We start from the raw sequence: 288358 nt of genomic DNA on the forward strand, positions 1-288358 counted from the left end.
ATGAGATAGTGGAATGATTTAGATTAGATCCAACCACTTCCACTAATATTGTTGCCCGTGAACTGGGTCTCCCTTAATGGAAAGTGTGGTTCACATACAGCGGGCCTATACCCATAGGATCTCCCACTTAATCTACTGCGACACGTGCGGTTTCAGCATGATGGCTGCCCTGCGCATTGCAGGAGAAGTGTTAGAAAATGGCTGGACACAAACTATCTCAACAAATGCATTGGACGAGGTGGGCCTTTACCCTGGCCAGCCAGAAGTCCAGACCTAACTCCCATGGATTTTTATGTGTGGAGGCACATGAAGAGACTCGTGTAGACTGTAGATATTTTTAGACACATCCGCAAAGCAGTTGCTATCTTATTTTTTTAGAGATTTCAATCATCTACAACGACTTATTTAGTTAACTTATGTACAATTATGGTCATAAAGCATCTTATTCTACATGTGAAAATTAAATAATAATAATAACTCCGCCGTAACCGGTCCCAAGCCCGGTTTTGAAAGGAGGAGGGATGGATAGCTTCAGTCTGAATGGCTGTACGCCACTGCAGTATCTCAGGGGTAGGTGAGGAAAGTGGAGGAACTTTGCAGTCTTGCAAATTACTCACTGAGGAAGCTGTGCCTACACCTAGCAGTTAGATATAAAATGCAAATCCGGCGGCGGGGGCAGGTACAACATCTTACCGCCCCTTGTTGCACTAGAGATTCATCGAGCGTTTTCCGCAATTCGCGCACGTGACTGTACAGCGAGTCGCAGACCAGTATCGCTTTATTACTCGCAGCGACACAATCCCGGCCACCGTCAGGAAGCGCGTTAAGGTCATCAGGGAAACTGGTGACTAAGAGTCGATGGGGGCAGAGACGGCGGCATCAACAACACTACACCGCACTGCGGGCAACAGTTTCAGTACTCGCCGAAGCACTCTTCTCCACCGTCCAGCTGAGGTTTCCGCTGAGGTTCGGGACGAATTCCAAAGAACGTGTATAGAATTCTCGGATATGGATCCTTTGCATAGACCAGGTATTCCCAGGCTCTATGCATCTCCAGAAACTTCGGGAATTCTATCTCAAATCAATGATGAGATTGCATCTCGACTGTATGCTGATATGTCGCTGCTGGAACTACAATCACTTATGTATTGTGGTGCAGTTGCGGCTATCAGATTGCACGGTCAGAAAATTCGCTTTCGTATATTTGGTTTGAGTGACCAAAGAGATCCACCATGGAAAATTCGTCTGGAACGTCGGCGGGACTCACTAAGGCAGGACATTGCTAGACTAATTCTGATCAGCACTGGCAATGCCAGCAGACGAGTGAGAAATAAAGTGCAGAGGGTTTACCGGAACTATGCCATCCCCAGTGAGACACCTGTAGTTGAATTTCTGGACACACTAAAGCAGAAACTTTTTGTCATATGGAGTCGATTACGACGGTATGGCGAAAGTCATTCCAGACGTGTCCAGAATGCAACATACGCGAGGAACCACAGGACTTTTTCAGATCTCTGAACGAATCCCAACAGAGCGTCCAGACAGTACAGTTTTCGGTGATGGAAGCGAAGGAGTATTGGGGTTAAATTTGGGGGTTATCCGTCCAGCATGCTGAGCGTGCTGAGTGGATCACCGCCGAAGGCACCCGCCATGCCAATACGCCTGGCATGAATTTTGCGGATGTTACCGAAGAGGAAGCTCGGCGAGCCATAAACAGCTCAAAGAACTGGAGGGCCCCAGGTCTGGATCGGGTGCAGAATTTCTGGTATAAGAAATTTACCAGCGTACACAGTCGGTTGGCACGCAGTATAAATGAGGTCATGAGTCAGCCGGAGGAATTTCCACCCTTCCTCCACAATGAAGGACCCCGCAAACACAAGACCAATTGCTTGCTTACCAACTCTCTAGAAACTCATAACGTCCATTATTAGTGGAAGGGTCAATACGCACCTCGAGACCAACAACATTTTGTCTGAGGAGCAGAAGGGCTGCCGAGTTGGGTGAAGGGGTTGCAAAGAGCAACTCATTATCAACTCGGTAGTTGTAGTACGAGCAACTAGAGGCCAAAGAAACCTCTTTAGTTGCTATATCGATTATGCCAAGACTTTTGATAGCGTTCCGCATACCTGGCTAATCGATGTCCTACATCTGTATCGCATTGATCCGAAACTAATAAAGTTTTTGGAGACAGTCATGGAAGGGTGGCATAACACCTCATCAGTGCGTACATCTGAAGGTGCTAATACCTCAGAGCCCAACGAACTGACATACTTGATGTACTTAGATGATCAAGCTGTATGCTGGTACTGACAACCATCTTAGAAGTCTGTTGCGAATAATAGACATGTTCAGCCGTGATATTCGGATGCAATTTGGATTAGACAAGTGTCGAATCCAAGCCATCCGCAAAGGTCATCACGAACCGGATGCCGGACATAGTATTGGTGATCTCCACATCGAAGCTATGACCGAGACAGACTTCTACAAGTACCTAAGAATTCTACAAGGAACCCATGCTCGGGTTGGTGATCTGAAGGATGCTCTGCTGTCCGAATTCCTGTGACGTGTAAAGCTGGTGCTGAAATCGCATCTCTCGGGGAAGAATAATATAACCGCGTTGAATGTATTCGCTATCCCTTCACTAGCTTATGCATTCGGAATATTTCTGTGAACGAAGACCGATCTGGAAAACGTCCAGCGGCGGGTACGAACAACTATGTCCAAATTCGGAATGCATCATCCTGCATCTACCGTGGAGCGGATGAACCCACCTCGTGACATTTTTACAGCAAAGAGCAGGTGAGTTCCTTGCATGTGGCCGTCTGTAAGGCAGACTGTGGGATGACTCCACTTAACTTGAAGGACCGATCTTTCTATCCTCTGAGTGGGGTGAAGTCGGACCAAGAGCGGATCAATGAATGGAAGTCGAAGGCAATGCACGGTAAACACGTGAATTGTCAGCCATTTGTCGATTTGCATTTATCGAACAGATGTCCGTGTGCTGGGGAGCTCTTTGCTGAGACGGAGCGATACATGTGCGCCATTCAGGACGGCGTTGTGGCCACCTGAGCTTATCATGAAAGAACGGGTGGAGAACGACCAGTGCAGAATGTGTGGTTTAGCGTTAGAGCCAGTGCAATACAAAACCAGGCATAATGCTGTATGTAAGGTTATCCATCAAAACCTTGCATACAAGCATGGGCTGATCACGGGAACATGTCCGCTTTACTGATCTGAGCCGCAAGCAATACTTGATAGTTCTGCTTTCAGCATGTTTTGGGACCGTCAAGTTCTGAGTGATCGCCATACTCCGCATAACAAGCCTGACGTACTGTTAGTTGACAAGACGGGTTGCTCCACGTATATTATTGATGTTGCTATCCCCCATAATAGCAACATCGAACGGAAATACGTGGAGTAAAAGGTGAACTATCAGCTACTGGCTCGGGAAATCAAAGAAATTTGGCGTCTCAACCGAGCGGTTGTAGTTCCCATAATATTGTCAGCTACAGGTATTGTACCTAAATCCCTGACGACTTCCTTTGATATCCTGGGACTTTCGCACAGTCTGCTTCAAACCATGCAGAAGTACACCATTCTGCATTCGTGCTCGATGTTGCGGGGAGTACTCGACGGATTCTCCCACTGACCTACCACCGGCCACTACCACCAGCGCCCCTTTAGTTTTTAAGTAGATAGGATCGTCCGAGCCTAAATGCTTGGCACTTAGTGCTAGTATTAGGTAAAATCCGGCATATGTCGAGGTTGTGATAACTCGGAAAATAATAAGAGTCACATACTTCAAAATATCTAATTCAATAGCAGGAAAATCGGCCACTTCGAGTATTGCGAAAACGGTTCAGTTTGGGGTAAGGTGTTTCATAGTGAAATCAGTCAGAAATGATATATACTACACGCCTTTAACGGATGTAGATCAACTTATCCTGTATATTTCTCATATAAGAGTCATGGGTTTGGTTTTACAAAACCTGCAGTATTGAATCATCAAAGGGGGCTAGGATCTTCTTCGATTAGAAATCCCGGAGGTCGAGAAGAACATAAATGTACAAAGACAATTTGATACTGGGGAGACTGACCAGAGCCAACATCTTGAATTCGATTGTCTTGTTGTTATAGCTACTAAGTACAACCAATCAAATTACCTCCTTCTTAAACATTTCTCAGTAACCAGAATAAAGTAAAGTATCACAGATATTCTCTGTTCTTATAGATTTGCCATTTATTTCAAGACAAGATGGTGAATCAATCTCGTGTAATGACTCACAATTCAATACAGTAGCCCTTTCAATCAATTTTTGCAACTACATCAAAGAACCAAATTCGATACTTGCTCTATTAGCCACTAAAGGAGGGCCACTTACCTAAATCCTGATAATACTTGGAGCGCCATGAACTTGGGCGGCTGTAGTTCGCTGCACTGGAATTTCTTTCGCATGGTCGAATACTTTGGTGTAAAAGCTCCTGTTGATAATTTTTAAACCTGAAAAGTACAAAAGTTGTTATCGATTATTACTCTAAAATACACATATCATAGCACAATATAACCAACAGAGCAATTAGGATTTCGGAATCGTAGTACTACACTAATAATATGGGAAATCTGTAAACGGACGAACATGGCGCTGCGCGCAGTAACAAACTTCGAAGAAATAGATATGTCGTGGTTGGAAAATGCTAGATAGTATTAAAGGAACTCGTCCTTTGGAAGGAACAAATATTGGCCTTGGTAAGGGAAATGGCAGGATAAAAGCCTATACGAACCCTTTTAGTTCTCTAAGTTTTATAATATTTAGATCGACGTCGACATGCACAGAGCTGCACAGCCATAACGGAATTCAAAAATAAGATAACAAGTCAGCACTCCTTTGCCACGCAAAGTAATCAGTGCAAAGACGATCGTGGGCTAACGATGCTCAATGCACTGAAAAACTAGATCTTTAGAAAACGTCAAAACAACACAGTTTGAAGATCAAAACGATTCAACGTCATGCTCCGGAGGCAAGAATTGCCGGTCTAAGCTCCGAACTCCCACAAGCAGTGTCGCAGAAATCTCTCAACCTTATCAAAATTAGCAGAGACTTATCACCTAAAGGATACTCTCCACAGTTCCGTTTCTAAAAACCACCATGTTCGATCTCGATATGTGAAACTGTAAAAAGATCATCCCTTTCTATAATAACTTCAAAACTATCTGCCTAATAAAAAACTGAATGCAACGGAGGACGAACTATTTTCTAACTGAAACGCTCCATCGAAACTACATCGCCATACACAGAAGCAACACCACTTTTCAAACGTCTTCTCTTTTCAACCGGGTTTGTTGATACTATCTGCAATCAAACTTTTCCAAAGCTAATACGATCACAAATTCAATTAAACAAAACGAGAATATAGCAACGAAGGGGTTTCAGCGCCCACTGATAGTCTCTACTTCCACAGTAATCAGGGACTGCCTGATGAACCTCGCTTTTCCACGGACAGGAATGTGCCGCAGACAAAATAATGTCCAATTCTACGATCTCAGTAAGATACGGCCAAGAAACACAGAAGAACATACTTGCTTAAAAAGCTGTGGACTACTGGCAAAATTTTCTACCGGAACACTGGAGCAGCTACTTCAAAAGCTAGCGAGGAGGACTCTAAGTTAGAATCTCATATGGAAGAGATCGCAAATATCGAATTGGCAACCATCGGGTATAAAATCAGCTTCTCCGCTTACAAATTTCTAGACCTAGAGCCATAGTATCAGTCATGCTTCAAAAACAACAAGAAAGGGTTGTTGACATGAATCACACTCTGAAAACGCCCCTCCCCCTTTTTTTCATAACACGCCCCATCTCATTCGTATTAAAGACGCTAAGGCGCGTCCTGGACATCTACTTTAGAACGATCATAACGCATAGCTCCTCCTTTTCAAGCAAATTTTTACTTTCGCAAATAAGTACCTATTTCGGAGCTGCTTACTCCCTTCTTCAGTGCTTAGTTACTAAAATGTTAGCTGTTCGCAACAACCGGTATCCGGTCTAGGTCTAGGAAACACCAGACACCTCGGGTTTGCGCCGAGGTCTACCAATCCGATATCCCTAAAAGCTGTCTGGCGTCCTGACCTGCGCCATCGCTTCATCTCAGGCAGAGTCCGCCTCGTCTTCTTTTTCTACCATAGATATTGCCCTTATAGACTTTTCGGACTAAATCATCCTCATCTATACGGATTAAATGACCCGCCCACCGCAACCTACTGAACCGGATTTGAGCTTCAACCAGTGCGTAGCACATAATAAAATGACGTCCCACAGTGACGAGCACCTCTCCGGTGTTTTGGTTGATAATAAGAAATGAAATTCTATGGATATTCGGCGGGAGCGGAGTGAAGGTGGTAGCGTATACCTTCGACTTGTTGATATTGCTCTTAGGGATTAGGGAGTCAGCGTTTGGCAAACTATTCCTGTGGGCTGCAAGACGCAGAATCAGTATAAATCCAACCAAAAAGGAGATGATACTCTTCACTACCTGCACAAAGGCACCCAAATTCCACCTTCCGTAACTAAATGGGCAAAGATTGTCATTTCCTCCAATGTAAAGTATCTGAGTATGATCCTAAGCTGAATTACAGACTGAGCACAGAACTGAGGATTGACATGACCTGTATAATCCTCTCGCCTACAAGAAGTCATGAGAGGTCTCCGGTCGGGGTGGTTTGGATAAGAATTACTAAATAATATAACTAAATAAATTTCTGATTAACAATTTTAATGAATTACAGATTGTATATGGCCTGCATATTTCGAAATTTTATTGCTACCGACACATTAACAACGCTTCAGATATGGGTTGACCTCACGGCTACGACCTTTGACTATGGAAAACGGACAATGATTGGTTTTTATAATCACCTTCTCCAACTTGAGCGGGAATTCCGATATAAGCTGGACATTCAAGGCCTACGCGAAGTAAAATGGTAGGAGTCTGGAGAGTACTCCTCTCCCTTTTGCGCCAACGTACTTTTATACTCCGGAAAGCCGTGTGGTTACAGACACAAACCTGGTGTCGGGTTTGTCAGCCACTGATGACAAATTGTTCGAGCATAGAGGTGTCCGGATAGCTGAGTGGTTAGAGCGCAAGGCTGTCATACGGAAGGTCGCGGTTCAAATCTCACTGGTGGCAGTGGAATTTGTATCGTAATTTGACGTCGGATACCAGTCGACTCAGCTGTGAATGAGTACCTGAGTTAAATCAGGGTAATAATCGGACGAGCGCAATGCTGACCACATTGCCTCCGAGTGTACCGTTACGGTCTTGAATGAAGTGCTCTAACACACTTCAAGGCCCTGATCCAACATGGATTGTTGCGCCAACGATTATTATTATTATAGATGTTTCCATAAGGGCAGTTGGGTTTCAACCGACCGATACCGTGCAACAAATCAGATCGATTACTTCGCGATCAGCAGTAGATTTAAGAGTTGTCTCCTGGATATGCGTAACAAGAGAGGCGCTGACATTGACGAAAGGGATCCCCATCTGACGGTCGCTTACGTTCGCTTTTGTTTTCCGTCCTCCAGGCTCAAGAATAACCGCTTATATCATCCAGCTGTCACCCGATAGTGGGAGGACTATCTTGCTAATCGAACGGCAAATACACGGAGTAACCGGCCTGAGAATATCGATCAGTATTGGGACGTCATCAAAAAAGCTCTTTTCTCCAACGCTATCCAGGTCCTAGGCCACGTCCCGAAGAGGCGTCATAAGATATAGCTAACTGCGGAATCGTATAAACAGATCGATAGACGAAAGAGATTGAAGGCTCTATTGATCGCTACCAGCGATGGCGGGCCTGACTCGTTCAAGCTCCGACGCCATGCGAAATCCCGGGTAGTTCAACGGAGTGCGCGCCTGGAAAAATGGAATTTATTATTCCGCTAGTCAGGGAAACTGGCGCAGAACCCAATTACGCTCCCTGTCATCGCAAAGAGCCCGATATGGAACAAGGAAAATCTTCATCGAGAAAGAGCAAGCTGGTTTCCGCTCCGTTCCAGCTAAGTAAGTTATCGCAAAATAGCGGCGCAGACTGCTCCTCCAAACAGAAACAAAACTCTCGTAACCATCAACGCGCTCTAACGAAGTAAAGTCGTCCTTGACAGTCTCCAAGCGGAACTTTCACGCACAGCTTTGTACAATTCCAATTCCATTCATTCAGAAGACATTTGCTATCGTAATCATCAGAGCCATATTTGAAGGTGTTTTGCATCGAGGCAAATTTCAGAACAATTCTAAGTCCGAAGCGAAGTCCGCCAGAATTGCATTTTGTCACCGTTTAGTTTAGTTTAGTGGGATGAGCCCCAGCCGCAAGCACTCAGGCCTTTTGTCAGACCCATTGAACTATCCCAGGAGATACCTAGACTGCCATTAATCCTATTATCCTCAGGTATCTTGTGGATAATGAAACTTTCTAAGGCATCTAATCATTTACGGAATTCGTTAACCTCCTTAATTACTCTAAGGTTATCCTTCTTCTCTGCCATATGTCTAGCTATTCACGATTTGAAGGCATGTGCTGATTTATTTTCTCTTTTGCCAGATTTGCTTCCCTTATGTCTTCGTTGAACCTCGCCGTTGTTAGATTTCCGGTTATCCATATACACGATTTTTCGCAATCGGTGTAGGTTATTTGATAGATTCCGTTTTTCACGCTGTCGTGCTTGTTGTCACTTTGACACTTCCTAATCATGTCTTCAGTTGATGTGGTCGGTTAGTAGATATCGCGTGTTCTTAGGAGATTTTTAATCTGATAGCTGATTTGATAATGGATGATAGGTACCTGCCATTTTTTGATGGTCCTGCTTGTAAGAAAAGTGTCGTCAGGTTGTTTCTTTAAGGAGCAGTATGAGTTGTCAGCTTCCTCATAACCAACAATATTCGAGTGCCCTGGCACCCAAGTCAGGAATGTTTCGTTCAGTCAGCCAAGTTTCAGCAACGCCTGGTGGTAACTCCACACTAACCGGTATCATATGTCGTTGTCGTTTAGTACTGATAACACCGCCTCACTGGCTATTCAACCAAATCTAACTTACGAAATTTCTGCTTGGAGTAATAGTGCATACCACCATAAGAGAAAATTGTAAGTGAAAAAAATAGTTAAGCAAATAAATAACTGGTTGAATTAATAAATTCTCGCTTTACCCAACCACACTCACTAGGCAGTGAACAATTTAAAAAACCTACAGAAGACGCTTCTTGAAATTAGTAAGAAAACCAGAACACCTGATTAATACTAATGCTAATGCACAATTTTTACCGACATGGGGTGAGTAACCGTAAACTAAGGACTTGCATAGTATAAAATTCTATTAGAGCTAAAGTAAGCGAAGATGGCTTTAAGGTTTCGTACCAAAGCAGAGACACCTAGTCAGGCAATGCTTCACCTCTGCCTTAAAAGCAGTATATTAAACGAACGCCCATATTTTAGACCAAAGCTTATATATGGTTGCAATTTACCCCTTGGTGGGGTACAGCGCGGCAACCACACCTGAAATGCGTTTCAACTCCCCCTGGGACAATCCACTCGCCGGCATTCTTGAGAGTGTGGATTCCATTGCATGGCGTAGCCATCAATGCAATTGTCACCGCTCTGTCTATCTACAGCCACTTCCACCTTCCGATCAGAGTGCGTACGAATGATAGATCTGTGCGCCAACCAAGTTCCTTGTTTGTGATAGTATCAGGTCAGCGTTATCCGATGATACCACGCAGACAGCGATTGATGAAGGCTTGGGCTTCTGAGTAACAGTGGGGTTTACTTTCCATGTGCTACTCCGATATAGCAACGCAGAAATAGCACTAGCACAGACAGTAAAAACGGATCTAGCGCTGTTAATACGTTGGGCAACATCCAGTTCAGTGCTACCCTCGTCATAAAAAATGCTTCCTAGATATATAAATTCGACCCTCCTCCTATTAACGGGGTAGGGAGAGTGCGATAACCCATCAGACTGAGAACATTGGTTTTCTTGGTGTTTATCTTGAATCCAACTCTACTTTTCTCTCTCTCAAAATCCAGAATCATCTCGCCGAGGTTCATAACCTGTTGTAAGTGCAAATAGGTGTCATCAGCGTAGTCGAGGTGTTTGAAGAAAGATACCGTAGTCCACCCTCCGGACAAGGCAGCGTGAAGAACATCACCGATAATATGAAGAAACAATATCGGTAATAAGATGTCACCCTTGTGGATCTACTGTGCACCTCAAAATCCTACGAGAGTTTACCTCAGTGCAGCACGTGATATTTTACCACAACATATGTCGCTATGATAATGGCTATTAGTTTCACCGGAATACCCCTTCAATTGTCACGCTCAGAAGGGGTGTTCGTTTGCCTTGCACTCTCAAGATTTCCGTACGAGTTGGAGTGCTCCAAGCACTGACGACCAAGCCCAGCGGCTTTACTCCATTTGAGTGCATTGGTGGCCAGATAATTTCTCTTTTGTTTGGAGGAATAGTTCTTATCCGCATGTTCTCTCACTACAAACAGTCGATATTAAACTTGCGGGGTTGCAGCTGTCCAACGTTGCGAGCATTAGCGGATACAACGCGCGAACGAAAGTAAAGCACCATCAGATGATGATCCCTTTCGAGGCCAATGTCAGCGTTGTTACGTTCGTAAAGTGGTCGTGCCCGTATCGTCTCGGTCAGTCAAAACCCAACTGACCTTATGGCAGGCTCTATGCTCGAACAATGTTTCACCAATGACCATCAGAATGTCACCTTTAGGAAGCCTCTCCTGAACTGATTCCCCATAGAAGGTATCTCTCTCCACTATATCGGAAATCTTCATTGATGCATAGCACTATACAATTGTGATAACTCTTAACCTAGACCGAGGTCTTGCAGTCACAATCTTCTCGAAACCCGCCTGGCAGGCCCTGAGAGCGCGGCTTGTGGGAGACGCGTCTGTTACCGTTTGGCTTTCTAGAGTACAAAAGCACATTGCCATTTAGTGTGGTAAGAGGAAGAGGAATACTCTCCAGAGTCCCACCATTATAATTCGCTTAGGCCCAGAATTTCCAGATTATATTGCTGGAGTTCCCACTCGTGTTGGAGAAAACGAGATTCTGATGTACTTCGTTACCGTTGTCGAAGAGCGTGAGCAAATTCCAGAAACCGATCATAGTCCGTTTTTGATAGTCAATGGTCGCAGCCGTGAGTCCCTATCCGAGGCATTGTTGACGTGTTTTTTACCAATTTTAGCCGCCTCTTACGACAAGCATGGAAGACATTGAGTGAATTCTTAAACCGCAACTCACAGGGCAATTTAGGTAACTATGAATTAAGGGGTTGCATAGTCTAAAATTCTATCAGAGCTTTTTCAGCTCTAATAGAATCTGTACTCTTAAATGTAATGCAGAGAAAAATGGAACGTTAAATAAAGGTTTGTCCAGTCTATTCTAAACATTGACTTGCATATCTTCAAGCGGTCTGAAAAAGCTTCAAAAGTCGTTGACTATGGGCGATATGTGCCCTTTGGACGCCCATGAACTGTAAGGACATTATTCCTTCGAAATTATTATCCTGCAAATATGTACGTTGACCGCTGCTCTAGTTTTCCTTTCCTTGAAACTAAAGTCCTATTACAATACATATGTATGAGCCTTATAATCTTAACTGCCCTTGTTTAAATTTCTTGATAAAATTGTGTGAAATTGTACTAACAAAATCACGCATGCGACTGCCTGGCAAGCTGTTTACACATTTAGTCTTCAATCCAAAATAATTACATCCTTCAAATTAATTGTCAAAACAATTAAAACGAGCAAATGGTGCGTGCAGCATAGGAATAACGTTTTAACGTTTTCTAGAAACTCCAGCATGAAAACGCTGACGACAGAGGCATTATTATGTCTTCTGGTGTTCGAAATATCGATTAATACGTCTACCTTTCATTTTAACCGGAATGGAATGCGTGCGCTCATGGCACGCACCCAAGTCCTTACCTCTTGTAATATCCTTGCGGAATGTCCTTTAAAAGAAGCACACTTCCATTTCATGAGTGTGAATTTCCATGACCCTTCCACTTACAGCAACAGCAAGAAGATTGTGTCTGGGTTTATGGTATGAGGCTTTATGACGTCCTTTCTTCTTACTCGAATAATTGCCACTTTCCACCGGTCATGGTCCCTTGTAATCCAATGCGAAGGTCATCAAATTGTTTAACGATAAGAGGTCACGGCAGAACAGGGACAGGCATTTAATTATTTTATTATTTAACAGACCTTCGCTAATGCATTGGATCTCTAAGAAGAAATGTCGGTTACATTTGGAAACTGCTTGAACCTCGTAACGGAATCTTTCCATTGCATGTTATGGAGAGTGATAAGATTGAAAAATGAAGTACAACAAGATTTCCTTTAATCTTCTGTTAAGTAAATGCAAAAAGGAGTTGAAAACAAATTCCATTTGAGATAAATAGATTTAATTTCTTGAATACATGAGGAGGCCACATATGTTATGTGGACATACCAGAATAATCGAGATTACATCCTTCAAGTTTCCTTTCCGGAAAGTAATATTGGGTTCATAAAAAGCCCCAACAATAACGATGACATTCACATTTTCTCAATATTGAATACCGTAAGCAACGATCCAGTACAATGAGTAAAAACTTACCCTACAAGGACCAAGTACATTAAAACAAATATAAATAGAATACAATAAGGACGTTCTCACCAATTGTTCAAGGCAATGTGTAACGCTCGATAAAAGCCCGTTCTCATCACGTTCGCTCCTAGATGACACACGAAATTCCGAACAAAGTGTTCATTACTATTATGAGAAGAATTAAGAATTCATGTGGGGTGGCGGGAATTGAGAAAATTGAACTTACATATAGACTAGCGTTCTGAGGCAAGGACGCTAGAATATTTCATTATGATAATGTGATATGATATGATTTGACATTTTGACATTGTAACGATCCCGCATTCGGGACAGTCTGGGAACTCAACTAATCCGAAGCGATGCAAGTACTTCCTGTATCCACCGTGTCCCGTAAGGAACTGTGTTAGGTGGTAATTCAACTTTCTATGCTTTCGCTTGGCCCATTTCTCAATACACAGGAGCAGTGTATGGATCCAGCGGACTTTTTCGGAATTATCCCACCGTTATCGGCATCTCCTGTGTAGCTCCTTCGTTGTGGCTTTTCGAAAGCCTTGAAGATAGTGTGCCTTATTCGTTAGAAGATCTAAGAAAATCATCCCCGCTATAACCCACACTGCCTCACTGGATGTCGTCCTATATGCACTACACACGCTCAACGCGATTAGCCAGTATACCGAACCTACCCTTCCCTGATTCACTGTGTTATCCAGTGCTCCGACCCAGACAGGAGCCACGTATAGCAGGGTGGATTTCACCACCCCTGCGATAAGCACTAGATTTGGGCTCTCCATTGCTAGAGTTTAGCTAACCTTTGCTACCTTTTCGCGGGCATAATCCATGTGCCTCTTGAAGCTCAACTTCGCATCGATCATTATCCTCAGGTATCTCATGATCGATTTTGAAACGGCCTCGTGATTACCAACCTGGATTTTGACTGTATTGTTTTTCCTGCGTTTGGTAATAAGGACCGCCTCTGTCTTATCTTCCACCAGCTCCAATTTCGCCGTTTCGAGCCACGCTTTGATGACATGAATGGCTTCATTTCCATATAGTTCCACGTAAACCAGGTCATCTGCAAAACGAATCAACGTTGCTTCCTTTGGCACGCGAAGGCTGAACACTCTGTCATACATTATATCAGGGGAGCAACAGGGGCCTCAATACGGAGCCTTTAGGAACAATTGCTGTCACAATATATTCCTTTGACCCGTCGTCCGTCTCGTACCAAATAAGTATCTTCAAGAGGTAACTCCCTATTATCGGATCTGAGTAACCAGGGACACCCAATTTAGTAACGGTGCCCTTAATCTAACCAGAATTGGCCGAATTAAAGGCATTCCTGACATCCAGCGTCGCCAACGCGCAGCACTTACAACCGTCACTATTGCATCGACAGTGGACCGTGCTCTTCGAAACCCATACTGCTGCTTCGATAGACCACCCGCAAGCTCGACGATCTTAAGCAGCCTGTTGTATATCACCCTCTCCAACATCTTCCCCATAGCGTCTAAAAGTCAGATAGGGCGACATGAAGAAGGTACGGCAGGTGGTTTTTGGGGTTTCGATAACAAAACCAAGCACTGCCTTTCCCACTGGACGACAAATACTCGTTCCCCCATGCACGGTTCAAATGTGCATATGTAGCATGCGGGCCGGATTCCAGCAGCTAACTTCAGGACTTTGTTCGGAACCCCGTCCAATCCCGGAGCTTTATTATCCCCATTTCGTCAAAAAACCTCTCGTAGTTCCTCCTCGGTCACCCCGGGAATTGTAAAGACGTCCTGTTGAAACATTGGCTGAGATCCACTTTTTCCTATTGCGGAAAGGGATTGTGATCATTTTGGACAATAGTCGCGGGCACGTCATTTCCGATGATTTTTGTCCACGAATCTTGTTCATTACAACCTTGTACTCATTGCCCCACGGGTTCTCACAACGCACAACTGCTTGTAGCAATTCCTTATAGCCTGCTTAAGGCTGCTTCAAAGATTGCGATATTCTTTCTCCGACTTCTGATGTTCTGGCTTCCCACTTGTTCTTCGGCAAAGCCTCGCGACTCATAGACACGATGCTCTCAACAACGCGATTTCTTGATTTCACCAGTATGTAATGTTCGTCACTCGACTTCCCATGCCTAAGACCCACGTATTGAAATCTCCCCCAATGATTATGGGCATCTCCTCATATTACGCTAATCTTGCACTAGGAAGAGCGTAACAGCTGTAGATATTGACACCGTTGACTTTTGCCCTTACAAAGCCGGCTCCTGGGAACGCCATTGTTTCTTGAATGGCTTTTTGCCCGCATGTCGATACCGCCGCCTTTTCAGATGAGTCTTTCACACACATAACACTACGATAATTTCGGTAAGGTTCCCAAATTACCACCACTTCCACATTCGACTTTCAAATGGTTTGCGAGAACAAGTTTTGAGCCACCTCGCAATGGTTGAAGTTGATTTCCACCAACCGCGTTTAATCCTACGATTCAGCTTCCTCCTATATGGTGGGCAAATGCGACCATCTGCAACGTGCCGGTGGTCCACTCCCTTTTTCCCTTTGCACAACATGCATCACGGATCTCCATTGCAATCTTTGATAAGGTGGCGCTCATCTCCCCACTTCCTGCACCTTCTCGATCTATCGTGCTCACTAGTACATAATATTGCATAATGACCGGAATCGAGATATCTGAAGGACCTCTTGAGAGATACTTTCTTCCTAAGTCGGCACATGACCCAACTTATTCTTACCTTGCCCGCGGTAATCAGTTTAATCCGTGATTCAACCAACAAGCTAATAATAGCGGTCTGTGTACTTGTATCCTCTTTATCACACTCTCTTTTCTTCCGCTAGGATTGAATTGTTCCCTTAGCGCAGCACAGATATCCTCTCAGCCTGTGACGTCATCTAGGTCTTTGCACTTGATTACTACTACTGGTGGATACTCCGCCTCTACTTAACTAACTTATAGAGTTCATTTATGCGTTCCCGCAGTGAAACAAACGCTGTTGCAGTTTGCTACCTTCCTTCCTTCGGGAATTTAGGTAGACTCAGGATCCTTTTCGACACTCCAGTCCCTCTCACCTTATGTACACAATTTTACGCATCTTGTACCTGGTGCGGTGGGATCACATCAAAATTTCAAATATTAATTTGAAAATATCGCGGAAAAGCTAAATGGTAAAATAAACAAATCGGGAAATCGGAAGCTGGACGCTTCAGGTACGAAAGGTTTTGTGTATTTCTTAGTACGTAGCACGTAATATATCCATATATTATGTGAGAGTATCCACTTCCGGGTGATATTGACATTCATAGTCTTCAATTTTCAAAGGACCAACAACTTTGACGTATTATAACTTGGTTAGTAATAGTGCGATTTCCACCAAACTTGGTACGATCATGCTCTGCATTATAGCCTACATCGCTGTAATTTCGTGGTGCTCGGATAAACTTAAGGGGGGTTTCCAGCCAATTACAAAAAATTATAATAATATACTATTATTAACTTTATTTGAACAGATATCGGTATGAAAGGTATTTCGGAGCCCAGGCACCAGATAGTGGCATCCTCCTGATTTTTTTTCCGATTTTTCGGTTAGATAGTTTCTGAGAATGGCCCCCTTAAAGAAGTGATCACTTCCAACCCACCGCACTTCCCACTTTTCAAATAAATGTCAAAACTAAGACCGGATTCGAAAAGTACTAATCGAGACCTTTAATTTGATATCCCACATGACTATATTTGATGAGAAAAAAATTTACACCCCCTTTTGCATGTATGGGGACCCTCTTAAATTCAACGTAAAAGAATGTAACTCACTGTATTCGTGAGCGTTCACAGTTCCCACCTTTGTACCAAATTTGGTGTCAATTGTTATAACCGCCTCCGAGAAAAATGCGCGTGACAGACAGTAAACCGATTTTAATAAGGTTTTGTATTTACACAATACCTTAAAAATGATGCGTAGAGCCGCAACAGAAGAAACATAAAAACGAAAAAAAATGAAACAACAATTATAACGAACCCTGCCGTAGTCGGCCTCAAGACAGGTTGCGAACGGAGGATGGGTGGATAGCTTCACTCTGAATGGCTGTAGTGCATCGTTGCGCCCCAGGAACCGCCATAGTTTGTGGCGACCACCTCAGCAGGTTCACGTGGACAAGTGAACCTCTTTATTATCCGATCCTGCTACGAGATAACAACGGCGTGGGCAGGTACAACATCTTACTACCCCTACTTAGATACGTCAAGAGTTTGTCGCTATACGTCTACTTGACCGGCCAAAACACTCTTCTTCACCGTCTCCGCGGAGGTTCAGGACGAATTCCAAAGAGCGCGTATAGAATTTTCGAAAATCAATCATTTGCATAGACCAGTTAATCCCGGGCTTGATGGATCTCCAGCAACCCCGGGAATTCTATCTCAAATCACTGTTAAGATTACGTTTCGACTGTGTGATGATATGCTTGTGAGTTGCTCCTGCAACTGCGGGGATTTGTGCATTATAGTTCAGTTTCAGTTGCTAGGTTGAACGGTGAGAAGGGTTACCTTCGTGTTATTAGTTTGAGTGCCCGTAGAAATCCATTATGTAAAATTCGTCTCTAACGTCGGCGTGACTCATCAAGGGAAGACAACGCTAGGCTGTCTCAAATCATCACTGCAAAAGCCAGCAGACAGGTGAAAGAAAAAGTGCAGAAGGTTTATCAAAACTATGTCATCCTAGTGAGACGCCCGCAGTTGCAATTCTAGAGATAGTTAAACGGAAACTTTCTGCATTGCAAATGCAAATAAACTCATAACGTCTATTATTAATGATGTGCGTCTATGATCTGCTCTCATTGTGTGCTTTGAATAAATAAATCCAAGGGCTGGAAACTGAGTACTCCATTTAGAACTACGCCGGATATTATCCTCATGGCAACAGTAGTACCCAGGCACACAGTTCTTTGCAGTATAGCTAGTTTACAAGAAAACCTTTTATTGCTAGAAAAATATTACTTTCTAAGTGCTCTATACACCCTCCTTTAGCATTGCTAGATAGATGTCACCCATGCCAGCTGCTCTGAACTATTCAAAAGACATTTTCATGGATAACAACTGTTCTCGCAGTATTCCAATTTCTTGTACAACACTTACGTGTTGAAGGGTTTGCAGGAACGCCAACTTTCCCCTTTCACTTCTAACACCAGTTCTCTCTGATGGTGTACTTCCACAAGGGTCTGCACTGATTCCAGTCTGGAATTCGTGATAGCAGCATCCGACTTTCTAAGAGAGTTCAACTTGGCCGACTCTTGCACCAGAAAAATATAAAGGTAGTCCCGCAGCTTTGTCAGCCTCGCTACCAGCACGGTACCCGGTACCCGAGAAGGTCGAGCAATCCATCAGACAATTACAGAGTTATGCTGCAGGTAAGGTAGATTGGACGTGCGCAGTAGGGAAGTATATTCCACCCAGGGAAAGTTCTTTTAAAAAGGCTAAATTTGCAATGTCCAACTTCAAGAGAGACGCACAGAGCAATATTCATGAAAATTTCTAACAGGGGATTTAAAAAATTTTAAGGAGGGTTGAATGGTAATAAAGTTGGAGAAGGAACGTAGAATTCCACACAATTTGGTGGTGTCAACCAAAATGGCATTACTGACATTTATTGTCAGCTTGTTCGCCGACCATAAACTCACCATGTTGGATTACAAGAGGGCACAGTCCAGCGAGATATAACAGAAAGCAAATTATTTTAAGGTTTCCCGCGTAAAGTAAATATGAACATGTAAGGTCAAACGGTAGTATACGTCCCTAAGCGTAAAGGCATAAAACCTGGGAAACGCCTGCTGAATTAACACCAACAGTTCTACTACCTACCTACTACCTCTAGAACCATGTAGTGATCGCTGGGAGGTCTTTCTTAATGAAAAACTGGAGACGGAAACGAACGAAGGTGAGTCTCCTGCGCCTAAAAACGGGACAAATTGTACCAACTGGTCCTCCAGGTTGGGGGTTTGATATGGCTGACAATCCTACACGAAAAACCGAAATTACGAACCAACAAACGGAGCCTCGGACAGGATGGATTTTACAACGACGAACCCGGCAACGAAAGCAGAATAACGATTTTAACGTGGAATGTGCGCTCCCTTTTAACGTGGAATGTGCGCTCCCTGTACAGACCGAATGCTGCTCAGCAGCTAGCCGGTACCCAGTCCCAATATAAGGCTGATATAACAGCATTGCAAGAGATGCATTGGACAGGAACCGGTTTCCTGGGGAAGAGTCACTGCACCATATATTATAGCAGCCATCCAATATACCATGTACTCGAAGTAGGGTTCCTAGTCAGCCCAAAAATTAAACCTGCTGTTAGCGGCTTTGAAAACATAAGCGAAAGACTATGCACTCTGCGTTTGCGGGGTAAATTTAGAAACATAGGCCTCATTAACGTTTACTCTCCTACAGAGGAGACTGCAGAGTCAGAGAAGGATAGATTCTACGAGGCAGTTGAACGGACCCTCGAAGCCTATCCCAAGTGTGATATCAAAATCATACTTGAAGATTTTAAAAGTCAAATAGCGATGGAGCCCGTATTCAAGCGATACGTCGGCTTCCATAGCTTAAATAAAAACATAAATGATAATGGACTGCAGATTATTCAGTTAGGAGTATCACACGAAATGGTTGTTGGAAGTACCTGGTTTGCGCGGAAAGTGGTCCACAAACATACATGGGCCATTTTGATGAACTGCTAAACAACCAGATCATCGGGGAGTTGGAGGTCCGGCCAACTGAAGACGATGGACAAATATTGCTACCTAATCCGTATTGGTGACGATGATCCAGACGGAAAGTGTATAAGGGCAATATCTCTGGTAGAAAAAAAGACGTGCAGACCCTGCCTCAGACTGAGCGTTGGCGCAAACTAGGGTACCAAACCGCTTTTAGGGATATCGATTGGTGGACCTCAGCGAAAAACCGGGATGTCTGGATTTCCTTCCTAAAGCAGGCCTAGACCAGATCCTCTGCTCGTCTTTCTGCTCGTCTTGTTGCAAGACGAACGTCTTGCTGCTGTAAACTTATCACTTGGACAACAATGACTGTAACTATCATGAAACTGAAGTACAGTTTCACTAAAAAATGAAGAGAAAAAAACAACAAAGAGACTGTAAGTCCCATATATTTCACGAAAGAGTGAACATGTCTGTGCACTATAAACATTTTCCACGAGAAATTTTATGAGCATTCACATTCGCGATTAAAACCGCAATAATAGCGCGTAGGGGCAAAGGAGAGGGGACTGCAGCCAAAATCTTGTAGTCAGAATTTTTTCTTACACCTCTACCAGGAAAAGTAGGAAAAAGGGAAGCTAATAATGAGAACTGGTTTAATACCCGTATGTGGAAACAGACCTATGCAAATCAGGCACAGTGAAACTAAGAAGGCTCCCAGTGTTTGACAGCGAAAAGTATTGTGAAGGAAGACGAAGCTTCTTGGGAATGAGAACACGGCATTGTTGCACCACCAAATGTGGCAATATATAGAAAAATTAGATGCAAGAAAGCGGAACTTTCGGCAGAAACAGAGAAAGTAGTAACCCCACACTATATGCAGCAGATTCTTCAGTTAGCACCGGCTTTCGCAGTAGACTACACTTATGTCTACAAACATAAAAGTTTGTCAAAAGAACCTGCAGCATTCCGAAGCCCCTTCCTATCTACTGGCAGCAAGTGTGGCAACGTTGTAGGACTGTTTATTTACTACTAACCGGCAAGGAGACTTTTAGAGCGGACAACTGGAAAGTATCTGACCAGAGATCTTCCTCCGATCACAGTTGGATACTTTTCAGTGTAACTCTCGCATAAACCCTTTCAGAAAACCCAGGAGCATAAACTGAAGTAAGTTTAGCCACATTACCAAATTATCAACAGCAAACTCTCCGGCATTCGAAACCACCTTTACAGTATCGTGCCCTCGTAAATATTGCAAGGCCACCGTTGTGTAATGAATATCAATCACGCCTCGGAAAGCTAACCACCGAGATCCTCAACATCTGCTACAAACACAAATACTGGCAGCCATACAAGGACAGCCTAAAGAGATGCAAGTCGGCCATCAAAACTACCAAGATGCGGTCGTGATTGGAGTGTTGTCAGAACATTGAAAGCACCAATGAATCTGCAAAACTCTCCCCTTCTTTTCTAGAAAAGTCGAAAGGCTAATAAACGAAATCTTCTGGTGGGGCTGTGAGTTAGAACCTTGCTTGGAGGGTGTGCAGCTCCAATCATGTGAGATTATCAAATCGGTAACTACCGAGGACACAACTGGCTGAACTGTAAACACTTTCCCCGCATATAAATCTTCATACCCAAACGACATAAGACCAGTCACGTAAAAAAAACAAGTCGGGAAACCGGAAGCTGGACGCTTCAGGTACGAAAGGTTTTGTGTATTTCTTAGTACGTGGCATGTAATATATGCATATATTACGTGAGAATATCCACTTTCGGATGATATTGACATTCACAGTCTTGAATTTGCAAAGAAGCGACAACTTTGACGTATTATAACTTTGTTAGTAATAGTGAGATTTCCACCAAACTTGGTAAGATCATGCTCTGTGTTATACTCTATATTGCTGCGAAATTTTGTGGTCCTAGCATGAACTTAAGGGGGGTTTTGAAGCGAATTACTGAAAATTATAGTAATATACTATTATTAACTTTATTTGTGCAGATATCAGTGTGGAAGGTATTTCGGAGCCCAGGCACCATATAGTGGCAGCCTCTTGATTTTTTTCAGATTTTTCGGTTGAGTGATTTCTGAGAATGGCCCCCGTAAAGGAATGGTCACTTTCAACTCCCCGCACTCCCCACTTTTCCAACAAATGTCAAAACTAAGACCAGCTTCGAAAAGTACTAACCGAGACCTTTAATTTGATACCCCACATGACTATATTTGATGAAAAAAAAATTTACACCCTCCTTTTGCATGTATGGGGACCCCCCCTTAAATTCGTTGTAAAAGGATGTAATTCACTGTATGCGTGAGCGTTCACAATTCCCACCTTTCCACCAAATTTGGTGTCAATCGCTGCAACCGTCTCCGAGAAAAATGCGTGTGACGGACAGACAGACAGACAGACAGACAGACAGACGGACAGACAGACAGACAGACAGACAGACAGAGAAAAAAAAGGCGGACAGGACATCCGGGAAACCAACACCAACAGGTCAGAAGGAGGAAACCGTACAGCGAATCTAGGAAACTCGACCAGCGTTGCGAAGCCTAAGACCAGCGGAAACGATGGATGGACTAAAGTTACCAACAAAAAAGCGGAACGAAAGGCAAAAGTGCGAACTCGTCCAGATGTAATTGTTATCTCCAGTAAGGGCAATCTGTCCTACGCGGAGATACTCAAAAAGGTCAAAGCGGATCCCGACCTAAAAGATCTGAGCGGAAATGTAAACCGAATCCGAAGAACCCAGAAAGGGGATCTCATGTTCGAGCTGAAAAGATCCAGCGTGAGCAAAACTGATGACTTTCGCACTCAAGTGAAAAACTCACTTGGGGAGAATGCCGCAGTGCGTGCCCAAAAACATGAGATCTACCTTCAATGTAAGGATCTCGATGAAGTAACATCGAAAGAAGAAATTTGTATTGCTCTGAAGGAGCAATTCAAGTTGAAAGAACTCACCGAGGAGTCTATTGTGGGCTTACGCAAAGCCTATGGTGGTACTCAAACAGCCACAATACGAGTACCAGCGGAGGCAGCACAGATGTTATTGGCTGCCGGAAGGGTTCGGATTGGATGGGTTGTCTGCCGTTTAAGGGAACAAATTTCACTGAAGAGGTGCTTTAAATGCCTCATGTTTGGACACTTCGCGAAGGCTTGCACCAGCAGCATTGATCGATCCGATCGATGCAGAAGGTGTGGGGAGAAAGGCCATATTGCCAGAGAGTGCAATAGGGACCCCAAGTGCCTATTGTGCGAAGTAAAAGAGGGACAGGATAACCGGCATATTACCGGGAGTGGTAAATGTCCAGAATTTAGGAAGGCGCTCACTGCAATGAGAAAATGAGGTTTATTCAAATAAACCTGAATCATTGCAGGGTCGCTCAGGATTTACTTGAGCAGGCCACGTTCGAATCTGAGATGGAAATCGCCATCATAAGCGAACCGTATAGACACCGTCACGGTGGCATATGGGTCAAAGATTCGACTGGTGGAGCGGCGATATGGGCTTGCGGTCGACAGGCCACACAATGTACTGCAAGTCAGGCAGGCAGTGGCTTCGTGTGGGCGAAAATAAGTGGTGTATATGTATACAGCTGCTACGCCCCGCCAAGTTTGACACTGTCTGAATTCGAGCAAATGCTTGATAATCTTGTTCTCGACGCGAAGGGACGAAGTCCAAAGGTGATTGCTGGTGATTTCAATGCTTGGGCCCTAGAGTGGGGTAGTAGGGAATCAAATGCTAGGGGGCGCAGTTTATTAGAAGCTTTTGCGCAGATGGACATAGTTTTGGCTAACGAAGGTGCTGTAAACACCTTCCAGAAAGGGGGATCAGGCTCGGTTGTAGACCTGACCTTTGTCAGCCCTTCGCTGGCGCGTGGTATGTCCTGGTGCGTCAGCGAATGCTACACCCACAGCGATCACCAGCCAGTTTTCTTTGAGACATGTGTCGAACCTCAGGGCAAAGAGCTATCATGCCCGAAACCGAAAAAGATTTCAGGCTGGTCTGCAAAATCTTTGGATGAGCAGAGCTTCTTAGAGGTGTGGTTGGATCAACCTGATATAGCAGGCGCCTCTACGGAAAGAGCTGTCCTTCTGGCTCAATGCATCGCCAAAGCATGTGACGCGTCCATGCCTAGGAGGTGCGCATTCCCCCGTAGAAGACCAAACTACTGGTGGAATGATGAACTGACCGGCCTTCGATCAGCCTGCCACCGAGCGAGAAGAGCGGCTCAGAGGGCGGTAGGTAGAGTCGATCAAGGGCAGAAAGAGTGCGCCTACAAGGCAGCCCGTAAAACCCTCAAGCTCGCCATCCAGCGAAGCAAGAGGAAATGCTTTAGGGAGCTCTGCTCAGAAGCGGACGTAAATCCGTGGGGGAGAGCTTATGGAATCGTGATGGGACGATTTAGAGGCCGTTCGTCTCCGCAGATCACGTGCCCCGCCCTCTTGTTGAAAATCATCCAGGGGTTATTCCCCCAGCAAGAGGAGAACACCGACACATTCCAACCACCTCTGAATGTGACGGCAATCCCGCCAGTCACCAGAGACGAGCTCCTGGAGATCTGCGGCAGAATAGGAGACAATAAAGCACCGGGTCTGGACGGAGTACCGAATAAGGCCCTTAAGCTTGCCGTGAAATCCAGGCCGGACATGTTTGCTAAGTTGTTCGAAGCGTGCATGTCCGAGGGAATATTTTCAGCGGTATGGAAGCGGCAGAAGTTGGTGCTTCTGCCTAAGCCTGCTAAACCACCAGGTGAACCATCCTCATACCGACCCATATGTCTTTTGGACACGGTGGGGAAAATGCTAGAGCGGGTAATCTATAATAGATTACTCCCAGTAGTTGAGAGCCAAGGCGGCCTTTCAGATCGGCAGTATGGATTCCATAAAGCCAGATCAACCATTGACGCCATCAAATTGGTTACTGGCTTGGCCGAAGATGCAATCCACGGAAAGGGTAGTACCAGCAAATATTGCGTGGTAGTAACCCTGGACGTGAAAAATGCATTCAATTCGGCCAATTGGAATCTAATCCGGAAATCCCTAGCGAAGGTTGGTATTGCCGCCTACCTCGCCGCAATTGTCGATAGTTATTTAACTGAAAGGAGGCTCTGGTACGACACTGATGACGGACCGCAGGAGTACGTCGTTTCCGCGGGTGTCCCGCAGGGCTCCGTATTGGGCCCACTACTGTGGAACATCATGTATAACGATGTACTTAATCCCCCCCTTCCGGAGGAAGCCACAGTGGTGGGTTACGCTGACGACATTGCACTGGTTGTTGTCGCAAAGCATCTCGAAGATGCTGAGTTATACTCAAGCGAGGCAATCAGTGCTGTCAAATGCTGATTAGAGAGCTCTGGTCTGACGCTTGCGGAGGAAAAAACAGAAGCGGTCCTCATCACGAAGCGCCGGAAGAGAAATTACGCCTGTGTTAGAGTCGGGAATCATATCATCACTTCCAAGCCGGCCATCAAATACTTGGGGGTGGTGATAGACAGGAAGCTCAGCTATAAGCAACACGTACAGTATGTTTGTGATAAATCATCCACTGCCAGTATGGCCCTGGCCAGGATGATGCCGAACGTGGGAGGGCCACGGCATACCTCTAGGTTGCTTATAGCCAGGGTGGTGACCTCAATTATGCTCTATGCGACCCCAGTTTGGAGCGAGGCGTTGCGGATGTCAGTTAACACTAGTAAACTGAATGCAGTCTACAGGAGGACAGCTCTGAGGGTATGCTCTGCCTTCAGGACTGTCTCAGATGATGCAGCATTCGTCATCTCTGGAATGATGCCCATTGACATCTTGGCAGATGAGATGGCGAATATATACCATGCGAAGCCAATCTCTCCCTTATTGCAGACGAAGAAGGCTGAGAGGGAGAGATCCATAAATAGATGGCAAGAGCGGTGGGAATGCTCGGGAAAGGGCCGGTGGACTCACAGGCTCATTCCTGTCATCAAGGAGTGGTTGGAGAGACGACACGGTGAGGTTAATTATAATCTCACCCAGTTTCTCACGGGACATGGAGGATATCTCCAATACCTTCACAGGTTTAAATTGGAGACCTCACCCGACTGTCCAAATTGCGATGGAGTACCAGAGGACCCAGAGCATGTATTCTTCCACTGTCCGAGATTTGTGGAAGAAAGGAGGAACCTAGAGGAGACTCTAGGAGAGGTGCTGGTACCAGAAAATCTGGTGCCGAAAATGCTAGCACATCAAGGGAATTGGGATGCGGTCAACTCCATGATCGCATCAATTCAAGATAAATTGCGAAAGGCAGAGGAAAGGAGAAAAACGCGGTCACGTGCCCCGCGTATAGAAGAAATGGGATTAAGCTAGAGTGAGCTGACTCCGCCCCGTGATGTAATACCTTATGGTGGTTCCGCGGGGCAGGGAGGGAGTCGGGGGTGGTTTTAGTGGGTAAAAATCCCACACGCTGGTGTGTCCAGACCAGTGTCTTTTGAAGATTTCCACCTCCTCAAAAAAAAAAAAAAGACAGACAGACAGACAGACAGTAAACCGATTTTAATAAGGTTTTGTGTTTACACAAAACCTTAACAACAAGTAAGGACTGTGCCGAGTCTTGCCGACAATTACCGCAACTACTTTTCTTTCAAATAAGTAGCACACTCTTGGAGACGCGCTCATGGTTTTCATACTGAAAGCGGGCGAGAGCGGTCATGAGTTTGCAAAGTAATTTTAACCAATTAGCATCACGTCTTTTGTACTGAAGGCCCTAGAACGCGATCTCTCAGGACGCGAACCACAACCGCAAATCCATAGAAACAGCTCTTCATAAGGTAGTTAGCACTGTTGGGCGGTCGTTACAGTACAAACAATGTAGAATTCAAAGAACCATGCGTGCCAGCCTTCCGGGGCTCAACCACCCCGCCTGGCTAATGCTCTTAATGTACTCTTACATTTCCTCGCCTTACGTGAAATGCTGTCAGACTACGTGAGTGCGGATGTTAAACAGCGTAGGCGAGTCGTTCCATCTCCCAGGATTCACCAGTGGTATGTCAAGCGAAAGTAGTGATGATACTGGCAGCCTGTTGATGGCTGGAGCATGATCCGGGCCCCAAGCGTAATACAGCCATTTTAACGGACATCCAAGGCTTTTTACTCACCGGCGACATCCTCCAGGCTGGCGGAATAGTGCACCTTCACCTTCCTTTGGGATCCCAATCATAAGGGCATAGAGGAGAATGAGCGGGCTGACGGACTACTCAGAGGGAGGCTCTGCATTTGGCAGTCTCTCAGTGGGCATAGGAGCTCTAGAAGCGGAATTTACTCGCACTAATTAACAGCCGCGGATTTCAGATGGCGAAGGCTCGCACCCGCGCCAAGTTAATGACAATTTGACCCGCACAAACAAAACTCGATTGCAAAAGCCCTTGTGCCAGACGCGTACAGCTGCATACAAGATTTCAGCCTATAGGGACCCATTCTACCAGACTCGGCATACCCTTGTCGCATTGCCGAAGTTGCAGAGAGGAAGGAAAACCCTCAGTACTAATTTGCGATTGCCCAACTCTCGCTAGAGCCAGGCTACGGATACTAGGTAAACCATTCTTTGAGGACCTCAAGAAGATCTCTAGTTGCAGGGTGAGAGAGCTGCTTCGTACAAGCGATTGGTTGGCTCTGAAGACCTGAGCTGGCTGGACTCTGGCCTCCTTTTTCTTAGTGCTGGTATTAGGAGTTCGTGGCATCAAAGCGACATACCACAGCAGTGGCAGTACTTTTCGGAGCGGCCATTGATATCTACTATCCCTAAGGGACTTGAGAATGGTGCTCTTCACTTAAATGCGATCGTTTAAAAATGATATTTCATAAATTCTTTTTTTGCAGTACTTTCAAAACTTATTGTCAAGGTCTCAATAAAGTAATTTATCAGAAAATTAGCTTAAATTCCATTTTTAATACCTTAATATTCAACGTAACTCGGTTATTATTTACCCCAGCGACATTTATCATACCTTGTTTCTAATGTCATTTCAAGCACTGTGATTTTTCAAATTTTTCGGTTGGATAGGTTCTGAGAACGAGATCTGTTACAATTTTTGTGGGTCATATTTTGATTCCTCACTCTCCTATGTTTCACCGAATGTCAAATATGGAAGTTTCGAAAAGTACTAATTGAGCCCTTTCATTTGATACCCCACATGGCTACATTTTACGAAAAAAAATTTTACACCCTCCATTCACATGTATGGGGAGTCCCCCTTAAACTTAACACAAAATGGCGCCACTTGCAGTATGTAAAGGGAACAACAGATCACATACTCTTACCAATTTTCGTGACAATCGTTCAAGCCGTTTCCGAATAAATCGTGTGTGACAGACAGATAGACGGACGGGATAGCCGGCATATTTCCGGAAGTGGTAAATGCCCGAAGTTTAGGAAAGCGTTGTGAAAAAATGAAGTTAATACAAATAAACCTCAATCATTGCAGGGTCGCACAAGATTTGCTCTGCACTTACGAATCCGCGATGGAGATTGCTATCATTAGTGAACCGTACAGAAATCTTTACGGCGGTGTATGGGTCACAGGTTCGACTGGTGGAGCGGCGATATGGGCGTGCGGTCGTCAAGCCATACAATATAGCATGGGTCAGGCGGCTAGTAGCTTTGTGTGGGCAAAAATAAGCGGTATATTCGTATATAGTTGTTACGCCCCACCGATCCTCACACTGCCTGAGTTTGAGGACCTGTTAGGCGATCTTGTTCCAACGCAAGGGGACGAGGTCCAAAGGTGATAGCCGGTGACTTTAATGCGTGGGCTTTCCAGTATGGTAACAAAGAAACTAACACAAGGGGCGGTGCTTATTTGAAGCATTCGCCCAGTTGGATGTAGTTCTAGCCAACGAAGGTGATGTAAACACTTATCGGAAGGGGAGCAATTGTAGATCTAACTTTTGTCAGCCCTACGTTAGCACTGACATGTCCTGGCAAGTTAGCGAGGACGTCACGTACAGCGACCACCAGGCAATCACTTTTGAACTAAGGACAGAGCCACAAGGCAGGAGACCCGCACCCCGGAAGCCGAAATCCAAAAGAACACCAGGATGGTCTGCCGAAGCGATGGATGAGCAAACATTCATGGAGGTGTGGCTAGACTTGCCTAGCAACGCAGGAACCTCCACGGATAGAGCTCTCCATGTCACACAGAGCATCTCTAAAGCATGTGACGCGTCGATGCCTAGGAGCCTTCGATCGATTTGCCACAGATCCAGACAGCGGCTCAGAGTGCAATAGGTAGGATCGAACAAGGGCAAAAGGAGCATGCCTATAGGGAAGCCTGCAAGAACCTCAAGCTCGCTATCCAGCGGAGTAAGAGGGAATGTTCGCTGTTCGGAAGCGGACATAAATTCGTGGAGTAGCGCCTATAAAATCGTGACAGGACGATTCAAAGGCCGATCCTCTTCGCAGATCACGTGCCCTATACTCTTGTTGAAAATTAGCCAGGGGTTATTTCTCCAACAAGAGGGGGGTGCTGACACTTTCCAGCGGCCCCTGAATGAGACGCCGATTCCACCGAAATCACTGGAAATCTGCAGTCGAATAGGCGACAGTGAAGCCCCGGGTCTTGACGGCATACTGAATAAGACCCTCAAACTTGCCGTCAAATTTAGACCGGATATGTTCGCGGAGCTGTTCGAAACGTGCATGTCGGAGGGTATCTTTCCTGCACCATGGAAGCGGCAGAAGCTGGTGCTGCTGCCTAAGGCTGGCAAACCTCCAGGGGAACCGTCCTCCTATAGACCCATATGTCTTCTAGACACTATGATGAAAATGTGGTCGCGGGTTATTTATAATATATTACTCCCAGTCGTCGAGAGCCAAGGGGGTCTTTCAGATAGGCAGTATGGGTTCCGTAAAGCCAGATCAACCATTGATGCCATCAGAATGGTTGCTGGCTTGGCCGAAAATGCAATTCACGGAAGGGGTTGTACCAGCAAATATTGCGTGGCGGTCACCCTGGATGTGAGGAATGCATTTAACTCGGCCAATTGGAACCTTATACGAAAGTCTCTGGCGACAATTGGTGTTCTCAAGTGAAGCTAAGGAAGCGGTCCTCATCACTAAGCGCCACAAAAGAATTTACACTTGCATTAGAATCGGGAATCGTATCATCACTTCCAAGCCGGCCATCAAATACTTGGAGGTGATGATAGACGGAGGACAGAATTTTAAGCAGCACATAGAGCATAATTGTAAAAGAGCATCCGCCACGAGTATGGCAATGGCAAAGATGCCGAACGTAGGAGGCCCGCGGCATACTTGCAGGCTGCTCATAGCCAGGGTGGTGAGCTCTATCATGGTGTATGCAGTCCCAGTTTGGGGAAAAGCACTGCAGCTTTTGAGCAATACACATAAACTGAGTACGGTTTAGAGAAGAACAGCCTTAAGGGTGTGTTCTGCCTTCAGGACCGTCTCAGACGATGCAGCGTTCGTCATCTCGGGAATGATGCCGATTGACATCCTGGCAACCGAAATGATGAACATTTATAACACCAGGTCCATCTCTCCCTTATCTCAGGTGAAAAAAGCCGAAAGGGAGAGATCTCTAAGCACATGGCAACAGCGATGGGACCGGTCAGAAAAGGGTCGTTGGACTTACAGGTTGATCCCTTCCATCGGAGAGTGGCTGAAGAGGAAGCAAGGGGAGATCAATTATAATCTCACCCAGTTTCTCACCGGCCATGGAGGAAACCGTCAATACCTGTATAGGTTTAAATCCAATCTGTGACGGGGTCCCAGAGGACCCAGCGAACGTACTCTTCCAATGTCCTTGGTTCGTGGAAGAAAGGAAAAACCTAGAGGAAACTTCTTCTACAGGGAAGGGAGGGGAGTCGAATGTGATTTTAGTGGGTAAAAATCCCACACTCTGGCGTGCCCAAGCCAGAGTCTTTTGAAGATTTCCACCTACTAAAAAAAAAAGACAGACAGACAGACATTGAACCGATTTTAATAAAGTTTCGTTTTGCAAACAAAACCTTAAGACGTTCACTGCGGCGAACGACTCGGTGACATCCAGGTCATATTTACTTTACCCAAGGCCCCTGCCTTGCAAGCCCTCTAAAAGGTTTAGTTCTGTCCTCTCTAAGCTCCGAGAAGGATCAATTGACCACGGGGTTGACCAGGTTTTCCTTCACATTTCTAAATAATAACTTGGTTCAGTAACTGTACGTTATGGAATCAGATACTAAATATCAAGTGTTGCGGGTTTGGCCGCATAATACTGTTCTCCGGGGCGGCGGACGATAGCGTGACGTTCATTAATTATTTTACTCCATTCGAACATAATTAATAAATGTAAAACAATGTCATTTCAACTCTAAAGAAGGCTTATTCGCAAAAAAATTGGTTAGGCTGATGAAAAAGTTAATTTGCTTCGAACCCGCAGTGAACGTGTTAAAAAGTGAATTCCTTTCATTTCATTATAACCAACATAGTTTATTTCTGCTTATTATGATTTTTACATAAAACGCGCGATTAGTTAGTTGAAAACTGTTTAAAACACACATTTTTCCGATGAAAATCCAACATGATTGATCACAAACACAAAAAGCACGGCCTGCACGAATTCACCTATAGAGGACAAGGGTACATTTAAAAATTTGAATTTCAAACACGTATGCTGAATGTCAATTTTGGCTGAATTAGAATTCAGCCTGACATTCTTTGTAAGCAGTGCAATTTGGGGTTTCCCCAAATTAAAAAAGGGATTACATTCTAGAGTTACCGGGTTTTCTTACTAAATTAAAAAGGAAAACTACCTGTATGAACGGTTACTTATAAATTTCTTTGTGTCAATTGTAGTATTTTACGTTACTTTAAAAGTCAATCGGAAAATAGCATTCTAATAAAAGTATGGAATACGATCGCCTTCAGATCCTCCTGAATGTCCGCAATTCTTCCTACGAAGAGCTGTTCACTAGCGGCTAAAACGCCTTAACAGTTGCTGACCTTCTTTTCCTAATTTAAAGATTTTCCTCAGTAATATACGCAATCAAATTTTCTGCTTAACGTCTCCCAAAGAATGTCGTCCAATTAACGTAATGCAAGTCTATACTATGCTTAGTAGTTGAGACTAAACTTACCGTTCAAATATTTGTCGAAGACACTGTTCCCAATATCAAGTCTGCTCCGAGACAAGCTGAGCTGCTTAGAGCGTTATAAGAAAAAGCGAGACAAGTTGAGCTCAGTCGAAGCAGGCCGAAGTCTCGTTGTTCCTCAAGAAGTTCAGCTTGGCGGCGATCGCGTCATTACAGCGAGGCCCATCTAGAAGATACGGGTTTTTGCTGCTTTCGCGGTTGTTTTGTCTCGTCCCGTCCGTGCGTGTGTTTCCGTGTAAGGACGAGAAGAATTTGACCACGTCAGGAATCCATAATCCGTCTCGGTGGATGAGCAGCGGCCGTCGAGGAAGAGTCTTTTGTGATAAGACGAGCGACCGTCCGGGCGAGTGGTGAACAAAGTGGCTGCTGGGCCGTCGCGTTTACATTCAGTACGGGTGTGATTACGATAAAGAGCAATTTAGAGGCGACGAAAATGTCGTGTGTGTCAATGGAAATATTTCCCATGTGAAGTGGTCTTGCATATGTGATCGCGATGCATGCATTGTGAGTTCCCGCCCTGCCCCGTGTGCCCTGTGTCCTGCGTCCTGCATTCCAACCAGATAGTTCCGAGCCTGATAGCCGCAGAATCAAAGATACTTCGATGTGGTGTCTCGGAGTCGTGCAGTGGAAAGGCACCGCAAGTGATCTTAGGAAAAGTGCTGTGACATTTATAGAACGCGGAGCGACCCGCAGACGGCGGCCTATGCAAAATGGATGTTGAAATACCAGTCCTATCGGGAAATCTGAACGTTCCCAGCCAGACGGGCTTCTCGTTGAACCGCATGAAAAAGGTAGGGCAGGCGATTCTCATTTCAGCCTTACAACCACCGCCGCCGCTAATTACCATTCCGTCTTCCAAGCGTTGACCCATCGTCCTGGTTTGCTCCAAGTCGCTCCACCCGCGCTCCGGCCCGGCCGCGATCCACGCCTATGCCGTGCCATGCGACTGGGGATCGACACCTTGCCTTTTTATGCAGCACCCGTTCCAAGACTTCTTGTTTTTGTCAAGCTTTTTGCATGCTTGTTTGCTTTCTGCGTAGCATTGCCAACCGTGAAAAAGTTTTTGGTCACCTTTCTGGTCGCACGACACCCAGTTAGCTCAGGAAATCTGTTTTGCGCAGCAGGAACGCTAGAATATCTGATACTTGGTCGTGGTCAGTAGCAAAGGTGACCCCTGACATTTTGATATTGGGAACGAAAATTGGCTGATAAGTGATAGGCGCAATCATAAACATAGATTTCAACACATTTGAAAAAAATTATGATAATTCAATTTGTGGAGAGTGTTCACAAAATGATAAGTTAGAAACCGGGATCGCGTTTCTGCCAGCAAGGTTGGAAGCGCTGATAGCAGCAGCACCTCAGGACATACAGAACAGAATAAATACAGTGGAATCCCGATAATATGTACGTACATCGATCATTCGTAGTTCAGCTGATTCGCACAGATTTGCCGATCCCCAGAGTTACTTTTCTTTATTTTGTGTTCCCGAAAATTCGTACCAATTCATCAGTCCCTCGACCATACGAATTATCGGGATTCTACTGTACACATACCCAGCAAATATTAATCAATTTTGTCGAAAATTGAAAAATATTGCTTAGAATAATAAAGGTCAAAAGTAGATGCATCAGGCCAGCGCAAAAAAAAAACTATTTAATAAATTTAAAAAAGAAAACGTGGAAATACAGTAGAATCCTGATAATTCTCATGGTCAAGGGACTGAGGAATTGGTAAATTTTTTTTTCCTTTGGGGTAGGGTAGGTGAATGCATTTACGCACACAGTGTTGGAATCCCGGTTCAGTACGTCGTCGGACTACCTACCAACTAAACACCTCCCCATCGTCAGAAAGCTAGCTTGGAACCGTTTCTCACATTACTTCAGGCTAGTCCCCGAACTCTCCCGCTTTGCGGAGCCTTCTACTCAGGGAATTCCTTTCACCAACAGGAGGGGACAGGAGGAAGGGAACAGTCAGTTCAGGAACCCCCTGCCATCTGACTCCTCCACCGGTCGAGTTCTATCTTCTTAGCAACGAGAAGGGCCCGGACGTAATGGGCAACACGGCTCCACCTGTCAGCAGGCCTCAGCAACTCTTCGACAATGTTGTCTGGAGAGAGATCCCCTGTGTTTAAATAGAGCTGCTGGCGAACCCCATCCCACCTTCCACAAGAAAAAAAAGTGTGGTGGGCGTCGTCCACAACTCCATTGCAAAACACACAATACGGAGATCGCGCCTTTCCAATCTTGTGCACGTAAGACTGACAACTTCCATGCCCACTTAAAAATTGGGTAAGGAAATAGTCAGTCTCACCATGCTTCCGATTCAGCCACGTACATAAGTTGCCGATGAGCCGCGCAGTCCATCCGCCTCTAGTTTATTTTGCCACGAGAGCTGCCACTCGGCTAGAGTGTTGCCGTTCTTCGCGAGCAACCACCTCCCTTGGCTCATCTCCATTGCGCTTGTATATGGCGCGTCACTTAGCAAGAAAGGCAACGGGGATCACTCCCGCGGTCACAATCACGGCCGGTTCAGAGACAGTGCGGTACGCAGACGCCACCCGCAAAGGTCCCCGTCTCTATACTTGCGCGAGGCGTTTACAATATACCTCCTTGTTAAGAGCAGGACAGACTTCGTTGAACTCATCAGGAGACGTCGCCTGCTAGACGTAGGACCCCCAATGTTTGCCATTAGCCTACTTAACGCCGAAACTCCAGTTGTTCGCCGCTGCTTTAATTTGCCCAAAACAGCTCATCCGCCTTTCCCTTTATGGATCAGCGCAAGCCTCGCAACCTTCCAACGAGCAGGGAAAATGCCGTCTTTCAGGCAAGCGTTGAATGCGTCGCGCAGTAGGTCTGGTCGATGTTGGAATACCAGTTTGTATACCTCTGCTGGAATACCATCGGGTCGTGGCGCCTTTTTGTTTTTCATAGAGAGGACTGCCTGTTCTAACTCTTTTATAGAGAAAAGTGGACAGTCCTCTGCGCTCTCCGCGCCGGCGTCATCATCCCATACGGGGTGCGCAGAGAAGAGTGCCCTTACAATGCGGTCCATCTGCTCGGCCTTAAGCGAACAGGGTTTCCGCGGAGCCCCGATTTTGCGGGTTACCAGTTTGTAACCGAGTCTCCATGGATCCCCAATCACCTCGTGGACCAGATCTTACCAGCAACGAACTTTGCTCTTATTTATTGCGCTGCGGAGTCTCCTTTTGGTTGATTTGTACTCCGTCATTATGGTACATGCCTCATCCCGGTCGCCTAGACGTTGTGTTAAACGGTGGAGCCTGTGACACTCCTTCCGGAGCTCTGCGATTTCCACTGTCCACCAATACATGGAAGGTTTGCCGCGCCTCGATATCTTCCTGGGCAGGCGACGAATTTGTAATGAGGTTATAATTTGTGTACGTGTTTAATATTTTATTGAATATTCTTTTTTTTCTGCGAAATTACGTCTTCGACCAGTTGAGCAGAACGCTGGAGCGGCAATGGATAAGTTACAGATTATGGAAAGCGGACAATTCCATTGCTGGGTACGTCATGCAGTAAACCCACTCTCCCGCGATAGGGAAGGTATGGGTCACGTCAGGAGCATTTGGGGCAGAACAGTCTCGGGAAGTACTGGGGAGAGTTGAAGTGCATTTCAGCAAACCGTGAACGATAGCGCGAAAGCATGGTTGACGCGCTATACCCCATTATGGGGCGAATTGCGACCCTGTAAATATACCTTATCATTGTTATATACCTTATATTGTTATATCAATCCTTCACTTCATTTGATGTCACGGACCGCGAAATTCGAATCTTATGTACGTGAATGCGTATGGTTTAGTGTTTGTTACTTATTACTTTTGAAATAATCAATCAGTTTTTAACAGAAGACCATAACCATCAAAAGACACGCATACAAATTTAACAGCTGCGGATTATTCGTTTGTGCGATAGAGCATTTTGAGTGAAGCAACGTTTGTTAGTTTGAAAAAAAATGGATAAAAAGGAATTTCGTGTATTAATAAAACATTGTTGTTAGTAAAACATATTGTTGAACCCAAGGCTTGACTTAATAAACATTTTTCGGGCTTTGCACCAGGAAAATAAACCGTAGAGAAGTGGTTTGCTAAGTTTAAACGAAGCGAAATGAGCACCGAGGGCGATACACGCAGCTGATGCCCCAAAGAGATTGTTACCGACGAAAACATCAAAAAAGTCCACAAAATAATTAATCTCTAAAAATATCAAAGAATGTGTTGGACATATCATGTATGAATGTTCGTAATTAGTGTCACGCGAGCTCATAATCGACCAAAAGCAACAACGACTTGAAGGTTCTGAACAGTGTTTGAAACTCTTCCTCCATAAAAAAAAACCCCGAATTTATGCGTCGACGAGTGACTATGGACGAAATATGGCTCTATTATATCACACCAGAATCAAAACGATCGTCATCTGAGCGGACGGAACGTGGAGAACCGCCTCCAAAGCGTGTAAAGTCGCAACAGTCGGCTGGAAAGGCTATGGTATCAGCATGCGTATGGTATAATATTCATCGACTATCTTGGAAAAATGGGCCCATTTGAAGAAAAAGAAAATGCTGTGTGACTGCACCGTGACACAAATCAATGAAAACCGTGAGGAATTGCATGAATTGGGTTTCGAATTGCTTCCACATCTACCGTATCCGCCAGATTTGGCCCCCAGCGACTTTTTCCTGTTTTCAGACATCAAGAGAATGGTTGCTGGAAAGATATTCGCCTGTAATCGCCGAAACTGAGACCTATTTTGAAGCTAAAGACAAATCGCACTATAAAAATTGTATAACCGCTATTAACATAGCTTGCCGGTCACAAGCCCAGGTAAAGGAGGGTTTGAGATAACGTACTTTGTACTATCCTCAGTAAAACAAAAATAAAATGCTCAGATCAAGGAAAGAAAGAGAGGTATAGTTGGAGTTATTCCACTATGTTAAATCCTACCTGATCTCTCTTGGTAACAAATCCTGCGGCAAGCTGACCAAGAAAATACACCCAATGTCGTTAGAAACGACATGATCGGATCTAATAACAAGCCTCGCTACTAGGGCGTCCACCTCAGTCGACGTAGCAAGACGGGATCCGGTCCTGTCGAGAAATGGGTAAGGGTTCTTGATACATGGAGGGCGTCAGAACGTAAGTAAATCAGTCCGGGCAAAAGAAACACGTGTCTGCACGCTAAATGTTGCCACTCTAACCGGAAAGGTCGAGGAACTCCCAAGAGTCCTCCGGAAAAGGCGCATTGATATCTACGCTCTGCAAGAAACCCGATGGTCTGCTGCCAAAAGCTGCGACATAGAACACGAACGCGGTAAAAAGGGCTATAAATTTCTCTATTTCGGTATTTATTTGGTAGCCCACACACTGAATATGGTGCTGGCATTGCCATCTCAGAGGGTTTCCGTGATGTCATTAAAGAAGACGAATGATTTGGTAATCGGCTGATAAAGCTCATCATTATGTCAGCTGATCGCGTACGCGGTGAAGAAGTGAATACTTCACCGCGTACGCACCATAGACAGATTGACCTGATACCGAGAAAGATGCCTTCTGGCAACTTCTCGATGAAAAGACTTGTCACGTGCCTGCTGACGACTATATCATCATTGCCGGCGACCTCAATGGTCATGTGGGTGAAAAGGCAGACGGTAACCAGTGCCATGAGGAAAGGGGGTTTGGAGCGTGCAATGAGGGTGGCGAGCGTATAATCGATTTTGCGGACACCCATGACCTTGTACTTATGAATACATGGTTCATCAAACAATTGTCTCATCTTCCTACATTTGATAGTGGAAATAGTAAAGCGCAATAATACGGTTGTCAAGAATGCGTTCAAAAATCTTCATGGTAAGGGAAAGAAACCGGATCGGACGGTAATTTGAACATTCTGCTGGACTACTTTTCTTTTTCCATATTGGGAATGTGGTATCTTCTTGCCAGTTAGATGGTGTGGTACCTTAATAACCCGATTAAAGAATTCACTGAGCCACAGTGTTGCGTTCCAGCTCATCGCTTTCGATGTCGTCAGGTCCTGTGGCTTCCCCCGATTCCATTCGTCTGACTGCTTTCTCGACTTCAGTTGCGCTAACAGGTGGAACTGCTCCAAATGTTGGTAAAGACTGTGGAGGTGGAGAATGAACAAATTCTTCAGTTGAAATCTACTCGAAATACTTTCGCCATCTAGTCGTCGCGGCTCGTCAGTCAGTAAGCAAAGTACCGTTTTTGTAAGTGATGCTGAGGTGCGATGGTCTCATAGGTCTTCAGGTAAAATGTCGTTGTCTTATGAGAAGATAGTGGATTTGCAAATACGGTTGCCGGACTTGTCAAGAACTGCGGAACTACTGATGCAATACACGATGCTTGGTTACCCGTATCAACGAACGTCTCAAATCTAAAATTTACCGCAATGTCGTCCGTTCTGTCCCTATCTTTGGTTCTGAGTGCTGGCCGACTATAAAAGACAATGAACGGCATCTGGCGGTAATGGAGGCTAAGATGTTCCGTTGGATTAGTGGAGTGACACGTTTTGATCACATCCGAAATGAGGATATCCGCGATCGATATGGGGTTGCTTTGATCGTCGAAAAACTGCGAGAGAGGCGTCTTCGATGGTATGGACAATTCGCTTGCCAAGATTGGTGTGAACATCGAAGTCGATGGTAAACGACCAAAAGGCCGGCTGAAACAACGGTGGGTTGATACGCTGGATGGGGATTTAAAAGCCTCGAGATTGCATCCAGATCAGGCATTTGATAGAATCAAATGACGAACCAATCACGACGGCTCCGCTTGTGAATGGAGCAAAGGCTGAAGAGAAAGAAAAAGATGTATAACCGCTATAATGGTTAAATCACCCTCAAACCAAATTTCATCAAAAAAAAAAAATGTTCTATGTTAGCCTACGAACTTTTCAGCCTACCTGGCCCCGACAGATGCAAATTCTATTGTCGTCAACGCTACTCAAGGTTGTCAACAAGATCGTGTATTTATCATTAATATGGGACATGGAGAGCTAGTAAACACTGGAGTAGAGGTCCAGGGTTATGCTGATTATATTGTTTTAATCTGTAGAGGTAAATATGAGGATACCCTATGTGACAGAATTCAAATCGGAGTGTGAATCACTAGTAACTGGTGCAAGAAGGCAGAGCTAAGCATAAATCGTGCTAAGACCAATATAGTACCATCCACTTGAGAGCCATTAGATTACATGACATGGGAGTAAAACGAGAAACAGAGGTCAAATATTTGGGAGTCACACAAAACCAAAAATTACTCTGGGAGACACATTTTGAAAATATATGTCCGAAAGCCTGGAGATACAGCCAGAGAATGGTGCTTTGGATATACACTGCAATAGTAAAGTCAACGATTACCTCTCTGGCTTGGGTAAACTCCAAACTGATATGGAAATGCCTTAACAGACTGAACACGCTTGGCTAGCTCAATAAGTTTTGGATACTCGGGATTTCATGCCACATTGGGTCAGAAGGAGCAGCAACGCCGCTATTCGGGCTAGAACCATTGATGTGGAGTCGGAAATGGGTTCATAGCAAGAAGAGCCTCCAGAGCATAGTGGAAATGCTCACTGGTGACTGCAGGCTAAACTATCACCTGGGGAAGCTATTGATATTTACGGGCACTGTCTGTAGATTCTGTGAGGGGAGCGCTGAAACTTCCACACATGTTCTTAGACAATGTCCGGCACTTGTGCAAAGTAGGTTCAGACACACCACATTGAGGTATAGATAGGGTTTGGCAAAGCTGTTCCTGGTGATTCACCAAGCGTTCCCCAGATTTTATGCTTCATTGAAATTTGAGAGGTTTTTAATGGTGTACAATCCTTGAATATGTTAGTTCTATATTACATAAAAAAAACTATTACAATGTCTCTAGGGATATGAGGAATTTCTGAGTCCGGCATCTACTTGATGTGCGGACCGGATCAATTAGAAGGAAATTTCCTTTCTCTGTTTCTGTTCCACCGGTAAACAACAACCAGTAGCCATGTCTAATGGGTTGCCTCTGCCCTGGACAAAACTGGAAGTCGCCTGTATTAAAATATGCAAAAGTTCAGTTCTCCAAGTTTGAAAATCGTGTCATTTAAGTGAAGGATGAGAATCTGGTTAAATTCACTGAAGAGATAAAAGTTAATATGCCTAAACAATAAGAAACTGCCTGAAGCTCCTATGCTGAACAAAAACATTTTAATTCACCGCATGTAGGGGTTTCCTAGTGTCAACCTTTCTATCAAATTTCATGACAATAGGTGTAGGCGTTTCTGAGAAAAGTGCGTGTGATAGACAGTGAATCGATTTTAATAAGGTTTTGTTTTCAACAAAAATATAAAAATGCTCTATCAAGTTGACACCTTCTCGGCCCCAGTATTCATCTACACGTTAAACGTTTCATGTTTTCATTTTCATATTCCCAAAATAAAACTTCTATTGAAAACGTAACACCTTCATTACAACCCCCCAATTAATTACTGCCATTTTCTTTCAACTTTCGAACTCCCACTTGTTACCATCAATTATTTTTAATGTAATTACTATTTAGTGGTATTATGTCAATATTTACTCTTTCCTGCCAATCGTTGATGGTTTACTGGATAATATACTAAATCCCCATTCGATTTTATTGATGATTAGTTTATGGTGTGGCTAGAAGTAGATATTAAATGCTTCCCACTCAAATTCCATTAGTTTTATCATTGTAGCTGATATTACTTTCATGAATGACCGTAGATTCGTTCCCAAAAAAAATGACTTTTCGATAACAATAACAAATTGTTCACATCAAAATTTTATATCCTATACACGATAATAATACGAACTTTGATAAGGGTCAACAAAAGGCGAAACGTGATGAAAAAAGAAACCATAGCTTGTGGATAATTAAACTCCAATCTGAACATTTTTACCACCAATAATAAAAAATCCATGCATACAATTCATAACTTGGGTAATTAGACGAGTATCGGGTTTTTCCTTCTACTAACCTAGAGCTCAGCTTTCCAAGTTTTTCCAGAAATTGTACCGTTAATTTAATGTAATATTATGTAACTAGGTACGTAATTGGTACTTCTGAAACTGTTTTATGAATGAATCTTTAAAATGAAATCCACAGTGAGGGAAATATTTAACTTTGGTGATAGGGAGGAAGCCAGTGATAATCACAATTATGTCTCAGAGTGCATTCATTCATTTGCTACTAAAAGCAGCCATCCACGTTCAGTTCGGCCTGTCAGTTACCCCTGAACAATCTGCAATTGACTGACGGCCGGAGTGTGAATGGGATGCGGCTGGTCTGTAAGTTTGGACTCTTCAGGCCGCCGGTGATCGAATGACAAATGATTCGGCCGACCGGCCAGGGCATGTTTGTCTAGGCTGTGAGCGAGAATTTTATGGGCATTTTCATCGCTGGTAAACATTTTTTTTAAATGCTCACACACAAAAATATTTCAAATTTGGGTCTGACCGCCTCCCACGTCCATAATTGAAGGGCCGCTAGGCTTACCGGTAAGTGGATGGTGCTTTCAGTTCAAGTTGCGGCGTGTACACTGCGGGCTCTTCCGACGTAACTGGCAGACCGAACTGAACGTGGATGGAAGTCTTAGTATTGCGGTTTGCAGAAAACATTCTTCTATCGTGGTTTGTATTGCTGCAGAATTTATTACTCTTAAAAAGAGATATACCGGAGTTTTCGAGTTAATTTTCAAAATATAGTAATATACAATTGCAAACTACACTTGAGGAGACATCGAAATTAAATTTTTTTGAGACTCAGACAGAAACGTCTTGATTTCTGAGAGTTAACCTCGCCTCGCTTTAAGGCCGTACTACCTACCCTACCTATCACTGCTTTCTTTCCCAAGCATCGCCCAAACTAAGCCTTGGGCACTAATCAAAACTATGAATTTAATATGGTAAAGACACCAATTTTTAGACCCCCCGCTTCCTTTGGGAATGTCCTACAGGAACTCATGCTATAGCATATTCTTTTAATTGATTTATTTCCCAGAAAGATGCAACTGAACTGAATTTCAAAAATTGAACTTTACCGAATTTTAGTTTCAGTAATTTACTGAGATTTCATAAAGACAATGCGAATGTGAAATAATGATTATACTCACGTCTCCACCAATAATGGGACAAGTCGAATTAAGTACTGGCCATAATATTCTATTCCAAGAGTTTTTTTCCACAACGACGGGGTCCACTAAACACTTCCTCGGTTTTCCAATGGCTTTTCTCTGCAGTGTCTTCCGAGATATTCTACTGAACTACGTACCTTCATATGTTCATCGTGTCCCTTATATTCATTTCAAGGAATGTCATTACAAATTTCTGGCAATGAGTTTCTGATGCTTCCAGGACTTCCTGAAAAGTCTACACTTACCTCCACTATTCTACGACTCATGTTTCATGTCAGCGAACTCGATGATCATGCAACGAGGGCGTAACTCTTAGTTTGATATTGGTTCAGACAACAGTACAGCCGTCACACACAAGGCCTGACGGTCATACAAGTAACAGTGGTATTCGTATTTCCAGATTTTTGAATGAAATAGCAAACTATCGTTTAGCGACCGTCGAGCACCATTGGAGAGTCGTAAATTCCGTGTAGCTCTTAGTGCGAAATTATGTCAGGCCACAGTACACTCGTCTTAAACAAAACTTGACGAAAACTTGAACCCTCGAGTAGTAGTGGTATCCGCCCTACAGACTTTGGACAAAATAGTCATGTCATTTTAACGTTCTGTGATATCAAGCCATAAGGAACAAGGTCTTCGAAAGCAGATGGAAAATATGCGATGCCACGTTAGGCTAAGAACCTTAGTTTTACTGATCGGTCATAATTCGGTGACAGAACAAGCAGATGTCCTCAGCATAATCAAGATGTTTGATGAATGATAACAATGATCCTTCACATCTTGGTAGGTAGCCTAATGAATTTTGATTTCGATATGGACTTTGAATACCTCTTATATTTTACCTCGGTGCAACACGTGACTTTTTGCGCTTTGGTATACTTCATTCGTATAAAGCGTTCTATATTTACATCATGTTGGTACTGTCGAAAGCTGTCTCAAATCAATAATAACAATTCATCGACATCAATATTTCGTCCTAACTAAATGACGATTGGAATGACAGTTCAGTCTATTTAAGGTTGGACATCTAGGAATTTGGTTTAAGCATTTTCTTGCAGAAATCTGACTTTATTTGTTTAAATATGTATCCATCTGATTACGCCCTTTTAATTTACAATTATATTTTGCCTTCTCGCGAAACGATTGTCGCTTTTCATTATGTCGTATAGTCTGTATCGTGATTTGACGTCGGATACCAGTCGGCTCAGCTATGAATGAGTACCTGAGTCAAATCAGGGTAATAATCTCGGGCGAGGACAATGCTGACCACATTGGCTCCTACAGTGTACTGTAGTATACCCTTACGATCTTGAATGAAGTGCTCTAACACACTTCAAGGCCCTGATCCAATATGGATTGTTGCGCCAACGATTATTATTTAGTTCGTTTGTCGAATTGGATTCAGTAGTTATGTTATCAATATCCTCCACTAACACTCGCACTCCTGCAAGCTAATGTTTAGCTTTTAAGAAGAATGTCAATTCCAACTGAAATTCCAGTATCAGCTGCCCTCTCATTGCCAAAAAATTACACCCAAACCATTGAAAGTGCTAAATATGCCAATGCCTCGCCTTTGCGCCATCACAAAAGGCAATACGCGAGGTAGCTCCTCTTAATTTAAATTTAGCTGAACTCTAATAATACTACACCAAATGAAAACTGGCCATCAACTCGGGAAATGCCAAACAATTGTTCTTAGAGGAAAATTGGAGACGACACCGAAAATGTTTTACGATATCAAAAACCTGCCGTTAAGAATCTATACTTTTCGTATTCCCTAGTGAACTTCCTTACCTAACAAACGGGAAACCGGAAGCTGGGCGCTTCAGGTATGAAAGGTTTTGTGTATTTCCTTTATAAAGAGATTTGAGTGTGCATTTGTCTCATTAGCATGTAGCACGTAAAATATGCATATATTATGTGAAAATTTTCACTTTCAAGTAATCAAGTGATTTTTTTCAGTTTTTTCAGTTGGGTAGTTTCTGAGAATGGGTTCGTTAAAAAAATGACCACTTTCAACCCCCCGTACTCCCCACCTTTCCAACAAATGTCAAAACTAAGACCAGCTGCGAAAAGTACTAACCGAGGCCTTTAATTTGATACCCCACATGACTATATTTGATAAAAAAAAAATGTCACCCCCCTTTTGCATGTATGGGGACCGCCCCTTAAATTTGACGTAAACAGATGTAACTCACTATATGCGTGAGCGTTCACAGTTCCCACCTTTCTACCAAATTTGGTGCCAATTGCTATAACCGCCTCCGAGAAAAATGTGTGTGACGGACAGACAGACAGACAGTAAACCGATTTTAATAAGGTTTGGTGTTTACACAAAACCTTAAAAACTGTTCCTCTCTCAACTCTATAAAAAGTCTAAAACTTCACTCATCGATTTGTCTTGGGCGAATACGCGGTGAAATTCCTTGAAAGATGCATTTGAAGATTGAGATCACCGACGAAAATTTTTCTAATGGAAACAATCCCCACAAATCTTCACTTCCTATAGAAGTGATCATCTTCTCTTCGACATGGAAGTCGTAGTAACCTTCTACACAAGTGGCCACTACCTCACCCAGTATGTTCCTTCGCTGGCATATTCAGCACTGGAGTTTTCGCCATTTCTTAAATTGTAGCCTATCTACTGTCATTTCTGCCTTCTAATCAACACGTCTCCGGTAACAAAGGGCTCCGGGACATGGATGAAATAGATGTTACTCAAGGCTGAAAGCTGCACTGGCGGAACTTTTCAAGTGCTCCGATTATACACCATCACAGATAGAATATTAACGCAAAACTATCTCAGCTTTATGATAGTGCATTTCTAAATTTTAGATAAAAAACTGAAGCGGATTTAACACTGCCAATGCTTCGAGGAATATCGAATTCGGTGTCTCCACCTGCAGAAATAACGGTATAAACAAATTGATCGACGTCTTCAATGGTCTACCCAGAAATACAGATAGGAAGAATACGATGACCCATCCGACTACGAACAACTCTTTTGCATCGTCCTCCAAATTCACAACTATTTTACCAATGTCCATGAATTTGTCAAAGGCGTTTTTAATAAAAGCGTCATAATTCGTGGAGGGCGTCCATCGGAAAAAGCTGTAAGGAGAACGTTACCGATAATGAGAAAAAAATACTGTCGGGGATAGAAACAGTGACAAACTTCGCCTTAGATTTCGAACGCCTCTGAAATGTTATCGGTACTAATTTTCCAGAGATATCTTTCATATTGACGCTGTCGAAAGCCTTCTTGAAGTTGATGAAGAACAAGTTACTTGGGGATCTCAACTTCGCACACTATTCCACAATAATCTGAAATTTTTTTATGTGGTCAGTCCCAAGCGGAAGTCTGTCTACTGTCCATTGAAAAAAAGAAACCATCTAGACCGAATGTCACTATTGGTGAATACAATTTTGAAAATGATGACAATTATGTATACACAGGAAATATGTTAAGTTATTGAAGAACGGAAATGAAATGGATAAAATGAAGACAGAAATAAAGTTGGCAAATAAAACTTGGTCCTCGGTTCTCCCCTTCTAAAGTCAAAATGTATACACACGAAGATGAAGATTCGCATCTACAAACCCAAAAGGGTGTTCACAGTGAAATCCTACCATGAAAATATCCCTAGCAAAAAGACTGTATGCAGGAAGAGCAAATCCGGGAGCAAAGCGGCCCGAAATCTCATTGTATACTTTTCGGGTAGGGTCGGTAAATGTCTTGTGATCCATGTGATTAATGTATGGGTCGCCTAGATGGTTTTCTTGTATATTTCCCCATCCTATACGAGCAGGAGACGGATGCATCCGAAAGATTGATCTTGCATGCTCCTCACTTGCTAGCAGTGCAAACATGAAACTCCTCCTTCCTATAGAGGAATTTTGAAGCATCATTCACTCAGTGATTTCATTAAGATCCATTACCATTAATCCGAAATGAATCCTCAAGGGAGGTTGTAAGCACTGAGGAAGGGAGCAACTGGCTGCAGAAATATCGATATCTGTAAATGAAAACAGTAAAGTTGTCCCTAATCAAATAACACAGGACAAACAAAAAGTCCAACGCTACAAACCACACGACAAAAGGAATGTTAAATTTCATTACAGTTTTTTTGGTCACCTTATAAGTTATGAAAAAAAATTTAAAAACACTAACCAGGTTGCAACAATAACACGACGCACAATCATGTTCGAAAGTCGGGTCATTTCGTTGAGAATAGAATCCTTCTATTTGTGTACGGAAGGTCGCGGTTCAAATCTCACTGGTGACAGAGGGATATGTTATCGTGACTGGATGTCGGATATCAGTCAAATCAGGGTAGTAATGTCGGATTGTTGCGCCAACGATTATTATTATAATATTTATGGAAGTAGATGGTTCTCTAGAATGGTTTTCCAAGCATTACGCACTTCAGGACAGATCCCACAAATACATTCTTTTTACGAAGCGCTCTTCGCCAGCGGTGGTTTTTTAGACTCTAATCTTATTAAAATTTTGTTTTACATAAAACTTTATTAAAATCGGGTTAATGTCTGTCTATCTGTTACACGCAATTTTTTCGGAAACGGTTACACCTATTCACACCAAATTTGGTTGGAAGGTGGAAACTGAACGCTCATGCATACAGTGAATTACATCGTTCTACGTGGAATTCAAGAGAGGGTCCCATACATGTAAAAGGGGGATATAAATTTTTTTTCCACCAAATATAATCATGCGCGGTATCAAATGATAGGACTCGATTAGTACTTTTCAAAACTCCGTTTTGATATTTAATTCATAAGGGAGGAAGGGCTGGAAAAAGGTAATTTCCTAAACCTATCCAACCGAAGAATCTGAAAATAATCAGGAGGCTCCTTCCATACTGATAACTGTCCAAACAAAGTTAATCTTCTTTTTTTCTTTTTTTTCTTTAGCCTTTGCCCCGTTGACAAGCGGGGTCGGCTCGTCGTGATCGGTTTTGCCATTTGGTTCTATCAAATGCCTTCTGTAGTCGCGAGCCTTTTAATTCCCCATCCAGCGTATCAGGCCACGGTTGTTTTGGCATGCCTTTCGATCGCTTACCATCGACTTTGACGCTCAGACCAATCCTGGCGAATGACACATCAATCGCGGATATCCTTATTTCGGATATGATCAAAACGTGTCACGCCATTAGTCGAACGCAACATCCTCGTCTCCATTATCGCAAGACGTCGTTCACTGTCTTTTATAGTCGACCAACTCTCAAAACCATAGAGAGCGACAGAACGAACGGCATTGCGGTAAATTTTAGATTTGAGACGTTCGTTGATACGTCGATCACAAAGAACACCAACTGTAGAACGCCACTTCATCCAGGTTGTTAATGCGTGAAGCAGCTTCATAACGCAGTTCTCCATTCGCTGATAGCGTTGATCCGAGATAATTTTTTAATTATTGACTGCATAATCCCCCTTTAAGTGCATCCTAGAATCGTTAAATTTTGCAGTAATCTACGCTATGATACGGAGCATGATTCTTCCAAGTTTGGTGCACTATTACTAGCAAAGTTATAATACTTCAAATACGTAAGTGGATATTCTGATATAATATATGCATATACATTACGCTTTAGGTACTAATGGGACAAATGTTTTTATAAAAGAAATACGCAAAACCTTTCCTACCTGAAGCGCCCAGCTTCTGGTTTCCTGATTTGTTTTTTTTACTGATGTGTTAATGTTATGTAAAACCACAGATCTAAACTGAAAGCTCATTCCAGTGGTGACCTAGAAGTATCGTATTTCTGTACGAATCGGCTTAAAACGATGATTGTTAGCCATTATTATCCATCTTGGATAAATAACATGTTAGATTGAATTTGGCGAAATCAAAAACAAATCAAAAGTAAACTGTAAGCAATCCTTTATTTTAACGAATGTTCCTTCCCATTTGCTGAATCACACCTTCCATCCGATTCTTCATTTATAATGGCTAATCTGGTTCCTAAATTGGACACCGACGGCGATTCCGGCGTTACATCATATGGTTCTCTAATATGGGTCGCTATGCTAGAAGTTCCCCGTTGGGTGTCGTTTGTCGGCGGTTAGGCGCAGTCTTAGAGGGTGGCCAAAGTCTAGCGCTGTTTACGCTCGTGCCACCTAACGATTGGTCGTCACCCAACCCACTGCCCCTCGCGACCCTCATCTCTATTAAATTCAGGGTCGCGTTCGCTCTCCGACATTTTGATTCAAAAGTTAGGCAAGCAAATATACTTAAAAAAACCTCCTAACTCGATCAGAGAATAAAAACAAGTCGGGAAACCGGAAGCTTGACGCTTCAAGTATAAAAGGTTTTGTGGTTCCCTATGTGACGAGCGATGAGTACATGACAGTTCAATGTGCACATAATCAAAAATTTCATCGCCCTCTATTTTTTAGAAAGTAATTTAAATAAATCATTTGATGGAAAGCACTGTGATAATAGTCAACTTCTCACGGTTCACACTCGGAGTTTAACATTATTAGTAATGGAGTTTTAATATTTCATTCGAACGTCAATTGCTCTCGTTAATTATGACGTCAGCATCTTATTTGCATGGCTTAGGATCCAGTTAATTCGCGCAAAATTGATAAGTTTGAACTACTATAACTTTGACACTAATAGCCGGATTTTGACAACTTGACATGCAAATGCACGATACTGTCCTCTATGCCGGCTCAAAATTTAGTACTCCCAGAATAAACGGGGGGGTTCTTTATTCAATTTCTAAAAGTTGATAATATATCATTAGTAAGTTTATTTGAACAGATATCGAAATAGCATATATTTCATCTGGCCGCACCACCCTGGATTTTTGGGTTGGGTAGTTTTCGAAAATCAATCCTTTCTCACCTTAAGTGTGTACATTTTGACTCCTTACTCGCGCACTTTACAATTCAAAGAAAGTACTAACCGAGACCTTTCTATTGATATCCTACACAACTATACCCGGTGAAAAATGTTTTTAAAGCCCCCCCTTTGCATATATGAGGAGTCCCCTTTAAACTCTGCCTAAATTTATGTCACTCTATACGCGTGGGATTCCATATTTTCCATCTGTCCACCAAATGTCGTTCGATTCAGTTCAGCCATTTTGGAGAAAAGTGCGAGTAACAGACAGACAGTGAATCGATTTTGCTTACCCAAAACTTAAATAAAATAGACACTCAAAAGTCAAAAGAGTAGACAAAAACTTATAATCAATTCAAAACAATTCAGAAGTTGGAGTTTTGTGTATTTCTTATATAAAGATATTTGAGTGTGCATTTGTCCCATTAGTACCTTGCACGTAATATATGCATATATAATATTATGTGAGAATATCCACTTTCGGGTGATATTGACATTCATATTCTTGAATTTGCAAAGAAGCGACAACTTTGACCTATTATAACTTTGTTAGTAATAGTGCGATTTCCACCAAACTCGGTAGGATCATGCTCTATGTTATAGCCTACATTACATTACATTACAATTTTGTGGGGCTAAGATGAACTTAAGCGGGGTTCTGCAGCCAATTACTAAAAAATTATAGTAATATGCTCTTATTAACTTTATTTGAACAGATATCAGTATGGAAGGTATTTCGAAGCCCAGGCACCATATAGTGGTAGCCTCCAGATTTTTGGGTTGGGTAGTATCCGAGAATGGGTCCGTTAAAGAAATGATCACTTACGACCCTCCGCACTCCTACATTTACAACAAATGGCAAAATTAATACCGGCTTCGAAGAGTACTAATCGAGACCTTTCATTTGATACCCCACATGACTATATTTGGTGAAAAAAAATGTACGCCTCCTTTTGCATGTGTGGGGACCTCCCCTTAAATTCGACTTAAAAGGATATAACTCACTGTATACGTTAGCGATCACAGTTCCCACGTTTCCACCAAATTTGGTGTGAATCGCTTTAGCCGTTTCCGCGAAAAATGCGTGTGACCGACAGACAGACAGACAGTAAACTGATTTTAATAAGGTTTTGTTTTGCACAAAACCTTAAAAACGAGGACTCCAACCCTAAATTTTCAATTCCTTTATCAAGTTCCTGCAAAACGCTCAGATGGTCAAAAACCTGAAAAATTGTTTCACTTATGTGCAGAATAACTTCTGCCCACAGTGCTTATTTGCGAAAAAACAATAATCGGGTTGCTCCCATCGCAGAGTATTAGATGACAATAGCTAACAAAAAGGATTGCGAGAATTCAATTTTCCTCCTTTGAAGTCGGAGAACAAAGTGAGGATGAATTATTGAGGACGGAACGGAACAGCATATAGCCGACTACCTCCGTATTCCAACAAAGATCCATTTTACCCGTCACTTTATCCCAACAAAGAAGAAAGAGTATTGCATTTTTCAATTACTGAAACGAAGAGATAGCCGTTTAAAAGAAAGGCAGGGAAGGACACTCCTCAGAAGCTCGCACGGCAATAACTTTCATCATATAGCTGCAAAAGCCCGTTGATCCAGAGACTTCTGGAAGGCAATCACCTACGAGACATTAAGTATCAAAAACAAATACAACAAATGACTAGCTCTTGTGGTATATTACCAAGGATAGGACAGGAAACTCTACAAGGTGTGAAGGAATATTGAGGCTCAGGAACACTGGCTTCTGAGGAAAAGGCGTGAAACCTAATATAATACTAGGAAGTTGTAAACCGCAACAGGCTATTTTGCACGGATTCAAGGAACCTGAAACTTAGAAAATTTTAGAACTGAATCTAGGAAATGTTGGGACCCACGTTGAGCGCCATTTATAATGATCATCTCAAACCAGTCATTACAAATTGACTCCACAATTTTTTTTTTATTTCATCCCAAGGACGCTTGATTGAACTAACTTGTGGACTTCAAACTGGCCATGGCATTATCGGTACATTCATCTCCTCCAAATAGCGGCGTACAATAGCAGCGGTGTGCGGTTACGCGTTATCATCAATGAAATCAAAGTTTTTACCGATGATTCCTGGAAATAGCACGCACACATCTGCAAGAAGTTATTCCACATGATTTGCAGCCGCTACTTGGCGAAATTCGTTTTCGCTCCTAATGTCATGCCTTCCCAGAAGATACGGAATCAGGTGCCAAAGAATAGTTGCTCTGAGATGCAGAACGGGGTAAATTGCTCTGAAAATCTTCGGTATACTCGGGCTTCTTGTGAGGATTCGACTATAGCCCAATGCTTCATCGTCCTCGAACAAACTGACCGCAAGCTTAGGGTCCCTGGGGGGCCCCTGGCAATTTTGTGCCCTTTGGAGACCCGTGGGCTGTTAAGCCCCCTCTAGCTAGATGTCTTCTTACTGTCCTATCGGCTGATGTTGATCCCCCACATTTTTTGTAAGTATTATGCCAGTTCAGCCGCAATCAAATGCCGGTTTCTCAATGAAGTGGTTGCAGCATAACCATTATCCCGTTGAGCTGTAGCGCCTCTTCGTCCATGGCCTTCGTTTGATATTTTTGTATGGTTTTTTGAAGCTTAAATGCCTATCTTTATAAACCTTTTGAAAGCCTATCCAGTACACTTTAAAAATACATGCGATGTATTTTCAGGACATATCCAATAAAACAAACTGCAAAACTTAAGATGAACTGATTTAATTAGAATCATAGGACTTAAATTATGCTGAGAAACCAAGAGACCAAGAAACCAAGAAACCTGAGAGACCAAGCGCAACTCTTTCTGTCTCTCCAAGTGCAGTTAGACTTCCTTTTAAAATTTCTATGTCCGGCAATGTATTTCATAAAACGTTAACAAAGTTCGTCTGTCATATCTTTTAAATCATTCTAGTTTCATTGTAAACCCCTAACATCCTCACGCAAAATTTTCAAAAGTTCCTTATGTCCAAAAGGAGTAAACTTGTCTAATTTAGTGCTGGCAACGCCACTCCAATCTATATCTACATATATCGGTTACATCTATGTCGTTATAACTACCTTAGTGCCTACAGCAGTTGATCGTGGATGTTTACGAAAACCCAAAAGAAAGAGGAAATGCCATTGCATAAATATATTCCTACTGCCACACGCTGTTGCCGCGCACTCTCTACTACCCCCGTATCCGTACGTTGGAGGAAACGAGACGGTCCGCTACGTGTATCTTTAGTTTAGTTCCATAACTCTAGAACCGTGGGCCTGTTTTCTTATAAAGATTTGCCGATCACGTTTGCAGGTGGTTACTCAGCCAGCCACATGTACTATTGTACGTTCGTATGAACTGAATTCAAACATCACACATGGAGCGAAAACCTGAAAAATTATATGAGATCTAATAGATAATGAACACAAAAGTTGTACGGAGCCAAATGATTTAAATAAAGAAAAAAGTCCGATAAGCGTCAATTGAGACAACTCCTGATCGCGGCTTGTTTTGCGAAATTTTAGGAAATTCAGAGAACAGTTTTATCGGGAGCTTTGGAACAAGACCCAAGATCGTAAATGGTGACGAAAACAATTCAAGAAATACGAATGTATCTCAACAAAAATCAACTTGAATTATTTTAGATAATTATAGATGAAGAGATCAAGGCATCTTGTAGAATTCTTCTTATTGGAGCAATTTTCATACAAATTCAAATTCATTAGAATGATGAAACTAATGCTCGCAGGCTTGGCGCCAACATTTTTAATTTTTAAAGATGAAATACAAAACAAACCGGCCAGCGTAATTGCTGGAATTGACCTCGGAGGGAATTGCTTATTCAACCCGAAGCACTTAAATGTCGCTCAACGAATTTGCTCACAATAATTGTCCCATTTGAATCCCGTTTTAAACATGAGTTAATCGAAGCTAATCTACTCCAGTTATCTGAATCTGTAAATCTCGAATTCTAGGGAAGACTGACTGGAACAATCATATTCACAAAATCTCGTCGCATAAACCGGTCCAAACATACCTTTTTGGATTGACTGACTACATTAATGGGTACCTTTCTTGTTCATTACTATTGGGTGACTCATAAGAAGTGGAAAGGTTGTTGCACGATGCACCGAATCAGGTACATAGGTAATCTGGATGTACGTATGACACGGCATCTGATCATCCACTGAATAATTAACCAGCAATTATGACTCATTGCTTTCTAATACCTGTGAGAGCCGGTAGCAGATGCATCATAGTCAGGCATTCATAGATTTGGCTGGAAATGACAGTGGTCATGAATGGTTGTTACAATTGGCTAGAGCTATAAACGAAGAAGTAGCTTCAAAATATAGCATCGAAAGTGAAACTGTTCTATGTTCTTCATTGGCACTACACACATGTTGCGTCAAAGAGATTTCAATTCTTAAAACTAATGAATAACATATGCCCACGCGATTGCCGCGATCATTATAAATTTAGTTGCTTCAAAAAGGCACAGTTTTTACTCTATTGACACCTTTACTAAGCTAACTTCTTTCAGTCTCTTGAATTTCCTGTTCGACAAAGTTCTCTTAGTCATTATGTTGGGATGATTCTTCAGTCTAAGCGTTTATTGGCGAAGCACTCAATTTCTTCCACTATTTTTTTAGTCCCCAAATCTTTGTGGAGATCAACATTACGGAAATACCTGGAAGCACCGGAAATACATCTCAGAATTTTGAACTGAGTCCGTTATAGCAGATGAATATTAGATAGTTTGGCAGAATCCCTTGCTTGACTCCCAAATGTCCATACCGGCTTAGGCACCGATTTGTTGAAGCAGTGAAAGTAATGATCATGATCTTCGTGTCTATGTTATGTTCTGCTTCTAGGTGTATCTTTTATGGAAGTATTTAACGTCATTTGTTTGAGAAATAGCGATGTTGTTAGTTTTCACTTGAAGATCTCTTTTTTGGTAAAATGGAACCTATTTGCACCCAGTTAAATTTATTTACCTTCATCTTCCTCATTTCAAATCAGTTTTCTTCTTCCCTTAGATACCATTCCATTTGTAAGCGAGTTTTGGGTCTGTGTGTGAACTTAAGATTGCGGTATCATGAGCAAATGTAGTTGCAGTGCTTAGTTTAAATATCTACCGTACAGATAAAATGGTGGCTTAGTGGTTAAACGGTGAACTGTCATGGAAAATCACGGTTAAAACCTCAATCTCATTGATAGCAGAGAGTTTTGTTATCGTGATTGTTGTCGGATATCAGTCGAATCATCTATAAATGAGTACCTGAATCAGATCACGGTAATAATCTCGGGCGAGCACAATACTAACCACATTGCCTCCTACAATGTACTGTAGTGTAGCTCACCGGTATTGAATAAAGCACTCTAATACGCTTCAAGGTCGTGATACAATTAGATTGTTGCGATATTATTATTATTGACCACACTGCCTTGAGGAACTCCTGCCCTGATCTTATATTGTTCAGTGATCGACGATCGGCAGATGACTTATTTTATCTAATACTAGCATTAAATTCCAAGCATTTAGGCTCGGACAATCCTACCTAATTAAAAATAAATATAAAGGAGCTTTGGCGGTGGTGGCTGGGGGTTCGCAACATCGAACATGTATGCCAAATGATGTATATCTGCATGCATCAAACGAAGCCGTGGGGGATTTGGGTACAATACCTGTAGCTACCAATATTACTGCAACTACAACCACCTGCTCGAAATGCCAAATTTCTTTGATTTCCCAACCAGTGCCTCATAGTTCACCTTCTTCTCCACGTATTTCTATTTAATCTTGCTATTATACAAGCATTATGTCTGTTCGTGTATTGCTCGGGTACCGTTACAGTGTAGCCAGAAATGGAATTGCAAAGCGTCTCTAACGCCGAATCACAAATCCTGCACTGGTCGTTCTCCATGCGTCTTTCATTATGGGCTTTTTATAAGCTCGGGTCGCGGCCACGCTGTCCTGAATGACATATATAAATCCCTCTCACTCAACAAAGAGTTCCCCAGCACACAGCCTTCTGTTGGACAGATGCAAATCGACAAATGGAATTTGGACATAGGGGCCCGTATCTGCTGTTGAATGTTTTACAAATGAGTTTTCGTCCACGGCAATACTCCGAATGCATAAGCCGGTTGAAAGATAGAGAACGAATTCGGACAGCAGAGCATCCTTCAGATCACCAACTCGAGCATGGGTTCGTTGCAGAATTCCTAGGTACTTCTGGAAGTCTATGTCGACAATAGGTTGGATGTGTAGGTCATCAATGTTATGTCCGGCATGCGGCTCGTGATGACCTTTGTTAATGGAATTCGACACTTCCATCCATCCGAATATCACGGCTGAACATGTCCACTTTTCGCAGCAGACTTCTAAGATGGTCGTCAGTACCAACATACAACTTGATGTCGTCTAAGTACATCAAGTGTGTAAATTCGCAATTAGAACGTAGGCTATATTTAATTGCAAAACCTTGCCGTTTAGCATCACTTAGTAGTCATGAAAGGGAGTTCATTGCCATGCAGAACCAAAGAAAAATCAATGAATCCCCCTGGAAAATGCCTCTCCACATACGGGTAGGCTCTAAGGTATTGGTACCCTCAAGTGAGCGCACTGATAAAGTGGTATGCCACCCTTGCATGAATGTCGCCAAAGACTTTATTATTTTGAGATCAATGCCAGGTGTGCGGGGCGCTACCGAAAGCCTTGGCATAATGGATATAGCAACTAAAGAGGCTTCTTTGATCTCTAGTTGCTTGTCGTACAACTACCGAGTCGATAATGAGTTGCTCTTTGTAACCATTTGACCCCTTCCGCTCCTCGGACAGAATGTTGTGGTCTGCATTGACCATTGCATTAATAATGGACGTTATGAGTTTGTAGAGGGGTGGTAGTCGAGTAATCGGTCTTGTGCCTGCATAGTTTTCAACCTTGTCCTTCTTAGGAATAAGATGGGTAATCCCCGCAGTGAGGAAGGGTGGAAATTCTTCCGGCCGACTAGTGATTTAATTAATGCTGTGTGCCAACCGACCATGTATACTGGTGAAATTTTTGTACCAGAAATTCTGCACCCGATCCACACCTGGACGCGTCCAGTTCTTCGAGCTGTTTATGGCTTGTAGAACCTTCGGTAACATCCGCAAAATTCGTGCCTGTCATAGTGGCATGGCAGGTGTCTTCAGCGGTAATCCACTCAGCATATTCAGAGGCTGGTCCCAAAGTCCACCCTAATAATCTTTCGCTTCCCTTACGGAAAACTGCAATGTCTGGACGATTTTTTTTATTGAGGGTGCTGGGAGTCCTGAGCCCGCACCCACATGGTGGTGGACCGGACCACTTGGGAAGCAACTTACTTCCTCTTTTATAGTCCACAGAGTCCTGTTTTTTAGATTAAACACCCAAGTTTTCCAAAAAAAAAAAGAAAAACTTGACTGACGTTCAAGGCAGAGGTAACTCATCAGAAGTGGGTGCGGACTCAGGACTACCAGCATCCTCAACAAAAAATTCACTCCGGTCTGGTTTAGGTGTGAATTTATGACGGATTTCACTTCAATATTATTCGTACCCATTACGTGCTTGCGATTATATATAAATGGAGCGATTACCATCTGTCGTTACTTTCAATCACGCTGCTCCCAGTGCAGAGGTGAGGCAGCGTCTGCCCTGGACGAAATCGTCAGTTAACTTTTACTTTTTTCTGGACGTCATGTTGGGATTTGTCGATTAATCTGAAAAAAAAATCCGTTGCTTCCTCGCGGACGATGCATTCTGAACACGCTTGGAGTGACCTTCACCATACCGTCACAATCGACTGAATTTGATGGAAAGGTTCTGGTTTAGTTTGTCCACAATTTCAACAACGGGTGTCTCACATTGTTGCGGTATACCCTCTGCGCTTTATTCCTCATCCGTCTGCTGGTATTGCCAGTGCTGATTTGAGTCAACCTAACAATGTCCTGCCGTAATGAGTCTTACTCACATTCCAGTTCCCCACGATTAGCGGTTTTGACGCAGTGCTGTCCATTAGGAGAGCCCAACCCAGTCACCAAGTCAGACGACTCCCGCGGTTATCCGTATCGGACCTCAAATTTCTTCTCATTCGATGAATTAGCATACTATACTCAACTACCAGGTGTGGTGGTAGCATCCGCCGCGAGTAATCTGCAAGACAGCAGGAGCTTCCTACATATTCTTCACCTGCCCCCTGAGATGCTACTGTGGCGTACAGCCATTTGGACTGATGCTGTCTATCTATATCTAGGTCCAGAAATCGGAAACTGCACGCTTTAAGTATGAAAGGTTTTTCTATTTGTATGCAATCAAAAATTAATTAAATTAAATGATCACTTATGTACTTTCAAAACCCTTCGCCACGACGATCTAAAGAATACTATCTTGGAAATAGTCCACATGCATTATTATCTGTCCTCATAATGAGTGAGAGTTAACCATTATTTAACAAGCACACAGAAGTTTACAATTAAAATAATTACAAAACAAATTAATGGAAAAAGCAGCTTATTCATTAATTGTTCTAATTTAGACAATTTTCTCAACAAAGTCTAGGAAAAAGGCGGAAAATATAACCTTGGACGAATATAAATTTGTTGATAAAGATTGATAAGATTTCTTCAAAATATTGAAATGAACATGTATGAGTACAATCAACTACAAAACGAGATGAAAGAAAACAGATTTTCGTCTGGTCCCCTATATAATACAAAGAATACTTAGCTTTAGTGATCGAACGACAACGGATTATCTATTCAGCAAATCGCCAGATAATTCAATCGATTGGTAATCGGTAATGAGATATCATATAGGTGATAATAGGTAAAATCATTGGTAATTATCACATTGTTTACCAAATGAACCTCACTTCATCGAGCCTTTAGAGAGATTATTCAGTATTTTACAACTAACGGGAATCCTCTTGTCTCGTATATGGTCCTTTACTATGAAGTATGTTTCGAAGTATTTCATATGAAAAAGTCATGACACATACTATAACTATCTAAACAGTAATGTAAGTTATGCTGTGATATTGTGCTCATTATATGAATCTATTCTACAATTAGAATTGAAGGGCAAGCGCATCGCTATTTGTCACTTCAAAAATGTAGAAAAATGTCAGAACTAAATAAACTTATTGCAAAATGTGTCCTTCCCTGAATATGTATGATGAGCATTCTGACTGACCATAATTCACTAACTGGACCTATGTTCAGAATACAGTTACAGGAGGAAGCGGGATCCACGGACCATTTTCTATGTAATTGCCCCATTTATTGACACATCAGACATCAGATCCAACTGCAGCGGGTAACATCACATCCACTAGCCGAAATCCAGGATATTCTATTAGACGGGGGAATCGAGTACAATGGACTACTAGGGTCTGAGTGCTCCAAGGCATTGCCTCTCCCCCACACCATACACACACTCACATCTCTTGTGCGCGGAAGGAGTTCCATAAACAAAGGTGAGCCCTACTCAAACAGTACCACCTTCAATCAAGTGGATTACGTGCCAATCAGTATCAGAGCATATCAAAAACCAATATAAACACAGATTAATATCTCGCTGGCAGAGTGCTCTGGGTTCAAATAACAGTTGAGAGTAAACACTGATTAAATTCACGTGTTAGCAGACTTCACCATAGCACCTATAAGAGGAAATTCATGCCGCAACAACCACAGCCAATAGGAGTCCTAAAGATGAAGCATCGACGAATGATTTTCATCACCACTTGAAGAAATTTATGTGTTATACCATGACTGTTTAGTTGTGGATAAAATTCGACTGAATAGGCTGCGGTGGATGATCCAACCCGGAATTTCTATATAGAGAAAGAAAAAGATGGCAATTAAGTATAGTTTCAGTGGTTTTGCGGAAATCCCACTTTATGAGACCAACAAACTCTTATATGCCTTATGTAGAAGAAGGGATAGAAAACCAACTGTTTAAATTACAGGGACATAGTCTAAGATGTTTCATAATATATACAAGCCGGCTAACAGAAAATATATATATCATCATTATCATCATCCACAGAGCAACAATCGATATCCGATCTAGGCTTGCCTTAATAAGGAACTCCAGACATCACGGTTCTGAGCCGAGGTCCACCAATTCGACGTCTCTAAAAGCTGTCTGGCGTCCTGGCCAACGCGATCATTCCATCTCAGGCAGGGTCTGCCTCGTCTTTTTTTCTATCATAGATATTGCCCTTATAGACTTTTCGGGCTAGGCCCAGCGCAATCTATTGAACTGAATTTTATCCACACCCTGACGGTCGTGGTATCGCTCATAGATTTCGTCATTATGTAGGCTACGGAATCGTCCATCCTCATGTAAAGGGCCACAAATTCTTCAGAGGATCATTCTCTCGAACACGGCCAAGAGATTGCAGTTTTTCTTGCTAAGAACCCATGTTTCCGAGGAATACATGAGGACTGGCATGGTCATAGTCTTGTACAGTAAAAGCTTTGACTCTATGGTGAGACGTTTCGAGCGGAACAGTCTTTGTAAGCTGAAATAGGCTCTGTTGGCTGACAACAACTATGCGCGGATTTCATCATCATAGCTGTAATCGGTTACGATTTTCGACCCTAGATAGGAGAAATTATTAACGGTCTCAAAGTTGTAGTTGTAGTCTTTATTCTTCTCGTTTGACCAGTACAATTTGATTTGATGTTGGTTGGTTGGTTTTTAGTGCTGACGTTGCCACCATATATTTTGTCTTGCCTTCATTGATTATGCAGCCCAATATCTCGCGCCGCCTGCTTGATTTGGATGAAGGCAGTTTGTACGTCTCGGGTTGTTCTTCCCATGATGTCGATATCATCAGCATAGACCAGTAGTTGGGAGGATCATCCTCCTCGCATTCACTTCAGCATCACGGGTCAGTTTTTTCAGGACCAGGTTAAAGGAGGTTATTTAACCAATTCGGGTGTAATTCCATCGGCTCCTGGCGACTTATGTCCATTCTGTTCAGATTTTAGGCTTCATCCTGATCCAGATGTAAGGCTCCATCCAGCTGACTAGTTGGTAAAACTTCCGCGCCTGGTGATATTGTTCCCTGTACTTTTCGAGTTCATAAACCTGTTGGTTCTCCCAGACTTCCTTTTTCCGTCTGTGAAGACGCTTCTCCGCTCGACGGAGTCGGAACTCTCCGCGCATGCTCGCGCCCTTTGAGAATACAACATATCCGGCATTCTTCCGTTCCGTTGCTAGCTTACCGAATCAGCCGATCCAACTTTTTTTGCGATTATCATAGAGGATTCTAGGTGGTACCAACGAGATAGTGATCACATTCTATGTTTTCCGATTCTATAATCCGTAGTCCGTTATCATTGGTATCGTTATGTAAACTTTAGGAGCCAACGTATCGCCTGAATATGGACTCCGTCCCTAATTGGCTTTTAAAATCCTCAAGTACGCTTTCATACTTGGGACAGGCTTCCAGAGGTCGTTCTACTACCTCGTAGGAGCGTGAACGTTAATGAGGCTTATATTTCTAGTGCCTCGCAGAGTGCATAGTCGTTCGCTTATGTTTCTAAAGCCGATAACAGCAAGTTTCATGTTTTAGCTGACTAAGAAACCTACTCCGAGCACATGGTTTACTGGATGACCACTATATTATATGGTGTAGTGGATCTTCTCCAGGAAACCGATCCCTGTCCAACGCATCTCCTGCAACGCTGTTACGTCAGCCCTATATTGGGACGGGGTGTCGGCTAGCTCGGCAGCTCCTTCTCTGTACAGGGCGCTCCCCTCCCCCTCCGTTCCATGAGAAAATGCGCAAATCGTTATTCCGTTTACATTGAGGGTTTGTCGTTGTGTAGTCACCTTTTGTGGCTTTATAACAAGTTGTTTTCTGTGTTGGGTTGTCAACCCTACCCAACCCCCAACCTGGAGGACCAGTTGGTACAATTTGTTCCGTCTTTAGGCGCGGGAGACTCGTTTTCATCCTTCTCCATCTGCAGTTTTTCGTTAAGAAAGAGCTCCCAACGGTCACCATGTAGAGGTGGAGATAGGGTTTGGCAGTAGAGCTGTTGATGTTGGTTCAGTAGGCGTTTGCAAGGTTTTATGCTCCATCGTGGGTACTAATCCACGCCTGGGACCTACACTACCCTTTAACCATAGTGTTTAAAAATAAAGGAAAATTAAAAAAAAAGCTTCTGGTTCCTTAGAGTCGATGAAATATACTTTTTATTTTTATTTTCCAGCATACGTATGTAGTTCAGCAACCACTTGCTGCCTGCTTCAGCAGAACAGATTTTTAGATTATGACTTTACTCGGTGCAAACAAACCCAGCTCAGCCTGTAAATCTTTGAAATTCTTTATATATAGCGAGTGTCATTATATTCTGTTGAGTTTATGGGGAAGCTCCCCATATATACGAAGGAGGGATGCAATTTTTCACAGAGTATAGTCATGCGGGATATCGCATCTACGGGTTCAATTGGTACTTTCTGAAACTGCCACATCGATTGCAAAGCAGTTAAAACTTAGAATATGTGCGTTATCTAGCGAATTCTAAAGTATTTAGTTCTTAGATGAGAGACATCAGAAAACTTTTTTCCTTATTCTTTGTAATTAATTATAAAATCGAGTCACAATAAGGACAGGATGTTGAAATCCCTCTATTATATCAAATTGGTCTTCCATATCAGATTAAAATGAAGAGTCTGATATGCATGTGGTATACACAGTTTAACCTTCGTTAAGCGCTGTCTCTACTTAGACGGGGGACCTGACCAGAATTCTATTATTCATTTTTTCTTTTATCTTTGAGGAATTTCTACTATTATTAGTAAAATTATATAGGACCAAAGTTGCCTTTTTCGAGTGACTGTTTCATTTTGGATGATTTTGGTGACTGTTTCATTTTGGAACATAAAGGTGCTTAGATGATTATTATAAATTTTCCCATTCATGTCTTTACTATTTAAATTGTATAGTTCTGTATATTCCCTAAATAATGCTCAATTTTCGTTGTGAATATGTAATAAACGCAGATAGAATATTTCCGATACAAATACGATAGAGATTTCCTATTTTTTTTATCGATTTTAAACAAGCACTTGACACTCTGTAGCAAAATAAAGTCGACATTATATGGTCTGGGGATACAATAAAAACTAATGACAGTGGTGAAGATGAGGCTGAACAAAGCTGAATAAAAGGAGGTAGTACAAAAAAACTGCCAGAATCATTTGAAATGAGTTCCTCGGTAAGGAAGGAGATGTCCTTTCACCGTTGCGATTCACCTTGCCATTTTGGGCAGCTATTGTCAAAAGAAACCATGGTGGAACCATTATCAATATCAAATCAGCGAATATTGAGATATTATGACCTTACACTACTAACAAAGAACTCAAACGTTTTACATTGTGAAAATCATAAAATATATATAAATGCATTAGGTGTATAACTTTGCTTCCACCGTTGATGGCTGTAGAGATACATGGTGACTAGAACTGTCGGGTCTAAAGTATCATTTGCAATTTGATATATCTGTTGAAAGCACAACTTCCAAACAAAAGTGATTTTGTACTCGCTTTAAAATGTCAAATTCTCGTCATTTGCGACAAGTTTTACTTTACGCGTTCAATTCAAAGAAATTTGCGGCTGAGGCTCATCGAATGCTCTCGAATACGTATGGGCAGCTATTAGTGAAAGAACGTGTCGTGAATGGTTTCAACTTTTCAAAAACGGTGATTTCACCGTCGAAGACCGGCATGGCGGCGGAAGGGAAAAGGTGTTTAAAGATGACGACGAAGCGTTGCATATGATCCAGCCAGCCATTTCCAAGCGCCTCAAAGCCGAGGGACATTGAACGGCGCTTTGTTTCCTTGTAAATAGCTGCTTCAAAGACAACGACGGAAGGGATTTCTGCATCGTGTCGTGACTGGGGACGAAAAATGGGCTCACTACGATAACCCCAAATGCAGAAAATCATGAGGTTTGCCGGTCATGCTTCCACATCGACAACCAGACCCAATATTCACGGCTCCAAGGTTATGCTTTGTATTTGGTGGGACCAGCTCGGCGAACGAGATCGAATTCAACTGCATCAGTTGAGTTTTAGACGGACACTAAAAGAAAAACGTCCTCAGTTGAAGGAAAGGTACGACAAAGTGATTTTCCTGTATAACAATGCTCGCCCCCATTTGCCGCGACTGGTGAAAACGTACTTGGAAACGCTGAAATGGAAAGTTCTATCCTACCCGCTGTACTCTCCTGACATTGCTCCATCTGATTACCACCTTTTCCGTTTAATGACGCACGACCTGGCCGATCAGCATTTCGGTTCTTACGATGAAGTGGAAAATTGGATTGATTCGTGAATCGCCTCAAAGGATGACTCCCCAATTCCTAAAAACAAAATGACGCGGGATTTGTTTGCTGCCAGATAGATAGGAATCATAAATGTACTAACAATTTTTGAAAATAAAGCCTTCAATTTTGAGAAAAAAACGACGGGAACAAAGTGATATACTTAATACAGGGTGCGGCAGCATAACTTCCTTTTTTCAAAACTCAATAAAAACTATTGTATGCATCGGAAAATATTCATTTATTTTTTATAATGTAGGTACATGTCTAAAGTTTTTATTTACATTGTTTTGAAGATCAAATCTGTTAGGTGACGTCCCCCATTCTCCATACATTGCGTAAACCGATTTCTGGCGTTTGTCATGACTCTTGTTAGCATAGCAGGTGTTATGTTGGCAATTTCTTCTTGGATGTTGGTCTTCAAATCTTGTAGGGTTCTTGGACGGTTCACATAAACATGGGATTTCAAAAAACCCCATAGAAAAAAATCACAAGGGGACAGATCGGGAGAGCGTGCCGGCCATTCCAAATCGCCTCTAATTGAGATAAGGCGCTCTGGAAAGTGTTCCCTCAAAACAGCCATCGATGCTCTTGAAGTGTGTGCTGTTGCACCGTCTTGTTGGAACCAAATGTCCCCCAAATCCAAATTTTCTAGCCGTGGCAAAAAAAAATTCTGTAGCATGTTTACATACCGGTCCGAATTCACTGTCACTGTAACCTCATTTTCCTCAAAAAACCAGGGACCAATAATTCCAGCTGAGGAAATTGCACACCACACTGTGACTTTGGGTGAATGCATGACCCATGTAACAATTGATTTGCGGTCTGGGACGGGAGCCAACGGGGCTAAATTAAAGCGATTCCGAAATGCACGCTGTGTTGCAATAACCGAACATCCGCTTGAAAAGTAAACCTCAACGGCAAAGGCACGCTCCTCACTATTCCAACGCATGATGGCGACTGAACCGTGTCGGGACAAAACTTTACAGTATCCCCTCTTGAACGAGACCACTAGCGCACCGCTATGACATCAACCACAGTTAGATACTAATCAGCTACCACACTCCCTCTTGCCCCTCAATGGGGAAATCAGTGCGAGTACACACGATTTCAAATTGTTTTGCCCTTGAGCATCAGCGAGATGCAACGAAAATCCGATCAGCTGTGTTTGACATACCGCCCGGACTTGCCAAAGTATTGGTGAGATCGGCAAGTTCCATGTGCAGAGCACAGTTAGATACTAGACAGCTACCTCACTCCTCCTTGCCCCTCAAGGGGGGAAATCAGTGCGAGTACACACGATTTCAAATTGTTTTGCCCTTGAGCATGAGCGAGATGTACCGAAAACCCGATCAGCTGTGTTTGACATACCGCTCGGACTTGCCAATAGATTGGTGAGATTGGCAAGTTTTTGCTTATGTATAAGTGAATACGTGAAACAACCTTTTGCTATATGGGTGAGCACGCCATAGTACCAGAATAGCAAAAGCTCACCGATCTCTGTCTTACCAATACGATTTGACGAAGATTATGCCTTTTCCTTGTTTAGCGTCTCTGATGTGTACAGATAAGCTTCTGCAAGCACATTTGCAAATGGGCTCATTTTTGTAAGGGTACTGCCTATAGTAGATCTACTGTGGTGCAGAGTACTGTACTGTACTGGATACGCTAAGTACTGGATCCTATAAATAGAGCTTTAAGAGGAAAAATTGTATCAGGTGAACTGAGGCAGGATAAAGGTCTAATGGAATTCTATCATCTGCAGTTTACCACAACAGAGCACTAGTCAGATCTAGACTTTCCGGTTTTTGCGCCTAGGTCCACCAATTCGAAATCCCTAAAAGCTGTCTGGTGTCTTGACCTACGCCATCGCTCCATCTGAGGCAGGATCTTCTACGCTTTATTTTTCTTTTTCTACCATACTGCCTTATAGATCATTTTCACCTATACGGATTAAGTGACCCGCCCACTGCAACTTATTGAGCCGGATTTTATCCACAATCAGATGATTATAATATCGCTCATAGATTTCGTCCTTATATAGGATACGGAATCGTCTATCCTCTTATAGGCGGCCAAAAATTCTTCTTTCAAACGCGGCCAAAAGTTCACAATTTTTCTTGATAAAAACCCAAGTTTCCGACGAATACATGAGGGCCGGTGAGATCATTGTCTTCTGTAGTAAGAGCTTTGACCGTATGGTGAGACGTGTCGAGTGGAACAGTTTTTGTAAGCTGAAATAGGCTCTGTTGACTGGTAACAACGATGTGCATCAGAGTGAAACTATGCGGTGTTTCCAACGATTAATTAATTGAAATAATAACTTGTTTGCACTGATGAAGGGAACAAGTGGTTCCCGAAATATCGGTATTTGCAAGAATAAATACCCACACCAACGAAAAAGAAACAACAAGTTTTTATTATTTCAACGATGTGCAGATTTCATCATCGTAGCTGTTATCGGTTGTGATTTTCGACCCTAGATAGGAGAAATTATAAACCGCCTCGAAATTGTAGTCTCCTATCGTTATTGTTCTCATTTGACTAGTGCTCTTGCCTCTTTGGTTCTTGGAGCTGACATTGCCCCCAGGTTCTTTGCTTTGCCATCATTAATGTACATCCCGAGTTGTTCTTCCCATAATGTCAAGATCGTCTGCGAGCAGTTACGTTGACTTGAAGGGGGGTTAGTGCCTCTCACATTTACATCGCGGATTACGTCTCCCAGAGAGGATAGCGCATCCCATCATTGCTGACAGTGAATGGTCTCGAGAGTGATGCCACTACCTAGTCAGTCTCATCAATTTTGTCGTAGAGAGAAAATCTGATTTTAGTATTTATCTAATTAGCATCTATCGAAATATAATTGAAGCACTAGAAAATCAAGAAATAATTAAAACTTCACGATTTCCAATCAATTGAATTAATCTTCTCGCTTCGTAATACACCATCGAGATTTGAAAATTATCCAAAGAAAATGCAACCAATTAATATCTTCCATAATTATTTATAGGAATTCTCGCATCAGTAATATCATCATCAACTTCCGACCCCTTCAAACCGCATATCTCATTTCTCCCATAAAACGGGTTATCAATTGAAAATAAACAGAAATTATATCGCAGCCTTGGATCATGAAATGTGCAAATCAATTTTTTTTATCAACTTTAATTTCTCCAAATCGCTATACTCGTAAATTGTCAAACAAAGCAAAAAACACTCTCCTGGAGACATAATTGAGATAAATATGCAATTGAATAGCTCATTGGGACGAATAACGAGATACTGTTGCTATCGAGTTGGAATTGATAAATCTACATTAGTATAAGTGTGTGTGTCTATTAAAAATGTGCAATTTCTGTTCTATAGAAAAAACATGACCAAACTAAGGAACAAGATTTCTTGTTTGTTTACTCGTAGAACTGGTAATGAATAGCGTTCAATATATGTAAAAGATACTCAAATGAAACTTCCCGGCGGAAACGGAAACATTGAAAAAACATTGAGTTCTCTATGGGTGATGACAGCAGGGAATCTCTGGGAAAAAAGATATTTGATTGAAATTCAATGCAAAGGAGAGTAATAGGGTGAGAAGTGTTATATTACGCAATTGAATGGGTTGATTTTATTCTATAATACTTAGACTCGCATCTGGATACATATATATACGTGGAAAATTGTGTTATCAGATGTTTTTTTGGAAGTTTCTGGAAATTTTAAATATTCATAGTGGTTCTACAAAAAGTGTAAAAATATATACGCATTTGAAAATGCAGCAATTACTTACGATGGAGAAACAATCCAACTCGGACCCGGACCTCTAAGTTACATTCGCTTTCAATCCTCACCATCAGCTGACTGCGTCTTCCAGTTCGGTATTCTCAGAGTGTCTGCACTGCCTGCATTTTCGCTGGTTTCCTTTAGGTTTTAGGTTTTCTAGAAGGGTTTATTTTTTTGCATAATCGACTTCCTCTATGTGGTTTTTGGGACTTCGTTAAAACAAAGACTTCACATCTCCAACCAAGTATTACAACCCTTCACTGTATCATATTCGGCACTTGTTTGTTTGGTTGGGTCAATTGAAATAGCTATTTGTGTGGGGGCTAACGTACTCCACCACGTCTGACGAAATTCTGGTCTATATCAGAAGCAAAACCAACTCAACTTTGTCACTTTTCTCATTTGTGAAGCTGATGAAAGATGGCTCTCCTGATCGAATGATAGCTTCCTTCAAAGTGACGTATCCCCACGACTTCGATGTAACCGTCCAATCTTCCTTTTAGCCACCGAGGGTCTTCGCCAACCCTTACCAGAGGACTAAGCTTCGTGAAAATTTCCGACCCACCCGCCTGCCTTAAACTTAACTGAACTGAACTTAAATGATTCTGACAACTTTACATTGTTTTTTCAAAATGTAAGGGATCTAAGGACCAAGCTGTTGGATTTCAAACTGCCGTAGCATTCCATCACGTCATCTGCATTTCTGAAGCCTGATTGGATGACAGGATTTTAGATTCCGAGCTCCTCGAAGGTTACTCTATCTTTCGTTGTGACAGAGACTGCGCTGCGCTTGGCAAGACAATGGAATTTCCCTAATAGCTGTTAAGTCCCCTCTCCGTGCCGAAATCATCTTCCAGTTCAACTTCCGTAAGCCTTGTGGAAAGAGGCTCTCATCATCCCCATTCACAAAAGTGGCGATCGTAAGCTTGCCGAGAATTACCGTCATATTTCCCTCCTCTCCTCCTGCTCCAAAATCTTGGAAAGATATGTCAGAGACTGGTTGTCCGCGCACTTTGACAACGACATAGTGAAAGAGCAACACGGCTTTGTTAAGCGTAGGTGTACTGCCTCCAACCTGCTTGACTTTACCAACTTTGTCGCCAAATGTTTAAATTCACGGCAAGAAGTACATACCATTTACACTGATTTCGCTAAAGCCTTCGACACTGTAAATCACAAGGTACTTCTATCCAAATTCTCGTCTCTAAGCGTTCCTATATCATTTGTTTTATGGTTTGCCTCTTTCCTTTCCAACTTATCTTGCCAGGTCTCTTTTGACGGCCGCACTTCCTGCTCCTTCTGCTCCTCCTCTAGCGTCCCACAGGGATCTATTCTGCGCCCTTTGTTATTTTTATTTTTTATCCAAGACCTTCCCCTCCTCTTCACTTGTCCCTGTGTGCTCTATGCTGACGACCTTAAGCTGTTTTCCGCTATATTGTCGTTTCCCTTCAATCTAAGGTAGACACTCTGGTTCGTTGACGCTCGACTAATGGTTTAGCGCTAAACGTCAGAAAGTGTCAGTCTATGTGCTACTCCCTAAAATCCTCACCTACTTCTTTCTCCTACTCTCTTAATGAACATTCCTTACCCTGCTTAAATTCTACTCAAGACCTCGGAGTCACTTGCGACAATAAGGTCCACTTTGGCATCCATTGCCTTGAAGTCATCAATCGAGTAGCAAAATTGTCAGACCTTATACTTCGCTCCTCCTCTGATTTTGACTCCATGCAACCCTCCTTAGCCCTCTTCAATTCCCTCGGGAAGAATATTCTCGAGTACTGCTCCGTGATCTGGTCACCTTCTCGTAACTGTGATTGTCTTGCCCTTGAAAATGTACAACGTAAATTCACTCGCTCCCTCTTCTGGATTACCCTGAACCTCCCCTTCCTACAACAGCGTAGATCCTATCTGGATTTATGCACATTTTTTAAACTTTCCTCGGGTCTGATGCACTGCTCCGCCACTACCGACATCACCTGCCGTCCTGCGTCTTATAATACATGTAACGCAGACATTTTCAACGTGCCCTTCGCAGAGCTCGAAGTCTAATTCCATTTCCCGATTCCTAAGCTTTGCCGTATTACAACTACTCCTTTAAGTAGTTTTAAGCATAGAATAAGATTATTACTCTCTCATCCTCCTGAGGACAATAAGTAGTTGGAGTTTACTCTGTGTGTTGTGCTAACGCAATAAATAAATAAACACCTATGTGGACAGATGGACCTTACAGGAGTCTAGTTAATTCTCAGCTTAATTTTGCGATCCGTTTTTCTGGATCGAGAAACACTCAAGACTCAAACTAACTGCGCAACGTTTTTAAATTTTCGTTTGTATTTTTTATTTTTTTTTTATTTTTTTCTAAATGAAGAATACTTCAAGAACATTGTGTGAAAAATTTAGATGAATCGGAGCAATACTAAGAAAGATACAGCCGTTTAAGCAACCACGTCTCATATATGACTCAGCGCGGAATCGTGGTTCGAATGGTAAAAAGCTGCAGCTGCTAATGCAGTGGATTCGTCATCGTTGAGATTGCAGCTTATATTGCAGCCTGTGTCTTCAATGAAGGTTTTTTACTATACTAACCCTTATGTAAGGCGTGAGAGTCTAGGGGACCCATGAATGGGGCTGATAAGCAGAGCGGGGTGGGAGACTAAAGAAGGTAGACAATGACACTAAAGCTCTGTTGATCACTGCGAGCGCTGCTGAGCACGACGCGTTGGAATTCCATTATCGCCTGCGCCTCGACAAAGGGAATTTCACCAGTGAATGCACCAGAATCTTTCACTGCCATATACAACACGAAAGAATTTACAAGTGGTCGTATATCTTTCGCTGATCCTGTGATTGACGATTCTTAATCCTTAGACATCTGGTCAAGTTATTATGGATGATATGACACGAAGTGCTCCTTCACACAGAAGCAAAATTATCTTTGCTATTAACGCTCTCAAACTGGGCTTGATGATCTTCTCGCGGAACTGTTCCCTACAGCCCCTACAGAATCTGTAGAATTGCTACTTCCCTACTTTCGTAAATCCTGAGAATCTAAGTTCCTTCTTAGTAAGGAGAAAAGGGAAAAGCATCATCGTTATGATTCCCAAGCAGGTTGCCCATCTTCAGTGCGACAATTGGGAGTGTATGTGATGTGCAGGAAACACTCCTGCCACAATAATAATAGCTTATATAATCCTGAAAAACATCAAAGACACATGGGAAGCTTGATCGACAAAGATTAGGCTGATTTCCGTTCTGGATCCTCTTATACCAACCACAATTCGGATCATTGGTAAATAGTGTGCCAAGTTTAGGCAGCGTCAAGAAAAGTAGGCATTCCGAAGGAGCTGATAGCTGCTTTAAGAGCCACATATAATAATGCAAAGCAAAATCTCTGATGAATTTAAATTCCAAAGCGAAATTCGCCAATTTTGTATTTTATCATCAATACTATTATTAGGGGAAACAGCACTGAAGACGAGAGCTCCCGAAATACACCCGTTTCTGGTTTTGTTGGATATATTTTGGAAATTTCACTCCCAACTGGCAAACAATAAATTCTGCAATATACTTCAATCCAGAACACAAATTGCAAGAAAAGAGATATACCTACGTGCAGAACGACGAATTACATCGTGTAGCTCAGCCGCTATCTACGCATCTGCGAAACCTTCCATCCGAAATCCATCGCTAAAGTATAACTTAATAGATTATTGTCCCTACCAAACAATACTTCGCACGTGATCTTCTTCTTCTCTTGGTCTTAGCTTAGTCTAGATGAAACCGAGAGGCTCTGAGATCATCATATAGCGTATCAACTCATCGCTCATGTACCGGTATTTCGAGGACCAGTTGTTTTGTAATCCAAAAACTCATTGGGAAGAGGACAACTGGTCGTCGAAATACCGATGACACAAAAGCCCACTGAGGAAAAAGATAACTGGTTCTCGAAATATCGGTTTATGAGGAATAAAAAACTCACTATTCGGCATTGAAAACAATTAAATTTGTCTTTTTTTTTTACTTATAAAATAAGTCGGAAAAACGGCACATAACCGAAGAAGTTATCGCTGTTTTGGTCGGTATTTGGGTAGTTTACTACCTATTTAAACGTTCAGACCGCTTTTAATTAGGGAGTTATTATTAGTGCGGATTACATGACTATACGATCGCATCTTCTCCATGGTGGGTACACAGCCACCTCGATCGGAAATTTCCTAATTTCATGATTATCGCAAGGTATTTCGCTGATCAATCATAATGCCTTCATCTCCATTAATGGCCGATCAGTAGTCTGAATCGTAAAGGGTGATACGACAAGCAATGCTGTAGTAAATTTTCGATTTAAGAGATTCGTTAATGCATCGATCGCAAAGGGCGCAAATTATGGATCGCCATTTAATCCAGGTTGGATTCGCACGTGAAGCAATTTCATGTTGTAGTTCAACTTGAACGATCTGATACGTTTTGGACAGGTCATTGCGATCGGTTGTCAGAAACTCTGTTTTGTTCAGATTTAGTCATATGGTAGGCCGCGCTGCATGAGGCGATCATTCCAAGTTGAAATGGGTCGCTCGAGATCGGCTTTGTTATGTCTAAAGCGATGTATACGCTGCTTCTTCTTTTTCTTCAACCTTCGTCCCGTTCACAAGCGGAGTCGGCTCGTCGTGATCGGTTTCGTCATTTGGCTCTATGAAATGTCTGATCTGGATGGAATCGCGAAGCTTTTAAATCCCTATCCAGCGTATAAAGCCACCGTTGTTTCGGCCGGCCTTTTGGTCGCTTACTATCGAGTTCGATGTTCAAACCAATCTTGGAAAGTGAATTCTCGTTGGTGCAAATTACGCGACCATACCATCGAAGACGCCCCTCGCAGTTTTTCCACGATCAGCGCGACCCCATATCGATGGCGGATATCCTCATTTCGGATGTGATCAAAACGTGTCACGCCACTAGTCCAATGCAACATCTTCGCCTCCATTACCGCAAGATGCCGTTTATTGACTTTTGTATTAAGCCAACATTCAGAATCATAGAGAGGAACAGGGCGGATGACATTGCGGTAAATTTCAAATTTGAGACGTTGGTTGATACGTCGATCACAAAGAACACCAGTTGTGGAATGCCACTTCATCCAGGTTGCGTTAATGCGTGAAGAAACTTCATAACGCAGTTCTCCATTGACTAATAGCGTTGACCGAAGATATTTAAATCGTTTAGTTCTGGACCGGTCACTGCCGCTGTTTCATGTATACGATGCTGAAAATTGGATATTAAGTATTACGATGTCCCTGAAAAGGAGTGACGAAAAGGCCCTTACTTGGTAGATACCAGGTGAAGCACGTAACGATTTTGATATATTTATCTCACTTTAAACTCTTTGGATCGAGGTAGAGCATCATAATTCAGTATCCTCTGGCATAAGCTGTTATAGTACCAGATGAGTTCATGGCAAACTCAACTTGGTTCACGGTAACTTCAACGTTGTCGTGCATGTGTTTGTCAAAAATATGCTCAAAAATCTTCATAGTATGCAATAGCCTGCCTTTTTTCGATATTTGAACAGCCTGATATATTACTACTCAAATGGTGTTATATCCTCCTAACGCGATTGAAAAACTCATCAAGTCAGACTAAAGGCTTCCAATAAGTTCTTGTGGGATAATTAAGCTTAGTCGTTGTGAGATCATGCCCATCCTCTCAAATACGATAATTTTCACTACGTTTTAAAAAGTGAAGAAAGTAACCGTATTTTGCAATGAACGTGAATCTTCTTCTTTTTCTTCAGCCTTTGTCCCGTTCACAAGCGGGGTCGGCTCGTCGTGATCGGCTTCGCCATTTGGCTCTATCGAATGCCTGATCTGGGTGCAATCTCGAGGCTTTCAGATCCCCATCCAGCGTATCAAGCCACCGTTGCTTAGGTCTGCCTTTTGGTCGTTTACCATCGACTTCGATGTTCAGACCAATCTTTGCAAGTGAATTCTCGTTTGCACGAATTGCGTGACCATACCATCGAAGACGCCTCTCTCGCAACTTTTCCACGATCGGTGCAACCCCATAACGATCGCGGATATCCTCATTTCGGATGTGATCTAAACGTGTGACGCCACTAGTCCAACGTAGCATCTTCGTCTCCATTACCGCGAGACGCCGTTCATTGTCTTTTATGGTCGGCCAACACTCAGAACCATAGAGAGCGACTGGACGGACAACATTGCGGTAAATTTTAGATTTGAGACGTTCGTTGATACGTCGATCACAAAGGACACCAGTTGTGGAACGCCACTTCATCCAGGTTGCGTTAATGCGTGAAGCAATTTCATAACGCAGTTCTCCATTGGCTGATAGCGTTGACCCGAGGTATTTAAATCGCTCAGTTCTGGGCAGATCACTGCCGCTGACAGTGATTGTGCCTGTTTCATGGGGATCGGTCGTCAAAAATTCAGTTTTGTTTAAATTCAATCTGAGACCGTGTTGCATGAGGCGTTCATTCCATTTTTGAACAAGTTGCTCGAGATCATTTTTGCTATCAGACGCTAGGAAAACATCATCTGCATAAAGCAGTGTGTAGGGCGCTGGACGTTGAATATCCCGTGTGACGGTGTCCATAACAAGGACAAAGAGGAGTGGTGAGAGGGCACTTCCTTGATGAACTCCAACAGAGACACGAAGCGGTTTTGATACACCCGCCATACTTCGAACTTTACTTTTCGGATCGTGGTAGAGCAATTGAACCCAGCGCACGAGTTCTTCTGGCACGAAGTGTTGTCGTAAAGCATACCAGATGAGTTCGTGTGGTACACGGTCAAACGCTTTCTCTAGATCCAGAAAGGCAATGTAAAGAGGGCGATGCTTCTCACGGTGTTTCTCCATGAGTAACCGCGCAGCGTGTATTGCGTCAGTAGTTCCGCAGTTCTTGACAAATCCGGCTTGATTCACGGTTATTTCAACGATTTCGCGAATACGGTTGTCAAGAATGCGTTCAAAAATCTTCATGGTATGGGAAAGTAACCGGATCGGACGGTAATTTGAACATTCTGCTGGGCTACCTTTCTTTTTCCATATTGGAACAGTGGTACTTTCTTGCCAGTCAGATGGTGTTCTTCCTTCCTGAATAACCCGGTTAAAGAATTCACTCAGCCACGGTGTTGGGTCCCAGCTCTTTGCTTTCCAGAGCTCAGATGCGATGTCGTCAGGTCCTGTTGCTTTCCCCGATTTCATTTGTTTTATTGCCTCCTCGACTTCAGTTGCGCTGACTGGTGGAACTGCTCCAAATGTCGGCAATGATTGTGGAAGTGGAGGATGAGCAAATTCTTCAGTTGAAATCTGCTCGAAGTATTCTCGCCATCTATCCGTGGCGGCTCGACGATCAGTAAGCAAAGTACCGTTCTTGTCATTAACACAACAGAAGTGTTCGATATCCTGTGTGCGTTCATCACGGCTTTTAGCAAGTCGGTACAGATCTCTCTCGCCATCCCGAGTGTCCAGTTTATCGTAAAGATTTTTGAAATGGTTCGCTCGGGTGACAGCGACCGCTTTCTTTGCTTCCCGGTTGGCATTCTTATAAATTTGCCAATTAGCAGGCGTTTTATCGTCGAGAAATTTGTGGTAGAGGCGTTTCTTTTCACGGACCTTCATTTCAACATCATCATTCCAAAGCCAAGTATCTCGGTTGATGTACCGCTTACCCGGCTTGGTGACCCCGAGGGTTGCAGAGGCCGCTTTGTGGATCGTGTCTTTCATTTGGTTCCATGATTCTTCCACATTCGTAATGGTTGGCAGTCGTATGAGTGAGACCGTTTCTTCGTTCTTCTCACCAAATCGCCACCATTTAATGCGCGGCGGGCCAGTGCGTTCCTCACGCCGTTTTATCGGTGGCTTAATTCGCAGGACAGCAATCAACGGCCGATGTTGAGGTGCGATGGTCTCATAGGGAACGACTTTGCAATCAGTGACAGTGGTAAAATGTTGACGTCTTATGAGAATATAGTCGATTTGCGTTTTATTGTTCCCACTATAAAATGTGGGAAGATGAGACAATCGTTTGATGAACCATGTATTCATAAGTACAAGGTCATGGGTGTCCGCAAAATCGATTATACGCTCGCCACCTTCATTGCGCGCTCCGAACCCCTTTCCTCCATGGCACCTGTTACCGTCTGCCTTTTCACCCACATGACCATTAAGGTCGCCGGCAATGATTATGTAATCGTCAGCAGGCACGTGACAAGTCTTTTCATCGAGAAGTTGCCAAAAGGCATCTTTCTCGGCATCAGGTCGGCCTGTCTGTGGTGCATACGCGGTGAAGAAGTGAATAGTGCGATCAGCTGATATAATGGTGAGCTTCATCAGCCGATCATCAAATCGTTCGACTTCTTTAATGGCATCACGGAAATCCTCTGAGATGGCAATTCCAACACCATATTGAGTGTGTGGGTTACCAAAATAGAGAAGTTTGTAGCCATTTTTACCGCGTTCGCGTTCAATGTCGCAGCTTTTGGAACCAGACCATCGGGTTTCTTGCAGAGCGCAGATGTCAATGAACGTGAATGTTTTAAGATTAAGGGAAACGAGATGACGAGATTCTTGTCACGCCTACCATACCTTTCGAGTTGCAACGAAATAGGCCTTACATCACCAAATCACCTAAATCCAGTCATAACTCTTTTGGTAACACATGTTGAGAAAGGTCATGAGAGGCCATATCAACCCATGATATTTTCATTTGTGCACATTAAACCTTATGTGATAACGATTCGCCCGCTCATGTGATTTTTTTCTTTTATACTTTCAGAAATCTGGCCAACGATACTGTCTGCTATTCAAATCAAGTCGACATGGTATTGAACGTCTCGAAATATGTGAATCCAAGGACGATAAGAATCCTAAAATCATAACTCTGGAAGATTGTGTAAAAATTACACAAGAACCCGCACCTGCAAATTCAATTCAAATAGTCAAAAAGACTGGAACGCTAACATTGAATGCTCTCAACGAAGAAGATCTCAAAGAGTGGATCACTGCCCTGCAATCGGTCGCATTCCGGGATAAAGGTGGTGGGACTTTGAATCGTAACACTGTAATCGAAGAGCACAACGACTTGTACTGCAGCTCCTTTGGTGATGGACTATTCTCAATTAAACTAATTCCGTCCGAGACGACAATTCGCTGTAACCTAGAACCAAAAACGTACATACTGCATTTAACCGCCACGGAACTGCAACTCAAATCAAGCGAGGATCTTAGCATTATAGTCGCCAAATGGCCATATCGTTATATTAGAAAATACGGATATCGCAATGGAAATTTCACCTTTGAAGCTGGAAGAAAATGTGATACAGGGGAGGGAGAATTCATGTTGGATCATACAAACCCTAGGGAAATATTCCGTTGTATGTCGTCGAAAATGAAGTCGATGAAGAAACTGATCAGCGGAGAGAGCTTGAATAGTCTGGATTGTGGGGAAAACCAACTCTGTGCAGCATTATCAATGGAGGCTGGCTCGAGAAGCCCTTTGCCTCCTTCCCCGAATCCTCTAACCCATAATGATCTTGATTCAACTAGCGCATCACTGAATCAGAGTTGCAGTTCGATTCGGGAGTTCCTGTCATCGAATGACTCACTGAATAACGTCTCAAGCAGTTCATCCGTCAGCCTTCCGATTGTGAAGCACATTCCCGCTAAGCCTCCCAGGAAGGACCTCAAACCACTGCAACAACAATCCAACGATAAATCTCAAAAATATGAGCCGGTCTCAATTACCAGCGACAGTTCAAAGTCACTTGGTTCCGTTGTTGTCTTGAATACTCCCCAGAATTCTTCAAAATCAACTGTTGACCCCAATTTGATTGCGAATGCTTGCACCAATAAACCTCCAAACCTACCCAATCGAAATGACAAAAGTAAGAAACTAAATGGGAGTGCAGACTACGAGAGCATCGAAACGATAACTGACGCATGGAAAACACTTGGCATTAGCGAAGTGAAACATACGGAGCACATCAATCCCGATGACGACCTCAAAGAATTCGCTTGGCAAAGGACTCAATCGCAACGGGGGGAGACAAGTCATAACATCACTCTCATCGATGAAAATGATGCAAACCAATATGACCGCTTGGACTTCATGCCGCCTAACAGCAAGGGCACTTCCAATCAATACAAATCGATAGTTCGAATTGCGCAACCAGAATACAAAAAACAGAACTCGGCACCTCCCGTGCCAAATGACTATGAACTGATCGAGAATCCTGACATGCAACCATGTAGATTAGCTGACGATAGTTACCTAGGATATGGCGTGTTAAGAAAATCAAGCATTCCAGGACCGCAAGTCCCAACGAATACAATTGTAACCACAACAACAACGAAGAGTATTTCAACGACCATGATTACAGAGGACCTACCTCTGGATCATAGATCATACAATGGTTTGAAGTATGCAATTGTTAGCCGACCGAAAAGAGTTTAATTCAAAATTTTTAGAAAATGAAGGTGCAACGGGGTGAATAATGCGATAGAGTTTATATAGACAGTGAATACGGGATTAGGAAGATTTATATGTTCTCAGATATTTTAACATTTCAGTAATAAATTGATTTTGCAATTGAATCTCCTGTGGGCATAAAAATGACTTCCTCATGTGGCAAGCAACAACAGTTCGCAATAGCATGCGGTGCTCATACTATTAGGAAAATTATCTCGGATTTTTTGTATCCGCCATTGTCGATAACAAACGCAAGTCACAAATCCTTAATTATATAATTTGAATGTTAGCCGCGTATTTTCCTCTGTAAGGCTGATAAAATCTAATGCGAGTAATGTATCGCAAATATCGCTGTCCTGCTTCTCCATAATCCGCTCATTGGAAATCGAAAACGCCTTCTTAGTTTTGATATTCATACTCGAATGACGACACAAGAAAGCACGAACTCGCCTAAATAACGACAAATTTCAAATACATTTAGACCAAAGATAAAAAACGAATGATTTACGAAATTTTTGAACATTTAAAATTGCTCAAACCACTTGACTTTCTTATTTAAATACAGCTAAAATGTAACTTTCTAGCGAAAATAATGCCATAAGTGAAAAATCAACAAGCCATATTCAGAGCAAACAATTAGAGAGAGAAAAATTGAAAAATCTAGTGCACGGAATGACCTTCATTGTGATAATTATATACATACTTTACAATTTAACAAAATAAAGTCTTATATTAACATTCCTTAAAGCTGCCTAGATTCGATAAGATACTACATTCATAGTAGGGAAAAGAAACGAAAATGTGCACATGCTCTAGGAGGGTATCAAGTAATAATAAAGAGCCAACGGCTTCGTTTTATATTCTTTCCGAAATTGTACAGCCATTGTTGGATTTGTTCTCATCTCATATTGAAGTGCCAATAATCGTTACGATGTGGTAAACGTATATTCTCATGTACTTATTTGCATTTCTATATTTTATAATTTTACTGCTCTTCTGTAAATATGAAAAATAAAATAATTAATAAAAGGAAAACTTTTGTTTCGTTTATTATAGAATTGAAGAGTCATAATGAATCGAGGGCACGCATTCCGTCCTCGGACCAATTTCACATTCCTTCAATGGCCTCACTATTCCAATTTATGGCACATTAATTATCCTGTATCATTTGAATCTATTTTCCGCTGCGTTTAGCTGCAGATAAACGAAAATTTACTCCGCAATATACCATAGTTGCCCGCGGATTTCTTTCAGCCCTAAATTAGGTGAATGGGATCCATGCTAAATCAAATTGGGAAAAGAAATAAATTAAAGTACTTTAAATGTACCTGCGGTTTTGCAAGCATCGTAAATATTTGCATGGCATACAAATCAGTTACCGTGTGAACATCGACGACTTACATATATCAGTCCCCTTATCGGAAGGTCTCATGTGCCACTTACGTAATAATTTTTCGTTGGATGAAATTTGTTTCACGTTTGTTTTCAGATAATAATTTTAAGTAGTAGGATCAAAATGTATATACATTTATTATTTTTACAACAATAATCCACAACAAATGTCATTAGCAACGATTAAGTTATTGAAGTAAAAAACTTGAAACTCTTGTCAACTAATGATTGACGAAAAATAGATCTTCATCATCATTAACAGCGCAACAACCGGTGTGCAATCTAGGCCTGCCTTAATAAGGAACTCCAGACATCCTGGTTTTACGCCGAGGTCCACCAATTCGATATCCCTAAAAGCTGTCTGGCGTGCCTACCTACGCCATCGCTCCATCTCAGGCAGGGTCTGCCTCGTCTTCTTTTTCTACCATAGACATTGCCTTTATAGACTTTCCGGGGGGATCATCCTCATCCATACGGATTAAGTGACCCGCCTACCGTAACCTATTGAGCAGGAACAGTTTCTGTAAGCTGAAAATGGCTCTGTTGGCTGCCAACAACCGTGCGCGGATTTCATCATTGTAGCTGTTATCTGTTGTGATTTTCGACAAAGGAATAGGACAAATTATCAACGGTCTCAAAGTTGTAGTCTCCTATCCTTATTCTTCCCGTCTGACAAGTGCGGTTTGGTGTTGTTGGTTGGTGGGTTTTCGGAGCTGACGTTGCCACCATATATTTTGTCTTGCCTTCATTAATGTGCAGCCCAAGATCTCGCGCCGCCAGCCCGATCTGGATGAAGGCAGTTTGTACGTCTCGGGTCGTTTTTCCCATGATGTCGATATCGTGAGCATAGGATCGTACCTCTTGCATTTACCTCAGCATCACGGATCACTTTCTCGAGGGCTAAGTTAAAGAGGACGGATGATAGGGCATCCCCTTGTCTTAGACCGTTGTTGATGTCGAATGGTCTTGAGAGTGATTCTGCTGCTTTTATCTGGCCTCGCACATTGGTCAAGGTCGCCTAGTCAATCTTATCAATTTCGTCGGGATACCGAATTGTCTCATGGCCATGTACAATTTTACCCTGGCTATGCTATCAGAGGCGGCTTTAAAGTCGACGAACAGATGGTGCAACTGGTGTCCATATTCCAACAGTTTTTCCATCGCTTACCGCAGAGAGAAAATTTAATCTGTTGCTGATTTGCCTGGAGTGAAGCCTCTTTGGTATGGGCCAATGATGTTTATTTATTTATTTAATTAACGGACAACAAACAGATAGAATTCCAATTAATTATTGTCCTCAGGAGGAGGAGGAGAAAGTAAAAAACTTATCCTACGTTTAAAATTACTTAAAGTAGGGAAGTTAAAAGGACCAAGCTGTTTTGCATTATAATTACGGCAAAGCCTGGGAATCGGGGAATGAAAATAGACTTCGAGCTCCGCGAAGGGCACGTTGAAAATATCTGCGTTACGTGTGTCATAAGACGCAGGACGACAGGTGATCTCGTCAGCGGCGGAGCAGTCCATCAGGCCCGAGGAAAGTTTAAAGAATGTGCATAGATCCAGATAGGATCTACGCTGTTGTAGAAAGGGAAGGTTTAGAAAACGGAGGCGGGAGGGATAATCCACACGAGGGAAGCTTTTCTTAAAGAAGAGAGAACGGGTGAATTTACGTTGCACATTTTCAAGGGCAAGACAATCACATTCCTCACAAGGGAATTGAAGAGAGCTAAGGAGGGTTGGATGGAGTCAAAATCAGAGGAGGAGCCAAGAATAAAGCCTGACAATTTTGCTGCTCGATTGATGACATCGAAGCAATGGGTGTCAAAGCGGAGCTTATTGTCGAAAGTGACTCCGAGGTCTTGAGTGGAATTTAAGCAGGATAAGGAATGTCCGTCAAGCGAGTAGGAGAAAGAAGTGGGTGAGGATTTTAGGGAGTAGCACATAGAGTGACACTTTCTGACGTTTAGCGCTAAACCATTGGTCGAGCACCAACGAACCAGAGTGTCCAGGTTATTCTGAAGGGAAACACAGTCCATAGGCTCGATATAGCGGAAAACAGCTTAAGGTCGTCTGCATAGAGCAAACAGAGACAAGTAAGGAGGGGAGGAAGGTCGTTAATAAAGAATAAAAATAGCAAAGGACCCAGAATAGACCCCTGTGGGACGCCAGAAGAGGGGGAGAAGGAGCGGGAAGTACAGCCGTCAAAAGAGACGCGGCAGGATCGGTTGGAAAGGTAAGAGGCAAGCCATAAAACAAGTGGTATGGGAACGTTTAGGAACGAGAGTTTGGATAGAAGTATCTTGTGATTTACAGTGTCGAAGGCTTTCGCGAAGTCAGTGTAAATGGTATGCACTTCTTGCCGTGAATTTAGACATATGGCGACAAAATTGGTAAAGTCAAGCAGGTTGGAGGCAGTGGACCTACGTTTAACGAAGCCGTGCTGTTCTTTCACTATGTGATGGCCAAAGTGGGCGGACAACCAGTCGCTGACATATCTTTCCAGGATTTTGGAACAGGAGGAGAGGAGGGAAATGGGACGGTAATTCTCGGCAAGCGAACGATCACCACTTTTGTGAATGGGGATAATGAGAGCCTCTTTCCACAAGCTGGGAAAATGATTCTCTTCAAGGCTTTTGTTGAAAATAAGAGATAGGGGAAGTGAGATGGACTTACCAGTTTTAAGCAAAAAGAGGTTTGGAAGACCATCGTGGCCAGGTCCGACCTTGGCATCAAGTTCGCCAATGGGGTATTCTGGGCGTATGGGGCTATCTGGCCTAGCAAGATAGCGGAGAATATCTTATAGATGGTACTCAGCGACGTGATACCTCTATAATTGCTGCACTGTGTGATATCTCCCTTTTTATGTATGAGACTGATAATGCCTCGTTGCCAATCGTGAGGCATTGATTCGCTGTCCCATACCTTGAGCACAAGTTGATGAACCACTTGGTGTAACTGGTCGCCTCCATTTTTAACCAATTCAGCTGTAATTCCATCGGTTCCTGGCGACTTATGATCTTTTAGCCGATGAATTGCACGGGCTGTTTCTCCTATACTTGATGGTGGCAATATTTGTCCGTCGTCTTCAGTTGGCTCTCGCCGATGTTCTGATTGTTCAGAAGCTCATCAAAGTACTCAACCCATCGCTCCAATATGCCCATTCTGTCGGAAATCAGATTTCCCTCTTTGTCCCGGCAGGATGAGCATCGAGGTGTATAAGGCTTCATCCTGCTGACTTGTTGGTAAAACTTCCGCGCCTGGTGCAGTTGCTCCCTGTACTTTTCTAGTTCACAGACTTGTTTGTTCTCCCAGGCTTCCTTTTACCGTCTGTGAAGTCGCTTCTCCACTGGACGGAGTTCGTGATAAGTCTGCGCGCGTGCCCGTCTTCTTTGAGAATGCAACATTACTCGGTATGCGACATTCTTCCGTTCCGTAGCTAGTTAAGATTCATCGTTAAACCAACCGTTCCGACTTTTTTGCGGCTGGGCCAAATATCTTTGTGGCCGTATCCATGATAACGTTCTTCAGGTGGTTGTAAAGATCATTTGCTGATGGTTCATCTCCAGGACCTCTGGTGACTGCGGTTATTGCGGCATCCATCCCTCTTATAGGTGTCGCGGAAGGCTGTGGTGTGAATGGCTTCAGTATTCACTCTCACCTGATTGTCAGAGGGGTGGCCGCTATAATATATGGTGTAGCGGCTCTTCTCCAGGGAACCGGTCCCTTTCCATCGCATCTCTTGCAACGCTGTTACATCAGCCTTATATTGTGACAGGGTATCGGCTAGCTGCTCGGCAGCATTCGGTCTGTACAGGGAGCGCACGTTCCATGAGAAAATCCGCAAATCGTTAATCCGTTGTCGTTGCCCGGTTCGTCGTTGTAAAATCCATCCTGTTCGAGGCTCCTTTCGTGGCTTCTTAACATCAGTTTTCCGTGTAGGGTTGTCAGTTCTACCCAACCCCCAACTTGGAGGACCAGTTGGTACTCTTTTCCCGTTTTTAGGCGCGGGAGACTCGCGTTCATCCTTCTGCAGTTTTTCATAAAGAAGCGATCACCACGTGGAGGTGGAGATAGAGTTTGGTAGTAGAGCTGTTGGTGTTGGTTCAGGAGGCGTTTCCCAGGTTGAATTTTGTGACACTTTTTTGACGATTTGTTAAGATTTTGTTTCACACACTTATTAGAATCGATTCAATGGCTGTGTATCACACCCGATTTATTCGGAAACGGCTGAGCTATTGTCACAAAATTTGGTGAGAACATGTGGTCGGTGAATCCCTTTGTCATAGCAAGTGGCGCCATTTTCTATTGAGTTTCAGGGGAGAAGCTCCTCATACCGAAAGGGGGGTGTAGTTATGTGGGGTATCAAATGAGAGGACGCTATCAGTACTTTACGAAACTAATCTTATTTCTGATATTGGGTGAAACATAGGGGAGTGAGGGCTCAAAATGTGTGCCCCGAAAAGTGTAACAAGTCCCATTCTCAGAAGCTATTCAACCGAAAAAGCTGAAAAAAAATACAATGCATCTATCAATATCTAGGCCTCAAAATACAATAATACCATACTAGTATATTTTAGAAATTTACCCGAAAATCTCCCTTAAGTTCATCCTACCAATGCAAAATTTGGTGCCATTATGAATGAAATGATGATACAATACACAATTTCAACTGTTATTAACAAAGTTATAAAAGGTAAAAAATTTATATTTCACACGTAATCTAAGACGATTTTTAGCTTTGTAGGGATGGGAAAACGTGCATAGGAAGTTTCTCACAAAATATGAACAACAAATCTTTATACCCGAAGCGTCCAGCTTGCGGCGGTTCGACTTGTTGTCTTTTAAAATATATCAGTAGGTGCCTCTAGCAGGAGAATATTCATCCTAGAATAAGAGCTGATGCGAGAAAGTCCGTTAGAAAACGGAAACTAGGTTTTGAAATGAGTAACTTGTGATTCTCGCAATTAAATTGTTTCCATCAGTTCTTTATATTGTAATATATTATAACAACTCGGAATGCCGGGAGCTCGGCGTTTCGGGTGTCAAGGTTTTGTGTACATCTTATGTGAAAAACTCTGACGACCAACTTCCACGAGTTATCGGCCTAATCTGCAAGATGAGGACGCCATTTTAAACGAATCTTTTCACACAATACGGACAAACAGACGGCCCTGGGTCTCAGTTGATTTCCTTGGATGACCGCTACCCTTTTTCCTTGCAACAGGGATCACATTACGAAATCGGATTACAAGATGCTGAATTCCTTAGCATCTACTCCCTGACTAGGGCCTTTTTGTACCACTTTAATAACAAAGGGCTTAAGTTTCTCTAGCAATTGCTTTCTAACAACAAGAAATCAACAATATACTAACTAAATTGCTTTGAGCACATTTGTTCGCCCAAAAAATTGACGAAAATGGCAATAATGAATGAAACCTTTTCAATTGAAATTTATAAATTTAATTCTATTTATAGAACATGAATATGCAACAAAAACAAATATAAAGATTAAAAATGCATTCGTTTTTTAACGGCACTGTGTGTGCAGAGGAGCAAAGGTACGATTAGGTGGGATGCTAATTACACAGCTGAAACGAAAGGATAGAAATTCATAATTGATCTATGCGAAAGCCATAGGACGATGTAATTGCCAACCATATAGCGATTTAGAACATTAATGATAACACAGAACAGCGCCTAAGAACTCGACACTTTACAGAAACGGAGGGAAAGAAATGACAAAATCAGGGAATAAAAACACGTGTGACATCGATGAGAGCTGAAGAAGGTTATCTTCGAAACTATCTACCGATCCCCAAGGGTATCATCAGTCTGAAATATGAAACACAAATTCTAAAACATCCATACAAATTTCATTTATTACCACTAAATCAAATGTGATTTTTAAAAGTTACACTTAACAACTAAAGCAGACTCATATCACCTTAAAATATTCTTTCCTATACTTCAGAGCTACCTCATTTATTATTTTGCTAACACATCGTATTTATAATTAACGCTTTTTAATTTTTCTTTATACAAAATTTAAATATATTTATATAGCAATAGCTGGTGACGCATAATTGTGATGAATGTAGCAATATAATTTTCAAAAAATGTCTTAAAACCTAACTCTACAACATCGCGCTTAAATGTAGTTATATAAAATGAATTCGTTTAAAGCTATCTAATAAATAATAATATTAGAAAAGTATGAATCGTCAAGCTTACGCGTATTACATGAGATACATCTATAGCCACTGTAATTTCGTAAAGTATATCGGCACTTAAACCACGCAAAGCTAAGTATAAAAACTAACACTGCATTCGTTTCCTGTTTTCTTCCCTAAGTTTTTTCGATAAATTATTTAGAATAACTGTGACCAGTAAATCGTTATTTTTAAACCTTGAATTTCTGCTGCGTTGAAGCTTTACACTACTCCGTCGAAAGCGAAGAAAAAAATATTGGGACAGCCCCACAATACATTGATATACTTTACTCGGAATTATATTGCTAATTACAAAATGCTTTTGGTTTGTCGTTCGTATTTAATATAAATACAATCTTGAGTGAGAAACATAAACTTCATAAACAAAATGCACAAATTGGGCACTGAGATGAAAAAAAGAAAAAATCGAGACCAAAATCGTGCAGTTTGAATGAAAATTAATTGAGAAATCAATGGCACCAGGAGGGTTGAAATTCTTGCTTCTTTGTTACCTTAATATCATAAAATATTGAATGGTGCATTGGTTACAGTTAGTAATTTTGGAAGGAATTTCCAGTATTTCACTTGAGGACAATACGGAAATACCTAGTCATGTTAATATATTTCTATCAGTCTTCAATAGCTAGGATGAACAACCATCCGCCGAAGTTATGACGAATGATGGGTCGCAATAGAATCTTCTCAGTTTGTGAGCAATGCGTATTCTAGAGTTTCTAAGCATAGGAGAGAAATTCATGAGAATAATGACGCCAATCTACAGTCTAAAAGGAAATACTACCGTTTCCACTAATGGGCACGCTGATATTTATTAGAACCGACATTACAAATCTTGTTCGTTCATATGTCTTGAAAATTTCCCATCCAAACGCAGGATCTGAAATTCTGCGATAAAAATTCGTAAACGTGTTAATCATCTCGATCTAACATGTGTTTCTTCATATGAGGGCACACCCACAATGTACATAGAATATAAATCCAACAAAAATACTGTTTTGTATGGGCCGACATACTAAATCCAGAGTGGATCTTTTTAACAGGTCGTCAAATCTTAGTGGTACGTACTTATGGTCGTCGCAGGAAAACGTAATGGTAATAACAGTGACTGTGTGATGCTCTTTCTTTACCTACAAACATGGAGCTGGAAGTTCTTCCTGACAAGATATTGACAATTCGAAAAATTGCTTCCTATCCGAATGGTGGTTACTGAAACCAGTCATTCACGTGGTTTCCGAACTAATGGATGGCCTGTATCCTGAAATCTGAAATTCTTGTTCAAACCTAGAACATTCTCTCTCTACAGTAATGACCAAACCAAACAACGCAATCCCTTAATAGCAAGATTGCGTATAAAAATCGCATAAAATTAGTGGAAATGAAGAAACCCTGAAGGAACAGAAATTGCGGGGTGCATTCGTTTTCGATAGGACACAGACTTTACCCACTTACCCACTAAAAAGCGATTAATAAAATCTTGGTGTAGAATTCTATCGAAAAACACTTGGAGTAATAACTAACATTCAAACGATCTTGACGTAATTTTCTACACTTTTATTGGATACCCGGCGATTAGGTTCAGCTTTTTTTTGCTGTTAGTTTCTTACAATTTAATGGCAAGAAGACTGGGAGAAGACGAAAATTTAAAAAGATCTTTGGAGTAGATTTCTGACATGAACATATGTCCGTCAACAGTGCCGCAGTATGAAAATCTGGGCCCGGGGTGTGAATTATGCAGGAAAACGAAGCCAGGGGTCAAAATTATTCGGAATGCCTACTACCACTTTCTCCGATGAAACTTACATTCCCGGCTCAAAGGGACCCTTTCCCAGCTCCCCCTCATCTGGTCAGAGAGTCAATTATTCTTATACTTATATTGGCACTGTTGTATAAAAAACGGACGAAATAAGAGGAAGGTCACGTTTTTCGAGTGATTATTATTATTATTATTCTGTTAAGGGAAAGTCGTACCGCGTCCTTAAAGAACTATTGTGCCCCTTTTACTGGTAATAGTGCACCTATTGATCATAGTATCTCAAGCAGGCCTATAACCGTCAGGAACTTTAATATGCTCCCTACTTCCCCTACTTTGCATCTGGTATTAAGTGTTCTCCCAGATGCCTCGACCTACTTTGCACAACTGCCGGACACTGTCGCAGGACGTGTATAGAGGTTTCGTCATACTCCTCACAAAACCTGCAGGCAGTGTCCGTAGATATCCCTAGCTTCCCTAGGTGATAGTTTAACCGACAATGACGACTGAGAATTCCCAATCCTTTGTGCGTATTGGGTCGTATCCCCCAATAAGCACCCTGCTAGGCCCGCCCAGTATAGTTCCCTCAATCATTCCTCTTCATTTCTTAGATTCATAGCCATGAAACCGTTTCCGATTCCACAGAAGGGTTCTGGCCCGTGTAAATTTCGAATGATGAGGAATAAAATGAAACGAATTCGGTGCTGATGATTGATATAGACTTCTTTCGCGATGAAAAAGAGGCAATTGACCATTTCTATTTCAACGGTCAAACAAGAAGTGAGGCCGGGCTCATACCAAAAGATGAAAGAATCTGACATTCACAGTCTGCGCATAGTCAGGTGAGACAAACCTGCAGAGAGAATGTTATTTCTTTATGGCTAAGCAACACCAGGTAAGCAAAAACCACACGTTGGAACAATGGTGGGGTGTTTCTTTCCATTAACTGTCTAGAGAATAATAATTGAATATACGAACGTGTTTGGATTGACTCAATTCCCTGAAGAACATGCTGAAGTGGATTCTCATTTAACTTCCGCATATCATGAAGTGTTGATTTGGGCTGGTATTTATCGGTAAGTTATTGCCGTCGTTTTTATTCATTTTCTACTTCTTAGTTTGCAAATCGAAGAATGAATTGCTTAACCAGTTATTCGATGCATAATACGGACGCCCGAGGTTTCGATCAGTTTATCAAAGAGTACATTCATCTATACTACAGTTTACGTTTACACATCTAATCCCTAAACAAGAACAAGGCTTAATCCTCTGAAAACAACCTAAAACTGTCATGGTCACCCATGGAGTCAAAAGTACCTACAAAACCGACCATACACAATCCAGTAAGCCTGTTATTTCGGGCTGCTGGAACGTAAGTAGGCGATCCTTTAAGTGGCGGCACCGGAAAACGCTATAATCACTCTGAGGCCTAGTATGGCGATCAGACCCGAATCTTTAAAGTGACTCTTGCCACGAAGTCTGACCAGAGATTATCTGGTACCATTCCTGGGGATGTGTTTTCGGCTCGGATATTTGTGGTTGGCCGCCTTGTAAGAGTTTCATGGTGATTGTGTTTGTGCCCATATCGCGGGCAAAGCTCCTTGTGTGCTTAAGCGCGAAGTTTGGAAGGATTTTACCAGAAATCCTAACCACAGTTGCATTGAGTGATGAGAAATTGCGAAACTCTTTACTCTTGCAGTAAGTACAAGAAAAACCAATCGGAGGCGGGACAATCGATGCTTCAGCTAAAAAACGTTTTGGCGATTTCTCGTGTAAGAATATTTGGATGCACAACGATTGTATTTGCATCCGCGCACGGTTGTTGTCAGCCAACAGAGCCTATTTTAGCTTACAAAACGCTCGAAACATCTCACCATAGGGTCAAAGCTCTTACTGTACAAGACAAGGATCTTGCCAGTTCTCATGTATTCCTCGGAGACTTGGGTTCTTAGCAAGAAGAATTGCGAACTCTTGGCCGCGTTCGAGAGAAGAATACTCCGAAGAATCTTTGGCCCCCTGCATGAGGATGGACAATTCCGTAGCCTACATAACGACGAAATCTGAGCGATACCATGACCGTCCGGTTGTGGATAAAATCCGGCTCAATAGGTTACGGTGGGCGGGTCACTTAATCCGTATGGATGAGGATGATCCAGCCCGGAAAGTCTATAAGGGCAATATCTATGGTAGGAAAAGAAGACGATGGAGCGATGGCCTAGGTCAGGACGCCAGACAGCTTTTAGGGATATCGAATTGGTGGTCCTCGGCGCAAAACCGAGATGTCTGGAGTTCCTTAGTAAGGCAGGCCTAGACCGGATATCGGTTGTTGCGCCGTTGATGATGATGAATCGCTTTCCACGATGTCTTAGGGTGCAATAAATTTGCGCGAACGAAACAACTTTGATCTACTCCGCATTAGGGTTACTATCAAATTATCCACTATTGTGGCCTGTGTCATGGCCTATATTATAGCTGTTATGCTTCTATGATGAACTTACAACTTCCAAAATTTAATAAAAAGGAAGGTACTTTGAGGTTTAGATGTCATATAGGGGCATCATCGTGACTTTTTTTCATACTTTGTGTGTTTGCTTGATGAGGAGTCTTTACTTTACTTATATCTTTATAAGTAACGCCAAATGGTTATATTTGAAAAACAAACTACACTCCCTCTTTATATGTTTGGAAAGCTCTTTTACACTCAACTTGAAGAGATGCCATCTACTGCATCCACAGAGCTCCATAGTTCCAAAAAATCTACAAAATTTCTTGTCAATAAATAAAATGATATTCGAAGAAATTAGGGGTGATAGGAGGACAGTAAGTCCAATTTAATACAGGTCAACGTGTTAAAGGGCTCGTCTACAGACGATCTCAAGCCTGTTTTAAGAAGGAGGAGGAAAGAGTCACTACAGTCTGAGTGGGCGCGTAGCACCTACGCATCTCAGGGAGTCCGTAAGGTAAATTTCACTCGGACTAATATCATAGTATGTAGCCATGGAAGTTATTGTCGCGCTGAGTTAGTGAGTCCTTTATGAGCTGGGGGTTTAAAATCTACTTAAAATATTCTCGAGTTATCGTGAAAGGCGACTGAAAGGGATAAAGATTTGTCACCCAGCAATTTGTTAATCTCGAATATTCGGAAGACTTTCGAAGTGTGACGACGATGTATGGAGGCTCAGAATACTCGCATGCACCAACTGCAGCGGTAGAGGCAATACATTCGGGGGTTATGTGAGGTAAGATGGTAAGAGTCATTTTCTTCCCCTCAGTTCCTTGTAGCCGCTGCAATTTGTGAAAAGTTGCTGCTTCCATTTATACGCAAATACTTTTCTCAGTGAATGAAAGAAGAGATTGATCTTTAGGATTCCGAAAAATGGTAACCTTCTCTGCTACCATAAAAATAATAGTTAGTTAATAGGTACGATGGAGAGTAGATTGATTTCCGTTCTGTACCCTGCTGCACTGACCACATCAACACTCGGCCCATTATTTTGAAAAGATTGGATGCTGTTTCATCTCTTCTTCATAGATAGTGATCAGGCTTTCGGCAGTATCAACAGGGAATGTATCTGAAATGGTGTTCACAGGAGGAACACTCCGGAGAAATTAAGAGCGGCATACATATAACTGATTTCAGCTGGACCGTATTGTGTTCTCGATATTATTCTTTCTAGTCATCGGTGACGTGAGAGGACTTCAATGGGCCATGACATTTTCCCTTGACATTTGTTTGTTCTCACAGGTATGGATTTGGAAAACGAGTTAAACAGAGCCACGCTGACGGTAAATGCCAACAAAACGAAGGTTCCCAGTCTGACAGATCAACGCACCCCTCCTATCTGCATGAATGAACAGAATATTGAAGACGTCGATCAATTGGTAGCGTTCTTTCTGCTGATGGTTGCACCGAACTCGATGCTACCGGTTGCATTAGGACTGCTCACTAACACCCGTTTCCAACGTGCAATCAAAATTCTCTGACCCGAGGCAATCTCGAACGAAGAACTACGGGTCAGGCGCCGTAGAAGAGTTGATTAGAAGACAGTTCCCTAGCTGCCTGTACTATGTAAAGGAGTCGCCCTAGAGAATGGGTTATACGTTTATCAGTCAATCGGAAAAATGTTTTTCAATCCCATATTGCCACAGAATCGGTCCGATTGGCGATTGAAGCCATTCTCATAGCAACGTGAAAAGGGAAGAGATAATATAGTCCTATAAACCTCAGCGCAATCCATAAACAATGCTACAGTCTTCTATTGTTCTATTTTTTGTTTAAGATGAGAATGATCCTAAGTCCACATCTACTTGATGTTGGACCGAACCAGATGGGGAACAACTTACTCTCACTTTTTTGATCCATGGACGTCGCGTTTTAGGCATAGCAGTCAAGTAAAAAGTAGAAAGAAAGATGACTAACGGTTTCATCCAGGGCAGAGGCAACTCATCAGACGCTGCCTGCTTTGCGATTATATGAAAAGGAGCTACTTCCATCTGTTTTCGTTCAACAGTTACTTTTCAATGAAATTAATTTGAACAAATTCGTTTTGAGAACTGTGAAAGGCAGTATTTGTGTTGCAAGTGCTAATAATTAATGCCACTTGGATTAGTCTCGTCACTACCATTCAAAAAATTGAAGTCCACTCTTAGTGGCATGTAATTTTCATGACATAAAATGCACCGCCAAACTGCAAATGGCATAATATGTCATAAGAACGAACTTTGCCGACGTGGAGCGAACATTGCCGACCTGAAATCTTCATTGTACATTGCGTGCGGATCGGAGCTGTCTCGTGCGCATTTTATTATATTTCCAGCTTTTGTCTGCAAGATCTATTAGATCAATGTGTCTGATCTGTGATATTTTTCAGATTTAATTTTGATTTCGAGGATTGCTATGATGATCACATTCGAAATGCGAAATATTTGCGATTGATATGAGGTTTCATCCATCATGAAAAAATTGAGAGAGGTCAAGTAATTCGCGCAGACGATAACTGGCTAGCTAAAAGTGGCCTGAACAGCAATAGCTTTATATAATCAATGGTGATTTAGCCTTCGTCTCTACCCCAAATAGGCTTACGATCGAGAAAAGTGGCAAACCAAATCCAGACGAGCCGACCCCGATATCGAGCGGGATAAAAGCTAAACTAGAATAGGAAGATTAATATTGACAACTGACTAGATCCTAAGCCATAGAAATATGATACTCAGATCGTGTTTAAAATGAATAATTTGGCATACGAGTATAGTATTAAGGATCCATATATGAAATAACAACCTTGCACCATTATAGATGTCACTTAAATTAAAGAAGCCGTTCTCCGAAATTATCTGCCCAAAAATGCGAAAAAAAGGAAATCAGGATGATACCCCTAAGCGACATCTAGTCCCCAAAATAACCTTCATACTGAAACCTGCTCCCAAAAAAATATTATACTTTAGAGATTTATAGGAAAATGGAAAATTCGTCGTGATCAATAAGTAATAGCACTGATTCTATTACAATAAAAAATAATTGATTGCTCATATTATTATAAAATCTTAATAGTTTGCATAATAAGATCCTTGTACTTCCACACGCCAGATGTAACGTTGGTTCTTTGTGATTCCTTCCAGGTGAGGAGAGAAAAAACAATCGGGTGGAGCCATGTCTGGGCTATAGGGGGTGAGGCAACCTAGCAGCCCCATACCGAATCAGCCACTCCCGTACAAACATGGCTGTGTGGCCCGCCGCAATGTCGTGGTAGAGCTTCTACGAACTAGCGATGTCTCACCGCGTAAAACTGCGTATTTAGGATTTGTCCAAGAGTAAAAACCCCTTGTGAATGACAACACAATTATCAAAAAGATCAGAAGTATAATTTTCGGACGAAGAGAATTAATTGTGTGCCATTCCGAATTCTGGCGTTTCGTTTTCGCGTCGTGCTGGATATAGCAGGATTCATCTCCGATAACTATTTTAGAGGCCGCCCATGGAAGAACCAGTAAATCTGTGCATTCGAAAACTACAGGGAGCAACTGCATCAAGCACGTAAATTTTACCAACAAATCAACAGGATGAATCCATATACACCTTAATGCTCATCTTCCCGAGACAAAGAGGGAGACCTGGTTTCCGACCCTATAGCCATATTGGAGCAATGGGTTGAGTACTTTGATTAATTGCTCAACAAACAAAATATCGGCGAGTTGAAGGTGCTGCCAACTGAAGACAGAAGAAGAAACAGTCCGTGCACTTCATCGGTTTAAAAACCATAAATCGCCAGGAGCCGATGAAATTACAGCCGAATTGGTTAAATATGGAGGCGACCAACTACACCAAGTGATTCATCAGTTGATGCTCAGAGGTGCGGGACAGTGAATCAATGCCTAACGACTGGCAATGAGGCATTATCTGTCCCATGTATAAATAGGGGGATATCGTGTAGTCCAGCAAATATAGAGATATCACGTTGCTGAGTACCATCTATAAGACGTTCTCCACTATCTTGCCTTGAGACCGGATAGCCCCATACACGCAGAACATCGTCGGCGCATGCCAAAAATGCTCCACTCCAAGCAAATGAGCAACAGATCAGATTTTCTTTCCCCGGCAAGCGATGAAAAAACTGTTGGAACTGGCCATCAGTTGCACCATCTTTTCATCGACTTCAAGGCCGACCATGATAGCATAGCCAGGGTAAATGTACATAACCAGAATACTGATCAGGCTGACCTTGACCAATGTACGAGATCAGACAGGATCACTTTCGAGACCATTCAACATCAACGCCGGTCTAAGACAAAGGGATGCCCTACCACCTACCTACCCAACCTGGCCCTGCGAAAATGAATCCGTAATGCTGATGTTAATGCGAAAGACACAATCCTCTTCAAGCCCACCCAACTACTGGCCTATACTTACGATATTGATATATGGGAAGAAGAAGCCAAGATGTACAGTCTACCTTCATCCAGACTGCGCAGGCGGCGCGAGATCTTGAGCTGCGCAGTAATGAAGGAGGAGTACATGGTGACAAAATGAGCACCAAACATGAAGGAACTAAAAACATCAAATGGCACTGGTCAAATCAGAACAGCAATATAGGAGACTTCCACTTTTTGGTTCCCTAAATGAGGACGGACGATTTCGTAGCCTCTATAACGATGAAATTTATGAGCGATACCACGACCGTTAAGTTATAGATAAAATTCTGCTCAATAGATGGCGGTGGGCGAGTTACTTAATCCATATGGATGAGGATGAACAGCCCGGATAATCCATAAAGGCAATATGTATGGTGGAAAAGGAAGACGTACCAGATCCTACCTCAAATGCAAACGAGTGCATAGGCCAGGACGCCGGACAGCGCTAGATCGTTGTTACGCCATTGACAATGATGATGTAGATCATAACAAAGAGAATCTTACTTGAAAGTTTTATAGAAATCCTGCCATTATTAGCAAAGTTATAGTAAGTCAAAGTTATTTGTTTCGCATAAATTTACTGCTCCCTATTACAGCATATGTACATAGAATGTTGGTAGCGCATTGCACAAGTGAAACCATCGAGTACCCAAACATTCCACAGGCTTGTGAATTTTCACAATTGAAGTTTCAACTATGCACAAACCTACATAAAGAAACACAAAAGGTGTCATCACTGAAGCGTGCAGCTTCCAAGCTACTTGTTCAAATTGTTTCCCCCGTTCTGGTTTTATATCAAATTAAGTTTAAATTAAATGGGGTTCGTTCTTTTCTGCTTCCTTCCTCGCCATTTTCCACAACTTCAAACCTTAAGTGTGATGATAATGAAAAGTGTGGTCTCATTAAAAAGGTAATATGAAAAACAACAATATAAAAGAAGAGACAAAGGAGTAAACAGAAGACTATAAAGCACTATCCAACACAATTAAATTAATAATTGTGAAGGCACACTACTCGTATCGTTACATAACTGGTTCACACCCGATTTAGAAGATCGTGAACTACGACCCTGATTTGTCCTATTTACTAACATTTTACTCTTTCGTTCCTCCGGCCCCATTCGGGTCAATATAAGATATGACACTACACTGGCTACTGTCATCATCGTTCTCATTGCTAACCTCCAGCTCCTCCACCACATCTTCGCCGGCCCCGCTACTATTAATTGGCATTGTACTTAGATCTATATCGCCGATGCTTCCACCACTATTAACAATCATGCTGCTCGTATTGGGCCGCCGAGTTATTCGTTGATAAAGTTCATCAATAGACTCATGGCTATCATCCATCAACTCATCATCCTCATGCATAGCCGCGTCTTGTGGTGGCAACAGGCAATCATTCGAACAATTATTAAAATCATCGAAATCATTTTCATCATCATCGATATCACTCACTTCCGACGATTGGTATGGGAAAAACATGTTATCCTCACCCGTTAAAGTGATATTTAGATCGTTATCAGGCTGCGGTGCATAGACCCCGTGACTTCGTATACTTAATTCCGAATTTTGATAGTTTAGATCACTCTCGCAAGTCGGACTTGAAACGTAGTTGCGCCGTATTGATTGACTGAATAGATTCAATGAATCCGAATTGCTAGACATGTCATCGTTAATGAGGTTTATAGGTTTTCGACGATCATCAGGAGATGGCAGATCGTCAATCTCACACAAACTCGGAGAAAACAGCACAGGACTACTGAGCAGGCGTTTTTCAGGCGCTGGCTTGGCAGGTAGGGGATTGGCTATTGCACCGAGAATTTCGTCTCCTGCTTCAGGTAAATTCGTACACGATATAGAACGCACTTGCGATTCATGAAACGAATCACTGCATTTATTCGCTTTGGGTTTCGCCGTCAAAGCGTCCAGGCTAAGTAGTGATTTAGACTTTTGTGAAATAGTCATTGCTTGTGGAATTAACTCTGGTGTTTCTAAGCTGTCATTCGTATACACGCGATCTGAAATTTCGAGCGGTTCTGATATGTAAGCCTCGTTTCTATCCAATTCCAGCATGTTCTCGTCATTGCTTGTATTCATTGCCGATGCCGAACCTATTGGCAGACCCACTGTGTTCATAGCTGCGTTCGGCTGTTCGGAAATATTATGACTGTTACACATATCCGATATCATGTCTTCCGAACAAACCTGAGATTCGTCTAAATCATGTTCGGGTGTTAAAGTTTCGTCCATGATATTTCGGATGTTGGTATTCACATACAGTGGCGTACTTGTCCGGTCGCTATCGCGACTATTCAAATCGTTCCTTTCCATGTCCAACTCGTCCTGTTCGAGCAGATCATTGACATTAGCTGATTTCCGAAATTTGTCGTCAGCGCGCATTGTTACAATCTCGTGCTGCGGCTGTGAGGTTTCTGGTACATTTGTATATATGTTGGCCACCATTTCACTGGTATTATTCAGTTTACTTCGAGTGTTCAAAGCCCGAAGCCCTTCGGCGGCGCCCAGTACTAGACGCTCCGCATCGACTATTAGATCACTTTCATTGCAACTATCCGAAAGAATGTTTGGGTTCATGCTTTGCTGACGCGAATCTTTCGAAAACTGGCCAATTTCCGCAGCCAAATTTTTTATGTGAATATTTGTATTATTCACTTTGCTACCGGAGCTGAAAATCGACATGCCGCGTGTAGCTTTTGGGTACGACGAGGCAACTGATGATGAAATATCACTTGCACCACCGTCTCCGAAATCGCCTCGCTCGATTTGTCGTTGCAAGTCGAAATTACTTCGCTTGGCTAAGCGCTTCTGTTTTTTGAAGAACTTCCTGGCAACGTTTATTTGGTTTGGGTTGTAGAACATGTCAGCATTTGGGATATCTTGCGACACCATCACAGGATTGTGGACAAATTGTTGTCGATTTATCAGCATTACATTGGCTGGAGAGGTCATCAGTTTGCTTGGACTATCGTTCCGAGGAAGAGTTGCGGCCGAGTTTAATTCCGAGTGCATTTTAAGCTGGTTTGATGCACTCGGCGGCCGGTTTTTTGAACACTGACTGTTCGAACGTGAGGTAGAATTCATTGTGCTGCACGTTTGATGGTATGTGACTGTATTTTGTTCTTTCAAATCGATTACTGCCCGAGTTCGACAGCAACTGTGCGAACAAACATTTCGACAGCTTAACGAGCTCCAGTGACGCCGCACATCGCTGCGAGAAACTCCATAAAAGAAGAGTATAAACACGCCCAGAAGGCACGAGGCGATTGCGAAAAGTGCACTGAATAGCTCTTCTTCATATAGAATCGTTCGCTGGAATGGAGTGCTAATACTGGCCGCGGCAGACAACCAGGCTATAGTGTACAGAAACAGAAATATAAAGTGTGCTCTAAGCTGAGCCCCATTGGTGTGCTCTAGATCATCCTGGAGACTTGTCGTCGGTGAACTCAAAGTCAGGCTTCTATACCGGTCTGAGTGGTTCATGTGGCCATTCGGCGATGTTTCCAGCAGCTCTAAATCAACGTTTTCCGTGCCCTGGGTGCCTTCCGACAAATGCCCGTTATGTTCGTTCGACATTCGAATATGGCAACGGACACAAACGAAGAGAATTGCCAGAAATAATAGCAGGATCGTCGCTGGCACAAACATTGCACTCAGCGCGGGCCCCGAACGAAGAAAGCAATACGAATACGACGCATATTCGCGGATATTCACTGCTCCGCTAATTCCACAAATAATTAAGCCGATTCCGTATCCCACCAAGTAAAGCCCTAAAATTGGCTTCCTTCCGACATTTTCCTTAGGCAAATCGTCCATCGGAACACGATTCCTTTTCGACAGTCTTTTATACATATTGCTTACACTCACGCAAACCCAGAGAACCACACAAAGGCTGAAGTAGTGAATTGAAATCCCGAAGATTTGGCAGACACGATGATCCTCTGTTTGAAATATTCCAACGGTAAATAACAAACAGAGCAAGGACAAAGCCACCCATGAATTGACAAGCGAATGTTTTTGGCGTCTGCCCATTTGAATGAGGCCGCCTGAGGAGATGTAGGTAACAATGTTTATCCAAGAGCAAAGAAATAACACTAAGCCGCCTATATAAAACCCAATGGGAGATACTCTGAACTGAGCCCCGGCATTTTCGTCGAGAAAGTCATTCAAATATTTTTTATTCTGCAAAAGGCCATAGTATCCTAATTCCGAGCAACTGAACACCAGCAAAGTGTGAAAATAGTATAGAAATTGGCAGCCATCAGAGGTCCATTCGTTGAGATCAGCGTCCCAACGAACGGGTACCGGGGCACTTATTTCGTTGTGAAAAGGCTGCACTCGCAGCATCACTGAGATGGGTTCACTTAGATTCCGGTGACCAGGAGGCGTAGTGTCACTGAATAATTTCACACCAATCACTGCCGAAGTTACCTTGAAATTTGTGCCGTTCTTCAAGTACGGAAACAGGTTCGAGTTCTGATAGACAGCAACCATCAGATTCTGAGACGCAGGTAACTCTAGAAAGCTGGATGGTACCTGAATGGAAGCGTCGACATGCTGCCGGAACATTTCCATTGTATGGCTCGCAGTATTGCACTGAAAAGTTCTTTTTTCCCTGTCCTGTTCCGAACGATACCACGTGCAAGTGATTCCCGTGAAGGTATCTGGTCGGACGTTGAAATATTCGATAGCAAGATTGTTTTTGTGTGTTAACGAGGCCTGCGTATGTAGCGCCGCCTTCTCAACTGCCTGAGCCACATCCGTCGCCGAACTATTGGAAATTTCTGCACGATATGACAAGATGTGAGGTAAATAGAGTAATTGAGAAACTATGTCTAAAAGCATTGATCCTAAATCCTTCTCTTGTCTTAAGAAATCTAAGTAATTATTCAACGTTTTGGCAACGAATACAAAGTCTGTCGGATCGCGCAGTCTTAACAGATTCTCTTGCGATTGCGTGTAGTTCCTCAATCGTTTGGCACTTTCTAGGACACTCCCCCGTGCAATAGACAAATTTACCTTGGCGAATTGCTCCAGGATGCGTGTCGTCTCGCTTATATACGGACACATTTCCGTATTCAAATGCTCCCACTCGCCTTCTAAGTTGCAGAAATTCATCGCAAACAGATGAGTTGCAGCTTCTCCAACGCATGGCAGTTTCACTTCCATCCCACGAATAGTCCGCGGCCAGTAATATCGTCCCTTGTTGTTTCGCACTTCGGCGCCTTCGCAGTACTTAGTCTTGTCCGATATCACAAACACGGAAACAGTTCGTGACAGATTCGCCTGGTGCGAGCGAAGTCGACAGTCCCACATTCCGCTATGATTGCGCGTCACGTATGGAATGTGGAGAATCGAGTCCAACAGGCCACTATCGGAAAGATGTTTGGCGTCAATTTGTATTGATGGAAAGTGCACGGACGGGTCGAGGAAATAGATGTCGTCGGAGGTGTTTTGATCGACGATTTTGTCGGACCAGCCCCAGAATACGTGCGCTTTTGCGGGTAAGTCTTCGGAGTCACGAGGCGCTCCAACGGCTACTCGGGGCGCTCGGCAACGTAGCACCAGTTCATCGCCTTCAAACACGAGCTGCAATATAATTCCTCTTGTTAATGGATGGGTCTAAAAACGTGCTCAATGTAAATTACCTGATCCTTGTCAGGATGCAGCTCCAGGAGTGGCTGAAGGGGTGACTCACAGTGCAGATCTGATCCCACTTTCAGCTTCTTCAGCACAGATCCCTTGAAATCGCTTGGCGACTCGCATTTCGGCGGTGGTTGCAGTTTCACTGACATATTATTTGACCAGCCGACTAACCACAGCAAGTCGCAGTCGCAAGCTAATGGATTTCCGGATATATCCCTGGAAGAGGAAGAGAAATTGATAAAGTTGGTTGATCATCGGCGCCAAATCCGACCACTTACAGCTGTTTCAACGAGCGCAGCATCTCAAACGAGCCCTGGAAGATGTGCACGATAATATTCGTGGACAATTTCAGCCGCTCGAGGGTCGATATTTCGCCGAACATCGACTCATCTATTTGCTGCAGGGAATTGAACGACAAATCCAAGCGTTTCAGATTTGTGAAATTTAGAAAATCCGTGCTCTCGATATGTGAAATTTGATTTTTGCTTAAATCTCTGAAATTGGAAATGTTTACGTTAGTTGGATAGGCCTAGCCATGGGAAATGGGCAGGGGGGCCAAGCTATCGCCAGCCCAATGAATGCACCATCGAACACCAAAATATCCCGAGGGACGATCAGGATTACTACTTACAACTGCAAAACCTTATCACTATCCTCTCCAAAGTCCAGTTCCTTAACGCTAGTTATCTTATTATGGACCGTCCCGCCACATTTCACTCTCAGCGTGTTCCCGTTCTCGTTCACATTCTTGCAAGTGCATTTTGTCGGACAAATGGCCAAAGTTGCCTGAACAAAGCAAACAAGCGCCAGAAATCGCCAGAATTTCGCATCCATGTCGGCGTGCAAGTGAGCTTCGATCGCTGCGGCCGGATTGTGGCCAGTTTGGCAGCTAGAAAAACTCCCAGCAGGCCAAGACTAGGAAGCCTGTAAACAAAAACAGAAAAATGCATTTGCAGGAGGGAGTGTGTAAACGTCATGGCAGGAAAATTTTCACGAAATTGTTTTCGCACCATTGCTACGTGCTTGCGATGCTGATTTTTTCGTTGCTGCCAATTGGCGCAAGAGTCAAGTTACTTGGGTCGTCTTTTTTCCGGGAGTTTAATTTATTTTGTTGGTAAAAACGCCGAAAACTCTACGATTGTACTCACGGCAGTTGACCACATCGTACACTTAAACAAAAAATACGACAGACGTCAAAGTTTGGTACGTTCAAAGTATGTGGCACGGTAGGGTTGGGTGTCATTGGCGAATTGGAAATCAACTATTTTGATGACGACTATTTTCGATGAACCATTTATTTGAAGCGAATGGTCCGTGAAGATGCTTTTATTAAAATTGTAGTCAGTCGAAATAAAAGTTCTGCCAAAATGTATTTGAATAAATGTTTCTTACGATGTTAATAAACTTAGGGTACCCATACACAGCTCGATGATCCACATGTGGAATGAAAAGAGGGGAAGATTGTCAAAAATCTGTCAAACGCCGATTCCTTGCATCATTTTTTAGATTTCGCCACGGGATTGTATTTTTAAATTAGAGAAAAATGAAGTCCGTGTTGAATATTTTGAAACAATCTCGCTTCCAAAGTTTCAGCTGTCAAATCACGCGCGCCTCATCGCAGTTTACACGGTTGACACAGTCAAGTTCCTTCCCAAATAGACAAAACTTATGTCCCAGACGAGCAGACATTGGGTTAAGGTGGTGTTCATCCGATCGTCCCCCAGTTGAACCTGCACAAGCAACCTCGACGGTATCCGTGCCCCTCGGACAGCTTGAACAGAAACTTCAGCTTTTCTTCACGTGCAAAAAATGTCAAACGCGGAACGCGAAGACGATTTCGAAGGTGGCCTACACGAAAGGAGTCGTGATTGTTCGATGCGATGGTTGCTCAAATAATCACCTGATAGCCGACAATTTGAATTGGTTTACAGACTTGGATGGCAAGCGGAATATTGAGGAAATTCTGGCTGAAAAAGGAGAGACCGTGACGAAAGTTGGTGTAGATTTGGGATCGGCTGAGTTTGTATCCAAGAGCAGTTGACACTCATGTTTGGCTAGTCCGTGAATTTTATTTAATAAAATCGTTAATTTATGAAAACATTCGCCTTTCTTTTGGTTTCGTAAGTAGATTTTCGGCTGCAAAACAAGAATGTATGTATATATTTTACACTAAGTATATATGCTGGCGTTTTATTAGGAGATAAGAATGGATATTACAAAAGTTATGGCTTCGCTAAAATGTGGACTCCATCCTTGAAGAAAAGAAGGAGATTCCGTGTTAAAAGCAACGGCATAGAGTTCCGCCGTCCCTCAATATTTTATGGCCTCCAACATTGATTGGGGTCAGCCCGATCAGTCATACCGCGGGATACTCTCATGCCGTGTACAGTTTTACCCCGGCTATGCTGGTATAGGCGGCCTGGAATTCGATGAAAAGATGGTGCAAATGATGGCCATATTCCAACAGTTTTTCCGTCACTTGCCGCAGAGAAAAATTTGATCTATTGCTGATTATATCCCGCCTACAAAAAAGAGGAGAATATCTTGGATGGTACTCAGCAATGTGATATCTCTATAATTGCTCTATTGCGTGATATCTTCCGTTTTATGCATGGGGCAGATAATGCCTCGTTGCCAATCGTTAGACATTGTTTCTACCTTGAGAGTAAGTTGATGAACCGCTTGGAGTGGCTGGTCGTCTCCATATTTAATCAATTCGGCTGTAATTCCATCCGCTCCTGGGTACTTATGATTTTCAAGCCAATCATTTGCGCGGACTGTTTCTTCCATACTTTGTGGTGGCAGTATTTGCCCCTCGGCTTCTAGGCGGCATTGTTATTCGAGCTCGGAGCACCATGCCAACTAGATAGTGGTCCGGGTCTATATCATATCATGTCAATTTGGTTGAGAGTCGTCTTATCTGGAAAGGCCCAAGTAAGTTTGTGGGCCGCTTTCGCGTAAACCAGGTACTTCTAACAATCATTTCGTGTGGCACTGCTAGTTGAATAGGCCGCAATCCGTTGTCATTGGTGGTTTTGTGCAAGCTATGGGAGCCAACGTATCTACTCAACTTGGCTGTTAAAATCTCTAAATATGATTGCAATATCATGTCTGGGGCAGGCTTTGAGGGTTCGTCCTACTGCCTCCTAGAAGGCATCTTTTTCCGACTCTGCAGTATCCTCTTTAGAGAGATGAACGTTAATGAAGCCTATATTTCTAAATTTGTCTCGGAAACGCAAACTGTAAACCCGATAAGAGCAGTTGTCACTTTTTTATGACGGTTTACCGGATTGCCACTAAAAAATATACTGTAGTGGATCTTCTCCAGGAAATCGGTTCCTGTCCAACGCAACTCTTGCAACGCTGTTACAGTTGGTACAATTTGTCTCGTTTTAAGATGCGGGAGACTCGCCTTCATCCTTCTCCGTTTAGAGGTTTTCTTTAAGAAAGAACTCCCAGCGTCGAGATTTTTCAAAATTACGCTATACTGTTCCGCCGTCCTTCAATATTGCTGGGTTTTCTACCCAGGGTCACCGATTCGATATCCCTAAGGGCTCTCTGGGGTCTTATCCTACGCCACCGTTTCATTTCAAGCAGGGTCTGCTACGTTTTCTTTTTCTACCATAGATGTTGTTCTGTTGTACCTAGATGAAAGCAAGGAAAGTAATTAAATTCGTTTTCCAAAAAGATTTTATTCATTCTGACTTGTCGGTCTTTTATGCGTATATTTGAAAAAGTGCAGAAATGTGCATAAATGACTTATTTTTAAATCTAAGCATAAGAATGAAGTGTCTTATGCTGACGTGACAACATGTGCACGTATGAATTTGAGACAAAGTATGCTTTTCACATAAATTCTTCATGGGAACGAAAATATGTACAAGTGTTGCATTTGACTGATTGATTCCTACTATATATTTACGAATATAGAATTAATTGAGTAAACTTAATTCCTATCCATCTTGTAACCTGAGGATTGTGGACCGTTCTCTGAACTGAAAGGATAAACTCCTCCGTGTGAGCTGTGCAGTCTTCTTGCAATTGTAAAAGACTAGTTCCATTTAGGATTATATTCGCCCTTGTGAATTGAATATTCATAGCATTGTGGTCGGTATCGGTACGGTATTGATTAACCTGGTTTACTCATTCGTCAATCCCTTTCGAGAAATGCTTAAGTTGTACGTTCATTCTATTGGATGTTCCGTTTAGTCTTTTTGTGGCTTGAAGAATGATTGTGCTTTGGTGAGGAAACGATCGTCTCTTGGGTCACCATTTCAGTGTTTCTTCTATCCCGTTGTAAGTCTGATGTTGGAATCTTTCTTCATCTTCTATGAAATTATCACTTTCTTTGTGTAAATTTAGATTTCGTTTGAAACGCTGCTTTAATTGTCGAAGTGGAATATATGCCACTCTCCATGTATCGCTCTATCCCTTTTTGCATTGATGTTAGATTTAGATTATAGTCGTACTGGATAGGAACCATAGGAAAGACTTTATGTAAAGTTATGGTAAGGTTCTTCCGCTTCCTTCTCTTCCTTTGTAAAGAATGATGATGTTCATCTTCCCAAAATTAACGTAACGATTGATCCAGTTCGTCGTACGAAACCATAATTTGAACTTTTTGTTTCTCCGTCGAGCGTTAACTCACATTGATCCTCACAATTAAGGCCTGACTCCAAAGAAACTGAATTCTCTCGGGCGATGACGATCCACCTCTTTCAAAAATCTCTTTGGCGGAACAGCCAAAAAAGCTTTCTGCGGGGTTTTTGTGGAGTTATTTGTGCAGCAAGGTACGAAACAATATTTCATGGTTCTCCTATGCATTTCACGCGGGAAATTGACTGGCAGTTTCATATTTTCATGAGTAACTGCCACTTGCCGAGCTATTGAAGTTTCTTGACTCGAGTTGTGACGTCACACAACGCAGGCTTTTCATTTGGTTGAAATTTTAAATGCTGATAATTTCAAAAACCACTTTTGGGAGTTTTGTTAAATTGCACCATAGATGAGATTTCCGTCATTAGTGAAAATAAGGCGGGAAGTCTATTGAAACATAATTGTTTCCAGTTAGCGAAGTCTCGTCGCTTTTGAACTGTAGACTGTTTAAATTTTGTGCAATTAAACAGCGACTGTTCTTCCTTGCATATTGGACATTGTAGGCCTGTACGTGCTAAATGGATTACCACCGTTGTTCGCTTATTTGCCGGTTTCCCCACCGAAGTCGTTATTGCTTCTAGTATAATGAAGCGGTTCTTTAGAAAACTGAGAATTTCTTGTAGTGTTGGTACTGTATTTGACTGCCCGATATGCTTCTGCCAGTCTTTCAATGTTTCCTCATCTAATTTTTCGTTCCATATAGGTTGCTGAATGCGCACCATGGCGAGTATTTGTTATCGAATGCCGGACTTTTGATTCACTCCAGCTTAATTGCTTGCACCTCGTTTACTGGCCCTGGTTCTTTGTTTCAATTATTTGGAGTCATTGCTTCAAATTCCTCGATACGCAGTATCGTCTGGATCCGTCCTTCTTAGAATTCTCTGTAACTTGGGTTGGGTTGGTTGGGTTGCCCTTACCCGTACCTCTTGTGCAGCTGTCTCCGGCATCGGAGAAAGTAAACTTGTGAGTTTCATGATTTTGCAAGAGCTGATTTTATTCAGTCTGACTTGTCGCCCTTCTATATATTTGAAAAGTGCAGAAATGTGCATAAACGACTTATTTTAAATCTAAACATAGAATGAAGTGACCTCTGTTGACACGACAACATATGCACGTATGAATTTGAGACAAAATATGCTCTTCACGTAAATTCCTCATGGGAACGAAAACATGTGTTGCAGTTGATTGTGTGAACGTTAAATTATCTGAACGTAATTCCTACATATGTGAGAATATAGCATTAATTGAGTGAACTTAATTCTTAGTATGTCCGAACAGGTATTCCCCTTATAAACTTTCCAAGCCAACTCATCCTCACTCATACGGATTATGTGACCCGCTCACCGCAACCTATTGAGCCAGGCTTTAAGAGCTTGGACCCTATGGTGAGACACTTTGGGTGAACAGATTTTGTAAGCTGAAATGAGCTGCATTGTCTGAAAATAACCGTGCAGGAATTTCGTCCTCATAGCTGTTATCGGTTGTGGTTTTCGACATTTGATAGGAAATATCATTAACGGTTACAAAGTTGTATTCTTCTATTTTTATTGCTCTCAGCTGATCAATGCTCTTAGTGGTAATGTTGCCACTATGTATTTCGTCTTGGCTTCATTAAAGTGCAGCCCAAAATCTTGCGGCCATCGCCATCTGCTCGATCTGGATAAAGGCAGTTTGTACGAGTGCATCTTGGGATGGTGTAATTGATGGCCACATTCCAACATCGCTTGCCGTAGAAAGCTGGTTTGCCTGGCGTAAAGCTTCTTTGGAAGGGGACGATGATGTTCGGGGCTAACCGACCTAGTAAGATAGCGGAAAATATCTTATAGATGGTACTCAGCAACGTGATACCTCTATAATTTTTATATATGTAGAAGACAGTGCCTCGTTGCTAGCCATCAGGCATTGATTCGCTGTCCCAAGCATTGAGCCGCTTAGTGTAGTTGGTCGTCTCCATATTTAATCAGTTCTACAATATGCTCATATGGTCGGAAACCATATTTCCTTCTTTCCTACCGTTTATGGCTGTACCAATGATTATAATATTAAGGTGATGTAAAAGCTATTTGTCGATGCTTCATCTCCAAGACCTCTGTTACCTACGGTTATTGCTTTGCTTGTGTTATGGATTGTCAGATGGGATTCGAGCCCGAAATAATATGCCAATCAGATAGTGATCCGAGTCCACACTGACTCCCAACATATTCTCGATTCGTCAAGGTGTTCGAGTAATGCGTGGTCAGCTTGGTTAAGGGTGGTCCCGTCTGAAAAGGCCCACATTTGTTTGCGGATCTCTTTCCGCGGAAAAAGCTCTTCCCAAAGACCATTTTATGTGAGATTATTAGCTGAACAATCCGCAGTCTATTGTCGTTGGTAACTTTATGCAAGCTATGTCCTGTAAGTTGAGGTTGTCGTAAAAGACGACTGAAAGGGATAAAAATTTGTGGGTTAACAACCCGCAAATTTCGAAATTTTACTGCTATCGAAACGTCAACAACGTCTTGAATAGGGACGATAATGGTGGGTGGTTTGTAGATGGTGGTAACTTCCGCCGCCTCCCCATTGGTAGCATATTTTTCGGGCACAGAACTTGCCACCTGCCCTGCCCGGGCCGCAGATACCCTGAGTACCTTGCCTAACAATATTGATCAGCATTGGCATTACCACCAAAAATGCTCTTTTCTCGGGTCCTACGTAGGATGCCGGCCATATCACGAAGGGGCGTTATAAGATCTGGCTAACTGCGAAGTTATGAAAGCCGATCGATGAACAAAAGATATTGAAGGCTCTATTGACCGCTGGCGAGCGTGGCGCGCTCGAATTCTGATACCGTGTACAATCCCGGGAGTTCAATGTAATGTGCACCATGACAAAAGGGAATTTACTATTGCGCTAGTCAGGGAAACAGAAACTCCTGCAGATCGCATTGATTTCAGAAGTGTATACCGCATCTCGAATAAAACTTGCATGTGGTCGCAAATCTGTCTATGATCCTGTGGGGGATGTTAACAGTCGACTCCTCATTTACGATGAAGAACGACTGAAGAGATATAAATAACACTTCACTACGGTTCTTAGCCGGATGTGATACAGTTCCGCCTGTGAAGTTTCATCTCTCAACAGGCTTTGTTTAAAAATTACAAATAATCGACTGACCGATTCCATTTCGGATCATCGTGAGGGGTTGTTGTGCAATTCGTATACAAATCTATAAGCGTGTTAGCTGCAAATCGAAATGGCGAATTAAGATAAATATTTGTGTGCATAAAATTGAGAATGAAATATTCGAGGCAATTAAGAAAGGGTCGAAAAACAGAACACGAATATTCGTAAAAGTTGGCATAACATGAAAATGTAACCCAGTTGACAATCCTCACTTTGGAGGCCGAGGTAAAATCAGCTAAACGACAAATCAAGGCTATATTCAAAGAACCAAAAATGGTGCAAGATAGAGGCATATTTAAATTTCAAGCAATCCCGCAGGCACTGTCGGAATCCAACGAATCACAACCCACTTTATACAGCAAATGAGAACAATTAACACAAATCCACCAAATACAATGAAATATTTGCTTCACTTAAAAAATAGTCAATATGGACGGAAAATAAGCCCAATATGAAGGTTGGCCAGTTGGTTTTAATAGGAGAGAAGGAGGCACCCCCGACTAAATGGTCAGCTAAAATCACAGCAGCCCGCCCTGGAGATGATTGTAGGGGGCGGTCGATGATTGTGCAATATTATGGGAATCAGTGAAAACATACAGAAGTGGTTAAACTTATCCTCTCTACCCAGAAACCCAGCGTTGGTGGCAGATCTCACCAAGAAATCAACAAATCACAGCAGAACACAGCAGAACATGCGTTCATATGCAAACTTCTCACTGCCGTTTTCGGAGTCATGAATCATCCGATTTGAGGCCGAGTTAATGTTAATACATTGTTTATCATGTTTCTATGGCACCTGTGTGTGTGGGAATCCATGTAACTAAGCTAACTAGCTATAAACAACCAACACATAAATATATAAATATAATAGGAAATTGATAAAGTGTCATTGCAATATTATTCGGATCGCCGCTTTCTACGATTGGTTTTGGCATCAAGCTGGACAATTTCTAAATCAAACGCGGCCAGGTGCACTAACGCCATCACACAAAAGGGAACCAATACCAATGATGATGCTCAGAACGCAACTGCGATCCTGACTGAAAAGCCCCCCCCCAACCAGACGCTATATTTTTTGTGCCGCAAAACTTCAAGGCTTGACTAGGCAGTTTCACCTCCTGTGTATAGTCTTCTTGGCTATACTTAATGTCCGTATCGACAGCAATAGTGCAACTGTTTCCAATAAATTGGCAGAATTCATGCATGTTGAAATCATTAATAAGGTGAACTAATTGGAAAATATTCCAAACTACTATATGGTATATGGACATGAGAATATCCTGAGCTTTTTGAAATTTGAAGAAGCTGCAACCACCCTCGATAAGGTCCTGTTGAAGCTTGTACTTTATTAGGAGATCCCAAGATTGACAAGAGGGTGAACTGGTATACGATCGATCGAACCGTCCATTCTGACAGCTACATCGATTCACAAGCAACGAAGTGACATAAAAGGAGCTGATGGCCCCGAACAGTCGCTTATATGTAACAAGTCCAGATGTACAATAGACAAAGGTCCCCTTACACGACGTCGGCATTACTCACACGGTCCAGTTACGCCTGGTCCAAGTCGATGGCTTTAACTTAAGATCCACAATCAGCGAGAATAGGAAATGTTGTGGATCTGAAAGGTTTTGCCAAACATAAAATCAACGGCGATTAGATGGTTCGCAGTACGTCTTTCAAAAGGCGAGACGCACGAAGGCATTTACCACTTTCTGTAGAAATGTTCACAAAAACCCTTAGGTTTACAAACTTAAGATAAGTGTGATTATTTTATGAGTTTAGTGATGTCAATCGATTGTTCTTTCTTTCTAATCATTGTATGCCTGTAATGAACAATAGTGTACATTTGATAATTTCCACGGGAAGTATTTTTGGAATGCGGAGTAAGCTCAATTATTGTGCGAAGTTGAATGAAATACAACACATTTACTATGATTTAATCGTTCCTTGATTTTATTTTGTATAATTTAACTAGTGACCATCACAAACAAATATTGTTTTTTTTCTTTTCTTAGTTTGCGTATAATTATGTAAAGAAAAGAAAGATTTTTAATATTATTTTCCCCTATGTCTTATCATTCATCCTTATAATAACCGAAATGAAATTATTCCTTTTGCTGGCGTATAATTTGTTCCTTAGATATTCGTTAATTGAATTATATTTTCCAATGTTGTTTAGTTCGTTTAGCCATAATAGCAATTTTACTTCATTCACTTTGTTTCCTTGCAAATGCTAATTTAAAAATGTTTTTTTTTCGAATGTATCACATTATTTTTTACGTTATATTTTAATTAGTACTTCCTTTAATTATTTTGCTTTTATTACACTTACTCAGTACCTTAACATCAATCATCATTTCTATATAAACCTTAAAGTAAGATACGCGCAATCGAATGAAAAGGAAATTTCCGTTGCAGGAGTCGTTTTCTCCAGTTACACGAATCCCTCTTGTTTTGTGTCATTGCAATCCTTAGGCCTGCTGTTAAAATGCTGTAATTTAAAATTTCTCTAGGGAAATGGTCATGCGTTTCATGTTGATGAAATGAAAATTAAATAGGTCCTTAAAATATCACTTTTTGGGGATGGCGAACTCAAAAAAATGCAACAAAATAGTACGATATTGACAAAATCTATTTCAAATTATCTTTTTTTTTACAAAATATGCCAGAAAATATATTTTAAACGTATAAATGTCCAACTAATAACAACAAACAAGTATAAAAACACCTCGAATGGAAAATTTAATTTTCTTAATATCTTATTCAATCAAAGGTGCCTCAACAAATCTTAACGCAAAATGCTATCAAATATAGACTGCCGACTTTGAAGAGCTTAGATTAAAAGTGTTAACTTTATAATAAAACATAAAAATAATACTAGCGATGCGTTGTATTCGTTTTTAAATATGGCTTTGTATGACAATTCATTAAAATGTGAATTCGAAGTTTAAAGATGACACACAAAAGTTTTCACTCGCATCTCCATGCAAGCTGTATTGTACGTTGTAAAAGTGTGAAAGGAGCACATGAATAAATATCTATTCTTCTTATTTTTGGTTGACTTGTTCTTGCTTATTAAAGTTTTGCGTCTCAAAACTTTTAGCAAGATTTTCATATTGAGGTTGTTTCTGTTTTGCTGTTAATTTTATTAAATATGCACTAAAATTGTTATAATCTGCTGTATCAATTCGACCAAAACGATGTATATTTTCAATCATGTAATCAAACGTGGGGCATGTAATCCGTGTACATTATCTATAGGAGGACAATGGGTAGCGCCAGGCGGCCCCCAATCGTGAAGACCACGCGAATTTGCTAAGCGATGTGTTAAACGGTGGGCGATACTAAAACCCCCGCTACCTTCTAATTGTGTCAAAACTATTATAACTTGCCTGAAAAATATAGAGGGGATATTGTTTTTTAGGATTTCCTCATGATGAAAGTCGCAGCATACCTTTGCAATGGAGGCACAGAGTCAACAGTCTTCAATTCTCCTCTAGTTGATACGACGTTGTAACTTTCTTGACAATCGCATTTCACATGAATCCATTTGTTTTCATGACGATTTTCGACCATAACTACTAAGCCAGCCCAGCCCTAGTGAAGTAGTGTAGAAACGGTAAGAAAAAATTATGATAAATTCTATAAAACGAGCTGAGGAAGAAATATTCGAATTTCCAACGAACCTTAGTCAAATAGTACGCCGTCATTCCTTCACGGCCTTCATGTCTTTGCCCTTTCGTTAAAGTCAAACTGATTATAGCATCCGCAAGCAAAAATGGCGGTGGATTAATTTGTTCAACCAGAAGTCTTTTCGAACTATGTATTGCAAGCACACATTGCGGATAAAGTGATGGGTCTTCAATACCAGTATGCCAGTGGTTGAATGCCAAACAAACTAGTAGATAAATGTCTGGTTCAAGCATTTTGTGACATCCAACGAATCCTCGGACCTGAAATTAAATTTAACAAGAAAAATTAGGCTGAAGATTACTAGAGACTAAAATTAAAGGTTTTAATGTATTGGTTATCGTACTCCTAAAAGGGGATTATGATGGAGGCGATTCTAGGGTTTAGTCTTGAAGAGTATCTCACCCTCCCATTGTGCAGGAGAAATGAAACCAGAGAGGTACGTTCCCGTAAAAATCCTGGTACGAGCACATGTTTAAAGGGAGAAGACAAGACCATCCTAATTACTAGATTGGCGAAAAGGAATGTATTTTATTACTATTCCATTCCGGGGCGTGCGTGTGAGTAAATGGAATTCTGCGTTTATAGACCGATTTACCTGAGGCTAGTCGGAATTCGTTTTGAAATCCTTCGATAAAATCGATTGAGAGACTTACATCGACGTTCCGGAGGGTATCCTGGAAGGACGCTCTAGTCATCTTCAATGATGATATATGAACAATCTTCGGTGCTCAAGCCTTCGGCAGTTACGGCCTTAGCGGGCAGATGAAGGTGATGGGTGATGTTATTAGGTATGGTTTGTCGGTGGACGACGATGGCGCTTGCTGGCTCCGTGTCCTTTACATGCAGGGGTTTAGTGTTCCTCGTGTAAGTGTGAGTTCCGCATTTGCGGCGAGAGACCCGTTCCAATTTCATTATGCTTTCAGATAAAACGGTGGTCTAAATATCCGAGTGCCGGTAATTCACTATTAAATCAGCTTAACAAACGAAAAACGTGAAAAACTTGGCAACAACCTATAAGCACAAGCGATATATTGACAGAACGAACAATTCGTTTTATCGGTCACGAGTGAACTCCTCACAGTTGAGTCGGCGGGTATCGGTCATGATGCAAATCTCTATGCAACCAGTGAGATTTAAACCGCAACTTTCCGCTACAACAACCTAGCGCTCTAACTACTGAGCTATTCGGGCACCAACACGTGAAACGCTGCTATTTATCGATCGGGCTATTGTTAGTTATTTTAGGCATGCTAGTATTATTTTATCTATCACCTATCAGCGCGGCGGTTTCATTCCATTTGAATTTATTACTGGCAGAAATGATTTTGCGTCTACTTAGTCGAACCTCGTCGGATATTATACGATTAACAATATTTATGTATTGCTTCTTCCATATCTAAACCTGCTTATAATAATGAGTGAGGTACCGTTAACGTACTTCATCGGGTCATTAAAATACTTAGTACCGAAATCATTTCTAGATGCGGCAGAATTCACTTCAATGATCAGCGTAATGGTAAAATACTACGAAGTATATTACGGTGCACTTTTTGCACTTTGTAGCACATCAGATGTGCCCCCACACGCGGCGATTATTAAAGACTTTAATTTCTTACGTACGTCAATTTGCCTCCGTGCTTCCCCAGTTAGCCAGATTTTATGCACCTTTTCATGTGGTGACCGATAGCTTCACTTGAGTCAAAGATTCTGGGCGGCCTATATGCTGGTGGCACTACATAGACCAAACTAATTATAAAAAGTCAACAGCGAGATAAGGAGATTCCTTGATGCTCTGCTTATTTTCCCTATGATGTAGACAAAGTGCCTAGCGGAACATTCATCAGAGCTACCTAATATGGCGAAAGTGAAGGCGTGGGGTTAATAGCAGGATACGAAATTAACGCCCTCCATATATTCTGGGGAAGTTCCAAAATCAATGCGATAGGAACGAGCCTATTAGCGTATCTGGTAGAAACCGATGTGCAGACTTTCAATTTGGGTAACCAACCCACTTTTTCAACGTGGTGAGGCAAGAGATAATCGACATTATGATGGCATCGCCTGACATCGCGGCTATTGTCAGGGAGTGGAGTGTATCAAACAATATCACGCTCTCGGCTTAAAAGCGCGTTAATTTTGTAATGCACATGGATACACATGCTCAGATCTCAGACGTGGATTCTTCGATAAAGTTTTCTTCGAGAGAGAATGTTCTCAGATTCGCAAAACCCTGTGAACGTCGAGCGGCGGGAGCCCATCGAATAGGCAATTTCAGGGGATAGTACAGCCCTGAGCGCTTGAAGCTGGTGCTCGTCTCACCATACTAATCTATTGAATTTCTTCAAATCGTATTTTTAATTGGTTTAGTATTCTGGAATACGGGAAAAGAGTGAATAGGTGTGTTCGAATATGTGAACATTTTTTTCTTTGGGATTTGCGTTTAGATATTTGCTCGAAGAATCTGGCTTGATAGACCTTTAATATATACAAAGACGAACACAAACATCTATGACAATCAGGATCCGAAAGCGAGGTAGCGAGCGAGGTAAGTTACAATGAGCTTGAGCAAAGTGTATGAAGATAAGAGAAATACGGGAACGTTGTATGCATCGCAGACAACATAGAATTGTATGGTAGGAGTATAATGTGCGTTGGCTAGATTTGAGGCGGAGGACATTCGGTTGATTGGTTCTTCCTTGAACACGTTCAATCATGAGCCGCCGTTATCAAAGTAAATTTCTGAAGTTATCAAACAATGTTTTTTAAGAATAAAACACAACATAACTCCAATATTTTATATTCTTATTCTATTCAGCTCAAATTTTGGTCATATTTTTAATATAACATTGCGAAGAAAAACACGTTCGGCATGCTAATTACCAAACAAAAATCTTCAAAAGTTTCTCCATTATCCTTCAGCTCTAGCTCTGTTAATTATCACAGCTTTCACTATAAATTCCAGATTACGATAAGGAATGCCTCCAGTCCAGTACAGGTACTTTATATTTTTTTTATTAAAACTTGTTTAAGGATTTAAGGACTCATTATTATCCACCTACTTTTCCTTTCGGCAAAAAATCAGCTCTTAATATGTGGCTATGAGACGACTATATCTTATATGACTGTTTAAGCCCCAAGCTATATTCTTTCTCTTACAAAACCAAACTCTTAATTGACTGGACAATAACTATTGCAAACCACAAACGTTATGACGGAACAAATCAGGCCATTCAAGTCTATTCAAAATTGTCAGGGCTAACGGGTATCAACTGACTTTTAGTCTGATATCTAAAGGTTTATTGAAAGATAGGGTGGGGATAGGACGACACTGCATCATTGCGATTGATTACCTAGACGAGAGGGCCTTACTATGCTTAGCACATAATTAGACTGCGAGAAGTTCTCCAGAAAAAAAAAGCAAGTCGAACTGCGGGCTCTTTCACCACGACAATGTGCCTGCTCACAAAGCTCAAATTTCAATGGCTGCCAGTTGTAAATCGGAATTGCTTGAGCATTTACCTTATTCCCCCGATTTTGAAAGTATAACTCTACACATTGACTTACCTGCCGTTTACTATGCTCAACCAAGCGACCCACTTCAGGATTGGCCGGCGATCGTGTTCGAAATATAACCACGCAAAGATCCAATTGAGATCGTTGTGATTTTTCGGAATTCCTTTGACCTTCTTGAAATAGAGTAAACTCAGCTTCAGTTGGTTCCAGTACCGTTAATAACACGCAAGATAATGAACACAACGGTTGCAAGGTGCCCTAAAATAACAGAAAAAAGAACATTAATTCAGACCTGCTTCTAATAAAGTACACTAAATTGTTACCTGGAGTCTAACTTCATTCCAACCAGATCGAACTTTGCAAATATCAATACAATCGAAATATTTTAAAACATCCTCAAACGATATCCAAAACACCCCCTCAGAAGCCCCATGCGGCATCAAAATTTCCTGTAATTCTTCAGTCCATAGATTAGAATCATCTGACCAATCGCCTCGCCAAGAATAATGTCCCCAGGGATTACGTAGTTTCAGTAGGCGATGATTTTGAATGTCTCTCACATCGAGGACGGAATAAGCGTGTCTAGGACGTAACCCAATGCGCTGATACTCGTCTTCGTCAACTTTCATATTACCTCCGCCACAGCTGGCACCCATAAGAAATTTCACACCACGAGAACTCAGTAATTGTGCCCAGATCAAGTCTTTGTCCAGTTCGTCTTCACTAGGCATAGGAAGGGAGCTCGGTTGCAATGGTATACTTTCACATGGAGCTCCAGTCAAAGTTGCAAGGCCCTCTATTGCCCGTCCTGACACAAGTGCTTCGTAACATCCGTGTATCTTGGCAACTGCTTTCTCGATCAACGGTACCCACAGCTGTTTTCGTTTCGCTTGTGAGTATACAAGATGGCCACGTTTGTCACATGGTAATAAATCATCTACTAGAACTGTGGTCCACTTCCCGTCTTTGCACAATCTTACTTGATAGGCGCCCTGAGGACAAATTTCTTTGGTGACTAGTACTTCACGAACAAGATCTTCGCGTTCTGCCAGAACTGCTAAAGCACTCAAAAGCCAACAATTTCCTAGAACCCCTTGGCAAATATCCGATGGCAATGGTGTTCTGAAGACTGCCCAAGGAGGAAATGAACCACCGTCGCAGTTGATTTCGTGGGGACGCCTCCATTGTACCACTGGGTTCCCTTCGTTGTTAGCACCTGGGTTATAATAAAGACTTCTCGGAGCAGGTGGAAAAGAATCGTCCACGAAAAGTTCGTTATTTTCTTTGCAATATTGGATTATATTATCCCATTTACTACGGGCCTCACTCTCTTCGCTTTGTCGTAAATTCTCCATCAATTTGCTCTCTTGCTGACTTAAATCAACGCTAATCGAAGGCGCTAAACTATTACTAATTTCTATAGATGACATAGCACTGGCTAATCCCCGCGGGCTAGAACAAATATCACAAACTACACTAGCCGATGAATTCTCATATGTACAGGCAGGACATTGCCAAGTTTTAATAGATGTCGGTGTCGATCCGCTACTACTATGACGATTTGTGTATGGAGTTCCGGCAGCAGTTGTACCCGACGATGGATTAGAAGATGTTCGAGATACAACGGCTCCACCTGTGCTATGTCGTTTAGGAATCGCACCAGATGAACGATCATGTTTTGGCGATGGACTTCTGGAAACGCGGTGTTGTGGTGGAACGAGGTTTGTCTGATTCCCTGAATTATATTGCTGCTGAGTTGTAGAAGATTGCGGTTGGGAACTATTGTTCATTGTAAGTGTAGCTAAAATTTGCCTATTATGTAATGCAGTTTGATGTTTGTTATTTGCACCGCTACCGCCACTTATAGGCGTAGATGTGTAAGGGCGGTAGTGAGTTTGTTGCCCAGATATCACAGGCATTTGACGTTGTGCTTTACAAGCAATACATATGTTTGTAGATAGTGAATTTTTCAGGGTACACTGAGTGCAAGACCAGAATTCCCCTTTACGCAAAGTCATATCTTCAACTGTAGACACACTTTTCAATTTCGAACCACCACACACTACGCACACTGTAGAAAGCGACGAATTGACAAGCGTACACTTTTTACATGTCCATTCTTGATCTGCAGAACGTTCAGTGTCATCTGAAGAGAAGTAGATAGTAGGATTACTATTTGATTGAAATGATAAAGTTTGAAATACCTTCAATCATAATGAAGTACGTAATAATCAACTAAAAATAATCTTTCCAATAAACTTATTGCAACTATGTTTCAATTTGGAATAGTCATAAACACTAGATGGAACAAAAGTGCAAACGTATACTTTCGCGGTTTAACTAAACCTACACTTATTGCAGTTTCTGCTCGAAGGTAGAATATAAATGATACATAAAATTTCCCGGGAAGCTTACAATAAATTGTCGCTCGATAAAATGTTCAGTTATTGATAGCGGATCGTTTTTATCTCGACTTTACAAGCTCAGTATTGTTCTTTCTAATGAATAGTGACTACTTACTTTCTTTAAATTATTGGAAGTGAACAATTTATAACTAATATGTGTAGAAGATATTTACTTGATAAAAATTGAAAATCATCTTCCAAATCCTGTTCAAATGTTGCCATTGGTACTTCAACAACCGATGGGACCTCATCGAAAGCATGCGATGATTTCGATTGGCCCATTTTCAGACCACATTTCATTTCCTTACGAGACTCTGAAATGTAAGTATAGTAAATAAATCGGTTCTCAATGTATTTCAAAAAGAAGCTGCCACCTATTGATGGTGCGATCGTATCACCCACTTTCGTTACTGTTATAAGACTAGGTTGTGTGAGCGACGGTTGACTACGCGCCGAATCACATATATCACATTTTTCGACCCAAATGGGGTTGTAAGCGTATGAGCACTTCGTACATGTCCACATACGAGGCGATGCCACCGATGATGACGAAGACGACGATGACGGATTTGTTTCGTTAGCGCTTGTTGGCTTAGGCAATGGTGGTTGCGATGATGTTGAAGATCTGAAATGATAGCACTTAGTGAAGGATCTTCTTAAAGGTTACATAGAAAATAAGAATCATAAAAAGCTTCTAAAAGGAACAACCAAAAAATTAACTATTACTTAGAGTAATATTCCAAATATAACTTTTATGGAGAACCAGAGATAATTAAGATACTTTAAGTCATAATGTTTAAAAAAATATGTAAATATTTAGCACTCTCATAACAATACCATGCCAGATATATGCATAATGAATAACAACAAACAAAAGATAAGATATCAAAAAAGTTTCTTATCATTCAACGTGATTCAACGCGATTTATGTATAATATCGGGGATTCCTAACTAAAAACCACATAGTATGCCAATTTATTAAGCAATCAATGAATTACGACGTAGGAAAAGAAAGTAATGCTATGTGATTCACCTAATAAGGGAAAATAAAGTTTAGAAGCATTCCCTAAAATTTATTTATGAATTATTATGCTATATTCAATTCTCATTATGTTTTTTGTATAAATAACTTGGGAAATCTATTCCAGTACTGAAGACGGGAACAAATGATTCTCAAAATGTTGGTCTTTGCAACACACTAGCGTAAGGAAACGACGTCAATTGTTTCATTTATCGTAGCGATTAGATCGCTACAAATATCACGAATAGACGTTTTTGTTTGGTATAACGACGATTAAAAAAATTCTGCTAAAAATAAAAAGTTTTATGCTCAATCAAACATTATGAAAAGAATCCTACGCTTATTACAAACGGGAGCTGATTTCTATGGAAAAAATATACTATCTAATAAAGCAAAGAAAAAATTGGGGATTTGAAGGACTATACTATAAGGATACAGTGCTTTCTGTGGTTAATAAATAGTACATGCAGGAGATAAAAAAAAATGAAGAAAAGTCCCATCACTGAAGAAGATGAATATGAATTCTGTGAAAACATCCAGTCATAAGCTAATTTCAAGCATCTCAACAGAATGTAGATGTGACAGGTAGAGATCAGCTCTGAAGTTTTTAGCGTTCATCAAATGAAAGAAGATCCCTATTCCTGTCAGAAAAAAAGTCAATTGGAGCAGGGTATCTTAGAGCTTGTCCACAATATGAGTCCAATCTGTGGAGCGTTCAATGGGGGTGGCGGGCGTGTAGTGGATTTTGCCGACACCCATGACCTTGTACTTATAAATACTTGGTTCATCAAACGATTTTCTCATCGTTCTACATTTTATAGTGGGAACAGTAAAACGCAAATCGACTATGGTCTCATGCGATGCCGACATTTTATCACCGTCACTGACTGCAAAGCCGTTCCTTATGAGACCACAGCACCCACCTTAACATCAGCCGTTGATTGCTAATCAAGTGACCAATAAAACAGAGTGAGGAAGGCATTGACCCGCGGCGCATTAAATGGCGATTTTATGAGAAAAAAGAACAAATGATTTCACTTACGTGATTACCAAATATTACGAATATGGAAGAATCGTGAACCAAGTTAAAGACACAATCCACAAAACGACCTATGCAACCCTCCGAATCACCAAGTCAGGTAAGCGGTTCATCAACCGAGAAACTTGGCTTTGGAATGACGATGGTTACAAAAATCTTTACGATAAACTGGACACTTGGGATGGCGAAAGAGATCTGTATCGACTTGTCAAAAGTCGACACGAACGCACAAAGGATATCGAAAACTTCTGTTGCGTTAATGACAAGAACGATACTACGACGGATAGATGGCGAGAATATTTAGAGCAGATTTCAACGGAAGAATTTGTTCATCCTCCACTTCTAGAAGCATTGCCGACATTTCAACGATTCCTGTCAGCGCAACTAAAGTCGAGGAAGCAATAAAACGAATGAAGTTGGGGAAGACGACAGGACCTGACCACATCGCATCTGAGCTCTGCAAAGCAACTGTCACACGGGGCATCCAACGTCCAGCGCCCTACATACTGCTTTGTGCAGATGATGTTTTCCTAGGGTCTAATAGAAAAAATGATCTCGAGAAACTTGTCCAAAAATGGAATGATTGAATCTGAATAACATTGAATTTCTGACGACCGATCTTCATGAAACAGGCACCATTACTGTCAGTGGCAGTGACTTACCCAGAATTGAGCGATTTAAATACATCGGGTCAATGTTATCAGTCAATGGAGAGTTGCGTTATGAAATTGCTTTACGCACTAGGTGATGTTCTCTGTGATCGACATATCAACGACGGTTTCAAGTCGTCCGCCCTGTCGCCCTCTATGGTTCTTCACTTGCTGAAATTGATCTACCGAAACAACGGTGGTTTTATACGCTGAATGAGGATTTGAAACCCTCGCGGCGGCATCCGGATCAGGCTTTTGATAGGACAAAATGATGTGACCGATCTCAACGAGCCAAACCCGCTTGTGAGCGGGGCAAAAGCTAAAGAAAAAGAAGGGGTACAATATTCATGAGTGTGATTGACACCGTACAATTGTGGAAGCAACACCTCCAAGTATATAAGGAATTCTGTAGACTGCTCCACTATTTTGGAGTGACAACTTGGATCCTTTCACTATGGATTCCTACTAAATATACTATATATAATCTTCTTTTTCTTCAGCCTTTATCCCGTTCACAAGAGGGGTCGGCTACTCACGAAATGCGCCGCGGGCCAGTGCGTTCCTCACGCTGTTTTATTGATGGCTTAATTCGCAGGACGGCAGTCAACGGCCGATGTTGAGGTGCGATGATCTCATAGGGAACAGCTCTGCAATCAGTGACGGTGGTAAAATGTTGACGTCTTATGAGAATATAGTCAATTTGCGTTTCACTGACTAATTGCGAAAAAGTGACATTATAAATCCAACGATTTGGTTGCCTATGGAGTACTGGAATGATGAGAACAACGTCCTCAGCGGCAGTTAACTTGCTAGTTATGTATCGTTTAAATTTGAATAGGCCACCATACGATTGGTTATACGTAAACGTTGTCTTTAGGTACCTCTTTCCCACTTCCGTAATTTGAAATTTGGATAATTAGAAGTTTTTAATTGGTCCCTTGAATTCGAATTAACCAGATTCGACTGTATTAACGGGTGTATTATGTATTTTGGCACTAACTTCAGGCGTTTATTTGATTGCATAAACAAGTCACACTTAACTGTACTCCTACTGAACTGTCAAACTCAAATTGTTCAGTTAGATCCATTCAAAATGTCGTACAAGCTCGATTTACGGAAATCTGTCGCCAACATGTTTGGCGGACTAAGTTCTAGTGAAATTCTTGAAATGTTCAAAGACAAGCCAATCTCTCGCAGAACAATTTTCCGTGTTCTGAAGGATTGTCGCGATGGTAAAGAGCCCGAAAACAAAAAGCAATGCGGTGGTCCATCCAAATTAGGTGCCAGAACAGTCATAAGTCTGCTATCAAGTGCGAAAAACAAGGTTGGTCAATCAACACGCAAATTGGGACAAAAATTTGGTGTTTCGAAAGATACAGTCCATCGTATTTTGAAGAAAAACAACGTAATTTATCGTAAACGTCGACGAGCACCAAAATATACACAACAACAACTCGAAAAAATACCAAAATGCTGCGTGCACTTCGTGACAAATACTTTGCGAATGGAAAATCCATAATTTTGGATGATGAATCGTACTTCACATTCTCGCATCATGAATTGAGTGGCAACGACGGCTTTTATACTGACAACATTGAAGCAACAGCAGATGATGTTAAATATGCCGGCAAATCAAAATTTGAACCAAAGGTGTTGGTGTGGGCAGCCATTTCATCGAAGGGTGTTTCAGAGCCTTTGATTCGATCAAACAAATCAGAAGCGATCAATGCTGACATTTATATCGGCCAATGCTTGCCGAAATTGAAGCAATTCATCGAAAAACATCATGGTCGTGACGAAATAATGTTTTGGCCGGACCTTGCAAGCTGTCATTATGCAAAAAAAACATTGAATTGGCTGACTGAGCAAAATATACCATTTGTGCCGAAAAAGGACAATCCCCCAAACATACCTCAGGCACGTCCAATCGAAAATTTTTGGGCAGTTCTCAAGCGTATGGTCTACGTCGGTGGCTGGGAGGCTCGAAACGAGCAACATTTGATTGGTCGAATCAAGAGAAAGTTGAAGGAAATCGATCCATCGGTCCGCCAAAACCTGATTCGGAACATTCGCTCCACACTACGAAAAATCGAAGACCATGGTCCATTAAGTGTACTGTAAATGTATTTTTCGACGAATCATGAACAGAATAAAGTACGATTAAAAGGATTTTTCAAATCGATTGTTTGTTTTCGAATGACATGCTTTTGAAGTTAGTGCCAAAATACATGATACACCCGTTATTTAAATATTACAATCGCAATTGAACCTTTAAGCTAATAGGAAATTAATCAATTATTCGTCAATTTCAATTTTGTCGCTTTTATTCATGCTTTCTACTAGAATCTAAATAAAAAACAGTTGATTTGCTCCTAAAACAGGATAGGTTATTTATTTGTAAATACTTACTTCGGGCATAATTTTTGCAATAATTCATTTACAAATAAATAACCTATCCCGTTTTAGGAACAAATCAACTGGTTTCTTTAGCTTCTAGTCGATTATTGTTGACATCTCTACTCAGCGCAACTTGCGCTCTCTTATGATTTGATCTGTATTTTGAACTTAAGGAAAATTCCGCCTTACTTTTCCGTCTACACTGATGAGCTTGGACGAGTATCAGGAAGTTATAGATGGCCTGTTCTCATTCGTGAAGAAAAAATGACGGCGTATAAGAGTTGACGAAGATTGTTCGCCATCGCACAATTTTCTATCTCATCATTATCTGGTCATTCTTCAGATTTGAAGGAAATTTAAAATGTTGCCTAATACCTCCGGGTCGGTAATTTCAGCCCATTCGCAAGTTCAAAATCGCAATTTCTTCCATGTGATTGATCAAAATTGATCGAAATATATTTCTGTGTCCTGTTTTAATTCGATAGTTTAAGCATAGTTGAATAGATAGAGATAAATAATAATTTTCTTTAGCTTGAAGCATTATAAAGTTTCTATAGAGACAATCGCTTTCTACTTTTAAGTGGAGAAATTCTGATCTCGGTACCAAAGCATTCTAATCGCAGTACTAATGAAGAGATTTCCTCGCCAATGTTCTAGCTCTACAATAGTAGGATCAGAACTAGCTTTTAATGTGATGCCAACTGTCGTAGAAACTTTTCTGAAGGACAAGGTCGCGAAAATTCGTGCACTTCAATAGAGTAATTTGAACTCCTATCGGCAATGGAAAGTATTTGTGAAGGCTAGGGGCCTTACGTTATTTCACAAAGTGACTCTTTTATTTTACCCCAAGAAAGGGCCTTTGGAAGACGTCCTTATACTCTTAAATGAGTGAGAGAATGAAAGGACGAATACTATTATATCTGAATGTATAAACTAGGAGATAATACAACGGGCTTATTATGACCGGAATGTTCAAAAACAATGGTCTTCTATCACTCTTATCTATCTATCTATTATACTTAGTGCCCATCGTTAAGAAGAAAAATTGAAAATTTATGGACATTGAGTTCTAATTCATCATCGAATCATAACTGTAAAAAGTTCAACAAGGACTTAAACTTAAGAAAGAAGGATAAATTCTATAAAGAAATGATATCAAGAATAACATATATCATTATTTATATACGAAAATAATAAAAAATGGATCACTCCTCACATTTGCCACATATTCTACTCGACAACGTAACTCTATGCTATATTAATAAATTAAACGAATGAAAGGAACAAAAGGATTACTGCTGAGAAATACAGGCTAAAGTCAAACAATGGGAGTCCGACATTAAAAAGCAGACCTACACACAAAAATAGATAGAGCACAGAAATGTGAGAAAGCCAAAGAAGGAAGGGTCCATCGCAAGACAATCGCGGATCTATTTAGTTCCCAAAAGAAACATAATGTCAAAAAATTCTCCCACCTTGTGAGTTGGGGTTTAAAAATACACAGAAAGTGTTCCCTACTTGCCGTAAAAAGCGACTAAAAGGGATAGGAATTTGTGGACCGAAACGTCAATAACCTGGAATATGTACACGATCTTCGACCACTTGTATGATTCAGTTGTCCCTCGACAGTGGGAGAGCTATCTTGCTGATAGGATGGAAGATACACTGAGTTACCCATGCTGAGAATATCACTGAGCATTGGACCGGCATCAAAAATGCTTTTTTCTCGGGTGCTATGCAGATTGTCGGCCATGTCCCGAAGGGGCGTCATAATCATAAGATCTGGTTAACTGCGGAATCGTGGAAGCGGTTGATGGTGCTCGCGAAGCGCTCGAACCAGATACTGAGGAAAATCCCGAGGAATTCAACGTAATGTGCACCGTGACAAAAGGGTGTTTGCTATTGCGCTGGCCAGGGAAGCGGAAATGCCGCAGAACGCAATGATTTCAGAAGTGTATACCACATCACAAAAGAATTGCATGTCGTCGCAACTGCTGAAGAGGTGGAAACAACACCCACCACGATTCTTAGCCGTATCATATTCGGTGAGGTTCTGCTTCTTGTGTATGAAATGGTTAGTTACCGTAACATGCGGATACGGACTGTTCCTCCAAGCAGAAGAGAAACCATTTCGGCCATCAATGCACTCAAACGAAGTAAAGCCGCTGGTCTGAACGGTCTTGCTGCAGTATTTTTTATCGCTGCACCTGCAGTTATTGTAGATCCGCTACTTCCACTCGTACGGAAATCTTGGAAATCCGAGACCTTTCCCAGTGTGACAAATGGAAGAGTATTTGTGTGCTCACTGTCGTCGCAAAGGTAATACCTAAAATTATCCTGGAATGCATCAAAGAACATTTCGAAAGCTTGATCGACAGAGAAAAGGCTCGTTTCCGCACAGGATCCTCCCGCACTGACTACATGAACACTCTATGGATAATTGGGCAATGAAGTTTAAATCTTCGCTTCATCTAATCTTTCATCGATTTCGAGAAAGCTTTCGACAGCATGAACAGGGAGTGTATCTGGAGTGACATTCCGGAGAAATTAATAGCTATTATCAGAGCGTAAAATGATAAATGTTGCATCGAGGTAAAATCTGAGAGAAATTTTAGGTCTAAAGCGGAGTCCACCAGGGTGATGCTGATATTATTCTTCGTGTTATCGGTGACGTTCTTCAGACTACCTTGTCCGGAGGACGTAGAGGAAGTCAATAGACGATGACATCTTTTTTCAAACACCTCGACTACGATGATGACATCTGTTTGCTCTCTCACCGGGTCATGGACCTTGGTCAAATGGCTTGGAATTTTGAAAAAGAGGCAAGTACAGTTGGACTGAAGATAAATACCAACATGACAGAAATACTAAGTTCTATGAACTATCGCATCCTCCCTATCTGCATTTAAGGGCAGAACATCGAAGGTGTCGATCAATGTGTATATTTACGAAGCGCGGCTTCTGTCGTCAATGGTTCCGCACTGGATGTCGTTCGACCCATTAACAGCGCTAGATCCGTTTTCACTGCCTTGTCTAGAACCTAGAAATGCAGTTATCTCAACATCAAGATCAAGTTGAGACTGCTCCGTGCTAGTGTTCTTTCTGTATTGCTGTATGGAAATAGCACATGGAAAGTGAACTCTACTGTTACGCAAATGCTCCAAACTTTCGTTAACTTCGGTCTATGTCGTATCATCGGAATATATTGGTTTGATACTATTTCAAACTAAGAACTTTTTCGACGTATAGGCCTGTCACCCGCACGCGATATGATCGGAAAGTGAAAATGGCTAGGTCATACTTTAAGGAGGTCCGACAATTCCATTGCTCGCTACCCCATGCAGTGGAATTTACTCCCCCAAGATAGTCGACGAATGGGTCGCTCAAGAGACAGAACAGTAAATGAAGAGTGTGGGCATATCGGAAAATTCGGGAGCGTCAAGAATTCACAATTCTTATTACATTGAAAATTAGTTACGAAACATTTTACATGAATTTAAGACCAAAGAAATTCAATTTGAAAGAAGTTCTGTTTTTTTTGCTTGAATTTGAATGTTTTTAGAAGTCAACGTTGTAATAAGATGACTTCAATCTGGAAGATAGATCAAATAATTTCAAGGTAAGGAGCTAGAAGCTGCTCCAATGCCAAACTTAAAGGGGGAAACCACATTAGGAGTTTCACAGCATCAATTTTTTTTAATGCACAATTTGTTAAATTAGCTACATCAGAATGCGCTGCAAAAAATCGATAGCGAAATTCTTATTAATTTAGATTTTCGGACGGTTGAACCGAGCGATTATCGGATTGAAGCTAAAGTTCGAACGCCCATGAGATAGTCGCTTTATGTCCTTAGGTAATCTTGCAACACTTATGAAATTTGGAGTTATGATTGTTTATAAAATTACCAAAAAATATGAACCTACATTTGCTTTTTATGCATAATTAGTGAAAAAATGGAGAAAATTTCAACAGCTGCAAGATTTTTAATTTTCGTTATTTTCACATGCATTCAGTTCATATTCTTAGGAAATTAGTTAGTAATGTAAAATGAAAACTTTTTTGGTTTCAGACAAAAATTGAAGTCGCAACACGTCCTGCAATTGGATTAATGCCGTGTAACTTTTTTTTATTTATGGCTTAAATTAATTAAGAAAAATTCTCAAAAGTTATTCGAAGTATGAATATACAATGTTAAAATTTGATTGGATCCGAATCAATTCTTTCTACGAAAAAAACCAAAAAAGAACGAAAAAATAAGCCTTTTAATGTGGTTTTCCCCTTTAAGAAGATTCTAAAGTGATCCTGAAGGCGAGCCAAATAAACGTTGATGTATAAACGATATTCACACTTCACAAAATCATTTATAGATTAAGGGTTAGAATCGATGGATATTGAAAAGGCAAAATTACTTGTTGCCTCTAGAATGCAGGAAAAACTCCTGCATCGTGAAATGCTGAAGAATAAATGCACTGATATAACTCGAAGTCCTAATCCTAATGTAGGTAGTCAAAGTCAAAGAAGTCATTCCTTGCATTGAAGAAAAAGCGGTTGGAAAACAAGAAATAGTATGTTGGAAGACTTTTCAAATAGCCACAAAGCACCATTAGGGTTTCGTGACATTTAAAAAAAAGGAGTTCACTTTATAAACAATTTCGGAATATACATCACTTTTCTGATATAGAATTGTTCGTTTAACAGAAATATGAAAAAAGGAATGGACAGCAAAGTATAGTGGTCGGAACTATATTTTTGCTGCTGCTATAAAAATATATTTTTTATTAAAATTATTTTAAAATAATAATAATAACACGGACACGAAATTAATTCATATAAATAACTTTATAGTTTCCCGTAAACGTTCTGTCACATGTTATTATTGACACAATCTCAGAAATTCTGTCACTACCGCTAGTAATGTCAAATGTTTAAGGAATAATGAGCTCCAAAAATGTGGGCAATATATATTATACCTATCTTTTAAAATTCTTGCAAATGTTTACCATAGTATCATGTTGACATCCTTCGCTTGTCAAAAATCAGTTGTTATAAATTATTAGCAACAAATGAAAGTGAAAAGAATTTAATCAAAAACTGGTTTAATATTCCAACTTAGGCATAACAAAGAGTTTAGCTTCGTGGATCACAATGCCTCAGTTTACGCTGAAAAGCATTCATATACCGAAATTCTCAATCCTCACTGTTGATTTCGTCCCTTTCCAGAGCATATCACAATGACCTATCTGTTATTCAAATATACAAAGCAATCACATTCTTCCTGAAAACTGTTGAATCAATAACATTATTCTAAGTGAGCTATCTACGATGAAACACTGAACGAATTGAAAATGTTTCCAGGAAACACACCGTCACTCAATGGCATTCCACATGACAGGGTGCACAAGAATTTCCGAACAATTGCATTGTCATGAATACTAAATTACGATAAACTATAAATATTTAAGGAGCAACACATAAATTCCATTTGTTCATGTTCAGTAGCTTAAATGCGCTCAATAACATTCAAAATGACAATATCAAAAATCAATAACTGGAGCTGGATACATTCCGTTATGGATTAGAGCAAACAATGAATAGCCGTACAATTATAACGATTCTGGCATTCATATAAACACTAAAAATATATTGTCTAGAACAGTTGATTAGTAAAAAGTGGAAACAAAGAGAGATAACCCTTAACCATTGTGTAATTAAGTTAAATGTAAATAAATTGACTCCGGAGCAGAATTGGTTAATAAATCATAAACTGTAATTGAATTGCCTATGGAACAAAAATTAGTTTTAAGGGCGCTTTGGTTCCCTTCGGGACGTTCCATTGCATGTTTCAAAACAGATAAAATCTTCTAACATTGATAATAATTTTTTCAACGCATTAGTCATGTACCAATGGAATCATAATGATTGACGGCCTACTGGATCAACTAGAATACAACCATGCAATACGTTACTATAAATAAAATACACACTTATAGCAAATAATAAATTATTGAGTAGATACAATTGGCATTCCATTCGAAAAGGAAAGTGCAACAAAAGTGTCACAGAAAATTTGTTGAAGGATAATATGAATTTCATACGTTTTCGGATCAACGATCGGTTTCCTTGGTCCTTTCCAAACTTTGGCGTACAATGCGCTATCATTATCCGCTCCACTTTCGTCCACGGTTATTTCATTTGCACCAACGACAGCCGTAGAATTGCTACTACGCGGTCCACTTATAAGTGTCGCCTTTGCATTCCCCATGTTATCAATAACTGGCAGTTTGTTATTATTACTAGCTCCACCCCCTGTGTTGACAGACGTTGTGGTGGATGTTGTATGTGGCCCTAGGCTAGTGTAAATTGGATCGGAATTAATTTTCGAATCAGCAGCTCCACTACCAGTCATGCCAATGTATAAGTACTTGGGTTCCGGCTGTGGTTTCACCTTATTTTTTGCCTTGTTTAATTTATTTACAACTGCATAGATAGGCTCTGAATGAAGGGGTTTAGTGGAAACGCTTTGCTGTTGATCCGACTGTGGTGGCTGCAATGGGGAGGGGCGTTTGTTTCGCGCCAGGGTATGGTTTTCGTAGAAATGAGTAGTTGCAGTTGGGGGAGTGTTGCGTATTATATTAGGCATAATATTGTTTGGTTGGCAGCAGTTTCTACGTAACGCTTCGTAGTAGTTGTCACCGCCCTCGGCAGACAGGTTGTCAGTTGATAGGTGTGGACTTTTGCTGTGTGAATTGCCACCTGACCAATCCTTCACCGCTACGAGAATTCCGCCGTTACGTGGCAATGTAGCGCTAAGTTTATTCTGTTGATCTGTATTATTGGACGACGATCTGGCCAGCGTTGTTATTGTAAAATTGCTATTATCCGTATTACGGGCACAAACGCCACATATTTCGCATTGGCGTTGTCCACAATTATTGTCTGAATGCTGTTGTTGCAATATATTCGACGTCGTCTCTGGAAACGACGATTGCCTAGAATATTGACGGTAGTGACGTATTTGAGATTGCGCGTATTGATCTGTAGCGAGGTATGATGTAGATCGACCATCAGGTGTTAAAACTTGCCACCTATCCGCACGACTTACAATTTTCTCACCGAATATTGGATCGGATATATTCGATAATGACTTGTTGATCTTTTGATATGAGTAGATCAGATTCGTCGTGTTGTTGTTTTTGCCCCCAAAGTTGATGATTCCACCCGCAAATCCAGTGGGAGTTATTAAGCTGCCTGGACCCTTCGCACTAAAGTCAAAATAGGCGTTCGAAGGTGGAGCTGTATCAATAGAAGGCAATCGGAACTTTTGATGATTGCAATTCGTGGCGGATGCAGTTGGCGAAGAGTAACAATTAACTAAACAAACGTGACATCGACCGATTGTACTATTCCGGCACGATGACGAGCCTGAATCCATACTAAGACTACGCGTACGTCTCAGTAGTCGGGCTTTAACCTTTCGCTCATTTCGCTCTTCCTGGATATCACTGCTTTCAAATGATTTCTGTTGATGCGGTTCACGACTTATTGCAGATTGCGCTTTCTGCTGTGGCGGCTGTTGTGGCGTTTGTTGCACCGACTGTTGCTGCACCTGTTGCGGCGGTTGCTTTTGTGGTTTTTGAAGCAAAGTACCCTTATATATTGGCGCCAAAAAGCTTACACTATCGCAATTCAAACAATGCCATGTCACCGAATTATTTTCTAATTCACATACTTGACAAATCCACCACCGATTCAAACTAGGATTTGACGAATATCGGCACGAAACTATCGGATATTTAACTGGAATTCGACAACGATTTATGCTACTATCCTCGCATAAAGCGTTCCTCGGAATGTTCGGTGGAGGCGCTAAATGTTGCAGTTGTGGTTGCTGACGATGCGTTCGCTTTAAACAACCTCTCAATAAAGTTTTGTAGACCCGACGAGATTCATTTCTGAAAGTAGCGGAAAAGAAAAGAAAAATCGAACTTTAGTATATACAGGTCCCGACAGTTAGAAACTCCGAAACAATATTGCCGAAAAGTACTGCGCGAACAAAGAGAATAAGACATTGTAAGGGCAACAAGAAGCCCGTGTGTGCAAGAAATTACACATCGATTGCAGCCTAGCTACGACCTTTTCCGAAGGGTTGTCCATACGTAACACCGCCACAAGGAACTTTATCCAGTGGTGGCCCCATAATTTTCTTGCAGGGATAATTGAAGTCATTCTGAAGAGAATTGTTTGGCAGTAATAACAATCAGTAGTTATATGTTATATGAAAAGTTTATATCATCTAAACACCAAATTTATTTTTCTATATTTAATTATTTTGAAAAAAGGCGATAATACTGAGAGACGTAGTAAACAGCTCTTATCGCTTCCAGCAAGTAACTCAATGAAAAAGTTGTAAATTTGCTAATCACACGTCCTCTGAGTAGCTCACTAATGAAAACAGTGAGCGATAAAGCACACAATCAGCAAACTTTCATATACAGTGGGATCCTGATAATTCATGTGGTCAAGACACTGCCGGTATGGTACAAATTATCGAGATTACCAATTATCAGAAGTAAGAAAATTAACTCTGGAGACCGGGATGTTTGTGTAAATTACTGAAAATATGAACAATCGGGATTCCACTGTACAACAAATGCTATATTGAAAAGGAATTGCACGTGGTAGTGATTGTTGTTTCGCTGTTTCTAAATTCAATGAAATATTCATCAGGCTTTTCAGTAATAAACATTTTAAAGTTGTATGGACGTCTTTGTTCGGACGACAACCATAGAAAATATTTATCTCTTGAAACTTTGGTAACTTCAATATTTGTTCATTGCAACGCCTTTTTCGAAGATATAGATGTGCAATTCGTTTCACCGAATGGAAGTCTGGATGGAGACTGTAAGTAGTTTTTGGAGGTTTTGTAGAGCAAATACGTGGAAAACCATCGATAACGTATGTACATGACATTTCTATAATACCACATGTCAGTCCCACCCCCAACTGTGGTCGCTTTGAAGTACAATAAGTTGGAAACGAAAAGGAAATGTTGCTTCTTTATTAGCAATGCCATTTCCGTTGGTAAAAAATTGTATTTTTAATGAGATAGAGCTTTCTATCTTAACCACATCGACCATTTTTAAACCCAATGGGAGGGATATATTAGTTGCCAAACCAATTACTCCATTAGAATTAATTACAACGTGAAGATCCTCGTTAACTCAAATACCAAACCTTACCCAGCTTCAAACTAATATATGATAAACAAGAACTCTCCACAATTGCTGGTAATACCTATGATATGCTGTTAACCTACGCAATCGACGCTCAACCTCAACGCAATTTAAAAGCCAGAATATAAGCTCTCTTCATCTAATAGTAGAAAAGAAGGGCAGACTCAGAAGATGATTTGATTTCCTCCTGTTAAGCAACATTAGATGTGTGTCTGAAGGAATTCAGGACAATAAGAGGGTTCACAAAAGCCGCCAAGCCGTTGAATATATAATTTTAAAGCTAAATCTCTGGGTGTTATCTGAGGCACGTTGTTACAAAGTGGGAGTTTATCGACTTCTAAGTAAAGAGATCAGTGAACGCAAAAGCAACTTAAAAGCAGAGTTGTCTCGAGATGTCAATTTCTATACTCAACGCCATTCAAGAGCTATTTGACAGCGTTCAATCTTTTCATCGTTAATAAAAAATATTATTTCAATTTTTTTACTTCAACAGAAAAGATGAAACTCACAGAAGACTTACGATTGATAAAAATTCGGAATTGTTTTAGGTTATTGTTCGTACGTCTTGATGTCTTTACGTCGAGAGCGTTACAATGAGACTCGATCGTTTTCTAGAAAGTGAAAGTTACAGCTATTTTTATATGAAAAATACTCCATTAAGGAAGGGGAAAGCTTCCAGTACGGCATAAACCGATCCTTTAAAAAACTGAAACATAAACGAAATGTGTAAGGTATCAAAGGTTTTGTGTATTTTTTTATAAAAACATTTGAGTGAACATTTGTCCATGACTCTCCATGATTCTAGAATGAACCTAAAGGGGGTTTCGCAGTCAGTTACTAAAAATTATAGTAATACTATTATTAACTTTATTTGAACAGATATCGGTACGGAAGGTATTTCGGTGCCTTGTCATTATATAGTGGCAGCTTCTTGATATTTTTTTCAAATTTTTCAGTTGCGTAGTTTCTGAGAATGAATCCGTGAAAGAAATGATCACTTTCGACTCTCGGCACTCCCCACCTTTGCAATAAATGTCAACAGTGAGACCGGCTTCGGAAAGTAGGAGGTTCGACCTTTAATTTGATAACCCATATGACTATATTTGGTGAAAAAAAAATGTACACCCCCTTTTGCACGTATGGGGACCTCCTCTTAAATTCCACGTAGAATGATGTAACTCACCGTAAGCGTGAACATTCACAGTTCCCACCTTTTTCCCAAATGTTATGCCAATCGCTATAGCCGTTTCCAGAAAAGTGTGTGTATCAAACAGACAGATAGACCGTAAACCGATTTTAATATGGTTTTGTTTTACACAAAACTTTAAAAACGAAGCTGTTCCCAGTCCAAAGTTTCTATTGTTATGCAATAATTCCCGCATTCGGGAGCTAGTTACTTCCTACTAAGTGTTTAACTACTATAGAGTAGCTACTATATGTATGAAACTAAAGATTTTTGTAGGGACAACAAAACTGGTTGATTTTATTATTTGAGAATATATACATATATGCATATATACAGTCCCTGTTACCCCTATAGAACGAGCACTCAGGCGTTTGTCAGGCCCATTGTACTATCCCCGTAAATTGTTCCTGATTCCCGAATCTGAGAATATTCTCCAGATGCAGAGAGTACGCAGATTCTTCTTTGAAGATAACCTTACCGGGCAGCTTCAAATGAAGTGCTGGGCCGTCTCTTCCTCCTCCTCACATTGTCTGAATATAGCCGAAACCACCACCCCATTTTTTCCCATATAGTAGTTTAAGGGGCAGTGTCCCGTTAAAAACCTTACTAAGGTTTTCATGTCCAACTTCTTAAGGGATAGCAAAAATGTCGCTCTAGCGTCACCGGTTTCCTTCACAAGAATTTTCGCTTGCCGACAAGAGTTCAAATTTCTCCACTCGGTCTTCAGAGTAGACGTGGATGGTCGGATTCCGAAAGCTGATTGTGGCCCCACCATTGTGGATCCAGACCGTTGGCGAACCAGTCTGTCAGTCTGTCTTCATTGCCAGTGATGTTTGAATTCCCTGGCATTCACATCAGGAATGTTTCTTTTAATCGGCCAAGTTTCAGCAGCAACTGGTGGAAACTCCACACCAACTGGCTTGATATGCTGTTGCTGTTAAGTGCTGATAACGCTGCCCGACTGTCGGAACAGATTCGAATGGTGGAACCCCACCAGTTTTGTCGTAAGCATTTTTTTCTGTCAATGAAGTGGCATATATCTCCGCTTGGAATATGGTCATCATTTTTCCGATGGGTCACGTAGTCTATAATCGGGTTACCCGAAAACACTCGTATGGATGGATGGGGCATCTTCTATGACTGACCAGTCGGTGAAGATTTTTAGGTCAGTTATTCCGACAGACTCGTGGCCATTTATCGATCATTCTTTTCTTTTGGTGATTACGACGGAGTATGTTTTTTCAAACACAATTCTGGAACCCATATGATCGGCATCAGAGCCACCGAATGTTCATTGGACGCATGACCGTACAATTGGTCACCTTTCCACGAGCTAATGATATCGAGTCTATATGCGTCGTTGGCCGCTTTCCGTTTCACCTCAAGAGGCGTAGCACTCATTGCTCCACTAATACTTAGTCAACCGAGCCACGCCAGCTTCCTCCTGCTGCTAAGAAAATTCAGTTTCGGCCACCGGACGATGCATGCATACATCAAAATGAACTTTATTATGGATGCTTACATCCAATGAATCCGTTGCGATGAAAGAGCAATCTGCGAGATTTCTGATATTGTTTCTTGATATGATACTTCAAAGATAGCTTGGAGGCGAGATGTACTACTAAATGTTTGACTGTTTATACCAACTTGATTTCCACCCCTGCTAAGATGCTGTCCCACCTGACGTTCTTAGTGAACATAACTAGTCCAAACTTCCTAGCGTTCACCGTGAATTCGTTGCGGGATACCAACTGTGGATTACATGCAGAGCTGCATTCAAGCGGTCACATACTGTATTCTCACGCTTACGGGTAATTATTATGGCTAGATCGTTCGCAAATGCTTGTAAGGAAACCTTTGTGTCCTCCAGGAGTTTCTGTTCCCTTTTATGTCATCATACTTACTTTTAATGTCGTTGTGCTATATTTTTAGTAAATAATTCCTTTTATTATATTTAGTGTATGACTAGGATTACTATAACCCTTTGATTTCAGGAGGATTCGGACACAGGTAAATAGAATTATCTTTCTAAGGTAATCAAAGTATTTCAGATATTCAACATCTATATGGAGAGGATTAATCACCATGCATAAAGGTATTTACTAGGTACAATATCTCAGATAATTAAACCAAGATTTTAAAACTTTGTCCATCACTTTATGATGCTGGGTGCTATTTTAGTTCCGTCTACAAAAATGCAGACCATACCATTGTGGAGATTAGATCGTGTGACACACCTTCGTTATATGTGGGTGAATGCCTCTTGCAGACGAATTGCTACTCATCTTTAATTGCTGCAAGCCTACATTCGCCACTCAATAAAAGTGGAAGTGAAAGCAAGGATATATTTATTCGAATTTAATAAATGCTCATTAGCTTTCCCCAGTTTGCTATTATATAATTATATATGGTTCCTCCTCACTTCTTTATGGAGGATGGGGCAGCCACACAGTTTTCTTTTCTTGAATCTTTTCAATGAATCTGTTTCAGTTTCATTATCATAACATTTATTGATATGAAAGTGATAAGTTTACGGTAGCGAGACAACACAAAGCGAACATAAACATCCATGACGGTCGAAATAGAGGGTAACGAGGTCGAGAGGCAGACAACCTAGTTTTGGCAGTAAGCTTAGACCTTTTCATTGGTCACCACGACTTAAGGTTTGCTTTATATAGTCTCCCTTCTTGATATCATTGCAGATATTCTAATTTCTTTCTTAAGCGGATCTTAATACAAATTTCTGGTGGACGAAAAATAGTTCTGGCAGGGGTTTTGGATAATTGTGTCTACTTGAAGCGGGCCTTTACTGGCTTACTTTTTATTTGCTATTACCATCCTTTATCAATTTTTATTACCTTGTTCATTAGATATTTCGAATTCTCCCTTACTTAAACTCATTAAAAAGCAATTTTTCGATAGAACTAGCATATAACCATGAAAGTTTTGTAATTAAAGTTAATTAGAATAGATTAATATATAAATTAAAAAAAGCGCTGGAAACCCCCTGGATATACTCGTACATAGTAAGATTAATAAGAAGTAAGTTGAATCTTGTATAAATGAAGGTGACTATCTTTTGTCGCGAAAGTTGTTGTGAACGTTTCAAATGTTCGCGGGTTTTCAACTACACTCCCCTTTATAGCTGCAGTGATTTCGAGAGACCGAATCTAATTAAATATTGCCCCGAAACGAAGGAGATAGCAGAAACTTTAAATACGGCGAAAACTGTGCTAACAGGCCAAGCACTGAAGTACCGGATTGGGGAACGGAAGTAGAGTTCCAGCCCCCCGCACACATTGGGATAATTTTTGCGTTACACGAGACGAGACGGTCCACATGGGGGAAGTTCTTCTTAAAGATCCGGGATCGAATGAATTTACGTAGAACTTTTTCAAGACAATGGTAGTTTGGGGAACGGGACTAGATCATGGGGCAATAGGATATTTCGAACGAGGGAGTTGTAAAGTTTTAAGAAGACTTGGACAGAGCAAAAGTCAAAAGAGGAACGGATTGTGAAGCGAGACATTCTGAAAAAACGAAGGTAGTGTCTGTCGAAACGAAGTTTATCACGGATGATTATATTACATCAGGTATGAGGATGGTTGCCAAAAGAATAGAGAAACAGAGAAAGATTATCAGCGGCAGTAACCGAGAATGTCTAATTTCGACTGTAGAGGCACACAGTGTTTTGAAGAAACTACGAACAAAAGGAGCTTATTCTTATCCGTATAAGGCAGGTAAAGAATAAAAATAGCAGTGGACGGATTCTTAGGATACACCAGAGGAAAGGGAAAAAGGACGGAGTAAGTAACCATCAAAAGAAACGCTACATGGGTGGTTAGCGTGGTAGGTGGCAAGCGATACTATAAGTGATATGAAAATGTTACATCAGACGCGTGTGGATAGAAATATTGTGTGATTAATAGAGTCAAAAATCTGAAAAATCCTTGTAGATAGGTGTATATAACATGCTGGCCGTAGGTTAATATAAAGGAATGAAATCTGAGCCGACGAGCTAATAACTATCCTGAGTAAAATAAAAATACAATAGAATTACAATTGAGACGGCTAGCGTAACTTCACCAAGCCAACTTATACCCTATCTTTTCTGGTGACGGGCTACCCAACAATTCGACAAGAAAAGAGCATTTAAAGTCATTAACTATTAAAGATAACATTGCCAGTTGGAAGTCTCTTACTCTGTGAGCTAGGGGCTTAAAATTCCCTCAAAGTATTCCTTACTGGGTTGTGCTTAAAAAGCATGAATAAAACGTGTTTGCCAATTATCAGACGATCTCTGGAAGTCACTTGCCGAAATGCTACCGAGAGTCTTTATTACTCTGGCCTGGGTGTCTTCAGCAATCGAGTCGTTGTCTCTTCAAGACACCTTTCAGGCGAAAGTAGAGAGTCCAATGAAGCAGACATAACTTCATTGGACTCTCTACTTTCGCCTGAAAGGTGTCTTGAAGAGAAGGCTGTAGGGGGAGGCAACATGGCAATGGTTGGCCAGCACGAATCTTGCGATGTGGCACGAGCCATTGCGAGGCTAGAAATTCCACGAACGACGATATCTGGTTGCACGCGACCAGTGGGAATGATTTTTCGGCTATGACATTTTGATTTCATCGACGTTTTATATTTGGATTTAGGAATGTGCGAATGCTCCTCGACAACTGTATTAAAGCTCCGCAGAACACTTGTTCCTACTTAACCGGAAATTTTAGTGTTAATTACTAGATTTCTTAGGATTGAGCGAGGTAAAGTAAGAAGTATTATTATAGGGGACACTCTCTCCCTGTTGAGGCACTTTTCCTGTTGTACTCTGGATGATAGATATGATTCTGGTCTCGGATTTTAGATTTTAAAATGCATTAGAGAAAATTAAAAGTTTTCTCTGAACGTGATTACCGTGTATAACCCGGAACAAAATTCCAAAGCTCGGAATCATTCACGATCAGTGTTTCTTGTCCGAAAAAGGGTCGGATGAGCAAGTTGAGGGTGAAAACCATGCTCCTAGTTTCTTTTTATCATGGTAGTGTCATTCATTCACGCAGTCGGTTGTGAAAACAAATCAACCGGGTGCCACCAGACGTCGTCAGTTCGTCAAAGCTCTGTCCTGGTAATGCGCCATGCCACACCCCCAATTTCGTGCAGGGCTGACTGGCTGGGGTTGTCGACTCCACCGGACTTTACTCTCTACCGTCGCCTGAAAGAAGACGAGAACTCGATTGCATAGAAGACGCCCAGGTCACAGTAACAAGGACTTTCGGCAGCATTTCGGCAAATGATTTCTAGAAATTGTTTGATAACTGCCAAACACGTTATAATTAGTGTGTCGAAGCAGACATTTAATAGTTCTAATTGTTATGATAGTTCTAATCAATAAAAGGCGCCTGGAGTACGTTTGATTTGTTTCACTTAAAGATTACGTTTTCATATGTTTAATGCATAATATCCAATTAATATCCATTAATTTTCCATAATTAAGCTAAAATTTTTATATGTCGAAATTTAATATAATGGGTTAACTTTTGTCAACTTTTCAGGCTTGTAAACTTAAACAATATTGCATTTTGAATAGTTACATCTTCGAAGTGCAATCGGAAAAAGATCCATTTATAAGAAATTTTATGTATTATATAATAGTTTCCGAAAATGGTATCAAATCTGGGATTAAATGATTGTCGCAATGGAAAATTGTTACTTTGTTGAGCAGCTTAAGCTTCTTGACACTATTTACGAAAAATGCAATAACTCTGTAAGGGTAAAAGATGGAGTGTATATAGGTAGGAGATCCAGAAACGCTACCTTTGAGAACTCCAGCCTGAAAGTTATAGTTGTGTAAAATAAATTTCACCTTCAATTTGCATCTCAAGAGAAGTGATTCTAAAATATTTGGTATCCCTACTGGACCACTCTTATGATGTGAAGGTTACATTTTCATTTTATAACTTGTCGAAAACCTGTGAAACGTTAAAAAATGCTGAATAGAAATATTTTCTACATTTGTGTTTAGGAATGTGAAGGAGTCCTGAGTCCGCCATCCACTTGATGGCCAACCGGGTCAATTGGAAAGAGCCTTTTTTTCTCTGCTTCTGACCTACGGATCCCTCTGTTTTGGGCGAGAATCTTAGTTTTTACAAAAATAGACGATGGTTTCGTCCGGGGCAGAGGCGTTTCTAGTCTGTTCATTAACTCAGAAACTATTTGTTAGATCTCTCTATAAAAAGCCGATGCTGTGGATTACCAATAAATGGGTTGATTCTAGGAGCTATTTTCGAGCCTTCGAGAAGATAGGAAGCAGACTATAAGATGACATTTTTGTCTGATCATTCCTGTTTTTAGGAATTATGATGATTTTTCAGATGTTGCGGTAACCGAGTAGTATAATCGCATTGAACATATTCTTAGGTGAACGATTTTTGAAAATCCCTTTAGGGTTTTACCTGTTATGAGGTCGTGACATATTTGCGATAAATGGTTTTTGAATAAGTTCCCCAGATGCTTTATAAAAGATGCTACCCTTTTATTATCATTCCTGGTGAACATATCCACTTTACCGGCTTCTTCATCTTTTCGGTGGCTTTCAACAAGTATGTTAATGCAGTTAATGTAAGTTTCGAGAACTTGTGAAATAATTGAGTTACACTAGCTAGTTGACCTTTTAAACCAAGCGATCTTACCATTTACCATTCCTTTACCCATTGCGTTTCCCTTTAAACAGCTCCAGGGTTTTAAATAGTGTCCCAAACTCTATAAAATCGATAAGATCTTGACATGGAGTCGAGAGCTGTTCAGCCATAATCTTTATTTTGTTAAATTTTACAGAAACTTCATCCACTTTAACTCTGATATTGAAGCGAATAGGTGAGCACTTATTATTCTTTGCGGAACTTCACCACATATTATGTGGAAATGATTACAAAAAAAAACAAGTCGTTGATCGTTAATTATCAGTTTCCATTTTATGTTTCATCGATATTTTGGCCACAATATGGGCTATCTAGGAGATCTCTTTCTCAAAGTGCTGAAGAGGTTTGCAAATACCTGGAAAGTTATCTTAAACTTTGCAGAACAATAGACCAGTTATAATTGCCTTACCAATCCAATCCAATAAACGGAATGAAGTTACTGAAGATAGTCTTGGCGATACCGTAACGGTAATATTTCTTTCTTTTCCTCTCCGGTGCTTAGTATCATAGAAGCAATACCCATCAATTTTGAAATTGAATGAGATAAGTCACAGGAATGATCAACATGTCAACTATCCTCTCCTATCTTGGCCAAACAAGTTGTTTTGGATTCCAAATCCGTACTAACTGATGTTTGCACTCCAATTCCATGTCCGATTTGCTCATTTCTTTGGATCTGACTACTAATTATTCCTTGCATCATATTTTCCATGGAAATCATCGACTAATTCATTGTTTGTGTCAGAAGTCGCTCCGGATTATGGATTGACTTGAATATTTCTGATTTTGAGGCGTCGCTTTACCAACGCTAGTGTAAGGTCCTTCCAAAGGATCCTGGCTTTTTTCGTTATAAAATTCCTTTATTTGGTATAATGATATAAATATGTCTATTTTTCCAAATTCCCACAGCACCTAACAAATAGAGTCAATTCTAGGATTTACGACCATTTATTAGCAAATTAAAGCCTTTTATCCAATAACAATCAAAGTTTAAGTATATAGCTCAGAAATGTTGTTTCCAAATTCTATTATGTACTTATTATCTCAGTGGGAACTGTCTATCCAATCTCTATCGTAGAGCATACAGTCATAATTGTATAAAATGCAATTTATTGAGTCCCTTCGAGTTCGTTCCAATTATCGCCACAAGATCCTAAAATTCTAGGCAGAACCCCATGAACCATCCATCTTCTCCGCCACTGTTCTTTCCAACAGTAATTACTTCAGAAAGTGCCTACAATTATGACAAGCAACTAGACCCGGCCACCGAAAACAGCCTAAAAGTAAATTGAACCAAACCGAACCAACATTTTGAGCGTATTATTACAATAAGCTATCGATCCGTTGGTGACCACAAATTGTACGGCATTCACTTCTATCGATACATTTTTGCCTTATCTACCTCGTCCTTGCCTCCTACCAAATTCACGATTTCGGGCGATTATATTTGGAAGGGAAGATGAATTCAGGGAAATTAATTTTTCGACAAAACCGTGCCCTTGGACGTTACTCATATTCCCTTTTATCGATAGGAAAAATATTTACTTTGAAACCCGTGTAGGAGTTTATTTTTGTGTTCTATTAAAAATTCTTGATATCCGTGGATTGTCACGACAGATTTTTAGCATGCATTGCATGATTATGAGACAAGGCAATATCGATTAGTGGACAATGATGTGTAATTGATTGCATGTTTGAAAATATTGTGTAATTTTTTGTCTTTAGTAGGAATTGTATTAATGGAACTAGGTGAACTAGGTTACTAAGTGGATTCTAATATGCAAATGTCTCCCCCGATTCGCTGTTTGTGCATTCAGCTACCGCCAATCGATTTTGTGAAAAGGTAAGCAACTAGTTCGGAATATGCCAGGACTTTGAATTCGTATTATATTAAAGCTAATGCAACGAAAACAAGCAGATGAACACAATATGATAATTAGTTGGGCGACACCAAGTTCAACTTTGAGCATGTTCGCGTGGAATTCCTAATGAGCAGAATAATGAATTCATTAGAAATGCACAGAACCAAATCTTTCGCAAAAGTTTTAAATTAAACATTCCCTTTCTATGTTTGTGGATAATTCCTTGACTTGGGATAATGTTTAAGTAGCATTCGAAACAATTTAATTATGTCGTCCAACCAACCAGCATTTACTCGGAATTTTTACTAGATGAATCTATGAGTCTAAAATGGGAACATAGCCATGAAATTAATTAGATCTCTCTCCGGGGAGAAGTTTCAATTAGAAGATATGTTTAGAAAAAAGCATTTATTATTTTACTTTCAATCGAAAAAAATATTTGCTGGTGCAAACACTACGTGAATACATGAATAATCAAAAATGGAACAATAATATCCAATGATCCATTTTGAATTATATCTCCGAAGTTAGGCATATTATTGACTATTCACGTCTCAGCTATTACTGTCTCCTTTCAAGTTCCTCTAACTTCCAAAAACCGTATTAATTTTTTAGCCAGAGTGGAATATCGTCTGAAGTTTAATGTAAATAGATTTAACTGAGAAGTTTCTGAGTAAATACAAAAGTCTGTGGTTGCCCTAATTTGATATTCAGATTCTCTGCTATGGATATTACTGCTTCTAGGGAAGTTTCTGAGACATGAAATTCCGAATATTTTAAATATATTTGTAGATGTACTTTAAATGGTGGCAAACTTTCATTGTGTTCTACATAGCTGAATCGACAGGCAAGCGGTAAAAGAACGAATGGCGCTTGCCTTGCACAGCAAACTAGCAGCCAAAAAATATTAAAGACCATCAATTTCAATACACACTTAAATGGAATGTATGAACATATGATTGGTTAGTTGTGTGGCATACCGCGACAACCGCACCTCATTCCACAGCACAAGCAAAACTCACAGACTTTAGTTCCAGCAACCTAGTCGTGGTCAACTGGAGCAGGCGGTGTGGTTCATAACCAATCAATTCCACCAGCAAAAATTGAATAACTGAGGTTCATCGCCGCAGAGAGGAAGATCAACCTGTTGATAGGCTGCCATGCCCATGCATATCACATACTTTGGAACAGCTCGGAAATCAACGAAAAAGGAGAAATCTATGGTTTTGTAACAGGGTAGTACACCAAACTTCCAGTTTCCTAGCATGGGAAACTGTGACGGTTGGGAGGAAGTCCTCTTCACCGGTGGCAGTCAGATTTGTATAGTGACTTGACGTCGGATACGAGTCGACTCAGCTGTGAATGAGTACCTGAGTTAAATCAGGGTAATAATCACATCCGACCGGTATGCTGACCACATTGCCTCCTACAGGGTCTGTAATCTTAAAGTGTACCGTTACGATTTTGAATGGTGCTGTAATACACTTAAACGTCTGATCCTATTGGATTCTCGCGCTAAAGATTATTATTTATTTTCCAAGTTGTCACAATTTCGGGAGATGCCGGACTTTACCTAATTCTAGCACTAAGTGCCAAGCATTCAAGCTCGGACGATCATCATTATCATCGCAACAACCGGTATCCGCTCTAGGTCTGCCTTAGTAAGGAACTTCAGACACCCCGGTTTTGCGCCGAGGTCCACCAATTCGATATCCGTAAAAGCTATCTGGCGTCCTGACGTATGCGATCGCTCCATCTCAGGCAGGGTCTGCCTCGTCTTTTTTCAACCATAAGACGATCATACCTATTTAAAAGATAAAGGGGCGCTGGTGGTGGTGCCCGGTTGTAGGTTAGTGGAAGAATCCGTCAAGAACTTTCCGCAACATCGAGGACGTATGCGGAATGGTGTACGTCTGCATGGTTTGAACCAGACTGTGTTAGAGTCCCAGGACATCAAGGGAAGCCGCGAGGGATTCAAGTACAATACCTGTAAGTGACAATATTATGGGAACTACAATCATTTTCTCTTATTATTATTCAACAATGTTGATTCCAAAGTCAATGAGGCTCTAACTAGAATAGGATTGGAGGGACGTATTATCTATTGGATAGATCAAAAAAATTCGAGGACACTTTTTTGCGAATAGGTGATACTGAAGTGTTTTTCAATAAGAACCGTTACCTAAAAAGGTCTCTATTAATACTTTCCAATGCTAGTTTTATCTCTGGCATTTAATTCAAAGCAAGGGTAGGCGGGGACTAGCTAGTAGTCATTTCTTCCACAGATCCATTTTCAAAAAACAAGAAACTACCGCTATACGGCGTTTAGGATACGAAATACTCTCCATAAAGCGTCCTTAAGTTCATATTACAATCATGAAAGCAGTAATATACGCTATAACATAAAGCATGATGCTACCAATAATAATAATCGTTGGCGCAACAATCCATATTGGATCAGGGCTTTGAAGTGTGTTAGAGCACTTCATTCAAGACCGTAACGATACACTACCGTGCAGTGTAGGAGGCAATGTGGTCAGCATCGCGCTCGCCAGAGATTATTACCCTGATTTGACTCAGGTACTCACTCACAGCTGAGTCGACTGGTATCCGACGTCAAATCACGATACAAATCCCACTGCCACCAGTGAGATTTGAACCGCAGCCTTTTGTACGACAGTCTTGTGCTCTAACCACTCAGCTCTCAGCACTCAGGATCAGGGCTTTGAAGTGTGTTAGAGCACTTCATTCAAGACCGTAACGATATACTACCGTGCAGTGTAGGAGGCAATGTGGTTAGCATCGCGCTCGCCAGAGATTATTACCCTGATTTGACTCAGGTATTCATTCACAGCTGAGTCGACTGGTATCCGACGTCAAATCACGATACAAATCAAGATCTAAACAGCGACCTTCCGTACGTCAACCTTGTGCTCTAACTACACAGCTATCCGGACACCTGCTACCAAGTTTGGTGGAAATCGCACTATTACCAACAAAGTCATAGTAGGCCAAAGTTATCGCTTCATTGCATTTCTAAGTGAATATTCTGACATAATATATGCATATATATCACGTGCTAGGTATAAATGGAACAAATGTCCACTCAAATCTTATATATAGAATTCTCATGTCACAATGTTAGTTACCATACTCCTCCGAAACGGCTTGACCGATTCTTTTGAAATTTTGTCTGCATATTCAGTAGGTCTGAGAATCGGCTACTATCTATTTTTCATACCCCTAAGTGATAAGAGTTGTCCATCCTTAACATTTTTTTTTTAATTTTTGGACAAAATTTTTTATTTTTATTTTTCTATAATGTGGCATTAAAAAATACATACAACCCTAAATTTTTCCCCTCCTATCGCCAATCCCTATTTTTTAGTAATTTAATCATTTTTCATCCCGCTCGATAACTGATCAATTACCGTCTTTTTTGTAAATGTTTTTCACTCTATTTCGAATTTCTATGTTAAAATTTCCCTGAGCTTAAATTTTTTTATTTATAAAAATAAATATTTGTTTTTGTATGTATTTTTTACTGAAAGTACTGCTGAAAGTAAATGTGCGCGTTCAAATGCTTCAAGATCCATCCACTGAAACATTCTCAAAACAACTCTTAGATATCGATGATGGAAAAGTTGCTATAGATGAAACTGGATGCGTAAAATTACCGATTTCTGCACAATCGTTGATTCGCAAGATACTCTCATTGAACAAACGACGGATTCACAATTCCCACAAAATATTGTGTCAATCTGCGCAACCATTTCTGAGAAAGTGCGTGCGTGGTTAATGTTTGATATCTTGCATACCGGTCTCTTCTGAGGAAATTAGATGTCTGTGGGTCAGGAACAGAGAAAGAAAGTTTCTTTCCAATTGGTCCGGTGCGCCATCAAATGAATGGCAGACTCAGGATTCCCTTACATCCTTATATATAAACTTACATATGCCTCAGCCAGCTTAGGCCTGATTTTACTAGGCGGTTTTTGTTTTGAATATAATTCATGCCCATGTTGTGTTATGAATTGTAAAAAAGGACTCCCAGGTGAGGCAGGTTCTGATGAGTTACCTCTGCTCTGTACGAAATCATCGTTTTTTTTTTGCTCCAAAGTCACGCTACCGTTTTACAAATCTTTAGAAAGTTCAACACACCACTTCCATCAAGTGCTCAAGTGAAAAGGCTTTCCTCATATACCACAATGATTAACTCGCCAAAATTAAATCGACTGAAGGACGGAAGACATAACTTCGCAAAATATGTAATATGTTGTTTACTTTTGCCGGATTAATTATAATTATAATTAGCTAAAATGTTTGTTGATCTTACTCATATTTTTATAGACCGATACAATAAAAGCTACTTTTAAGATTTTTTATAAAACAAAAAATTAAACCGATATGAATTTCTATTAGATTTAAGTCAGGAAAACGTGAAATTCAATTTGGAATAGCTTCTTTATATGGGGCAAGTCAGTCTTTGTAGACCGTGGCATATGAACTACCGCATTATCGTACTTAAAAATAAACTAAGCCGATAAAAACCACCTCAAATACAACAAGTTATCGACAAGTTTAGTCCCCGAAACTAATGGGTATCAGTGAACGCGGCGACCGCTGACGCTATCGACGGACCGAGTTCCAAAATGCAACCCAAATCATAACAGACAAGTAACCGAATTTGGACATTGGAAAATACCACAATACCTTCCTCAAATTATACCAATAACTGATAAAATTTAATTAAAAAAAAATGAGAAATATAAAGAGTATACCTTCTACGAGGCAATAGAATGAACCCTCGAAGCCTGTCCCAAGTATGATATCAAAATCATCCTTGGAGATTTTAACAGCCAAGTAGGGACGGAGCCCGTATACTGGCAATACTTTGGTTCCCATAGCTTACATAAAAATACCAATGATAACGGACTGCGAATTACTCAATTAGCAGTGTCGCACGAAATGATTGTTATAAGTAACTGGTTTGCGCGGAAAGTGGTCCACAAACAAATGTTACCCTCTCCAAACGGGACCACTTTCAACCAAATTGACCACGTGTAAATTGAACGCCGCAACCTCTCAGCCTTGATGAATGTCAGAAAATATAGGGGGGCCAAAATAGACTCGTATCACTGTCTCGTTGGCTTGGTGCTCCGCGCTCGAATAACAACACTGGTTAGGATCCACTCTGATAATCAGGTGAGAGTGAACATGAAGCCATTGACACACAGTCCTCCGTGACACCTATAAGGGGAAATGTATGCTGCAATAACCGCAGTCAACTGAGGTCCTGAATATGAAACATCGAAAAATGATCTTCACAACCATTCGAAAAACGTTATCATTGATACCACCAGCATACTTGGCATCTTGCACTCTCTGCGCGGGCACACGGAGATTTATCACGTCGAGCGGAGAAACGATTTCACAAGCGGAAAAGGAAGCCTGGAAAAACCAACAGAACTGTGAACTCGAAATGTAGAGGGAGCAACCACACCAGGTGTCCATTTTTTACCAACAAGTCAACAGGAAGAAGCCTTAAACACCTCGGTGTTCATCCTGCTAATTTTCAACAGAATGGGCATATTGGAGCGATGGGCTGCGTATTTTGATGAACTGCTCAACAGCCAAAATATCGGCGAGTTGGGGCCCCGCCAACTGAAGACCACGGCCAAATACTGCCACCACCAAGCATGGAAGAAGCAGTCCAGTCCAGTCCCAACCATAAGTCGCCAGAAGCTGATGGAATTACAGCCGAATTGGTTAATTAAGGAGGCGACTAACTGCACCAAGCGGTTCATCAACTGATGTTCAAGGTGTGGGTCAGCGAATCAATGTCTAACGACTTGCAACGAGGCATTATCTGTCCCATACATAAAAAGGGAGAATATTTTTTATATAAAAATATTTGAGTGGACATTTGTTCCATTTGTACCTGGTATGGTACTGAGTACCATCTATAAGATATTCTCCGCTATTTTACGAGGTTGGATAGCCCCTTACACCCAGAACATCATTGCCCCTTACCAAAGAGGCAGCTCTGCAGGCAAATCAGCAACAGATAAGATTTTCTTTTTGCGGCAAGCGATGGAAAAACTGCTGGAAAATGACCATCAGATGCACCATCTTTTCATCGACTTTAAGGCCGTATATGATAGCATGGTCAGAGTAAAGCTGTACACGGCCATGAGAGAATTCGGTATCCCGACGAAATTGATAAGACTGACTATGCTGATTCTGACCAATATGTGTGGCCATATAAAAGCAGCAGAATCACTCTCGAGACCACTCAACATCAATGACGGGCTAAGACAAGGGGATGCCTTATCATGCGTCCTCTTCAACCTGACTCTGGAGAAAGTGATTCGCGATGCAGATGTCAATGCAAGAGGCACCATCCTCTTCAAGGCTCTGTGCTCGAACTACCACCTTCCACCATTACATTGCGGTCACCAAGATCATGTTTCCTCATGACATGTCCGAGCAAGATGTTGTCAAATCCCACCTTGGCTTTCATCACGATGTCACTACTACTGACCTACATTGAAGATATTGACGTTATATATGTATATGTTGTCAAGTTGAAGTGATATTGGCTTTTATGTAAGAAGTAAGGGCGAAGTATTCAGATGCATATACATATATGTAAGCACGCACTAGTAAGCGGTAATTGGCAATGGTTTTTAGTTTAAAATGATCATAACAATTGTCTTCTGTATGTACAATATGTGCATCTTGGAGTTTGGAAATACATGAAGGAATATTTTGACTTTTTAGCAATGGCCATAAAAAAGCAAAAAGATTTTATAACTGAAGCGTCTAGTTTCAGGTTTCCCAACTTGTTTAAGTTAAATTTGTCCATTATTTACATATCCTCAAGTAATAAAAGTGTAGTAATTCGATAGAGCCAAATGGCGAAGCCGATCACGACGAGCCGACCCCGCTTGTGAACGGGACAAAGGCTGAAGAAAAAGAAGAAGAAGAATAAAAGTGTAGTAATAATACTTTTCACTAATTGAAATTTGTTTAATGGCCAATTTTAGTAGTCAACCTCAGTTTTTTCCCTATAAAATCTATAAAAGAGTTTACGAGGATCATCAACGTGGAAACAGGAAAATTCGCCATCCACAAATGAATAAGCATTGTAATATTTCCTGCTACGCTTGCTCAAGATTGGTAACGAGTGAATAAACCGTCCTTTGATCTCTCCAAATATCGACTGGCCGCACAAATTGTCTCCTGTATACTTTCATTTTAGGGATGCTGAACAGATAACGTATAGGAATTTGATTGAATCAACATTATTGTAGAGATGTTTACACAGTTTCGTTTTCTTTTCATACATGTACACTCGTTTTGTCTACACCTGAAATGCCCTTCAATTTTCTAATTACTCCTATTGTTGGGTCCGACTCCTTAATATTGGGTTGGGGAAAAATGTATTTGTGGTCGAATTTTAACGCTTTATTTAACATACTTAGGATTATCCGATTTACGCCGTTTTGTTCGCAAACTTGTTGCCATTTAGAAGGCAACTCCATTATCCCCCTCTTATAAAACCCCCCCTCCTTATTTGCAAAAAACTGAGAGAGCCAGTTTTCGCAAGCCTCTTTTAAGGCGAACTTAGCAGCACCAAGAGCGTTTTGCATGGACCGGAAGAGATGGTAATCACTTGGTGCCAGGTCCGGACTATATGGTGGGTGCGATAGGACATCCCATCCGAGCTCACGTAGCTTCTGGCGGGTCATCAAAGATTTATGAGGCCGACCGTTGTCCTGGTGGAACACAACACCATTCTTATTGACCAATTCTGGCCGCTTCTGGTCAATCGCCTTCTTCGAACGGTCAAGTTGCTCACAGTAGAGGACCGAATTGAGTTCTGGCCATAGTTGAGCAGCTCATAGTGGATGATCACCTTCCAATCCCAACAAATACACAGCAAAACCTTCCTGGCAGTCAATCCGGGCTTGGCGATGGTTTGGCCAGCTCGCCGCGCTTCGACCACGATCTTTTCGCTTGAGGTTGTCCTACGGGATCTACTTTCCATAACCAGCCACCATCCGCTTCAAAACTAGATCGAATTCGTTCCGTTTCAGCAGTGCGTCGCAGGCGTTGATTTGGTCCAAGAGATTTTTTTGCGTCAACTCGTGTGGCACCCAAACATCCACCTTTTTTTGGAATCCAATCTTCTGCAAATGGTGTCAAACGGTTTTATGCTCCTTACCCAGTTCCTGGCCAATCGAGCGAATGCTCACATGTCGGTCTACTTGCATGATTTCGACGAGTTTATCGGTTTCTACGACGATTGGCCTACCAATACGGCGTGTACCTTCGACATCCACTACACCAGAACGAAATCGATCGAACCAACGCTGTGCTGTGCGAATCGTTACAGTATCGGGCCCATAAACTTCACAAATTTGTTTGCCGCCTTCGTTGCATTTTTACCTCTCAAGGTAGTAAAAACGTAAAATATGACGAATTTCTTCCTTGGTGGACTCCATCTTTGACGCGCTATAACTTGAGACTGAAACGGACGATCATAAAACTATCAAAGAGACCCCTGTAGCCCAGATTGTCGTCTTCAAATCGCCGTACAATATGACCCGATGCGATAAGTACAGCACAAGATATGTTTTAGTGTCGCCATCTATTGACAAAATACGACATTACTTTTTCCCCAACCTAATACTTAATATATGTGCAATATCAGATCAGATCATTAAGGCACTAATATTCACTATCCTAGTGAATACTATCATTTGAATACAGATGAATTGTTACTCGCCCTTGAAAATAAGAAAACAAAATTATTCGTAGTCACAATCGTAAATATGAATACATTTATATTCACGCTTGGAAATACAAATACAGCCATATTCATAATCACTTTTGTAAATACGAACATATTTGTTTATTCGAATACAAATACATATATTTGTACTCATATTCATAGAAAATCATTCTACGAATATATTCGTATCTACGACCTCTGCTTCATACTGTTGATCGTTGATCATCGATAAAGTCAAGATTAAACTCGATTGTTTTCAATATACAAAGCTGGGCAACGACTGATATGATATGATGATAGCAGAATTTTCCAATACTTTCCAATAAATATCACCACCAACATTGCTGAATTTACTATAGGAAAGAGCCATGTCTTCATTGATGAATAGATTCGTCTCAAACACTTGTGAATGGCTGATATCCAAATAGTGTAGTAGTGTCCATCGGATCAGTTAGTGCTTCCGAGTTAGGCGAAGTTGCGCCCATATAAAGAATGACATCGAGCTGGTAGACATATGCTTCAAATGACTTGCTAAAAACCTTTTGAAACTATATTTTATACGTGGTGCTAATTTCAATATTATTATCGACTGCAGACATATCTGAATCAACTCATACCACTACGCATAACGGTATGAACGACTAGTCGAAAGGTTGTCCACCTGCATTATTATTAAATATTCTTGGGGCGACTCATTTTGGCTTGAATTGGATTTTAGATTGCCAGAAAACAAGCATTTCGCTCGTACTGAATTCTTAACACTCTGACAATTAAATATGAGAGCCATATGGAGTCCGAAGTTGGGACACTCTATTGCAGTTTTCAACACTCATCAAGCAAAATGCTATCTATCACTCCCTTGCTAGTATTGTAGCACTTAATCAGATGCTAAAGTTGAGTATTACCAATATAGAGTATATCATTCGTTTTACTGAGAAAAATTACTGATGTCTGCTTGTACATTTTTTAATCAAATCTTAAACATTCCCAATTGGCAGAGCAGAGGCTTTCAAGTCTGATCATGCGACGCACTTGACCATTTGACTTTATTCTTTAAATAATTTCGGCTCCTAAAACGTACTTCCCCCGATTAACAAAGTAATTTGAATTTTATTGTCATTCACAACCACACAGACTTTGCTACTCCGTCAGCGCAATGACGTTTCCATTGCTCCCCGTGGGGCTGCTGGCCTGAATAAATCAATATTTACAAACAGATGTCAAGCTGGAATTGATTTTTCGCCTGTGACTGCCCCCATCGGCAGCCAGACGTCAGGAAGTCCCCTCTGAAGTGCTCACGCTTAGACTCTACTAAGAAACACTACCGTACCCATCCGTGCTGATTTCCACATATCCTGGAAGAGTCGGTTGTCTGCTCGCTGCTCCCGATCCCGACGATAGACTATCGCATTTTGCAGAGTCACCTTCGATGCGAAGTCCCGGTTCCAAAGAGTCTCCTCCGCCACTTCCGTTGGTTCCGCCACCTGTGTCGCCAGACGCTGCTGAGTGCGAGGGCGATGTGGTCGTCGTCAGGATTTTCCTCACATTACCGCATTTTAAGCACTTGAGGCATTCGGTCGGATTGATGAGATTACAATTCGTACATGTCCACTGTAGCACTGAAGCGATTGTGCCCATCGCGTACCGATAAGAACATGGCTCTGGATTTTCTTCTTAGATCGAAGAAAAACTCGAAGAGCACCAAGCACACAAGGCGATCCGCGGACTCGGGCAGCCACCTCCTAGGACGACAGCCTGCCGGGCTACGATATGAATCACATACGCTTCGCGAGAATGAGAAACACTAGCGAGCAGGCGACCACCAGACGGCGACGACTTTTTCCCACTTTTCCGACCTACTCTACGCTTTTTCACACGCAACTTCCTCCCTTTCGCGATCGACAGGAATCACTTTGCCATCTCTTTGCGATACGTCAAGTGACGCATTTGCCGAACTCTATGCGAAACGTAGCTACCGCGAATTCGTAATGATGAGTAGGTGAAAATCACTTCCGAAGCGGTTGATAAAGTCACACAAAAAGTCCACTAGACCCCGCACAGACAGTTTTCTTCGAAGTGGAAAACTTGTTCAATTTTCCCGAGGGGGGCGGACTCGTCAGATTCGATTTCGAACAGCTGATGTGAAACGCAAGAAAACATTCAGTTTTAGAAGGGCTGGTAGCCGGAGCAAGGCGTAGTTTAGTAATAAGTTTTCAATTTGCAGATTCTCGTGATTGTTGCTTGAGCTGTTTACGAAATGTTTGCCTTAGATCTGAAAGGCGACAAGCTGGAAATGGCATGCAATTAAGGACACGAACGGTGAATACATTTGTACTTAATCCATTCTTTCATTTGTCCTAAAAAAACTAACTGACGAGACTCAGTACACAGTCCTGCAAAATAGTCTCAACTTGCAATTGTTTCCATTAAATTTCCTCTAAGCGTTGTTATTAATCCACATTCCATTATTTAAAAGGAAAAGTCTTCACTTTTAGAAAGTAATATATTTTCGGGACTTCTAAACACATCACAAACCATTGGCTGATTCAAAGCAAAGATCATTCATTCAGTCATTTTCTCCTCCTTCAGTTCAATTTTCACTTTTTTCCCTTTCGCCACCTCTTCCTTGGATGGTTGAGTCTCCATTCTCCGCTTTTTCGGCGCAACGTAGCTCCCATGTCCGGCGGCGCGCTCTGCTTCTTCTATCGAATATGGCTCAACTTCCAGCGCCTTAAGTCTTCGTTTGTGGACCTGTAAGATAGCATTTACACGGATTTGAGGCACATTACAACCAACTCTATTTTGCGAAGCTAAATTATCTTTAAAGATATGAACTTCATTCTCTCAGACGTTCAGGTCTTGTGTTTCACAATTACTTGAAATGTTAGCTGGACCAACTTAGGGTTTCGCCCATACCTTGGTTCGGAAATGCTGTTGCATTGCTTGATCATCGATGAAATATTTTGCACAGTGGACACAGTAGAATTGCGCGAATCCAGGCTTGTCTAAGTCGACTTCTTGGTTGATCAGACCCTCAGCGTTTGTTTTCAAATCATTGTCAATCTGAAGTTGGAAATTGAGGGTTACATGCAGGTTATGTGGAATTATTTAGTCAACAAACCTCGTCCAAATCACGCTTACGACTCCGCACCCGCCAGCGACGCCTTAAATGTGTGTCGCCAGAGTGCATTTTCTTCCTTTTCTGTACCATACCCATCTTGATCTGTTTATTTACGATAATCCCTTTCCAGAAGCCCGAACTCGTGTCCAAAGCACTACGCACTTTATTTTGAAGGAAGACGACAGTGTTTTGACACTTGTAAATATGATAATCAGCTACTCTCAAACCGTTGGTAAACAATTTTATAAACAATGGTTGTGACCTCAAAACTATGGTGGATAAAATTTTAAAAATATTTGGCGGCTTTTCTTAAGTAAAAGGAGGTCGCAAATAAAGTGCTAAATATTAGAAATGTTCAAAATGTTTAACAACAAAAAAAAATAATAACAATTAGATACGTATTTATGTAATGGTTTGTCTTAGTCAATAATAATAATGTTTTCCTTTTATAAATTAACGAATATGTGTGTGTTGAGTTTGTATTGTACTTCGGGGTCCCGGCAAATGACCCATCGATACGACTCACGATGATTCCCGACGAAGACGAATCGTGCGTTGCTTATGCCGCCAAAGGTATCAACAAGAAGTGTTTGTGCAAAATAAATGGCAGGTAGCGCGTCTACCTCAATGTTTTTATGCCAGAAAGCGAGTGTTTGATCGAAAACCAGAAAGTGGTTGTTCTCCCTCTGAGTTCCTTTTCTCTTGCGTGTTGTGTGTAAAACTGGTGTGTGGTTGCTTTAGTAAAAAAGGAACGAAAACGATATAAAAGGAAAAGAATTCCGCAGCCTGGCTCACTGGACCGCTCATTTCATCCTGAGCGAGAACAGGTAAATTAAAGTGCTAATGTCATGCAGAGAATCAAACGGTGGCGATCCTGCTAATACTCTTTTCCTTAGGCAGCCAAACAGTGTTTACGCATTCTTTACAGAGAAAAATACGAAAACCATCAGGGTCCTGTTCATTTTCGTCCTATCTATATTCAGCACCATCATCGGTGCAACAACCTGCATTAGTAAGGGGATCCAGACATTCCAGTGTTGCAACGACATCCACACAGTTCGATATCCCTATAAGCTGTCTGGTGTCCTGGCCTACACTACCATCCAGGGTCTGCTACGTCATTTTCTTCTATAGATATTGCTCTTATAGACTTTCCAGGGTGGATCATCCTCCCCCATACGGATTAAGTGCTTATATCGCCCATAAATTTCATCCTTACATAGACCACTTAATTGTCCATCCTCTGGATATGGTTGCCATTTATCCTTTAATGAGGCTACTTGAAGTGCACTCAGATTGATCATGATTCAAAAATGTTATCTTCCTGCCAGGACAGAGGTTTTCTCACGTGTCTCGACTCAATAGTCAAACAACCAAACCCAGCCGAAGTAACCTACTCTAGTAGAGACGTGAAATCTCGAGGCGGGTTGATACCACCGAAAATTTATTTTCCAAGGGAGATAAACTGCTTAGCGGTCCATCAAGGATGGGTAATAAATCAAAAAGAGAGAGAAAGGATTAGCCCCGAAGGTCTGCAAATACACTGGTTAAGAAGTTCTTTGAACTCTTTCCGCGCAACTGTGAGCTGGACAACCGTGGTTATGGACACACCTTAGAGAAAAATGTGGAGCCAGTAGTGTTGGTGTGGTGCTGAACATTATGCTTAACGCCCTCAGAGAGACTATGCTCGGTAGTGATGTTGCAGAATTTTTGAAGAATTGCGCGAATACGTGCGTCGGCAACATCTTCCAAAACGATTCAAAGACCGTGGGTGATATTTTTCTTGATGACCTAAGAAAAGTTGTGAGGTCAATGAGGGACCTATTATGTACAATATATCCACTAGCAAACCATAGTCGCACAGGAAATCCGCGCCTTAGATGGGTATGCTGATTTCCGCGATAATGAAGCGCCAGGAAAACGCTTGTCAAAGTCCTAAGTCAAGTCTACCTACCTGTAGCCATATGTGGGAACCGATGAAGAATTTGCTGCCGCGAGATTTAACGATTGGGGTATTAAATTATTTTGCCGGAATACTGAAAAAAAAACACGTATATCGAGCAGTTAGTTACGCCGGCTCAAGGGGTCGTAGATTGTGAGGCAACGTGATACTGCATTTCAGGTAGCAGTCGCCAGAACTCCCGGCAAGTCTGATTTGTTCGGTGAGAAATTTCCGGGGCTGGTACATTTTTTAGTTTTTTTTTTCAGCGAACCTACAATGGTACCAGCATGCATCGGCACTTGCTGAAGGTCCCGGTGACCTACTAACCGATTGCCTATTTCGGGAGGCGGATCCAGACCTTGATTGTTGATTGCTCCGCCACAACAGGCGACCCACCACAACTTAAATTTTCTCTCTCTGCGACTTCAAATGTTGTTTGGGAAACCCTAAATACATGGAAGGACTGGCGCGTCCCGAAAAAGGGTTAGAGGGAAAAAACCTTAGTTCAAGGCATGACTATTAATTTATATTACAAAAAAATGAAGAATTTATGGTAAAGCAACTTGTTGATCGAAGAGGAATGACATTTCAAGGTAGTTAAATGAATCAACTTTTTGAAAGACTAAAAGTAAACCAATTTGAATATGTGCATCATAATACTACAACTAGTACTTTGTGCCAAGACGTATTATTAAGCACTTTCTCTACTAAATAAATTGTTGACTAACGAGTAACAACTATACAGGGTCTCGTCTATGATGGTACAAATTTTAATGGTGGATATTGTCATTTGTTTGAGTAAAATTGGTCCACAGAATCTTTTACAGTTACAGAGTTATAACGTTGTTTTTTTTGTTACAATACATTTACATATTCATCTCTCCTGAGCGGTATTTTTCCTCCGCGTTTCAGGCGAGAAAATCTCCTAGCGAAGATACAGAGACAAAAATGACCGACACTGGTTGAGGCGGCGACGACGTTTCTCTAGTGGGGCTTTGCATATATAACTCTAGTTTTGTACGTCTCCGAGCATGATTTCGTCTCCGTGTTAATTCCGGAATGCGTCCCTTTGGCTACTTTCTTTCAATTCTTCAAGACGGAACTTCAGTGCACTGCCGAAACTATTCTCCACTCACTCAGGTCACAACAGGAACGGACGACCGGTTCGACTTGCGTGGGAACTTTCTTCCGGGGCGACGTGAGAATTTTTTTTGTGACTCGATTTCACAATTTCCCAGAATTCAATTTGAATGGGAGCAGCTCACGTGGAGAATCCGCAAATGTCCTTCCCTCAAGAGGTCTTTATTTCACGCAATAAACCAAACTGTAAAAGAAGTTAACGCGACTTGAAATAGACGTACGTAAACTATCCAACTTCGCTGTCAAAAGAAAATCCGCAGCCCTTTTGGCCAGCAAAGACCAAAATCCCCCTTCCGCAACCGAATTTCGAAGACACAAATTCAATCATCATCAAATTTGAATTTCCAACTCCGGCCGCGGGCCAGAAAATTTATCGATGTAACAATAGTAGCAGGCAAGCGTACCCTGATGATACGCCGCAGGCAACTGTTCACGATGGTTTGAAGCTTTTGAGTGACAGGGGAGATCATTTTCCATGTACTACTCCCATATAGCAACACAGAAAGCATTAGCAGAGAACAATTTAAACTTGATCTTGGTGGTAAGATAACTGCATTTCTAGATTTTAGACAAGGCAACGAAAGCAGATATAACATCGAACGACTGAGGAAAGATTATTTCCTCCATGCCACCCGGGCAAAGCGGTTTGGACTCTAAATTCTTTAGATTTTACCTCGATGCAGCACGCCATCATGCCATCACTTGTCGCGTTTTTAATAGTGGCAGCGAAGATCTAAACTCCACGCATTATTCCAAAATGATCCGAAGGGTGTTGATGTGGTCAATACAGGAAACCAATCTGCTCTCTGTCGATCAAGCTTTCAAGATGTATTCCAGGATTATTTAAGCTATTCTCTTTGCGACGACAGAAAGCACGCAAATACCTCCCATTTTTTCTTTGGAATCTTAATGATCATCTCCTTTTTCCACCCTCTGGGAAACGTCTCCGACTGTCCGCAAGAAATGTAGATTACTTTCGCCTGTCTCCATGCCCTTGGTATGTATCCCAAGGTTATATTGCCCTTTACCACCAGGAGGTATCCTAAAATGATTTCTAATCCCCATTGGAGTGCTGGAAAAATACCGTTCACTCCGGGTGATTTAAATGGTTTAAAACTTCCCACTGCCCATCTTACTCTAGTTTCCGAGCATACCGATTTTGTTATTTTCTAATTTACCTTTTCCCCGCCCTGGCTAGTGTTGAGGTATATGTTATTATCCTCCACCGTGGTATAGAACCCTGGGAAATGGGTTTCGAGAAGCAGATATAGCCTGTTCTCATTTTCGGTAAATGTCTCATCTTCGTTTTTCAGACAGACAGATAATATTGCCCCGTCCTGGTTTGTATAGCCTGAATGCTCCAGTGGTTTGCTTAATCTCTTCACAGAATTTGCTGAAGTAATTTCTCACTGTTTCCCTGGTCGCGCTTTTCTACTGGCGACAGTGTGATTTTGTACCCTGACCAATTCGATTTGTTTCGTAGGAGTCCAAAAACTCCTCTGTTTTCATTCTGGCTAAGCGTCTGTTTCGGTAGGAAGGTACATCCATTCTTTACAATTCTTTCTATTTCAAAGTTGCCTTCAATGTTGGTCAGACCAATTTGCCTGGCATTAAATATTGAGGGAGGTTTGTATGCATAATCCCTTATCATCATATCAACATGCTTACCGAGCACGACGATTAGTCGAAAGTGCCCTGTATCAGGTGCCGGATCATGTAATACGATGTAATACGGTGCAATAGAAACCAAAGCAACTGCCCTGTGTGCGTTTTTGGATGTCGAAGGAGCTAGCAGATAGGGGTACCACAAGTACTAATTTTATTGCCATGAATAGAACCGCTAATATAGCTAGTATAGTAGAGAGAGAGAGAGGGAGCTCCTAGCAGAGGCAACAAATACTGGAATAAATTTCGAAGGTTAACTGAGGATATCGTATTAATCTATAGGAGCAAATATGAGGACAGCCTATTTGACATTCAATTGGAATTGACAGTTACTACCAACTGGCACAGAAACGCCGAGCTATTTATCAATCCATTTATCCATTGATCATAAGGAAGTGCAAGCTTGGTCACTTGAGAGCCATTGGATTGCATGACATATAAGTTAAGCGAAAAACCCATGAAATGCTACGCTAAAATTGTAATCTGGAAAGATTGAACCCAACTCGGCATAGCAGCAAGAGAACTACACAAATTTCAATGACTGGCATGTGTGTGTATCACTAGAATAATGAGAACAGAGCCAACGGCATCTCTGGAGGTCCTCCTGGAATTGATTCCCCTTTATCTAAACATACAGATGAAGGCAAGGGCGAATGAATATGTAATAATAATAATCATTGGCGCAACAATCCATATTGGATTAGGGTCTTGAAGTGTATTAGAGCGCTTCATTCAAGACCGAAACGGTACACTACAGTACACTGTAGAAGGCAATGTAGTCAGCATTGCGCTCGGCTAAGATTATTACCCAGTTTTTACTCAGGTACTCAATCACAGCTGAGTCGACTGGTATTCGACGTCAAATCACGATACATATCCCACTGCCACCAGTGAGATTTGAACCGCGGCCTTTCGTACGACAGTCTTGTGCTCTAACCACTCAGCTAACCGGAACCCGGAAAATTAACAATTTTCCTAGGCGGTACCCCGAATTACTGATACAAACGATAACACAATAATGCATTTTAATTTCAAGAAGAAATTTGAAACACAATGGAGCACAGGGAGAGGGTGGCATTGCGCTACCGCTTAAATCAGTAACAGATTGCTTGATACTCTAATGAGTCCCTCCTATTAGGAGCAGCGGGCGTGGGGAATTATTCCTCTATTCCGATCCCGGGAGAAACCAACCCCCCTTTTCCTCGCCTCTCGAAGCGTCTGAGTGTGACTCCATTATAATTTTAAGTTAAATTTTAAGGCTTGAATTGTCCGAGGTGCACTTATTCGATAAACTGAATACGATGCTAGTTTATAGAGCTATACGTTGGTCGTAGGAAACTTTATTTTTCCAAAAAAGAGATTGCAAGTTAAGTGGTAATGAATTGCAGATACTGGATTACCCGTTTCGCTGTGGCTGTGTCTTCATCCGTGCAATATTGTTTAGAAAGCCACAATAAATATTGTTGACACCCCTCAGGTTGCTCACGGTCTTGCTGGTTAGAGAGATATGGAGCGCTTTTTTTGAAGTGGCTTTCCTTGGTTACCATCTTAACTTCATCAAAAAGTGGTACATGGTTCCCAATTAGGCCATTTTATGACTTTTTTTGTTCAGCAAATCTGATTTGCGCCCAGGGATCCTTATTCTTTGGAAATTGGTTTGTTGTCCCAGCTTATATGATCTAACACTCCACTTGGTTTTTCTTCCGCAAAGTCCGGAAGTCAGGAATAGGTCGTCGATGTATTTAATAAGCGACTTTAGAGCCACATACAGTCGACTGAGACATTTTTCTATTAGGTCCTCCATTACGATATCTGCCACTATGGGTATCTCCCATGGGAAACCCAAATATTTGCTTGTATATTTTTTGTTGAATTTTCGAGAATTAATTCTTAGAACGTTTGATGTAATCACCAATGGGTGACCACTTTTCAGTGATGATTTCCAATGCTAATCTGGTGGGGGCGTAAATAAACTTTTCACATGGAAGGACACCATTATCTCAAAAGCTCTGATGGTTTAGTCTTTTATTTTTTCCCAGAATTCTACGTAGTTTTTTATGTTTATTTGTGTCTGCTACTACGTAGTTGAGTATGCGCGCGAGGATTCTTGGGAGTCCATATGCGGGATTGTCTACACTTGACATAATTGGTCTCAACTGATAGTCTGTCTTGTGGAGTATTGAAAGTCATCCTCTTCTATATCTCCTGTTAGTGCCAATGATTTGATATAGGGGTTGCTTTTGGCTTGCAGCGTTTAGAATTAGCATATCTTCGTAGGTTTTTCGAAATCTGTGCGCTTCATTCGCCTTACTTCTAAAGACCTTACCAACCATTTCTTTCTTTGATATTTTTGGGCCTTTTGAATTAGTTCGCATACCTTGGCTCTTGCGATGTTCTGAAGTTCGGTGCACTCTATGGTAAAGCAAATTGCTTTCCCATCCCATCCTAAATGAACTTCAATTATTTTCAATTTCTCGAATTTCTTTTTTGGTTCGCCTGACGTATACGGAGAAACACTCCGGCTGCAACAAATATGGCAACTATGGTCTCTTTTGCTTGGTGCAACATTTTTCGCTTCCAAAATTACAGCCTCGCGATTTAGAGACGAAGATGTAGCGCTGCATCAGTGGCGTTGCTCGTTATGATCACGCCCGTGAGAGTCGTATCAATCGCGCTGATGAGTTGTTAGCTAAGATTGGCTTTGAAATCCAAGCCGATAGGAGGTGAATTAAAGATTTATCCTTGGAACTGTGATGAATCTGGAGCTGGTGTTCGACACCTTTGCTCCCCTTTTCGCTGTGGACATTGTTGTCCATCTTTTCTCTGGTTGGTTATCGTTCCTCTTTTTTTTTTTTTTTTTTTTTCAACAACGTTATAAAACTTATATCTTATACTAGTTATAAATTACTTACAATACTAATAATAATAATAATTTTTTCTTAACTAACTTTTACTTAACTAATTTTATCTTAACTAACAATATTAACAATATTACTTTATAATACTAATTACCTTAAAATACTATACATTCTTATAATACTAATGCCCTTAAGCTAGGATAAGTTTCTTTTTTCTGTTTTTTTGTTTTTAAGATATTTAAAGTTTTATTCTTGTGTGTATCTATTTTTTGGAATAATTTCAGGGCTTTATCTTTAATGTACTTATCTATGGTTTCTAATCTTAGATCGCTATGTATATCTAGGTTTCTTATATAATGCGGGACATTGAAAATTTTTCTTATAGCTATATTCTGACATATTTGCAATTGCTTTTTATATGTCTTACATGTTTGGTAGAAAATACTGCTCCCGTATAGCAGAGATGGGCGAATTAATTGTTTATAAATTAAAAGACGATTCTTAATGTTTAGTTTCTTAGATCTAATTAAAGGGTAAAGGGATTTCAGGGTACCTGTGCATGCATCTCTTTTCAACTTTATGTGTTTTCTCCAATTTAGTCTGCTGTCGAAAGTCAGTCCTAAATATTTCGCGGTTGGTTTCCAATCGATGGGCTGATTTTCGATTTGGATTTTTCCCGGTTTCTGTTCTCTCTTTCTTGTGATGAAGATTGCCTGGGTCTTCTCCGGGTTTATTTTTATCTTCCACTTTTTGAAGTATTCCAACATTGTGTTGGTTGCCTTCTGAAAATTGCTAGTGATGAGGCGTGCCTGTTTCGATGTGTGGAAGAGGCATGTGTCGTCCGCGAATAAGGAGATCCCTGTGAAGCGGTTAAATTTTCTTGGAATGTCCGCCGTGTATACTGTGTATAACAGCGGGGAAAGCGGCGATCCTTGGGGTACTCCTGCCTCAATTCTTTTTTCCGTTGATTGGTGCCCCTCCAGTGCCACCCTAAAACTTCGATCTGCAATAAAGGATTGGATCAGTCTTATCATAGAATCAGAAATTTTAAATTTCTTTAGTTTGGCTACGAGCCCTGCGTGCCAGACTTTATCGAAGGCTTTCGATATATCGAACATTAATAGTCCGGTCGATTTCCGCTTGTTCAAACCACTGCGAATGTGCTGGACTACTCTGGCCAGTTGAAGCTCGCATGAATGATCTCGTTGGAATCCGTATTGTTCCTCTGGGATGATGTTGAGCTCGTTGAGTTGATCCTGCAGTCTGCTCCGTATTACCCTCTCTGCAATTTTTCCAATTGTTGGAAGTAGGCTGATGGGTCTCCAGTTCTGTGGGAAGGTTGGGTTCTTTCCCGGTTTCGGCAGAAGGATGATGATGGATTTTTTCCATGCTTTTGGATATGTTCTGAGACGGAGTACTGCATTTATTACTGCAGTGATTGATTCGGCTATGTTATTCGGTGCATTCTTGATGCATTCGTTTGTAAGCATATCCCATCCTGGGGCTTTTTTGCTGCTTAGTCCATGGATGATGGTTTGGACTTTCGCCTGATCTGTTTGCAGTTCCCAGTCTTCTCTTTGTGTTGAGTCATCTTCTGTCTCTCTTTCTGACTCGTACTCTTCTTCAGATTCATCGTCCGATGCGGTGTTCTCCCTGAACTGGAGTTCGAGTGAGTCCGCGAACGCTTCGGCCTTTCCCTCTTTATAAAATTCAAGGCCATTGGGACCATGAATTGTAGGCATTTGCCTTCTCGACCCTCTTTTAAAATATTTGCTGAGCCGCCAGAAGTTGTTGCTTCCCGGCTCAAGATTTTGGAGAAAGTATTCCCACTGTTCGTTTCTGAATCGGTCAATGTCATCTCTGATAACATTAGTGAGCCGATTCGCTTCTCTTTTCAGGTTGGGATCTCCTGTCATTCTTCCTCTTTTTCTGATGCGATTTCTCTCCCTTATTCTATCTTTAATATTTCTTGGGAGCCGGAAGTATTGTTGGTCGTTTACTTCTCTCTCCGTTGAGCTCTCCTGCTTGGCTGAAGTTAGTTGGGCGGTTAGGTTTTCAATCTCTATCTCTACCTGCTCCGAAGTTTCTAGTTTTGAGGTTGTGGTGTATTGTCTTAGAATATGGCGGTAGGTGTCCCAGTTGGTGGTTTTTATCATTTTCGGTGGATTTTCAATATACATGTTGTATATTGAAAATAACACCGGTTTGTGGTCCGACGAGAGGTCGTCCAACACGTTGATTGTGATGTGGTTGCTGTAATTCTTTGTAATAGCCACATCGATTATGGTGCCGGTTGTGCTGCGTCCATAATGTGTTGGTTCCTCTGGTGCGTGAATAGTTGCTTCGTTTCCGTTTAGGAAAGCGAGCAGATCTCTCCCCGCTTTGTTGTTTCGGGTTGCTCCCCAGTCTCGATGACGCGCATTCAGATCCCCGGCGAGAAAAGTCGGTCTGTCCCCGTTGAGTAGCAGTTGAAGGTCCTCTGAAAAATTATCTGCTGATGGAGGACGGTAGGCTGATATGATTTTTATATCAGCTGGTCCTGTCCTTGCCTCTATGACTGTCGCTTCCATTCCAGTGATGAGTGGTGTTTCCAGGCGGTGATGCTGGATGCTTCTCTTAATGAGGACTGCGGTTCCTCCTCCACGGCCAGTAAGTCGGTCGTTTCTATATATGTTGTAGTTGGGTACTTTAAGTGGGTCTGTTGGTTTGAGGAACGTTTCCTGGATGAGTAGTATATCTACTTCTGCCTCGTAAAGGAATTCTTTCAATTCTCCCATTTTTCCTTTTACGGAATTTGCGTTCCATGTGATAATGTTAAGCTTAATGCTTACCATGGTGGATCTTAGTTGGGTTGCCTAGAGGGATCTGAGAGCTAAACAGGTTTTGGATCATTTTAGTCATCATTGACTCCATCATGTTTTGTATCTGTGCTTGCATGCTGCTCAGCACTTGATCCATTTGCACAGGCTTCGGGTTCGCTGAGGAAGAGGGAGTTTTCGGTGCTGTTGGAGTCTTTCCTGTCGGCTTATTGATTGGTTGTGATACCTGTGGAGAAGAATTCGATTTCGCCATCTGGGCGAAGGTTTTTTTAATGTTTTTAGGGTTTTTGGGACATCCGCCGTAGCTGGCTGGATGATCTCCTTTGCAGTTGGTGCAGGTTGCCTTCTGCTCCTGCTTCCTCTCGCATTTGGAAAAGTGGTGCGATCCCTCGCATTTAACGCAACGTGCGTCTGCGAAACAGTTATTTGCAGAGTGTCCAAACTGCTGACAGTTATGGCACTGCGATTGGGAAGTCCTCGGCTTTTGGGACTCGATTTTCACGATCAGGTGGCAGATCGATTTTACATTGTATATGCCGGTTTCGTTTTTCGGCATCAACACCTTCAGTAGTCTGGAGGGCCCGTTCTTCATTTTTATGAAGAAGCACTCTATGGGATGGAAGCCCTGATCCTCAAGGTCTTCCTTTACATCTTCGGGCGCTATACCCTCGAGCCCCCGGATTATAATATTTATGTTCTTCTCTTCTGGGAGAAGATATGTGTGGAATTGAATTCCACTTTCTCTAAAGAATTTAGTGATCTTCCGATGGTCGCTCGGCTGCTCTGGGGTTATTCTCACTCCCAGGTGAATCCTCCTCGCGTGAAGGATATTAATTTTCTTTTTCCGCAATTCCTTCTCAATGGCTGGCCATTTTGATGGCTGCCTTAAGATCACGGGTACCGTGCCCTTTTCGGCTTCTTTAGCCTTAGGACTTTCTTGTCCTGAAGGCTTTGCCTTTTCCGGCGCCTTCACTACAGTTTTTTTAAAAAAAATGGGCGGAAGAGTTGGCACTGGTTTCGGTGGCGGCAGAGGTGGAAAGTCTACATCTTCCTCCTCCTCGGTGGCGGTGTTGTCCGTGTTGTCGGTGGACATTTCCTCTTCCGATGACGAGTTGCTTTCCGAGTCCGACACTTGTGGACTCTCGATTCTCAAACGCTTGCCGTTTTCTTTTTTTTCCCTGTTCTGCAGGTCTATTGACTCCTGCAAGCTTTTAATGAGGGCTGTCAGACCCTCGTTCTGCTTCCGCTGTTCCTCTATCTCCATTTTCGCAGCGGCTAGCTGTTTATTGATTTCATCCAGACTGCGTTGCAGACTGGCGATTAGTTTCTCCTGGGATTGGTCCGATATTAATCGGACCTCTGGGGCTTTCTGGGCCCTCGTCTCCATAGCGATTTCTGCTGAAAATTTTTCAAAAAACAAAACTACTTTCTACCCACAAAAACTTAACACTATCCACGCTTATCACTAAAGGGTACCTAAAAGATAACCACTGCTGAAAAAAGAAAAAATCTTGTAATTTATAAATTCTCAAAAAAACCTTTACCTCTGCTGCTGTCCAAGGACGTCTGCTGCGTTCGGCTGAACTCTCAAGAATGAAAGATTTATCGAAACAGCGACGGCTTTATACACTAGACCGCTAGACACTACACCACCGCCAAACATGGCTGAAGATGAAGAAAATTGCAGGAGAGTCTACTTAATTTCCTCCGCCCTGGTTTCTGAGGCTAGTAACGTACACGAAAACATTTTAGTTTTGACTATTACAAAAACGCTGTAAGATTAATTTAAAACATATGATGGAAGTTTGAAGGTAGTAAAGTCTATTTTTTATCTATAGGTTCAAAAATATCAAGTTTTTATTGATATATATTAAATTTAAGGAGAAATTTGCTTCATATTCCAAAGTTTCAACACAAACATTCACTGTATGTACGAATAGTTTGAAGTTTTACATGCAATTAATAAAAGTTTTACTTATGTTAAGATTAAAACTTTAAAACCGTCTAGGTTGCGTTGCGGCCACAGCAGCTTGCTTCGAAGGATCATCGGGCACGCGAACAGTTAAAGAACTGAAAATAGGAAGCCATATTAATTTGAGAGTTCAAAACTAGGTCATATATTTGTGTGTAATACTTCTTATTTCCTGTGCACCAAACCGTTCCATTTTCGTCAATAATATATGTGTCGAGGGTAACTTGCCACTGACCTCCCATGGATATTGGATTACCCATCGGTCCAGTTTGAACATTGTTTAGCGATAGCAAGAAGTTCCCGGAAAGAAAATCTCGTTGTGGTTTCACAGTTTGCGTTAGTGTTATGGTATCATTTGGTTGCTGGTCACACAAAAAGAGCAATAAATTTTAGATAAAGAAGAGAATCATCCTGGTCTTTTACCTTCAACAAATCGTTAGGGTTCCGTTGCGAGACCAATTGAGATGTTAAAGTCAATTGAACCGATTCGACAGACCGAAATAGACATGGCGACTTTCCATAGTGTTGAATGACCCCTTCTACTTTCACTACTAAGTTGCTGCCAGGCTGCACAATGATGGGTTCTCCAGCGACGCGCGGTTGTGGACTTATTGACAGTTTTATTATTGTATTCTGTAGCACTTGGAAGAAGAAGCGAGGGAAACACATTGGGGACATTGTAATCAATTCGATTTCCTCGATTATGACCTTTGTATGCTAAAAAACAAAATATAAAATGAATAATTCACTGAACGAGTTAAACATAAATTTTATTTAAGGATTTTAGGCAGTCCAGAGTTCACCATCCATTCGATGGCGGACCGAACCAATTGAAAAGAAACTTCTTTCCTCGGTTTCTGGTGCACGAACCTCTCTGTTCTGGGCAAGAATCCAAATTTGCAAAAAAAAAAAAAACGACTTGCGGTTTCGTTCGCCGTAGCTTGTGGTTAAGAAGTGAGGAGGGAGGGATAACTGTAGCCTGAAAGTGTCGCAGTCATGAATTACGTATCCACAACATGGTTGTGTGAACTCTGGCAAGTTTCGAAACACCTGAAGCTATCAGCGAGGTCAACTCTGGTTTTGCGATGGGTCGACATCCTATCCATGTAAAAACTACTCCATGTGAAGAAACCTGAAACATTTGCCTCGGATTGGATGGATAAACGCAAACGTCAAACGGCCTATACTTTCAGATCCTGGAATGAATGCTCCCTGAACAAACCAGAGGCCGTTAAGCATGCTTGCAGTTCAAGAAACAAATTGGATTGGTAGCGAAATAAGCGATATGAATTCGCACACAATTTTCAAAAGTGGCAAACCATCAGGTCACAAGGAGTGTGGAGTTTTATTTATAGTAAGCAAACAGCTCACGCCACACGTCCTCGACTTCAAACCTCTCAACGAAAGGTTGTGTGCGATTCGTATCAGGACTCGCCTTTTTAACCTCTGGGTCATCAACGTGCACGTCCCGACTGAAGTCAAGGAAGACGCAGTGAAAGACGAGTTTTATGCACGCTTGGAGACACTGTTTGACGCACTCCAAACAAACGATGTCAAAATACTGTTGGGGGATTTTAATGCGAAAATCAGGGACGAAAACTGGCATTGGGTAACCACTGGAAGATATAGCCTCCCTGAGAAATGCAATCATAACGGTCAACGATTAATTGACTTCGCCAGCAGTAGAAAGCTCCACATGATTCCCACACCGGCGCATTTACAAACAGACCTGGAAATCACCAGACGTATATACCATCAACCAAACCACCACATCCTTATTGGTAGAAGATGGGCGTGCAGTGTATTGGATGTACGTTCCTATCGAGGAGCGAACTGCGATCCAGACCATCACTTGATGAAAGTAATATATCGATGCAGAATCTTCTCGGTGCCCCAATCGGGAATCAGTTCTACCAAAATCTTCGCGACTGATAAACTCCTGAGCGATGCTACAACGCAGACATATATATAGCCCCACCGGGTCCTGGGGAGAACTTAAGGGTGCCAGCAAGAAAGCCGCAGAGAATGTCATGGGATACAATTCACGGCGAACGCGAATTGGCTGGATTGAATGCTGAATATCACTCGACGCAAAGAACGAAGTCTACAGACAATATATACAACGTGCAACCAGAGCTTAAAAAGAAAAGTATGACGAGCTACGGCGAATTTCGAATAGCATAATTAGACGTAAGCAACGGAAATATTTTGACGAGCAGTTGCTAAACATTAATGAAAATCTAGCTAATAGAAACACCAGACAAGCATATAGATTAGATAATACAATTAAGAATGCTTATCAACCCAGGACTAACCTCTGCAAGGACAAAGATGGAAATATCATCACCGACGCCAACAGCATCAACAAACGCTGGCCATCCTATTTTGAAGAGCTACTGAATCCAACACCAGGCCTCCCCATACAAGTAGCCCAAATCGATGGCGGTATTGATGATCCTGGCCGTGCGGTCACTGAAATCAAACAAAGCGCTGGGCGCAGGCGAGATTCCAGCTAAGCTGTTAAAAGCCGGTGGAACGTGGAGTAGAGAGAGATAGATAATATTGCAATTTGGTATACCAGCTAAACTAGTACGACTAACGAAGATAACTATCATCAACTCCACCCCACAGGTTAGGATCCAGCACATGTTGATTGATCCTTATGAAACACGTACTGATTCGAAGCAGGGCGACGGACTGACGGCGACCCCGACCAACACCTGCGGGACACTACTCATTAAGTTTAATTGTTAGCGTATGCAGATGACATCAACATCATGTCTAGAAAACTGATCGACGCAGAGAAACTTCTACATACTCTTGACACTGCTCAAAAAGTAGTCGGACTACGAATTAATGATGACAAAACGAAAATAATGATGCAATCATGAAGTAGGACGCCAGTTCATTTGAGCATCAACGTAGGGGACCTCAACATCGAATAGACAGCTTTACCTATCTGGAGCAGCCTGTCAAAGGACGCCAATGAGACTGACATGGTCAAGCGGGGGATTCAGCTAGCGAATAAGACTTTCTTCTTGGTCCCTCTCATAATGAAATGGAAGCATGTGCACAGAAACACGAAGCTCCGCCTATACAAAACCATCATACGACCAGTGCTGTGCTATGGGTGCTAAACTTGGACTCTAACCCAAGCTTCTCAAAATTTGCTAAACATTCGAAAGGAAAGTCCTTCGCGACCGTGATCGATGGTGTACCCGGTACAACCATGAGTTGTATGAACTGTACAATGAGCTAGAAGTCTCGAAATTCGTTAAATTACGACGCCTTCAGGCGGAGCGAGAGTACGAAGGAAACCGAGAGCACGGTAGGAGAGCACAATATGTATGGACGCCGAACAACTAGTGGGACTTCCGAAATTGAAGGACGCGATCACGTGAATGAGATAATTGGAGGACAACGATCTAGGCGGCCAGAGGCAATACATCAAATGTACGGGTTAAATATATAGGTAGAATGGAAGATAGGTTTATACTCTTTACATACCTGGTTCTAATTATTTAAATTTACAAGAGCTTTAATGACATAAAACAATATATTCTTTCCAAGAACTTACCTTCATTGTTATGGACTTGTCATTTGGGGATTCCTGCGGTAAAGTTTTTGCCAGCCGTTCAATTTTATTGCATGTATTCACAAGATACCTGAAACAATCCAATTTACTCGAAAGAACAGAGAAACAAGGACCTGACTTACTTTGTCTCAGGATGATTTCCTTCTGTCGGCAGACATGGTGGTTCTGAAGGAGAGACAAAGCAAACGCTCTCTACAATATGTCCAAATATAGCACATTGGTGCTGTGTGCTAAAAGAAAAGTAATGCAAGTTAATTATGCAGGCATTATGCAGGAGATATAGGTTAGAACACTTACATTTCCAAAAACTCAAGCGTAGTTGGGTCAGCATCAAAAGCGGACTTATACAATTTTGAATAAGCGTCTTCGCATCCCTTAATAGTTTTGACCGCCTTCCTTAGTTGATTTGTAATGTGTCCGTACTTTTGCAATACGTCGCGGGAACTTTGGGCTAAAGTTAATGCAATTGCTGGTGGTGGTACGATCGCTTGTGTATTTTTCGCTATTACAACACTGTAGAGTGCTTGCAGAAATTGGCAACGAAGTTTAATGAATTCTGATTGAAATGTAAGTGAGCTTGACGGGGAAGAGCTGGCTTTAATGCTGGCCAAGGCCTTTGCATACAAAGCTATCGCCTTATCCAGACGCTCAGTTAGTGACAGCAACTTTATCGATGGGTTGTAATATTTCGGGTCGCATATAACATAATTGTGAAGCATGACTTCATACTCGGCTCCGTAGTTCAATATACATTCCGCTTTCGACATTTGCGACAAAGCGATTAGAAAGAAATGAAACTTATCAAGGGAAACATTCGTTGCCAGCTTAGTATAAAATCGGGCTGCCAAGAAGTGTTGTCCGTATCTGGAAGCGGATCTTGCAATTCGATATTGTGACCAGCAATTTATTGTGGTAGAAATGCGATCGAATACATCTAGAATTCCCTTAGGCATGAACGAACCAATTATGGATTGTAAAACAACAGCTGATAAAATTTCAACAATTTGAACCGAATGCGGTTGCAATTCGCCATCGATGATTGTATCCATTTTCTTTAAAATCTGGGGCAAGCATTCACTCACAGGATTCATTTTCTTCCCGAGCATTCTATGGGGGTCAACATCCATTGATGTTGATGGTTCGTGTTTGGGATCATGTATAGAGAAGCGTTTCACTTGAAATTGCGAAGAGAGGGCTGCTAATGTTTCGCATAATAAAACCGAATTTTTCTTCGAATAAACTGCAAAGAAATGTGATTGTGAGCCATGCAACTAAAAACAAACAAAAATTGACAAACCGCAATTATCCGTGACAATTCCTTCAATGAGTTGAACAAAATCCTGTGCAAACTGTAAATTGTTTTCCGATAGCTTTACCCCACATTTCATGTACAGCGTCAGTTCTTTATGCTTCTTTTCATTACCCATTGAAGAGTATATAAGACTTTCCAAATGCAAATTTATTAGTTCCATAAAAATTGTGGGAGGGGGTATATTCTCAGTATGACTGGAAATTTAATGTTGTTTGTAATGAAACATTTTTCCAAATTGCTGGGCAGGGAAAAGGATACTTACCAATATGATATTAGCCCCGTGAGAATCCCCACGGCTTGGCTCGCTGCCGTGTGATGCTCCAGTACTAAGCAGGACGAACATAACTCCAATATTAAATTTTGCTCTTCATTCAGTAATGCGTGGCATGTAACTGGACATTCCGTTAAAGTCAACACAACAGTTAACACTAAACTTTGCTCATTTCCTACATCACTACAGAATACAAAATATTCGATTCATCTCAGGAGGAATTGAAGAAGACTTATTGTGGGTACATACTTGCAGTTTTGTGCCTTAGATATCAATGTTTTTAAAGCCCCATTAGGCCAAAGATGAGCTCCTTCCTGAGCCAAACTTCTCAACGAACGCAATACTTGATATCGAACTTTTTTCCTTGGATCTTGTAGGTAAGTTAGGAGCAAATTTACTTGATCCGGGATGTCAATCAATGTTTTGCAAGATAGCTTCGTTAGGGAATCTAAGATTGCAATGACGAAACTTTCTGCTGGATATTTTGGAAGCAGGTTCAAGCACAACGTCTTCACTAAAGCCGCAGTATTGGCGTCGTGGTACATGTGTCGGAGAACGGGGATCAACTGGAGTTTCATGCTAATTGGAGTTTTCAATGACTCGATCATAGAACCAATTTTTGAACACATAGAGATGGCAAAAGTTCTACGCAAAAAAGTGACCTTTATTTAACGCAAAGGCAAGAAACATTCTACTTACTTTGATTGAGCAGCAAATTGCACACTAGCATAAATAGCTGCCTCAACTTCAACCGTGTCATTGCTGTCTAAAGCTCTGCGAATTGAATGGTGGACTTGTTGCTTCTCAGGAATTACTCGACTCACTGCTCCAAGAGTTCTGGAAATATTTAATGTAAAATTTGCTTTGTTGTATTTTTAACTATTTCAAACTATGCCATGAAAACCGAAATATGAATTAAGTCAAGCCCAAACGGGAGAAGTTGAAGCCTACTTTATAGGTGATGATTATAGCAGCATAAAAATAAAACTACGAGATAATTAGTGAGCAAATGCAAAATACATAGGGCAAGCAACTTGCGTGTCGTTACTGCGTCTCCGAGCAGGAAACATTGAGCTGGCCCCCTAAATTCAATAAGGCCGCCTCCGCGATCTGGTTGCCGTCCAGTAGTGGGAAAACTTTCTCGCTGCGCAAACTACATAAACTAAACAATTCGCCAGAGAATATTAATTAACACTGGGCCACACACTGTTTGTCTCTGGTGATCCCAAAGACATTACAAGACTCTGGTTAACTGTGCAAACGTGGAGTCAGATCGATGAACATGAGCAGCTAGGAGCTCTGTTGTCACTCGAGCAGGAATGAACGCAACGCGCGGAAGTTCGGTTACTGTGAAAAAGTACGAGAAGTGTAACGGAGTGTGCACTAAAAAAAGGACAAAGGAATTTCACCATTGCGTTAATGACGGAAGAAAAAGCTAGCGCAAATAGTAATGATTTCGCTACTGTATACCGCATCACAAAAGAGCTTTTAGGTGGCTATAAACCTGTTGTCGACCCTGTGATGGACGTTAACGGTAAGTTTGTCATCCACGATGATGGGCAACTGAAGAAATGAAAAGAATGCTTCCTCACAATTCTCAGTTTTTCCATTCATCGCCTGAGGTCTCTCCTGAATTACCACTTCCACCCATTCGTAAATCCTAGAAATATGAGATTTTCCCGATTGGAAGAACGGAGTGACCATTAAGTCTTCGAAGAAGAGGGGGTTCGATGAACGATGCAAATGGCTGCAGACATAGAGAAAGAGCAAGTAGAGTTCGATTGGAGATAAATAACAACCAAACCAAGGTTCTCAGTCTGACGGAACATTAATGCAAACAGGAAGAGTGTGATAACTCTTCCTGTTTGCATTAATGAGCAGAATATCGAAGGTATTGATAAATTTGTATATCGAGATTTCTGCCGACGGTGGCATCCAACTGGATGCCGCCCGACACATTAAAAGCGCTAAATGCAAGTGTCATTATCTCAAACCAAGATGAAGTTGAGGTTGTTTCATCCCGGTAATCTGCCCTATCTCGTGCAATGAAGCTTACAATCTCAGGATGGACGTTAAGTGGGACACCCAAGAACTACGTGGCGTGGCGTGGCGTAGAACAGGTTCTATCAAATGTCTGATCTGGCTGCATTCACGAGGCTTTCCAATCTCCATCCAATGTTTCAAGCCACCATATTTTCGGCCTGCCTTTTGGTCGCTTATTATCGACTTCGATGTTTAGACCAATCTTGCCAAGTGAATCCTCGTTACCGCGAATTATGTGACCATACCATCCAAGATGCCTCATTCGCAATATTTCCACGGTCGGTACAACTCCATGTCGATCGTGGATATCTTCATTTCGGATATGATCCAAGCGTGTCATGATACTACTCCAACGCAAGATCTTCGTCTCCATTCCCGCAAGACGCCGTTCATTGTCTTTTATAGTCGGCCAACACTGAGAAACATAGCTTACGGCAACCATATATCAAAACAATCATACCAAATGATGGTATGTCGGGGCGATATAAACATACTGGCGTTGACGATATACGGTCAAGGTCGACATATCTGGACAGTTGCCAGCCCCTCCTAGACCAGGACCAACGCCTATCCAGCCGGAGACTGTAGCCCTCCATCAAACAGCCGGACCTCGTCCAAGGACAGCCATTACTTTAGCCCAATACGGTTCCGGCGTCCCACAGTCGAGCAAAATTCGCTAGTAAGTGAGAAGGAGCAGCGACTCCGGGGAGGACAAAAGGCACGGCAATGGCTGGAGAGCCGCATGAAGCATCTGAAACAATCAAAAGTCCGGCTGAAATAGCGACGGTTGGATACGCTGGATGCTGATTAGAGAGCTTCTCCATTCCACCCACATTACGCTATTGACTGAACAAAGTAGCGAAAATGTTTCTCGTTGACGGAATTATTGCGTGAACTTCCAGTATCACATGATACTCTCAGTTGCGGTTTTCACCGAGTATTGATTTCCAACCGCTGCAGTTGCCAGAAGGCGTCTTTCTCTCGATCATGATTTTCACAGGATATCGAACACTTCTGTTGCGTTAATGACAAGAACGATACTTTGCTTACCAACTGTCCAGCCGCAACGGGTAGATGGCGAGAGTACTTCGAGCAGATTTCAACTGAAGAATTTGCTCATCCTCCACTTCCACAATCATTGCCGACATTTGGAGGAGACAATAAAACGAATAGAATCGGGGAAAGCCACAGGACCTGACGACATCGTGTGACAGTGAATTCTTTAATCGGGTTATTCAGGTAGGAAGAATACCATCTGATTGGCAAGAAAGTATCACTGTTTCAATATGGAAAAAGAAAGGTATTCCAGCAGAAAGTTCAAACTACCGTCTGATCCGGTTACTTTCCCATACCATGAAGATTTTTGAACGCATTCTTGACAACCGTATTCGCGAAATCGTTGAAATAACCGTGAATCAAGCCGGATTTGTCAAAAACTGCGGAACTACTGACGCAATACACGCTGCGCGGTTACTCATGGAGAAACACCGTGAGAAGCATCGTCCTCTTTGCATTGCATTTCTGGGTCTAGAGAAAGCGTTTGACGCTGTGCCACTCGAACTCATCTGGTATGCTTTACGACAACACTTAGTGCCAGAAGAACTCGTGCGCTGGGCTCAATTGCTCTACCGCGATCCGAAAAGTAAAGTTCGAAGTATGGAGGGTGTATCAAAACCGCTACGTGTCTCTGTTGGTGTTCATCAAGGAAGCGCCCTCTCATCACTCCTCTTTGTTCTTGATATGGACACCGGCACACGGGATATTGAACGTCTAGCGCCCTACACACTACTTTATGCAGATGATGTTTTCCTAGCATCTGATAGCAAAAATTATCTCGAGCAATTTGTCCAAAAATGGAATGATCGCCTCATGGAACACGATCTTAGATTGAATCTAAACAAAACTGAATTTTTGGCGACCGATCCGCATGAAACAGGCACAATCATTACCAGCGGCAATGATCTGCCCAGAACTGAGCGATTTAAATACGTCAACGCTATCAGCCAATGGAGAACTGCGTTATGAAATTACTTTACGCATTAACGCAACCTGGACGAAGTGGCGTTCCACAACTGATATTCTTTGTGATCGACGTATCAACGAACGTCCCAAATCTAAAATTTACCGCAATGTCGCCCTCTACGGTTCTGAGTGTTGGCCGACTATGAAAGACAATGAACGGCCTCTTGCGGTAATGGAGACGAAGATGTTAGGTTGCATTTAAAAGCCTCGATATTGCACCCAGATCAGGCATTCGATAGAGCCAAATGGCGAAACCGATCACGACGAGCCGACCCCGCTTGTGAACGGGACAAAGGATGAAGAAAGAAAAAGAGGAATTAGTTCTGGGAGAAGTCTTATACAATACCGCTTACGATTTCAAGTGCAATTTGCAACAGGTAATGTCTTTGGACGGTCACCCAATGCCAAATCAATCAAAAGTATTACCCGCATCAGAAGACTTGCAGCTACAATGCTAATCTGTAAATTTTCTGCAACTTTACCCTTGTTTGCAGTACTAGCAGGTTATTTTATCACATAGAATTCTTACCGTAACGTCAAGGCTCTTGCAACAGGATCATTTGAATGGATTACCATAAATATTCTCTTCACAAACTCGTCGATGTTCAGTATCTTGTCCAAGTGCTTATCGCTTTGTTGACAAACTTTGAGTACCCACAAGCGAAGTAAATTTGACCTGGAAAGCAATAAGTTGCTTAGAGAAGTATGGACAAGATATTAGCAAAGCATACCCATTTCGAAAAAACTCTGCCAATTTCAAAAAGGAAGAGTTAATCAATATTGGGAATGGATACTTCTCAAACATTCTTGGGAAACGAACAATCGCTTCGCATTGTTCACCGATTTTCGTCGACCGTAGACCTAAAAAGACATCAACCAATTAGAATCTGTTAAAAATAAATAGTCATATTTACCTTTATCCAACTCCGTTAAAACCGAATTTGCGTCTTGATCGGTTTCATTTAGAAAACTTTCATTAAAAACGTTCATCCTCGCACCAACATATGAGGACATCATGCCGGCTGATTTGTGTTTGTCAAATTGATGCCGTCAAAAATAAGAATGAAATTTGATCACCGCAGTTCATGTCAAAGTGTTGTGAGGGGAAATCAGCTCAATGGACGGCATTAGACGGACTCAATTTGAACGTAAACATACCGAGCACGAGGACCTGAAATGTCAAAAAATGTGTGGTACATAGTGCTTTGACTGACTCCGTAAATCGTGCAAATTCTCTAAAATGCAGAACAAGGAAAAAGGAAATTTTAAACCGAAAAACAGGAAAACCTTCAAAAAGAAAACTCAGCAAAACAAAATTAACGAAGATGACGAGATAAAGGAGATTCAATCAAAATACGATTCTATAGTGCCGAGCAACGTGAAGTGTTTCGATGACCTCCCGCTTTCGTACAAAACGAAGAAGGCACTCAAGGAGTGTAACTACAAAACTCCAACGGATATTCAACGCGAAAGCATCGGATATGCATTGCAGGGTCGTGATGTTCTGGGAGCAGCGGTGACTGGAAGTGGAAAGACGTTGGCGTTCCTGGTTCCGGTGAGTTGAGTGCCGGATGTGAATGGTGGATGGGTTGGAAGCTACAAAATACATCCAATTTGTGTATTTTCTTCTGGAATTAGTAGCAAATGCTATGACATTAATAATAATTAGTAGTAAAATCTGGTAAGGGAAGTTCACTGCGTTCTAGAACAACTTTTGTGCCTTTTTAACGGATTATAATGTACCTATTAACTAGAGTATGTCAAGCAAGTTGACTGGTATTGTAGTATATTCGCTACTTCCAAGTATTCCAACGTGGTATCTAGTATTAAGTGTTCTGCCTCAACTTGCACAAGTGCCGGATACTGTCCCAGAACAATATATGAATGTTGCGTCACACTCCGTACAGAACCTGTAGGTCTCCGTAAATGTCCCTACCTTCCCCGGGCGAGTGTTTAGTCGACAGTGGTCAGTGAGCATTCCGACTATGATCCGGAGGGTCTTCTTGGTAAGGTTTGAGCAAGCTTTTGGACGGTTGCGTTCGTATCCCCCATAAGTAACGAGAGCTGCTCCATTCCTGGCAGATTCGTCTAGCAAAGTTCCCTCAGCCCCTTTATTTTTTATCGTCGTAGTCATGAACCCGTTTCCGATTCTACAGAAGGGTTCTGGTCGGTGTCGAGTCGTTCCTGCTCCTTTCCTGGCTAGCTAGTCTGCTACCTCATTGCTTTCTTACCCAATATTACCTGAAACCCAAAGTTACTAGACCTTATTGTGCGAGCCGAAGGTGTTGTGTCTCTCAAGGCATTCCCATACCAGTTTAGAGTTCACTGGGTTAGACCTAAGTGGCTTGCTAGCCGCTTGGCGGTCGGTTAGAATAGCAATGTTCTGCCTCTATAGTTCCTTTGGAGGTTGAAGGTGGCACATCTGTGTATGGCGTGTATTTTCTCTCGGTTTACTGTGGTGTTCCAACGTTTTTCAAACTTCTTATTGAAGTGAAACCTCGTTGTCGTTTTATTCCTTGGTATCAGTAATTCGGTATGCCGCCTGGATGCAGCTTCCCGTGTCGTTAGTACTCCAGAACATTGTGTTCGCCCTTCTCGCCTGCAATTGTATGTGTAGATAGAGAGGTGTCAATCCCAGAAGAACCCCCTAGCGATGCGGGTCGGTATATCCTCATTGCACCACTGATACATATGCAAGCAAGTCTTTGAAGTTTGCATAACTGTTTGGCTGTTTTCCTGGGCTCCGTTCTTTCTGCCAAGATTAACGCCCACAGGTAATTATTGCAGTGTATATTCAGCACTTCATTTTCAGAGTGCAGCCCCATTGTATTGTGTCCGCATGGCTCAAGTGTATATTGTAATATAGCGTTACGATCTTCAATGAAGTGCTCTAACACATTTCAAGGCCCTGATCCAATATGGATTGTTGCGCCAACGATTATTGTTATCCCCACTTTTTTCCTGCTGTGGACATATGTTTCCAACATGCGCCTTTAGAGTAATTTTTGGTATTTGGTACTTTACCTTTGTTCTCGTTCCACCTCCATGCCGTGTAACTTAATTGGCTCTTACTACTCCACCCCGGCAAAGGGGGAGGGTTTGAGTAACTTGCTTTGTACTATCCTCAGTAAAACAAAAAAAAATATTGAGATCGAGGAAAGAGATAAATAATATGTAATTGGAGTTATTTCACTACGCTAAATGCTGGTCTCTCTTGGTGACAGGTACCGCGACAGACCGAGCAAGGAAATGCATCCAATGCTGTTAAAAACAAAGTGATCGTGTTGAGTCATAAGCCTCGGGAAAACGCTAGGGCACCACAGGCGATGCAGCAAGACGGGCCACGGTCCTGTCGAGAAAAATGGGGAAGGTTTCTTGACGCATGAACGGCGTCAGGACATACTCCGAGCAAAACAAATATGTGTCTGCACGCTAACTATTGGAACCCTCAGTGGAAAGATCGAAGAAGTCGTAAAAGCCTTTCGGAAAAGACGCATTGATATCTGCGTTCTGCAAGAAACCCGATGGTCTGGTGTCAACAGTTGCGATATAGAACGCGAACGCGGTAAAAATGGCTATAAACTTCTCTATTTTGATAGCCCACACACTCAACACGGTGCTGGATTTTGCCATCTCTGAGGGTTTCTATGATACCAATAAAGAAGTTGAGCTATTTGATGACCGGCTGATAAAGCCGCGGACAGGTCGCCCCGATCCCGAGAAAGATGCCTTCTGGCAAATAATTGACACAAAGATCTCGATGACTGTATTATCATTGCAGGCGATCTTAATGGTTACGTCGGTGAAAAGGCAGACGGTAACAGGTGCCGTGGGGGAAAGGGGTTTGGAGCGCGCAATGAAGGTGGCGGGCGTATAATTGATTTTGCGGACACCCATGACCTTGTACTTATGAATACATGGTTCATCAAACGATTGTCTCATCTTCCTACATTTTATAGTGGGAACAGTAAAACACAAATCAACTATATTTTCATAAAACGCCGACATTTTACCACCGCTACTGATTAATAATAATCGTTGGCGCAACAATCTATATTGGATCAGGGCCTTGGAGTGTGTTAGAGCAGTTCATTCAAGACCGCAATGGTACACTACAGTACACTGTAAGAGGCAATGTTGTCAGCATTACGCTCGCCAGAGATTATCACCCTGACTTTACTCAGGTACTCATTCACAGCTGAGTGAACTGGAATCCGATGTCAAATCACGATTCAAATCCCACTGCCACCAGTGAGATTTAAACCGTGACCTTCCGTACGACAGCCTTGTGCTCTGATCACTCAGCTATCCGCCACTGATTGCAAAGCCTTTTATTGATTGTCACATTGCGTATCAACCCCTGATTACACAGCGTGACGAACGCACTGGCACTATTATATGGTAGTTTCGCGAAGAGAAATAAGAAATGATCTCATGCGATTACTAACCATTACGATTGTGGAAGAATCCTGGAACAAAGTTAAAGCCACGATCTACAAAGCGGTCTATGCAACCATCGGGATCATCAAGCGGTTCTCCAACACTTGGCTTTGGGGTGATGATGTTTAGATGAAGGTCCGTGAAAAGAAATGCCTATTCCACAAGTTTCTCTACTATAAAACGTTGACCAATTGGCCAAATAAAAAAATGCTAACCGGGAAGTAAGGAAAGTGGTCAACGTCTCCGAGCGGTTCATAACACTCGGGATGGCGGGAGAGATCTGTATGGACTTGTCAAAAGCCGACACTAAAGCACACAGGATATCGAACACTTCTGTTACGTTAATGACAAGAACCGTGCTTTGCTTACCGACCGATCAGCCGCAACCACAACATTGCGGACATTTGAAGCAATTCCACCTATCAGCGCTATCGAAGGCGCGGAAGCAATAAAACGAGTGAAATCGGGGAAAGAAACAGAACCTGACAACATCGCAGTTCTAGAAAACGCAGAGCTGAGACCCAACACAGTGGTTCAATGAATTTTTCAACCGGGTTATTGAGGAAGGCAGAACACCATCTGACTGGTAAGAAAGTACCACAGATCCAATGTGGGAAAAAATAGGTAGTCCGATCCGGTTGCTGTCCCATACCATGGAGATTTTTGAACGCATTCTTAACAACTCTATTCGTGTAATCGTTAAAATAACCGTGAATTAAGCCGGATTTGTCAAGTACTGCGAAAATACTGACGCAATATATGCTGCCCGGTTACTCAGCAAGAAATATGAGAAGCATCGCCCTCTCTACTCTTTCTGGATCTAAAGAAAGGGTTTTGATCGTGTGCCATGCGAACTCATCTGGTATGCTCTACGACAATACCTAGTGCCAGAAGGACTCGTGCGCTGGGTTAAATTGCTCTATCACGATCCGAAAAGAAAGCTCGAAATGTGGCGGGTGTATCAAAATCGTCCCAGGGTAAGAAACGAAGACGATCCTTTGGAATAGTGGCCTAACACCCTTTGATCCCATCCGAAATGAGGATATCCACGATACTTATGGTGTTGCGCCGATCGTGAAAAATTGCGTGAGAGGTGTGTTCGATGGTATGGTCACGTAATTCACGCTAACGAGAAAGGCCAAGATTGATCTGAATATCGAAGTTGATGGTAAACGATCAAAAGCCCGGCTGAAACAACGGTGGCTTGATACTCTGGATGGGGATTTGCCTCGCAACTGCATCAAGATCAGGCCTTTGATAGAACAAAATGGCGCAAAAGATCACGACGAGCCCACCCAGTTTATGCTTCCTAGTCAATGGTAATTGGTGGCTTTGGCTGGATTGATGTGCTCCACCAGGTACTAGCAATTCTTAGTCCAGTTTTGATTCTATCACATAGGGTATCCTCATATTTGCCCTTACAGATTAAAACAATGTCTTCAGCGTAACCCTGGACTGGTATTTCGGTATTAATTGGTTCACCTCGGACTTCATCAACTACCATACTAGTACCCCGCCCTGTGGATACAGGGCAGTTTCGTTTGATCATCTTGCCCGGAAGCGTTTTCAAATGTATGTGTTCTAACATAGTTGTCTATGACCTTCTCCACCGTTTTAAGTACGGCGATTGGTCTAAGATGATTTCTAAGCCTCTCTGGAGTAGTGCAAAAATACTACTATGCTTCCCTAATCGCGTTTCTATAGGCAGTCAGTGCATTTTTGTACCTCTGCCAGCCTCCAGTTCGTTTCGCTCGATTGAAGAGCTTTCGGACCTCTGTTTTTATTCTGGCTAGGTTCCTGTTTCAGCAGAGTACATCCCTTGATAACTTGACTTCCTTAACCGGTCAGCTTCATATGCGTCAGTGACAACTTTGTCAATGTCGAATCTGATTATTCGGCGATCCGATTAGCCCGACATCCGATTAATCCGACACAATCCAATTCTATGTCTAGTGCTGGTCACGAATGTTGTAGTATTCCCTATGTTGTATATTTCTACCTTATTGCTAAGAATAAATTCAAGAAGGTACTCACTTCTTCGATTAGTCTCACGTTGGTATCCCAGCTGAGGAAAAGTGGTAGCACCTTCTTCTCGCGGAACTTCACCAATCTACCGACTAACTCCGGTATGAACCGGCTGTCGTCTCCTGGGAAGTAGTCCGATGACACGACGAGTTCTTCTCCCGGTTTCCACTGAAACTTTGACAGCCACGAAGTCTCCAGGCAGGAACTCTGAAAGACATATGTATTTTAAATTGTGTTTAAGAATGATGTACGCTTTTAGTTTTTCGCAAGAGGAGACCTAAATGACCTGCATAGTTTCTTCTTGCGAACAATGAATCTGCTCCCGGTATACCCAGGGTTCTTAAGCCAGCACTATTCCAATGTTGTTCTTGGAGATTGCGCCTGCAATGACTGCAAATCAAGCTGTTGCATGATGGAGGTTTATCTGGGCTTTCTTAGTGGCTCCTCTCCACTGAACAACCTGAATTGGAGGAGATGTTTTTCGACTCCTCTGTCTAGATCCCTAGCCTTTTAATAGTTGGGTAAAGACTAGTACAGGGTGTGGCTATTACTACCCACTTAGGGTCTTGGATGAGAGTCTTGGCTCATTGACAGCCACATATCACCCCCAAAGAGGGATAGATGGACTATCAGGTAGCTATATTACGCGTCAGTCTATCCTGCAGTCGACTGATTGTTTCCTTCCATGACATTGTTTAATATATTATGGGGTCTGAGAACAATAGAAATCTAACTAGACATCGCATAAATAATGGGAACTGTTAAATCTAATTTAGTGTTTGATTGTTTAGAAAAATTACTTATGTGGAACTACTCTAATCGTGCCTTCCCATTGTCAGGTTTTGGAAAAGCTTTACACTCAGAAATGGTCTCGCATGGACGGTACGGGCGCTATCATTATCTCACCTACCCGAGAACTTGCTTACCAAATATTCGAAACGCTCAGAAAGGTTGGAGCCAAACACGACTTCTCCGCCGGTCTCATTATTGGAGGAAAAAATTTAAAATTTGAACGAGGTCGTATGGATCAATGCAACATCATGATTTGTACTCCAGGGCGGCTTTTACAACACATGGACGAGAACCCACTTTTCAACGCCACTTCCATGCAAATACTCGTATTGGACGAAGCTGACCGCTGCCTGGATATGGGATTTGAACAAACGATGAACGCCATTATTGAAAATTTGCCACCTGAAAGGCAAACGCTTCTATTTTCAGCTACGCAGACGAAATCAGTGAAGGATTTGGCAAGATTAAGTCTGGACAATCCAGTCTACGTAGCCCCACACGAGCAGCAAATGACCACGCCGCAATCACTACAGCAAAACTATGTTGTAATTAACCTAGAAGACAAAATCACGATGCTTTGGTCCTTCATCAAGAATCATTTGAAGCAGAAATGCATTGTGTTCATGTCGAGCTGCAAACAGGTGAAGTACATTTACGAAATTTTTTGTAAGCTTCGTCCTGGAACAAGTTTACTGGCTTTGTACGGAACTTTACATCAAGACAGACGTGTGGCAATCTACAACGAATTCATGAGAAAGAGCAACGTCGTGCTTTTCGCTACCGATGTGGCCTCACGTGGTTTGGATTTTCCGGTCGTCAATTGGGTCATCCAGCTTGATTGTCCTGAAGACGTTACTCAGTACATCCACCGAGCGGGAAGAACTGCAAGACACAAGGCGAAAGGAGAAAGCTTGCTCGTTCTCTTGCCAAGCGAAGAAGAAGCAATGATAGAAGAATTGACGCAGAAAAAAATCTCTATCAATAAGATAAGTATAGATCCACGCAAAATGTTCTCACCTAGAGCCAAAATGGAAGCATTCCTGGCTCAAAACAAGGAGTTGAAAGAGAGTGCACAACGTGCTTTCGTCTCATATATCAAGTCAGTGATATTAATGAAGAATAAAAAAGTTTTCAACGTAGAAGCATTGGATACAGACGCATACGCGAGAAGTTTGGGGCTAGTGGTTGTACCACGAATAAGATTCCTGCAGAGACTGAAGAAACGGCAACAAAAGCAGAAGGAGGGTCGTGAAAGTGCTAGCAGTGAATCATCTGAAGAGGAGGAAGAAGAAAAGCCTGTACAAAAGGAGCAAAACAAGTTGATTCTGGCACATTCAAGCGAAGACGAAGATAATGACGACGATCTTTTCACCATAAAACGAAAGGACCATGAAGTAGACACACAAATAGGTGAAGACGAACATGCAGACATCTCCCTTGCTAAGAATCCCGCAAAGGCACCCAAGATAGTAACTAAGGCCGCCCTGGCGAAACGTGTACTGAAAAAGAAAATAGTGGCTAACAAAAAAGTGGTATTCGACGAAGAAGGTGAACAGCTGAAAGATCCAACAAAACATCTTCAATCTGATCTCGCTCGTGAGTACGAAAATGAAGACGAAGACGACGGTGGTGGTATCGATATTGAAAAGGCAAAACGGTTGTTGCGCGAAGAGGACAAATTCGATAAAGAACGTTTCAGAGAGAAAATTAAAGCCAAACGGAAAGCAAAGAAACAGAAGTTGAAGAAGAAACGAGACGATGATCAACAGGAATTGGATGATTTCGGAAGTGACGAAGATGATGACGTTGACTTATCATGGTTACCGGATCCTGACAAAATATATGGACCTAAAAATTCGGATGAGGAAAGTGTTTCGGATGCTGAGAGTGAAATTCATCAGTTGCCTACGAAACTTTTTGAAAAACCGAGAAATAAGAGAGAATTGTCTGTTAGTATGTCTGAGAATAGTTCAGCGGATGAAGACGAAGAGGAGGATAAGCGAAGTAAACCTATCAAGAAGAAAGCGAAGAAAATGGCGAGTAAATTATCTGTTGACGAGGCAGAAATGTTGGCAATGCGACTGCTGGGCAGTGAATGAATGGTTTGAATTCATGCTACTGTATAATAAGAAATAAACATATTTTAACTCACAAAAACATTCGTTTCGTTTGTTGTTCTTTTTTGTCTGGAAATGTGATCAAACACGTGTCGTTAAATGTAACGTAGATAGAAGTTATTTATTGGTTCTTAAAAAAGCATCTGGTGAACCCTAGCCAAGACAATACAAACTTTAAACTAATTTACAAATTGCTTATTGTTGATACGTAGACTCGGACATAAATTCGTTCGATGCACCTATGTCAATGATTGTTTTCGCTGACACATCTGTTCCCCCTTTAGATGCTGAGGTCCACATCTGCTTTTAGAAAGATGATATGTTATTGGTCTTCGGAAGGCTTCTGAATAGTCCAGATGTTGATGGTAGCATGAAGTTGGAAGTCGTGGTTCGGGTTTGTCGCCTGAGTTATTCAATTTTCGTCTTTTGAGCCATTTTGAAATGAGAATGATTAACAGAATTAAAACGAATATGGATATGAATAGTTAATGAGTTTTTCGATTTTGCTTCCAACTTTTAATATTTTGAGTTCGTTGGTATTGTTGAGATGTAATTCCCTCGTCATCTCGAGTGATAGCATATCCACGACGATTTTAAATAGTTGACTTCGTTTACTGTCTTTATCTGCACTTCCAGATGTTAAACCAAACAGCAGGATCTAACGCTGTTAATGCATCGGGTGACATGAAGTTCAATGTCACCGGTCGAGCTCTATCTGCTTTACAACGAGAAAAACCCGACCGTAATGCGCAACATGGCTCCATCTGTCGGGACGTTTGGAGAGAGCTCCTCTGTATTTAAATAGAGTTGTTAACGAATCCCGTATCACATTCCACAAGAAAAAAACTCTATTGTGCTTTCCCAATCTTGCCCAGGTAAAACTAAAAAAACCCATGCTCACTTAGGAGCTGGGTTTAGTGTACTGGGGGGAGCGGTAGCTCCGAGCACTCAGGCCATTGTTAGGCCCATTGTAATATCCTCGTAAATCGTCTATTCAATGGCTTCCCGCCTATAATGTTCGCAGGCTTTAGCGAATCTGAGAACATTCTCCAGAGGCAGAGTGCGCAGATTCTACATTGAAGAAAACCTTGCCAAGGTGTCTGAGATCTGAGGATGCAGGGCAGCTGCATGAAAAGGCCCTGCCGTCTCCTCCTCCTCCTCACATAGGCTGCAAACAGCCGAAACCACTACCCCAATTTTTTCCATGTGGTAATTTAAGCCCTACTAGCGTTTTCATGTCTCACTTCTTAAGGGACAACAAAAATGCCGCTCTTGTGGTCCTAGGCTCTTTCACAAGGATTTTTGCTTGCCGACAAGAGTCCAAATTTATCCACTCGGCTGTGTGAATCCTTGCAATTTCACCCTTCAGAGTAGACTTGACAGTAGATGGTCGGATTCCAAGAGCTGATTCTGGCCCCACCATTGTAGATCCAGACCCTTGGCGAGTCAGTCTGTTAGCTTCCTCAGCGATGTTAGAGTGCCCCGGCACCCACATCAAGAATGTTTCCTTCAGTCGGCCAAGTTTCAGCAGCACCTGATGACAACTCCAAGCCAACTGGTTTGATATGTCGTTGCCATTTAGTGCTGATAATGCCGCCCGACTGTCGGAGCAGATTCGAATGGTGTGACCCCTCCACTTTTATCGCAGACATTCTTCTCCTGCCAATGAAATGGCATATATCTCCGCCTGGAATATGGTCGTCATTTTTTCGAGGGGTCGGGCCATTTTTATAATCGGATTCTCCGAGAACACCCCTGCGCCCGATCCACCCTCCAAGAGTGACCCGCCGGTGAAGATTGATAAGTCTGTAATCTGAAAAGACTCATGGCCATTTGTCGACCATTTTTCTCTTTCGGTGACTACGACAGGGTGTATGTCTTTTCAAAGTCGAATCTGGAAACCATATGATCGGTCGGCATCAGGGCTACCGAATGTTTTTCAAGGAATTTCCAGATAGACAAATGACCGTGTGATTGGCCGCCTTTCCACGCCTCAATGGTATCGAGCCTATATGCGTCGTATGCTGTTTTCCGTTTCACCAGTGCATGGAGGGTAAATTTAGGATAATTTCAATTGGCGCAGTCGGCGTAGTACTCATTGCTCCAGTAATACTTAGGTAATCAAGTCTCTGAATCTGCGTTAGCAGCTTCCTGCTGTTAGCAAAGTGGGGGTTGTTATGGGTTTTATTATGGATGTATACATCCAGTATATCCGTTTTGGTGAACGTCCCCAGGTCTTACCTATCGCATTCCTACAGCACCAGAACAATTTGCAGGATTTCTGATATTGTTCCTGGATATGGTGCTTCCACGTTAATTAGAAGTCGAAATGTACTCCTAAGTATTTCACTGTTTGTGCCAGATGGATTTCCACCCCTGCTAAGGTGGATAACGTATAGCTGCAATAGAGTAATAGGTAGTGAGTCTCACCATGCTTCCGATTCAGCTATGCACCTAAGTTGCAAATGAGTCGCGCAGCGCATCCACCTCTTGTCTCATTTTATCAAGATAGCTGTCACTCATTTAGTGTACCTTGCCGTTCTTCACGAGCAACCGACTTTATTGACTCTTCTCATTTGCGGTTGTATATGGCTTAATGCTTTTTATCAGTGCGGTAAACAGATGCATCAGCTCCACAGCCTTATCTGCTGCTGCTTTGATTTGCTTGAAAAGCCCATCTTTCAGTTGACCATCAGCGCAAGGTACTTAACCGTTAGTTTAAACTCATGTGTAGTGTGTGTTTGAGGCGGGGGAGGGGTAGCCTCTAAGCACTCAGAACCTAGTGGTCCATTGCACTCAATTTGTCCGTCTAACGGAGTATCCCGGATTCATTTATGAATCGCAGGATCTCTGTTAGGGGATGTGATGACCCGCTGCAGTTGTAGAGCATCAGCACCGAAAATATGACGTTTGATGTGTCCGTAGGTGGGGCACTCACTTAGAAAATGTTCCGTGGATTCTGCTTCCTCATTACAGGATGGACATCTTGAAGAGTTCCTATTCTGCACATATGCCCCATATGCCCAGTTAGTGAACTATGGCCAGTCAAAATCTCCACAAGACTCCTGCAATTGTTGTTGCTTTTGGACAAGATAAGCTTTGCCGTATGTTTGTTTCGTTCTGACAGGAAAAAGTTTGGTGTGTCTAGCAGCATTTAGACTCTGCCAGCTGTAATTATGGGAAACTTATTCCCACTCCAATTGCTGGTTCCGGTCCGAGTATGGAGGAAATTGAACGTTCTTTTGTTAAAGTATCCGAGATTCCATTTCCTTCTATACCAAAACGACCAGGTATCCAGAGTAGTTTCACCGTATTGAATCTAAAAACAGAGTTCTATCGATTTCTGTATGCCTGTACAATTTTCGAGATGATCAAATAATTACTCAACGCTTTCAGTGTAGCTTGACTATTGCTACAGATTGCGATGCGCTTGCACTTCAACCGATCGTCAAGGGGGATCGAATACACTTCAGCCTGAAATACCGTTGTCCCAAAGTTCATTTCTCGTTTTTATTCCAGAGGTAGGCTCCTTCTCCAGAACCCGGTTCTATTTTTGAGCCATCAGTGCAGAAGACGTCAGTATACACTGGCACCCAGTTTTCTCTTTGTCTTAAGATAACTTCATATCTTCTACTAAATAGATGTATGGGAATCCGAGAATCAGAAGGCATTGCGAAAACTGGATTCAAATCTCCCAATAACTCTTCCAATGCTCTGTGCCCCCACATCCATGGTTTCCTTATAGATCTTATAGAGCTGCTCTCATTGCAGTGCCCTGAATAAACAAATTCAAAGGCTGCAAATAGAGTAATGCATTCAGAGCTGCGCCGGATGTGGAACTCATGGAACCGGTAATACTCAGTCACATAATTCTTTGCAGTGTAGCTAGTTTACAGCGAAAACTTTTTGTTTCACTCTAACCCACCACACTACGGATACATAAGCGAACATCGGCCTAATGATAGCAACATATATCCGCATTACTACGTGAGGCCTAAGTCCCCACGTCGAGACATGGTCCACCTACACAACCTATAAACTGTGTTCGGAGGTCTCGACCAACAACTATACTGGCAGATTTTACAGTCCGTATAATAGTCAGTCGATCAACTTACTCCACAGCGGCGATAGCACACCCCCTTGAAGGCTGCCTTTCGTCGCCTCCGTTGTTGTTGGATGGTAGGTAGCGATCAACACCCACCTCAGCACACAGCAATCTCTACGTTAGCATAGCATAGATCAATTTAATTAAAGTTTTATTAACACCATGCTCTCTGGGGGCATCACAGAGTTTTTGGAAGGGTGCACAGTCAAACGCCCCTTCCATGTCCACGAACACCCTCATTGTGTACTCACCTCTCAGAATTGCGATATCTATCTTTGAAACCGAAAAGTGAAGAGCAGACTTACAAGATCTTCCAAGTTGGTAAGCATGTTGGTTTTCATTTAGTGGGCGCGACCTTAGCGCCTTCTCGCGAATGTGACGCTCAACCAGTCTCTCCAGACATTTCAGCGAAAATGATGTGAAGCTGATTTGTCTGAAGTTCTTTGGATTTGAATAGCCATATTTCCCAGGCTTAGGTATGAAGACGTAGCGAAGCCCAGAGCAAGATATCCTTGAAAAATATTTCTTAGAGGTTGCTCTAAGTGCTCTATATCCTTCTTTAACATCGCTGGATAGATACCATCCAGCTTTCGCTTTTTCATTGGTAATAACCGCTCTCGCAGTGTTCTAATTTCTTGGAACACCTTCGTGTTGAAAGATTTGCACAAACTGCCAATTCTCTCCCACCCGCTTTTGAGACCTGTTCTCCCGGGTGGGGTACTTCCAACAGAGTCTATATAGACTCAACTTTGGAGCTCGTGAAAGTACCATCCGGTTTTCTAAGAGAGTCCAACTTGGTCGATTCATCCTTATTAGGGACTTAACATAGCCTGGCAGTCTCCCTTTCAACTTCTAGTTCTTCACAGTATGCTCTAAAAGAACCTCGTTTAAAACGTTTTACGAGCTTCTGATATTCACGCTATGAGTTCCGGAAGTTTAAGCAGTCTTCATTCTTGTTGCTTTCACCAGTACGATTTAAAAGTCATCTGGTTGATTTCCTGACTTTTTACACTTAGGTTAATTGACCTAACAAGTGCAGATTGTTAGGTCAATTACTTCACTTCTCCTTGGCCCCATGTATGTAAGCGCGCATCCTACGTTCACAGCCGTTAGACCAGCTGAAGTGATAAAATCAAACAGCTTTTCTCCGCTACGATTGCATTTGCTACAGCCCCAATAAATATGCTGAGCGTTCGCATCACAAATTATTAGGAGTTTAAGGCCACTTGATTCGATATACATCACCTTTAGTTCTGAAGAAAAAATACAATAGAACGAAACTTAATAGGATTCAAAGAACCGCGTGTGCAGGTGCTACTGGGGCTCTGCAGTCCTGCCCGGCAGATGCTCTCAATGTATTCCTGCATCTCTTCCCCCTAGACCTTCACATTAAATATGTTGCAGCGTGCAGTGCCGTCTGACTACGTGAGTCCGGATGCTGGGCAGCGCAGTTCTACGGCCACAACAACATCCTAGATGAAATACCTCGGGAAATCTGGGCATCCCCCACGGACTATGCCACACGCAAGCTGAACTTCACGAGAACTTTGCTGTGGGCCTTCCAACCAGGCCAAAGTGGAAGACCGGCGGCGTGTTGCAAGACTATGATACAGTATTCTTTACGGATGGATCAAAGATGGCCTATGGAGTCGGCGCGGGGGTTTTCTCGAATACATACCGTGTATCTAAGTCGTACAGTGTCCCAGATCTCGCCAGTGTATTCCAAGCGGAAGTACTGGCGATATTGGAAGTCTGTCGATGGCTGGAGCGTGATTCGAGCCCCAAGGGTAACATAGCCATTCTGACCGACCGCCAAGCGGCCATCAAGGCCTTGTACTCAGTGGGGATATCATCCCGGCTGGTGGGGCAGTGCGGGCCCGCTTATAACATAGCCCGATCACGAGAGCTCCTGCGCCAGATGCGTGCAAATGCATTCAAGATTACGGCGGTCTGCACGGGGCACTGGCCCATAGGGGACCATGCCGCTAGGCTCGGCATACCCTACAACTCGCATTGCCGAAGGTGCGAAGATCCGAGCCGGCTGGACTCTGCCTCCCTGCTTCCATAACAACAGTCACGGTCTTAGGAGTTTGTGGCATCAAAACGGCGCACCAAAGCGTTAATTGGGCTCCTCGGAGCGACCACTGATATCTACGTTATCCCTACCTACCTTTAGTTCTTTCGTCAGCGGGTGACACAAAGAATCATAGGGTTAGTAAAGAGAGGGAATTATGACGTTTCTCCTCTTGCCATTAACTTGGTATTGTAAGTTAATCGCAACAACGCCCTGGGAACGCGACGTATTTCTCAGCATGGTTGCCTCTAACAATTTTGACATCAGGATGCAGGCCCTCGATCTCAAGGATCTCTCATCGAAGAAGATTCCAGTCCCCTTTACTGATCCAATACCACAAATTTTGTTAAAATGAACCCATGGCTCTTGGACCAGAAATATATAAGGAACATATATGTTTTAAACGCCAATAATTGTTGCCAAGTTTGAATAATCGCCACTTTTAAAAAAGGTCTTTCAACCATTTTTATAATAGGCTTAAGGCATATATGTATATCAATGTATATGGGGAAAAATAGTGTTGCAAAAAAATGGCTATTATTACGATTTTCTTCTGAACAGAAATGCTATTCTGAAGGCATTAGAAACGATATCCCGTTGTTAGTTTTGGTGTTTGCGATTTGTTTATATAAACTTTGTTAAAGCCCACCCTGGTTAATTTTCATGTATACTTTCGAATCAAAATAAAAAAGACACGTCATGCCGATTCCCAATTGGCCCGATTTTTAGAAAAAATTGGCAAATACATATATATGGTTGCTATTCACCCCTTGTGGGTACCGTTAACCACACCTACGCACAATCGTGCGTGGTTGACTGAAATTTACTTTAGCTCCCTCTAGAACTTGTCGAAACTTCTGCACTTTTCCACTACTGTTCTGCACCAAGTGCTCTTCGGATCACCCACTCGTCTGTCATCTTGGAAGCGTAAGTTTTACAGCATGGGGCTGCCAATAATCGATCTGTCGCCCATCCTAACTTGTGACCTTTACACTGCCATTTCCGCCTTCTGATTACATCGCCCACGGGTGAGAGGCATGTGTGCCTGCCAAGTTAATTCTATCAATACGGACATTTTGCGGAATTAGACACAATGCCGTACATTATAATTCTTTATTATATTTAAAAGAGAAAAACAGAACATTGTGTACGACAGTACTAGAAAATGTAAAATGTGTGGTAGCGTTCCTTGCGCTTCTACTGTTTATCACTATTAGGTTATTAATATACGTGAAGTTTCATCCAGTATATTATCAAAGCTCTCCCTTTCTATATTCAAGATACCCAGTGATTCTATATACATATTTTCCAGTTCATTGACACTCGTTATTTGCGAGTCGAAATCGTCACCCATTTTGTTTTTTGTGTAATTTTGATTAGAGGTAGTTCTCCAGGGACTAGTTGTAAAAACAAAATTCAGTTCATTGATTAGATTTACTTTTTAAATTTAATGATTCAGACTAGGTACCACTAAATAAATTCTATATTTATCGAGAATAAATTCACTGTGAACAATTTATTTTAGTCGAACTGACGGAATTGTTATTTATTGTTTATTAAAGTTGTTATTATTTTGCTGATCGAAATTGTTATTTTGCCGATCAAAGTTGTTATTTGAATTCTAGCTCTGATAGTTTATTTGTTGTGTATTATTGTAACGTTCACTTTCACCACCTGCATCATAATGAAGATTTTTATATGCATTTTTATTTGGATGCACTTGGATGACTATTTTATATGAAAATATTGCATTTACTTTTAACATTATATTATACAGGTGCCTCCGAGCCTCCCACTTATCATAACTTTAATTGCATCATATATTTTCCTTTGTACCTATATATGTATACTGTGAAGCAATATTCCCAGTCTGTATTAACTACGGAATTCAAGATTACTCAAATTTATGAAACTATTTTGTTTGTGTAAGCTGCTACTTCATATATTTCTAAGGTTTTGTGTAAAACAAAACCTTATTAAAATCGATTTACTGTCTGTCTGTGTGACACTTTTCTCCAAAACGGTTAATCGATCTGAACGAAATTTAGTGGACATATGGGAACTATGAAATCCCACGCATGCAGTGAGTGACATAAATTTAGGTGCAGCTTGAAGGGGGGTCCCCACATATGTAAATGGGGGATGTAAAAAATTTTTTCATTGAATATAGTTATTATATATGAGATGTGAAATGAAAAGTCTTAATTAGCACTTTCCGAATCTTATACTAGTTTTGATGTGAATTGTAAACTGCCCGAGTAAGGAGTCAAAATGTACACACTTAAAGTGAGACAGGACTCCTTTTCGGAAACTACCCAACCCCAAAATCCGAAAAGAATCAGCAGGGTGCGCTTAGATGAAATCGAGGCCTCAAAATCTGTTCCATTCCGATATCTCCTCAAATAAACTTACTAATAGTATATTATCACCTTTCATAAATTGACTGAAAACCCCCGTTAAGTTCATCCTAGGACTACAAAATTGCACCGGCATAGAGGGCAGTATCGTGCATCCGCATGCCAAGTTTCATGAAAATTCAACTATTAGTATCAAAGTTATAGCAGTTCAAACTTATCAATTTCGTGCGAATTAACAGCATCCTAAGTCATAAATAAGATGGTAAAGTCATATAACGAGAATAATTGATATTCGCGTGAAATATTAAAATTCCATTCATGAAGAATCGACTTCCCCCCAGCATCAGATATGAAGAAATCTGATATAGGTTAAATTCTTCGCATTTGCTAATAATATTAAACTCAGAGTATGAGGTTGACTATTATCAATATAGGGGTTTCCGTCAAATGATTAATTTAAATCGCTTTCTAAAAAGGAGAGGGCAATTCCATTGCTAGCTATGTGACACGGAGCTGTTATGCACTCGTCGCTCGTCACATCTTCTTCTTTTTCTTCAGCCTTTGTCAGGTTCACAAGCGGGGTCACTACAGGGCTCACTCGCAGTTTTTCCATGATCGGTGCAACCCCATATCGATCGCGGCTATCCTCATTTCGGATGTGATAAAAACGTGTCACGCCGCTAGTCCAATGCAACAGCTTAGTTCCCATTATCGCAAGACGCCGTTCATTGTCTGTTATAGTCGGCCAACAGAAATATAAAGAGCGGCAGACGGACGATATTGCGGTAAATTTTAGATTTGAGTCGTTCGCTGATAGGTCGATCACAAAGAACACCAGTTGTGGAACGCCGCCTCATCCAGGTTGCGTTTATGCGTGAAGCAATTTCATTACGCAGTTCACCATTGGCTGATAGTATTGATCCAAGATATTTAAATAGCTCAGTTCTGCGCAGGTTATCGCCATTGACAGAACTGAGCGATTTAAATATCTTGAGTCAATGCTATCAACCACTGGAGAATTGGGTTATGCTCCTCATATAGGGAAACATAAAACCTTTTTTATCCCGACTTGTTTATTATTTTCAATTGAAACACCAAATTAATTAAATTAATACTTTCCCACGAAGATGTCTTATCCTTTCGTAGATATCTGCCGGTTTCTCAACAGGTTCACCCTAGGATTACACAACATAAAGCCTTATATAAGGCATGATGCTGGAAAATTTGAAAGAAATCAAACTATTATTAATATCATTCCTTGGATTGTAATATAAGTTGCAAAGTGGACGGTCTTTTCCATCTCAATTTATATTTCGGCCCTAAAATAGGGTTTTTTTGTGTATTATGTAACTCTCGCGGAACTAGCCCTGTCTTTGAAGTAACGGCTGGGACTACTTAAATCTTTAATAACTTCATACCGTCTAGTATCGAGCCACATTTCTGAATTTTTTTCAGTATTGGCTCTTATTTGTGTGATGGTATTTGTGTAAGTGGCGTGTTTGACAAAGAATTTTTCCAGCTTGGTGCCAAAATTAATCTTAGAAGGCGGCGATCTGAATAATGTCGCAATGTCATTTTATCAACTTCTCATTGCATTTATGTATGTATTTATTGGTTGTTTATAGCTGGTTGTTTAGTTACGTAGAAGTGTTATAGAAACGCGACATACAATACGGTCTTTACTCCGCCTCAAACCGGATGATTCATTTTTTGTCCTGTTTTTTTTGAATAGTTTTACCCCCTCTGTATAGTCTTCTTGGGGTCAATATAGACTCGGAAACACTATCTCATTATCATGATGCTCTAGGCTCGAATTACAGCACCGCCTGAAATTCACTCTGACAATAAGGTGAGCGTGAATATCAAGGCTATCCACAATAAAGCCTCCCGTAACACCTATAAAGGGGACATGGATAGCTAACACAGGTACTGGAGATGAAACATCGACAAATGATCTTCTCAACCATCTGATGAAAGTTATCCTTGATACGGCCACAAATATACTTGTCCCCAGTCTCAAAAAAAAAAACGAAACGGTTAAGGATAAATGTAAGCTAGCAACGGAACGGAAGAATGCTGCATACCTAGCAAAGAACGCGGGCATGCGCAGATGCCTATCACGATCTCGGTCGAGTAGAGAAGCCGGTTCACAGACAGGAAAAGGTAGGCTGGGAGAATCAACAGATCTGTGAACCTGAAAAGTATAGAGAGCAACCGAATCAGGCGTGGAAGTTTTACCAACAATTCAACAGGATGAAAAGCCTTATACTTCGATGCTGATCCTGCCGAGACAAAGAAGGAAATCTGATTTCTGGCGATTCCGTTTTAGTACTTTGATGAACTGCTCAATAACCAATGGTGAATTGAAGGTCCCGCCAATTAAAGACGACGAACAAGTCCTGGCATCACTAAGTATGGACGAAACGGTAATGTGTACATACTGAGTAACAATGTAGAATCATTATTCTCATGTCAATCGGTATCGATGAATCCTAATTACCTCCCAGTTCCGCCCAATCATTCTTCATTTTTTAGAGGACTATTTTTTAAATTACCCATTGAATGAAGGGGAACGACCGGTATGTAAGATAATCCATAAACCTGAAAAATCAGAAGCGAAGGCGTAAAAAAACATGAAAATTTAAGGAGTGGCCGCGAGAGTATAAAACCCACACGTATCCATCCGTAGACATTGAAAATCAACGGCTTTCCTATCTAAGCACTCAAAGAATCGGGGTAGGATTTCTTGAGTTGGTTTAGCTTCATACATATATTGTGATTTGAGGTACGTACCTTCTACTTTTCCACGTGTTTATTTTATGGCAAAAAACTTTGGCGGATGTACAGTTTAGATTAATCCAGATCGAGCAGGCGGGGTGAGATCTTGGGCTACACATTAATGAAGGAAAGACGACACTGGTCAAATGAGAATATTAAAGATAGGAGACTACACTTTTGAGATTGCTGATAATTTCTCATCGAAAATCACAACCGATAACAGCTAGGATGTTGAAATCCGAGCACGATTGTTAGCAGTCAACAGAGCCGACTTCAGATTACAAAAACTGTTCCGTTCGTCCTTCTAACAATGATCTTAGAAGTCTTCATGTATTCCTCGGTGACCTGAGTTCTTAGTAAGAAAAACTCTTGGCCGCGTTCGAGAGAAGAATTTTTGGCCCCCTACATAGATCTCATAGCCTATATAATGACAAAATTTATGAGCGATATCATAATCGCGTGGTTATGGATGAAATCCGGGTAAATAGGTTGCGCGGGCGAGTCACTTAATTCGTATGGATGAAGATGATTCGACATGGGAAGAATATAAGGGCAATATCTGTGGTAGAAAAAGAATATGTGGTGAACCTCATCTCCGATGAAGCGATGAAGTAAGTCCTGGCACGCAGCTTTTACAAATATCGAATTGGTGAATCTCGGCTCAAAACCGGGATATCTGGAGTTCCTTATTAAGGTAGGCCTAGACCGAATACCGGTTGATGATGATAATGGTTTTAGTTTGTCAACCGAATTTTTGCTGCTGATCTTAGCCGTTGCTTTTGGTTTATTTACAGCCTCTAGTGCTAAAAGCTTGAATCTATGTTCCCTGGATCTTCTATCTTCCGCAGTGACTTTAGGGACTTTCCTTGCATTACTGACATTGCTGACTTAATATGCTTCCAAGCTCAATTTTTTTTAAAATATTACATGTTGGTTTGCGTTTAGGTAACATTTTAAACATTCATTAAAAATACATATTTTCCAAAATGGCTACTTGAATTTTCGAAGAAAGTTTCTCTTATTTTCCAGGTCGTGACTTGGCTTAACGAACCTGCTTACCCTCTTTTTCTTGTTTTGTGTTATAGTGATGTTATCCCTCAACAATACTGGTACATTCATAACATGAAAACTTCGTATGTTTTTCAGCAATAAAATTAAGAATTGAGGCGCTTTCGCACAACTAATCGCCTTGGGTGCTTATTTAGGAGTGGCATGTGAAAAATAAGTAAGAATGCCAGGGCACTCAAATATCGCTGTTAATGAGGAAGTTGATCGACTGACTCGCCAAGGTTCTGGATACACAGTGATGGGACTAGAACCAGCCTTTGGCATGCGGCCATCCACTGTCAAGTCCATTCTGAAGGGGGAAATTGCAAGGATTCACGCAGCCGAGTGGAGAAATTTGAAGTTCTGCCTGCAGGCGAAAGTCTTTGTGAAGGAATCCAGGGCGGCCGTTGTCCTTTAGGAAGAGGAACATGAAAACCCCAGTAGGGCTTTTAACGGGACACTGCTTCTTAAACTACCACATGAAAAAAATGGAATAGTGGCCTCGGTTATCTGCAGCTAAAGTGAGTATGAGGAAGAGACGGCCCTGCATTTCGTATGCAGCTGCTCGACCTCCTCAGGCGAAGATATCTTGGTAGGATTTATTATATATTATATTATATATAACGAAGAGTCTGCGAATTCACTGTCTCCAGTGAATGTTCTCCGATTCGCGGAAGCCTGCGATCGCCGTAGACGAGAAGCTATTGAATAGGTGATCTCTGGGTATAGTATGATGGGCCCAACAAAGTGCTTGGACTGGAACTACTCCTGAACAATTGGTATCCCGAAGAATCCGATATCAGTCAAATCATCTAATACTTGCTTCATAGCTAATCTCCAAAGAAATCCGAGCAAGGATACTGACCCACCAGCAATTTGGCGGTGATATGAATTTTATGTATTGAAAATTGCTTGGATGTCCTATCTATGACTTTTAAAAATCACGCACAATTTCTCTAAGAAATATCAACTTGAAGAAATGAAAAAGTTTAATTAACACAAATAATTTCTATAAATATTTTATTGTACAACATTCCTTACAAAATTAAAAAAAAAGTAAAAATTAAAATCGCATTAACCTATTTCCGTTTAGAATCGGGGATTTCTATGTTCAACCAGTCACGGGGATTCCTTAAGACTTCAATCAGTTTGGATTCTTCGCTTTTCGGCTGGGGCTGGTGCATGTATTCCCATCGCTGCAATTTTGATAGATACATTAATGGGATTGCAATGGTGGTGGACATATGGAGAAGAATCCTCAGCTAATCTTGAACTTTTTGTAAAATTTGAAGAAGATATTTGTGTATTTGGCTAAAAGGCTTGCTTATTTGTTTTTTGATTTATATTTTAGGAGTGAGATTTTATTTACTTCAGAGCGAGTTCTCCTGAAGAATTGAAGAACTCCCCGTTACGTTATTTACAAAAAAACCTTCTAGCCAAAATAATGATAGAAATGTTTATAAAATTGATTGATTAACTTACAGCAGTAAGAGGCAGGGACATCAGAATACTTTCATATCGGGCACCTGGTGTGAACATGCCAAATTTGGTACCCCGATCGTAGATAAGATTGAATTCAACATAACGTCCACGTCGTAGTAGTTGCCATTGTCTTTCGCGGGTTCCATATTTGTCATTTTTGTGTTTGCGGACTGGATATTTTATGGAAAAAAAAGGAAAATAGTTGATTTTCTAATTAATAGTTGTCAAAAAAATTCAATAGATAAAAGCAGTTGCAAAAAAAACATTTCAACAAACAATAATTAATCACATTTTGTTGAGAGGGAGAAATCATGTTTGATGTGGTAAACATATTATTTACCTATGGGAAGGTAAGATGGGATCACAGAGTTTGCGCATGACTGTACAAATTGATAAGCATCAGCCTGATTCGGGGTGTCGAGGTCATCAAAGAAAATACCACCAATGCCTCGGGCTTCATTCCGGTGTGTTATACGGAAATAGTCATCGCACCACTTCTTAAACTTCGGATAGTAAGTCAGGTCATGTTCATCGCAAGTCTCCTTCAAAACTTTGTGGAAATGAACACAGTCCTCTTCATTCAAATAATATGGTGTTAAGTCAGTTCCTATAATGAAATTCAAATAATAATATTCGGGTTTAAAATATGCCAGTAAACACTTCTTACCGCCTCCGAACCACCATTGCTTCTGACCGTCCGAATCTTCCACTTCAAAATATCTATAGTTGAAGTGTATTGTCGGAATCATTGGACTGCGTGGATGTATAACGGCGCTGATTCCGGCAGCGAAAAATGGAAGTTGATCCGCTTTGAATTTTTTTCCTCTGGATTTCATTTGTTGCACAGCACCTATTGGTAGATTGCCTGTCACTACTGAGATATTAACTCCTGCTTTTTCGAAAATATCGCCATCTTGAAGAACGCATGTAACACCACCGCCACCCTCCTTTCTTTCCCATCGATCAACAATGAATTTTCGTCCAAAGTTTTCCTCATTTTCCAATGCACGACAGAAATCAGCTTGTGCTCGCATTATCATCAATTCCATTTTGGTTCGCATGTCATGTTCTTTGCTCATTAATTGTTCAACATTTGTGATTGGATCAGCCATGAATTGGGACGTGCTCAATTTTCGTTTGGCTTCCATTTGGACCTGTGTAAGGGTCATGAATGTTGCCAGACCTGTACCTACCAGGAATGGTTCGACACACCTGCAAAGGGCAATATCGAGTTTTGGTGTCATTTAAATATGTTAATCTGACAGTAATAGCAAAAATTGAAGAAGAGTTTCATTTATTATTCAGTACTACAGCCAGGTATATGATTGGGGATTTGGAAATCTAATCAACTTTTTAAATGAATTCAATTTAGATGCCTTTGAGGTGAAAAGATAAAGGCAATAATAATTGTAGATGGAAATCAAGGAAGCATATAGGAAGGTCAAGATCTGCGTCTTTCTAGGAGATATCAGGCAGATTTTCGAATTCTATTGGACGCTCGATCAACAATCCCAACAAAAAACTGTCATAGTGGTGACAGCTTATTGCTATCAGGATTACGTTGCTTCTAAAGTGATCTTTACAAAAAGTACTGCAATATCGTTTGCTTGCGAGTCATTCGCGTCAAAAATAATAATAAAACTGCTATCATTATGACTTCTATATCAAAAATTATCACTGTTAGCTTTTTCGAGGGTATCAAAGTTCATACGCGTTTATTATTGTTTATTCCAAATTCGTTAAGTTAATCCAAAATTATGCTGTCAAATGATTATATGAAGTTCATTGTGTGAAGGTTGCAAAGATCATATGTTCCATTAGAACAGAGAAAACACACCCTCCGAAACGAGCCTATCAGTGGAAACGATAACGAATTCTCAATTATAAATTTAAATTGACGTAATCTTTGCAATAATTGCATCACGACAAGAGGGAAACTGATGTTTTCAACCCAAATCCTATGATGGAGCCATCATTGTATTGGAAAACATTACTATTTATAGAATCTGTAATTATCAAGGAAGGTACGCTTTGATTGCAATTGATAAAGGAAAATCTGCACTTGTTTAAAATAACATGTTTTTCGCGATCGAATTCGATTTCAGTAAACAACAATAAATAATAAAGGGACATTTAGACCCCCAGTGGCGTCAAATAATCAGCTTTGTGTATTGATTTTCTTCGTGGAATATTACTGAGCCATTCACATTCAGTTTGAATCTTTGTTCTCTCAAATTATATTTCGATGGTGGTATGACATGAATATTTCAAACGTGGAAGCGAAGATAATAAAAGTTATTTGCCCTTATTTTTTTTGAAAGGAGTGAAATCCGGTTTAATGGAAAATGGCTAGATTTTTGTTTTCGAAAAATAAAAGGTTCATGTTCGGTTCAGTGATAATTGCGATAACTGTTTTAAGTAGGCTATGTAACTGGTATTAACCGGTTTCTGGAAATATATATAGATGCACTTATTGTCTCACGTCAGCTGAAACGATAACTTCAGAAAAAACATCAAAGTGCAAAGTAAAAGGGGCACATTTCTAAGAGCAAGATAACCTTGCTATATTTATATTTGAAGATGAAGAAAAATGAAGAGATATTCGAACCTAGGAAGTTTATCAATTTTTTTCCTCAGTCGCTTCTTGTTGGAACTGCTGGAAACCGTAAATAACACAAAATAATCCATGAAGAACTGCTTTCAGCTGGTTCAAACTGAATTGAACTTTTTGAACTTGGAGTAATAATTAGAGCATAAATTTCGTAGGTGCCCACGGTTCGGTTGCTTCTGTTATGGAAAATTTAACATCAGTTGGTTGTACATATAAACAAAGTTAGTAATTCGAGCGATTCTAGGAGTAGAACAGAGACACAATCGAAATAATAAATATGAAATATAGAAAAATGTTTTGTTTTTCAAATTTTTCAGATTCTAGGACCGATAATTTGTGCTCAAAATACTTTTATATAAAAATAAGTAAAAATCTGCAAAAGAAGTCAAATGTGAAATGAAAGAATCAACTGTTAACAAATCTGAACAGAAATTACAAACGCACTAATTTCTCCCATCTTGCCCGCTAATTGGTAAATTTCCGCGCTGTCTTCATCCACAAAGCTTCTTTGTCGTATTATATGCTGCTGAATTCTCCACTGCTCATTTTCCCTACCTTACAAATTGTCCTAATGAATTTTCTTTAAAAGTAACTTCTTATGATTCTATAAGAAGCAGATATTTAGGCCTCTACCTCGCAGCAGAATATGGACTACCTGAAGGGCAGGCATAATACAAACAGTAAAATTAAGCTTAAGACCATCCAATGCTTATGCTTTGTCATCATCAACGACTGTGGGAAAGATCACATCTAGGTGTCATACCCGATTTACTCGGAAATGGCTGAATCTATTGTCACGGATTTTGGTGAGAACATGTGGTCTGTGAGTCCCTTTACATGCGAAAGCGTTCGATTAGTACTTTTTGAAATTGATATAATTTCTTTTACTGGATGAGACAGGGGAGTGGCTTAAGAAGTGCGCCTCAAAAATATAACATGTCTTATTCTCAGAGCCTATCCAACCGGAAAATTTAAAAAATACACAATTATGCATCTACGCCAAATCCGGGTCTCAAAATACATCCCATTCTGATATCTGCTGAAATAAAGTTGATAATGGTATATTACCATATTTTAGAAATTGCCCCCCCTTAAGTTCATCATAGAAATACAAAATTTGGCGACATTACAGGTAATGATATAGTACACAATTTAGAACAGGTTGAAGGAGTGCAACTATTATTGTGTGATGAGATGTGAATAGGAAATTTCTCATACAAGATGAACACAAAGCCTTTATACTCGAAGCGTTCAGCGTCAGTTTACATTGCTTTTCCGTTTGTTCTCCGCATAATATTTTTCATACCACATTAGTTTAGGTGAGGAGGGATACTGTATCCTTTAATTTGTAGAAGAATCTTCCTGAATTGTGTGGGATTTCTCTTCAAACTAAAGACTATAGTATTTCCTCTCTAGCAAAACTCATACTAGCGCCAGGGAGGTGGTCAAAATGTTGGGTTTGTTTGAAACCAGATGTGCAACATAAAGGTTCCCGAGTATGAACTAAACAAGATAAGGCAGAAAAACATTAGTACAATAAGTTTAATTAGTTGAACCATAATCTTGCTAATCTATGAAGGAAACGCCAACTGTTCAGAAAGGGGAAGAGCACAAAATGGTAGGAAGAGTATGAGCAAGAGTACAACAAACAGATACACAAAACCAATGAGTCGCGCAGGAGATTTTGTGAGAAAATCGAAACCAAAAAGAAAAAGCCGCCAGCTGATTTTAGTTAAAAATCCAACCAATTTCGTTGGAAAATTAAAATCTATTAGAGCAGGCTCAAAAACTGAAATGAAACTTAAGAAATCCTCCTAGAGAGCCAATAACAATGAATGATGAGATTAAACGTTCTTATGTACACAAAAAGACGAATAAAAACTTGAAATTTGAGAATTTGTTGGTGACATCGGATAAGATGAAATGAGCGACCAATTCATTTGAACCGTATAAATCACCTGGTAAAATTGGAAATCCGCGCACGGTTGTTGTCAGCCAACAGAGCATATTTCAGCTTACAAAAACTGTTCCGCTCGAAACGTCTCACCATAGAGTCAAAGCTCTTACTGTACAAGACAATGATGTGTATTCCTCGGAGACTTGGGTTCTTAGCAAGAAGAATTGCGAACTCTTGGTCGCGTTCGAGAGAAGAATCCTCCGAAGAATATTTGGGCCACTATATGAGAATTGACGATTCCGTAGCCTACATAACGACGAAATCTATGAGCGATACTATGACCGTCCGGTTGTGGATGAAATCCGGCTCAACAGGTTACGGTGGGCGAGTCACTTAATCCGTATGGATATGGATGATACCACCCGGAAAGTCTATGAGGGCAATATCTATGGTAGAAGAAGAAGACGAGGCAGACCCTGCCTAAGATGGAGCGATGGCGTAGGTCAGGACGCCAGACAGCTTTTAGGGATATCGAATTGGTGGACCTCGACGCAAAACTGGGATGTCTGGAGTTCCTTATCAAGGCAGTCCTAGATCGGATACCGATTGTTACGCCGTTGATGATGATGAAAATTGGAATCCTCTTAATGTTTTTACAACAAAGAATTCCTTTCATAGAACTTGTTAATGGCTATAGACCCAGCCTTGCACTGGGTTTTAAATTGATGGCATGGAGAACCTTAGGGTGGCCTTTCTAGCAAAAGTTAAAAATGAGTTCAAATCCAGATTAAGCATATCCACCATTATGCATATCCTTCTTTCTTGACAAGATTCAATATTCTTCCCTCTGAATCGCAACTAGCATGCCTACTAATCGAAAAAGTCTTGTAACACATTTCATCAACTAGCGTCAAAAATTGAGGCCTCATTTGGATCAAGCGTGTCAGTCGGTATAGAAGGTATTATATGTAGATTTCTATAGTCAGGCTGCCTTAAAATAAACTCCAACAATACACCAAATGGGAAAGGCTGAATTAATTCATACTACCATCCTTTTTTGATGAATAGCTCCACCTACTAAATGAGGCCAAATATTTGAGGGTAATTCTAAATAAGAACCTGAATTGGAGCAAATATTTTGAGCATGTATACTAGTATGATGGGCAAAGATGGTGTAGAGGCAAATTTTCAACCTAAACTAAATTCGCTTTATAAATTTGCGTGCCTTCGGTAGCAGCGTTGGCTTCTGCTCGCACGTAGTTGAAAGGCTCTTAAATTATCATATACTGTATCGGGACATGATCGATTCGACCAGGTTTTCGGTTAAGGACACTTTTCATACTCAGACCGTAATTAGTAGTGTTTGGAAAATTGTGATTTGTCAGAAATAAAATAAAATAGTGATTTGCGTTTTAATCTTTGAGGATAAAGAATGAAATCAAAGTAGAAAATGTCTGCGATTGTTGTTGTTGTAATATGCAGTATTTGATGTTATCCTGGATTTTTGACCAAACCGTGAACTCAAAGAAAGTGAAAATGTAGTTTTGTTTAGAATACATGGCCCGAACTAGGACTACCGGAATCGATTGAAAAATAGAATTTCGCCAGCTTTTAAAAAATTAAATTGTAAATTGCCCTGATTTTTGTTCATTTTAAACATCGAAAAACGGGACATAATGTCAACGAACCTCGAAAATTCTAGTTTGGGCCATAATATCGGTATTTGTAAGACCAATAAATAGCACTAGCGAATAGAAAAATCAAGTTTTAATTAGTTAAAATCCCAAAAAGTATCCGAAAAAATATAATAAATATGGAAAATATGCTGTTTTGTCTCTTCTTGTTATTAGTGACTTGTATAAAATTTCCTAACTTCCCTTCACAACAAAAAAAAAATTAAAAAAAAAAAAAAAAAAACAAATTATTGCAAGTTCGACTTGAAACTTGAAGGATAATTCTTGAGACTATGTGCGAAGAGTCCCCTTAAGTTGATTGAGCATTTTAACATCGTTAGCAACCCGAATATAGAGGGCGACAGAGCCAGTCGATTTTGGATTGGAAGCAATCGTTGATGCGTCGGCCAAAAAGAATGTTAGTTGTAGCATGTGGTTCACTATTGATTGAGAACATTGATTTGAAATACTTAACTTGATCAGTTTTCGGCACTGCCGGTGACATTTGCTGTTTTATTGGGATAGTCACAAGCTCTGTTTCGTTCGAATTGAGACGCAGGTTGTGTTGCATCAGATCAGTTTTGTTCTGGGACTGCCTTTTTTTCTCTGTATTGGAACGGTACTGCTTTCTAGCCAATCAGATAGTATTGTACCCTAGTTTAGAATCCCTGAGAACGTTGCTCACCCGATTTTATAGCGTTTGTGAAAAAAATCATCATGAGGCATGATTTACCTGTTACATAGGCTTTTGCCATAGAAATAAGCATGTTTTGAACTCAGTCAAAATTCACAAACTGCATTTGTTTCGGATGAAATAAGCAATAATGGAAAAACAGGAGGTTTCTGATAATCGAGGGTGAAGCCTCATTAGGTTATGCATAACCGATTCATTTGCGAAGTTGTAATACTTTTGTGGGTTCAACAATATTTTTGAAATGTGCGACAGTTTTCCTGGCAACATTATCTTAGTTCAATAAGTCTAAAGCAGCGCATGACAAATTTTCAAGGTTTCATTGTATCTACAAAATGGTCACAAGTCCTAAGCACACTCTGTAAGGGATCTTTGGAAAAGTTGCATGGTTGCATGAATAATTATCAGAATCATTCAATGCTGTGCATCAAATGTAGAGGCAGCCACTTGAAGCTAATTGACCATATTTTTCCAAATTAATATTAAGTCATAGATATTTGTTGCTATTTCCGATTAAACTAATAAAATAAATGTTGTATAACACGCATACCAATCGAAGCAGCTGTGAATGAGCACCTAAGTGAAATCAGGGTAATAACTCTGGGCGAGCACAATGCTTACTATGTTGACTCCTAGTGTATCGTTATCATGAAATGAAATGCACATTTCAAGACTTAGCTTTAAGTTGGACTGTTGCCCTAACGAATATTATTACATATGACAAAAAAAATTGTAAACAGTTTTTTGCCACACCTTGTACTTATGATGATTATTCTTATATTTTCCAGTGAACTGTTTTAGTACATCTGTTATCAGCTCCAGATGATTCTACAGCTTTGTGAGTGTATCTTTTCGAGAGTGAAACTTGTTATATGTTATCAAAGCAGAAATTATGCAATATTTACTGTTTAACATAAAATATAGAGCCGTTTCAGGGGAGGCTTATTTTTCACTGCCCTTTTGAAATATGATGCGTTTAATAACTATACCAGTTCTGAATTGGCTGATTTTTCATCTCGTTGTAATCTAAGAAAAATGATTGTTTTTTGTTCTTGGAACAGGACCTTTAAAACCCCTGTCAATACATTACATAAAATTTTATGGATAAAATAACCAGCAATCTCATGATGTGCCATGTGTTACTTTGATACCAATAGAACCTAACACCAAACATTTTGAGTGATTTCAGCCATACTCGTACACTTACATGAAATACTGAGATAATTTTACACTCGGTAAAGTCGTGATCGGTTTTGAGAGTAAATGTAGATGTGTATTTCTAATTGGCAATGGTTATAGGTGTATTTCGAACTGACAAAAGTTTATATATAGGTATCGCATGAGTGGCAAAGAGACTTTGCCAGTCTGTCGTCTGAGGCAACCGCGGATATTCCTCTCGTACAGCGACATATATTTGCCTGTCTGATATCTGAAACAGGTACACCCATGTTCCCTTCATCTAAACTCAAAATTGGCCTATTGACTGCATTTGATGTAATATGGATGGATGATGGATAACGAAGTTACAATCATAGTTACAACTTGCAAGGTCATTTCGCTCAACACAGCGCTCTGTAAAAAGATCCAACCGTAACCAGGGAATTTATATACATATGGGGGTTTGCACTGATGAAGGGAACAAGTGGTTCCCGAAATATCGGTATTTGCAAGAATAAATACCCACACCAACGAAAAAGAAACAACAAGTTTTATTATTTCAATTACATATGTATGGCTTTTCATTATGACTGATGAGAAATATCGTTTGCTTCCCGCTACTAAAAAGGCTATCACCATCATCAAGCTTCGAAAAACATTACCCTTAACATCATTTCTCCAAATGCATCACAGATTGAAGTTATAAACGATGAAAATATAGGATTATGATTACACGATTATGCTTACATGATGATGATGTAATCATAAAATTCGCAACCACGTCATCATTACTTGCAATTTTGGGGAACTGTGGACCTATAGATATTAAACGCACCATAGAAATCTTAACAGGTAGTTTAACTGCATTTGAAGGGCCATCCAAAGTATTAATCTGGACTACACCTACCTAATATTTTTTCTGAACATAAATTGGAGTCCTATGGTTCGAATTCAAACAGTTCATCTTAAGTTTTATAACTAATTTCATAATAGTACTGTGTTAGGTGAAAAAAATACCACGTTGTAAAATTGACAAGGTGATAACGGAAAATTTAAGCTTGAGTGTTATTTGTAGCGGAGTTGAGTTAGTAGACTTATAGTGGCAGATTTTTTTTAAAAGTCTTATCGGGCTCAAGGGTCTATTGAAAAGGAAAAGTGGTCCGAAAGAGTCTGGAAAACAACTGCTGGTGAAAATCGTTTGGTGAAGAGAATGTGCTTGCAGGATGGGTTCCAAACCGTGTTTGTAGAAGATGATAGAATAGAATGCAGCACACGAACCGTTCCACGAAGTCCACGAACGAACACTTTTCAAAGATTTGCATTAGACAGGAAGGCAACCGAATGATTTGAGAATATTTTACCTATCATAGTGTTGAACAATTGGCACTGATAGGAGGCGGAAAAAAGATTATGAGCCCCAGCGAGAACCCTCGGCACATTATAAAGGTGCAGGTAATGATTTATATCTCTTGCTGAGTTAGATAAAGTGATCGAAGACTTACAGTATAATAAAATTATACCACCTCTTTTGCAGCATTTCGTCTATTCGATGCCTGATAGAATTCAAGCGCTCTTGAAAAAACAAGCATTTCAATTGCATCAATTGCATTAAGCGAGAATGTAGAATATTTGATCAGAGCGATTTTTTTATATTCCGAGTCGTTTATAAACAGGTAAAGTGTCAAATGTTGGGTTTACATCGATTGCTGTTCGCGAATTTCCCGGTCCAAACGACGTTTGAATGACTTCTCCAAAAGAGCAAGAATTGAAGAAAAGACGTTACATGTGTTTTTGAACAAAACGATGGTTTATTGACTAGGTATAGCAGATTAATGATAAGTTAAGATTTCACCACATTCTAATTTTTAGATGCGTTTTTCTTGAAATTGCATTTTGAAAACCGCATCTATCCAACGAAATTCTTTGAAATTTTCCGACTTATTCAGAACATATTTCTACGGTTCGCAACTAGGGTAATTGCCATTCATTGGGCCGTTTTTTATACATTACAGCCACACACAATGTAGATGGCTACATAAGCATAAGAAATTATTTGTTGCCATTTATCAGCACGGTGATTCCTCTCGCTATCGCTCATAGATTTCGTCGTTGTATAGGCAACGGACGCACCCATCCTTAGTAGGGCGCCAAAAATTCTTCGGAGGATTCTCCGCTCTAACACGACCAAGAGTTCGCAATTTTTCTTATCAAGAACCCAAGTCTCCGAGGAATACATGAGGACTGGCAAGATCATTGTCTTGTACAGTAAGCTTTGACGTTTCGAGTGAGACAGTTTTTGTAAGCTGAAATAGGCTCTGTTGACTGCTAACAACCGTGCGCGGATTTCGTCATCGTTGCTTTTATCGGTTGTGATTTTCGACCCTAGACAGAAGAAACTAACAATGGTCTCAAAGTTGTAGTCTCCTATCTTTATTCTTCCCGTTTGACCAGTGCATTTTGATGTTATTCGTTTGTTGGTTTTTGGTGCTGACGTTGCCACCATATATTTTGTCTTGCCTTCATTGATGTGCAACCCAAGATCTCGCATCGCCTGCTTGATCTGGATGAAGGCAGTTTCTACGTCTCGGGTCGTTCTTCACATGATGTCGATATCGTCAGCATAGGCCAGTAGTTGGGTGGACTTAAAGAGGATCGTACCCCTCCCATTTACCTCAGCATCACGGATCACTTTCTCGAGGGTCAGGTTAAAGAGGACGCATAATAGGGCATCATCTTGTCTTAGACCGTTATTGATATTGCATGATCTCGAGAGTGGTCCTGCTGGTTTTATCTGGCCTCACACATTGGTCGGGGTCAGCCTAATCAGTCTTATAAATTTTGTCGGGGTACCGAATTCTTTCATGGCCGTATACAGTTTTACCCTGCTATCATAGCCAAGTTTTAAAGTCGATGAAGAGATGGTGCAACTGATGTCCAAATTCCATCAGTTTTTCCATCGCTTGCCGCAAAGAGGAAATCTGATCTGTTGCTGATTTGCCTGGAGTGAAGGCTCTTTGGTATGGGCCAATGATGTTCTGGGCGTATGGGGCTATCCGGCCTAGCAAGATAGCGGATAATATATTATAAATGGTACTCAGCAACGTGATACCTCTATAATTGCTGCACCGCGTGATATCTCGTGGTCTGATTATCATTATCGCAAGAAAAATATTAAAATTACTAGCTGCCTTCTTTACTAGGTGAAGGCATATTTGCAACGAATGTAGCTTCCGACTTCAAATTGGTCTGGAAATTGCCCAGATTTAAATCCAGTTGAGAACTGCTGTGCTAAAAACGATATGTGAATCGGAAAAACCCTAACACAAAATCAGACTTATTCTCAGCGATAAAAGAAACCTGGAATAATGATATTTTACTCAATTATGAAAGAAATTTGTTTGATTTAATGCCAGATAGAATCAAGGCAGTATTGAAGGGAGTGGGCCCAGCAAATATTTATATTTATAAGCAATCTGAAATATGTTTTTTACCTCCACTTCATCATTAAAGTAACTGTTTTATATTTACGTACTTTTTAAGTTGTAATAAAACGTGCCTTAATATGCACAGCATCAGACAAAATTCGAAAAAAATATTCAGTTTACAAATTTTTTTATTAAATTACGTAGTATAAGCTGCTCTGTAACATTTAGTTGGCCACAGGTGTGCGTGGACGTTTACAGTTCCCACTTTCCGGTCAAATTCGCTGTCAATCGATACAACCGTTTCTGGGAAAAATGCTTGTGACAAACAGACAGTAAGCCGAATCTACAGCCGAATCTCTAAGGTTTTACACAAAACCTTAAAAATCCGTTGAATAACGCTTCTTATCGAAAAACACCTCAGAACCATCCCGGCTTTTTTGACCGTTACTCTATGTTTTCTAATTCCCACACAAAAAAACTAGAACTACAGAGAAATTACCAGAAAATATGACTTTTTTTCAGGTGCTAACATTTCTACGGCCGCGACTGTATATAGTTTAGGGGACTGGATAGTAGGAAATTTGCTAAAAAAAGGATAAATCTTTTGCGAAACTCTGAATGTCCATATCTTCGTTATAATTAACAATTTTCAGAAAAGGTCTAAAATTCGAGAGAGGAAGCTTGAAGATCTGGGTGTCAGGCAACAGTCTGAAATTAGAGGACTGTTTTGCGAAACTTTAAATGTCTATAGATCCGTTATTATTGAGGAAAACTTTCATTCCGTCTAAAAAAAACTGCCTGGGGGTGTTTTCACCAAGGAACAAGAAAAAGTTTTAAGGATGATATGAACTCAATTATTTGATTGGTCACTGTTTGGGTAACGTTTGTATGTTGACAGTTGGATCTTCATGGTTGTTATAAATTCTTATATTGAACATAGCCCGTAAAAAGCTTGCTTACGGTTTCTGGCGAAATATTTCAGTTCCAGCCAAGGTTTCCTGAGAAACTTCCACTGCTATACCACAGTTCGCGCCACACACCTCAACAACTGGAATTCACAATTTAACATAACCGGCACTAGAATTATCGCCACTTTTCCAATAACTCAATTATATATTGGCACTTCCACGGTTGTTTGACCGACTTAATTTGCTTGGTATTGTCCTAGGCCAGGTCAGGGCCCGGCATCACAATGTAAGCACGAGCTAATGAAACTTTTTTATTCAATTCCTGATGCTGTTAAGTAGGTAGGAATACGGGATAGTTATCCATCTCATGATTGCCTCCTTAGTGTCGTATAGGCATGATTATTGTGTTGCTTGATTTTCCTTCCAATCAGTTTCTCAACAGTCTGAGGATTTTACCCATTCTTAATAGCGGTATCAATAATATGTTGTCGTTCCTTATTGAAGCCGTATGTGATCAGCCCGTGAATCATGCAATTATATACTGATATTTTTTGGGAAAATGTATGGTGTGAAGTTGTAGGCTCACGTTAAATCTCGAACTTAAGCTTCCCGCTAGAGTTGACAATATTCAGATCTAGGATCTACCCTTCCTAGATCTGAATCCCCATCCTTTTCTAACTCCAGTGTAAACTCGATTTTATGACGAATCTTGTTTATAGAAGAGATGTTCATGCCGATATCGTCTTTTCTAACAATCGCAAATCTGTCGTCTACATACCTAAACCATACTTGTGGATTTTCGGTTGACATCTGATTCTTGAAAGCGCAGGATTGGGCATTCGGAGTCGCCCAATGTTCGGAAATACCGCATTGGCTTACTTCAACGCTTGATCGACCCTTTTGGTAGATTCGGAAAGCGGGCTGTTCCGCAATTCGAACAAGTTTCCATTCTCCAGTTTCCGAAAAGCAGCTTGGTCTTACTTATCTTTGTCCATTGTGACGACGTTGTTCCCCTTGTTAATTCAAATGACTGTTTCGGTCACTTTCCATATGCTGCTCGCAAATAGCAATACAGAAAAATCATTGGTGCGGAGCTGCCTCAACATGGTTCGTATTGAGCTGCTACCCATATTTGAATACAAATGAACGTCACTCACAAGGGATGCAATCTCACTGGATTTTATAGAAATGTGAATCATATGAAGTGCTCCTTCTAATTCTTAAGTTGCTCATTATTGTGGATATTAAGCTTATCGTTAATTTACTTCATCAATATTGCCGAAATCGATTTTATTTTTGGTAAGTTCTGGTTTCCTGATCAGCGCAATGTTAAAACTTTCGAGACGATATTGGAGCATTTGCGCGTCGTGCTCACTTTCACTCGCGGTTTTTGGGCACAATTTTGTTTTTTGCCATTTGCATTGCAAATAAATGAAAACTTACCTAAAAATGGCATGGATTAATATCTAACTCCAGAAGTTTGGTGCATTTTGTAATAAACGTACCATCCCAAGTAAAGATGGATTAAGGAATTGGCACAGAACATAAATTTCGCATATACAGAACAACAATAAAGACTATTTTTCTCTGCACAATCCATCCAGGCTAACGAAAATACTGAGAAATTCAATCGGGGAATTTCTAAGGCTCTGCTGCAAACCTGGAGTCGTGCAGTAAGAGCTCTGTTATAATTTCTGTGCAAGTTTCACGACTCCCCAATTACACCCCTTATTTGTCAAGTTAAATTGCAATGGATGCTCGAATGATAAAACACAATTCTTCGACAAGGTTGACTGTTGTCTTGCAAAGAATACTGCCTGATTCCAGAGTTCATTCAAACTAGCTAGATTCACGAAAATGGTGATGAGGCCATCACTACCTTAAATTGGAATGCAAGACCAAATGATAAGATGCTTCAAAACAGACTTTAGATATAAATAAGACAATGAATTGGCACTAAAGCTACACAACTTGGTTTGAAACATGTGGCCCCAAAACATTGCGACTATATGAGAGGATCTCTGTGCAACAAAATATGACAAAAGTCTGAAGAACTTCGGAACTTGATGAGGATTAAGAATCAATGACCCTAAAATGAAAGCTATAATAAAGTGCAGGAGAAAACGACTATGGGAGATCAATTGTATATCTATAACGAATCCAAATGCGAGAAAATGCTTGTAAAGCAGAGTTATTACCTCGTGGTACCCCGGGATGCGGATCTTATAGAAAAAAATCCCAGTTGATGATGTGCAAAAATTATTGCTTCAGCCTGTCCTGCCTGAAGCAGGCGATCAGGAGGAGGTGGAGACTTCTGCAGGAGATTAAGGGCCGAAGCCAGCTGGCAACGCTAAGAAGAATGCCCGAACTTTATCAGTGAACCTGCCAAGGGGGTGTGTCAGTGTTCAAGAAAAAACCATGTAGAGGGCTGGTGACTGATGCAAAATTCGTCTCATATCGAAGCAAGTTTCCTTAAAATACCATATTTGCGCTACTCCACATTTCTCTTCCCTTTCCAAACCACTTTAAACAAGTCTACAAAGTTGATAACCGTTGCAAAGTAAACAACGTTGACTCTTAACAATATACTCAACATACATATCGAGAGGTCAATGGAAGTCGCGTCTTACTTGGAAGATGCAAAGCTAATTCAAAAGACCTTATAGTCTCCAGCCATGCTCCAATAAATTGTCCACTTCTCCACTATCATCAGAACCAGTGCAAATTGCTCCATCCATTCAACTTTGCGTTGCGGGACGGACGTCCAAAGCGGGCGCTTTCCAAGATGTTGTTATTGCTCCTAATAACTCCTGAGGCCTCGACCACGTAGAATGCGGTAATTTGATTCAATTGGGGATGCTTTTTATAGAACAAGTTCAATTGAAAGTTGTAAACAGAAAAATTGGTATTTACGCATCAGTTCAGGGTATGTAAAAATTGAATTCTTGCGTGGTTATCACGGGATGGAGGCAGAACTACTAGGCCTGGGCCATGTCTCGTGGATTTTAGTTCGTACGTGACTACCTACATTGGGTGAATTGGACAAAATACGTTTATTCAATTTCACGGCATTATGTCCGGGCGACGTCGTTCTCACCTTTGGCCAGTAATTTTGCTTATCATTTATCAAATCGTGAGTTGCAATCAACAAGTTCTTACCTCATTTTCGTTCGCTTCGCATATTGGAACGAAGTAATGGTCCCCAACTGCTTCGCACTGGATCGAATGCTTTGAAATAAGCTGTTCATTTTGTTGCAAAATATTAGTTATAAGCGCACTTTTGAATCACGGAACAATTAAACTAAAAATATGATCTATTTCTCAAGAAAACGAGCTCTCGACTAGATAGGAACACTTGAAGAATGGAAAGTTGCACTCCAAATAACGCGGCGAATCCACCCCAGGCGCCTTTTGTAGTACGCTGACAGTTTGTCAATAAACAGCTGTGCCGCCTCGCAGTGGGGGGACACCAGCACAAGGTAGCCGATAAGGTTGTGGTAAATTCAGCCAGAATCTTATTCGCCGCTGCGCTCAGAACCGCGACAACTTGAACATTCACCCTGCAGAGTCATGCTTTGCCGGCTAAAGTAATTCCATTTCGCCATCTTCCGGTTGATGACGTGCTGGAGCTTTTACATGTTTACGTGTTAACTGGCACGCGATGGAAAATTAACGACAAATGCTCGTGTAGCCGGGACTCGAACACTTCGCCTGGTATTAAGAGTGTTTTCAAATTTGTTGAATGTGTTTCCAATTAAGTTCTTATTGGAAGACAGTGGCCGGTTATGCGTTAACATGAACGTTTATTTTACATTATGGATTCATCAAGCATAGTGACAACGAGAGTTGGCGGGATTTGGAGATGACGAATATGGGCTACTGTTGATGGTAGACTGATGTGTTTCCACGTAGATGATATTAATGGATAACTGTCTGAAATTGGCGATTCTTCTGTTAAGGTAAGATCGGTTTTAGTAATTTGATTCGTATTTCTGCCTTTCCGATAATTTAGCATCTATAAATTTGCTGAAATTGGGGTGATAATTGCAACAATTAGAAAAAAGCCAATCATCGATTTCGTAGTCCGTTGCTATGTTCTAAATTCGTCGAGGATTGCTTATGTGTAATTCCTCTATCAACCCGGCGAAGGGATTAGTCAAGCCATTGAAACTGAAAATCGGATAGGGCCTCCGAAATCCTCCAGTCTACATGGATTTACAAGAAAATTGGGGATTAATTTCGATACCCTCGAATTCAAAAGTTATATATCCTCAATCGCGCTCAATGTGCGCTTTGTCTGTTAAGGAGGTGAAAACCACTCCCACTTTGCCTGCTTAAAAGATAAAGGGGTGCTAGTGGCAGTGACCGATGGGAGGTTAGTGAAAGAATCTGTTACGATGCGAGTCACCAAGGCTGCCACTCAGCAAAACTCCCCTAACAGGTTTGCCAGTCCTGAACACGGACTCCACGAGATAATATACGGAACCGGACGGCACGTGCTGGAGCTAACCTGAATGCTAGCAGTTCGGCGGAATGTGGGCCGGGGTTCTTGGTTCTCACATATTATCTCCTTGTCAGGACGCAGAGATTCAAGGTAGTAGTCTCATGTGGCGGCCAATTTTTTAAGGTATTTTTGGGGATTTTTTTTAGAACAAAATATAATAGAATCGTTTCAAATTTTTTGTATTTATTCGCATCGTGAAGTACGTAAAAAAATGTTAATTTAATTTTACATGCTATTATTATTTTTATTTTGATGGACAAAGTTGACACCTTCCACTTAATCCGGGTTGCTGACGCAAGTGATTCCGACACTTAAGAGTTATCTGAAATGAAAAAACCAATAGGGGATATTATTCTGCATCCTCGTGGTTCTGCCCCGAACTAGGATTATTCAATTTTATGAAAAAATATTAAAATTTCTATTAAATCGGTCGAGTGGTTTTTTTATAAATCACCTGCACCTGCACTGAGAAAAACGCGTGTGAAGTTAAAATTTGTTATTTTTGAATGGAAAAGTACACTTACCTCAATCTGCGATGCCTGGTGCATACAATATTCCTTCCTCCTCTTCGTACGCACCATTTTTCTCAACTTTTTCAGCCCTGCGATTTAACCTGGCCCTTTTTAAAGCATCAGAAGTCACCTTCTTCGCTTTACTGATCCGCTGGCTGTTGTAGACCTGCGCATACTGCGTAGATATGGGACCGATTTTTATGCCTATAGCTTCCATTATTTTCAAATAGGCATACATCCTTCGTTGAATATCCTGGCAGCAGTGAACGCTGCTATCTCCAATTCCCTTTTGCCGATGAAAATATGTTTGGGTGCGAAATTCCATACGCAATGATTAAAACTCTCGTTATTATTTTGCGTATTTCTCCCAACATATCGTTCAAGGAGACCATCCGCCGATAATTCATTTTCAGTGTTACTTTTAATTCTACTGCTACATTTTTCGGTGGAACTTTCTCGCTTTTTTTTTAGGTTCTTCAAGTTGTTTTTTAGCTTTCAAAAACAGCATATGTGCTTTTCTGGCTTCTTTTACACGCCTATACATACGTTTTTACACAAAACCTTATTAAAATCGGTTTACTGTCTCTCTGTCTGCCCGTCACACGCATTTTTCTCATGTGTAAATTTTTTTTTCATCAAATATAGTCATGCGGGGTATTAAATGAAAGGTTAGTACTTTCCAAAGCTGGGCTTAGTTTTGACATTTGTTACAAAGGCGGGGAGTTCGGGGGGTCGAAAGTGATCATTTATTTAAGAGGGCCATTCTCAGAAACTGCCAAACCGAAAAATCTGAAAAAATCAAGATGCTGCCGCTATATGGTGGCTAGGCTCCGAAATACCTTCGATACTGATATCCATTCAAATAAAGTTAATAATAGTATTTTACTATAATTTTCTGTAATTGGCTGCAGAACCCCGCTTAAGTTCATCCTAGCACCACGAAATGCAGCTATGTAGGCTATAATATAGAGCTTGATCCTACCAAGTTTTGTGGAAATCGCGCTATTATTAACAAAGTTATAATAGGTCAAAGTTGCCACTTCTTTGGAAATTCAAGATTTTGAATGCCAATATCACCCGAAAGTGGATACTCTCACATTATATTTGTGTATATTACGTGTTTCGTACTAATGGGAAAAATTCACACTCAAATGTCTTTATAAAAGAAATACAAAAAACCTTTCATACCTGAAGCGTCGAGCTTCCGGATTCCCGACTTGTTGGCGTGTAATGAACGTTCTTTCTCTTCGACCACAGGGTTACCGTCATAGGGATCAGCATCTAATAAATTTGTGAAGGTGTTCGAATCACCATCGCCTATGTGACTTTTATACTTGATACCAAATTTCTCTACAGATCGTTTGAACATCTCGATTACTCCGTCTACCTCCATTTTCCCCGAAGTTCCTTCATGATTCGCAGTAATTATTGTTCAATTATTGGATAATAACCACTTTTACTAAATCCATTTCCCAATTCTTCCCAATCTTAGATATACAAGAATGATTATCATTATAAATTACACAACTAGAAATAATTATTAAAATTTATGCCGAAAATCCGTGTGTGTCCCCAAAGCTAACATATTAAAATTCGCTCTATTACACGCTAAATTGTTTCTCGATGGAAGTAGTGATATCGTTCTAAATAACTTCAGTTCTAAATACACGCACCACGGCGCATTGATTCTAGAACGATTACCTTACATTTAGCGTAAAATTTCTTACTTGAAACAATCAAGTCTTTTCATTTATCGTTCGGGGTACTTGGACATGATGCTTTCCCTCTTGACAGAAGTTAAAGTCGCGGTGGATTTGGTGGACAAGTTTGCCTCCGTTGGCATTACATTCTCCTCATCTTGCACAGCTACCACCTCCTTCGACTTTTGTGACGAAGAATGCCTGCAAGTCGGCCGTCTCGATCAATTCTCCGATTTGTTCGGCAACTTTTTGGACGTTCTGGTGTCTCCTCGTTTCTACAAAATGTCCATTCTCCTGTCAAACGATAGACTCGCGTTTTTAACTTCGCGAAAAATTTTCGCCAATTGCAAACGGGTGTCTTTTCTAGCACTCGTGAAACTTGAAATCTCCCTTATACATTTAAATGAATTCTGATCAAGTTTTGATGTGAAAAAAACTCTCACGTCCAGCCAGACACTGCACTTGACAATCTTCTTACCCTATTCTTCCACTTCTTTTTCGAAAAAACCAGCCACACGCCACACGGAAAAATTTCCCTTCAAAAGCGGCCAGGAAAATTATATCGGCATAACAAATCCGTCGAGAACTCCCCGAGACTGGGTGAGAGTCCCAGGAAGCAAAGAAAGCCGTGAGGGATTTAGGTACGATACTTCCAGCTGACAATATTATGGGAACTACAACCACTTTCTCCAGACGCCATGTATTTCTGTTCAATGTTGCTATTATAGGGGATAGCAACATCAATAATATACACGGAGCGACCCGTCTTATCAACTAACAGCACGTTAGACGATCAGTTAGAACTTTCAAGTACTGCCTGCAGCTCATATCGGTAAACCGAAAATGTTCTCGTGTTCAACCCATGCTTGTAAGCAAGGATTTGATGGATCACCTTACATACAGCATAACGCCTGCTCGTGTATTGGTCGTTCTCCACCCGCTGACTGGTTATAAGCTTGTTATAAACTCGAGTGGCGATTACGCCGTCCACATAAATCCCTCCGTTTCAGCAAAGAGCTCCCCCGTATACAGCCATCTGTTTGATAAATGTTTACCGTACATTGCCTTCGACTTCCATTCATCGATCCGCTCTTGGTCCGACTTCACCCCACTCAGAGAATTGAAAGATCGATCCTGCAAGTTAAAAGGGGTCAGCCCACAGTCGCATGCAAGGGGCTCGCTTGCTCCGCAATGTTCCTCACGGTGTTTCTCCATGAGTAACCGCGCAGCGTGTATTGCGTCAGTAGTTCTGTAGTATAATACTTCCCTAAATCCGGTTCGATTCGCGGTTATTTGAACGATGTCGTGAATATGGCTGTCAAGAATGCATTCAAAAATCTTTAAGGTATGAAACAGCGACCGGATCGGACGGTAATTTGAACATTCTGCTCGACTACCTTTCTTTTTCTATGTTGAAAGCGTGATGCTCTCGTGCTAGTCAGATGGTGTTCTACCTTTCTGAATAACCCGATCGAGGAATTCACTGAGCCACAATGTTGGGTCTCAGCTCTTCGCTTTCCAGAGCTCAGATGCGTTGCCGTCAAATCCTGTTGCTTTCCCTAATTTCATTCGTTTTATTGTTGCCTCGACTTTAGTCGCGCTGATAGGTGGAACTGGCCCAAATTTTGGCAGTTTTCATGAAAGAGGAAGATGAACAATTTATCCCAATAAAATTTGCTCGAAATATTCCCGCTATCTTTACCTGGCTTCTTGTCGATTGGTAAGCAAAGTACCGTTCTTGTAATTACCGCAACAGAAGTGTTCGATATCCTATGTGCGTTGGTATTGGATTTTGGCAAGTCGATACAGATCTCTCCTGCCATCCCGAATGTCCATTTTATCGCAAAGATCTTTTTAACAGACCGTTCCGGCAATAGCGATAGTTTTATTTGCTTCTTGTAAATTTGCCAGTTGGCCAGCTGTTTATCGTCGACAAACTTACAGTAGAGGCGTGTTTTTTTCACGGACAATGGAGTCACCTCGAACCGTTTAGTTTGCTTACGGCTTTCTCGGAAGCAGAAGCTGAAATTATTTGGCTATCAATGGGCTTACACGAAGTAATGCATCTGCCTGACGATTTCCCAGAAGAGTTGTTTATCGCTGCACCTGCAATTACCATAGATCTGCTGCTTCCATTTGTACGGAAATATTGCGAATCCAAGACCTTCCCCAAAGCGTGGAAGAAGGGAATGATTCCGCTTGAGTGTGATAATTGGTGGCGTATCTGCATGCTCCCTGCCGTCACGAAGATAATAGCGACAGAGAGCTGACTGGTTTCCGCCGTCCTTCGAGATCCTCCTGTATCGACCACATCAATAGCCTACCGATCATTTTAGAAGAGTTTGCGGAATTCAGATCTTCTCTGCACCTGCTCTTCATCGATTCAGTTCTTGATGAACTGGGCTTGATTCATGGTTATTTGAACGATTTCGTGAATACGGTTGTCAAGAATGCGTTTGAAAATCTTCATTATGTGGGACACCAGCCGGATCGAACGGTAATTTGAACATTCTACTGGATTACTTTTGTTTTCCTTATTTCCATACAGTGGTATTTTCTTGCTAGTCAAATAGTGTTCTTCCTTGCTGAATAACCCGATTCAAGAATTCACTGGCGCACAATGTTGGATCCTAGCTCTTCGCTTTCCAGAGCTCAGATAAGATGTCGTCAGATCCTGTTGCTTTCCCTAATTTCATTCGTTTTATTGCTTCCTCGATTTCAGTGGCGCTGACATGAAAGTCCTGGGGGTTTAACGTGAGTACCTACCGTGTAGGCATAATCCCACGATCCTCTTCGGACACGGATTGATTTTAGGACCACAATCAGAGCCCCGCCATGCAAGCACAGCGGTCCTGGTTTATACTGAGTGCAGGCTCAGCATTCATACCAGTGGATGCGAGGCCTATCTAACACCTCCGCCGAAACTAAGGGGTACGGCACCCGAGTTGTACAGCGCAACTCCACGCTTGAGCTCCGAGGAGCTCTGCCCGCGATGTAGGCATAATCACAACCACCATGAAACTCCCACTAGGGGGCCAACCGCAAATAACCGGGCCGAGAACACATCCTCCAGAAATTCTCCTGGAGCATATGCTCTCACAGGGCCATCTCGGTTCCCATGGTACCAGATAACTTCCGGTGAGGCTTCGTGGCAGAGCAACTTCAGATGAGTCCCTTGCAGACTCGGGTCTGATCGCCCTCCTCGAGTACGTGGGGACGGAATTCCCCAACGGGTTAACTGAGTGGCGCTGACAAGTGTAATTGGTTCAAATGTCAGCAATGCTTGTGAAAGTGTAGGATGAATAAATTCTTCCGTTAAAATCTGCTCGAACTATTCTAGCCATCTATCATTAACGCAACAGAAGTGTTCGATATCCTGCGTGCATTGGCGTTGGATTCGTAAGTCGATACAGATCTCTCTCGCCATCCCGAGTGTCCCGTTTATCGTAAAGATCTTTGTAATGGATCGCTCGGGTAACTGCGATCGTTTTGTTTGCTTCCCAGTTGGCATTCTTGTAAATCTGTAAGTTGACCAGGGTTTTATCGTCGGCGCTTCTTTTCACGGACCTTCATCTGGATATCATCATTCCAAAGAAAACTATCTCGGTTGGTGAAACACTTACCTGCCTTGATGATTCCGAGCGTTGCATAGACCACTTTCTGAGTCGTGTCTTTAACTTGGTTCCATAATTATTCTACATTCGTAATTGCTAGTAATCGCGTAAGTGAAATTCTTTCTTCCCTTTTCTCACAAAATCACCACCATTTAATAGTTGGCGTTCTATGTCGCAGCTTTGGCATCACACCATCGAGTTTTTTGTAGAGCGCAAATATCGGTCTTTTCAGTGATGATGAGAACGGGAGCCGTCCTACCGCGTTGACTGAGGTGATGGCCGCAGCATTTCTCCGAGGCTTACAATTCCTCAACACTATGATTTTGTGATGACATTGGATGCATTTTCTTGGTCGATCTGTTGCGGGACCTGTCACCACGAGAGGTCAGGTACAATATAGCATAGTGGAATAGCTCCAACTGTATTTATCTCTTTCCTCGATGTCAGCAATTTATTTTTACTTTACTGAGGATAGTACAAAGTACGTTGTCTCAAACCTTCCTCCTTTATCTGGGCTTAGGACCAGCATGCTATGTAAATAACATGGCGGAGTTCAAAACAACAAATTATCTTTTCCACTATATCATGGCATAGATCTTCTTTAGATCATCAACCACCGCCATATATCTGTATTTGGTAGCAGGATGGTAAACGATAAAATATGAAACTCTGGATGAAATGTACCAAACATTAATTGTGGTAAGAGCAACGAATTCATCCTGGAAAATAAACCTGAACACTTCTTTAGATGATGTTTTCGTTATTTAAACATTTCAGCATATTTTCACTGCCGTGAAGCTATAAAAACCAAATTCTTTTCATTGCAACCGTTACATACTAACAAGTACCATTTTCTCCTTAAATTCACCATCCCCAAAATGCTATCCGAGATTCTGCAAAAATAAACCGACACATTCCGAGATACTCCATCGTAATCATAAAATTTTAAATGCAATTTAGTATATTACAATCCCCAATCATTAACCCTTATACAACCGTCCCACGGAATTGAGCAAACGAGCAAATACCAGCCTGTTGAACGCATGCAACCAGGGCAGTGCCATTGTTCCCAACACGCGGTTCTATTTACAAATCAAATGACAGTCATTTCCGTTAACAATAAAAACAAACCCTCCTTGCGATGAACGGGGTCACGGGGATGGCAGGTGGTTAATAAAAGACACGGTGCCACGATGCGACCTAGACAAGCTCCTCATTCATACTTCCGGGCTCTCGGCCTTCATGCTGTCTTTACACTCCACCAGAAGGGCTGCGGAGGCCCCTTCAGTGTGCGTTGTCTGTTGCCTTTTATGGGTCGTTCGTTACAAGGTTAGGTGGCCTTAAATCATCTTCTCCATTCCCTTTATGGGGTGGTTTTAGCGTGGGAACGGTGGGCTCGAAAGCCTACTCTTGCTGCACAAGTATACATATGTGTGCTTGTTCATGTAGAGTGCATATTTCAGTTGCTCGCCCAAGTGAGTATTCGGAATGTGACGAAGCACGGCGCAATGCAACCGCGACAGGCATGCATGAGTAAACGCAACGTCTTCGGGCTATGCACTAATTCGCTGCCTCCTCACCCCAGAGCTTTCAACTTTCCTAAGTTCCGACCACCCCACCGGCTGGCCGGATTGAGTCAGCTTGGTACCGCACCCGCAACACGACACTTGGCACGTAAACGAAGTTCTCACTTGGAGTAATGTGCTCAGAGTGGTATGGATTTGTCAGTGGCTACCGTTTCGTTATTCTCACGAAATAGCCGGTAAATAAATAATGGCTCGAAATATTCCTCCTTAATGTGAGGTGATTGCAGGTGATGATGGAAGGAAGGCATTGTGAATTGTTCGTTTTTCTGCATAGTCACTGTAAATGAAAAGGATAAATGCTAAGGTACGTGGGTGCATTGTGCTATCAGGACCTTTATCGAATAATAAAGGAAACATTATATATAGAGTCTGCTTCCACACTCACCTGTCTATGGTACACGTGCTGTACCTATCCATAATGGTCCTTCCAAGATCCTTTTCAATAGAAAATGCAATGCTATCATTGATGCATGTCTGTATATTCAACAATTAGGAAGTGGAGGTTTGTATTTTCCTTGTTGAAACTCGTCAGGTAGTCATTTCACCTTCGTCGAAATAGCGATTCACTTATGAATTTGCTCAAAGGTAATGCCAAACGAAATATCCGAACGAGTTATCGCTTGAGACCTTTACAGTTAAAATACTACAGACTGGGATTAAGCAGGAGAAGTTTTATTACTAAATCAAAATTTATCCCCGATATTGCCTTTTCTTTTTGTTTTGAGAAAATGCCTCTTTTATGTGGGGTCCCATGCGATAGTGGATGATTAAATTTTCGCGCTTGAAGGTAGATGACGTAGCTAAGAAAATTTGGGATTACCCTTGTACACTACATCTTTCACACAGCGCCGCACATAATTTCAGATTTATTCATGATTAAGTTTTAATCGGACAGTGATTTGTATGGTACAGTAGAATCCCGATAAGTCACATAGTTAAGGGACCCACTTGTTGGTACAAAATATCGAGATTACCAATTATCGGGAGCGCAGAATAAAGAAAAATTAACTCTGGGAATCGACAAATTTGTAGGAATTAGTCGGAAATAAATAATAATCGATGTACGAACTATTGGGATTCCACTGTAGTGGTACTATTCCTAGCAATAGAAAATTCTGGCAGTTCACTTTTTTGGTGGAAAAAAATACGAAGTTGAATAAAGTCTACGAAGGTTTTTCAGCTCTCCACCGCTCCAGCAATGAGACAGTGCATCACTGTAATGAACAGAGATGCTGAAGTTGGTCAAAATACACTCGCGGTGCGTGAAGTGACGGAAGGTTATTATGCAGGTCCGCCAGCACTTAAGTGCAGCTCCACTGAAGTATCCTGTCGTCACTCACTTGCCCGCCTCTGTGCTAGCTAGGTTTGAAAATTTGACAGGGGGTATTTTTGGTCACTTCATGTCCAAAACTTTATGTGTCTTATACTTGTACATGGTTCACTGGTATACTAGAATCCGAAATATCATTTTAGGGATATTCGGGAAGTTCCAAAAATCGCCGCAGCACGTGTTGAGCCCGGAAGCTTGTTGTCTTGAGTGCCGCAATTATGGGGAGAAGATTGATGAGGCGCGGCCTAGGGGGTTCCTCCTAGTCCCTGTCCCAGAGTCGCATTTCCACCGGTCAATGACATATTATCTCGGATCTCCACTGGAAAACCGACTTCACCATCTCCTTCATTTGCCTCTACGTCAGATACTATGGTGCGCGGCTGTTTGCAAGAGGAGCTGGCAGATTCAACTGCTCGGTTATTATTTTGCCCCAGGCGATGGCCAATGGGTTGACGCCAGTTATATCTACCTTACCACAAAAACAACCAGGTAAGAGCTTTAATTGATTTTCGAAAGAGTGCATGAAACTGCAGAACGGTTGGAGTATCTCATGTCGGAGAACTGATTGAAATTCATATTCATTCAGATAGCTATTTCTTTTTCTCAACTGTCTAAAAACTGCAGTAGGAAGTGCTACAATATGGAAACCTGAAAGCTCGCCTGTTCAATTCACCTCCGGCAGTCACTGCAGAAACCTCATGATGTATTGAGGAATAGAATAGAATTTATGGGCTAACAATCTGTAAATTTCGAAATTTTGCAACTACCGAATCGCCAACAACCCCTCGGATAGGGACTGAATTCACGGCTACGATTTTGGTTACCAAAAGGGGACAATGATTGGTTCCTGGAATACCAAAGTGGGCTCGGAGAACAATTTACTTTGACATATGATAGGGAAGCTTGGCGACTGTAGTGATAATGGTAGGAGATTTGTGGATTTCTGCAGCTTCCACCTTCCCGTCATTGGTGGCACATTGTTTAAGCACAGGGCCTACCATAGGGTTTCAACTGACTGACTCCGCACGAGCAATCACTTTACGATGAGCAGTAGATTTAGGAGTTGCCTACGGGATGTGCGTGACAAGAAAAGCGTTGACATCGGCCTCAAAATAGGTCGCCATCTGATGGTCGCGTACGTTCGCTTGCGTGCTGCGTCCGCCACTTCTCGCAGGGTTGAAGAACTGCATTCCCATAAGTTCAACATCGAGTGCTTGGATGATCCAGTTGTCACTCGGCAATGGTATAGTGAGTGGTCGGACGGCAGATATACTGATTAACCTGTCGGAGAATGTCGATCATAATATCTGGCCGACTGTTGAATCTTCGAAGCAGATCGATGAACGGAAGGGATTAAAAGCTACATTAATCGTTGTTGATGATGGCGGGCGTGACGCGCTTGGACTCTAACACCGTTTGAAATTACGAAAAGTCCAGCGTCGCCGGACACAATGACTTCAGAAGTGTATACCCATTACGAAAGAACTTGCCTGTAGTCGCAAATCTTTGGATGGTTCTGTGAAGAAAGCCAACTTTTGACTCCTCATCCACGATGACAAGCAGCTGAAGAGGTGGAAATTTGTCCTCTCGTAGATGAAATGGCTAGTCACTGTAACATGCGAATATGGACTAATGATTTCGGCCATTAATGCACTCAAAAGGAGTGAAGCCTTTGGGCTGGACGGTCTCTCCGCAGAGTTATTTATCGTGGCACCTCCAGTTTTTGAAGACCTACTATTTCTACTCGTACGGAAATCTCAGGGATCCGAGGTCTTTCTCAGAGAGTCAAAGAAGGCGATGATCGTTAAGATCCAAAAAAAGTCCACCGGTTTTGAGTGTGACAATTAGAAGGATATCTGGGTGCTCCCTGTAGTCGTAAAGAAAATAGCTAACATAATCCTAGAACGCATAAAAGCACAGCGCAGAGGCAACTTATCAGACGCTAACCCACCTCTGCGCTGGGAGCACCGTGACCGAAAATGGCAACAGTTGGTATTCGCTCCTTTATGAATAATCGCAAGCACAATATGGGTACGAATTATATCCAAGTGAAACCCGCCCTTAAATTCAGAACCAAATTAAGACAAAGTGAAATTATTTTCTGGTGGATTGAAGGAGTCTTAAGTCCGTTGATGTCGGATTATTGTTTCCGATCATACATTCTGTGATCTTTGGTCTCCATTTTCTTAAATTATTTTTTTCGATTGACTGTCTTCCATTGTATTCGTCCAGGTTCTCTCCCCCATATACCAGGTATATGCTAATACGTTTTTATTTCGATAGCCATTTATGGGCAAGTAATCTTCAAATTTCGAAATTACTACGGAAAGACTTCCTAAAGGTGACATTGTGATCATGTTGTGTGACCAAAATTGCATGGGTTGCTTGCTTGGATAAGTAATGGGGTGTCATGATCTTAGTGATTGTAGCAATAACGGATTGAGATTTGTAGACTTCTGCAAGTTTCAGTACCCTCGTCGTTGGTGGCAAATGGTTCGAGTAAAGGACTTGCCACAAGGTCAGTTTTGACTGACCTGTGACGAATGTCTAATCAAATCAAATATATCTAATGGTCCCTCGCTTTTGTCTACGTTCTAGTTGACTGTAGGAAATGGACGCGGGTTGATAAATCTGGGAGTGGAAGTCCATCGTGACACACAGAATTTCATCATTAAATTAGTGAAGCAAGCAGATGCTTGTACAAATAGCAAAGATTTTCTTGTCGACTACCGCATCACAAAAGAGTTCACAAGTGTTTGTAAACCTTTCGATGCTCCTCTAAGTACGTTAACTTTACCACGATTCTGACATCCGATGAAGTTCCACTTCTTGTGGATAGTGTGGCAAGCCACCATGCGGATACAGGGCGCTCCTCCAAACAGAAGCGAAGGCTCTCGGCAACGGTAGCATAAACGCGGCAGCCTTGAAGGTGTGGAAATTTTCAAGGTAATCTATGCTGTGTGCATTTAGTGGGAGAAAGATCTATCTATCAATGATCTATGTCATCTTTTTTTAAACATTTCGACTACATCATCGATATCTGCTTGCTCTCACCGAGTCTTCGTGAAATGTCTCTGGATTTTAAAAAGGAGGCAAGCAGAGTCGGACTTAAAGATAAATAGCAATAAAACTGGTCTGACGTACTTGATGTCAACATCACGTTGCAAATGTTGCGGGCTAAACCTCTCCTTGTACTACGATATGGGAGCAATGCATTAAAAGTGACTACCACAGTTGCTCAAAAGCTTTAAAGTTTTAGTCGATTCATGTTTTCGTCATATTGTCCTAGAAGCTCGTCGATATACTGGCCAGGTATCCATGGACGTGCTGATACGAAGGTATAAGTGGCAGTGGGTAGGTCACACATTGAACAAGGGCGTCAGCCGAAAAATGGTGGGTTGAAGTACAATGTCGAGAACCAGCAACGACGACTGGATGGTTGAAATGCTGCGCCCGGTATTGGGGTTCATAGTAACCATGAAACGCAAATTGGGCCCATCTTGCAATAGGATCTCCTGTGTTCCAATTTTTGGCCGTTTAAAAATTGGACTGGACACTTTCTGGTTGGGTTTTTCTATCACTGCCTCTTGAGGCAGAACTAATTTTATATAGGGTGGGTTTTTTCTTTGGCATTATTGGGGGGGTAAAATAAAGAAAATCAACTTCGGGGACCAGGAAATTTGTACGAATTGGCGGGAAATACGAATAATCGATGTATGTATTATCGGAATTCCACTGTATTTGTGTCAATAAAAATCTTTGGCGCAACAATCTGATTGTTGGGCCATCATTTTGCTCATCAAGGGAGTAGTAACAAATTTTCTTCTTAATTGGAAATTTTCGCCCCTCTGATTGTCGACTTGGTTTTCTTTTCTCTGTTAGTTTTAAGTATTGTTCGATACTTGTTTGCATTTTATTGCCTGCGGTCTACCTACGATCTGCCTTTAACTCTAGGGTCACCATTGACATGGTGTCAGCGTTATTAGTTTTTTTTTGAACATTTGTCACTTTTGGGGTCCCTTATTGATTGTAATTTGTTCTTACTAAATGTGAACAGTGTACATCCTACTTTCGCTATCAACAGCCTATATTTAATCTGTGGCATTTATTCGGAGTTAGAAAATCGGGAACGGCCTTAATTTACGGCAGATCTCTTTGGCATCACATGATCTGGAGAACTTGGCAAACGTATCTGACCTTGACTATATTACTACAAGCTTGAATGCCTTATTAGGTTTTCCTTCCGGGTACAAGGGTTTATTTTCTCATATCCAGTAGATTTTCTCTGATTACTGCAAGTACTACTACTTTTTCTAAGTGTCCTAAGGCAATCACAAACAAATGATGATGAAATGAGTGCAAGTAATTTCTCATATAGTTATCGAGTGATCGAATACAACTATTACAACTCTCTAAAGATCCATACTGCCCATTAAATAATTAACTTGAGATTTCTTCAGGCTTTCTTATTTATGTATATGTATGGCTGCCATTCACCTCTTGGTTGTGTATAGTGCGTCAACCACGCCTACGTGCCATCACACACGATTCGTCGCTTTTCGAGACGCCCACACTTCTCTTCTACTGTTCTACCCTTGTCCTACCCGTCGATCATCTTGTGAGAGTGGGTTCCACTACATGGCGGCTAACAATGTAATTGTCATCCCTTCTTAATGTGGGACCCCTTCATTGCCACTTTCGCCTTCTGATGACATAGCCCATGGTGGTTTTTTATACGAAGTAGTTCACGAGGGCTTCTAGCTTTTGGGTAACAGTGTTGGTCATTTTCCTCTACCCATGGTGGTTTGTTATATAAAATAATTCACGAAGGCTTCGAGCTTTCGGGTAGTAGAGTTGGTCATTTTCCATGTGCTACTTCTTCAAGAACACTAACAAAGAACTGTCTCAACTTGAACTAAACTCCACGTATTGTTCCAAGGTGATCCGTAGGGTGTTGATGTGGTCAATTGAAGAGGATTCGGGGCGAAAGGAACTTGCTCTCTGTCGACCAAGCTTCATTATTTATGCCGCAGCAGATACCCTTCCAATTTTCACACTCGAAACGGGTGCTCTTCTCTGCAGTCTTAAAGATTCTTCCATTCTCTGGAAGAGATCTGGGAGTCGCGAGATTTTCGGAAGCAGCAGACCTGTAGTAACTGCAGGTGCACCGATAAGTAGCTCTGCGGGTAGACCGTCAAGCCGAGCGGCTTTACTCCGTTTGAGTGCATTGATGGCCGAAATTATTTCTCTTCTGCTTAGAGGAACAGTCCGTACCCGCATGTTACGGTGAATAACCATTTCATCCACAATAGGAAAAACCTCACCGGATGTGATACGGTTAAGTACCGTGTTGAAGTGTTCTTTTCAACTCTTCAGTTGCTCTTCATCGTGGATGAGAAATCGACCGTAAACGTCCTTCACTGGACCAACGAAAAATTTGCGACCACATCGTGATCTTTCGCTTCCCTAATCAGCGCAATAGCAAATTTTCTTTTGTTATGGCGCAGTGCATCCTGTAGTGCACCAAAATCGAAATATAGTTTGACGAGTTATTTATCATTCGGTATTAATAAGGAGACTTTAGACAATTGTTAGATCCGAATACACCATTGTTTACATTTGTTATTAATTCGGCAACAAACTCCGCCATGCTATTAACATAGTATGCTGGTCCCAAGCCCAGGTAAAGGAGGAGGGTTTGAGGCAACGTACTCTGTACTATCCTCAGTAAAACAAAAATAAAATGCTGAGATCAGGGAAAGAGATAAATAGAGTATAGTTGGAGTTATTCTACTATGCTAAATCCTACCTGATCTCTCTTGGTGACAGGCCCCGCGACAGGTCGACCAAGAAAATGCATAGAATGTCGTTACAAACATGATGATCGGATTAAGTCACAGGCCTCGGAGAAATGCTAGGGCGTCCACCTCAGTCGACGCGGCAGGACGGGCCCCGGTCCTGTCGAGAAATGGGCAAGGGTTCTTGACGCATGGACGTCGTTAGGACGTAAGCAAGTTAGTCCGCACACAACGAACAAAACAAATACGTGTCTGCACGCTAAATGTTGGTACCCTAACTGGAAAGACGGAGGAACTCGCAAGAGCCCTTCGGAAAAGGTGCATTGACATCTGCGCTCTGCAAGAAACCCGATGGTCTGGTTCCAAAAGCTGCGACATTGAACGCGAACGCGGTAAAAATGGCTACAAACTTCTCTATTTTGGTAACCCACACACTCAATATGTTGTTGGCATTGCCATCTCAGAGGGTTTCCGTGATGCCATTAAAGAAGTCGAACGATTTGATGATCGGCTGATGAAGCTCACCATTATATCAGCTGATCGCACTATTCACTTCTTCACCGCGTATGCACCACAGACAGGCCGACCTGATGCCGAGAAAGATGCCTTCTGGCAACTTCTCGATGAAAAGACTTGTCACGTGCCTGCTGACGATTACATAATCATTGCCGGCGACCTTAATGGTCATGTGGGTGAAAAGGCAGACGGTAACAGGTGCCATGGGGGAAAGGGGTTCGGAGCGCGCAACGAAGGTGGCGAGCGTATAATCGATTTTGCGGACACCCATGACCTTGTACTTATGAATACATGGTTCATCAAACGACTGTCTCATCTTCCCACATTTTATAGTGGGAACAATAAAACGCAAATCGACTATATTCTCATAAGACGTCAACATTTTACCACTGTCACTGATTGCAAAGTCGTTCCCTATGAGACCATCGCACCTCAACATCGGCCGTTGATTGCTGTCCTGCGAATTAAGCCACCGATAAAACGGCGTGAGGAACGCACTGGCCCGCCGCGCATTAAATGGTGGCGATTTGGTGAGAAGAACGAAGAAACGGTCTCACTCATACGATTGCCAACGATTACGAATGTGGAAGAATCATGGAACCAAATGAAAGACACGATCCACAAAGCGGCCTTTGCAACCCTCGGGGTCACCAAGCCGGGTAAGCGGTACATCAACCGAGATACTTGGCTTTGGAATGATGATGTTGAAATGAAGGTCCGTGAAAAGAAACGCCTCTACCACAAATTTCTCGACGATAAAACGCCTGCTAATTGGCAAATTTATAAGAATGCCAACCGGGAAGCAAAGAAAGCGGTCGCTGTCACCCGAGCGAACCATTTCAAAAATCTTTACGATAAACTGGACACTCGGGATGGCGAGGGAGATCTGTACCGACTTGCTAAAAGTCGTGATAAACGCACACAGGATATCGAACACTTCTGTTGTGTTAATGACAAGAACGGTACTTTGCTTACTGATCGTCGAGCCGCGACGGATAGATGGCGAGAATACTTCGAGCAGATTTCAACTGAAGAATTTGCTCATCCTCCACTTCCACAATCATTGCCGACATTTGGAGCAGTTCCACCAGTCAGCGCAACTGAAGTCGAGGAGGCAATAAAACAAATGAAATCGGGGAAAGCAACAGGACCTGACGACATCCCATCTGAGCTCTGGAAAGCAAAGAGCTGGGACCCAACACCGTGGCTGAGTGAATTCTTTAACCGGGTTATTCAGGAAGGAAGAACACCATCTGACTGGCAAGAAAGTACCACTGTTCCAATATGGAAAAAGAAAGGTAGTCCAGCAGAATGTTCAAATTACCGTCCGATCCGGTTACTTTCCCATACCATGAAGATTTTTGAACGCATTCTTGACAACCGTATTCGCGAAATCGTTGAAATAACCGTGAATCAAGCCGGATTTGTCAAGAACTGCGGAACTACTGACGCAATACACGCTGTGCGGTTACTCATGGAGAAACACCGTGAGAAGCATCGCCCTCTTTACATTGCCTTTCTGGATCTAGAGAAAGCGTTTGACCGTGTACCACACGAACTCATCTGGTATGCTTTACGACAACACTTCGTGCCAGAAGAACTCGTGCGCTGGGTTCAATTGCTCTACCACGATCCGAAAAGTAAAGTTCGAAGTATGGCGGGTGTATCAAAACCGCTTCGTGTCTCTGTTGGAGTTCATCAAGGAAGTGCCCTCTCACCACTCCTCTTTGTCCTTGTTATGGACACCGTCACACGGGATATCCAACGTCCAGCGCCATACACACTGCTTTATGCAGATGATGTTTTCCTAGCATCTAATAGCAAAAATTATCTCGAGCAACTTGCCCAAAAATGGAATGATCGCCTCATGCAACACGGTCTCAGATTGAATTTAAGCAAAACTGAATTTTTGACGACCGATCCCCATGAAACAGGCACAATCACTGTCAGCGGTAGTGATCTGCCCAGATCTGAGCGATTTAAATACCTCGGGTCAACGCTATCAGCCAATGGAGAGCTGCGTTATGAAATTGCTTCACGCATTAACGCAACCTGGATGAAGTGGCGTTCCACAACTGGTGTCCTTTGTGATCGACGTATGAACGAACGTCTCAAAACTAAAATTTACCGCAATGTTGTCCGTCCAGTCGCTCTCTATGGTTCTGAGTGTTGGCCGACCATAAAAGACAATGAACGGCGTCTCGCGGTAATGGAGACGAAGATGCTACGTTGGACTAGTGGCGTCACACGTTTAGATCACATCCGAAATGAGGATATCCGCGATCGTTATGGGGTTGCACCGATCGTGGAAAAGTTGCGAGAGAGGCGTCTTCGATGGTATGGTCACGCAATTCGTGCAAACGAGAATTCACTTGCAAAGATTGGTCTGAACATCGAAGTCGATGTTAAACGACCAAAAGGCAGACCTAAGCAACGGTGGCTTGATACGCTGGATGGGGATTTGAAAGCCTCGAGATTGCACCCAGATCAGGCATTCGATAGAGCCAAATGGCGAAACCGATCACGACGAGCCGACCCCGCTTGTGAACGGGACAAAGGCTGAAGAAAAAGAAGAAAAAGAAGAAGATTAATTCGGCAACAATGGCGAAAGTTAAGAATTAATCTTTTTAAGGTTTTGGGTAAAACGAAACCTTATTAAAATTGTCTGTCTGTGTGCCTGTCGGTCACACTCGTTTTACTCGAAAATGGCTAAACGGATTGTCATGAAATTTGGTAGGAAGATGTGATCTTTTATCTTAAGTTTGAGGGGGGCTCCCCATATATGTGCGCTGGGTTCAATTGCTCTACGACGATCCGAAAAGTAAAGTTCGAAGTATGGCGGGTGTATCAAAACCCCTTCGTGTCTCTGTTGGTGTTCATCAAGGAAGCACTCTCTCACCAATCCTCTTTGTTTTTGTTATGGGCACCGTCACACGGGATATCCAACATCCAGCGCCCTACACACTGCTTTATGCAGATGATGTTTTCCTAGCATCTAATAGCAAAAATTATCTCGAGCAACTTGCCCAAAAATGGAATGATCGCCTCATGCAACACGGTCTCAGATTGAATCTAAACAAAACTGAATTTTTGACGACCGATCGGCATGAAAGAGGCACAATCACTGTCAGTGGCAGTGATCTGCCCAGAACTGAGCGATTTAAATACCTCGGATCAACGCTATCAGCCAATGGAGAACTGCGCTATGAAATTGCTTCAAGCATTTACGCAACTTGGATGAAGTGGCGTTCCACAACGAACTTCTTAAATCTAAAATTTACCGCAATGGCGTCCGTCCTGTCGGTCTCTATGGTTCAGAGTATTGGCCGACTATAAAAGACAATGAAGGGCGTCTTGCGGTAATGGAGACGAAGATGTTGCGTTGGGCTAGTGGCGTGACACGTTTTGATCACATCCGAAATGAGGATATCCGCGATCGTTATGGGGTTGCACCGATCGTGGAAAAATTGCGAGAGAGGCGTCTTCGATGGTGTGGTCACGCAATTCGTGTTAACGAGAATTCACTTGCCAAGATTGGTCTGAATATCGAAGTCGATGGTAAACGACCAAAAAGCACGCTAAAACAATGGTGGACTGATACGCTGGATGGGGAGTTAAAAGCCTCGAGATTGCACCTAGATGAGGCATTCGATAGAGGCAAATGACGAAACCGATCACGACGAACCGACCCCGTTTGTGAACGGGACAAAGGCTGAAGAAAAAGAAGAGAAAAAGAAGAAGTGCAGTGCAGTTTCAAATAGTATTTTAGAAATAAAATATATCTGGAACTAAATTGTCCTGTTGGCCTGTAAGGGATGAATTATTATTAGTACTGAAATTGTAACTTTGAAAACACACAATCATCATCATCAACGGCGCTACAACCGGTATCCGGTCTAGGCCTGCCTTAATAAGGAACTCCAGACATCCCGGTTTTGCGCCGAGGTGTACAAATTCTATATCCCCAAAAGCTGTCTGGCGTCCTGGCCTACGCCATCGCTCCATCTTAGGCAGGATCTGCCTCGTCTTCTTTTTCTACCATAGATATTGCCTTTATAGACTTTCCGAGCCGGATCATCCTCATCCATACATCTCACCATAGGCAAACGTTTCGAGCGAAACAGTTTTTGTAAGCTGAAATAGGCTCTGTTGGCTGCCAACAACCGTATGCGGATTTTATTTTCATAGCTGTTATCGGTTGTGATTTTGGTCCCTAGATAGGAGAAATTTTCAACGGGGTCAAAGCTGTAGTCTATCTATCTATCTTTATTGTTTTCGTTTGACCAGTGGGATTCGATGTTGTTCATTCTTTGGATTTTGGCGTTGACGTTGCCACCATATATTTCGTGTTCCCTTCATTAATGTGCAGCCCTAGATCTTGCGACGCCTGCTCGATCTGGATGAAGGTAGACTGTATATCTCGAGTTGCTCTTCCCATAATGTCAATATCGTCAGCGTAGGGCGGTAGATGGATGGACTTAAAAAGGATGGTGGCTCTCGCAATCACATCTGCATCGCGAATCACTTTCTCCAGGGCTAGGTTAAAGAGAACGCATGATGCGGCGTATATAATATATATATATGTATATATATCATATATATGTATATAGGAGATAGGAGGAGGCTAGTAGCTTTCCCACTGTCGAGTGGATCTTACAAGCGGTCGATGTTGAATTTGGGGGGTTGCAGCTCCCCAACTCTGCGAAAAGTAGCGGACACAACACGCAAGCAAACGTAAATGATCATCAAATGGTCATTCGTTTCGAGGCAGATGCCAGTGCCTCTTTTGTTACGCACATCCAGGAGACAACTCCTAAATCTATTGCTGATCGTGAAGTGGTCGATCTGATTGCTCTTACTCCTTTCGTCAGTTAAAACCCAACTCACCTTAGAACAATGTGCCACCGATGACGAGGCGGTGGAAGTTGCAGAAATTCACGAACCTTTCACCACTCCCGTTCCGTGTTTTTTCATGACATATCTGAGCAAGGTGTTGTCATCACAATGTCACCTTTAGGAAGCCTCCCCTAAACTGCGTTTAATTGTTCAAGAAAGCATTTTTCTCCACTATATAGGGGGGGGGGGGGACTCTTGCCATTAGAAGCGTGTCTGAACCTGGCCCTCTGGTCAAGAGATCGGGCCTCGAGATAGTCCTCAGAAACAACCCGACACCATATTCGCTTCCGCTACCACTTGGCTTTCTAGAGTACAAAAGCACATTGCTGGTAGTGTGGCAAGAGGGAGATGAGTACTCCCCAGAGCCCCACCACCTTATTTCGCTTAGGCCAACTTATACCATTGAAATTCCTGCTCAATTGCAGAATTTTGAGAACTCTTGCTGTACACATTCCAGAAACCAATCACAGTCAGTCCCGATCTGAGCCGTTGTTGAAGTTTCGGTAGCAACAAGGTTGCAAAATTTGCAGGTTGCTAGCCCACAAATTTCTACCCCTTTTAGTTGCCTCTTATGACTAGAAGGGAAGACTTTGAGACTTTAATTTTGACTATTTCCACCTGAATTGGGGTTCATAATCTCAGAAAATAAGTAATGTAACATTAAAACCTTCTGAAGTGTGTTAGAGCACTTCATTCAAGACCGTAATAGTACACCACAGTAGACTGTAGGAGGCAATGTGGTCAGCATTGCGCTCGCCCGAGATTATTACCCTGATTTGACTCAGGTACTCATTCACAGCTGAGTCGACTGGTATCAGACGTCAAATCACGATACAAATTCCACTGCCACCAGTGAGATTGGAACCGCGACCTTCCGTACACAGCCTTGCGCTCTAACCACTCAGCTATCCGGATGCCAGATAAAAATTGGAGTCGCTAAATTTCCCGCAGTTGGAGAATTCCAGTTCCGATTTTCAGTGGACTAATGACGCCTAACTGTGTTATTTTTGATGTAATTGTTCTCACAAAAAAAAAAGAAAAAAATCACCAAAGAATACCTGAAAATCAGCGTTCTATTGTGCTTTCCCCCTTAAAGACACTTCCATTCCAATTAAGAGACATTAGTTGGTAGTGGGATAATGATTCAACGATCGTCTTGCAAAATAAAAACGATAAACGATCGTCTTGCAAAATATTTGCATTGCAGTATTATCTTTTTTAGGTTTTTTGTCTTTATGAAGGTATTTTATCTCAAAACCCTTTCCTAACATTTCTGATGCAAGCATAGCTTTCCACTCATCTTTGTAGTTTTTCAGATGCAAACAAAATAATTCAGCAACGAGACAAATGTTTTTCCAAATCTAATTCCACACTAGCACTATCAACAAATCTGTATACTGAGAGCCTTGTCCACCACCCACCGGTGGGTGGTGATGCGACGGCACCAAGTGGCTCCCCGAAAGCTTTCAGCCACCACTTGTCGTAAATGCCGTGTGCGGCTTGTGTGCCGCCTGGCATCGCACGAGCGAAGCTGCGTCGCGCCGCGCCGAGTGCACTGCCGCGTTCGCCGTCTCCGTCGCCGCTCGAAGCTTTTCTAGTGTTTTTATCATTCGTGTTTCTGTGTCAGTATTGATCTGTCAAATAGGCCCGCAATGCTGTGTTGCTGTGTTTAGTAGTGCTTTCCTCAGGTAATTTGCGAAAAATTGGGAAAATCCACGGCCCGAAACCGCCCTACCGTGCATCCTTGGCGTGCAATTAGTCGAAATCGGTCGTGTCCGTGTTTTAGCGCGAAAATTCAAGCCTGACAGAGTGGGCAAGTGACCGAATTCGCGTGACATACGGTGCACCCCAGAGAAAATCAGGGAGTCTCACGGGGACGAAACCCTGTAGCCTTCCAATCGCTTTTCCGTTGGAGCTGAGAGTGCGGTCGTGATCCCAACTGGATTTTCCGCCGACGTTGCTGCGCCACCCCCGATGGGGCGTTCTGCCACGGTGATCGCGCTCGATTTCAGGTGCATCTGTTTTTCGCAAAGTGCAAGCTCCCCCCGATTTCCTCGCTCACTGCGGCCCTGCCCGGAAAATCTGTCCTAATCAGCAGAATGTCGCTGTGTAAACATTGACGAAAACTCAACGATTTCGTGGAAGTGGTTAATTAAAAATAAATAAAGTGAGCGGTGGAAAGTGTGCCATAAAACCGTAACAGCCGTGGTCAAGTGCGTTGACTACACTCGTAATTAAGTGATAAAAAGTAGGTGAAACCCAAACGTGATAATTGTAGTGTGCGGAAAAATAAAAGGATACGATTCGAACGCATTGCCTGTATTTGCCTTGGAGAGGGGGCGGAAGGGGGAGGGTTCTCCGTCGCTGATCAGATGTGCGCACACGCAATCCCGCTTTACTTGCTATCATGCTTTGATATCATCGGTGCCTGTCAATTGTACAGTGCTGCTAGGAATTATTCGGTCACGACGTAATTTGGGAACAGGTAATGGTATTCCGGGAAATTTTCAAATTCACTCTACTTTTATGTAGTTGCTGTCCGTAAAATTTAAGAAAGCAATACTACAATGGTGTGCGTTTCCTTGTCTCGAAAGATTACGTCGAAACTAATAAAATTTTTGCCGGTTAATTATTTGATTATTTCTAGCAATGAGTTTCAATTGTCAGTAGATCTTCCAAGGAAACTTACATACTTTACTCGTAGTAATTTTGCGCTATGTGAACTTAATACATGAGTCATTAAGTCTCGAGACTAACCAATAAAAACGGATTTTTTTTGTAAAATTCAATTCCCCAAAACACGAAAGCATGATTGCCTGATGACTATTGTGTGTTTGGACGCTTCGGCCTGCCTTCGCACTTTCGTACTTTTGTCTCCATTCTGCTGATGCTCCGAAATATAATCATGAATCCACGTTTTATCCACTTTTTTGTAGTGACGCAAAAAATCTTTTCTATCCCATGTAAACAGCTGCAAATAGCGCTCTGAAGCATCAGTTCAGTCTGGTTTTTGTTCCACTGTGAGCAAGCGCGGCACCCACTTGAAACAACATTTTTTCATATCCAAAGTGTCATGCACAATTTTGGACACAATGCCCTTTTATATCTTCAGGATCTTACCTATGTCCCCCAACCTTGCTCTACGATCGGGCATAACGATCTTTTTTGATGTTTTTGGGCGCAGCCACCGCAATTGGATGACCTGCGTTTTCTGTAGATGTTCGACCACGTTTAAAATTCACATAGCATCGGCAAATGGTTACTTTCTACGGGCACTTTTCTGGGTAACACTTTTAATTTTTCAGCTTGAACAGTATTTTTTCCAAAATTCGCGAAATTCGGGTTTTCCATCGTTTAAACAAACACAAATCTATCGTCACTTAGCTTTTAATATCTCAAGAACTACTAAACCGAATGCCATATAACCTTGACATGTATCTTCGAAAAGTTGGTTCCATTGAAAAACATGGCGGGGTATGTCTCGGGACTTAATGACCCATGTGTTATGTCTAGGATCGCAGGGCTGACGAATAAAACTTTATGAGATGCGAAGAGCAGAGGACTTAGTGCACCACTTCGGTCACATGTTGCTTGAATTCAAGAATTGAAGGACGCTTTTTTCACTATAGAAGAAGCAGCTTAGGGCTGCCCATTCGTCAATCCTCCTAGGAAAGCAAAATCCATTGCATATTGCGTCCAGAAGGTGAAACGACAATTTTTTTAAAAGTATATCATGCCTTAACTGTCGCTTCCGCTTTTAAGTAAGCCCATAAGTACTGGGTTAAGAGTAGTGGCTTGAAGCTTTTCAATTTCCCAGTTTTAAATTCATATTAGAGCGCTCTGACAAGAGGTAGTTATATCTGCCGCGATAGTCGCAAGTTAACCGAGTCGGGAGTTAACTACATGGCTGCGAATTAGCACTATAACATGAAGTGACTAGGGCCACGTACGCGATTATCACGGCTTGTGCGCGATTACCACGGCGGATGTAATTGCCTCGTAGGCTAGCGTCTTTCAAAAACCACAACCAGACATATGTATGTGAGACTGGTTGATGACTCCTATATTCTGTCAATTAATGTAAGTAAGAAGAGTGCATTGGTCTGTGAGGTTGACCATCTTGGTTTTGTTGGAACGATTTTGGAATTCGATTTTCCTTGCCGGTTTTTCCAGATCTAAAGCCAGTGGACCAATCCCCGTTTTAGAGCAAGTAGTTATCATCGATGTTTTCGAAGTATATATACGGTTTCTATACACCCTTCTGGTCTATATATCGTCCCCACCATACCTATGCATCATCGTCATTTCTCCCAGGACTTGCGGAGACACCCGCATTTCTACTGTACTGTTCTGCGCCAAGTGCTGTTGCGGCGATCCACTCATTGACCATTTTGGTAGGGTGGGTTCCACTGCATGGAGTAGCCTGCAATACAATTGTCGCAACCCCTTAATGTGCGACCTATCCATTGCCACTTTCGCCTTCCGATCTCATTGCGTACAGGTGACCGGCCAATGCGCTGACCAAGTTCTTGCTTTGAAATAGTGTCAAATCAACGTGCTCGGATAATACGTCGCGGACAAAAGACAAAGACAGTGGTGCATAAATGCATTTCTAGATTTTAGATAACACATTCAAAGTGGATCTAGCGTTGTTAATGCGCCCAGCGACATCCAGCTCTGTGACACCGTTGGCTGAAACCACGCTTCCTGGATATACGAATCGATCGTCGCCTTCAGTGGTCTATCCATTCATGCAAATAGGGAGAGCGCGATGACCCGTCACATTGAGAATCTTGGTTTTATCGGTGTTTATCTTCAGCTCAACTCTACTTGCCTCTCTTTCTAAATCCACATCGATTTGGCCAAGTTCCGTGACCCGGTGAGAGGGCAAACAAATGTTATTAGCGTAGTCGAAGTGTTTAAGGAAATATATGATAGTTCATTGAACTCTTCCACGTTCTCCGGACAAGGTAGCATGAAGAACGCTATACGATTCTCCGGAATGTCCCTCCTGGGTAGAGCACGCCGGATACACTCCCTATTCACGTTGCCGAAAGCCTTTTGGAAATTGATGAATAATAGGTGAAGCGTAGACCTAAACACAGTGCACTGTTCCAGGATGATCCTTGGGTGTTACTGTGGTCAATTCAGGAGGATCCGGAGCAGAAGCCAGCTTGCTCTCTGTTGATTAAACTTTGCGACATAAGGGGGCACGCAAATACCCCTCCAATTGTTACATTCAAAATGAGTGCCCTTCTTTGCAATCTTAACGATCACTCCCTTCTTTCACTCTCTGGGAGAGGTCTCGGATTCCCAAGATTTCCGTATAAGTGGAAGTAGCAAATCCGCATAAACTTCAGGTTCAGCGATAAATAACTCTGCGGGGATACCGTCAAGCTCAGCGACTTTACTCCGTTTGAGTGCATTGATTGCCGGAATAATTTTTCTTCTGCTTGGAGGAATAGTCCGTATTCGCATGTTACGGGGACATTTGCTTTCATGATCACATCAGCACAATAGAAAATTGTCTTTCCTCGCGACGCACACTACTATGAACTTCGCGGGATTTCGCTCGGTATCACACTGGCCAATAGAGCCTTCAACCAATTTCCTTCATCGATCCGCTTCCACGATTCCAATGAGCTGCGTAGCATCCAAGAAAAAAGCACTTTTGATGGTGGCCCAATATTCTCAGAGAATACTTAGTGTATTTCGTAACCCTGCTAGAAGCGACGAACGCAACACGTAAGCGAAGGTAATCAGATGATGATCCCTTTCAAGACCGATGTCAGCGTTTGTCTTATTACGCAGATCCAGGAGACAACTCCTAAATCAGTGGTTAATTTGATTGGACGTATAGTGCCGGTAGTTGAAACGCAATTGGCCTTATGGCAGGCTCTGTGCTCGAACAATTTGGCACCAATGACGAAGCGGTGAAAGTTGCAGAAATCTACAAACTTCCCACCATTATTGTTACGGTGGCGCAGACCGTGCCACCTTGGCATTCAGATCAGCCAGAAGCCTCCCTTCAACTTTTTGTAATTGTACATTAAGCTCCAACTCACAGAACATTCTATGGAATAAGGAATGATATAGGCGCACACTATTCCGCTACACTTTGGGCTTAACATCTTTCAGTGGTGGGACATATAACATTTTGCACCTGCTTATATCAAAAAGTTCTCGAATGAGATCGGAACTAGAACAAATCAGGCAATGTTCGTAGAAAAAATAAGCTAGGAATCTACAAGGTACCAATACGTCCTGATATATTATATTTGGATATGGAACCATGAGGTTAATGCAGGTGTCGAAAAAGTAGGTCATTTCACTTCAGCAGAAAATTCTGAGAAAAGTATATGGAGCAATCAAGGAAGCAGAGATCACAATCGAACTCTGAAATTAGCGTTTAGGCAGAGCACAAAGAAAATTTCGGAAATGGTTTGACGACACAATTTACGTAGGCAACCGCTTCTAAAGCCGGCCATCTCCGATCTGGCACGCCCGTCAGTTACGTCTAAGTATTTCGTATTTGGCCGCCTGTTGGTCTGAAAATACTACCCACGTTCCGGCAGACTGGACGGCACCAACAGTTCAACTTTGGTCCGGAAAACTGTTGACACGCAAATTTGAGATATTTTTGTGTTTGGGTATTCACAGAAAATGTTTACCAGCAATGAAGATGCACATCGAATCCAACACGTATCAACAAACGCACGAACCGGTTTGGATCAGTCCGGCCTGGTCGTGGATGTCTAAGTTTAGTAGTTCCGCAGTTCTTGATAAGACCAGCTTGGTTCACGGCTATTTAAACGATGTCGTGCATGCGGTTGTCAAGAATGCGTAAAAAATTATCATGCCATAGGACAGCGATCGGATCGGATGGTAAATTGAACATTCTGCCAGACTGTCTTTCTTTTTTCAGTCAGATGGTGTTGTACCTTCCCCAACAAATCGATTTAAGAACCTACTGAACCTCAGCCTTGGGTATTAGCTTTTCGCATTCCAAAGATGCAGTGCTGCGATGTCGTCAGATCCTGTTTCATCTTCAACTTTATTCAATTGATTAATCCCTCGACTTCAGTGGCACTGACAGGGGGACTTGCTCCAAATGTCGGGATTGCTTGTGGAAGCGGAAAATGAGGCAATTTTTCCCACCATCTGTCCGTCGTTCTTTGTCGGTCGGTAGTGCCGTTCTTCTTATTAAAGCAACAGGAGGATTCAATGTCTCCGCTCTCTCTCGCCCTCCCCGTTAGGAATCTGATAAATTTGCCAATCGATTAATGTTTTATCTACGAGAAACTTATGATAGACGCATTTCCCACGTACTCTCATTTAGGTATCATCATTCCAAACTCAATTGTATAGGTTCTTTTGTGAATTGTGAATTTAGCTTGATTTCATGATTCTTCGACATGTGAAATGATCGCCAAACGTAAGTGATATAATTTCTTCAATTTTCTCACGAAATCGCCACTATTTAATTTGAGGCGGGAGAGTACGTTCTTCACATTGTTCCATCGGTGGCTTAATTTGCAAGACAGCAATTAACGACCGATGTTGAGGTGCGGTGGTCTCGTCAGGAACAGCTTTGCAGTCAGTGGCCGGTATCTTAAGAGGACCTGGTCGATTTACGTTTTACTGTTACCACTATAAAATATTGGAAGCTGAGGTGATCGTTTAACACATCACGTATTGATGAGTACAAGGTCGTGATTGTCCGCAAAATCGACTGTAGGCTCGCCACTCTCATTGCGTTCCTCAAACTTTTTCTTCCAATGGCACCTTTTGCCGTTTACTTTTTCAGCCACATGAGCTTTATCAACCCATAATCAAATCGCTCTATTTCTTTAATCGTTTCTCGGAAACCCTCAGAGGTGCCAATGCCAAAACTATATTAAGTGATTGAACTACCAAAATAGAGAAGTTTATTAGTATTTTTACCGCATTCTCATTCTACGTCGCAGCTTTTGATATCACACCATCAAGTTTCCTATAGAGCGCAAATATTAATGCGCCTTTTCCGAAGGGTTTTTCTGAGTTCCTCCGTTTTTTCAGTGAGGGTATCAATATTTAGGGTGCGGACACTTCTTTGTTTGACTCGGATTAACTTACTTACGTACTAGCGCCGTCCATATGTCAAGCATTTTTCGTACTTTTTTCGACAGGACTGAGGCTTATCCTGCCGCGTCGATTGAAATGAACGCTTTGATATTTCTCCGAGGCTTTTATCCAACACGATCATTTTTGTAATGACATTGAATGCGGTTTCTTGGGCGGCCTGTCGCGGGTTCTGTCATCCGGGGAGATTAACTCCAGCTATATTTTATTTATCTCTTTCCCTAATATCCGCATTTCATTTTTATTTTACGGAGGATAATATAAGGTATGTTGGGTCAAACCCTCGTCCTTTATCTGGGCTTAGGACAAACATGCTATGTGAACAGCACAACGGAGTTAATTTTGAATCCGATTAGCGATACTCCGTAGTTCGTGGTAATTTGGTTTCGCACAAAACAACAAGATGGAGAAGCTGACGCTTTATCATCTCAATAATCGCGCCATCAAAAACAGAACCAGTCTGTCGCAAATTATTGGCGCTCATGTTTTTAAATCGCGACTAAATGTGGAAGTTATTATTTCTGATGCTCCTACAAATTTCGGGAGCTATTCACTCCCTTCGTTAGTGCCGATGTTTGGTATGCTTTCTCTTCTTCTTTAGCGTCTGTCCCCCGTTTATATAGGATTGACCCTTTCCTCGGTCATAGTGTTGATGCGGGAGGATCGTGAAGGTAGATTTGGCTTGGGTTGATCTCTAATAGTAAAATATTGAACCCAAGCGTTTCTCTCTAGTTCACACAATGATCAAATTTAATTTTAAAATTTTTTAATTCGTCTATAATCACATATTATTATTTGTATGATATATTATTCTTATCTGTTAAACTGCTTTACATTTTTTTTTTTGCAAAACTAAATACCACGTCTGTGAAGGTTTATTCTATCCACCTACTAAGTGCCAGTTTTGAGGGTTGATTTTTCATTCTTACTTTTTTCGGTGTCCTCAATTTTCTGCAAGATAACTCCCTGCAAAAGGAAGATTTTCATCTCATGTCCTACTTGATACAAATTACAGTCAGAAATCCAATAGTAGTTGAAGTAGTTGAATCCGAAATATTTATGTAGATTAGAAGAACTTCAAAAGAGAAGTCTCTGATTTTCGAGGCGCACTGTATGCGCATGCAAATCCATATGATTTCACTTGATGCAAAAATGTGACTAATGCCTGTTGAGTAAACAAACACGTCATGGCTAGGCGAGCAGGGGTGTTGAGCTCACTGACTGATATCATTCACTCCACCGTACATTTCTTTTCAAGATTGGCAATCTACGTAAAATAGTAGATAATTTTCCGTGTGCCGTCTAGAAATGGGACCGAACATTCTTAGAAAACTAGTTCAAAGCTTGGAGGTCGTCAATATTCGGGTGTTAAATAAAACCATTTTAGCAGAGTTGCATTAATTCGCATACGTAAAATGTGCTTTGTTGATATTTCTCTTTTTAAAATTTCGCTGCATTCTACATGGAGTATTTACATGTATGGGCTGCGCTTGTACGCACTTTTATCTTTTCATTTATTGCAGATTCTTGGCAACATGGCTAGAATAACATTACGATGTGATGAAGTAGAGCTGCTTCGGCAAGCAGCAAACTTATAGATTAGCGTGAAAGTGAAGAGGCTGTACAGAATATTTTTAAATCACTTGAGTGACAAATCTGTGTGTACTTTAACATTTTGAAGCGGCAGAGTGCAACATTATATATATACATACGTGTCGGATTCTGAGAGGGGCCGGATGTATTGCAATAATGACCGGGGCATACGGGTTTAAGTATGTGTGCACTCAGAATGAAGTGTTCCATTCCACTCGACGACCGTAAATTATGCTTCTCACTATCTTTTAATGCTGCTAAACATATTATAAGTCCAGAAATCCCACAATGCCCTACAATATTTAATTGTATTCAAGGAGTATTCATGATCTGACATGTATTGTTCTAATTTTGAAACTGGATTCTTTTTGAATGACGAAGATTTTTTAAGGTTTTGTTTGCAAAACAAAACCTTATTAAAATCGGTTCAATGTCTGTCCCGTGTGTCTTTTTAAGGTTTTGTGTAAACACAAAACCTTATTAAAATCGGTTTACTGTCTGTCTGTCTGTCTTTTTTTTTTTTTTTTTTTTTTTGTTGAGAAGGTGGAAATCTTGAAAAAGACACTGGTCTGGACACACCAGCGTGTGGGATTTTTACCCACTAAAACCACCCCCGACTCCCTCCCTGCCCCGCGGAACCACCATAAGATATTACATCACGGGGCGGAGTCAGATCACTCTAGCTTAATCCCATTTCTTCTATATGTGGCGCACGTGACCGCGCTTTTCTCCTTTCCTCTGCTTTTCGCAATTTATCTTGAATAGATGCGATCATGGAGTTAACCGCATCCCAATTCTCTTGATGTGCTAGCATTTTCGGCACCAGATTTTCTGGTGCCAGCACCTCTCTTAGAGTGTCCTCCAGATTCCTCCTTTCTTCCACAAATCTCGGACAGTGGAAGAATACATGCTCTGGGTCCTCTGGGACTCCCTCACAATTTGGACAGTCGGGTGAGGTCTCCAATTTAAACCTGTGAAGGTATTGGAGATATCCTCCATGTCCCATGAGAAACTGGGTGAGATTATAATTAATCTCACCGTGTCGTCTCTCCAACTACTCCTTGATGGCAGGAATGAGCCTGTGAGTCCACCGACCCTTTCCCGAGCGTTCCCACCGCTTTTGCCATCTGTTTAGGGATCTCTCCCTCTTAGCGTTCTTCATCTGCAATAAAGGAGAGATTGACTTCGCATGGTATATATTCGCCATCTCATCTGCCAAGATGGCATCATTCCAGAGATGATGAATGCTGCATCATCTGAGACAGTCCTGAAGGCAGAGCATACCCTCAGAACTGTCCTCCTGTAGACTGGATTCAGTTTGCTAGTGTTAACTGACATCCGCAATGTCTCGCTCCAGCATGGTTGAGGTCACCACCGTGGCTGTAAGCAACCTGGAGGTATACCGTGGCCCTCCCACGTTCGCCATCATCCTCGGCAGGGCCACACTGGCAGTGGATGATTTATCACAAACATACTGTACGTGTTGCTTATAGCTGAGCTTCCTGTCTATCACCACCCCCAAGTATTTGATGGTTGGTTTGGAAGTGATGATATGATTCCCGATTCTAACACAGGCGTAATTTCTCATTCGGCGCTTCGTGATCCGTCTGTCTGCCTGTCTGTCTATCTGTCTGTCTGTCACAAGCACTTTTCTCAGAAACAGCTATACCGATTGACACGAAATTTGGTGAGAAAGTGGAAACTATGGACCCCCAGACATGCAGTGAGTGATATGCTTCTAGGTTGAATTTAGGGGGGTCCCCATACATGTAAAAGGGGGGTGTTCAAATAAAGTTAATAATAGTACATTACTATAATTTTTAGTAATTGGCAGGACAACCTCCCTTAGGTTCATCCTAGAATCACAAAATTGCAATAATATAGGCTAGAGTATAGAGCATGATTTCATCAAATTTGGCAAAAATCGCGCTATTACTAACAAAGTTATAATAGGTCAAAGTTGTCGCTTCTGTGCAAATTCAAGACTTTGAATGTCAATATCACTTGAAAGTGGATATTTTCACAGAATATATGCATATATTACGTGCTACATACTAATGGAGCAAATGCAGACTCAAATTTCTTTACAAAAGAAATACACAAAACCTTTCGTACCTGAAGCGTCTAGCTTCCGGTTTCCCGTCTTGTTATTTATTAAAAATCCATACCTAAGGCACCAACTGTCAATCAAGTCAACGTTGCTTTGTCTATTTATGCACAGCGTTGTTTTGCGATTTGCAGCCAACATATCCAACCGGATGTGCTTCATTGTATCTCGGCAGTTCTTGCAGTTCATACAGAAATGAGTCGATAGTATACTAAAAGTAAATGCCGACAATATACCTACTTAGGGCGGCCTTTGTGCTTAGACAACGATCAACTCCTCCTCCTGCACACCCCGTAAGGTAATCAATCTTTATAGATCTGTCTTAAGGCCCATTATGGATCATGCTACGTCCATTATGAATCCGCCTGAATATTTTGAAAACAACCTCAACTAAATATCTGCTTGTATCCTGAGAAAAAGCTTGGGGCTAACCAGAACCATTCTATTGTATCAGATTTTTGCTTTGGCAAACGAAACGCTACAGCCTCTCTCCAGACTCAGACATATAACAAAGGTTTCTCAAAAGGTTTGGAAACATAGATTCGGACAAATGTAACACTTGCATAGTTAGAGATAATACGTTTTTTAACCTTCAATAAATCTTTTTGAGTAAGGATCCTTGCATGATTGATGACCTTTTATACTTATTTAAGGAGACTAGAGTCAGATTATAAAACATATAGTTTCAATTTCTTCGCGGCACGGCGTTTCCTGCCATCCCCATTCTTTTTAGGTTTTGTGTAAAACAAAATCTTATTAAAATCGCTTTGCTGTCTGTCTGTCTGTTTTTTTTTTGAGGAGATGGAAATTTTCGAAAGACACTAGCCTGGACACGCCAGCGTGTGGGATTCTTACCGACTAAAACCACCCCGACTCTCCCTTCCGGTTTTCTCCGTCTGCGATAAAGGAGGGATAGACTTCGCATTGTATATTTTTATCATCTCGTCTGCTAACATGTCAATAGGCATTATTCCCGAGATGACGAATGCTGCATCATTTGAGACAGTCTTGAATGCTGAGCACACCCTTAGGGCTGTTCTTCTGTAGACTGCACTCAGTTTGTTAGCGTTATATGTGACCTGCAATGCCTTTACCCAAACTCACTATCCTAGCTTGCCGTGGTCCTCCCACGCTCGGCATCATCCTTGCCAGGGCCACACTTGCAGTGGATGCTTTGTCATAAGCTTCCCGTCTATCATCACTCCCAAGTATTTGATGGCAGGCTTAGAAGTGTTGATATGATTGCCAATTTGAATACGGGCATAATTTCTTTTATGGCGCTTGGTGATGGGGACCACTACGGTTTTTTTCTCCGCAAGTATCAGACCGAAACTCTAGCCAATCCTTAATGGCAATGAGTATAACTCAGCATCTTGAAGATCCTTTGCGACTACAACCAGTGCTATATCGTCGGCGTAACCCACCACCGTGGTGGGGGAAGATTAAGTACACCTCTGTCTGTCTGTCTGTCTGTCACACACATTTTTCTCGGAGACGGTTGTAGCGATTCATACCAAATTTGGTGGAAAGGTGGGAACTGTGAACGCTGACCCATACAGTAAGTTACATATTTCTACGTCGAATTTAAGTCCCCATACATGCAAAAGGCGGGTGTAATTTTTCTTATCATCAAATATAGTCATGTGGCTGAATGTGGACATTATCACATAATATATGCATATATATATTACGTGCTACTTACTAATGGGACAAATGCACATTCGAATGTCTTTATAAAAGATATACAAAACCTTTCATACCTGAAGCGTCCAGCTTACCGTCTGCCGACTTGTTTTTTACATTGATCTATTATTACCCCTCGGCGCTCCAATGGTTAGTAGAGTTGCGGGGAAGCCTGATCCACATGGTGTCAAATACCTTTAAACTACCGAGCAGCCTCTATGTGTTCGTACGTCAAGTTGCTATCGGCTGTCTGGTCTCGGCTGGGGGCCTTTCGGATGGAGGATGCCGGCAACCTTTTATTTCACCCGACGGAATACTGAATCTTGGTTTTCTGAATCTCAACCACCCTCGATTTCGCAATGCATCCTGTTTTTCCCGGAACTCATCTTTTTGTATACTAAAACTTCTAATGCATCCTGGTCATTATCATCAACTACGATAAAGACTAAAAAACGCTAACATCAACAATAACAACTAAACATTCATAACCCTACAACATTAATAATTAGTACCTGATAAACTTGCAACACGTGTCCAGTCTGTTCGGCAGGCTTTGATATTTATGTGTTTTTAAATGTGTCAGTTGTTTCTGGCAACATAGGCTAAGTGCCTGCCATCAGTCCTGTTGGTCTACTTTGTGGGTGGTATCAGGTCCTATTTGGATTGCTAGCCTACCGGGGGACAAACAACAACAAGAACAACGAGTTGTGCCCTGTATCTTGGAAATCAAGAAATAAAGAGCAGATTTGAAAGATTTATTCTGCTCAACCTTATTGGCCACCAACCCTTTGGCTTTTCACCAAGATGTATTTTAGGTACGTAACTCAGAGTTAGACGTATCGGCAAAATATTCCCTAAGATGATTTCTGGGGCTTTATATTCTCTTTTCACATTGCGGGAAGAACACAATTTGTGCCAGGCGCGTCAAAATCATGGAAGGATAGTGTAATAGGCTTTCTTTAACAATGTTCCTGGTTTTCTTAAAACATTTTCACGTGGAAAAGTTTGCAGAAATTGCTCCCCTAGACAACCAAGTTCCAGGAGAGTTTGCACTGACTTTGGGGTTTGTAAAAGTACAGTCCGAATTTCCAAGATTAGTTAGTTTGGCTGACTCTCACAATATGTCCTTAAAAATCTGGTTTCGAAATCTTAACAAGTCTCCTATATTTACCCCAGTATCATAGCTAAAATAATCCTGGAATATAACAAAGGACATTCCGAAAGTTTTATGAATAGAAAACAAGTCAGTTTGCGGTCTGCATATTGTTGCACAGATTTCATTAACATGGTTTGAGTTATTGTGAAGCGCCTTATCGTATACCCAGCCTGCTTTATGCAAGAGGGTTATACTCGTAGATGTATTGGCCACAATGAGAGAGTCGCAGTGAAAGAAAGGCCCAATTTCGTTACAGGCTATGCCATACAATGGAGTCTACTACCCCAGGATGGATGGACTAGTGGGTCGTCCTGGAGTCATATAGTGCAGAACAGTTTGCTTCTGAAGAATCCGAGGAAGGGGGGGATTAAAACGTGGGTATGGTTGGCGTTCTGTGCCCCATCTAAGGGATAATAGTAACCATATATATGAAGAAGCTATATTTACGCTGGCAATTGATATACTTTAACCAGCTAACCTACTGATAAAAACGCTATAAAAAAGTATTTATTTGATCTTCTAAATCAACATATTCTTTTTCAAAGTATCCCCCTGAGTTGCTATGAACTTTTGCCATCGTTTCTGCCTCTTTTGAAATACAAATTTTAGATTATTTTCTGCAAGCTTCTTACATTGCACCTCCATAGCTCTTACCACCTCCTTTTTTGTCTTGATTTTGGGTCCACCTAAGGAAAATGTTATTTCGATGAACAGCCAGAAGTCACACGGGGCTAGGTCTGGACCGCAAGGTGGGTGGAGTACAGTTCCGTTGCCGGGTCTATCGAAAAGCTCGATTACAATATGAACGACGTGGGGTCTGGCGTTGACATTGTGCAGTAAAATTTGGATGTTCCTTCTTCCGTTTTTTCTGGAAATGAGGCAATATGATAATCAAAACAAATTTGTAACAGATTGCTGTGACTATCTTTCTTTTGAGATGCCTAATATTGATGTGAAAATCCCGGTGAATCAAAGAAAATTATCATCATTACCTTAGCTTCACTGCGACCATTACCCATTTGAACTCCTGATGGCGATAATATTATAAAATATAACATCATACATGTCGGTATAAATGGCTAAACGATTGGTGAACACGATGGTATGAAGTGTTACCACCTTACTCAACCCAATATTCCTCCCTACGATCATTGTTATTCCTTTCTGAACAGCCTTTGTACAAGTGCAATCCAGAAGGTCTGATCGTTTTGTCGAGTCCTTGCAGTTCTCGATTCCATCAGGAAATATTTGATTTCATTTAGCTCTGGTAAAAGGGAAGCACCTTCACAAATAATTGTGCAAGTCTTCAATTTAACGTTTTCAATTGCGTTTCTATTGCCAAAGTAGTCTAGTTACTATGAAATATTATGAATTGTGGCTGTACAATCCGCTGGCACCTAAGTGCAACTAAGCACTGCCTGTTAACAGGTCTTTGCACACCCTTATTGTGATTAGTTTAATTTTTTCAAAAGGTTGACACTGAGCTGTCTTCCTTTGTAGATTGCTATCTGTATGGAGCTCTCCTCTTACTTACGCAAATTTGAAGTCTCTTTCTCGTATACCCAACATGTGATCCACAGTTTCTTGGATTCTCAATATCGGATGTGTAGGTTGAACCCCAGAGCAGAATTCTGTAGATCAGACTGACATTATGACAGCTTTATAGAGCAGGCGGTTATCGATAATCGAGTCCTAGCTTAGAGTTTTTATTTAGAAGCCAATGCATGTCTTTTGTTTCCAGAGTCATTTGTGGTGCTTTTGTCGCGATATGTATCCTCAATATCCGCAATAGTTTACCTCATTTTGTTGAGAGATCATTACACCATTGACAACTCTGGGTTTCAGTCACGCGAGGTAGAGTGTCTGCTTTGGAATATTCCAGCTTTTAGGAGGTGGTTAATCTTCAATATCAGTATCGCTGGGACGAAGTTTTCCAAATTACTTTTGGCAGTGGTGCTTGTACCGGAAACAAAATTCTTTATTTTTTTAATTTTATTTAAATTAGACCTTCGTGTGGCGTCACGTCTAAGAAAACAGTTGAGCAATATTTTCTATCTTCCAGTACATTCCTTATTTCAGGTGACTGTGTACTCGCTCGATTGTATCATGTTTCTGATGAAAGTCAGATTGGTGCGGAGAAATTATGTTATGTTTTATGTTTTATGTTATGTTTCGTATGTAAAAATTCGACCTGGTGGTTCGGAATTCAAATCTATAATGATATAAATTAGACGATTCCCACATAAATTGTATGTCACAGACAGATAGACAGACCACAAATCGGCTTTCATGTCTTATTTTGCACAAAATCTGAAAAATTCTGAGTTTTCAATAAATTATGTCAAAAATATGCCTACCTAATATCTTGATCAAACTTTTTGTTTTATTGAAGAATCTAGTGCAGTCCAAGAAAACGCTTTCGGGGTCATCTGGAACATTTCGGCAGTTCGGCCAGTTAGGTGAACTATCCAGTTTATATCCCTCATGTCTCGAGTAAAATTGGCCGATATTATAGTTAATCTTCTTTGTGTCTAGAGCTGAATAAATTGGTTCCTATTCGACCTCGGCCACTGTTCTATCTGTTTCTAGGGCGAGCCACTTGTCGACCATCCTAGAATAGTGGATCTTGGCTACCTCATGCAATAGATGGAACCTCTTGATCTTCGTTTGAGCTTCCGACTAACAGCGAATGTGGTACCCTCACATAGACAGCACAGAAACAACATTAGTATGGACAAGAGATAAAGCGCGAAAGAGAATCTAGCGCTGTCGCTGCCTTCAGAAACAATGCTTCCGATATACACAAATTTCTTGCTCTACCTATTAATGTAGATAGGAAGGGTTCAACGATCCGTTAGACTGAGAACCTTGGTTTCGTTGAGGTTTATCTTCAGTCCGACTCTGCTAGTCTCCAAATCCAGATTCCTTTGGTCAGGGTCCATGACTTGGCGAGGGAGTGAATGGATGTTATCAGTATAGTCAAGGTGTTTGAGGAAAGATGGTATGATCCTTCGAACCTCTCCAGAATAGAGAATGTAACCGATAACGAGAAGAAATAATATCGGCGACAGAATGTAACTCTGCTGGTCTCCGTTTTGCACTATGAATTCCTCTCAGATTTTACCTCAAATGTAGCTTTGATAGTAGCTATTAGTTTCGTCGGAATGGTCTTATTACGTAGAGCATTTCAGATATACTCCTGGTAGCCGTTGTCGACAGCTTCATCGAACTCGATAAAGAGCAGGTGAAGTGAAAATCAAATCTTCCAAAATGATCCGGAGGGTTGAAGTGGTCAATGCAGGAGGATTCAGAGCGGAAATCAGTCTACAGTTTGTCGATCTAACCTTTGAGGTGTTCCTTGATAAGTTCGTAGGTTATTTTAGCTATCATTGCGGCGCCTGCAAGTACGCAAATACTCCTACAATTCTTCTGCTCACGGTGAAAGATCTGAGCTTCACAGAATTTTTTCATAAGCGGAAGTAGCGACTCTGCAGGAACAGCGAGAGCTGCGATGAACAGTTGCGAAAAAGGATAATGACGACGGTTCTACTCCGTTTGGGTGGCCTTCATGGTAGAGATGCTTTCACTTCTATTGGAAGGAGGAGCCCGTATGCACATGTTAGGGTGACTAGCCATTTCATTTAAAAAAGGTGGAATTTCGCCGGGTATTACAAGGTTGAGATCTGAGCTGAAGTCACCGTTGAAGTTCTTAACTTGATAACTGAAACATTTGCGGTCAAGTTTTTTCGTCATACGGTATGCAGTTCTGAAATCGTTGCTGCTTAAAGTCAGATTGTCGGTCTGATAAGTATTCAAGACTCTCGGAAACGAAGAGCAGTGTCTCCACTCCTGCACTCATTCCAGTATTTTCCCCATAGTATCCAACAATCATATGGATCTGTTCGATGATGGTACACCAGGAGGTTTGCCCGCTATAGGCAACTATACTAGTTTCTGGCGATTTCATAATGCAGGGAAGATCCTTTTCAGGGAGCAAGCTTGGAACGATTACCTAAATATGTCTGGTTTATTGAGTATACCGTTGTTGCTCGAGGATTTGTTCCCTGCTGTTCTGCCGAAGACCTTTAGCAATTCTCCCTCCGCTGGTATGGGTATTATTATTGAGTTTAAAGGTTGCTTAGGATAATCGGATACTTGGGAGATTATCGGGGCATGTAATTCGCGGAAATACTTGAAACGCCATCACAACTTTCTAAGTGCTTTCCCGTGGAGCTATGTATCTCTGCACATAGTGGTCCAGCCAAATATGCTTGATCATCCATTGTTTTCGGAGTCTTGTCTGATGTATTCTTAATTTTCGGGTGTCCAAGCGTTCAACCTATCTGTTGATCTGTCTGCTTGTTTGCTACATGCAATTTATTTGAAAGCAGTTGCACCTATTATATTCGCACAATTCTACGATTAGCTCAAGGAAGGCTTTTCATATGTGCAAGCTTTCACGAAACTCTTCACGGAGTGCAGCGACTAAGAGCTCGCAGTCTGTCTTGTAAAGAATCCAAGTCTTCGAAGAATACATGAGCACTGGCAAGGCCATTGTCTTGTGCAGTAAGCGCTTTGACCCTATAGTGCGACGATCGAGCCGAACAGTTTTTGTAAGCTGAAATAGACTCCGTGCGCTGCCAACAACGGTGTGCGGATTTCATCGTCATAGTTGTTATCGGTTGTGATTTTCGAAGGAAAAATAATCAACAGTTCAAAGTTTATCTTTAATGTTCGCAGTTGATTAACACTATTTGATGTTGTTGCTTTCTTCGTTTCTGATGCTGATGTTAACACAATGTGCTTTGTCTTGCGTTCATTAATGTGCAGCTCAAGATCTCGTACTGCATGGTCGATCTGGATGAAGGTAGTTTCTACATCTCTAGTTGTTCTTCCCAACATTTCGATATCGTCAGTATAGGCCAGTAGTTGGGTGGACTTCAGTGTCATGGATCACTTTTTTCAAGGTTAGGTTAAAAGGGATGAATGATAGGGCTCTCGTTGTCTTAGACCGTTGATGATAGTAAAAGGTTTTAAGAGCGATCCAGTTGCTTTTATTTGGCCTCGCACGTTCGTCGGTCAGTATAGTGAGTCTTACAATTTTAGTAGGGATACCGAATACTTTTGAGGCCGTGTGCAATTTTATCCTGGCCATGCTATTATAGGCGGTCCTGAAGTCGATGAAGCCGATGGATTGCATGGGTTGTTTCTTCCATGGTTTAGTGGTGGCAACATTTGTCCGCCGTCTTCCGTTGGCAGGTATTCCAATTCGGCGATGTTTTAGTTGTTGAGCAGTTCATCAAAGTACTTAATCATTTTCTCCAATACGACCATCTTGTTGGAAATCAGATTTCCCTCTTTGTCCGGGTGGATGGGCATCCTTGTTGATTTATTGGTAAAACTTCCCCCGCCGGTGCTGTTGCTCCCTGTACTTTTCGAGTTTACAGACCTGTTGGTTCTCTCTGGTTTCCTTTTTCTGTCCGAGAAGTCGCTTCTCCACTCGACGGAGTTCGTGATAGTTCTCTGCGCGTTCCCGCGATCTTTGAGATTGTTGCATTCTTCCGTTCCGTTGCCAGCTTACATGCATCATCGAACCAATCGCTCGGGCTTTTTTTTTGCAACTGAGAACAAATATGTTTGTGGCTGTACCAATGATAACGTTCTTCAGGCGGTTGTCAAGATATTTATCAATGCTTATATGCGTTATAGGTGCTAGTCTTTGTTGTGGGCGGCTCTCACCTGGTTGTCAAAGGGGATTCTTGGTGGTGTTATTATTCGAATCTGGAGCACTATGCCAAGGAATTTATATTGGCTTCCCTATATGTTCTCGCATATACCAAGGCTGACGAGGTGGCGTTTGATTAGGCTACGCTTTCTTGTGAATTATTTTTCGCACAACACAGCTACTTCCAACGTCCAGTTTCTAGGACGCTACTAGTTGAACAATCAACAGTTCGCTTTGGATTATGCAAGCTATGAGAAGGACCGTATCGCCTGAATATGGGCTGACTGTTGAAATTTTGAAGTATGATTTTAATGTCATATCCAGGACAGGCTTCGAAGGTTCGTTCAACGGTCTCGTAGAAGGTATCCTTTTTCGATCCCGCAGACTTCTCTGTGGGGGCGTGAACATTATTGAGTGCTATATTTTGACATTTGCCTCGCAAGTGCAATGTTTATAACAGCAGATTTAGTTTTCTGCTTGACTAGGAAACTTATTCCGAACACATGGTTTACTGGATGGCCATTATAATACATGGTGTAATGGTTCTTCTCTAGGAAACTGGTCTTTGTCCAGCATATCTCTTGTAACGCGGTAACATGGGCTATTGGGACAGAGTATCGCCTAGCTGCTTCTCAGTATTCATTCTGTACAAGGAACGCACGTTGCATGAGAAAATGCGCAAATCGTTTGTACGTTTTTGTTCCTGGGTCCGTCGCTGAAAATCCCTACAGCCCGGTTGTTTTCTGTGTAGGGTTGCAATCCCTACCCAACTCCCAACCTTGAGGACCACTAGGTATAATTTTCCCCGCTTTAAGGTGAGGTAGATTCGCTTTCAATCTTATCCGTTTACAGTTTTTCATTAAGAAAGAAGTTCCAGCGATAAGATCTGGCAGTAGAGCGGTTGGCGTTGGTTCAGCAAGTGTTTCCCAGGTTTTATAATATAAATACTATTCCTACCTGAATTTACTGCATCCTGATTCGTCGTAAAGTGGTAGTACAGTAGAATCTCGATAATTCGTATCGTCAAGGGACTGACGATTTGGTACAAAATATCAGGATTACCAATTATCGTGAGTGTAAAATAAAAAAAAAAAAACTCTGGGGACCGGCAAATTTGTACTAAAACGAATAATCGATGTACGAATTATGGGGATTCCACTATGAAGTGTCACATACTAAAATTTAAATCATCGAAATTAATCGTCATTGAAATTCAGTATTTGATAGGTCACCTCACAGTCACTATCAGCACAAGTCACCAGCAATTATTCAACTCTTTCCAAATTGCCATCATGCAACTATGCGAGCTTTCCACGATAAAACCTAAAATTCGTTTATACAAAGATTTTTTTCCATCACTTTCGACTTTCAACCAGTGCCGTCAGAGCCACTATTTACACAACACAGCCGCCCTTACTACAATTTCGTAATGTCTACGATTTCGGAAGCGAACTGAGCTCAGCATTATCTTATCTTCCTATCTAGCAAAACAGCCCATTCCCGAGTGGAACAATATGCTCAAAGCCACGCTTGCTTGTTCTTCCAATATGAGTAATGGCTTTTGCATTTCCCATACGAATTTCCAGCAAGTCACTGTACTTTCACCATAGACGCTTACATATTTACGTGAATATGTACGTCAGTCGGCATATATTATCGCACATAACGTGACTATTCCACTGATCTGAAGCGTATGTACGGAGAAATTAGAGCATGTGAAGATTGGACTTTTGTGTCGTCGTCCCTTTTACGTACGCTGCTCCGCAGCTCCAGTCGTGGGATGCCGATGTTTTCATTCGAAAACCCCTAGCCGGAATGTGTCAGTGTGTGAAGCAGTGTTTCACTGCAATCGTTCCTTGGGAAATTCAGGTGAAAGGATACACATGTTGCGCAAGGTCGGAATTCCTCTATGACACTGCCCCACTTTGATAACGAGTTTCGCAATTGTGGTTCAAGTGTCCTTGCGCATAGCTTGCGAAAACCCACTCTCTCGGTTGTGGGGCAACTACGATAGCAGCGATTGAAACACCTACACAGCGACCGTTAGGGATTATAATGGGAAAGCTTGAGTTCGAATTGCAGAGCTGTGGCTGTCCGTTTGCCTGTCTGCCTGCCTCTTGTCCGGCCTGAATGTGTGGTTGTTGTGTAGAATTTATAGGGTGGAATGGTAAAGCTTTACTTTGCGCATTTAATGTCAATTCAGCATAGTAGGGTGCTTGAGGTGCCCCTTAGACGTCCCAGCAGGCCAGCAGGCCGATGAACAAGGATCCTCTAACGTACGTACGCTAGTTCTAGTGGAGAATCGAGCGCACGGAGATTCGAGGCGAGATTGCTCCCCTTCTTGCTCCTGGTTTTTCTGAAATGGGAAAAAGGAAACTTTTCGAAATGAGAGTAAATTTCTATTGAATGTGCTGGCGCTGTGATAGTATTGGTTCATATTTCTAAAGCGCCGTACACAATTCGCCAGGACATTCAAGTAAACGCCGCGATACAAGTCGTATCCTTTTATTTTTCAGTTTTACTATCTTGTGTGTGTCCCCTTTGGAAAGAATTTATAAATAAAAAGGCTCTACACTTTTTAGTTTTTCAGTTGTAAATTTCTGTTACTTTGAAGAAAGCCGAAGGAGATTTGTACTTGTAAAATATCTAAATGAAATTGAAACTAAGAAACAACCTAAATCCAAACTTGGAAACTAAAACAACTTGTTCTAAATAACAAAAGATAAGTAAGGTTCATCTAACAGTAGTTGTTTGGTGTGAAATTAGTGCTTCTGAATGTTGAATAACAAATCAATTTATATGGGTTGAAAGCTAATGCGGAACCTTTTATCGAAAACAGAAAACAGAAAATTCATTGTAAACTTGAACATAAAAAATTTCTACACTAAAAATGTGTTTCGCAAACATATTGAAAGATTGGAAGTAAAGCAAAGAATTTAAATTTGCTAAACCAAATCTTATCTAAATCATAAAAATCTCGAGTTAACCTCTAAACCTAGAAAACTTGTGTATTATAATTTCTGGTCGTAGTAAATAATTGTGAGAATCAGTGTTTAAAATTTGTGAATAAATAAATTGCAAGAAAGGCAGAGTCCGCATAAAAGTCAAAGCACGAATAACAAATTTTCGAAGCTAATTAAAAAAATAGTTTTAATTAAAAAAGCATAAAAGAAAATTGCCAAGAGTAAATTCAGTGGACAAAATGAAGAAGTTCACATTCAAAGGCGTCCTGGACGGATTCCGTTCAACGGTCCAGCAGCAATCCTACAAGCCCGAACAGGAGATACAGGAGACCCTGAAGCCAGAACATTTCATAGTCAAAAAGGTAAGTGGCTGCCTAAACAATTTTAGTTCTAGTATTCCTAGCACTTGGCTGTCGACGTTTCTATTCAGCAAACACTAAAGAGAGCGGTTATGCTTTTCTTTAAAAAAGTGACTTTTATATAAGAACAACACGAAACAGGAGAAAATATACTAGGATAACAAGAAAGCCGTGTTTTCCTCGACGTAACGCGTGTGTAGGTTTGTACTTTGGAAAATACCCGGACTGTGGGAATGTAAAACACCCGGGCTTAATGTTTTTCAAGAGCCTCAGCCTAATGAATATTTTATGAAGAAAGTTTTAAAAGAGAGAATTCAATTAGGAATTTAACTAGCTGGAAAATTTCTCACGTTCGTTTATAGAGTTTTGTTACGAAGGGTTTCCAAGGTTCAAGAAGGAAATTAGAACATGAGTAAATGCGAGCGTAAAATAAGTACTCCCCTGAGTTTTAATGTGGGGTTTGGGTAAATTAGGAATGCATGTTTTCAAAATGTCAAGGGCTATTCGCTCGCCTGGTATAGTAGAAGTTAAAGCGTAACTAAATATGGGCCTCGTCTTAAGTTTAAGCACATTGTTTGCAATTTACATTCAAGTATAGTTACTATGGAATAACTAGCTTTCTCTAGGATATTTGGGTTGCTCAACTTTTATCACGAGCCCGGGTGAACTCCTCTTCTAATTTTTATCCTGGGACTAGAGTCCCCGAAGTTTGCAGCCCACTCGAATAGTTTGAACAAGTTTGATAAACTGATAACTGACCAAGACGCCCTTCTTCTTCAGATATCAGATCAGTTTTCTCAACGTTATTCCTGACCAGTTTTTTCTTATTTTTTAACAAAACTGTAGCTAATTTATTGTAGCACTTCATCCGGTTAAAGCGAAATACTCAATACCTCAGACGATAATAGGATTTTAGTAATGGTTCTCGGTATGTTAATTCTGAGAAAAACTGTTAGAAACTGCATAGTGCTTCAAGCACTTCCATACTCCAAGTCCGTTATTAATCTCTCACCAAAATTCGCCAAAAATGTCTATTGCCTCTCAGCCGGGGTTCTCGAACGATCCACTTATAGAAGATTCACGATTTTCTAATTGTGCAAGTCCTCCATTGTTATTCTCATTTCCTTATCAATTCGCCCACTGATATCGCACCTTTACGCCGACGCAGTTCCTCATTGAGAGTTAGGTCCGGGAAAATATGCTGATGATACGTTGCCGATAAGACTTGGTGAAATCCTGAAATTGTGGGCGATAGTAATGGGCACCTCTTATATATCTTAGATAGCAGTTGGTAGACATGTTCAACGTTATTAGTGTTCGGAGCGATATCGGTTCCTTTATCAGTATATCTGCTATCTGGATAGGCGACTCGCTTTCGTTCTTGGTAGTCTGTTCATTGATATAAAAGGAAGAGTTCGATAAATTGTCAAAAAATAAGGCTGCATAACTCGATCTCTTATCGTAAGTTTTTGATTCAGGATCTATCGTTCAATGAAAAAGCGAATAGATGTCGTTCTAAGAATCAGAGTGGCTCATGCGAAATGAGGAAAAGCTCCTTTCGTTTGGTCATTACTTCGGTTGAGATTTTTATATGCATTCATAGTAATTTTTTCCCTCAATGTTCATTTCTTTTTAAGGTTTTGTGTAAAAGAAAACCTTATTAAAATCAGTTTCCCGTCTTTTTGTCTGTCACATCTACTTTTTTCCAAAACGGCTACACCGATTCAAACTAAATTTCGTGGGCATATGGAATATATGAAACCCCAAGCAGCTTATAGTGAAGGAAATAAATTTAAAGGAGATTCGCCCTACATGCAAAGGTTGGATGTACATTTTTTTGCACCTGATGTACCCGTTTGGAATATCAAATAAAAGATCTCACAAGCAGATTTTAGTTTCGATGTCAGTTGCAAAATGAGTGAGCGAGGGCGCAAAATGTGCAAATTTAAAGTGAGAGAGGACTCATTTTCGGAATCTATCCAACCAAAAAATCTCGAAAAAAACTGGACGTTTTGCTTGTGAAAAATTTAGGCCTCAAAACATATTGTATTTCGATATCTGCTCAACTAAACTTCATAATACAATAGTAAATAACTAAATTTTCCAAATTCTATTAGTATCAAAGTAATTGCAGTTCAAACTAATCGATTTCCTGCGAATTTACAGCATCCTAATCCATGCAAATAAGATGCTGACGTCATAATTAACGAGAATAATTGGCATTCGAGTGAAATATTAAGGCCCTTTTTAAGGTTTTGTGTAAAACAAAATCTTATTAAAATCGATTCAGTGTCTATCTGTCACACGTACTTTTCTTCAAAACGGCTAAACCAATCCAAACGAAGGACGACGGACATATAGCACTATGAAATCTCACGCATACAGTGAGTAACATAAATTTACGTGCAGCTTAAAGGGGGGCTCCCCATATATGTAAAGAGGGGATTTAAAAACTTTTTCCATCGAATATAGTCCCGAATATAGTCTCAATTAGTACTTTCCGAATCTGTATTGATTTGAATTGCAAAGTGTGCGAGTAAGGAGTCAAAATGTACCCATTTAAAGTGAGACAGGATTCGTTTTCGGAAACTATCCCACCCAAAAATCAAAAAAAAAAAACGGGAAGTTGTGCTTGGATGAAATCTAGGCCTCAAAACATGTCCCATTCCAATATCTGCTCAAATACACTTACTAACAATATATTACCAACTTTTAGAAATTGACTCGAAAACCCCCCTTAAATTCATTCCAGAACTAGTAAGCACCAGCATAGAAGACAATATTTCGTATACACATGCCAAATTTTATGGAAATCTGTCCATTAACGCCAAAGTTATAGCAGATCAAACTTGACAATTTCACGCGAATTTACTGCTTTTGAAGCCATGGAAATAAGATGCTGACGTCATAATTAACTAGAATAATTGACATTTGCGTGAAATATGAAAATTCCATTCATGAAGAATCCACTTCTTCCAAGCTCCTTTTGTATCTGTTGTAGGTTGCTTCTTCACATTTGTTAATAATGTTGGGTTTCTTGCGTGGAGCGCTATCAATATAGTGCATTACAGACCAAACTATTTGTGTAAATGGTTTTTTAAAAAGTAGAGGGCAATTGAATTTTTAACTGTGGACACAGGGAATTGTCAGGTGCTCATCATTCCTCACATAGGGAAACACTAGCGCTTCTAGCTTCCGGTTTCCTGACTTGTTTGTATCTGCTTTAGGTAAACTACTTCGCACTTGTAAGTAACATTGAACTCCTAGAGTGAAGCGTATTAAGTGGATTATTACCTATACAGTACTTTCCAGATTAAATTATTTGCATAAATGGCTTTTTGAAAATTAGTGTGCAATTGAATTTATAACTATGTACATATATGCGGAATTGTCATGCACTCAAAGTTCCTCACATAAGGAAGCGCGACTTGTTTGATATTTGAAAAATTATTCAATTTTCCAAAACCCCCAGATCGAATCCCGCAAGGACCTGTATGAAATTCGGAAAGGTAGTCAATCTTCAGGTCTAAATTTTGCTTCAGAGGAATGATAGCCAATTCAATTAGTTTTAATTTGGAGGCCGGCATTTAGTATTGCGACGTCAGCAGCATCTCTCTGGTGCTATGCCTATTGCCAGCCGACTTAAATCCATTTCATTAAAAGTAAGTTCTGCCTTGCGACCGTAGATCCCAATGTATATCGTATATGTATATTTTTGTGACAGCAAAGAGCAAAAAGTACCTCTTCAACTACCCTTTTGCGGGATATTGTTCTAAGGCGCTACAGTCCTATATCAGTCCTTGGCCTATCACTCTTGCTTCGCATTGCCAGTTCTCCTGCTTGTTTAGCTCCTTTCTTGGTAGTCGTTGCCTTCTAACTTGCCTTCAGAAAGACGTATCGGAATTCTTATGTCGTCCACCCTCTATATGGTTGCTCAGTGGAGTTTGCGAATTGTGATGTGATTGGAGGTTCTTAATTCGTCATATAGAGGTATAATTCCCTATTCCATCTCGTTCGCTTTCGGCGATCTGTCGTCACAGGGCCTGTCCAAGCATTTGCAGAATGTTTGGCTGGTTTGTCGGCTTGCTTGCCTGTTCTCTGGCCCGATTTCTGTCTCTTTGATCAGACTCATGGTCCAGGTCCAGTGCAGAATTGGCCGTATTTGTAAATCTTCAATTTTGTGATCTACGCTTCTATTTTTTCATGATATGAGATGAATGCTATGTATTTTAAAGTAATTAGCACCGCCACAGAACCTCCTGACAATGATTGACAGCAACGGAATTCGCTGGTCGTGACACCAGCTGTGGGTTTGTGGTGTTATGTCGAACTGCTGGTGGTGTACGAAATTAACGAAGTTCTGTCTAGTAACGATCAGCAAATCTAATCCATCTGTCGGATTTCGTTGAGTATACCACTGCAGATTTTTGAACGGGAGTTTGATTGGTTTTCGGTATGTCTCTTTTGGGAGCGGGTATTCTCGCCATAGCTTCTTGGTGTTGATTCGAGATCGTTTTTCTTTTGATGTTGTAAACCACCGCGTAAAAGATTGGAGTTGGATCGACGTTACTAATTAACGCGCTGGTCATTGTTGCGAAAGTATTGTCTAGCAAATCAAGATAGCAACATTGTTTGTGGATTCATTTTGCGATTTACTTTATTGCATCGGTTTCTGAAACATTGATGGCATATGCGATGCATATCGCATTCGCGTTTTCTTATTCTAGTTGGACATAAACAGGCGTCGTGGAGAGGATAAAACCGGGTTATTCCCATTCCCCGAAGTCCAATTACATGGTTTCGTGTATTTGATGGCTTCGGAATTGAACCCCAATGGTTCTAATACATACCCTGGGGAAGAAGATTTTTAGAGTTGCACTGTCTAAGCTACCTGGACCGAGAACGTTAACATCTCTGTCTGAGTGAATTCACGGAGTCAATCTGCTGTTTAATTGCGCGTCTCGCTTCACGCAGCTGTACGAGTTGAATTGACAACCATCGAACTGAAGATGTTGGTATATCTGTCGTTGCTTCCGCGATACTTGGTATCGAAGGGAACACGGCGTAAACTTGGTCAGCTAAATCGGCAGTTTATACTAGCTGGCCATCTAGTGTCGCCTGAAACCGTTTAAGGAGCAGATAGTAGGCGTCTTATCCATAAACTTCGCACCAGCGTTTCTGGAACTGAGGTGCCGCTGAGACACTGCAGGCCTCGGAGAAACTGACGAGGTTTTCCATCATCCAAAGAAGAGCTCTCCATAGGCTGCTTCGTTTTCTCGTCCTGACTAGCACATAATCGCTCGTAAGCGGCTGTGTGAACAATCTATCACCAACTCTGTAATTATCTTACGGACTTCGGTGACATATCGCGTCGGTAGAACTGCTATCTGTGGATTAGTTATATTTATATCTCACAAAGCTCGCCTTTACTATTTTAAACTAAATTTCGGAGTTGCAAGAATTGAAGTTCGAAAGTTTACCGAGGTTGCATTTGTACTCCTGTATGACGTAGGTGTGTTGCGTGTTCTCGACATTCACATTATCACTGACTGACTTGTCTTTAGTTTGGACCCGGCCATTCTCTTTTTAAACTAGGAGTCACCACTTTGGACATTACCACATGGATGAAGGGTGGGTAGCAGAAAGCTTTTTTTTGATAAGTGTAGCATGTTTATTTGCATGTATCTGTAGCGTGGGATCTGCTTCTCATTGTGGTTTCATAATATGAGAGTTGTGAGTATACTCATTCTTCCACTGAGTGACCGCTCTACGTAACCCTTAGGCGATTAGCTAATTTTTATCACTTCCGTAGAAAAGAAGGGTTTTTAAACGAATTGAGGCGCTTCCCGACTTTCTATTTCCAGGTAAGTGTCTGGAAGTAAGTAACACCGCCACAATATCAAGTTTTAGCCTTATCCTGGTTTATTTTTAGTCTCTCTTCTTTCGCTGTGTTATCGAGCTTTACCAGTGCTTCTTTGTCGCTCAGTTTTGACCGTGCTTGGGTGCTCGTATCATCCGCATAGGAAATCATTTCGTATGATTTATACAATAAACAACAATGTTCTATTTAAATCCACTGGGAGTTTTCAGACAACGTACCCTAGAATAACCTTGAATAATGCTGGGTTCGGTCCGGGATTAAAGCGTTTTTAAGGTGTCCTATGTATATTCGAGGTTGTGAATCAGACGGCTCTATCATTTCTACTATTGGGTAGATTATACCGTCGTCTTTTGTAACTCCGCGAAGTATTGAACCTTCTTCCACTCGGACGGAAATATTGTGAATCTGAGATCCTTCCCCAGAAAGTGGAGAAAGGGTATGATCGTTCAGATTTCAAACAAAGAGAATGACAATTGGCGGGGTATTTGCGTGTTATTGCAGAGATAATGACTAAAATAATCCTGAAACGCATCAAAGAACATATCGAACGCTTGATCGACAAAAGCAGGCTGGTTTCCGCTCCAGATCCTTAGTTGACAGAGAGTAGGTTCATATCCGCTCTAAATCCTCTGCATTGACCATATCAATATCCTACGGACCAATTGGGAACAGTACGTGGAGTTTAGATCTTTGCTTCACCTACTCTTCATTGATTTCGAGAAAGCTTTCGACAGTGTGAATAGGGAGTGCATCTATGTAACTAATAGCTATTCTCGGGGCGACATATGATGACGCAAAATGTCACGTACTGCAGGGGGGTAAAATCTCGTAGGGATTGGAGGTCGAATGCGGAGTCCTTAGGGATTGTATCTTGTTATTGATACCGTTTCTTCTTGTTATCGGTAATTCTTTTCATAGTGCCTTGTTCGGAGGACGTGGACAAATTCAATGGACGATGACATTTTTCCCTCCTCCCACCTTGACTATGCTGATGACAATTGTTTGCTCTCTCACCGGCTCCTGCACCTTGGCTCTGGATTTGGAAAGAGAGGCCAGTGGACTGAAGAGAAATACCAACAAAATCAAGGTTTCCAGTCAGACGGGACACCCTTCCTATCTGCATTAATGGGCAAAGTATCGAAGGCGTCGTGTGGTTTCTGCCGATATATTAACAGCACTAGATCCGCTTGTCTAAAACCTGAAAATGCAGTTATCTCAACGCGAAGTTTAAGGTTAGACTGTTCTGTGCTAGTGTTCTTTTTGTGTTCCTACATGGGAGTATCAGATGGATACTGACCGCCACTGTTACTGGAAGGCTCCAAACCTTCGTCAACTGTTAATGCCCTACTGCCCTGCCCTACTGACCAGCCGACTACTATGGTAAATTATAAATATTTAGCACTTTTGTCAAAATTTCAACAGATGGAAATCAACGATTACATGCCTCATTATGATGATATCCATACACGGGCTCACATAGTTTACGTAAGTAATAGTGAGGGATATGTTTTTATTTTTTTCCAGTTTAGACACTTCCTATGTACGGCATCGCGCGACAGAGATAACAAGTTTTCGCGTCACTTAGTGGGATGGCTTTTATTCTACATTGAGCGGGTTTAGTTTTAGTAGCACCTTTGACGAAAACCGAGTTATGTATCGCGATGTAGTGTCATTTGTTCTACAATTAGAAATAAATATCGAATTGATCGCGCAGATGCCAAACTATCTTCGGCTCTACCTGAAGTCTTGTCATTCTGCCATCAAACCGGAGTAGTAAATTCAAATCGCCGAGCGCTCACTATGGTCTTGTAAAGATAGGATCCGAGTTCGCCAGAAGTCTCCTTAACCCCTGAGAAACAATCCCAAGAATGCTCGCTGTTTAGTGAGGGTAAAACGTTGTACTGATGTATTGTTCTTTGAATTTCCACTCTGGTATCTGTCTACGACAGCGTTTATTCATGGCAATCAATAGAGGCGATCGTATTCTCAGTGAAGCTTTCAATGCTATTGGTCGAAATGGTTAACAATAGAGCTACAACGCTTACGAGTTTTTGGTGGTGTTAAAGAGGACTTACAATGATTTTTGCCACAAGTGCCTCAATTTCTTCAATAGGTTCTTCTTCACTTGCAACAGTCATTCCCTTCTGCCTGTTGTGTCCGTACAGACTCTCTTGGAAGGACACCACCCCGGGAGAACACGGAAGAAGTGGAAAGAAGTGAATTGGCGGTTTCTGCAAATCCTTCAACATGAAGGTGTTGCAAGGGGAATTGGGACACTGCGAGAGCGGTTGTTACCAATGAAAAAGCGAGAGTTGTTATACTATCATTTGAACACTTCAAAGCACCTGGCATCGATGGCATCTACCCAGTGATGCTAAAGGAGGGTACAGAGCACTTAGAGCAACTTTTAAGAAATATTTTTCGAGGATGTCTTACTCTGGGGTACGTGCCTTCGTCTTGGCAGAAGGTGAAGGTAAAGTCTGGGAAAAATGACTATTCTAATCCAAAGAACTTCAGGCAAATCAGCCTAACATCGTTTTCGGTTAAATTTCTGGAGAGACTGGTTGAGCGTCACATTCGCGAAAAGTCACTAAAGTCGCACCCCTACATGAAAACCAACATGCTTACCAACGTGGAAAGTCCTGTGAGTCTGCTCTTCATTCTTTGGTTTCAAAGATAGAGGATGCAACTCTGAAGGCACAGCTTATGGGCTGTGTAGGCGGGCCTTTGTCTCGACATGGGGATTTAGGCCTCAGGTAGTAATGAGGATATATGTTGCTACCATTAGGCCGATGTTCGCTTATGCATCCGTAGTGTGGTGGGTTAAGGTGAAACAGAAGTGTTTTCGCTGTAAACTTGTCACATTGCAGAACTTTGTGTTTGGGTATCACCAGCGCCATGAGCATGACATCCGGCGCAGCTCTGAATGAATTACTCAATTTGCTGGCCTTGGATTTGTTTATTCAGAGCACTGCAATGGAAGCAGCTCATAGACTAATTCGATTAGATCTATGGGAAAACAATGGACTTGGGGGGCATAGAGCATTGGAAGAGTTATTGGGAAAACTGAATCCAGTTTTCGCAATTCCTTCCGATTCTTAGATCCCCATACATCTGTTTGGTAGAAGATATGACTGACGTTTTCCACACCGAAAGACAAAATGGTTCTGGAGCAGGAGTCTACCTCCCGAATAAAAACTTTTCCTTTAGGACAATACACAACGCTCTTTCAGGCTGAAGTATATGCGATCCTAAGGGCAGCAACCTGGATGATTGACGAGCGATTGAAGGGCAGGCGCATCGCAATATGTAGCGATAGTCAAGCTGCATTGAGGACGTTGAGTAGTACTTTGATCACTTCAAAAATCGTTCAGGAATGTAGAAACCGATTGAATTCTGTTTCCAGATTCAATACGGTTGATTTACTCTGGGTACCTGGTCATTGTGGTGTAGAGGAAAATGAAATCTCGGATGTCTTAGCAAAAGAGCCTTCAACTTTCCCCATGCCCGGACCGGAACCAGTAGTTGGGGTGTCGGTAGCATTGGCTGATGCTGCTATCAAAAACTGGGAACAAGCTCGTAGCTGAAGATAAATTAAACAAGGTTCCTGAAAATATCACTTGGTATCCTTCTTTCTATTTCTTCAGCCTTTGCCCCATTCACCAGCGGGCTCGGCTCGTCGTGATCAGTTTCGCCATGTGGCTCTATCGAATGCCTGATCTACTACCATAACTTCTTCCAGCAAGAACGCTCCAAATAATGAGGAAATCAAAACGAAGGTGAGTCGGACGTGAATGACGTTAGTTTACGGAATTAGGTTTAAAACTCAAATTGATGATGACGTGCTGTATTCCTCTCACATTCAATCTTTGGCTTTTCTCAATATTTTAAAGCTGCAAACCCTTGTGCAACCAGTTGACTTTGAACAAGTAGCCTTGGACTACCAGGAAATCCTCGTTTAGAATTCCCAATTTACACAAAACACTCAAACTTAAAGGAATTAAATTGTTAAGTCCCTAAGATGAACTTGTTGCAAAATCAAAACTACGGGCGTTTCCTCTAAATCTGTTCATACCCATATGCACATGAGTATGTTCATATGCATCTAAACAAATATCTATATGAAAAGATTCATGCATACACTACGATTCACTATGCCCTATATTCCCACTATATGACAGCTGACTCCCTAGTGGAAAACTGCTGGAATACATCATCATCGCAGCTATCACCGAGCCAAAATGGTGATTTAAGGAAGGCGAAATTGAATCGAACCAACGAAATTATAAGGCAGTAGGAAACAACCAATTCAGAATTCGTATATTCACTTCCTTTGGATTTCTTTTCCCCCTCTTCTCACCCGTCGAAATTGTAATTGTTATTTCCATCATGTACTTTCGCGGATAGGAGGCTGATAAATTGATTTGTATGGCGGTAAGATTTGATGTGTTCATCAGCTTCTTGGGAGGGTGGAGTTGAGATGGTTAGGAGAATTGATTTAATTGATTGATTTTCGAAGGGAAAGGTTGTGGAACGTGTAGAAAGGGTTTTGGTAAATTATTAATTTGGAGGTAATGATAATGAAGTGAATGCCCGTATCTGCAAATATATTGTAATATAACTCGTATGATCAAGGGTATCCGTACCGGGATTATAAATTCTCGGGCGCACTAAAAAAAAGTAAATCTACGGAGCGGCATTCTTTTACGAATTAGTCGAAAATACAAATAATCAGGATACGGAATATTGGATGTATTAACTTTAGTTTATTCATGGATAGCGTTGATACAGTTGTAATGACAGAGAAAGTTAGGTTTCCGTTTCAGAAGTTCAGACCCGCGGAAACTTCTGAATTATAAACAAACCTCCCTTTCTTTACATTTCATCTTCTGACAATTTGACAATTTTCCTTCCTATAAAACACAGTACCGCCCAGATCCATACATATAGTTGGTAGAATTACGCCACTAAATATGATAGGCGTTAATATCCTGACATGTTGGACAGTTCTAATGAATGTTTCAGAGAGAACTTCGTCCTTTCATAGGGAAGTAAGAAATTTCTTCCTATTTTCCTGTTGATTCTTTACTGTTTGACTGTTGTGCTATCGGTATCATATCCATTGTTCCTGAATCAAAGCAGTCAAATCGGGCTTTAGCATTATCACTGTCATATTGTAAGTTTACATGTTAAAGTTTATGTTTTTAGTTAGTTTGCAGTGTCGATAATTTGAACTAATTGAAACCAAACGATTTCAAATTGCCGAAGATTTGGGAAGGTGTCTTTCAATTAAAACAAAAACCCATCTATGTTATCATCATCATCAGCGGTACTACAACCGATGCATTCGGCTTAGGCCTGCCCTAATAAGCAACTCCAGATATCCCGATTTTGCGCTAAGGTCCATCAATTCAAGATTCCTTAAAGCTAAGTCATTGCTTCATTTGAGGCATGGTCTACCACACCTTTCTTTTTCTAAAGATATTGCCCTTATAGACTTTCCGGGCTGAATCATTGTGACCCATACACATTAAGTGACGTACCCACCGAAACCTATTGAGCCAGATTTTATCTACAACAGGCAGCCGTGTTATTGTTCCGAATCGTCCATCCTGTTGTTCGGGGTGAAGCATTTTTCGGAGGGTTCTTCGTGATTAAGAATTCACATTTTTTTACGAAGAACGAAAGTCTTCGAAGTCCCCGAGGAATATGTAGCTTGTGTTCCGAACCAACACTGAGAAAAAACTTCTGCAACCTCGACGGTTCAGAACTTTACATGAATTTAGGAAAAACTTCAAATGGTTGTATATTCTGCTTTTTCTTTAGCTTTTGTCCTGTTCACAAGCGGGGCCGGCTCGTCGTGAACGATTCCGCCATTTTGTCTTATCGAAGGCCTGATCTGGATGTAGTCGTGAGGCTTTCAGTTTAGTTTAGTTTAGTTTACTGGGGGGAGCCGCAATTCCGAGCACTCAGGCCATTGTTAGACCCATTATACTATCCCCGTAAATTGCCTATTCAATGACTTCCCGCCTACGGTGTTCGCAGGCTTTAGCGAATCTGAAAACATTCTCCAGAGGCAGAGAGTGTGCAGATTCCTCATTGAAGAAAACCTTGCCAAGGTGTCTTCGTCTGAGATCTGAAGATGCCGAGCAGCTGCATAAAAAGTGCAGGGCCGTCTCCTCCTTCTCCTCACATTGGTTGCACATAGCCGAAACCACTACCCCGTGAGGCTTTCAAATCATCATTCCTTGTTTCGGCAGGCCTTTTGGTCACTTACTATCGACTTGGATGTTCAGACCAATCTTGACAAGTGAATTTTCGTTAACGCGAATCACATGACCATACAATCGAAGACGTCCCTCTTCCAATTTTGCCACGATCGATGCAATCCCACATCGATCGTGGATATCCTCATTTCAGATGTTATCAAGGCGTGTCACGCTACTAGTCCAACGCAACGCTCAATTACCAGAAGATGTCGTCCGGTGGGCGCGTATCACTTGACCAAGACAGGGTTGTGAAGCGGGTGGTTAGTATACCTCGGTCATAAATACGTGAGGACTGTCAAAATCATCATCATGTTCGGTATAATATGAGCTTTGACCCTATAGTGAGACATTTCGTTGTAATTTGCGACCCCAACCACATTTATACATATTATCGCTTAATGTTTATTTAGGATGCATATTTAACATTAAAACCTGAATCCTTTTGGAAGAAGTTTGTCAAGTGTAGTTTATTACAAAATATTAGGTGTTTGCAAATGGAACCAGTTTTTGTCTGCTTTTGAGCATTCATAACCATTTTAAGTAGTTTTTGTGGTAAACCAGCGTTAACTGTATTAAACCTAGAATTCTCTTTATCGCAATTCCAGGATATTGGTGCAAATTATTCCTACTTTCATGGTAGTTTCCATTGTTTCTTCTGGCGTATGTTCCGATTGGTCACCTGCATCTGTTGCTATTATTTTGGAGCCAGGTTTCAATATGGGCATTTGGGTCTCCTTGGGGACTAGGTAACCTCGGTTTGACAGATCATAGGAAACCATTCTTCTCCTGGTATCCCATTGCTTATGAATACTTTATTCAACGTCCTTCGTACAGTAGACAGTGGAAAATGATCTTCTGGCTCTCATTCTTCAGTCGACCTTAAAGTTTTTTAACATAAACATATGTGATAGCTTCACCCAGGCCATGAATAAAACGTTTGCTCCATGATCAGAAGTTTATATTTTAATTGTTTTTGAAATTTTAGTTAGACTTATAATGATTTTAGGAACAAGACTTTGCTTGTAGTAAATCTTCACCAAATTTTCATATTTTGGCCTGTAATGACTTAAAGCGGTGGGCTAAAGATTATTCGGCCGAAGACGGCTAAATAGAGGAGAGGGAAGACCCGCTCGTAAATAATGAAGCTCCATTGAAGTGTTCCGTCGACACGCGTTTGTTTGCCTCTATGCTAGCCAGGTTCAGGGATGTGGGGGAAGGGGTTTCTTTTGGAACACAGCAATCCCTCAAGGGCAAACATTATACTTCATACTTGCGATTAACTCCCAAAATCTTCAGCAAAGCGATGAGCAGAGTCGCGAGTTCCAACTCTTGTTTCACGGACAAAAGTGCAAATCTTCTTACCGCACAAATATCTCCAGAATCTCGCTTCCTCGTCCTAAACTCGACTCCGAAAATTTAAATTATATCATCCGTCTTCTGGTGGCGATAGTTCTTCACAAACTTCCTGACTCCAGCTGTTTACCGGCCCATCTTCATCATTCGCTAGCCTTGAACTTCAAATTCAATGTTGCTAGTACCATGGGAAAACTGCCTTGAATTTGTTCCAGCTTGTATGCCCCGAAAAGCATCATTTATTTGCATCTGGGCCTGTCCAGTAACAAACGCTGATGTTGCACCTAATAATATGCAGCATGAGCAAGCCTATTTGCAAGCAAAAGGTCAATTATAATTTGGAAAATTACGAAATTGCTAAATTTGGAAATATTTAAATGAAAATGGGGTTTAACATTTTGTGGAAAGATATAAGGTGGTAGGGCTGTGTAAATAAAATAAAATCAATAATTGGCGCTTTAATAGGGAAATTAGAAAGAGTGTATTAGATAAGCTAAAGGAGGCTGAAGTGTGAAAAAAAAGAAGAAATGCTGCATAATAGCAAATACGAGGCGAATGGAATGTTGCACTGCTCGCAAAGCCGCAGACATTGTAGGCCATGGATTCTCCCTATGTAAATCGACATCGAATCGATGCATACATATGAATGCACATGCTTTCAAAAGTAAAAATTGACAAAAACATTTTTAAACCAATTGATGCAAATTTGTTGTGTCATTCAAGTATTTTCACATAAACTGTAATGGGGGTGGTTAAAAGTTTTGAAATGGTTGTGAATTCCGAGAAAGATAATAGTCTTAATTTTGGTAATATGATACCATCGCGTTAGTACATGCAAGAAAAGTCAATTTTTCCTTGCTCGACGTACTACCAGGAGCAATTTTTCATCCTCAAGGATAAGCCTGTTTTTTGACAACAGCTTCAAAAAATAGCCTTCTTTCATTAGCGTTGAACTCCTGATCCGGAATTAGCGCTTTAATCGTAGAATTGAACTCTTTCAAAGAATGTTGCCCTAGATCTAGATTATTTCAGAGTTTTTATACTGAAACCTTCAATTGAATCTCCTCGCACCACCTCTGCTGGCGGAATGCCATTCTAATTCCTTGAATTTTCTTATTCCGTTTTATGGTCTTTTGGTGGAAAATTCATGGGAAATTAACAGCGTTTCATTGGCTTTGTTTACAAAGCCCCGGATATATAATATCTTCTATTTTTGACTATCTGAGATTTTCAACGTCTTTCGTTTTTTGGACAAAGTTTCTGCCGTTCTTGCGAATGTAAACCTTTTTGTGGATTGGCTTCGCACCATTGAAATCGTTGATTTGGTAATATTAGCAATGGGAAAAGCAGTGAAACTTTTTCCTTTTTCGAACTACCAATCCTAACTGAGGGATAACTGGTGGTAAAATTGTAAAAGGTTCCATTTCAGTTGATCCCTTATTCTGCATTGGAAGTCGAATTCTTCAGTCTTTTGTGCTGTTCGACGTATTTTTCCCTCAGTCTTTATCTTGTCGGTTTCAACGCCGATAGTTAGGAACTCCTGGTCTATCAACTTTACTTTCCATTCTTCTACCTAAAAGCGTCTAGAATGTTGTGTGCATCTTCAACGTACTTTCGTAATTTCATGATGGAGGTATACTATACTATATCGCTCGGCCTCTCATCGGTAAAGCTTAACCTTAGCTTTTCCTATAATGCAGTTATTACTGCTAAGAATATTTTTCTGTTAAGTTTCCCATCCTGTTCGCTACTGTGATTTTGGGGGTTTGCGTCAGGCGTAGTATGGAGAATTGGTTGTTGTTTTTGTCCACAGGCAATTGGTTGCGCACACTCCACACTGTCCATATATATTTACATTAAAGGTTACCAATTATCCTTTTTCAAAAGGCCCCTTGTTCTATAGTATCTAACTCCTTTTGACGTTTATGAATGTTTAGACTGGTCGGGATTCAAGCCCTGAGTGTATCAGATCAACGCCCCAACCAGCTTAGTTGTCACACCGTCTTAACAATGCGCTTAGTATGAAAACAGGGGATAAATCAACATTACAAAGGTCCTATTGCCGAGACAATGTTAGATGAAAGTGGTAGGAGCCAACCCAGAGTTTAATTTTTCCGTAATTGTAACCTACAACACAGCCAATTGCCATTTTTATTGAAAAAGGATTTTTTCCCAAACGTTTTCTATAGGAAGAAAGGTTTTAATGTCCGAAAACTTTTCCAGATTATTTATTTTTCAATGATTTTCAAACCCTGCCTTTATGGATTTTTGTTTTTGTTTTTCGCAAACGATTCATCAGCAATTTACCTATCTACCATCTTATTCAACATTCTCTGTTTTCGTATATGTGCAATTATTTGCACGTGGCGTAATTATAGCTTGCAAGAAAATTACTTTGTAGGAGTATTATCACAGCAGTACATCTGCTGTGCTTTTTGAACAATAGTTTCCATCCTGGGATCGGAAAGAGCCGTTGATTCATATTTTTCATAGGCTTTTTTTGAAAAGCGTACCATTTTCTACGGTAAAATTAATTAACCAAAAAGTAAGATATACATATTGCTCTGTTGTCAATTGATTCTAATGCTAAAAGGAGGATAAATATTTTTTTTCTGTAATCTACTCAAGAAAAATGATATTTGGGTATGAAATTGTCCTGAATTTTTTCGTTTGGTTTTTATTGGTTTATTCCATAGCAATCCACAGAAAATTATGGCGAAATTTTGCCCTGAGGAAACAAGAAGAGAGTGAAGCAGTTGTTGCAAAACGAGAAATCCTCCCGGCAAATGGGGAAGATTTTCAGGATCAGCCATTCACCCGTCATACGGCTAAGAAAAAATTAAAGTCCATAAGAGGCAATCCAGATGGTAGGGCTAAGAAACTCTTCGATCATGATTTATAGACTTCAGAAATGGGCAAGGAGTTTTGTAAGCTTCGGGCAAAAATATAAGAATTGGATTTCTCACAAAAAGACAGAAAAAGTGGTATTTGTGAGGGAAATATGCCCCTTAGATAGGACGAAACGTTATTTACTATACACTAGAGGAATGAGTGACTTTTTCAGTAGTATAACCGCTGAGGGATTTGACTTGAATTTCTTCACTAAGAAGTGAAAGTTAGGTAGTGCCAAACATTATATATTTAATATGATCTCCCGAAGATGCGTAGGAAGCTTGGTGATTTCAGCGAACTATGGCAGAATGAAGTACTCATTCGTCCACTGCAGGATGGAGGATGCTAACGATAACAACAAGATGCAGCATAGGTGACAGAATGCAACCTTGCCGGGCTCTATTTTCACCTCGATACAGAATGAGACATTTTGTGCCATTATACGTTGCTTTAATTGTAGCTTTAAGCCTCTGTGGAATGTCTTAAGCACGCGGGGCACTACTGTACTATGTTGTCAAAAATTTCTTAGTCAGTGAAGTGGAGATAAATTGTGAATTTAAATTGCTCCTTTGTTAATCAAGTTTTCGAAGTATTATTCAAAGCGTTATAGAATTATTCTAGCTGTATATTATTTTGCAATAGCAGGGAATACTCAAATACTTCGTTAGTCATCGCACTGAAGATGGGTGTCCTTCTTTGGTATCTGAACAATCATTCCCTGCAGAGACTGTAAGGGCCAGTTTCGCGGAAGACCGTCACGCTTACGGCTTTACTCTGCTTGAGTGCATTATATATTTATTTATTTATTTTAAGAAATTAATAAATTGCGCTTTCATAAAAATTATAGCCATAGCCATAGCCTTAAAGCGTCAAAAGATGAAGCCAGAAGGTGAAGCCATAATAAATAATCCTGGGGGTAGTTAAATAAGAGCAGCACAAGAGAGAGCAGCAGCAGACGTATCGTAGAAGGAGCACATGTTGAATTCAGAGGCTTTTGCCATTAGTTGTGGGAAAACAAAATAAGGTAATGAAGGTCTTTTTGAGGCCGATCCCTTTTGTTGCGTTATTTCGTGACTTCTACCGAAAAACTTACTAAAAAACAAAAATACATTGCCACAGTGAGAAGAGTGCTGCCCAAAATCCTTCCATCTTATTTCGCTTAGCTCGATAATTTCGATTATCGCTGAAATTCTCACTGGAGTTGGTGATTCAGGAGAACCTTAGTGCCATTGTCAAGCAAGATGCTGTAACTGATTACTTTACAGCCCGTTTCAACCCTGGCTTCTCGATTGCAGTGCCCCGAGTCCCGTCGATGCAAAGGCCGGGACTGCGAGTTCCCCCTACTATCGTTTTCTCAGTTTCTGAATTGGTTTCGAGCCATTGGTTTCCTCTTTGAATATCCTTGTGGGTATCCTTGAGTTGTACATTCGTTAGACGTGCCCAACCCATTGGGTGTTTTCTCAATTTGATCACTTCACAAATTTCCCGGTCATCATACTGTACAGCTCTCTGCTGTATCTGATTCGCTATCCGTCATCCACTTAAACTGTTCGAAAAAAATTTCTTAACACATCTCTCTTTACGGCGTTTAGCCTGAAGTCTGAATCAAACCCTAAGTTTCGCACACGTGATAGAATATAGGTCTGATAATTGTTTTGTAGACCCGAAATGGATTTTATGATGGGAAAACTGAATAATACGATTTATTTGAAAGTTTTATGCGCTTTGTATGCCGCTAGTTCTTTTGCTTATTTGTGGTATTTTGTCTAACTAGCATCGGTTTTTTAAATTTGGGCCATGATCTTGGATTTTTGTTCATTACCCCTTAATCCTACCTTCTTTGTTGCATCGTCGAGCTTCACGATGATTTGCTTGGTACTGAAGAGGGAGCGCAATAAAAAATTGGCTTTATTGGTGTACGCTACCATAATTACTAACTAAAAGAGTATCTCTGGCCTTCTTAATTGCTGAGTTGAAAAGCATTGATGCCAGCCTGCCACTCTGCTTGAAACTATTTTGGATCAGTTTCAGACTTTTGAATTCGCACCAGCGTTACAGTTATAAACGTCATAGTTCCTGTTATGAGGCGATAACTTCGTACAAAACGTCACGATCGATACTGTCGAATGCTCGTTTGAAGTCTATAAATAATTGAACTCCCAGAACTTCTAAAGTACTTGTTCCATGGGGAAGAGTTGATCTACTATTGAGCGTTGACCCCTGAAGCTGCCGTGGTACTCTCCAATAAAATAGGGTCCATTTTTCCAGAATTTTAGCAAACAGCAAAGCAGTGAAATGCTCCTCTAATTGTTGCACGGCAGCTTGTCGTTTTTTAAGGTTTTGTGTGAAACAAAACCTTATTAGAATCGAGACGGTGTCTGTCTGTCCGTCTGTCCGTCTTTTTTTTTTTTTTTTTTTCGGCGTTGGAAGGTGGAAAGGTTCAAAACCTACTGCTGGCTCCTGCCACGCAGTTATGTGAGACTTCTACTCACTAAAACCACCTCCTTCTCATTCCACTCTCCCCACGGAACTCCTATCAAGTATTGCATCGCGGGGCTGGATCAGCTTTTAGCTGCGGCTCATTATGGTTCTCTCCCTTCCTTGTTTTCGTCGTAGTTCTTCCTGCCTAAGCTGTTGGTGAATAGCTTGCAGTTCCCCTACAACCTGGTTCCAGGCATCCGTTGACTCCAGCCTAAACTCCACAATGTTTTCGGGTGTTAAACGCCTGTCTGCGACCGCTTCCATTCTTGTTCGGTGCGCGGTGAACCTGGGGCAATCAAATATGACATGCTCCGCATTCTCAGCCACGTTACCACATCTTGGGCAGCATGGTGATTCGTCGTGACCAAATCGATGTAAATAAGCACGATAACCTCCATGTCCACTCAAGAATTGTGTTAGCTCGTGGCTTAATTCCCCATGGTTTCGTTCAAACCATCTCCGAATATCCGGAATGATGCGGTATGTCCAACGACCAGTTTGGGACTCGTCCCATCGCTGTTGCCACCGTTCGATAGATTCCCACCGTGCCAGCTGCCGTCGAAATACGCTAGACTCTCCAGCTGCATACGTTTTATCGTAGAGTCGCCGACTTTCCTTCGCCAAGATGTCTATGGGGAGCATCCCTGCTAGTACATATGCCGCTTCTCCTGATGTTGTCCGATATGCACTGCATACCCGGAGTGCACTTAACCGATACGCCATTCCCAATTTTCGGCAGTTCACTTTGTTGTTCAGAGCAGTTGCCCAACCTGGAGCTGCGTAGAGTAGCACGAAGCTGACTACCCTGGAGAGCAGAACACGTCGACTTTGTCTTGGCCCACCAATGTTCGGTAGTATCCTCGAGATCGTTGTAGTGATGGAAGACGCTTTAGTTGCGGCGTACTCAATGTGTCTTTTGAAGTTGAGTCTTCTGTCAATAATTACTCCCAAGTATTTGAGCGATGGTTGGGAGTAAATTGCTTTTCCGCCAACTTTGATTTTCACAGTTGTGTTCTTTCTTCTCTTGCTAATGAGAACTACTTCTGTTTTATGCTCGGCAAGTGAAAGGCCAGAATTTCTCAACCAGGAATTGATCTCCCATATCGCTTCATTTGCATAGATCTCGATCTCGTCTTGGTGCTTTGCAACCACCGTTATTCCGATATCATCGGCGAAGCCAATAGTTGTCACGTTGTCCGGTAGGCGTAGCGTCAACACTCCATCGTACATAACTAGCCACAGCAAGGGACCCAGGACAGAACCCTGTGGCACTCCGCAAGTTGTCGGGAATATTTTTAGCCCATCGTCCGAGTCGCAGTAACGTCTTCTCCCAAGGAGAAACTCGACTACAATGCGTACAATGTACTTCGGGGCTTGTATCTTGTCGAGTGCCTCGATGATTTTATTCCATTTTGCACTATTGAACGCATTTTTTACGTCGAGGGTTATTACTGCGCAGCTTTTTCCTTCTTCTATTGCAGCCTGAGCCAAGCCAGTCAGCATGCTGATTGCGTCGACAGTTGATTTTGCCTTACGAAATCCGAATTGTTTGTCGGAAAGGCCTCCTTCCTTTTCCGCAACAGCGAGCAGTCTGTTATATATTACTCGTTCAAATAGTTTGCCAATGGTATTGACCAGACATATCGGCCTATAAGAGGAGGGGTCACCCAATGGTTTACCTGCCTTCGGAATGAGTATTAGCTTTTGTACCTTCCATTGCTCGGGGAATTCTCCTTCCCTAAGGCATGCCGTGAAAACTTGGGCAAACATACCTGGCGCTGTCCTGGCTGCTACCTTCAGGGCAATGTTAGGGATTCCATCCGGTCCCGGAGTTTTTTTTTCAATCAATCTTTTTGCTGCGTCTAGAACCTCCTCATTTACCACTATCGGAACTTCGTCGGGATTTAAATGTACTGCAGGCAGACTTGTACCATTCAGATCCACTGGGAATAGAGTGTTCACTATATTCTGCAGCAACTCTGGGCAAGTAATCGGTGGGGAGCGCTCGCCTTTTAGTGATGACATCACCGACCTATATGCGCCACCCCATGGGTCAGAATCAGCTTCAGTACACATCCGCTTGAAATGTTCGGATTTGCTCCTTGCGATAGCTACTTGCAATTTTTTCCTCGCATTTTTATATTGCACGTGTAGCTCTTCGAACTCAGGTCGGTTTCTTCTGCGCTGGGAGCGTCTGTCCGTCTGTCTCTCTGTCTGTCTGTCTGTCTTTTTTTTTTTTTTTTTTTTTGCCGATGGAAGGTGGAAAGCTTCAAAAGCTACCGCAGGCTCCTGCCACACGGTTATGTGGGACTCTTACCCACTAAAACCACCTCCTTCTCCTTCCACTCTCCCCGCGGGACTCCCATTTGGTATTACGTCGCGGGGCTGGATCAGAATTTATTCTGCGCTCATGTCAACATTCGTGTTCCTCTCGCGTTCATTCTTTCGGATGACTTCCTCCTGCCTAAGCTTCTTTCCGATGGCTGTAATCACTTTTTCAACTTCGGTCCATATCCCCTTGGCTTTCACCATAAACTCCATGATATTTTCGGGTGTAAAGTGCTCCCCGGTTGTAGCTTCTAATGTAGCCCTTTGGGTTTCGAATCTGGGGCAGTGAAAAAAGACGTGTTCTGCGTCCTCTGGAATGTTTACACACTGTGGGCAATATGGCGAATCATCGCGCCCAAATCGGTACAGATATGCTCGATAGCCTCCGTGTCCGCTCAAGAATTGAGTTAGGTCGAAACCTACTTCGCCGTGAGGTCGCTCGATCCATTTCCGGATATCCCATATGATTTTGTGAGTCCAACGGCCTTTTTCTGACTCGTCCCACTTCTCTTGCCATTCCGCGACAGTTTCAGCTCGTGCGAACTGTCGCCGACGGGCAGGAGATTCTCCGGTGAGGTACGTTCGATCGTAAAGTCGTTGTATTTCTTTTGCCAGAATCTCAATCGGGATCATTCCTGCTATCACGCAAGCTGCTTCATTAGAAATTGTTCTGTAAGCGCAACATGTTCGGAGTACACTTATGCGATACGCAGCTCCAATCTTTTTTTTATTTATTATATTTTCCAGTGCATCTGCCCATACTGGGGCTGCATACAGTAGGATCGAACTGACCACCCTTGAAATAAGGAGTCGACGGCTCGGCCTTGGGCCACCTATATTTGGTAGCATTCTCGCAACCAGCGCTCCGATGTTGTATGCCTTGGCTGCTGCACCCTCCACATGCAATCTGAAATTCAACCTCTGGTCAATCATTACACCTAAGTACTTAAGTGCAGGCTTGGAATAAATTGTTTGCATTCCAACTTTGATCTTCATGGAAGTGCACTTTCTCCGCTTGGTAATAAGTACTACTTCCGTCTTATGCTCTGCGAGCTGTAGACCAGCATTCTCTAGCCAGGATTTAATCTCATAGACTGCTTCATTTGCATAGAGCTCGGCTTCCTCGAGAAGGCGTGCAACAACCGTCACACCAATATCGTCCGCGAAACCAATGGAGGCCACACCAGTAGGAAGGTCTAGGGTCAGTACCCCGTTATACATAATAATCCACAAGAGTGGCCCTAGGACAGACCCTTGCGGAACTCCGCATGTCGTTTGGTAGGATTTCATTCCTTCATCTGATTCGCAGCACAGAGTCCTATCGATTAGGAAGTCGGCAACAATACGCACCAGGTACTTTGCCACGCCTAAGTTAATTAGGGACTCAAGTATCTTGCTCCATCTAGCGGAATTGAAGGCATTCTTCACATCAAGTGTAATCACTGCACAACATTTGCCCTCGTCAAGTGCGGTCTTAGCTGTGTTTGCTACTAGGACAAGTGCATCCGTTGAAGACCTCCCCTTTCGAAAACCGAACTGATTTTCGGAGAGACCGCCATCCTTTTCGGCAATTCGAATTAATCTGTTATAGATTACTCGTTCGAATAGTTTGCCAGTATTGTTTAGAAGGCATATCGGCCTGTAGGACGAAGCTTCACCCAAAGGTTTGTTTGGCTTGGGGACTAGAATTAATTTCTGCTTCTTCCATTGTGTAGGAAATACTCCTTCTTTAAGGCATGTGGTGAACGCCTCGGCAAACATATTTGGAGCTATTTTTACTGCTGCCTTCAGAGCTTTATTGGGGATGCTATCCAAGCCAGGTGATTTATTTCCAACAATTTTATCCGCAGCTTCGAGGACCTCCTTTTCGCTTACCGTGGGAACTTCCGCGGTGTCTATCTCGACAGTGGGAAGGTTAGCGGTACTCACATTCTGTGGGAAAAGACCCGTTACTATTTCATCAAGCAGAGTAGGGGAAGAGATCGGTGGGGAGCGTTTGCCTTTAACTTTCGATATTACGGTTTTATAAGCGCCACCCCAGGGGTTCGTGTCAGCTTCTGTCTGTCTGTCTGTCTGTCTGTCTGTCTGTCTGTCTGTCACACCCGATTTATTCGGAAACGGCTGGACCGATTGTTACGAAAGTTGGTGAGAGTATGTAATCTGGTGATCCCTTTACATGCAGTAAGTGGCGCCATCTTGTGTTAAGTTTAAGGGGGGGCTCCCCATACATGTGAATGGAGGGTGAAATTTTTTTTTTTACAGAATGTAGCCATGTGGGGTATCAAATGAAAGGTCTCAATTAGTACTTTTCGAAACTGGTGCAATATTTGATACTGGGTGAAACATGGAGGAGTGAGCGCTCAAAATATGACCCCCAAAAAGTGTAACAGGTCTCGTTCTCAGAACCTATCCAACCGAAAAATCTGAAAAAAATCACAGTGGTGCATCTCTACGAAATCTAGGCCTCAAAATATATCCGGTTTCGATATAATAATAATAGTATATTTCCACATTTTAGAAATTTACCCGGCACCCCCCTTATGTTCATCCCAGAAGTACAAAATTTGGCATGCGTGTAATGAAGAATATAATACACAATTTGGTTAAGTTTGAAGAAAATCCAATTATTATTAACAAAGTTATAGGAGGTGAAACTTTACAATTTTTTGTGAATTTCGTTCACTCTACAACCTGCATGACATCATCATCACATATCAATTCGTCAATACCACAACGAAATAAGTTCTTATGAATTGGGTCTCAGAGAATTATTTTGTTTTAGTTTTTTTGGTTATTTGCCAGCCAGACATGTGTGCATGTAGGTATATAATATATGCGTGCTAATGAACTTAGCGGGTAGTGCCTAATTCAAATAGATATAAGAAGTATAATAAATCGGAAATATGGGTACGATCAATTTATATACGTGCATATATGTGTACAGTATTCGGAAATAGGCAGTTTGTTTGTTTAGGGTGAGCGTAATATCTATGGCTGTAATATGTACGTATGTCTCGTAGTTTGGAAAAATATGAAGGAGTATGTTGGATTTGTAGCTATATACGGATAGAAAAATATGCGTTGAAATTTCTTACATAAGATGAACACAAAACCTTTATATCCGAAGCGCGAGCTTCCGGTATTCCGACTTGTTTGTAAAATAGACAGACGATACTTTGACAATGTTGTCCTGAAATTTTCTCCTTCTTCCATATTTGGTGGTTAAGTATGTAGATAACCTATTTCCCGCAAGTACTGTTGTCATATAATCAATACTTATTTTTGATTGAAACCCAATTTGTATCCTTTTCACTTCCTGTAAGGTTGTCCTGTTTTATTAACTGAAAAATAATCAATCAAATCTTACTGGTGGCAGAGAACTTTTGTATTGTGACTGAACGTCGGATACCAGTTGACTCAGGTGTGAATGAGTGCTGATGCTGACAACATTTATTCCTACAGTGTACTGTAGTATATCGTTACGGTCTTGAATGAAGTGCTCTAACACGCTCCGAGGACGTGATCCAATAGGACCCTTGCGCTAACGAGTATTAGTATTAAAATTACTATCATTGCTCCATAGCGCGTTGGTGGTGTCTTTTCTTTTTCCTTTGCTTTCCTATTGACTTCTAAACATCGCTTTTTTAGCTTTTCTTTGCCGTAGCGCTACGGTCTGTGTCGGGGCTTGGCTTTCCTCAACAATTGCCTCCAGCTGTTTCGGTCGGGGTGTGGGTCTTCCCATCTTTTCTCTAGGTTTTCCGCTGGGCTTCAAGAGTAGAATTGACGAAAAGAGACTATCGTCAATTCTCGAATATCCCTTTGTGTTGCGGGTATTTATTTCAGGTTAGAAGTATACGCCCGCGCCATTGGCCACAGCCGATCGATGTTGAGTCTCATGATGGGCTGGGTTTGTTACCGTACAGTGTAGATATGCGAAAACAGTAGGTGGCTTTCACTTAAATAGTGGTCAGAGTGGTAGTTTGCTCTTGATATATACGAAAATGAAGACAGGCCCATCTTTTTTGAATAAGCCCTCGGTCATTAGGAGAAGGTGGGAATAAAGTGGAGCTTAGTATTATATCCCTACTAGAAGTAAAGTTAACGTTTCGTTCAGTTTGAACTCCGCAACCTGTTCGAAGAGGGTGTTTAGTGCTTGTAGTCAGTGCAAGGATCTCTCATTCGAGAATCCAAGAAAACAGTCCTATGCGTTTAGTCGTCTTTTACTATAAGTAGCGAATACTTGGAGGGGACCCTTAATTTCAAACTTAACGATGCAGCTATTCAGACTACAATTACTCTAAGTGTAATCTCGTGTTATTTCTAGCGATTAATACAATTACAATCCAGATATATTGATAGACCAGTAGCTTCCCCCAAACTACAAATTGTTAAGGAATGTTTTCGCGTTTTGCACGGCGACTTTCACCGTGGCGAGTTCTTGGTCTTGAGAATTTATAGAAGTGGTATCTATCCTGGCATTGGTTTCCTGTGGCCATTTACGCTCCATGGCTTTCTCCATTTCCACCTCTTTTATGAGACAGTCAAGATCTCAGATTTCTAGAGAGCACACAGAAATGGAAGCCTTATCTCCTAGTAGTCCCTTGATCGCCTCGTCGAACGTACTCTTGTTAGTTGCCTTCGGTTCTTAATCAATAGGGATTCCACCACCCTTCGTTTTCCGTATGGTAGACGCTCCACTGTCGTCGGGCTTGATCTTATAGCGGATTCCATTAACAACTTTCGCAAATGTCTTCCATCACTTTGATGAGCAAAGCCGACGTTAGATAGACGGTTTTCTGTCGGCGTAGTATTTTGTTTCCTTTGGTCCTTCTTTGCCTTCCTTTTAGGGCTTGGAAACTCTCTGGATGAAGTCTCCTTGAGACCTATCTTACTTTTTCCCGAATTCGCTTTCCAGTGGGCTGTTTTGTACTTATAATGTTCTCAGCGAGAAGTGCGGCTGGTTCTGCGCGTCTTCTGTTGTTTTCCAGGTTCGCCTGTAGAAGGGACTGTAGTCTTCCAGTTCAATCAGCCCATTTTTTGCGCCTTTGCTGACGTTCTTCTGGAGGCGATGCCGATAGCATGCGCTTCAGTACTGTCGCGCATTTCCTGATGAATCTTTCCTCTTCGGCTCCAGTAAAGGCGTTCGACTGTGCTCCCATTCGGATTGTCTCCAAGTTCGTCTGCTCAGCACTAACGATCTTGTCTGAACTTTTTTTCCGAAACGAGAACACTACAGGACACTGGACTTGCCCTTCCCGCATTGGCAGCCGCATTACTATGCAAAGCTGCCTCTTTATTTGGGCGAATTGGTGTCTCGTCAGATGCGGCGGTTAGCGTCGCATTTTCGCGTTTCGCCCAAACGCATTCAACTCGTTTTCTTTTCATGCTATTTCGTAGATTTTCTGAATTTTATTGTTTTTGTTCTCCATGGAAATTTTACCAGCGCATAGTATGCAAGGAAGCAGGCCGCAATGGTTAGGAAACGGGAATACTGTAGGGAAGAACGCCTCTACCTCACGAGGCCTGACTTGCTTAGTTGATCCCGGAACTCACGCACGGATCAATGTTTACTCTGGACAACATTGTCCACTAATATCTGCTTAATGCACATTATCCGACCACGATCCCGGAAGCGCTGGCTCCTGATACAACTATCACGTTGACGGAGAGCTGTCGGGGGCTCCGAGGACTCCCAGAGTTTCCCCATATGTACTGGTAATTCGCGGTTCGCTCTTCACCTTGAGGCTTTCTCAAGGCCACTACCTAGAATGTAGGTATGCTACCAGTTGGGGGGTCAGAACTATTTACTCAGGCACTTCGGGGACGTCACACCCTGAGCGACTCGCTGAAGATCGCTGATCCTGCAATTTTTTTCTTTGTTCTTTCTCAATTTCTATTTGGGTCCTGATAAGGAGGAGTTTACAGCTGAAAAATGTATAGTTGCTTAAATGTTCTCTAGATATTTTCCAGTATGCGACTTATACCGGGGATTTGCATTCGAGTGTTTGTATCTTATTTTAAATAGTTGATATGATAATGCCGTTTATCGTTATAGTTCTCTAATAATTGTTTTATTATTTCAAAACAAGTTTGTATAAATACAGAAGCTCGGTCAGTTTTTTTGTCTGCAGTGTCGTTTTATGTGCACATGTTCCTCGTTCCTGCACCATAGTTCAAGGTTGGGTTGATATTAGGGTTGAACTTACTTCCCGTTGATCTTAGTGAGCTGCCTAGTTCTAAAAGGTAAGGTTGGTTCAGAAACTACCTGGTTGCCAAGTAAATGTTAGGAGTAACACGATTGGTCTTTTTAAATCAGTGGTGCCATTCTTTTTAGATAAGGTGTTGTTTTTGGCTGTTTTCCATTTTTGCGATTTCTTCAGTTTCGATTCTGACATTGGACAGAATGACAAGTATATTTCTGTGACTTGTCCTGTCTGTGCACAACTTAGAAACATTTCAAAGTAGACATAATACCCAATGAATTCATTATTGACGTGAAGCGAGCGAATGGCTTAAAAATCAGGGTCGCCTTAGAGAAACATTCACAGCTAAGTCGACTGGAATTCGACATCCAGTCAAAATACAAATCTCTCTGCCAGCAGCGACATTTGTTGCTGCTATGGCAACCTACCGCCCTAACCACTGAGCCATCTAGACCTCAGGAACTAGTGGTTGGTTGGTTTTTGATTTGCACGATGCAAACCAGAAACCAGGAACTGTTGGTCTCCATCATTCATTTAAAAAAACCAATCATCTTGCGTTTTTGTCCAGATTATAGCACCCGTCAGTATCTAGATATGTAGAGACGAAATTTCCTTATTTTCGAGTGGATATTTGAATGAATTATTGAAATTTTCAAACGAAGATTAGCCTTTGGGTTCCTAATCTAAATTCACTAGAACAAGAACTTTTGGCCAAGTCTCATTGGCATTCTTGCACTTGTCGCTGAACAAGAAGTGAATCTTGGTAGCTGGAATCTTTATATTATGCATGATCTTCAATTATTGAAAGGTCTTATCTCGTATTTTATCCACTATTGCAACCCTGAGTATACAAATTGTTAGAACACGTAATTAGGTTTCGCATCGAATCAAACATTTATTTTCAATCAACTATTTTTTTTGAAATCCTGAACAGTTCGGTTCGGTTCATTTCGTTACCGCAAGGATTCCTCTGGTACTTTTATATAAAACGAATGATTACGTACTGATTGTTCCCGCTAGCTAACCATGTTGAAACAGAATCAGCTCTAGAAAGTGGGAATGTTTAAAATTTCTGGCATTATTACCTCTCGATTTTCTGGCATCCTTTCGACTTTTACTTCATACTCTGCCACCGTTCGTCCTATTTGCATAAATGTTGTGTTTTTGCCATGGCCAAAAAGCCATAAACAACTGAAATGTACTTTGCAGGAAAAAAAGAGGGCGATGCCAACGATATAGCCCCCAAAGGCACAATTGGGTATAAAACACTTTCAGGTTCCTGCCGGTACATTCTTCCTTTTTGTCGTATGTGGGTATCAAGCAAAATACCTATGACTTTACCATTGAACCAACAATGGGGAAAATTGCGCTTGCCAGCTACAATGAACTCCAAACATTCTTTCTTGCTTTCTGTTTACCTACACTACACATGTCTTCTTAGCCCTCTACAAAGTGCACATCGTGCCTACATATTTACTTGTGTGTACGTACATACTATGCATGCAAAAATATATTAGATCTATTAGGTATGCAATATGTCTTGAAGGATTGAGTCGCGTTTCAAGGAGCTCAGGCGGAAGGATTTTGCCATCGTCAACATTCAAATGATAGCAGGATATTCTCGAATGCTTGAACATTAGGTTTCTTTCATGTTTCGGGGGGATTCTGTGGCAGATAGCAAGCTAGATACCATCTTGAAATTTTGCAGAGCGCTTTCTTTTGTATGCGGTGTCTAACCAAACTGATGGCATCTATAGTCGCTCTTTGTTACATACCTCGCACATAGGATGGAGCAACGAAATTCAAAGTGAAATACCAACGGTTTCTCCTATGTAAGATGATCGACTGTTGAGACGTACTCGTGGAAATTGAGTGAAATTCAAGACAATGGCGGATTTTCAGGAACTAGTGGGTTGCGGCAATGTTCCTAAAGTCACTGTCGAAAGAGGATTGTGTCGTGACATTAACTTGGAGCAAAGAAATGCAATATTGAGTACGCTGTTGAACAGCAAGGATGTGAAAATTCGTGCTTGTTGAGAGATGACTGCTTGGTGCGGCTAATCCCTCTCCTTTGTTCATCGAATTGGTAATTAGTTAGGAGAGCGAATTTCTGCAAATGTTTCAACGGTATGTGTTTGCTTGAGAATGATGTGCGAAGTCAATGAATAGTTACTAGAGTTAAGTGTTCTGTGTAATCCAATTTTCTAGAAGAAAAAGATTACGCTGGAGGGAACTTAACTTTGCTCCTTCAGTCGTTTAACAGTTGAGTAAATTAGTTGGAAATTAGAGGAATAATCAAATAGCACCCTTGGCTTTCCAATTACATTCGGTTTTGATCTCTAAGAGTTGTGATTTCTTGAGAAAAAGGATGGGGTTAGATGTAGGTAGATTGTAGGAATGACGAGTGAAGCTTTGCAAACCAGTAAACCATTGAACGACTTTAGGATATGTAAGCCTAAAGCCTAAGTATATGATGGACTTTTACTAAGAAGGTGGAATACCTTTTCATAAGGATTGCTGAGACATTCATATTCATATTCGAGTTAAATGTATGTGGCGGAAATGCTATTCATATTAATTTGGAGGAGAAAATTTATATTTGGGGATTGGGTTGCATACAATAATCTACCCATTAAATTTGGAAAGAATGTGTCGATTAAAAAAAGGAAAGGGCGGTGAATAGATATGTATCTCATTAAGGAAGGATGTCAATTCCTATTTAGGCAGTCTACACTACTGGGGTGGACCTTAATTATAAACTTTTCACCGGGTCTAAGTTGCAGAATGATTTGATGCAAATCTTGCTTATCCATCTAACATATTTTTTTTCAAAAATATACTGACGACTAGGTTTTCGTTCAGGGCAAAGGCACCTTATTAACCGAAGTGGTTATAAGATTCCGTGAAACGAAAAGATTTGTTTTTATTCGGAGATATCGATATTTCGGGAACCAGTGCTTATAATCTGTTTTGTTTGGTTATCAA

At 41.5% G+C, this 288358-nt stretch overlaps 9 protein-coding genes across 16 annotated transcripts in view; 4 read left to right on the forward strand and 5 right to left on the reverse strand.

Annotated features, from left to right (window-relative positions):
• The first annotated feature begins 31633 nt into the window (after positions 1 to 31633).
• On the forward strand, positions 31634 to 78254 carry LOC119658446. The gene is made up of 2 exons (XM_038065850.1): positions 31634 to 32318; positions 75515 to 78254. Exons 1-2 carry the CDS (start codon positions 32238 to 32240, stop codon positions 77189 to 77191), a joined length of 1758 nt encoding a protein of 585 aa, XP_037921778.1. The 5' UTR covers positions 31634 to 32237; the 3' UTR covers positions 77192 to 78254.
• Positions 78255 to 94042: 15788 nt separating this feature from the next.
• LOC119658445 (adhesion G protein-coupled receptor A3) lies at positions 94043 to 100440 on the reverse strand. The gene is made up of 5 exons (XM_038065849.1): positions 100161 to 100440; positions 99782 to 100074; positions 99429 to 99644; positions 99153 to 99366; positions 94043 to 99093 (listed from the first exon to the last, which is right to left on the reverse strand). Exons 2-5 carry the CDS (start codon positions 99982 to 99984, stop codon positions 94579 to 94581), a joined length of 5148 nt encoding a protein of 1715 aa, XP_037921777.1. The 5' UTR covers positions 99985 to 100074; positions 100161 to 100440; the 3' UTR covers positions 94043 to 94578.
• Positions 100441 to 100588: 148 nt separating this feature from the next.
• LOC119658447 (DNL-type zinc finger protein-like) lies at positions 100589 to 101250 on the forward strand. The gene has a single exon (XM_038065851.1). It carries the CDS (start codon positions 100694 to 100696, stop codon positions 101189 to 101191), a length of 498 nt encoding a protein of 165 aa, XP_037921779.1. The 5' UTR covers positions 100589 to 100693; the 3' UTR covers positions 101192 to 101250.
• A 7646-nt stretch (positions 101251 to 108896) lies between these two features.
• Positions 108897 to 151598, reverse strand: LOC119656511 (calpain-D). The gene is made up of 9 exons (XM_038062847.1): positions 150794 to 151598; positions 127786 to 129642; positions 116957 to 117207; positions 116756 to 116896; positions 114501 to 116323; positions 114229 to 114435; positions 110658 to 110924; positions 110426 to 110568; positions 108897 to 110363 (listed from the first exon to the last, which is right to left on the reverse strand). The coding sequence occupies exons 1-9, from the start codon at positions 151099 to 151101 to the stop codon at positions 110186 to 110188; spliced, it is 5175 nt and encodes a 1724-aa protein (XP_037918775.1). The 5' UTR covers positions 151102 to 151598; the 3' UTR covers positions 108897 to 110185.
• A 359-nt stretch (positions 151599 to 151957) lies between these two features.
• On the reverse strand, positions 151958 to 152767 carry LOC119657157 (zinc finger protein 593 homolog). Its single transcript, XM_038063939.1, has 3 exons — positions 152585 to 152767; positions 152380 to 152526; positions 151958 to 152214 (listed from the first exon to the last, which is right to left on the reverse strand). Exons 1-3 carry the CDS (start codon positions 152678 to 152680, stop codon positions 152026 to 152028), a joined length of 432 nt encoding a protein of 143 aa, XP_037919867.1. The 5' UTR covers positions 152681 to 152767; the 3' UTR covers positions 151958 to 152025.
• A 12041-nt stretch (positions 152768 to 164808) lies between these two features.
• On the reverse strand, positions 164809 to 175259 carry LOC119658302 (integrator complex subunit 7). Its single transcript, XM_038065605.1, has 13 exons — positions 175138 to 175259; positions 174955 to 175084; positions 174753 to 174899; positions 170858 to 170995; positions 170408 to 170803; positions 170150 to 170341; positions 169873 to 170081; positions 168873 to 169815; positions 168698 to 168805; positions 168558 to 168645; positions 165404 to 165697; positions 165143 to 165342; positions 164809 to 165078 (listed from the first exon to the last, which is right to left on the reverse strand). Exons 1-13 carry the CDS (start codon positions 175238 to 175240, stop codon positions 165003 to 165005), a joined length of 3024 nt encoding a protein of 1007 aa, XP_037921533.1. The 5' UTR covers positions 175241 to 175259; the 3' UTR covers positions 164809 to 165002.
• Positions 175260 to 175400: 141 nt separating this feature from the next.
• LOC119658019 (probable ATP-dependent RNA helicase DDX10) lies at positions 175401 to 183629 on the forward strand. Its single transcript, XM_038065248.1, has 2 exons — positions 175401 to 175778; positions 181528 to 183629. Exons 1-2 carry the CDS (start codon positions 175464 to 175466, stop codon positions 183577 to 183579), a joined length of 2367 nt encoding a protein of 788 aa, XP_037921176.1. The 5' UTR covers positions 175401 to 175463; the 3' UTR covers positions 183580 to 183629.
• Positions 183630 to 196951: 13322 nt separating this feature from the next.
• LOC119657699 (oxygen-dependent coproporphyrinogen-III oxidase) lies at positions 196952 to 213327 on the reverse strand. The gene is made up of 5 exons (XM_038064738.1): positions 212963 to 213327; positions 198108 to 198652; positions 197781 to 198047; positions 197441 to 197610; positions 196952 to 197154 (listed from the first exon to the last, which is right to left on the reverse strand). Exons 1-5 carry the CDS (start codon positions 213049 to 213051, stop codon positions 197038 to 197040), a joined length of 1188 nt encoding a protein of 395 aa, XP_037920666.1. The 5' UTR covers positions 213052 to 213327; the 3' UTR covers positions 196952 to 197037.
• A 22540-nt stretch (positions 213328 to 235867) lies between these two features.
• The window catches only part of LOC119656582 (syntaxin-binding protein 5), an 863788-nt gene continuing 811297 nt past the window's right edge, over positions 235868 to 288358 (forward strand). For 4 of the 8 annotated variants that reach the window (XM_038062975.1, XM_038062977.1, XM_038062978.1 and 1 more), the window contains exons 1-2: positions 235869 to 236507; positions 257227 to 257969. In XM_038062975.1, coding sequence (XP_037918903.1) covers positions 257847 to 257969 — 123 coding nt within the window. In that variant the 5' untranslated portion in view covers positions 235869 to 236507; positions 257227 to 257846. Of the gene's footprint in view, positions 236508 to 257104; positions 257121 to 257226; positions 257970 to 288358 lie in introns of those variants that run through there. The other 4 variants (XM_038062981.1, XM_038062980.1, XM_038062976.1 and 1 more) reach the window with 3 other exon arrangements.

The sequence above is a fragment of the Hermetia illucens genome, chromosome 5 (assembly GCF_905115235.1).
Source record: "Hermetia illucens chromosome 5, iHerIll2.2.curated.20191125, whole genome shotgun sequence".
Classification (NCBI taxonomy): Eukaryota; Metazoa; Arthropoda; class Insecta; order Diptera; family Stratiomyidae; genus Hermetia; species Hermetia illucens.

Excerpts from the sequence above, each read along its gene's own strand:
- LOC119658446 (XM_038065850.1), top strand. The coding sequence starts at position 32,238 with ATGGATGTTGAAATACCAGTCCTATCGGGAAATCTGAACGTTCCCAGC. Across the intron at positions 32,319-75,514 it reads CGTTGAACCGCATGAAAAAG|AAATCTGGCCAACGATACTG; the intron begins GTAGGGCAGGCG and ends TTATACTTTCAG.
- LOC119658447 (XM_038065851.1), top strand. The coding sequence starts at position 100,694 with ATGAAGTCCGTGTTGAATATTTTGAAACAATCTCGCTTCCAAAGTTTC.
- LOC119657157 (XM_038063939.1), bottom strand. The coding sequence starts at position 152,680 with ATGGGTATGGTACAGAAAAGGAAGAAAATGCACTCTGGCGACACACAT. Across the intron at positions 152,527-152,584 it reads GTAAGCGTGATTTGGACGAG|ATTGACAATGATTTGAAAAC; the intron begins GTTTGTTGACTA and ends TTCCAACTTCAG. Across the intron at positions 152,215-152,379 it reads AACAGCATTTCCGAACCAAG|GTCCACAAACGAAGACTTAA; the intron begins GTATGGGCGAAA and ends GCTATCTTACAG.
- LOC119658302 (XM_038065605.1), bottom strand. The coding sequence starts at position 175,240 with ATGATGTCCTCATATGTTGGTGCGAGGATGAACGTTTTTAATGAAAGT. Across the intron at positions 170,996-174,752 it reads GCAAGAGCCTTGACGTTACG|AACTCTTGGAGCAGTGAGTC; the intron begins GTAAGAATTCTA and ends AAATATTTCCAG. Across the intron at positions 170,082-170,149 it reads ACGGGGCTAATATCATATTG|TCATACTGAGAATATACCCC; the intron begins GTAAGTATCCTT and ends TTAAATTTCCAG.
- LOC119657699 (XM_038064738.1), bottom strand. The coding sequence starts at position 213,051 with ATGAACAGCTTATTTCAAAGCATTCGATCCAGTGCGAAGCAGTTGGGG. Across the intron at positions 198,048-198,107 it reads GCAATGGTGGTTCGGAGGCG|GAACTGACTTAACACCATAT; the intron begins GTAAGAAGTGTT and ends ATTTCATTATAG. Across the intron at positions 197,611-197,780 it reads CCCATCTTACCTTCCCATAG|TCCGCAAACACAAAAATGAC; the intron begins GTAAATAATATG and ends TAAAATATCCAG.
- LOC119658019 (XM_038065248.1), top strand. The coding sequence starts at position 175,464 with ATGCAGAACAAGGAAAAAGGAAATTTTAAACCGAAAAACAGGAAAACC. Across the intron at positions 175,779-181,527 it reads CGTTGGCGTTCCTGGTTCCG|GTTTTGGAAAAGCTTTACAC; the intron begins GTGAGTTGAGTG and ends TCCCATTGTCAG.
- LOC119656511 (XM_038062847.1), bottom strand. The coding sequence starts at position 151,101 with ATGGGCACAATCGCTTCAGTGCTACAGTGGACATGTACGAATTGTAAT. Across the intron at positions 114,436-114,500 it reads GGAATGAAGTTAGACTCCAG|GGCACCTTGCAACCGTTGTG; the intron begins GTAACAATTTAG and ends CTGTTATTTTAG. Across the intron at positions 110,569-110,657 it reads CGGCGTACTATTTGACTAAG|GGCTGGGCTGGCTTAGTAGT; the intron begins GTTCGTTGGAAA and ends CTACTTCACTAG.
- LOC119658445 (XM_038065849.1), bottom strand. The coding sequence starts at position 99,984 with ATGGATGCGAAATTCTGGCGATTTCTGGCGCTTGTTTGCTTTGTTCAG. Across the intron at positions 99,645-99,781 it reads AGTGATAAGGTTTTGCAGTT|AGATTTAAGCAAAAATCAAA; the intron begins GTAAGTAGTAAT and ends TTCCAATTTCAG. Across the intron at positions 99,094-99,152 it reads TGCATCCTGACAAGGATCAG|CTCGTGTTTGAAGGCGATGA; the intron begins GTAATTTACATT and ends ATTATATTGCAG.